The sequence below is a fragment of the Salmo salar genome, chromosome 09 (assembly GCF_965601325.2).
Source record: "Salmo salar chromosome 09, fSalSal1, whole genome shotgun sequence".
NCBI classification, from domain to species: Eukaryota; Metazoa; Chordata; class Actinopteri; order Salmoniformes; family Salmonidae; genus Salmo; species Salmo salar.
In genome coordinates, this window is record NC_138299.1 from 39,893,138 (window position 1) to 40,170,580 (window position 277,443).

The 277,443-nt window shown below is 44.4% G+C and overlaps 7 protein-coding genes across 32 annotated transcripts; 6 read left to right on the plus strand and 1 right to left on the minus strand.

The window, feature by feature from the left end:
- Positions 1 to 18,044: 18,044 nt before the first annotated feature.
- On the minus strand, positions 18,045 to 81,643 carry LOC106611337 (ribosomal protein S6 kinase alpha-5). Of its 2 annotated transcripts, XR_014378747.1 has the most exons (18): positions 81,358 to 81,643; positions 59,263 to 59,334; positions 58,807 to 59,025; positions 55,647 to 55,762; positions 52,848 to 52,949; positions 50,490 to 50,573; positions 50,082 to 50,185; positions 49,307 to 49,457; positions 48,835 to 48,996; positions 45,049 to 45,180; positions 44,426 to 44,559; positions 35,446 to 35,539; positions 32,226 to 32,396; positions 31,709 to 31,900; positions 26,383 to 26,542; positions 24,720 to 24,771; positions 24,413 to 24,579; positions 23,957 to 24,143 (listed from the first exon to the last, which is right to left on the minus strand). XR_014378747.1 is itself a non-coding variant. In XM_082955765.1 (17 exons), the coding sequence occupies exons 1-17, from the start codon at positions 81,425 to 81,427 to the stop codon at positions 23,493 to 23,495; spliced, it is 2,781 nt and encodes a 926-aa protein (XP_082811891.1). In that variant the 5' UTR covers positions 81,428 to 81,642; the 3' UTR covers positions 18,045 to 23,492. The 2 variants fall into 2 exon arrangements, 1 of the variants encoding a protein (XP_082811891.1); XM_082955765.1 differs by lacking the exon at positions 24,720 to 24,771 and having other exon boundaries at positions 18,045 to 24,143; positions 81,358 to 81,642.
- Positions 81,644 to 82,155: 512 nt separating this feature from the next.
- LOC106611336 (proton-coupled zinc antiporter SLC30A1) lies at positions 82,156 to 88,197 on the plus strand. The gene is made up of 2 exons (XM_014211464.3): positions 82,156 to 83,379; positions 87,001 to 88,197. The coding sequence occupies exons 1-2, from the start codon at positions 83,079 to 83,081 to the stop codon at positions 87,810 to 87,812; spliced, it is 1,113 nt and encodes a 370-aa protein (XP_014066939.1). The 5' UTR covers positions 82,156 to 83,078; the 3' UTR covers positions 87,813 to 88,197.
- Positions 88,198 to 94,063: 5,866 nt separating this feature from the next.
- Positions 94,064 to 104,225, plus strand: LOC106611334 (trifunctional enzyme subunit alpha, mitochondrial). The gene is made up of 20 exons (XM_014211460.3): positions 94,064 to 94,205; positions 94,953 to 94,994; positions 95,074 to 95,144; positions 95,348 to 95,481; positions 95,715 to 95,853; positions 96,799 to 96,918; positions 98,178 to 98,280; positions 98,432 to 98,554; positions 98,809 to 98,927; positions 99,080 to 99,136; positions 99,253 to 99,362; positions 99,645 to 99,779; positions 100,281 to 100,452; positions 100,585 to 100,671; positions 101,457 to 101,597; positions 101,740 to 101,808; positions 101,904 to 102,099; positions 102,375 to 102,489; positions 102,675 to 102,820; positions 103,548 to 104,225. Exons 1-20 carry the CDS (start codon positions 94,142 to 94,144, stop codon positions 103,691 to 103,693), a joined length of 2,289 nt encoding a protein of 762 aa, XP_014066935.1. The 5' UTR covers positions 94,064 to 94,141; the 3' UTR covers positions 103,694 to 104,225.
- A 118-nt stretch (positions 104,226 to 104,343) lies between these two features.
- Positions 104,344 to 113,986, plus strand: LOC106611332 (kinesin-like protein KIF3B). Its single transcript, XM_014211438.3, has 8 exons — positions 104,344 to 106,390; positions 106,543 to 106,644; positions 107,307 to 107,429; positions 107,769 to 107,887; positions 107,991 to 108,107; positions 108,705 to 108,816; positions 109,308 to 109,492; positions 113,115 to 113,986. Exons 1-8 carry the CDS (start codon positions 104,828 to 104,830, stop codon positions 113,269 to 113,271), a joined length of 2,478 nt encoding a protein of 825 aa, XP_014066913.2. The 5' UTR covers positions 104,344 to 104,827; the 3' UTR covers positions 113,272 to 113,986.
- Positions 113,987 to 114,257: 271 nt separating this feature from the next.
- Positions 114,258 to 141,803, plus strand: LOC106611331 (putative Polycomb group protein ASXL2). 2 transcript variants are annotated; one of them, XM_014211436.3, is made up of 12 exons: positions 114,258 to 114,453; positions 117,735 to 117,817; positions 118,775 to 118,883; positions 123,017 to 123,299; positions 129,525 to 129,643; positions 132,306 to 132,411; positions 132,688 to 132,747; positions 133,009 to 133,172; positions 134,585 to 134,681; positions 134,938 to 135,043; positions 135,243 to 136,407; positions 136,545 to 141,803. In XM_014211436.3, the coding sequence occupies exons 1-12, from the start codon at positions 114,397 to 114,399 to the stop codon at positions 138,732 to 138,734; spliced, it is 4,539 nt and encodes a 1,512-aa protein (XP_014066911.3). In that variant the 5' UTR covers positions 114,258 to 114,396; the 3' UTR covers positions 138,735 to 141,803. The 2 variants fall into 2 exon arrangements, with proteins under 2 accessions (XP_014066911.3, XP_014066912.3); XM_014211437.3 differs by lacking the exons at positions 114,258 to 114,453; positions 117,735 to 117,817; positions 118,775 to 118,883; positions 123,017 to 123,299 and adding an exon at positions 128,919 to 129,138.
- A 930-nt stretch (positions 141,804 to 142,733) lies between these two features.
- On the plus strand, positions 142,734 to 199,815 carry LOC106611333 (dystrobrevin beta). Of its 19 annotated transcripts, none has more exons than XM_045723643.2 (21): positions 142,734 to 142,827; positions 149,155 to 149,204; positions 150,123 to 150,190; positions 152,904 to 152,984; positions 153,171 to 153,384; positions 155,227 to 155,312; positions 158,095 to 158,249; positions 158,580 to 158,685; positions 158,934 to 159,100; positions 160,095 to 160,222; positions 178,468 to 178,542; positions 186,148 to 186,253; positions 187,506 to 187,591; positions 187,824 to 187,937; positions 189,886 to 189,982; positions 190,595 to 190,615; positions 194,578 to 194,737; positions 196,654 to 196,743; positions 196,829 to 197,190; positions 198,939 to 198,960; positions 199,537 to 199,815. In XM_045723643.2, exons 3-21 carry the CDS (start codon positions 150,124 to 150,126, stop codon positions 199,563 to 199,565), a joined length of 2,166 nt encoding a protein of 721 aa, XP_045579599.2. In that variant the 5' UTR covers positions 142,734 to 142,827; positions 149,155 to 149,204; position 150,123; the 3' UTR covers positions 199,566 to 199,815. The 19 variants fall into 19 exon arrangements, with proteins under 19 accessions (XP_045579599.2, XP_045579597.2, XP_045579601.2 ...); XM_045723641.2 differs by having other exon boundaries at positions 142,737 to 143,006; XM_045723642.2 differs by having other exon boundaries at positions 142,756 to 142,899.
- Positions 199,816 to 210,891: 11,076 nt separating this feature from the next.
- Positions 210,892 to 272,616, plus strand: LOC106611330 (DNA (cytosine-5)-methyltransferase 3A). 6 transcript variants are annotated; one of them, XM_014211429.3, is made up of 23 exons: positions 210,892 to 211,017; positions 212,731 to 212,935; positions 216,005 to 216,115; positions 223,496 to 224,195; positions 234,937 to 234,980; positions 235,838 to 235,984; positions 251,314 to 251,565; positions 252,026 to 252,184; positions 252,433 to 252,540; positions 256,276 to 256,432; positions 257,146 to 257,295; positions 257,817 to 257,861; positions 259,090 to 259,169; positions 263,494 to 263,606; positions 263,952 to 264,141; positions 264,615 to 264,699; positions 265,517 to 265,662; positions 266,243 to 266,333; positions 266,440 to 266,588; positions 266,932 to 267,032; positions 267,389 to 267,458; positions 267,719 to 267,837; positions 268,293 to 272,616. In XM_014211429.3, the coding sequence occupies exons 2-23, from the start codon at positions 212,852 to 212,854 to the stop codon at positions 268,432 to 268,434; spliced, it is 3,243 nt and encodes a 1,080-aa protein (XP_014066904.3). In that variant the 5' UTR covers positions 210,892 to 211,017; positions 212,731 to 212,851; the 3' UTR covers positions 268,435 to 272,616. The 6 variants fall into 6 exon arrangements, with proteins under 6 accessions (XP_014066904.3, XP_045579611.2, XP_045579609.2 ...); XM_045723655.2 differs by having other exon boundaries at positions 267,767 to 267,837; XM_045723653.2 differs by having other exon boundaries at positions 266,932 to 267,017.
- Positions 272,617 to 277,443: the final 4,827 nt, after the last annotated feature.

The window sequence follows — 277,443 nt, forward strand, 5'->3', positions numbered from 1 at the left end:
TCCACCCAATGAATTGGGTTTGGAGACGTAGCGGAGTCAGGCGCAGGACACAGTTTGAGCGAAACAGTCTAGTTTACTCATAAACACAAGCAAAATCTCCAACAAGAAACAACAGTGTGAGGAGAACACCTCCAACAACCACTGATAACAAACAATCACAGACAAAACAGAAAGGTAAGCTAGAGGGTTAAATAAGGAACATAATAAGGGAATTGAAACCGGGTGTGTGTAATGAAGACAAAACAAAACTAAAAGGGAAACATGGATTGGTGGTGACTAGAAAGCCGGTGACGTCGACCGCCGAATGAACAATGAGAGGGGCCGACTTCGGCGGAAGTCGTGACAGTACCCCCCCCCCCTTGACGCGCGGCTCCAGCAGGGGACGACCCGGGGGACGGGGCGCAGGGCGATCCGGGCAGAAGCGGTGAAACTCCTGTAGTAAAGACGGGTCTAGGATGTCCTCCGCCGGTACCCAGCATCGCTCCTCCGGGCCGTACCCCTCCCACTCCACGAGGTACTGAAGGCCCCTCGCCCGACGTCTAGAGTCCATAATGGCTCGTACGGTGTACGCCGGGGCCCCCTCGATGTCCAGAGGGAGCAGAGGAACCTCCCGCACCTCAGACAGCTGGAGCGGACCAGCCACCACCGGCCTGAGGAGAGACACATGGAACAAGGGGTTAACATGATAATCAGGGGGGAGTTGTAACCTATAACAAACCTCGTTCAGTCTCCTCAGGACTTTAAATGGCCCCACAAACCGCGGACCCAGCTTCCGGCAGGGCAGGTGAAGGGGCAGGTGAAGGGTCGAGAGCCAGACCCGATCCCCCGGTGTATACACCGGGGCCTCACTGCGGTGGATGTCGGCACTCGCCTTTTTCCGCCTGATGGCCCGTTGTAGTCGCACATGGGCAGCATTCCATGTCTCCTCCGAGTGCCGAAACCATTCATCCACCGCCGGAGCCTCGATCTGGCTCTGATGCCATGGTGCCAGAACCGGCTGATAACCCAGCACACACTGAAAAGGGGTTAGATTAGTAGAAGAGTGGCGGAGGGAGTTTTGGGCCATCTCCGCCCAGGGGATAAACACCGACCACTCCCCTGGCCGGTCCTGGCAATAGGACCGCAGAAACCTACCCACCTCCTGGTTGACTCTCTCCACCTGCCCGTTGCTCTCGGGGTGGAAACCTGAGGTAAGGCTGACCGAGACCCCCAGGTGTTCCATAAATGCCCTCCAGACTCTAGACGTAAATTGGGGACCCCGATCAGACACTATGTCCTCAGGCACCCCGTAGTGCTGGAATACATGGGTGAACAGGGCCTCCACAGTTTTTAGAGCCGTAGGGAGACCAGGCTAAGGAAGGAGACGGCAGGACTTAGAAAACCGATCCACAACGACCAGGATCGTGGTGTTACCCCGCGACGGTGGAAGATCCGTCACAAAATCCACCGATAGGTGTGACCACGGTCGTTGCGGAACGGGAAGGGGTTGTAATTTCCCTCTGGGCAGATGTCTAGGTGCCTTGCACTGTGCGCATACCGAACAGGAGGAGACATAAACCCACCAGTACTTCCCCGCAAGGCAGCGCACCGTCCGACCGATACCAGGATGACCAGAGGAGGGTGACGTGTGTGCCCAACAGATCAAACGATCGCGGCCATCAAACGGAAAGTACAAGCGCCCAACTGGACACTGGGGGGGAGTAGGCTCTGCACGTGACGCCCATTCGATGTCCGTGTCCACCTCCCATACCACCGGTGCCACCAGGCAAGAAGCTGGAATTATGAGAGTGGGCTCCGTGGACCGCTCCTCTGTATCATACAGCCGGGACAGTGCGTCTGCCTTCACGTTCTGGGAACCTGGTTTGTAGGAGAGGGTGAAAACAAAGCGGTGAAAAACATGGCCCACCTAGCCTGGCGAGGGTTCAGTCTCCTCGCTGCCCGAATGTACTCCAGATTTCGGTGGTCAGTCCAAATGAGGAAAGTGTGTCTAGCCCCCTCAAGCCAATGTCTCCACGCCTTCAGGGCCCCGACAACAGCCAACAACTCCCTATCCTCCATGTCATAGTTTCGCTCCGCCAGACTGAGCTTCTTCGAAAAGAAAGCACAGGGGCGGAGTTTTGGTGGCGTACCCGAGCGCTGAGATAGCACAGCCCCTATTCCAGCCTCGGACGCGTCCACCTCAACTACGAACACTAAGGAGGGATCAGGATGCGCTAGCACGGGAGCCGTGGTAAACAGAGCCTTCAGATGACCAAAAGCCCTGTCCGCCCCAGCCGACCACTGCAGTCGCACCGGTCCCCCCTTCAGCAAGGAGGTAATGGGAGCCGCCACCTGCCCAAAACCCCGGATAAACCTCCGGTAGTAGTTGGCAAACCCTATAAACCGCTGCACCTCCTTTACCGTGGTTGGAGTCGGCCAATTACGCAAGGCTGAAATGCGGTCATTCTCCATCTCCACCCCTGACGCGGAAAAACGGTACCCTAGGAAGGAGACGGACTGTTGGAAGAACAGACATTTCTCCGCCTTGACGTAAAGGTCATGCTCCAACAGTTGACCAAGCACCCTGCATACAAGGGACACATGCTCGGCGCGGGTAGTGGAGTATATTAGAATGTCATCTCTATCCACCACTACACCCCGCCCGTGCAGGTCCCTGAAAATCTCATCCACAAAGGATTGGAAGACGGATGGAGCATTCATTAACCCATACGGCATGACAAGGTACTCATAGTGCCCAGAAGTGGTGCTAAATGCCGTCTTCCACTCATCCCCTCCCCGGATACGCACCAGGTTGTAAGCGCTCCTGAGGTCCAATTTTGTGAAGAAGCGCGCCCCGTGCAATGACTCTGTCATACTGGCGATGAGAGGCAGCGGGAAACTGTATTTTACCGTAATCTGGTTCAAACCTCGATAGTCAATGCACGGGCGTAAACCTCCATCCTTCTTCTTCACAAAAAAGAAACTCAAGGAGACAGGTGAAGTGGAAGGCCGAATGTATCCCTGTCCCAGAGATTCGGTGACATGTCTCCATAGCCGCCGTCTCCTCCTGTGACAGAGGATACACGTGACTCCTGGGAAGTGCAGCGCCTACCAGGAGATTTATCGCACAATCCCCCGGTCTATGGGGTGGTAATTGAGTCGCCTTCTTTTTACAGAAGGCGAGTGCCAAATCGGCATATTCGGGAGGAATGTGCATGGTGGAAACCTGGATTGGACTTTCCACCGTAGTGGCACCTAAGGAAACACCTACACATCTCCCTGAACACTGACAGGACCATCCCTTGAGAGCCCTCTGTTGCCACGAAATAGTAGGATCATGAGAGGCCAACAAGGGAAGACCCAACACAACGGGAAACGCAGGAGAGTCGATCAGAAAGAGACTAATTCTCTCCTCATGACACCCCTGCGTTATCATAGTAATGGGAGCTGTGACCTCCCTAATTAGCCCCGACCCCAAAGGACGACTATCTAGGGCATGTACAGAGAAGGGAACATCAACAGGAACAATAGGAATCCCTAATCTATGTGCCAGGGAACGGTCAATAAAGTTCCCAGCTGCGCCTGAATCTACTAGCGCCTTATGCTGGGAATGCGGGGAAAACCCCGGAAATTCTATAGGTAACCACGTGTGAGCAACATGGGGCTCTGGGTGAGTCTTGTGCCTACTCACCTGGGATGAACCACCAGTGTTCCGCCTGCTACCTCGACTTCCTGGAGAACCTCCCCAGCACCGACCAACAGTGTGCCCTCTGCGGCCACAGCTAGTGCAGGGAATGGTCCCCCCTCTGGCCCCCCTCATCGCAGCCCCTCCCAACTCCATGGGTGTTGGGTCTAAGGAGCTGGGGGATGGAACTAACGGACCCCGATCCGGACGTCCGCAGGAGGCCAACAGGTTATCCAGCCGGATAGATAAGTCCACCAGCTGGTCCAGTTTGAGGGTGGTGTCCCTGCCGGCTAGCTCCCGACGAACGTCCTCACGCAAACTACACCTGTAGTGGTCGATCAGAGCCCGCTCATTCCATCCCGCGCCCGCCGCCAGAGTTCTAAAATCCAGCGCAAACTCCTGAGCTCTCCTCATCCCCTGTCTCAAATGGAACAAGCGCTCCCCCGCCTCTCTCCCTTCAGGTGGATGATCAAAGACTGGCCGGAAGCGGCGGGAGAAGTCCTCATAGTCATCCAGAGTTGGGCCTTCCCTTCCCCAGATGGCGTTGGCCCACTCCAGGGCTTTTCCAGTCAGGCAGGAGATGAGGGCGCTCACTCTCTCGCATCCCGAAGGGGCCGGCTGAACAGCTGCCAGGTAGAGCTCCAGCTGGAGTAGGAACCCCTGGCACCCGGCAGCTGTTCCGTCATACGCTCCCGGGAGCGAGAGCCGAATCCCACTGGATCCTGACGACGGATGGGTGGGCATGGGTGTAGGTAGAGGTGCGGGGGGAGGTGGTGTGGCTGGGTCGACGGGAAATCCTCTTCTCTCCCATCTGTCCATGGTCTGCAGCACGCGATCCATGGCTGTCCCGAGACTTTGTAACATGGTCGCGTGCTGCTGGACGCGGAGGGCTGGCTGCACCTGCTGACCCCATTTGAATTGGTCCGTGATTCTGTAATGAATTGGGTTTGGAGACATAGCGGAGTCAGGCGCAGGACACGGGTTTGAGCGAAACAGTCTAGTTTACTCATAAAGACAAGCAAAATCTCCAACAGGAAACAACAGTGTGAGGAGAACACCTCCAACAACCACTGATAACGAACAATCACGGACAAAACAGAAAGGTAAGCCAGACGGTTAAATAAGGAACATAATAAGGGAATTGAAACCAGGTGTGTGTAATCAAGACAAAACAAAATGAAAAGGGAAACATGGATCGGTGGTGACTAGAAAGCCGGTGACGTCGACCGCCGAACGCCGCACGAACAAGGAGAGGGGCCGACTTCGGCGGAAGTCATGACATTCCCTGTGGAGCGCTTTCAACATATTGTAGAGTCCATGCCCCGACGAACTGAGGCTATTCTGAGGGCAAAAGGGGGGTGGTACAACTCAATATTAGGAAGGTGTTCCTAATGTTTGGTACACTCAGTGAATACATTGCATTCGGAAAGTATTCAGACCTCTTGACTTTTTCCAGATTTTGTTACGTTACAGCCTCATTATAAAATTGATTAAATCGTTTTTTTCCATCATAAATCTACACACAATACCAAAAACAGAAAGAGAGAGCGAGAGAGAGAGGGAAAGAGAGAGAGACAGAGAGAGAGAGGGGGGGAAAGAGAGAGAGGATGCAGTAGGGTTCAAGTCCAGGCTCTGGCTGGGCCACTCAAGGAATTCAGAGACTTGTCCCAAAGCCACTCCTGCCTTGTCTTAGCTGTGTGCTTAGGGTCGTTGTCCTGTTGGAAGAGGAACCTTTGTCCCAGTCTGAGGTCATGAACCTTTGTCCCAGTCTGAGGTCAAGGATCTCTCTGTACTTTGATCTTTCCCTCGATCCTGACTATTCTCCCAGTCCCTGCTGCTGAAAAACATCTCCACAGCATGATGCTGCCACCACCATGCTTCACCGTAGGGATGGTGCCAGGTTTCCTCCAGACGTGACGCTTGGCATTCAGGCCAAAAAGTTCAATCTTGGTTTCATCAGACCAGAGAATCTTGTTTCTCATGGTCTGAGAGTCTTTAGGTGCCTTTTGGCAAACTCCAAGAGGGCTCTCATGTTTCTTTTACTGAGGAGTGGCTTCCGTCTCGCCACTCTACCAGAAAGGACTGATTGGTGGAGTGCTGCAGAGTAGGTTGTCCTTCTGGAAGGCGCTCCCATCTCCACAGAGGATTCCTGGTCACGTCCCTGACCAAGGCCCTTCTCCCTCGATTGCGCAGTTTGGCCTGGCAGCCAGCTATAGGAAAAGTCTTGGTAGTTCCAAACTTCTTCCGTTTAAGAATGTGTTCGTTGGCAACCTTCAATTATGCTGACATTTTTTGGTACCCTTCCCCAGATCTGTGCCTCGACACAGTCCTGTCTCGGAGCTCTACACATAATTCCTTCAACCTCATGGCTTGGTTTTTGCTCTGACATGCACTGTCAACTGTGGGACCTTATATGGATTTATGTAAAAAAATGCTATCCACAAATTTCAGAAAACCTGTTATCGCTTTGTCATTATTGGGATTGTGTGTAGATTGATGAGGAATTTTTTATTTATTTAATACATTTTAGAATACACAGCCTGGAGGTGTGTTGGGTCATTGTCCTGTTGAAAAACAGCGCAAACCAGATGGGATGGCATATCGCTGCAGAATGCTGTGGTAGCCATGCTGGTTAAGTGTGGCTTGAATTCAAAATAAATCACAGACTGTGTCACCAGCAAAGCACCCCCACACTATCACACTTCCTCCTCCATGCTTCACGGTGAGAACTACACACGCGAAGATAATCCATTCACCGACTCTGCGTCTCACAATGACACGGCAGTTGGAACCAAAAATCTCAAATTCGGACAGATTTCCACCGGTCTAATGTCCATTGCTCAGGTTTCTTGGCCCAAGCAATTCTCTTCTTCTTATTGGTGTCCTTTAGTAGTGGTTTCTTTGCAGCAATTCAAACATGAATGCCTGATTTATGCAGTCTCCTCTGAGCAGTTGATGTTGAGATGTGTCTGTTACTTGAACTCTGTGAAGCATTTATTTGGGATGCAATTTCTGAGGCTGGTAACTCTAATGAACTATATCCTCTGCAGCAGAGATAACTCTGGGTCTTCTTTTCCTGTGGCGCTCCTAATGAGAACCACTTTCATCATAGAGCTTGATGGTTTTTGCGACTGCACTTGAAGAAACTTTCAAAGCTCTTGAATGTCTTAAAGTAATGATTGACTGTCACTTCTCTTTGCTATTTGACTTGTTCTTGCCATAATATGACTTGGTCTTTTACCAAATAGGGCTATCTTCTGTATTCTACCCCTACCTTGTCGCAACACAACTGATTGCCTCAAACGCATTAAGAAGGAAAGAAATTCCACAGATTAACTTTTAACAAGGTACACTTCTTAATTGAAATGCATTCCTCATGACTACCTCATGAAGCTGGTTGAGAGAATGCCAACAGTTTGCAAAGCTGTCATCAAGGCAAAGGGTGGCCACTTTGAAAAATCTCAAATATAAAATATATTTTATTTGTTTGTCTTTTTTGGTTACTACATGATTCCATATGTGTTATTTCATAGTTTTGATGTCTTCACTATTATTCTACAATGTAGAAAATAGTAAAAATATTTTTTAAAACTTGAATGAGTATGTGTGTCCAAACTTTTGACTGGAATATATATATTCTTTTTTTGTGGTAAAGCGTGTTGTGAGTTTGTTAAATGCACTGTCAATAAATTGTGATTTGATTTTGATTGATTGTAATATACATCTACACAAAAACAACTTCTCAAAAGATGTTTTGTTCATATGAATGTGTTATTGAATGCATGACCATGGTCTTGGAGGCCTATCAGTTTAAATGAATGAAAACTATGCACGAAGATATGCATATTGGAAAATTCATTTGCTATGTATGCATGCTGTGAATAGATCAGGGATGGGCAAAACTGATTTTTTAGTGGAACTCAGTTGGCGTCTCAACTTTCTGTTGAGAGTAAGAATATAGAATACACAAGGTGCAATTTCTAAATTTGGTTGTGTATCAGCAGTCACTCAATTAGACCATGTCAGGAAAAACCATTTAGATTGTTAAGTTAGTCTGGCGGTCAGCTATCTAAACTTGTAGTAGGAATGGTTGAATTACAGACCGGGGTGGGGCCCATTGATCATCAGTTATCATATTCAAAATGGCAAACATTTAACTCCATCCTATGGCAAAATGTGTAGAATTGAATGAAATTAGTTATAAAATTGCTAAATCTTCTCTCCATCGCATGGCAAAATGTGTAGAATTGCAGCTAACTTGCTTAAAAACGTCCCATGGCAAACCCACATTAAGATCAATACCATGAAAGGATAGAAAGAAAAGACCAAAAGAAAGAGACAAAAAGAAAGAAAAAGACAGGTGAATGTTCAGAATGAGAGCACAGAACCATTGTCATGGTAACCAGCAAGCACTTCAGACTAGTGGCAAAGTTCCACATATTTGCCCGGACACATGCACACACGGACACACAGATACGCACATGCACACATACAAGTGCACAGGCAAGGGTGTGTGTTACAGATGGTAGAAAGATATGGACAGAGAGAGAGAGAGACAGAGAAAGAGAAAGAGAAAGAGAGAGAGAAAGAAAGAGAGAAAGAGAGAGAGAGAGCATACCACAGTGTGCCATCACAGCAGCAAGATTTGAGACCTGTTGCCACAAGAAAAGTGCAACCAGTGATGAACAAACACCATTGTAAATATAACCCATATTTATGTTTATTTATTTTCCACTTTAACTATTTGCACATAATATGACACTTGAAATGTCTTTATTCTTCTTGAACTTTTGTGAGTGTAATGTCAACTGTTATTAATTTATTTTACTTTTGTTTATTATCTAGTTCTCTTGCTTTAGGTGTGTAAACATATGTTTCCCATGCCTATAAAGCCCTTAAATTGATGAGAGAGAGAGAGAGAGAGAGAGAGAGAGAGAGAGAGAGAGAGAGAGAGAGAGAGAGAGAGAGAGAGAGAGAGAGAGAGAGAGAGAGAGAGAGAGAGAGAGAGAGATGCAGTAGGGCCAGTGTGCTGTTCATTGGCTCACAGGGCCACCGATCAACACACAAGGAAGACAAGTGAACAGACCAGGTCTTCTGAACAGGTTGTAGAGTGGCCATTCTCCTTCTGCAGCAATTCACCTACACACAGAGATTCATATCTACTTCATTCTCTCTTTTTTGTCTCACTTGAGAAGAGAAGATTCCTCACTTGAAAAAGCACAGTGGCTGCTTTATAGAGTCCCTATGTGGCAGGGTGACAGGGGACACTACTCCTTCCCTTTTTAGACGGAGGAAAACTGAAAGGGGGTCCTCAGCTCCCTGCCCCCCCATGCCCCTTGTCTCCCCTCCCTAGACCTCCTCTTTCATTTTGTGTGTGTGTGTGTGTGTGTGTGTGTGTGGTGTGTGTGTGTGTGTGTGTGTGTGTGTGTGTGTGTGTGTGTGTGTGTGTGTGAGCGAGCGAGCGCACATGCATATGTTTTTAATACCTCTGGTAGGGTATTGTGCAGACTATATAAATAACAGGAAGTTAGGAGATCATTGGGGCAGGACTGAAGGTCAGCTCAATCAGTTTCCTCTCCAGCGTGATGATGTCACAGTGGCAGTGTTGCTGTGATGGATTCAGAATGGGTGTCAGGTGGAACACCAAAGACAAGATGGAACACACAGTACATACACACACATATCCCCTCTCTCTCTCTCTCCCTCTCACATGCAAACACACGTCCTGTCCTCTAGCATTAACAAACTCCAACCTGTTGGTCGGCAGCAGAGCCATAAATACAGATATAGAGTTTAGCAAACTTACATGGTAGAACCCCATGTGGACTAGCCAGCCATAGGACATTAGGAATACATTGAAAGATGTCTAGATGGATGGTATATGGCTCTGGGTGGTCAACCTGGATTCAGGGGTTGAGTCCAGGTTTTAATTTAACCTTCATTTAACTAGGCAAGTCAGTTAAGAACAAATTATTATATACAATGACGGCCTACCCCGGCCAAATCCTAACCTGAACGATGATAGGACAATTATGTGCCATCCTATGGGACTCCCAATCACAGCCGGTTGTAATACAGCCTGGAATAAAACCAGGGTCTGTAGTGACACCTCTAGCACTGAGATGCTGTGCCTTAGACTGCAGCGCCACTCGGGAGCCTAGTAAATGTGAATCCGAGACACTCCAACTAGTATATCTATGTTACGTTTTAAATGGTATTTATTAATTTGTGGATGACCATTATCCATTTTATATGATATGTTACAGATTACAATGGGTGTGATATGTTACGGATTACAATGAGTGTGATATGTTACGGATTACAATGAGTGTGATATGTTACGGATTACAATGAGTGTGATATGTTACGGATTACAATGAGTGTGATATGTTACGGATTACAATGAGTGTGATATGTTACGGATTACAATGAGTGTGATATGTTACGGATTACAATGAGTGTGATATGTTACGGATTAGGGGTTGGAGGGTTGGAGGGAGAGCTATAGGGAGGGTTGGAGGGTTGTAGGGAGAGCTATAGGGAGGGTTGTAGGGAGGGCTGTAGGGAGGGCTGTAGGGAGGGTTGGAGGGAGAGCTATAGGGAGGGTTGTAGGGAGGGCTATAGGGAGGGCTATAGGGAGGGTTGGAGGGTTGTAGGGAGGGCTATAGGGAGGGCTATAGGGAGGGTTGGAGGGTTGTAGGGAGGGCTGTAGGGAGGGTTGGAGGGTTGTAGGGAGAGCTATAGGGAGGGTTGGAGGGCTGTAGGGAGAGCTATAGGGAGGGTTGTAGGGAGGGCTATAGGGAGGGCTATAGGGAGGGCTGTAGGGAGGGCTATAGGGAGGGCTGTAGGGAGGGCTGTAGGGAGGGCTGTAGGGAGGGCTGTAGGGAGGGTTGTAGGGAGGGCTGTAGGGAGGGCTGTAGGGAGGGTTGTAGGGAGGGCTGTAGGGAGGGCTGTAGGGAGGGTTGTAGGGAGGGCTATAGGGAGGGCTGTAGGGAGGGCTGTAGGGAGGGCTGTAGGGAGGGCTGTAGGGAGGGCTGTAGGGAGGGTTGTAGGGAGGGCTGTAGGGAGGGCTGGAGGGAGGGCTGGAGGGAGGGCTATAGGGAGGGTTGTAGGGAGGGCTGTAGGGAGGGCTATAGGGAGGGCTGTAGGGAGGGCTATAGGGAGGGTTGTAGGGAGGGTTGTAGGGAGGGTTGTAGGGAGGGCTGTAGGGAGGGCTGTAGGGAGGGTTGTAGGGAGGGTTGTAGGGAGGGCTGTAGGGAGGGTTGTAGGGAGGGCTATAGGGAGGGTTGTAGGGAGGGCTATAGGGAGGGCTGTAGGGAGGGTTGTAGGGAGGGTTGTAGGGAGGGCTGTAGGGAGGGCTATAGGGAGGGCTATAGGGATGGCTGTAGGGAGGGCTATAGGGAGGGTTGTAGGGAGGGCTATAGGGAGGGCTGTAGGGAGGGCTATAGGGAGGGCTGTAGGGAGGGCTGTAGGGAGGGTTGTAGGGAGGGCTATAGGGAGGGCTGTAGGGAGGGTTGTAGGGAGGGTTGTAGGGAGGGCTGTAGGGAGGGTTGTAGGGAGGGTTGTAGGGAGGGCTGTAGGGAGGGTTGTAGGGAGGGCTATAGGGAGGGCTGTAGGGAGGGCTGTAGGGAGGGCTATAGGGAGGGCTATAGGGAGGGCTATAGGGAGGGCTGTAGGGAGGGTTGTAGGGAGGGCTATAGGGAGGGCTGTAGGGAGGGCTGTAGGGAGGGCTATAGGGAGGGCTATAGGGAGGGCTGTAGGGAGGGCTATAGGGAGGGCTGTAGGGAGGGCTATAGGGAGGGCTATAGGGAGGGCTGTAGGGAGGGCTATAGGGAGGGCTGTAGGGAGGGCTGTAGGGAGGGTTGTAGGGAGGGCTGTAGGGAGGGCTATAGGGAGGGCTATAGGGAGGGCTATAGGGAGGGCTGTAGGGAGGGCTGTAGGGAGGGTTGTAGGGAGGGCTGTAGGGAGGGTTGTAGGGAGGGCTATAGGGAGGGCTATAGGGAGGGCTATAGGGAGGGCTGTAGGGAGGGCTATAGGGAGGGCTATAGGGAGGGCTATAGGGAGGGCTATAGGGAGGGCTGTAGGGAGGGCTATAGGGAGGGTTGTAGGGAGGGCTATAGGGAGGGCTATAGGGAGGGCTATAGGGAGGGCTGTAGGGAGGGCTGTAGGGAGGGCTATAGGGAGGGCTATAGGGAGGGTTGTAGGGAGGGCTATAGGGAGGGCTATAGGGAGGCTGTAGGGAGGGCTGTAGGGAGGGCTGTAGGGAGGGCTGTAGGGAGGGTTGTAGGGAGGGCTGTAGGGAGGTTAGGGAGGGCTGTAGGGAGGGTTGTAGGGAGGGCTGTAGGGAGGGTGTAGGGAGGGCTGTAGGGAGGGTTGTAGGGAGGCTATAGGGAGGGCTGTAGGGAGGGCTGAGGGAGGGCTGTAGGGAGGGCTGGAGGGATGGCTGTAGGGAGGGTTGTAGGGAGGGCTATAGGGAGGGCTGTAGGGAGGGTTGTAGGGAGGGCTGTAGGGAGAGCTATAGGGAGGGCTGTAGGGAGGGCTGTAGGGAGGGTTGTAGGGAGGGCTATAGGGAGGGCTATAGGGAGGGCTATAGGGAGGGCTGTAGGGAGGGCTGTAGGGAGGGTTGTAGGGAGGGTTGTAGGGAGGGCTATAGGGAGGGCTATAGGGAGGGCTGTAGGGAGGGTTGTAGGCAGGGCTATAGGGAGGGCTGTAGGGAGGGTTGTAGGGAGGGCTGTAGGGAGGGCTATAGGGAGGGCTATAGGGAGGGCTGTAGGGAGGGCTGTAGGGAGGGCTGTAGGGAGGGTTGTAGGGAGGGCTGTAGGGAGGGCTGTAGGGAGGGCTGTAGGGAGGGTTGTAGGGAGGGTTGTAGGGAGGGCTGTAGGGAGAGCTATAGGGAGGGCTGTAGGGAGGGCTGTAGGGAGGGTTGTAGGGAGGGTTGTAGGGAGGGCTGTAGGGAGAGCTATAGGGAGGGCTGTAGGGAGGGCTATAGGGAGGGCTGTAGGGAGGGCTGTAGGGAGGGCTGTAGGGAGGGCTGGAGGGAGGGCTATAGGGAGGGTTGGAGGGATGGCTGTAGGGAGGGCTGTAGGGATGGCTGTAGGGAGGGTTGTAGGGAGGGCTATAGGGAGGGCTGTAGGGAGGGTTGTAGGGAGGGCTGTAGGGAGGGCTGGAGGGATGGCTGTAGGGAGGGCTGTAGGGAGGGCTGTAGGGAGGGCTGTAGGGAGGGTTGTAGGGAGGGCTGTAGGGAGGGCTGTAGGGAGGGCTGGGGGAGGCGTAGGGAGGGTTGGAGGGATGGCTGTAGGGAGGGTTGTAGGGAGGGCTGGAGGGAGGGCTATAGGGAGGGTTGGAGGGATGGCTGTAGGGAGGGTTGTAGGGAGGGCTGGAGGGATGGCTGTAGGGAGGGTTGTAGGGAGGGCTGTAGGGAGGGCTGTAGGGAGGGCTGGAGGGATGGCTGTAGGGAGGGTTGTAGGGAGGGCTGGAGGGATGGCTGTAGGGAGGGTTGTAGGGAGGGCTGTAGGGAGGGTTGTAGGGAGGGTTGGAGGGATGGCTGTAGGGAGGGTTGTAGGGAGGGTTGGAGGGATGGCTGTAGGGAGGGTTGTAGGGAGGGCTGGAGGGATGGCTGTAGGGAGGGTTGTAGGGAGGGCTGGAGGGATGGCTGTAGGGAGGGCTGTAGGGAGGGCTGTAGGGAGGGTTGTAGGGAGGGCTGTAGGGAGGGCTGTAGGGAGGGCTGTAGGGAGGGCTGTAGGGAGGGCTGTAGGGAGGGCTATAGGGAGGGCTGTAGGGAGGGCTGTAGGGAGGGCTGTAGGGAGGGCTGTAGGGAGGGCTGTAGGGAGGGCTGTAGGGAGGGTTGTAGGGAGGGCTGTAGGGAGGGCTGTAGGGAGGGCTATAGGGAGGGTTGTAGGGAGGGTTGTAGGGAGGGCTGGAGGGATGGCTGTAGGGAGGGCTGTAGGGAGGGCTGTAGGGAGGGCTGTAGGGAGGGTTGTAGGGAGGGCTGTAGGGAGGGTTGTATGGAGAGCTATAGGGAGGGTTGTATGGAGGGCTGTAGGGAGGGTTGTATGGAGAGCTATAAGGAGGGTTGTAGGGAGGGCTGTATGGAGGGCTGTAGGGAGGGTTGTATGGAGGGCTGTAGGGAGGACTGGGGACAATGACCCCCTCCATTAGGCCTAATGGGGACATATGTAATGTATTAGGATTAAGACACCTGGGGGAGGAGGACTGGATCACATGGGGAGAAGTTCTCCTCCACTGGAAAGGGATGTTTGTCTGGAGGTCTATTCATTCTGTGGTTAGATTGAATGCTTTACCCTGAATATATCCCAGATACATTCTCAAACAAACCCAAGTTATTTTGAGTTATAGCTGAAAACTAAAGATGAAAACAATATTACATCAAGAATATCAAACAAATCCTGAAAGACAGACATCAATGTATTTTTACTCAGGCAATAGATTTTGGGCAATATACAGTTTTAGTGAATAAAAACAGAATACATGTGGTAAAGTGTGTAATGAATCTTCACCAGTCACCACAGAGAGACTGGGACTCCTTCCATTCCCTGCTCCTCTCACCTCCCTCTCCCTCCCTCTCCAAATTCCTCCACTCTCCCCAGGACAAGACGACCAGTCAATTAATAAGACATTGTCTCCTCCCCCAGAGACCGGTGCACAAGGGGCCACCCAGGAACCAGCAGCCCTCCATCTAAAGCCGCTTCACTGGTGGCCCCCAGGAATGCAGCACATCGCTTTGGGAACGGGTCAGGGGGACGGGGGTCCGGGAGGCTGGAGAGAATAGAAACAGCCCCATCATCATCATCATGCTGGGCAAGGGCCAGCCAGTCAAACCTGGAGGAAAACAAAAGGAAATGGCATCTAGGGTTCCAGTCTCTCTCCGGGATCCAAAGCCACTTCACTTTACCCTTCTATGCTCTGCAGTCCAGTCAAATCCCCCCACCCCCACACACCACCATAACCCACCCCAAAGCACTCCATCCCATGGCTGCCACAGTCTTATTAAATCCCCAGACAGTCCTGACCCTAAGATACCCCTCAGTCCCTGCCCTCTCCCACAGTCCTGACCCTAAGATACCTCTCAGTCCCTGCCCTCTCCCACAGTCCTGACCCTAAGATACCCCTCAGTCCCTGCCCTCTCCCACAGTCCTGACCCTAAGATACCCCTCAGTCCCTGCCCTCTCCCACAGTCCTGACCCTAAGATACCCCTCAGTCCCTGTCCTCTCCCACAGTCCTGACCCTAAGATACCCCTCAGTCCCTGTCCTCTCCCACAGTCCTGACCCTAAGATACCTCCCAGCCCCTAAAATACCTCCCATCCCCTCCCTGTCTTTCTCTCTGTCTCTTTCTGCCTCTCTCTCTTTTTCTCTCCGTTACTCCGTCTTTCTCTCTCTGTCACTCCGTCTTTCTCTCTCTGTCTTTTCTGCATCAGTTTCAAAATGGCACAAATGTGACCAATGTTTATTCATTGAATAAGGTTTACCTTTATTGAACAAGTGCTGACAACTAAGTACTGTACATGTCTCGAGAGTCCAAGAAAAAAGTCAAAGAATTCAGATCCTGACTGAATAAGAAATTTAGGCTGAAACGATCACATAAAAGTGATTCATTGCAAGCAGTGTGTAGAAGCTTATTTTATGAATATCATGTCAACGTTTTAGTCAGAGGCACCTGCTAAGCTAAAGGAACCATACAATGTGTGTGTGCATTGCATTTACATGGTAGAATGATGCTGCCATAATATTCACCTTGGGGATACCAATCCTGACAGTCATTGTTTGTCGTGGATTGTCGTGGACTGACAGCCACTACAACTCACACAGCCCCATCTGCTGTTCCAATACTGAACAGTAACTATTGGCAGGAAAAGAGAGTTTAGAAATTAGTCTCCCATGTTTAGCCTTAACCTACTGAAAATGTGCAACAATCTCTCCTTATAACAAATCCTTATATTCATCTCTGCAAAATGTGTTAAATCATGTAACAGTCAGATTTAGCCCTCCCTGCAATACCAAGACATCCTCACCACAAGAAATTGTGAACTTAGAAACTTTATTGAACATGTGTGACAAACATTAACAGTATTATATTTTCTATATAAAGGATTTGAAAACCTTAAAGCCCTTACATTTTTTTTTTTAATAAACATTTCTTCACAGAGATTTAACAATTCACAAGACAAGCAAAATCTGCAATTACAAACAATACAAACAGTATTGATTTATAAAAACTAAACACGCCAGTGGAGGCTGCTGAGGGGAGAACGGCTCAATCTCTGGAACGGTACAAATGGAACGGCATCAAACACCTGGAAACCATGTGTTTGATACAATTCCACTGATTCCGCTCCAGCCGTTACCAGGAGCCCGTCCTCTACAATTAAGCTTCCCACCAACCTCCTATGACACCCTCCCTTAAATTCTGATTTAATGATATGTGAGTTGATTCAACTCGTTCTCACACAAAACAATCCAATACAAGACTTACACACAAAAGCTTTTACCTTATTTTCCAGACAAACAAAATACATCAATTCTTCTTTTGAAACACTGCTCATTAGTACAATGTCCTTTTCCCTCTATAAAGTTTCCACTTCAAGACAGCCCACTGCATTGCATACATGCAGTTGAGTGATATTTTTTAAAATGTCATACTATTTAGAATCTTATGCCATACCATAATTACAGTATTTAAAGCCTTAAGACACAAAGAAAAATAAGATCATTATTTTGGTTCATTTTTTACATGTACACTTATCCACCCAACTACTAACTACCATGATTCCAATGTAAATAAATGCACAATTCTAGCCCAGCTAGATGACAAAACAAGAACGAATATATATTTGATATATAATAGTTATGAAATAACTTCTTTGAAATATTTTCTAAAATCCTTTTTCTATGGATAAATATGAAATATATAGTAGCGAATGTTGCACAGTGAGTGGATGATGAGCTACAGAGAAGAGGTTTAGGACAGTCCCTCAGTAGTAGTTCAGTAGAGCCAGGCTCTGGTCAACACTGCCCCCTTGTGGCTGCCCTTGGACATGTCACCTTGAAACTACAGCACCTTGGAAGAGACAAACCGTGCCCTTTGATTAACCTTCCTTTTGAATAATTTAGTTTCTTTTACTTTAAATTAAAATACAAAAAAGATTTACATTTTCATTTCATAGACAATCCAAATAAATACAAATAAATCATGTTCTATAATGCTAAAGCTATTTAAAGCGATACGCAGGATTTATGAAGTAAAGAAAAAGATCCCTTGTAACTTGATTTTAGAATTAGAACAGCCGTTTGTAAATCTGTCATTACTTATGAAACTCGTCATCAAACACAAATCACCAACACATCTCAGCAAAACAAATGGATGCATGTAAGAGTCATTTCTTTTTAACAAGACAACAATAGGATCTGATTGACATGGAAAAACAGCTCATATACACACACACACCATGTGACATGGATCGCCAACAACATGTGCCAATACATACAATATATATTATAGGAACAGGTTTCTCTTGACCAAAAGACTCAGACCACTGCTATGTGCTTCAGTTCATAACATAATGCCTTATCTAATAGCAGCCATATGGTACAGCTGGCCTGCACACCTGAATGATGGGTTGTTCACAGTGACCAAACCATATATGTCAATGAACCAAACACACAGGTTTTGTTTTCACAGTGACGGCTAGGCTACGTACGTCCTTGCAGTAACTAAAGGAGTAAGCAGTAGTGGCATTCTTTACATGTACTCTACCTACAATCCAAATGAAGGACAATTCGTGTCCATGAACCTCAGTCTACAGAAACAAAATATCAATTGAACATTCTTCAAAAAAAACGATTTGGAAAAACAAGGGCCAAAGTAAATCAAAAGTGCAAAGGTTGATATTAAAGCTGATTTGCATGTTAGGTTCGATACTTAGGCTACAGCCTATTGAAGGGACGGACCCACCGTTACGGTACTACTGAAGGGACGGACCCACCGTTACGGTACTAGTGAAGGGACGGACCCACCGTTACGGTACTACTGAAGGGACGGACCCACCGTTACGGTACTACTGAAGGGACGGACCCACCGTTACGGTACTACTGAAGGGACGGACCCACCGTTACGGTACTACTGAAGGGACGGACCCACCGTTACGGTACTACTGAAGGGACGGACCCACCGTTACGGTACTACTGAAGGGACGGACCCACCCACCGTTACGGTACTACTGAAGGGACGGACCCACCCACCGTTACGGTACTACTGAAGGGACGGACCCACCCACCGTTACGGTACTACTGAAGGGACGGACCCACCCACCGTTACGGTACTACTGAGGGGACGGACCCACCCACCGTTACGGTACTACTGAAGGGACGGACCCACCCACCGTTACGGTACTACTGAAGGGACGGACCCACCCACCGTTACGGTACTACTGAAGGGACGGACCCACCCACCGTTACGGTACTACTGAAGGGACGGACCCACCGTTACGGTACTACTGAAGGGACGGACCCACCGTTACGGTACTACTGAAGGGACGGACCCACCGTTACGGTACTACTGAAGGGACGGACCCACCGTTACGGTACTACTGAAGGGACGGACCCACCGTTACGGTACTACTGAAGGGACGGACCCACCGTTACGGTACTACTGAAGGGACGGACCCACCGTTACGGTACTACTGAAGGGACCCACCGTTACGGTACTACTGAAGGGACCCACCGTTACGGTTCTACTGAAGCGACCCACCGTTACGGTACTACTGAAGGGACCCACCGTTACGGTACTACTGAAGGGACCCACCGTTACGGTACTACTGAAGGGACCCACCGTTACGGTACTACTGAAGGGACCCACCGTTACGGTACTACTGAAGGGCGGACCCACCGTTACGGTACTACTGAAGGGACCCACCGTTACGGTACTACTGAAGGGACCCACCGTTACGGTACTACTGAAGGGCGGACCCACCGTTACGGTACTACTGAAGGGACCCACCGTTACGGTACTACTGAAGGGACGGACCCACTGAAGGGACCCACTGTTACGGTACTATTGAAGAAGACGAGCGACAGAAAACCACACCCAAGACAATGTGGGATGGGTCTGTATTGTACCACTAGTAGTATTAAATGTAGTGCTGTGAGAGAACCAAACCCATGGGCAGTGCCTCATCAGCCCTCATAGCTGACCATACACAGGACTCAGCCAAGTGGGTTGAGCTTAGTTTAAACAGCATAGATACGAGTGAGGATGCAGATTACAAATTACATTCGGAACAAAAATATTTGGTCTCCTTCCTCTTAATGGTATGCAAATAAGTGTGAAGATGTTCCTCAAAAAGTGGGCAGTTTGGAGCGTTTTTCTTTCTGGAACAAACAGAGCAAAGACACAGCAGATCAGACTCCCAGTGGCGAGTTCCACATAGGACTCCATCCACTTTCCCTCTACTTCCTCCCCTCCTCCCTCTCATCCCCTGCTTCCTCCTCCATGGCTGTGCTATTACACCGCCCCCCATCCTCTCCTCTCATCTCCTGCTTCTTCTCTTCTGTGGCTGTGCTATTACACCGCCCCCCATCCTCTCCTCTCATCTCCTGCTTCTTCTCTTCTGTGGCTGTGCTATTACACCGCCCCCCATCCTCTCCTCTCATCTCCTGCTTCTTCTCTTCTGTGGCTGTGCTATTACACCGCCCCCCCATCCTCTCCTCTCATCCCCTGCTTCTTCTCTTCTGTGGCTGTGCTATTACACCGCCCCCCATCCTCTCCTCTCATCTCCTGCTTCTTCTCTTCTGTGGCTGTGCTGTAGACTATTAATAGACCCAAACAAAAGGCTTGAGGTTTAATGAGGCAGAAGAGAAGCAGGAAGGGAACTCATGCAGACTGAAGTCAGGAGAAGAGATGAGCTTTGTACCGTTTAGCTTCAAGGGAAGGGTTCAGCCTTTTTATTTCATGGAAAGCCATGTTGTTGGGGGTTTGGTGTGTGTGACCACGGTGTTCTCTTGACATATCAAGCTATAGGTTCAGATGTTCTTGGACAGCTTGACATAATGGATAGATCTAGAATAGATGCATAGTTTCAGTATGAACCAATATATCATATGAAGCACTTTACCAAAACGTAAGCTGAATAAGTCCCCTGTGCTGTGTTGTCTAGAAATGATCATGTTCTATCCCGATAGTCGGACAACGCCGTCCAGATCCTCACACATGAAGTATCCTCACCAATAACATTTACATTGACAAACATGTTTGCAAACTTGCATAGAAAGGAAACATCAGCAGCAACCTGGCCAGGTAGCTACCCCTAGAAGTGGGTCTGTTTCCAAGCTTACAGAATGCTTTGGTTCTAAACACTGAATGCTGCTTTCAAACGCAAGTAGATCAAGAAAATCAAGTAAAGAGGTCCTCTCTCGCTCTTTGCAAAGCAACATGTCAAGGTGGGTATCACAAGAGCAGGAAACAAACATGACAGTAAGTGGCAAGAGTTCAAACCACCTGAGAGAGATACAGAGAAAGACAGAGCGAGAGACATACAGAGACAGAGACAGACAGACATGAAAGATGTGTCAAGAAACATGATAACCAGTCAACTGTTTACAATAGTCTAAAGCAGAGCCATACAGACTGTATATACATGTAACTGCCAAAATAAAGGAAACACTTGAATAAATGAGGGATACAAAGTATATTGAAAGCAGGTGCTTCCACACAGGTGTGGTTCCTAAGTTAATGAAGCAATTAACATCCAAACATGCTTAGGGTCATGTATAAAAATGCCCAGTTGACAATTATTTTGGCTACCATGGCTAGGAGAAGAGATCTCAGTGACTTTGAAACAGGGGTCTCAAAGGAGCATAGTGTGTGTCTCTCAGTCACCAGATCTCAACCCAATTGAACACTTATGGGAGATTGTGGAACGGAGCCTGAGACAGAGTCTTCCACCACCATCAACACAAAATGATGGAATTTCTAGGTGGAATAATGTCTTCACATCCAACCGTTCCAGACACTTGTAGAATCTATTCCATGTACATTGAAGCTGTTCTGGCTCAACATCCTATTAAAGACACTTTATGTTGGGTGTTTCCTTTACTTTGGCAGTTACCTGTATATACATCTCTAGTCTGAAGCATACACAAGGGCAAGCCATCTAATATAGAAAAGGCAGAGATTTTTGGTATAGTACTCCTTTGCCTCTTTCCAAGACAAACAATAACTATTCCTCCAGGAGCCGTGACAGAACAAGCTACAATACACCCATAAAAACAGTAACATCACTAGAGATGAAGCGACAGGGGTTTTTGGGGGATAAAACCTACCGATACCGATATATCTGCCTATATATTGTTTTACAGCAGGGAAATGAACAGGTGATCTTTCTCCAAACTGACTTCTCATAAAGGCCATCCAAAAGAGCCATTGTCAAAGAAATATGCTTTACATATTGATTTCTTACATTGTGACAACAATGACACATCATTTGATTGGTCACATGCATTCAGATCAGCATGAGACCCTCTTTTCACGTTGGATAAAAAACCCATAAATACAGGATTACATGATCGGATCAGGTCAACAAACAATTGCATCATGATCTCATTATGAGAGGCTGAAGCACTGAAGTGGCTGTTTGAAATATCTATTGTAGGAATCTTCCTGAAACAACATCAACCTGCCATTGCAAACGTTCTGTGATGAAACTGCCTCTTTAGCTCAAGGGTTCTAGAGCTCAAGGGTTCTAGAGTTCCAGGTCTGAGCATATATACAGTTGAAGTCGGAAGTTTACATACACCTTAGCCAAATATATTTAAACTCAGTTTTTCACAATTCCTGACATTTAATCCTAGTAAGAATTCCCTGTCTTAAGTCAGTTACGATCACCACTTTATTTTAAGAATGTGAAATATCAGAATAATAGAGAGAATGATTTATTTCAGCTTTTATTTCTTTCATCACATTCCCAGTGGGTCAGAAGTTTACATACACTCAATTCGTATTTGGTAGCATTGCCTTTAAATTGTTTAACTTGGGTCAAACGTTTCAGGTAGCCTTCCACAAGCTTCCCACAATACGTTGGGTGAATTTTGGCCCATTCCTCCTCACAGAGCTGATGAAACTGAGTCAGGTTTGTAGGCCTCATTGCTCGCATACGCCATTTCAGTTCTGCCCACATATTTTCTATAGGATTGAGGTCAGGGCTTTGTGATGGTCACTCCAATACCTTGACTTTGTTGTCCTTAAGCCATTTTGCCACAACTTTGTAAGTATGCTTGGGGTCATTGTCCATTTGGAAGACCCATTTGCGACCAAGCTTTACTTCCTGACTGATGTCTTGAGATGTTGCTTCAATATATTGACATAGTTTTCCTACCTCATGGTGCCATCCATTATTTTTCCTCCATACATAACGATGGTCATTATGGCCAAACAGTTCTATTTTTGTTTCATCAGACCAGAGGACATTTCTCCAAAAAGTATGATCTTTGTCCCCATGTGCAGTTGCAAACCGTAGTCTGGCTTTTTTATTGGCGGTTTTGGAGCAGTGGCTTCTTCCTTGCTCAGCGGCCTTTCAGGTTATGTCGATATAGGACTCCTTTTACTGTGGCTATAGATGCTTTTGTACCTGTTTCCTCAAGCATCTTCACAAGGTCCTTTGCTGTTGTTCTGGGATTGATTTGCACTTTTCGCACCAAAGTACGTTCATCTCTAGGAGACAGAACGCGTCTCCTTCCTGAGCGGTATGACGGCTGCGTGGTCCCATGGTGTTTATACTTGTGTACTATTGTTTGTACAGATGAACGTGGTACCTTCAGGCGTTTGGAATTTGCTCCCAAGGATGAACCAGACTTGTGGAGGTCTACCATTTTTTTTCTGAGGTCTTGGCTGATTTCTTTTGATTTTCCCATGATGTCACGCAAAGAGGCACTGAGTTTGAAGGTAGGCCTTGAAATACATCCACAGGTACACCTCCAATTGACTCAAATGATGTCAATTAGCCTATCAGAAGCTTCTAAAGCCATGACTTTTCTGGAATTTTCCAAGCTGTTTAAAGGCAGAGTCAACTTAGTGTATGTAAACTTCTGACCCACTGGAATTGTGATACAGTGAATTATAAGTGAAATAATCTGTCTGTAAGCAATTAATGGATAAATTACTTGTGTCATGAACAAAGTAGATGTCTTAACCGACTTACCAAAACTATAGTTTGTTAACAAGAAATTTGTGGAGTGGTTGAAAAACGAGTTTTAATGACTCCAACCTAAGTGTATGTAAACTTCCGACTTGAACTGTATCTATCATAAACAGTTGTGAACCATTAATAAGTTAACATAAAAACAAATCATAAATAATTTCAGTCTGTATTATTGTCATATATAAATACCGCAAAATATATGCTCCAACAACAGGTTCCTCCCAATGTGATAAGCTGCAGTATTTGTGGCTTAAAGTAAAATGTCTTTACTAATGCAATACACCACAGTGTAAACAAAAGCAAACAACCAGGACTATGACCTACCTTCCAGACAAACAGGAAGACATGACTGAAACAGAGGTGTGGTTGTAGAGGGGTCTCTCCGCTGTCTAGCTCTGGATCGGTAGGGCAGTCCTTTTCATTTACTGTGTGTCTATTGCTAGTGATGATTGAGAGGTGGGTCCTGTTCCTGCTGCATGCTCAGCCTGGAGGCGTGCATGCACTTGTGGTCCATGCATGTGGCTGATTGTGAGCGATTGACTGCGAGCTGCCATGGAGGGAGAGAGAGAGATCTACATGCTGTCCATCTGAGTCTCTCTCTCTCTCTCTGTCTCTCTCTCAGTCTGAGAAGTAGAAGGCTGGAGGCGGCGAGCGTTCCGGGGCGGGGTCGTTGTCTGAGCCCATGGCGAGGGGTGTGATGACAGGGGTGGTGGTGGAGTTGATGGAAGGTTGGGGTGGAGGGTCGACGACGACGTCTCCCCCAGTCTTCTCCTGGTGAAACAGGGTGGAGGAGGAGTGGGTGTCCTGGTGGGACAGGGTGGAGGAGGAGTGGGTGTCCTGGTGAGACAGGGTGGAGGAGGAGTGGGTGTCCTGGTGAGACAGGGTGGAGGAGGAGTGGGTGTCCTGGTGAGACAGGGTGGAGGAGGAGTGGGTGTCCTGGTGAGACAGGGTGGAGGAGGAGAAGAGGGTGTCCTGGTGAGACTGGGAGAAGGAGAAGGAGGAGTGGGTGTTGTGGTGAGACAAGGTGGAGGAGGAGGAAGAGGTGGAGAAGGAGGAGCGGGTGTCCTGGTGCGACTGGGAGGAGGAGGAGGAGGAGGAGCGGGTGTCCGGGTGGGACTGGGAGGAGGAGGAGGAGGAGCGGGTGCTCTCTCCGGAGCTGCTCCTGGTCTCTGTGCTGGTGCTGGTCTTCTTCAACTTCCTCCTCTTGGCCAGTGGGGCCTTGTCCACCGTCTGCAGACGGAAACCCTCCCGCTTACACTTGTTGAACGCCTGGAGAAGCAGAGCACAACAAACACATTCATATGAACAACAGTAACCTACAACACAATAAACATTCACTAAAAATAGACTAAAAATACTCAAATAAAAACATGTATGGATCTTTACCCACCCCCGCCATCCCCTTTGGAAGAGCTGATGAGAACAACTGAATAGGGGATATTTGATATTCTCCAACTCTTCCTGCAGCATCCTCTAACGCAAACCTGGCCCTCCCTCTCACCATGCCACCCTCTCCTGAATGAATGAATAAAGCTCACGTTGAAGGTAGCCTTGACGTAGGTGTGTACAGACAAGGTGGTGGAGGAACCCAGGATGTCTGGTGTCATCAGAGGGTTGGAGGAGAGCTGGCTGTCGTCTTGGAGCCAGCCATTGTACCTCAGACCACACATCTTGATCCGCTTGTCAGGGTCCACAGTCAGCAGCTCTATAGGTACCACACAAACGTCGTAGATTAGGAACACAATTAGTCACTCCAACCTCAGTTATAACTAACCTGATTCGGCTTATCAACCAGCTAATTATAACAATCAGGTGTGCTAGATCAGGGTTAGAATGAAAACCTACAGGACAGTAGCTCTCCAGGAACAGGGTTGGAGAGCCTTGGAGCAGACAGAACCTGTGGTGAACATGACAGACAGAACCTGTGGTGAACACGACAGACAGAACCTGTGGTGAACACTGAGCAGCATCCCCTACACACTAGAAGATCCACAACTCCTACCAGACAACACCAAATCAAAACTAATACATCAACTCACTCAATAATGCTGTCATTCAAAACTTTTACCAAACTAGGGGTGAAACACAAGAAAAACAAACGTTTAACTGGCCGGACATGCAGAATAATTATTTTAGTTATTCAGTAAGTTGAACCATTGAAGCAAGGTGCAACTTCACCTTGTAGCAAAGCATGCCTGAAGTTCATATCAAAAGCCCTGATCAGGGTCAATTCGAATTGAAAGGGTAGGAAGCATGACTTTTTACTCACCAATGTAACAACACAGTGTGGTCAAAGACTTAGTAACTTATTTGTTGTCACAATCTGGTTACCTATAAGTACAAATATAGTTATGTTTTTGGGTTATTAAATATTTATTTACTTATTTCCGGATATCTTTGAAACGACCCACAATGCACTATTTCTCAATGTCATATGGATGATCTGTGCTACCGAGTTCGTATGTTAACTCGGTAGCTTGCTGAAGCTGGCTAACGTTAGCAGTTAGCCATGCTAGCATGTAATTACATTCCGGACAAAGTGTTGGCGGTGGCGAGCTACAATCCACCAATCACAGGCAGTGTGACGTAAACAAGAAGCAGATTGGGCACGTGCGGCCATACAGCATTTCTTCCCGTGGGCTTAAAACGATAGATAAAATCATACCTGCTCTAATTGTGTAGTACCTCGTCTGTTGTCCTTTTTGTTTTGTCAACTTTTCGGGCATGTTCTCTGTTAAGTAAGCTACGGGAGTTTTGTAACTTTTTCCACCTTGGCTTAGTGCTAGCGCGCTAGCTGACGGACATCTGGAATCGATCTATTGCGCTCGCCTTCCTCTGGCTTTGGTAGCTAACCCAGCCTGTAAGCTTTTATCATCGGATGGGCCCCAGCCATCAACCTGTAAGACACTGCACTAATACGATTTGATAACTGGTTAGATGGCGTTATGTATGTCCAAAACTTTGGTTTACGTTAATGTAAGTTAGGTGTTGATAGCAACTAGTTGTCTCATGTAGTGCTAATGTAACATTAGCAGGGTAGTAGGGCTAACGTTTGCAGGCTAGATGGCTAGAAACCTTGAAAGTTAATTTGTAACTTTCCTTGTAAGTTGGCTGAAACTGTAAATTAAATCAGTAGTCATGCAAACGATTTGGTTTAGGTTGAAGTTATACATTTGAAGTTAATTATGTTGTTTACTTTATAGGGAACAGGCTGGCTTGCCTCCTTATTACATCACCTCATTCTCTGACATGACTTCATCATTCTTCATCATTCTTTTTCATTTTGATCGCTTTTAAGTAATAACTCGAAAAATAGAGAACTGAGGAGTAACTTTGCATTGAGACTCAATAGCTTCCACTTTAATAAATAGCTTCTCCTTCAATAAATAGCTTCTCCTTTTCAATTTTCTCAATTATTGAATTGGAATTTCAGTTAGTTCCTGAATTGACCGACTTCAGTTCGAATTGACCCCAACCCTGCCCCTGATGTTCCATTTCCCAGGCTCACCTTGTATGAGGTCTTTGGCCTGCTGTGAGACACTCCGCCAAGCCTCTCCCTCGAAGGAGAAGTCACCCTGTTTAATCTTCTTCATGATCTCTTCAGCACTGGTGCGGGCCAGACTCTTCCCCTGACACTGGAACGGCACCTGACCCGACAGCATGGTGTACTGAAATATAATAATAATAAATATATGATCAATATAATACATATTATGTTCTGTAATCCTACATGTAGTGTCATGACGTTGGCCTGTGGGTAAGGTTTATGACCCCCCCCCATAAATACCTTTCTCCCTTCCCCTCTCTGACCCTACTGAAGGACTTGAATAGCCTGTGTTAAATATAGAGAGTCTGGGAACATCAAACAAATGGGGAAAAGGAACCATATTTTGGTAATAAAACCAGTTGGAAATATGCTTGGGAACATAATGAGTATGGATGTCAGTTCGGTTGTCATCTGAGACATTATGACTGATGACAGGATGACATAAACTGTACCTGAGAAAGTATACACCCTCTAGTTATCAGAGTAACATGGAATTGTTATGCAATTGAAATGTTTGATATTGGAATTGTTTGTTAGGAGATTAAATGTAATTTTAGCTTCCAAATGAGAGAATTGGGTTTTCATAAGGAAAGTGCCCTGCTTGATCAGTGGCCCACCCCTGTGAAGAGACAGGGGTTATAAACGATGAATCCTTCCCCCTCTCCACTATATAAGCCTTTGACGAAAAGATAACCACGTTGTTCCAGTACGTGAGGTCTGCAGCCTCTACGTTAGAAGGACACACATGTCAAGTACAGAACTAAGCCAACCTCGGCGTGAGCTTTGGTGGCGAATGGTATGAACTTTGAGCTTATTCACTACAGAAGTGATACTTCCTAGCCGTTGAGTTAGCAGCGGCCGCTGTAGACGGGGGCTAGGAAAGGACGGACGACGGATCCAGTCTAACAACCAGACGAAGATACCACCACGTATCCAATTTACCACCAGATCTGTTGGCCAACCCGGCCAGCATCTCCGACCAATCTACCGAAGCGCAGCTCAGAGTAAATATTTATTGCATTTTCCTTTTCCAAATGGGCGGTAATTTAGAATGCATAAGATAATGTATTTACGATAGCATAGCTGCTGTTTCTTTCTTCCTAAATCTTCCCGCTCTTTCATTCAAGCCCAACCCCCTTTCCTTTGTGTAACCAGCTTTCATACAGGTTCCGTCCACCAGGACGTTTTCTGTATGATTAGTTTAGGTATTTAGTAAATAAATAATTAAACCCAATTTGGTATTGCTGATTCAACTTGTTAGCCAGGGTTCGTGAAGATAGCCAAGAATTTACAACGTTCATTATGAGACTGAAAATAAGATAAGGGTTAATATTGACTGCTACCGATGTAAAGTATTACTAAGTATTTTAAGAGTTTATTCGGAAGATAAAGGCTCTATAAACGTTCTTCCGTGGTGCCCCGACTTTCTAGTTAATTACATTTACATGATTAGCTTAATCAGGTAATATTAATTACAGAGAAAGAATTTTATAGATTAGCATGTCATATCACTTAATCCGGCATAGCCAAAGACACGACAGTAGCCTATATGTTGATATTGTGTATACTATGGTATGCATGTTCTCCATGCATGTGTACACATCTTTAAACCATTAGCTTAGTAAATAATGTACCAGGTGTGGCAGTCCGCGTCAATGGCAGTCCGCGTATGGCTTCTTTTTACCTTCTTCCAAAAGTCCACAAAAATCTTCAAAATCCCCCATGCAGACCAGTCATTAGTGGTAATGAAAGTCTGACAGAACCCATCTCTAAGTACATTGATTACTTTATTAAGCCTTTTCTGACGTCACTTCCACCCTATCTTCAAGATACCACAGATGTGTTGAACAAAATTAAGGAATTGAACAATATAGGTACAGCTTCCTTTTTAGTCACCATGGATGTGGAGTATCTATACACCACCACAGAACAGGAACAAGGTTTGGCAGCTATGCACCATTTCTTGAGTACCCGACCTGAGACAGATGCCTCCTACAGAATTCATCATCTCACAGACTGAATGGACTCTTAATCATAACATCTTTATCTTTCAGGACCGTATTTTTAAACAGGTCAAAGGATGTGCCATGGGAGTTTGCTACAGCCCTTCCTACGCTGGTTTGTACTTGGGTAAATGGGAAAAGGACTTCATTTTGGATCCTTCTAATAACCATTTCTTTGACCGGATTATATGGTGGGGACGCTATATTGATGATGTTTGCCTGTTTTGGTCCGGCTCAGAAGATGAACTTATTTCCTTCCACCAATACCTTAACAGCATTAACCCTAACATCAAACTAACTATGGAGTACAGCAAGGATAACATTCATTTTTTGGACCTCGACATTAGGAAAAACGACAAAGGATGTTTGCACACATCTATCTTTAGGAAGGCTACAGATGGGAATACCATTCTGAGGGCAGACAGCTTTCACCCCAAAAGGCTAAAAGAGAATATTCCATATGGCCAATTACAAAGAGTCCGCAGAATTAGCGTTCAGGAAACAGACTACAGTGTCAAAGCTGCTGAATTGGAGAGTCGCTTCTTGAATCAGGGCTACAGCGTTCAGGTCCTGAAAGATGCAGCTATAAGGGCTGGATTACTTGACAGAGTTGCGAAGGGGAGTGCCTCGTGATACATCAGAGAGAGTGTATTTTGTTACAAAATACAGCACTGAAGCAGAGAACATTAAAAGAATCATAAAAAATAATTGGGGAATCATCCAAAGTGATACGCTACTACGCCAAGTCTTTCCTGAGCCACCAGTCATAAGCTTTAAGAGATACCCTAAATGACAAATTAGTCCACAGTTATCTTCCGGGTGACTCTCAAAAAACTTGGCTTGACCACAAACCCAAGGGCTCTTTTAAATGTAACCATTGCAACCATTGCAGAAATATTGCACAGAAGAAGTATTTTGTTGACACAGCTTCCAAAATGGAGTATTACGTCAAGCATTCCATTAACTACAAAACCACTCATGTCATCTATAGATTGGAATGTCCACAGTGCAAGGTGTTCTACATTGGACGGACAAAGAGACGCCTTCGAGACCGCTTAGCGGAACACAAATACGCCATACGGGTAGGCAATGAAGACTACCCCAAGGCAAGGCACTACAAGTCCTTGCACCATGGCAACCCTGCCTCCCTTCAAGCTATGGGTATTGATCATATTCTGGCCTCTATTAGAAAAGGGGACCATCTTAAACAGTTAAACCAAAGGGAAAGTTTTGGGATTTACAAACTACAGGCCACTAAATACCCTGGTTTACATGAAGATATGGATTTCTCACCCTTCCTGTAGGGTCGTGATAGGTCCATTTGCTGTCATCTAGTGCACATTTTCCTCAATTGCCCTCAGCTATGTTTAGACTGTTGTTGTTCATGTTTTGCTGTGTTCTAGTGTACTATGGAATATATTGCTTTCTTGTTCTTGACACTTCTCCCAGTCATGTTTGGAACTACCTTTCTGGGTGTTCTGGTGCCTCTAGCTTGGAGTTGTATTTTTTTGTGATGGCACAGCTACAGTGTTTCACTTTTTAATGTGTATAGTATTGCTTACTAGGTGTGGCCAATCAATTTTGTAACCACTCCCTCTTCAAATTAGGGCTAATTGGAAAAGCTGTTCAAAAGAGGACATTGTATTATTTCTTTGTACTCCCTGACGAAGGCCATGCAGCCGAAACATGTCGGATTTTTTAAAACCTTGTTTCTATTGAACACGCCATACTAATAAAGGCATTTTAATTAATTATATGAAGAGTGCCTTGGTCCTCCTTTCTTTTTAATGTACCAGGTGTACTCTCACCTGATCTAAGCCTGATTGAGGTTGGCCTGGTTTCTAATGCCTCATTAAACAAACAACATTTTTCCAGTGCCTGTTTGTCTCTGTGGCTCTGTGACATGTGTGTGTGTCCTCTCCTCGGCTCACTATGCTTCCAGGGTACTCTGCCGTACAGAGCCTGGCCTGTCAGGAAGCATCACATCACGGCTCTGTACACACATTCAGCCCAGCCAGCACACTACTATACTGTACCCCCAGGGGGCGACGCACAGAGAGAAGAGAAAAGAGAGAGAGGCTGCACACTCGAGAGGCCAAGCGGAGAAATCGCTCTTCCTCCCTCCCCCTCTCTTCCTCAAGCTCAGTCTGATTAATAAAAACAACAACATCTGCTGAGGGATGGGGAAATGAAACCCTTCTCAAATTCATAGACAGCGTTTTAAATGTAACGAGCAACAGTCCATGACATTGAGAGATTGTTTAGCCATCTTTAGACGCTACACATTGTTTACATTAAGAAAACCTCGTGTTTTGGGTTATGATAAAAATCAACAATTTAAATGAGCATTGAAAAGCTTCCCAAACGGCAGACTGTAGCCTAGGCCATTAACCCACTCCACTCTGAGTAGGCCTGCAGCTGGAGTGCAGAGTGCTGCTCGTAGCGCTTCATTTACTGGTGAATATTAAAGTGTTTCAGTACAGGACAGAGCACAGCAGAACAGAGTAGAGCAGAGCACCACAGGATAACAGAAGAGAAGCATGTTAACTATACTGAATAAGACAGATGGGTATCAGACAGACCACAGCATGCAGAGAACACCAGAACAGTTCCACATGTGAATGGCCTGGTCACACAGAATGTTGACACACAACTGCTGAATCAAGCTGGAATTTCTGTAGCTGTATCGAAGTGTCAATGAAATGCCAGATCTACGAGAAGTGCAGCTAATTGGTATAAAGCAGGAGTGTCAAGCTCATTTTGACCACGGGCTGCATTGTCTTCACCTAGCTCCGGCAGCCGCACTGAAAATGTGTTAGATTTACTTGCTATCAAAATGTGCAAAAAACAGACCAATTTTTGATGCTCCCAGACAGTCTAGCTTTCATTTTGGTGTTTTTTAGCGAGCTGGAAAGTGAAGAGACTGTATAAAATGTCCATTATTATTTATACAGTTTCAATTTGGTTGTAGTATTTTAAATATAGATTGAGGTAGTTTTCTCCCCCCAAGAAAATATTTCTAAAAAATGCATTTATTTATATTTTACTAAACCACCTGCGGCCGGATTAAATAAGCTTGAGTGTGACACGTTAGAGGCCAAATTTTTATTTGGGACTGAGCAGCTCTCCCTCTCCCGCTCCCTGGGTGAAACTCGGTTCCCTTGTTCCCCAACCTCCTTCTCAAAACACATTGGAGGAGAAGTTCTGAGGGAAGGACCTTCTCCTTCAATGCATTTGAAGGGTATATGTATTCACTCCTCTGTACCCCTCAGACCTCCACTCACCAGGATGACCCCCAGGCTCCAGAGGTCACATGACTCGTCGTAGCCGTCGTATTTGAGGATCTCCGGCGCGGCGTAGGCCAGCGTGAAACACGGCGTCTTCAGCAGCTGGTTGTCTGGAGGCTTCAGCCGGGCAAAACCAAAGTCTATGATCTTTATCTCAGCGTTCTCACTCTCATCTGTGAACAGCAGGTTCTGAAAGACGGGTTTCAAGAGAGAAACATGCTTGTGTTATTTCTACTGTGTCTAAATGTATCACTGCCATTTAGTAATGGCACATAAGTGGCCTTTTCTAGCCTTGTGACGGGGAAGGATGAGAAGCAACACTTCTGAGAGGTCAGTTTCAGATCCACTTGTCCAAGTATTTGGTACTGTAATTTGATGTATTGATCACACACACACACACACACACACACACACACACACACACACACACACACACACACACACACACACACACACACACACACACACACACACACACACACACACACACACACACGGAGTGCTTCAGTAGTACCTCTGGTTTGAGGTCTCTGTGTACCACTCCTACATCGTGCATGTGGCTGACGGCTGACACCAGTCTCCTCATGATGCGGCTGGCCTCCGTCTCACTGAAGTGCTGCTTCCTCCGGATCCTCTCCAGCAGCTCTCCACCACGCAGCAGCTCCAACACCAGGTATGTATGCAGCTAGAGAGAGACAGAAAGATGGACAGAGTTACTCCTAGTGTCTCCAGAGAGAAGCATTACAGCACAATACAATGAGTCATGTTTACTATGTATTAATAGTTCATATACGCATGCAAATATTCCTATAGATTTTGTAATTATATGTCATTATTTTGTAATGATATTAGATTTGTAATGAAATCATATGCTTTACTGAGTTAATATGATCTGTCCTGATCGGAGTGCTCTGAGCCAAGGATGTAGTTATACAATAGCTGAAATAGTTAAGGAAATTCTAAATTCTACCCTGAATCTCCATTTACATATTCCTAACAACAACCCAGCTCTTACAGTGACTGAGAGATGAGGAACAGAGGGGTGGGGAGCGGAGGGGGGGTGCTGTGAAGTGCACACTTTGTGAAGGGTGGAAAATCGGGAGGCAGATTGGGAGAGGGGGGGGGGGGGGGAGTTGAAAGGCGCAGCGAGGGGGCTTTGCTTTGATCTAGGTCAAAGCCCTCACTCTGCCTGCATCCCAAATGGCACCCGATTCCCTTTTACAGTGTACTTCTTTTGCACAGGGCCCTTAGGGCTATGGTCTAAAGTAGTGCACTATAAAGGGAATAGGGTGCCATTTGAGTCGCAGACCTCTCTGAGGTACCAGTACAGTAACAATCCAGCAGAGCTCATCAGAGCTAGTGGTGCTCCTAGGCCTGAAGTGCCCCAGCTAATGAACCCCAGAAATATCAGCCACACACACACACAGAGACATGAACACACACACACACACACACTTGTTTGACCCAATTTGGAGCAAGAAGTTTTTTTTTTTGTTCACTAAACTCAAGGCCCACATACAGAAATATGTTCCATGTGGGTTTGATGAATCTATACCTATAGTGGATGTACCTGTATGTGGTTCTGGAGCTGTTCTGTACTGACACAAATACAACCTGAAATATGAGGGGGATAGTATACTGTTTATTATAGGACAATAGGAAGGAGAGAACAGAAGGAGAATGTCCCAGGAGGAGAGAGAACAGAGGGAGAATGTCCCGGAAGGAGAGAGAACAGAGGGAGAATGTCCCAGGAGGAGAGAACAGAGGGAGAATGTCCCAGGAGGAGAGAGAACAGAGGGAGAATGTCCCAGGAGGAGAGAGAACAGAGGGAGAATGTCCCAGGAGGAGAGAACAGAGGGAGAATGTCCCAGGAGGAGAGAACAGAGGGAGAATGTCCCAGGAGGAGAGAGAACAGAGGAAGAATGTCCCAGGAGGAGAGAACAGAGGGAGAATGTCCCGGAAGGAGAGAACAGAGGGAGAATGTCCCAGGAGGAGAGAACAGAGGAAGAATGTCCCAGAAGGAGAGAACAGAGGGAGAATGTCCCAGGAGGAGAGAGAACAGAGGGAGAATGTCCCAGGAGGAGAGAACAGAGGGAGAATGTCCCAGGAGGAGAGAACAGAGGGAGAATGTCCCAGGAGGAGAGAGAACAGAGGGATAATGTCCCAGGAGGAGAGAGAACAGAGGGATAATGTCCCAGGAGGAGAGAACAGAGGGATAATGTCCCAGGAGGAGAGAACAGAGGGAGAATGTCCCAGGAGGAGAGAACAGAGGGAGAATGTCCCAGGAGGAGAGAACAGAGGGAGAATGTCCCAGGAGGAGAGAACAGAGGGAGAATGTCCCAGGAGGAGAGAACAGAGGAAGAATGTCCCAGGAGGAGAGAACAGAGGGAGAATGTCCCGGAAGGAGAGAACAGAGGGAGAATGTCCCAGGAGGAGAGAGAACAGAGGAAGAATGTCCCGGAAGGAGAGAACAGAGGAAGAATGTCCCGGAAGGAGAGAACAGAGGAAGAATGTCCCGGAAGGAGAGAACAGAGGGAGAATGTCCCAGGAGGAGAGAACAGAGGGAGAATGTCCCAGGAGGAGAGAACAGAGGGAGAATGTCCCAGGAGGAGAGAGAACAGAGGGAGAATGTCCCAGGAGGAGAGAGAACAGAGGGAGAATGTCCCAGGAGGAGAGAGAACAGAGCGAGAATGTCCCAGGAGGAGAGAGAACAGAGCGATAATGTCCCAGGAGGAGAGAACAGAGGGAGAATGTCCCAGGAGGAGAGAACAGAGGGAGAATGTCCCAGGAGGAGAGAACAGAGGGAGAATGTCCCGGAAGGAGAGAACAGAGGGAGAATGTCCCAGGAGGAGAGAGAACAGAGGAAGAATGTCCCGGAAGGAGAGAACAGAGGAAGAATGTCCCGGAAGGAGAGAACAGAGGGAGAATGTCCCGGGAGGAGAGAGAACAGAGGGAGAATGTCCCGGAAGGAGAGAACAGAGGGAGAATGTCCCGGAAGGAGAGAACAGAGGGAGAATGTCCCAGGAGGAGAGAGAACAGAGGGAGAATGTCCCAGGAGGAGAGAACAGAGGGAGAATGTCCCAGGAGGAGAGAACAGAGGGAGAATGTCCCAGGAGGAGAGAACAGAGGGAGAATGTCCCAGGAGGAGAGAACAGAGGAAGAATGTCCCGGAAGGAGAGAGAACAGAGGGAGAATGTCCCAGGAGGAGAGAGAACAGAGGAAGAATGTCCCGGAAGGAGAGAGAACAGAGGGAGAATGTCCCAGGAGGAGAGAACAGAGGGAGAATGTCCCAGGAGGAGAGAACAGAGGGAGAATGTCCCAGAGGAATCTAGCTTCCACATTCTTCTGCTCTGTTCTATCAGTGACTTAATTAGGCTGCCTGTCTGATGCTAGTCTTGTCTCCATCACTGGCTCCGTCAGATAGCAACTATTTCTGAAGATGGGCGTTTACTGGCAATGCTTGGGAGACCAGGTCTCTCTTGTGAAATAAAATCTATCACAATGTGAAGAACCTGTATAAATAAAAGTTAAATGAAAATATGTGGTTGTTTTGCCTACTTCAGCTGAATCCAATGCGTGTCTGCTAAATGACTCAAATGGATTGTTTTCACTGACTGGATAGGATGATGCACTTATTTCTAACCAGAACAGCAAACAGAACAGGTGTTTCTTGCAAAAGAGATGTTATCTAAATAAGACTAACCAGTATAAATACTGAGGTTAAAAATCCTTACCTGGTCATGGTAAATCTCGTGAGTCTTGATGATGTTGGGGTGGCCGTCGCAGAGCTTCAGAGCTGTGATCTCTTTCTGTGTCTGAGCCTCCATCCTAGAGGGGAGAGACAGGACACAGAGTCATCCCTGAACAGAAAGGAGCCTCCATCCTAGAGGGGAGAGACAGGACACAGAGTCATCCCTGAACAGAAAGGAGCCTCCATCCTAGAGAGGAGAGACAGGACACAGAGTCATCCCTGAACAGAAAGGAGCCTCCATCCTAGAGAGGAGAGACAGGACACAGAGTCATCCCTGAACAGAAAGGAGCCTCCATCCTAGAGGGGAGAGACAGGACACAGAGTCATCCCTGAACAGAAAGGAGCCTCCATCCTAGAGGGGAGAGACAGGACACAGAGTCATCCCTGAACAGAAAGGAGCCTCCATCCTAGAGAGGAGAGACAGGACACAGAGTCATCCCTGAACAGAAAGGAGCCTCCATCCTAGAGGGGAGAGACAGGACACAGAGTCATCCCTGAACAGAAAGGAGCCTCCATCCTAGAGGGGAGAGACAGGACACAGAGTCATCCCTGAACAGAAAGGAGCCTCCATCCTAGAGAGGAGAGACAGAGAGTGTCATCAGCCTCCCAAGTGGCGCTGCGGTCTAAAGCATAGCATCGCAGTGCTTGAGGAGTCACTACAGACTAGAGGTCGACCGATTCTGATTTTTCAACGCTGATACCGATTATTGGAGGACCAAAAAAAAGCCAATACCGATTAATCGGAAGATTTTTTGATTTTTTTATTTTTAATAATGACAATTACAACAATACTGAATGAACACTTATTTTAACTTAATATAATTAATCAATAAAATAAATTTAGCCTCAAATAATTAATGAAACATGTTCAATTTGGTTTAAATAATGCAAAACAAAGTGTTGGAGAAGAAAGTAAAGTGCAATATGTGCCATGTAAGAAAGCTAATGTTTAAGTTCCTTGCTCAGAACATGGGAACATATGAAAGCTGGTGGTCCTTTTAACATGAGTCTTCAATATTCCCAGGTAAGATGTTTTAGGTTGTAGTTATTACAGGAATTATAGGACTATTTCTCTCTATACAATTTGTATTTCATATACCTTTGACTATTGGATGTTCTTATAGGCACTTTAGTATTGCCAGTGTAACAGTATAGCTTCCGTCCCTCTCCTCGCTCCTACCTGGGCTCGAACCAGGAACACATCGACAACAGCCACCCTCGAAGCAGCGTTACCCATGCAGAGCAAGGGGAACAACTACTCCAAGTCTCAGAGCAAGTGACGTTTGAAACGCTATTAGTGCGCACCCGCTAACTAGCTAGCCATTTCACATCGGTTACACCAGCCTAATCTTGGGAGTTGACACGCTTGAAGTCATAAACAGCGCAATGCATTGCGAAGAGCTGCTGGCAAAACACACGAAAGTGCTGTTTGAATGAATGCTTACGAGCCTGCTGCTGCCTACCACCGCTCAGTCAGACTGCTCTATCAAATCATAGACTTAATTATAACATAATAACACACAGAAATACGAGCCTTATATCATTAATATGGTCGAATCCGGAAACTATCATCTTGAAAACAAAACGTTTTTTTCTTTCAGTGAAATACGGAACCGTTCCGTATTTTATCTAACGGGTGGCATCCCTAAGTCTAAATATTCCTGTTACATTGCACAACCTTCAATGGTATGTCATAATTACGTAAAATTCTGGCAAATTAGTTCACAACGAGCCAGGCAATGAACGCAAGAGCAGTGACACAATTTCATGTTAGCAGGCAATATTAACTAAATATGCAGGTTTAAAAAGATATACTTGTGTATTGATTTTAAAGAAAGGCATTGATGTTTATGGTTAGGTACATTGGTGCAACGACAGTGCTTTTTTCGCAAATGCGCTTGTTAAATCATCACCCGTTTGTCGAAGTAGGATGTGATTCGATGAGAAATTAACAGGCACCGCATCAATTATATGCAACGCAGGAAACGTTAGATAAACTAGTAATATCATCAACCATGTGTAGTTAACTAGTGATTATGTTAAGATTGACCGTTTTTTATAAGATAAGTTTAATGCTAGCTAGCAACTTACCTTGGCTTCTTGCTGCCCTCGCGTAACAGGTAGTCAGCCTGCCATGCAGGCTCCTCGTGGAGTGCAATGTAAGGCAGGTGGTTAGAGTGTTGGACTAGTAACTAGAAGTTTGTAAAAACGAATCCCCGAATCCCCCCTGAACAAGGCAGTTAACCCCCGTTCCTAGGTCGTCATTGAAAATAAGAATGTGTTCTTAATCTGACTTGCCTAGTTAAATAAAGGTGTAAAAAAATGTGAAAAAAATGAAAAAAGAAAAGAAAGAACAAAATAAGATTTTTTATTTTATTTTTTAAATACAACTTTCGGCAAATTGGTGGCCAAAAATACCGATTACCGATTGTTAGGAAAACTTGAAATCGGCCCTAATTAAATCGGCCATTCCGATTAATCGGTCAACCTCTACTACAGGCCCGGGTTCAATCCCAGGCTGTCCGATAGGGCGGCGCACAATTGGCACAGCGTCGTACGGGTTAGGGGAGGGTTTACTTGGCTCATCATGCTCTAGCGACTCCTTGTGCTGGGCCGGGCGCTGCAGGCTGACATCGGTCGTCAGTTGAACGGTGTTTCCTCTGACACATTGGTGCGGGCTGGCTTCCGGGTTAAGCGGGCGGGTGTTAAGGAGCGCAGTCTGGCGGGTCATGTTTCGAAAGCCCGTTGGGGAGTTGCAGCGATGAGACAAGATCCTAATTAGATATGACAAAAAGGGAGTAAAACAAATTATGTATATACAGTACCAGTCAAAAGTTTGGACACAGCTACTCATTCAAGGGTTTTTCTTCAAAACTATAAAATAGCACAACTGATCGGCTCAAACGTAACCCAAAAAAGTGTTATATTTGAGATTCTTCAAAGTAGCCATAATAACAGCTTTGCACACACTCGGAATACTCTCAACCAGCTTCATGAGGTAGTCACCTGGAATGCATTTAAATTAACAGGTGTGCCTTATTAAAAGTTCATTTGTGGAATTTCTTTCCTTCTTAATGCGTTTGAGCCGATCAGTTGTGTTGTGACAAGGTAGGGGTGGTATATAGAAGATTGCCCTATTTGGTAAAAGACCAAGTCCATATTATGGCAAGAACAGCTCAAATAAGCAAAGAGAAACGACAGTCCATCATTACTTTAAAACATCAAGGTCAGTCAATATGGAAAATTTCAAGCGTCATAATAAACTGGCTCTCATGAGGAACACCACAGGAAAGAAAGACCCAGAGTTACCTCTGCTGCAGACGATAAGTTCATTAGAGTTACCAGCCTCAGAAATTGCAGCCCAAATAAATACTTCACAGAGTTCAAGTAACAGACACATCTCAACATCAACTGTTCAGGGGAGACTGTGTGAATCAGGCCTTCATGGTCAAATTACTGCAAAGAAACCACTACTAAAGGACACCAATAAGAAGAAGAGACTTGCTTGGGCCAAGAAACACGAGCAATGGACATTAGACCGGTAGAAATCTGTCCAAATTTGAGATTTTTGGTTCCAACCGCCGTGTCTTTGTGAGATGCAGAGTAGGTGAACAGATTATCTCTGCATGTCTGGTTCCCACCGTGAAGCATGGAGGTGGTGGTGTGATGGTGCTTTGCTGGTTACACTGTCTGTGATTTATTTAGAATTCAAGGCATACTTAACCAGCATGGCTACCACAGCATGCTTCAGCGATACGTCATCCCATCTGCTTTGCACTTAGTGGGACTATCATTTGTTTTTCAACAGGACAATGACCCAAACCACCTCCAGGCTGTGCAAGGGCTAGTTGACCAACAAGGAGAGTGATTGAGTGCTGCATCAGATGACCTGGCTTCCACAATCGCCCAACCTCAACCCAATTGAGATGGTTTGGGATGAGTTGGACTGCAGAGTGAAGGAAAAGCGGCTAACAAGTGCTCAGCTATATGTGGGAACTCCTTCAAGACTGTTGGAAAAACATTCCTCATGAAGCTGATTGAGAGAATGCCAAGAGTGTGCAAAGCTGTCATCAAGGCAAAGGGTGGCTACTTTAAAGAATCTAAAATATATTTTGATTTATTTAACACTTTTTTGGTTACTACATGATTCCATATGTGTTATTTCATAGTTTTAATGACTTCACTATTATTCTGCAATGTAGAAGATAGTAAAAATAAAGAAAAGCCCTTGAATGAGTAGGGTGTCCAAACTTTTGACTGGTACTGTATATATATACTTAAAAAAAATAAAAATAAGAACGTCATCCCTGAACAGTAAGGTCAGTTTAACCACTACAGTATTTTCCTGTCAGGTAGTGTCAGCAGCACCCTTCATCCTCCAGCAGCCAAGAGGTGTTATAATCACAGAGCAGTCTCCTGTAATAGTCTGCTGGCCTGGAATTGAGATATACACCGTTTAGCAGATGCTTTTACCCAAACCGACTAACAGTTTTGCATACATACACTTTTTACATCTGGATGGACTGGCCAATCAAACCCACTAAGAGCCATGCTCTACCAATTGAGCTACTGAGGACCACGCTGGACGCCCAGAGGACCACGCTGACGCCCAGAGGACCACGCTCAGAGTACCACGCTGGACGCCCAGAGGACCACGCTCAGAGGACCACGCTGACGCCCAGAGGACCACGCTCAGAGGACCACGCTGACGCCCAGAGGACCACGCTCAGAGGACCACGCTGACGCCCAGAGGACCACGCTCAGAGGACCACGCTGACGCCCAGAGGACCACGCTCAGAGGACCACGCTGGACGCCCAGAGGACCACGCTCAGAGGACCACGCTGGACGCCCAGAGGACCACGCTCAGAGGACCACGCTGGACGCCCAGAGGAACCACGCTCAGAGGACCACGCTGGACGCCCAGAGGACCACGCTCAGAGGACCACGCTGGACGCCCAGAGGACCACGCTCAGAGGACCACGCTGGACGCCCAGAGGAACCACGCTCAGAGGACCACGCTGGACGCCCAGAGGACCACGCTGACGCCCAGAGGACCACGCTCAGAGGACCACGCTGACGCCCAGAGGACCACGCTCAGAGGACCACGCTGACGCCCAGAGGACCACGCTCAGAGGACCACGCTGACGCCCAGAGGACCACGCTCAGAGGACCACGCTGACGCCCAGAGGACCACGCTCAGAGGACCACGCTGGACGCCCAGAGGACCACGCTCAGAGGACCACGCTGGACGCCCAGAGGACCACGCTCAGAGGACCACGCTGGACGCCGAGAGGACCACGCTCAGAGGACCACGCTGGACGCCCAGAGGACCACGCTCAGAGGACCACGCTGGACGCCCAGGGGACCACGCTCAGAGGACCACGCTGGACGCCCAGAGGACCACGCTCAGAGGACCACGCTGGACGCCCAGAGGACCACGCTGGACGCCCAGAGGACCACGCTGGACGCCCAGAGGACCACGCTGGACGCCCAGAGGACCACGCTCAGAGGACCACGCTGACGCCCAGAGGACCACGCTGGACGCCCAGAGGACCACGCTCAGAGGACCACGCTGACGCCCAGAGGACCACGCTCAGAGGACCACGCTGGACTCCCAGAGGACCACGCTCAGAGGACCACGCTGGACGCCCAGAGGACCACGCTCAGAGGACCACGCTGACGCCCAGAGGACCACGCTCAGAGGACCACGCTGGACGCCCAGAGGACCACGCTCAGAGGACCACGCTGGACGCCCAGAGGACCACGCTCAGAGGATCACGCTGGACGCCCAGAGGACCACGCTCAGAGGACCACGCTCAGAGGACCACGCTCAGAGGACCATGCTCAGAGGACCACGCTGGACGCCCAGAGGACCACGCTCAGAGGACCACGCTGGACGCCCAGAGGACCACGCTCAGAGGACCACGCTGGACGCCCAGAGGACCACGCTGACGCCCAGAGGACCACGCTCAGAGGACCACGCTCAGAGGACCACGCTGACGCCCAGAGGACCACGCTCAGAGGACCACGCTGACGCCCAGAGGACCACGCTCAGAGGACCACGCTGGACGCCCAGAGGACCACGCTGACGCCCAGAGGACCACGCTCAGAGGACCACGCTGGACGCCCAGAGGACCACGCTGACGCCCAGAGGACCACGCTCAGAGGACCACGCTGACGCCCAGAGGACCACGCTCAGAGGACCACGCTGGACGCCCAGAGGACCACGCTCAGAGGACCACGCTGGACGCCCAGAGGACCACGCTCAGAGGACCACGCTGGACGCCCAGAGGACCACGCTCAGAGGACCACGCTCAGAGGACCACGCTCAGAGGACCACGCTCAGAGGACCACGCTGGACGCCCAGAGGACCACGCTCAGAGGACCACGCTGGACGCCCAGAGGACCACGCTCAGAGGACCACGCTGACGCCCAGAGGACCACGCTCAGAGGACCACGCTGGACGCCCAGAGGACCACGCTCAGAGGACCACGCTGGACGCCCAGAGGACCACGCTCAGAGGACCACGCTGGACGCCCAGAGGACCACGCTCAGAGGACCACGCTGGACGCCCAGAGGACCACGCTGGACGCCCAGAGGACCACGCTGGACGCCCAGAGGACCACGCTGGACGCCCAGAGGACCACGCTGGACGCCCAGAGGACCACGCTCAGAGGACCACGCTGACGCCCAGAGGACCACGCTCAGAGGACCACGCTGGACGCCCAGAGGACCACGCTCAGAGGACCACGCTGGACGCCCAGAGGACCACGCTCAGAGGACCACGCTGGACGCTCAGAGGACCACGCTGGACGCCCAGAGGACCACGCTCAGAGGACCACGCTGGACGCCCAGAGGACCACGCTCAGAGGACCACGCTGGACGCCCAGAGGAACCACGCTCAGAGGACCACGCTGGACGCCCAGAGGACCACGCTGACGCCCAGAGGACCACGCTCAGAGGACCACGCTGGACGCCCAGAGGACCACGCTCAGAGGACCACGCTGGACGCCCAGAGGACCACGCTGACGCCCAGAGGACCACGCTCAGAGGACCACGCTGGACGCCCAGAGGACCACGCTGACGCCCAGAGGACCACGCTCAGAGGACCACGCTGACGCCCAGAGGACCACGCTCAGAGGACCACGCTGGACGCCCAGAGGACCACGCTCAGAGGACCACGCTGGACGCCCAGAGGACCACGCTCAGAGGACCACGCTGGACGCCCAGAGGACCACGCTCAGAGGACCACGCTCAGAGGACCACGCTCAGAGGACCACGCTCAGAGGACCACGCTGGACGCCCAGAGGACCACGCTCAGAGGACCACGCTGGACGCCCAGAGGACCACGCTCAGAGGACCACGCTGACGCCCAGAGGACCACGCTCAGAGGACCACGCTGGACGCCCAGAGGACCACGCTCAGAGGACCACGCTGGACGCCCAGAGGACCACGCTCAGAGGACCACGCTGGACGCCCAGAGGACCACGCTCAGAGGACCACGCTGGACGCCCAGAGGACCACGCTGGACGCCCAGAGGACCACGCTGGACGCCCAGAGGACCACGCTGGACGCCCAGAGGACCACGCTGGACGCCCAGAGGACCACGCTCAGAGGACCACGCTGACGCCCAGAGGACCACGCTCAGAGGACCACGCTGGACGCCCAGAGGACCACGCTCAGAGGACCACGCTGGACGCTCAGAGGACCACGCTGGACGCCCAGAGGACCACGCTCAGAGGACCACGCTGGACGCCCAGAGGACCACGCTCAGAGGACCACGCTGGACGCCCAGAGGAACCACGCTCAGAGGACCACGCTGGACGCCCAGAGGACCACGCTGACGCCCAGAGGACCACGCTCAGAGGACCACGCTGGACGCCCAGAGGACCACGCTCAGAGGACCACGCTGGACGCCCAGAGGACCACGCTCAGAGGACCACGCTGGACGCCCAGAGGACCACGCTCAGAGGACCACGCTGGACGCCCAGAGGACCACGCTCAGAGGACCACGCTGACGCCCAGAGGACCACGCTGGACGCCCAGAGGACCACGCTCAGAGGACCACGCTGACGCCCAGAGGACCACGCTCAGAGGACCACGCTGGACGCCCAGAGGACCACGCTCAGAGGACCACGCTGGACGCCCAGAGGACCACGCTGGACGCCCAGAGGACCACGCTGGACACCCAGAGGACCACGCTGGACGCCCAGAGGACCACGCTCAGAGGACCACGCTGACGCCCAGAGGACCACGCCCAGAGGACCACGCCCAGAGGACCACGCTGACACCCAGAGGACCACGCTGACGCCCAGAGGACCACGCTGACGCCCAGAGGACCACGCTGACGCCCAGAGGACCACGCTCAGAAGACCACGCTGACGCCCAGAGGACCACGCCCAGAGGACCACGCTCAGAGGACCACGCCCAGAGGACCACGCTGACGCCCAGAGGACCACGCTGACGCCCAGAGGACCACGCTGACGCCCAGAGGACCACGCCCAGAGGACCACGCTGACGCCCAGAGGACCACGCTGACGCCCAGAGGACCACGCTGACGCCCAGAGGACCACGCCCAGAGGACCACGCTGACGCCCAGAGGACCACGCTGACGCCCAGAGGACCACGCTGACGCCCAGAGGACCACGCTGACGCCCAGAGGACCACGCCCAGAGGACCACGCTGACGCCCAGAGGACCACGCTGACGCCCAGAGGACCACGCCCAGAGGACCACGCTGACGCCCAGAGGACCACGCTGACGCCCAGAGGACCACATTTACATCACAATGCCATCACATACAGTTAGCTAGTTAGCCAGCCAACGCCCCACAGTGAGCTAGCTCTGGGAAGGGCTGGTCTGGGCCTGGTACGTGTCAGTTTGGCTTGACAATGATCATACTGTATGAGCAGACCATTCAGCACCAACTGATCTGGGATCAGGCAGGACTATGGCAACAGTACCTCTTACTGACAATCTTCACAGCGTACATCTGTCCAGTCTTCTTGTGGGTGCACTGCCTACAGATAGAGAAGCTTCCTTCACCAAGGGCATTGTCCTTTAGGTCCATCTCATAGTTCATATAAAACAGAGAGTCCTAAAGGAAAGGGAATCATTGTTTAGGTCAAATCAAAGCCATCTTATTACAAAGTCTGTCTATACCTCATCACGCCTCAGACCAAGCAACTGAGTAACAATCCTGTTCTCAATGTGATCCAATGCTGTAACTATATGTTGTATGTTAACTATATGTTGTATGTTATTTTAGAGACACCACAGTACACAGCCACACACATCAAGACTCATTATAGAGCTTAATGAAGCAAGGATGACAGAGTAGAGGGGATAACCACCCCCGCCCCCCCAAAAAAAACTTGCTGCCTAGCCTAAGTGTGTGTGTGTGTGGAGGGAAGAGATGTAACCCTATCCATCTAACTGTACTGTGTACACACACACACAGTAACAGTGCTGTACCTTCATCATGGTGTTGCAGGCCACAGCAATCCTGAACCCCCACCCAGCGGTGTGTGTGTGCGTGCGTGCGTGCGTGCGTGCGTGCGTGCGTGCGTGTGTGTGTGTGTGGTACCTTAATCATGGCGCTGCGGGCCACAGCAGCAGACCCTGGTCTCTGTGATCTTGATCCTCCACACAGCTGCAGCGTGTCATCCATCACAGCATTTCTCTTGAACAAGATGGAGGGGGCCATGAACGAGTAGCCCTGTAACCAGGGGACACACAGAGAGAGATGAAGCAGGAGGGAAACATGAACGAGTAGCCCTGTAACCAGGAGACACACAGAGAGAGATGAAGCAGGAGAGGAACATGAACGAGTAGCCCTGTAACCAGGAGACACAGAGAGAGATGAAGCAGGAGGGAAACATGAACGAGTAGCCCTGTAACCAGGAGACACACAGAGAGAGATGAAGCAGGAGAGGAACATGAACGAGTAGCCCTGTAACCAGGAGACACAGAGAGAGATGAAGCAGGAGAGGAACATGAACGAGTAGCCCTGTAACCAGGGGACACACAGAGAGAGATGAAGCAGGAGGGAAACATGAACGAGTAGCCCTGTAACCAGGGGACACACAGAGAGAGATGAAGCAGGAGGGAAACATGAACGAGTAGCCCTGTAACCAGGAGACACACAGAGAGAGATGAAGCAGGAGGGAAACATGAACGAGTAGCCCTGTAACCAGGGGACACACAGAGAGAGATGAAGCAGGAGGGAAACATGAACGAGTAGCCCTGTAACCAGGAGACACACAGAGAGAGATGAAGCAGGAGGGAAACATGAACGAGTAGCCCTGTAACCAGGGGACACACAGAGAGAGATGAAGCAGGAGGGAAACATGAACGAGTAGCCCTGTAACCAGGGGACACACAGAGAGAGATGAAGCAGGAGGGAAACATGAACGAGTAGCCCTGTAACCAGGGGACACACAGAGAGAGATGAAGCAGGAGGGAAACATGAACGAGTAGCCCTGTAACCAGGGGACACACAGAGAGAGATGAAGCAGGAGGGAAACATGAACGAGTAGCCCTGTAACCAGGAGACACAGAGAGAGATGAAGCAGGAGAGGAACATGAACGAGTAGCCCTGTAACCAGGGGACACACAGAGAGAGATGAAGCAGGAGGGAAACATGAACGAGTAGCCCTGTAACCAGGGGACACACAGAGAGAGATGAAGCAGGAGGGAAACATGAACGAGTAGCCCTGTAACCAGGGGACACACAGAGAGAGATGAAGCAGGAGGGAAACATGAACGAGTAGCCCTGTAACCAGGGGACACACAGAGAGAGAGATGAAGCAGGAGGGAAACATGAACGAGTAGCCCTGTAACCAGGGGACACACAGAGAGAGATGAAGCAGGAGGGAAACATGAACGAGTAGCCCTGTAACCAGGAGACACACAGAGAGAGATGAAGCAGGAGGGAAACATGAACGAGTAGCCCTGTAACCAGGAGACACACAGAGAGAGATGAAGCAGGAGGGAAACATGAACGAGTAGCCCTGTAACCAGGGGACACACAGAGAGAGATGAAGCAGGAGGGAAACATGAACGTGTAGCCCTGTAACCAGGAGACACACAGAGAGAGATGAAGCAGGAGGGAAACATGAACGTGTAGCCCTGTAACCAGGAGACACACAGAGAGAGATGAAGCAGGAGGGAAACATGAACGAGTAGCCCTGTAACCAGGGGACACACAGAGAGAGATGAAGCAGGAGGGAAACATGAACGAGTAGCCCTGTAACCAGGAGACACACAGAGAGAGATGAAGCAGGAGGGAAACATGAACGAGTAGCCCTGTAACCAGGGGACACACAGAGAGAGATGAAGCAGGAGGGAAACAGGAACGAGTAGCCCTGTAACCAGGAGACACACAGAGAGAGATGAAGCAGGAGGGAAACATGAACGAGTAGCCCTGTAACCAGGGGACACACAGAGAGAGATGAAGCAGGAGGGAAACAGGAACGAGTAGCCCTGTAACCAGGGGACACACAGAGAGAGATGAAGCAGGAGGGAAACATGAACGAGTAGCCCTGTAACCAGGAGACACAGAGAGAGAGATGAAGCAGGAGGGAAACATGAACGAGTAGCCCTGTAACCAGGGGACACACAGAGAGAGATGAAGCAGGAGAGGAACATGAACGAGTAGCCCTGTAACCAGGGGACACACAGAGAGAGATGAAGCAGGAGAGGAACATGAACGAGTAGCCCTGTAACCAGGGGACACACAGAGAGAGATGAAGCAGGAGAGGAACATGAACGAGTAGCCCTGTAACCAGGGGACACACAGAGAGAGATGAAGCAGGAGGGAAACATGAACGAGTTGACGCATACATAGGAAGACGAGGTTTAATATTCACAACTCATTTGAAGCACAGGACAGACTGGTATACCCTTCACAGTATAGTGCCTACCAGAGACTGGTATACCCTTCACAGTATAGTGCCTACCAGAGACTGGTATACCCTTCACAGTATAGTGCCTACCAGAGACTGGTATACCCTTCACAGTATAGTGCCTACCAGAGACTGGTATACCCTTCACAGTATAGTGCCTACCAGAGACTGGTATACCCTTCACAGTATAGTGCCTACCAGAGACTGATATACCCTTCACAGTATAGTGCCTACCAGAGACTGATATACCCTTCACAGTATAGTGCCTACCAGAGACTGGTATACCCTTCACAGTATAGTGCCTACCAGAGACTGGTATACCCTTCACAGTATAGTGCCTACCAGAGACTTCGTTTTTTGTATAACCAGGCCATCCCATTACAGCTAGGCAAGAACTAATTATAACCTGTCAATACTGTAAAAACTGGAGTGAGCGTGACAATGGCTGCCATTCATTGGTTGTCCATCTGTGCTCATTGTTAGAACTGTCATCTATGATGGGATTGGGATGTGCTGCCTGGCTCCAGCTGTGCAGGGTCCAGGGTTTACACGCCACACACACACACACACACACACACACACACACACAATGTATGGACGGAAGGATTGATGGATGGATGGAAGCATGAGAATGCCCAAATTGCCAGGCTTCAATATCTGATTGCTCTGCTGTGAAATTACATCTCGTCGGGGATATAATTAATATACCACGGCTGTCAGCCAATCAGCATTCAGGGCTCAAACCACCCAGTTTATAATGCAATTTAATTTTGTTTTGTGAGGCGAGTGGGAGAGCAGACCCCACAGTTAAACGTTGTGATCTCAGCCACTATCTCTATCTAACAATAAGGCCTGGCTGTAAATGATAAAGACTAGCCTACAAATTCCAGTATGTGTGAAAGTGGGGAAATAAAACAAGCCAAGATAAAGTTGGCAATCAGAGGTTTAAGGCGTAATTGAGGCAGACATGGTGATTCTCTGGAACCATAACCTTTTATTCCAGCAGAGAAAAAGAGAGAAGCCCCTTTTAAATGGGCCTATTGATCAGCCAGGCTCGAGGAGCCAGAAGGCATGGCAATCACAGCTGAGATTTCACGCAATAGACTACATCAATCAGACACGCAACCATAAGCTGGCATACAGCTGTATTCATAAAGCGTCTAAGTGTAGGAGTGCAGATGTACGATCCGGTCCCTCTGTCCTATAATTATGATCCAAAAAGGAAAACTGATCCTAGATCAGCACTCATGCTCTGTGTGAAACGCTTTATGAATAGGGTCTGAAAGCCACATTATGGTTCAAATCTATAGCATAAATAGTCATTCACATCTGTTAGGCCTATCCAAACTGGTATGGCTATAATTATGCTTTGAATGAAAAGCCCTTTAGTCAATCTGAATACCAATGTGCACACAGACAGGCTGGTATTGACCTTAAACGAGCTATTGAGGATACTTCTGTCCCACCTGAAAGACGCGGTCACAGTTCTGAGGCATCGCTGCAGGGGAGTAGGTGGGGTCCATTTCGGTGAACTCCTCCGCAAAGTTGCTGACATCCAACTCATCCCTGATCACCGGCTTGAACGGGGCGAGCAACCGCTTAGCTGCCAGGTCCTCCCAGTTGATCTTCTAAAAGGAGAGAAGATGAAACCCAACAGAACGCTTTAAAATCAGAAACCATTTCCCCTTCAAGCACCATTTTATCAACAAAGGCAAATATACTGTATGGTATGTACCAATAGACCTACAATGTATCTGGACAAGATGTTCTCAATGTGTTAGAGGAGATACTAGCTCTGTCCCAGATCTGTTTGTGCTGTATAGCTAACTCATATGGTCCTTAGCAATGACAATGTTGGCTACGCAGCACAAACAGATCTGAGATCAGGCTAAGGAAATGGCTCTGGTAGCAGGTTAAGGAGCTGCCCCTCTCTCTTACCTGGTAGAATGGATGTTTCTTAATGTTGTCAGCTCCGTCAGGCCCAGAGCCCAGTCTCTTCTTTGGGTCTTTGATGAGGAGGCGCTGGATGAGGTCTTTGGCCAGAGGGCTCATGTCTTTGGGGAAAGGAGGGTCCTTCTTCGAGATCCTCCTGAGAGGTGACAGAAGTCAGGGTTGGACAGGATTTATATTATAATAATACATACATCAAGCAAATTCAAATCTGGACCTTCGAAGGCAGTTCCACTGCTGATTTTCCTTCTTCCCCTGGAATCAGGGACTGATTTAGACCTGGGACCATGCAAAGCAGAAAACCAGCAGTAGACTTGTGACTTCCAGAATCGGATTTGAATACCCCTCACTGACATACAGTACATCAACATGATGAGTATTTCATTCCAGAGGAAACGCATCAATGAAAGAACTTACAGTATTTCCAAGTGGTTGAGACAATCCAGAAAGAGAGAAACGGAGAACAACAACACAGCTACCGTTCTATACAGTTAGTGGCCAGTTCTAGAAGAATAATGTATTATCCATTTTTTGGGGGAGAACACAGAAATGTGTCTATTTGTTTAATCAGCCCAAACTGATTACACACACACTTCTCACTTGGTAAAGAAGACAAGTGAAAGATTGTTTTGTTTTCCAGCGTATCGGGAAATCAAATGGATGTCGAGTTCAGTTTATTAGCATCCCTAATAGCCATTGCTGATGCAGCAGTAATTATTTCAGGGGTCCACATGTTTGGAGATAGATCTGGGGGAATGCTTACTTGGCGATATCTGTATGAGAGTTCTGGTCTCCATCGACAGTGAATGGTGATCCACCCGTCATAAGTTCATACATTAATACTCCAAGGCTCCACCAGTCTACAGCCTGGAACACAGGTACATGTGGATGAATAAAGTGTTTTATTATTATTAATAATAGACAGAATATGATATAGGCCTACATACGTTCCAGACTGCCTACATTGCAGAAGCGTTGTACAAATAATGCAAGGTAGGCAGTCTGGAACAGCACCCCAGACACCAGAGGCAGCCTTCACAGGTGTGCAGCAGACTACACCTAGTTATTAGTGAGCTACACATATGACTACCTGTCTGTGTACCATTGTGCATTTGGGTAAAGTACAGTACAACATAACAAGACCTCGGGGGGGTTGTAAATGATAAATTACCATGTCATGGCCAGCCTCTCCTCCCTCTGCGATCTCTGGGGCCATGTACTCAATGGTGCCACAGACAGAGTAAGCCCTCTCCAACTGGAGAACAACAAACGGACAAAAAAAGAGATATAACCAAGATTAGATTTTCCCCCCCTCTCCTTATTTGTCGTTCTCATCACTGACATGATGAAACACACTGGGATCGACAGGAAGGAAGCTTGAGACTAGGACACATTTGATCAGTTCAGGGTAGAACAGACATTGTTGTGGAGAAGAACCTACCAAGCACCACTGAATAGATCACAGAACATGGCTCTCATAGCAATCAGCCAATGAGTATACGTGACGTAACGATCAGACAATGAGTACACGTGACGTAACGATCAGACAATGAGTACACGTGACGCAACGATCAGACAATGAGTACACGTGACGCAACGATCAGACAATGAGTACACGTGACGCAACGATCAGACAATGAGTACACGTGACGCAACGATCAGACAATGAGTACACGTGACGTAACGATCAGACAATGAGTACACGTGACGTAACGATCAGACAATGAGTACACGTGACGTAACGATCAGACAATGAGTACACGTGACGTAACGATCAGACAATGAGTACACGTGACGTAACGATCAGACAATGAGTACACGTGACGTAACGATCAGACAATGAGTACACGTGACGTAACGATCAGACAATGAGTACACGTGGCGTAACGATCAGGCAATGAGTACACGTGACGTAACGATCAGACAGAATGGTTGCATCCCAAATGGCACCCTGGAGGGCGGCAGGGTAAGGGGACCTGGACGGCGGCAGGGTAAGGGGACCTGGAGGGCGGCAGGGTAAGGGGACCTGGAGGGCGGCAGGGTAAGGGGACCTGGAGGGCGGCAGGGTAAGGGGACCTGGAGGGCGGCAGGGTAAGGGGACCTGGAGGGCGGCAGGGTAGGGGGCCCTGGAGGGCGGCAGGGTAGGGGGCCCTGGAGGGCGGCAGGGTAGGGGGCCCTGGAGGGCGGCAGGGTAGGGGGACCTGGAGGGCGGCAGGGTAGGGGGACATGGAGGGCGGCAGGGTAGGGGGACATGGAGGGCGGCAGGGTAGGGGGACCTGGAGGGCGGCAGGGTAGGGGGACCTGGACGGCGGCAGGGTAAGGGGACCTGGAGGGCGGCAGGGTAAGGGGACCTGGACGGCGGCAGGGTAGGGGGACCTGGACGGCGGCAGGGTAGGGGCACCTGGACGGCGGCAGGGTAGGGGGACCTGGACGGCGGCACGGAAGGGACCTGGACGGCGGCAGGGTAGGGGCACCTGGACGGCGGCAGGGTAGGGGGACATGGAGGGCGGCAGGGTAGGGGGAACCTGGAGGGCGGCAGGGTAAGGGGACCTGGTTGGCGGCAGGGTAGGGGGCCCTGGACGGCGGCAGGGTAGGGGGCCCTGGACGGCGGCAGGGTAGGGGCACCTGGACGGCGGCAGGGTAGGGGGACCTGGACGGCGGCAGGGTAGGGGGACCTGGACGGCGGCAGGGTAGGGGGACCTGGACGGCGGCAGGGTAGGGGGACCTGGACGGCGGCAGGGTAGGGGGACCTGGACGGCGGCAGGGTAGGGGGACCTGGACGGCGGCAGGGTAGGGGGACCTGGACGGCGGCAGGGTAGGGGGACCTGGACGGCGGCAGGGTAGGGGGACCTGGACGGCGGCAGGGTAGGGGGACCTGGACGGCGGCAGGGTAGGGGGACCTGGACGGCGGCAGGGTAGGGGGACCTGGACGGCGGCAGGGTAGGGGGACCTGGACGGCGGCAGGGTAGGGGGACCTGGACGGCGGCAGGGTAGGGGGACCTGGACGGCGGCAGGGTAGGGGGACCTGGAGGGCGGCAGGGTAGGGGGCCCTGGAGGGCGGCAGGGTAGGGGGACCTGGAGGGCGGCAGGGTAGGGGGACCTGGAGGGCGGCAGGGTAGGGGGACCTGGAGGGCGGCAGGGTAGGGGGACCTGGAAGGCGGCAGGGTAGGGGTACCAGGAGGGCGGCAGGGTAGGGGGAACCTGGAGGGCGGCAGGGTAGGGGAACCTGGAGGGCGGCAGGGTAGGGGAACCTGGAGGGCGGCAGGGTAGGGGGACCTGGAGAGCGGCAGGGAAGGGACCTGGAGGGTGGTCGCGTCAGGTTGCACATCAAACACGGCCTAAAAACACACACAGCCCATACCCCTCCATTGACTGTGTGGGATGCGTCACCAGCACCAATGCACCATAACACCACAAGTAACCTAACCATTTTAAAGTACAAAACCACACGCACAAGACTCCTCTGTGTGATAATGATCATATGGATGTACGGTGTTGGCCTCTTGCTCCATACATCTGTAATACATACCTCATCAAACTCTTTGCTGAGGCCAAAGTCTGTGAGCACTATATGCCCGCTGGAGTCCATGAGGATGTTCTCCAGCTTCAGGTCTCTGTAGACTATACCCAGCTGGAAAACATTCAGACAATTACAAGGCTTCAGGGGCTTCATTTATAAAAAGTTGCATACGCACAAAATCATGCCCCAAAACATATGCGCTTTTTCATACAAAAGTTGGCATTTATAAAAACTGGACAATTTTGTTCTTATCCTTCCGCTAACTTTAGACCATGCGTACACACAGTTTCTAGTGGTTGAAGTATTGCATTGCAAGAAGGCAAAAGTAGCCTAGTAGCTTTGTAGCCTAGTAGCTTTGTAGCCTAGTAGCCTCGTAGCTTTGTAGCCTAGTAGCCTCGTAGATTTGTAGCCTCGTAGCTTTGTAGCCTAGTAGCCTCGTAGATTTGTAGCCTAGTAGCTTTGTAGCCTAGTAACCTTGCGCAAATGGGGAACACATGATGACTTATTCACAATAACAAAAAACAGGTAGCTAAATATAAGACTCCATCGTTTGCTGTTCGTGAGAAAATCTATTTATTCTATCTCTGCATTCTAAAATAATTAGAAATCTATTTCCGATTATTAATTTCATTTCCATGATCATTGCAGAATAAATTCCTCACCTTTTCTGACTGTGATGGTTTTATACTCGCAAAATAGCCTATAGGCCTACAACAAGGTAGGATAGGCTACCATTCATCCCACCTCTCATTTAATTGGACCCACTTCACAGTAGTAAACATATAAGAAACCAGTATTTCAAGTATTTTGCTCTATGCGATCCGAAACAGTTTAACGGTAGAACAGACTGTTGACCTTCTCCATTGATGTATGTAGACTACGTATGAATACTGTAATGTCAAATTTCTCCAGTAGCCTAGACAATACTTAATTTATAAACATAAAACATATATTATAACCATTGCCCATTTTCTGGCCATGATAAGTTAATATTCAAGATGTAGCCTTAAAAACAAATGACCATCTCTAATTGGGCCTTTTAGATAGGCTATTATATTTACACGTTTTTGCTCTATGCATCTGAAATGGAGCACGCTTTATAACATGCAGTAGAAATGAACTGGTGAATGAAAGTGTGTAGGTTACCACTGTAAGTAGGCCTCCTGTAGTCTAAATCATTTTCAGAGTAGACAATGTTTCAGAATTCTCGGGTGGTGCAGCATATTTAGGTTAGGGAGAAAGTAAATGCAAAACATAATTTAATTCAAACAATCGGTTTACAGGTCCACAACAATTCGCAATTATTTTGGTGTTTCAGAAACTGTAAAACGTCACTGCAAAAGAAAACATTCTGTCAACACCGCCAAAGACATTTGATCAAGTTCACCATTAATATTTCCTTCAGATATATTGTGTTGGCCTAATTCCCATAGTTCCAAAGTATTATTGTCACCATAAAAGGTGAATGACGGGGGTTTTTCAGACGGAGTTATAATGCTTGTTCACACACGTGCACAGTTTTACAACAGGTCTGATTTACAAAACGGGAACCATGCGTATGTCTGACGTGAGTCAGGATTATAAATCTAAATAAGTTTTACGCAACAGTTATAAATTAGGTCCATGTCTCTGTAGACCAGTGTTTCCCAACGCCAGTCCTCCAGTACCCCCAACAATACACATTTCACATTGTTGTTGGGGGTACTGGAGTACTGGAGATGGGGATACTGGAGTACTGGAGATGGGGGGGGGGGTACCGGAGGACTGGAGATGGGGGGGGGGGGGTACCGGAGGACTGGAGATGGGGGGGGGGGGGTACCGGAGGACTGGGGGGGGGGGGTACCGGAGGACTGGAGATGGGGGGGGGGGGGGGGGGTACCGGAGGACTGGAGATGGAGGGGGGGGTACCGGAGAACTGGAGATGGAGGGGGGGGGTACCGGAGAACTGGAGATGGAGGTACCGGAGGACTGGAGATGGGGGGGGGGGGGTACCGGAGGATTGGAGATGGGGGGGGGGGGGGGTACCGGAGGATTGGAGATGGGGGGGGGGGTACCGGAGGACTGGAGATGGGGGGGGGGGGGGGGGGGGGTACCGGAGGACTGGAGATGGGGGGGGGTGTACCGGAGGACTGGAGATGGGGGGGGGGGGGGGGGGGGGGGGTACCGGAGGACTGGAGATGGGGGGGGGGGGGTACCGGAGGACTGGAGATGGGGGGGGTACCGGAGGACTGGAGATGGGGGTACCGGAGGACTGGAGATGGGGGTACCGGAGGACTGGAGATGGGGGTACTGGAGGACTGGAGATGGGGGTACTGGAGATGGGGGTACTGGAGGACTGGAGTTGGGGGTACTGGAGATGGGGGTACTGGAGGACAGGAGATGGGGGTACTGGAGGACTGGCTTCGGGACTACCCCCATCTGGGAAACAGTCATCTCATTACAAGGCTATGTAGACTATCCCCAGCTGGAACACAGTCAGCCAATTACAAGCCTTGACTGTGACAACAATGTAGAAGAAACAGCCAGAGATCGATCCAAAAGTATTTTAGGGCCGATTTAAACATAGTCCTAGTCCTGGACTAAAAAGCATGGAGACTCTCCATTGAAACAAATTCTTAGTCCAGGACTATGCTTAATCTGTTTCCGGGAAACGGGCCCTTAAAGTATGGCAGTTGAGATTACACACGATGATTAATGATTTCTAGAAAACTGCACCATTTACTGCAATTGCATATAGACTAAAACTCCCAAACTATTGTACCTCAGGAATGACAAACCTGAAAGAAGACAACATCTACAGACACTCACCGTGTGTAGGTGCTCCAGCGCCAGGACAATCTCTCCACTGTACAGAGATACCTCCTGCTCTTTGAACCGAACCCTCTGTACCAGGTGTGTGAAGAGCTCCCCACCGTTCACATAATCTGTCATAATAATAAAGAAACAGCTATGAACAATCCTGGATGTCTTGCCTGGCTGGATATTGTATTTCAACATAGCTGGTATAATTCCAGAGTCCAATGGGTCAGTCCAGTTCACTGTAAAGGCGTCTACATGCTTCCTAGCCGAAACAGTTCGGAGGAGTTTGTGCATATATTATGACGACATTTTGTGATGTTTGTTTGTTTTGGACTTTGGTAAGGGCTTTTGCGGTAGTTTAAGCACACGCAAAAATGATTGAGGCAATCCAAAGTTAGCAGCCGAAGTGCAAGACCCTTCGCCGGTGATTATTAACAAACTATAGTTTTGGCAAGTCGGTTAGGACATCCACTTCGCGCATGAAAAAAGTAATTTTTCCAACAATCGTTTACAGACAGATTATTTCACTTATAATTCTCTGTATCACAATTCCAATGGGTCAGAAGTTTACATGCACTAAATTGACTGTGCCTATAAACAGTGTGGAAAACTCCAGAAAATGTCATGGCTTTAGAAGCTTCTGATAGGCTAATTGACATCATTTGAGTCAATTGGAGGTGTACCTGTGGATGTATTTCAAGGCCTACCTTCAAACTCAGTGCCGCTTTGCTTGACATAATGGGAAAATCAAAAGAAATCAGCCAAGACCTGAGAAAAAAAATGGTAGACCTCCACAAGTCTGGTTCATCCTTGGGAACAATTTCCAAACTCCTGAAGGTACCACATTCATCTGTACAAACAATGGTACACAAGTATAAACACCATGGGACCATGCAGCCGTCATACTGCTCAGGAAGGAGACGCATTCTGTCTCCGAGAGATGAACGTACTTTGGTGCGAAAAGTGCAAATCAATCCCAGAACAACAGCAAAGGACCTTGTGAAGATGCTGGAGGAAACAGTTACAAAAGTATCTATATCCACAGTAAAACGAGTCCTATATCAACATAGCCTGAAAGGCCGCTCAGCAAGGAAGAAGCCACTGCTCTAAAACCGCCATAAAAAAGCCAGACTACGGTTTGCAACTGCACATGGGGACAAAAAACTGAGTTTAAATGTATTTGGCTAAGGTGTATGTGAACTTCTGACTTCAACTGTATGCATGTATGCATGTATGCATGTATGTATGTATGTATGTACAGTTGAAGTCGGAAGTTTACATACACCTTAGCCAAATACGTTTAAAAATCAGTTTCACAATTCCAAACATTTAATCCTAGTAAGAATTCCATGTCTTAGGTCAGTTAGGATCACAACTTTATTTTAATAACATGAATTGTCAGAATAATTGTAGAGTGATTTATTTCAGCTTTTATTTCCTTCATCACATTCCCAGTGGGTCAGAAGTTTACATACACTCAATTAGTATTTGGTAGCATTGCCTTTCAATTGTTTAACTTAGGTCAAACGTTTCAGGTAGCCTTCCACAAGCTTCCCACAAGTTGGGTGAATTTTGGCCCATTCCTCCTGACAGAGCTGGTGTAACTGAGTCAGGTTTGTAGGATCCTTGATCGCACGCGCTTTTCAGTTCCGCCCACAAATTTTCGACAGGATTGAGGTCAGAGCTTTGTGATGGCCACTCCGTGCTTCACGGTTGGGATGGTGTTCTTCGGCTTGCAAGCATCCCCCTTTCCCTCCAAACTTAACGATGGCCATTATGGCCAAACAGTTCTATTTTTGTTTCATCAGACCAGAGAACATTTCTCCAAAAAGTACGATCTTTGTCCCCATGTGCAGTTGCAAACCGTAGTCTGGCTTTTTTATGGCGGTTTTGGAGCAGTGGCTTCTTCCTTGCTGAGCGGCCTTTCAGGCTATGTCGATATAGGACTCGTTTTACTGTGGATATAGATACTTTTGTACCTGTTTCCTCCAGCATCTTCACAAGGTCCTTTGCTGTTGTTCTGGGATTGATTTGCACTTTTCGCACCAAAGTACGTTCATCTCTCGGAGACAGAATGCGTCTCCTTCCTGAGCAGTATGACGGCTGCATGGTCCCATGGTGTTTATACTTGTGTACCATTGTTTGTACAGATGAATGTGGTACCTTCAGGAGTTTGGAAATTGTTCCCAAGGATGAACCAGACTTGTGGAGGTCTACCATTTTTTTTCTCAGGTCTTGGCTGATTTCTTTTGATTTTCCCATTATGTCAAGCAAAGCGGCACTGAGTTTGAAGGTAGGCCTTGAAATACAACCACAGGTAGACCTCCAATTGACTCAAATGATGTCAATTAGCCTATCAGAAGCTTCTAAAGTCATGACATCATTTCTGGAATTTTCCAAGCTGTTTAAAGGCACAGTCAACTTAGTGTATGTAAACGTCTGACCCACTGGAATTGTGATACAGTGAATTATAAGTGAAATAATCTGTCTGTAAACAATTGTTGGAAAAAAGACTTGTGTCATGCACAAAGTATGACACAAAACTACTACTTGCCAAAACTATAGTTTGTTAACAAGAAATTTGTGGAGTGGTTGAAACACAAGTTTTAATGACACCAACCTAAGTGTATGTAAACTTCCAACTTCAACTGTATGTATGCATGTCATTTATTTTACCCCTTTTTCTCCCTAATTTCGTGATATCCAAATTGGTAGTTACCCCCCCAACCCGAACGACGCTGGGACAATTGTGTGCCCCCTCATGGGTCTTGCCGGTCATGGCCGGCTGTGACACTGCCTGGGATCGAACCCGGGTCTGAGGTGACGCCTCAAGCATTGAGATGCAGTGCCTTAGACCGCTGCGCAGCTTGGCCTAGCCGCCTTGGCCTAGCCGCCCCGCCTCGAGCTAGCCGCCAGCCAAACTGAAGCATGCTGACACCTTAAGACAGATGAAGGCTCACTAAAAATGCTGAATTTCTTTCCTAACAACCTTGCTTTCTGCTACTTGATATTCTTACTCATGTAGCCTATTTCATACTCATGTCTTCATTGAAAAATAACAACTTTCTGTAAAAAGAGAGAGAAAAAGAAGAGAAGGTATGAAGAGGAGAAAGGGACAGAGAGAGACAGAGAGAGAAAGAGAAAGAAATGTAGAGAGAGAGATCCAGACCTAGTATGAGGTGCAGCTTGGTGTCTGTCTGGAAGGCATAGTGGAGGGTAACGAGGAACGGTGACTGTCTGATGTGCTCCAGAACTTGTCTCTCTGTGCGTGTGTGTTCTGCCGTCTTGGCCTTCTGTACGATTGTGGCCTTCTTCAACACCTTCATGGCGTATAGTTGACCTGCATCATGACCGCTCACTTTACGTACCAGGAACACCTTGCCATAGGCTGACATAGAAGCAAGAAAAACATTCAAACTCAGCAGCCAAAAGCTTTCAGTGCAGTTGTTTTATCTCAACTGGAGGACTGGATGGGAGACGTTTGTACTTTAGAAGGACCAATGGAATGGTCTCAAATATACAAAATCACCCACCCATCGCCCCCGGGAGAGATAAAATGAATGTGCCTTTTTTAAATCTATGACAAATTCCCATCATTGGATTGGGTTTCAGAACTGTCACTGACCTCCAGTTCCCAGCACCTTTAGCAGCTCAAAGTTCTCAATTCCCACCCTCTCTACGTGGCCGGTCAGGTTGGCTGTGGGATGATAAAGATGGTGAGATCTTTAACTTACAAACAAGAAAGTATCACAAATTCTTACTAATACACACAGCTGCAGGCCTATAACATAGGCTTTGATCTAAAAAAAATATATAAATAAATAATGTTCATCCCAAAGAAACTAGGACTCTGCATTATTGAGTTGTTCTGCAAATATCATGTTAACGTGTGTTATGTCAGTAAACAACTCTGAAAGCAGTATGTAGGCCTGGCCTAGGCTGACACATGAGAAAGAGGGCACCGTGACAAAGAGGGAGGGCATAACAAGTATGCCAATTAGGGACTGACATTAAGGTCTGAAATAGAGGTCTTCACGGGTCCAAAAAGTTGGAACCGTTCTGAAATGGATCCATGGCTTTCCACCCAACCCAATATACATGAATCACTTTTTTTATATATATTTTTTTAAATAGAGACCGTTCCGAATGGACCTGAGGAGTCAGACCCGTCCCGAAAAGGCTTGTGGAAAAACAGACCCGTGCCGGTTCGGATCCGAGAGACCCGTTCAGATCCGAGAGACCCGTTCAGATCCGAGAGACCCGTTCAGATCCGAGAGTAGAAAGAGAGAAAGAAACCTCCGACTGGGTGCTGCCAGCGCCATCAATAAACGAGTGGTATTGGCCAAATTATCCACAGTACCGGTCCTTAACGGCCTTGGCTATATCAAATTACAACAACAAAAATGTATTTTGTTGTGTAGCATATTCAAAACTTTATAGCCGCTTGCTTTTACTTTCCTAAAACAATAATTGTCCACCTCACGGTTCAGCTGTTAGAGATTTAAGTGCAAATGCATCAAGGTATTGCATGCATATAGAGGCCAAGGCATCCACTGTATGATATTCATATTTAAAAATAATTATAAAAAGGAAAACACTCAACCATGCACACAGACACTCAACCATGCACACGGACACTCAACCATGCACACAGACACTCAACCATGCACACGGACACTCAACCATGCACACGGACACTCAACCATGCACACGGACACTCAACCATGCACACGGACACTCAACCATGCACACGGACACTCAACCATGCAAATTAGCTGGATTATTATTTATTTGGACATCACACATTATAGTCTTACTCTTATCCAGACATCATACACACTCACTAAAATCACATCCAATATCACACACATCAACCTACTCAGATTTACTACACACATAATATCTTGACCCAATTTTCTAACATCTGTGACGTTGGCTCACAGACAAGGGAATAAAACAAATATTGTTAGAACCTGTTTCTTGAATTCTACATATCAGACATTTAAAATCTCAAATGTTGACCGTCATAAGACCTCTGATGGCAGTAACTTTACAAGCACTAATTATGGTCAATTTAGCCTGAGAATAGTATCTAGTTATGGTAAGGGGTGAAATAAGTATAGCCAGTTATAATTGTAACGGTTTAGCAGATTATAAAAAAATATCAGTCTTTACGTGGTGTTGGGTTCTGAAAATGACATATACCTATTCATGTCACTGAGGAAGAGAGGGTAATGTATAACGTATACATTATGTCAGGATATGTTATTGTTAGCCATCATGGATCCTATGGGAGGGAAGAGACACAGTCTAGTACCAATCACCATGACAACCTTGAGTTGGGGAGGAGTGAGCACTTTGGGGTAGAGGTCAGGTCAGATGAAGTGAGGAAGAACAGATATCACTAAGGTTCTGTCTTGCAACAGAGATGCATTGGCTGTTCAGATGTGTAGGAGGAGACTCAGCCTCGGAGAAAGGGTTAAATATCAGGGCTTGTGTGGAAATGTTTTTGTCTAATGCAGCTATATTGATCATCTGGGAAGAATAAACCTAGTTAAGCTTTCATTGTGTCCGTTGTGTTTTTACTCTGAAAATTAGAACCTAACAGTGCCTAAAAGAAAAGGAATATAACAGACTGTTTACAGGAAACTCACTCTACTCTAATGAAGATGCATGGAAAAAGGAATGGGGTGGTGAAATAATTTTCTGTCATGGACAAAGGAACTCAAAAAGGTGTGATGATATTAATTAATTAACCAAAACAATTGTGAAGAATGATTCGCAAGGAAGGTGGATCTTTTTGAATATGAAAGTGGACGAAAAAGAGATTTGGCTCATTAATCTATATGGTCCAAATCAGGATGATCCATACTCTTCGAAAATATTTATACAAATTCATTGAACTTACAGGCAACAAATGATCAAATCATTATGGTGGGAGATTATAATACAGTGTTAAGTACCTCAATGGACCGTAAAGGAAATCACTCTACAAACCATCATCACCGTGCCCTTAAGGATATCACAAATATTATGGACATTAGAAATAGTGGATATTTGGAGACTAAAAAACCCCAACCTAGTGAGATATACATGGAGGAGACTTAATCAAGCTAGTCGTCTTGACTACTTTGTCTCTTTCTCTCTTGCATCAAAGGTTAAAAAAAAATTTTAATAGGAGACAGAATGCGATCGGATCATCATCTAATTGGCCTTCGCATAACTCTTATAGAATTTCCACATGGACGGGGATATTGGAAATTTAATCAAAGGACAATTTACCGGAGGACAATTTATTTTTAACTAAGACAAAAGAATGTATAACTGAATTTTTCCAGTATAACATAGGTTCAGCAAATCCCCTTATTGTTTGGGATACCTTCAGAGGTCATTCAATTCAATATTCATCAATAATAAAAAAGAAGTTTCTGGCTAAAGAGACAAGACAAACAAGGGAAATACATGAACTAATAGTACAGGTAGATAGCAATAAAAACGATACTACAGAGATACAAAATAAGTTAGAGGAAAAACAAAAAGAACTGGAGGAACCTATTCAAGAACGATCTAATGTAATCTATTACAACAATAAAGCAAACTGGATGGAATATGGAGAAAAATGCACCAAATTCTTCCTGAATCTCCAACACAGGAACGCTAACAAAAATATTTGGCAGAAACTCATTACTGAAGACGGAGTCATCTATGATTCTCAGAATTATATTTTAAAAGAGGAAGCTAAATATTTTAAGCAGATGTTCTCTTTTCCTTCTCATCCTCACCCACTGAATGACGATGATTGTAAGGAATTATTTTCAAATAATAAAAAATAAAAAATTAACAAATGTACAGAAAGATCAGTGCGAAGGCCAAATTACAGAGGAAGAACATTGAGGCTATTAAATACTTTCAGTCTGGAAAAACCCCAGGGCTTGATGGCATATCGGCAGCGTTTTGAATTGTCAAGAGGAGTTAAACAAGGGTGTCTGCTGTCACCATATCTATTTGTTATAACCATCAAAATGCTAGCTATTAAAATCAGATCAAATAACAACAATATTAGAGGATTAGAAATCCAAGGCTTAAAAACAAAGGTGTCCATGTATGCCGATGACTCAAGTTTTATATTAGGTTCGCAAGCTAGATCCCTGCAATGTCTCATTGAAGACCTAGATAACTTTTCTGGACTCTCTGGACTAAAACCTAATTATGATAAGTGTACAATATGACGTATTGGATCTTTAAAAAAATTAAATAAATTGACATTTTACATTAGCCTGCAGTTTACCTATAAAATGGGCTGACGGTGAAGTAGACATACTTGGTACTCATATCACAAAATATATAAATGAGCATTCCACAATGAATTTCAATAGAAAACTTGTAAAAATTGACAAGATTCTGGAACCAGTGCTACAAATAGGCTACATATGTTAATAAGGGCTAAGAAACAAACAAGGACCATGAAGTCAATAACTTACTTTTAACAGATAACATTCATATTCTGACTATCTCTGAAACTCACTTAGATAATACCTTTGATGAAACAGTTGTAGCAATACATGGTTATAACATCTACCGAAAAGACAGAAATGACAACGGAGGCGGTGTTGCAGTCTATATTCATAACCACATTCCTGTAAAGCTTTGAGACGATCTAATGTTAAATACTGTTGAAGTAATATGGCTACAGGTTCATCTGCCTCACCTAAAGCCCATTCTTGTGGGAAGCTGCTATAGACCACCAAGTGCTAACAGTCAGTATCAGGATAATATGTGTGAAATGCTTGATAATGTATGTGATATCAACAGAAAAGTATATTTTATGGTTGATTTAAATACTGACTGGCTATCATCAAGCTGCCCACTCAGGAAAAAACTTTAAACTGTAACCAGTGCTTGCAACCTGGATCAGGTTGTCAGTCAACCTACCAGGTTAGTTACAAACAGCACAGGAATGAAATCATCAACATGTATTGATCACATCTTTATTAACGCTGCAGATATTTGCCTTAAAACAGTATCCAAATTCATAGGATGTAGTGATCAGAATTTAATAGCCATATCTAGGAAAACCAAAGTTCCAAAGGCTGGGCCTAATGTAGTGTATAAGAGGTCATACAATACGTTTTGTAGTGATTCATATGTTGATGATGTAAAGAATATTTGCTGGTCTGGGGTGTGTAATGTGGATCAACCAGACACTGCAATTGACGCATTTATGAAACCACTTATTCCAGTTACTAATAAGCACACACCCATTAAGAAAATGACTGTAAAAACTTACATCTCCTTGGATTGATGAAGAATTGCATGGTTGAGAGTGATGAGGCAAAAGGTATGGCAATTAAGTCTGGCAGCCCAACTGATTGGCAAACATACTGCAAATTAAGAAATCATGTGACTAAACTAAATAAAAAGTAAAGAAAGTACACTATGAAACAAAGATAAATTATCTAAAGCATGATAGTAAAAAGCTTTGGGGCACCTTAAATGACATTTTTGGGGAAAAAAGCCAACTCGGCTCCTTCATTCATTGAATCAGATGGCTCATTCATCACAAAGACCACTGATATTGCAAACTACTTTAATGACTTTTTCATTGGCAAGATAAGCAAACTTAGGGATGACATGCCAGCAACAAACGGTGACACTACACATCCAAGTATATCGGACCAAATTATGAAAGGCAAGAATTGTACTTTTGAATTCCGTAAAGTCAGTGTGGAAGAGGTGAAAAAATGGTTGTCTATCAACAATGACAAGCCACCGGGGTCTGACAATCTGGATGGCAAATTACTGGAGATAATAGCAGACGATATTGCCACATCTTCAATTTAAGCCTACTAGAGAGCGTGTGCCCTCAGGCCTGGAGGGAAGCTAAAGTCATTCCTCTACCTGAGAATAGTAAAGCCCCCTTTACTGGCTCAAATAGCCGACCAGTCAGCCTGTTACCAACCCTTAGTAAACTTCTGGAAAAAAATGTTTGACCAGATTCAATGCTATTTTACAGTAAACAAATTTACAACAGAATTTCAGCATGCTTATAGGGAAGGACACTCAACAAGCACAGCACTTACACAAATGACTGATGATTGGCTGAGAGAAATTTATGATAAAATGATTGTGGGGGCTAGACTTAGACTTCAGTAGAGCTTTTGACATTACTGATCATAGTCTGCTGCTGGAAAAACGTATGTGTTATGGCTTTACACCCCCTGCTATAATGTGGATAAAGAGTTACTTGTCTAACAGAACACAGCTGTTTAGGACCCTTGCTTTTAAAAAATTTTACTAATGACATGCCACTGACTTTGAGTAAAGCCAGAGTTTCTATATATGCAGCTGACTCAACACTATACACTTCAACTACTACAGCGACTGAAATGACTGCAACACTCAACAAAGAGCTGCAGTTAGTTTCAGAGTGGTGGCAAGGAATAAGTTAGTCCTAAATATTTCTAAAACTAAAAGCATTGTATTTGGAACAAAACACTCACTAAACCCTAAACCGCAACTAAATCTTGTAATAAATAATGTGGAAATTGAGCAAGTTGAGATGACTAAACTGCTTGTAGTAACACTAGATTGTAAACTGTCACGGTCAAAACATATTGATGCAGTAGTAGCTAAGATGGGGAGAAGTCTGTCTATAATAAAGCATTGCTCTGCCTTCTTAACAACACTATCAACAAGGCAGGTCCTACAGGCCCTAGTTTTGTCGCACCTTGACTACTGTTCAGTCGTGTGGTCAGGTGCCACAAAAAAGGACTTAGGAAAATTGCAATTGGTTCAGAACAGGGCAGCACGTCTGGCCCTTGGATGTACACAGAGAGCTAATATTAATAATATGCATGTCAATCTCTCCAGCACCGAGCTCTGTCTAAACTATTACACACAGCTCGGACTCCTATGCATAACTCACAAGACATGCCACAAGAGGTATATTCACAGTCCCCAAGTCCAGAACAGACTATGGGAGGCACACAGTACTACATAGAGCCATGACTACATGGAACTCTATTCCACATCAAGTAACTGACGCAAGCAGTAAAAATAGATTTTAAAAAACACCTTACAATAGGACTGTGAAGCAACACAAACATTGGCAATAGGACTGTGAAGCAACAAACATTGGCACAGGCACATGCATACACACACACACACACACACAATAACATACGCACTATACATACACATGTATTTAGTCATGTAGATATGTGGTAGTGGTGGAGTAGGGGCCTGTGGGCACACAGTTTTGTGATATCTGTGAATGTATTGTAATGTTTTAAAATTGTATAAACTGCCTTAATTTTGCTGGACCCCAGGAAGTGTAGCTGCTGAATGGGGATCCATAATAAATACAAACCATGGAGAGGTAAATACCTGTCTATTTATGAAACACTTGCCCTGATTAACTCCTTAGTCATATCTCAGTTTACTCACTGATGGCACTGCCTACTCTTGATGATTCGTTTTTCAAATCATGTAAGCAAAAAATATTTCGCTTTATCTGGGACGCTAAACCAGACAAAATAAAGCGTGCTAATCTATATAATGAATATGAATTGGGTGGGTTGAGATTATTAAATATAAAAGCAATAAACATCTCTCTAAAAGCTTCACTCATTCAAAAGTTTTACTTGAACCCTAAATGGTTCTCAAGTAGATTAATAAGAAAAAAATGGCCTTTGCGCAGATTGCCATGTCTCATTTTCAATTAATTGAAAATGATACTTTTTTCAAAATATCTCTCTTTTCAAACAAGCATTGCGGAGCTGCCTACAACATCAATTTCATCCCACTGAAAAGATAGAACAAATATTACAACAAATATTATGGCTGAAGTCAAATGTGCTAGTTGATAAAATACTTGTATTTATGGGAAGGGTATTTTGTCTTTAAATGATATTGTAAATTGGAATGGTAGAGTTGTCTTTCATGGAGTTATCAGAATTGTATGGGAAGGTCTGCTCAATTCAAGAGTACAACCAATTGATTACAGCATTATCCCAAAAATGGAGGAGGCAGGTGGCAGCGGGAGGAGGTAGGGAACTGGTCTGTCTGCCCAATTTAAAGGATCAAAACTGGCGGAGGAATAAAAATAGCATAAACAGGAAAGTATACCAGTTTCATTTGAGGACCAGGATGTTGACAGCTGTGCCATACAGATTGCAAAATAGTTGGGAAGAGATTTTGATGTGCCGATTCCATGGTACAGTGGGGGGAAAAGTATTTGATCCCCTGCTGATTTTGTATGTTTGCCGACTGACAAAGAAATTGTCAGTCTATAATTTTAATGTTAGGTTTATTTGAACAGTGAGAGACAGAATAACAACAAAAATATCGAGAAAAACACGTCAAAAATGTTATAAATTGATTTGCATTTTAATGAGGGAAATAGGTATTTGACCCCCTCTCAATCAGAAAGATTTCTGGCTCCCAGGTGTCTTTTATACAGGTAACGAGCTGAGATTAGGAGCACACTCTGAAAGGGAGTGCGCCTAATCTCAGCTTGTTACCTGTATAAGAGACACCTGTCCACAGAAGCAATCAATCAGATTCCAAACTCTCCACCATGGCCAAGACCAAAGAGCCCTCCAAGGATGTCAGGGACAAGATTGTAGACCTACACAAGGCTGGAATGGGCTACAAGACCATCACCAAGCAGCTTGGTGAGAAGGTGACAACATTTGGTGCGATTATTCGCAAATGGAAGAAACACAAAAGAACTGTCAATATCCCTCGGCTTGGGGCTCCATGCAAGATCTCACCTCGTGGAGTTGCAATGATCATGACAACGGTGAGGAATCAGCCCAGAACTACACGGGAGGATCTTGTCAATGATCTCAAGGCAGCTGGGACCATAGTCACCAAGAAAACAATTGGTAACACACTACGCCGTGAAGGACTGAAATCCTGCAGTGCCCGCAAGGTCCCCCTGCTGAAGAATATATATACATACTCGTCTGAAGTTTGCCAATGAACATCTGAATGACTCAGAGGACAACTGGTGAAAGTGTTGTGGTCAGATGAGACCAAAATGGAGCTCTTTGGCATCAACTCAACTCGCCGTGTTTGGAGGAGGAGGAATGCTGCCTATGACCCCAAGAACACCATCCCCACCGTCAAACATGGAGGTGGAAACATTATGCTTTAGGGGTGTTTTTCTGCTAAGGGGACAGGACAACTTCACCGCATCATTTGACGGGGCCATGTACTGTCAAATCTTGGGTGAGAACCTCCTTCCCTCAGGCAGGGCATTGAAAATGGGTCGTAGATGGGTATTCCAGCATGACAATGACCCAAAACCCAAGAGCTAAAGGTTTGAGTTGCCAAATGTCAGCCTCGAAACCTTAATGACTTGGAGAAGATCTGCAAAGATGAGTGGGACAAAATCCCTCCTCAGATGTGTGCAAACCTGGTGGCCAACTACAAGAAACGTCTGACCTCTGATTGCCAACAAGGGTTTTGTCACCAAGTACTAAGTCATGTTTTGCAGAGGGGTCAAATACTTACTTCCCTCATTAAAATGCAAATCATTTTATAACATTTTTGACATGTGTTTTTCTGGATTTCTTTTGTTGTTATTCTGTCTCTCACTGTTCAAATAAACCTACCATTAAAATTATAGACTGATCATTTCTTTGTAAGTGGGCAAACGTACAAAATCAGCAGGGGATCAAATACTTTTTCCCCCCACTGTACATGGTGTATGAGTTGATATATAAAACAACGCAAGATTCAAGACTTCGTGCTTTTCAGCTAAAATTATTATATAGAATTCTTGTCACCAACAAAATGTTGAATATTTGGTACATTCAATCATCGAAGCTCTGCAGATTTCGTTGTGAGGATACAGAATCAATAGACCATTTATTTTGGTATTGCCCTCAGGTAGCCTGTTTCTGGTCTCAGGTTCAGGAATGGCTGAAAATACAGAACATTGATCTAAAACCCTAGAAATAGAACTGTTGGGAGATCTGGAGAGACCGGGTCAGTCAATTACTAATATACTAATACTCTTAGTAAAAGTATTTATCTTCAACTCGCAATCTGTGGATTCTATTCGATTAGATAGAAATTGTATGTTAAACATCACAGCATAGATATATGGTGCGTAGAAATCCGAAGAGGGTGGGAGGTGAGCAGAGAAAGGTGGGAGGGCTGAGGGAAGCTGAGGGTTGGGATGTGGAATTGGAGACAAGTGGGAGTGGAGTTGCTTGGCAGGGGATAGAATGACAGTCAAAGATAAAAGTATTAAAAAATAAAGTCAAAAATAAAACAAACAAAAAGTACGTTTGAATGGCACTGATGGGCAGTGTTTTTACAGCTAATGCCGGTTGGCCTGAGGCTGATGCCGTACAGCTGTTTGTACACATGCATATACACACACACACACTCTCATTCAAATGCACACGCACGCACACACAGGTAAATAATGCCATACATGCACTCAAACATATTCATTGGGCCTTTGCTGTTATGATTTTTGTTGTCCTTGATGTCTTCGTTGTTTTTTGCATTGTTGTTTTCTGTTTTCATTTGTCTTTCTCTTTTTCTCTCTCTTGTGTTCATTTTGTTGGTGCATGGGGTGTCTCTTGGGGGTGGGGAATGGATTTTTTATTTTTATTTATTACTATTATTTTTAAAAAAAATCTGGAGGGGGGCTCGGATGTTTGAGGGTCAGCTCATGGGGAACTGTGGGGGGATCTTAGAGGGTTGGCGGTTGGGAGCTTGGGCCGGTGGATCCCTGGTTCAGGTCCCCGTTTGTTGCCCTTGTAGGGGGATCTGTCGACGTGCCCTTGAGCGGGGCGTTGATCCTGGTTGCTTGTGTGTGTCGCTCTGGATGGGAGTCCGTTAGATGATTAACGTGATGTAGTTGTTGAGCGGCTTCACTGCAAGTATATTGTATGATTTAAACATTCAATAAAAACATTTAATAAAAACATTTAATAAAAAAATACATATAAAAAGGAAGAGAAGCTTAGGCCTAGCCCTAGAGATACCAAGGGAAACAGAGATATACCGGCACCATGTTCGCATTTCTTTATCAAAGAGGCTACTACTGCTGTACAGATATGGGCATACAGAAGGAGACTAATTCCAACAGTTTCGATAAGAATATTTTTGTATAAAGATAAGCATTATATTGTTAGATTAAAGGAGTAACTCCGGTAGGCCTAAACCAGGGCTATTCAACTGCCGGCATGCGAGCCAGATCCGGCCCGTTTATTAAGAGACTGTCCATTTGATTAATTCTGAACATTAACAAAAGATCTGCAAACAAATCCCGGCCCAAATCCACTATTGTGGTTGTCTTTACTGTGGTTTCTGACGGTTTTTAGCACGTATGTTGATTATTTTTTTCTTCATACGAATTTAACTCGTGTTTGAACGGTTTAAGCTACAAAATATTATGACCCCATTCCTGAAAGCTACGACCCTCTCCATTTTCCTCTCTGATGCTCACAAGGACTTTTTAGAAAGGATTGTGACAAAATAAATGCACCTAATGACTGAGGGAAATGAAACCAAAGCATACTTCCTTCAGACTGGAATTTGGCATTACCTGATTTGACATATCTTTGTATTATTTATTGAGATGCTCTGATTTCAGATGATTTTAAAATTACCTAATTACTTTTAAGAAGCTTTTAATATTTGTTTAAATAAAAAGTGAGCGTTGAGGTTTTTACTTTCAATGATTATCACATTTTTGGGGTTGCACCTCGACTCACATTGGTTGAGCGTCCTCCACTTCTTTCCTAATTACTTTTAGCAACATTTACATTTTAAGAAAAGTGGTATATTGGTGTGTGTGCATTGCTTTTTTATTTATACAGTTCTTCCGAAGAATAATCGCATGTGGAAAATGTCATGCCCCCTTGAATTTAACCTTTCTTTTTTTTTTTTTTTTTTACATCTGGCCCCCAGTAAGAATATTTGTATGTACTATATATCCCCATTAGCTGCTGCCAAGGCACACAGACATAAGCATGCATAGACAAACAGGCTTTACTAAGAGCCAGTGGCAGGTCATTGATAAAGATTGAAAAAAGTAAGGGGCCTAGACTGCTGTTCATCTCAGCCTATGCTACCCTCCAGTCCCTAGACTTCCTGGCGCTGACGGAAACATGGATCACCACAGATAACACTGCTACTCCTACTGCTCTCTCCTCGTCTGACTACGTGTTCTCGCATACCCCTAGAGCATCGAGCCAGCGGGGTGGTGGCACTGGAATCCTCATCTCTCCCAAGTGGACATTCTCTCTTTCTCCCCTGACCCATCTGTCTATCTCCTCATTTGAATTCCATGCTGTCACAGTTACCAGCCCTTTCAAGCTTAACATCCTTATCATTTATCGCCCTCCAGGTTCCCTTGGAGAGTTCATCAATGAGCTTGACGCCTTGATAAGTTCCTTTCCTGAGGATGGCTCACCTCGCACAGTTCTGGGTGACTTTAACCTCCCCACGTCTACCTTCGACTCATTCCTCTCTGCCTCCTTCTTTCCACTCCTCTCCTCTTTCGACCTCACCCTCTCACCTTCCCCCCCTACTCACAAGGCAGGCAATACACTTGACCTCATCTTTACTAGATGCTGTTCTTCCACTAATCTCATTGCAACTCCCCTCCAAGTCTCCGACCACTACCTTGTATCCTTTTCCCTCTCGCTCTCATCCAACACTTCTCACTCTCCCCCTACTCGGATGGTATTGCGCCGTCCCAACCTTCGCTCTCTCTCTCCCGCTACTCTCTCCTCTTCCATCCTATCATCTCTTCCCTCTGCTCAAACCTTCTCCAACCTATCTCCTGATTCTGCCTCCTCAACCCTCCTCTCCTCCCTCTCTGCATCCTTTGATTTCCTCTGTCCCCTATCCTCCAGGCCGGCTCGGTCCTCCCCTCCTGCTCCGTGGCTCGACGACTCACTGCGAGCTCACAGAACAGGGCTCCGGGCAGCCGAGCGGAAATGGAGGAAAACTCGCCTCCCTGCGGACCTGGCATCCTTTCACTCCCTCCTCTCTACATTTTCCTCTTCTGTCTCTGCTGCTAAAGCCACTTTCTACCACTCTAAACTCCAAGCATCTGCCTCTAACCCTAGGAAGCTCTTTGCTACCTTCTCCTCCCTCCTGAATCCTCCCCCCCCCCTCCTCCCTCTCTGCGGATGACTTCGTCAACCATTTTGAAAAGAAGGTTGACGACATCCGATCCTCGTTTGCTAAGTCAAACGACACTGCTGGTCCTGCTCACATTGCCCTACCCTGTGCTTTGACCTCTTTCTCCCCTCTCTCTCCAGATGAAATCTCGCGTCTTGTGACGGCCGGCCGCCCAACAACCTGCCCACTTGACCCTATCCCCTCCTCTCTTCTCCAGACCATTTCCGGAGACCTTCTCCCCTACCTCACCTCGCTCATCAACGCATCCTTGACCGCTGGCTACGTCCCTTCCGTCTTCAAGAGAGCGAGAGTTGCACCCCTTCTGAAAAAACCTACACTCGATCCCTCCGATGTCAACAACTACAGGCCAGTATCCCTTCTTTCCTTTCTCTCCAAAACTCTTGAACGCGCCGTGCTTGGCCAGCTCTCTTGCTATCTCTCTCAGAATGACCTTCTTGATCCTAATCAGTCAGGTTTCAAGACTGGGCATTCAACTGAGACTGCTCTTCTCTGTGTCACGGAGGCTCTCCGCACTGCTAAAGCTAACTCTCTCTCCTCTGCTCTCATCCTTCTAGACCTATCTGCTGCCTTTGATACCGTGAACCATCAGATCCTCCTCTCCACCCTCTCCGAGCTGGGCATCTCCGGCACCGCGCACGCTTGGATTGCGTCCTACCTGACAGGTCGCTCCTACCAGGTGGCGTGGCGAGAATCTGTCTCCGCACCACGTGCTCTCACCACTGGTGTCCCCCAGGGCTCTGTTCTTGGCCCACTCCTATTCTCGCTATACACCAAGTCACTTGGCTCTGTCATATCCTCACATGGTCTCTCATATCATTGCTATGCAGATGACACACAATTAATCTTCTCCTTTCCCCCTTCTGACAACCAGGTGGCGAATCGCATCTCTGCATGTCTGGCAGACATATCAGTGTGGATGACGGATCACCACCTCAAGCTGAACCTCGGCAAGACGGAGCTGCTCTTCCTCCCGGGGAAGGACTGCCCGTTCCATGATCTCGCCATCACGGTTGACAACTCCCTTGTGTCCTCCTCCCAGAGTGCTAAGAGCCTTGGCGTGACCCTGGACAACACCCTGTCGTTCTCCACCAACATCAAGGCGGTGACCCGATCCTGTAGGTTCATGCTCTACAACATTCGCAGAGTACGACCCTGCCTCACACAGGAAGCGGCGCAGGTCCTAATCCAGGCACTTGTCATCTCCCGTCTGGATTACTGCAACTCGCTGTTGGCTGGGCTCCCTGCCTGTGCCATTAAACCCCTACAACTCATCCAGAACGCCGCAGCCCGTCTGGTGTTCAACCTTCCCAAGTTCTCTCACGTCACCCCGCTCCTCCGCTCTCTCCACTGGCTTCCAGTCGAAGCTCGCATCCGCTACAAGACCATGGTGCTTGCCTACGGAGCTGTGAGGGGAACGGCACCTCCGTACCTTCAGGCTCTGATCAGGCCCTACACCCAAACAAGGGCACTCCGTTCATCCACCTCTGGCCTGCTCGCCTCCCTACCTCTGAGGAAGCACAGTTCCCGCTCAGCCCAGTCAAAACTGTTCGCTGCTCTGGCACCCCAATGGTGGAACAAGCTCCCTCACGACGCCAGGACAGCGGACTCAATCACCACCTTCCGGAGACACCTGAAACCCCACCTCTTCAAGGAATACCTGGGATAGGATAAAGTAATCCTTCTAACCCCCCCTTAAAAGATTTAGATGCACTATTGTAAAGTGGTTGTTCCACTGGATATTATAAGGTGAATGCACCAATTTGTAAGTCGCTCTGGATAAGAGCGTCTGCTAAATGACTAAAATGTAAATGTAAAATGTCCTGGGAAATGCCTGACTACCTGGATTATGTTGGAGGGGCTTCCACCCTCTGTGTTCTGTTATACAGGTAACTCTCGATTCACAATATAGCAGGGGCTATAGTTGAATAGCCCTGGCCTAAACCCTTCTTTCACACCTGTTGGAGTCAGTTGGCGCACCGTTGCACACTGCCTTCATAGAGCTGCAGTAGCTACTTGTAAGCCTAATAATAGCCATACAATATCAAACATTGACAAAATTGTAACTTTATTAGGGGAATATCAAAAAGTAAGTCAAGTCATTGTTTATAGGGAAAATGTGAACAGGTTATTATATTGCAGCATTAAATTAAGTTTTGCATCTTTGGTTTTTCCTTTTCATGGTTTGAGTGCGAGTAGCCCTATAGTAGACAGATAGACCTAGAGGTAATTATATTATATTGCGGCAAACATTACAGTTGGAACTTAATTTGGCCAAAGAAAATGGCTCAAAATAATGAAACAAAACAATTGTTGCATATTTTCAGAAGTGGTTTAAAAAGTTTTTAAAAAACAGACTTATATTGCAGCAATTACCAAAAAAGTGAGTGCCGACCATAGGCCTAACCAACAAATGGCAGCAATAAACTTATGATAAATACGAAGCTATTTTTTTTTTTAAAGAGTTCTAACTTAATTTACCCAATGAAATTGTCTCAACAAAATTAAACGAAACACTTTTTGCATATTTAAAGAACTGGTTTATGCTGTATCGGCAGGATAGAACAGCGGTGTTTGATAAGACAAGGGGTTGCGGACTATATATTTTGTAAATAACAGCTGGTGCACGATATCTAACGAAGTCTCGAAGTTTTGCTCGCCTGAGGTAGAGTATCTCATGATAAGCTGTAGACCACACTATCTACCTAGAGAGTTTATCTGTATCTTTCGTAGCTGTCTACATACCACTACAGACTTAGTAACAGCCTAAGACCACACTCAATGAGCTGTATTCCACCATAAGCAAACAGAAACGCTCACCCAGAGGAGGAGCTCATAGTGCCCGGGGACTTTTAATGCAGGGAAACTTAAATCCATTTTACCAAATTTTTATCAGCATGTTAAATGTGCAACCAGAGGAAAAAAAAATAAAATAAAATAAAATAAAAAATAAAAAAAACTCTGGACCACCTTTACCCCACACACAGAGACGCATACAAAGCTCTCCCTCGCCCTCCATTTGGCAAATCTGACCATAATTCTATCCTCCTGATTCCTGCTTACAAGCACAAATTTAAGCAGGAAGCACCAGTGACTCGATCAATAAAAAGTGGTCAGATGAAGCAGATGCTAAGCTACAGGACCGTTTTGTTAGCACAGAGTGGAATATGTTCTGGGATTCCTCCGATGGCTTTGAGGAGTACACCACATCAGTCATTGGCTTCATCAATAAGTGCATCAATGACATCATCCCCACAGTGACCGTACGTATATACCCCAACCAGAAGCCATGGATTACAGGCAACATCCACACTGAGCTAAAGGCTAGAGCTGCCACTTTCAAGGAGCAGGACTCTAACCCGGAAGCTTATAAGAAATCCCGCTATGCCCTCTGACAAACCATCAAACAGGCAAAGCATCATTACAGGACTAAGATCCAACTGCACTTGCTCTGATGCTCGTCGGACGTGGCAGGGCTTGCAAACCATTACAGACTACAAAGGGAAGCACAGCCGAGAGCTGCCCAGTGACACGAGCCTACCAGACGAGCTAAACTACTTCTATGCTCGCTTCGAGGAAAATAACACTGAAAAATGCATGAGAGCACGAGCTGTTCCAGAAGACTGTGTGATCGCGCTCTCCGCAGCCGATGTAAGTACAACCTTTAAACAGGTCAACATTCGCCTGGAGGGCCAGGCGGATTACTAGGACTTGTACTGCGAGCATGCGCTGACCAACTTGCAAGTGTCTTCACTGACATTTTCAACCTCTACCTGTCCGAGTCTGTAACACCAACATGTTTCAAGCAGACCACCATAGTCCCAGTGCCCAAGAACACTAAGGTAACCAGCCCAAAATGACTACCGACCCATAGCACTCACATCTGAAGCCATGAAGTGCTTTGAAAGGCTGGTCATGGCTCACATCAACACCAGTATCCCAGAAACCCAAGACCCACTTCAATTTGCATACTGCCCTAACAGATCCACAGATGATGCAATCTCTATTGCACTCCACACTTCCCTTTCCTACCTGGACAAAAGGAACACCTATGTGAGAATGCTATTCATTGACAACAGCTCAGCATTCAACACCATAGTGCCCTCAAAGCTCATCAATAAGCTAAGGACCCTGGGACTAAACACCTCCCTCTGCAACTGGATCCTGGACTTCCTGACGGGACGCCCCCAGGTGGTAAGGGTAGGTAACAACACATCCGCCACACTGATCCTCAACACAGGGGCCCCTCAGGGGTGCGTGCTCATTCCCCTCCTGTACTCCCTGTTCACTCATGACTGCACGACCAGGCACAAATCCAACACCATCATTAAGTTTGCCGATGACACAACAGTGGTAGGCCTGATCACCGACAACGACGAGACAGCCTATAGGGAGGAAGTCAGAGACCTGGCCGTGTGGTGCCACGACAACAACCTCTCCCTCAACGTGATCAAGACAAAGGAGATGATTGTGGACTACAGGAAAAAGAGGACCGAACACGCCCCCATTGTTATCGATGGGGCTCCAGTGGAGCAGGTTGAGAGCTTCAAGTTCCTTGGTGTCCACGTCACCAACAAACTGACATGGTCCAAGCACACCAAGACAGTCATGAAGAGGGCACGACAAAACCTATTCCCCCTCAGGAGACTGAAAAGATTTGGCATGGGTCCTCAGGTCCTCAAAAGGTTCTACAGCTGCACCATCGAGAGCATCCTGACTGGTTGCATCACTGCCTGGTATGGCAACTGCTCGGCCTCTGACCGCAAGGCACTACAGAGGGTAGTGCTAACGGCCCAGTACATCACTGTGGCAAAGCTTCCTGCCATCCAGGACCTCTATTCCAGGCGGTGTCATAGGAAGGCTCGTAAAAATTGTCAAAGACTTCAGCCACCCTAGTCATAGACTGTTCTCTGCTACCGCACGGCAAGCAGTACCGGAGCTTCAAGTCTAGATCCAAGAGGCTTCTAAACAGCTTATATCCCGAAGCCATAAGACTCCTGAACATCTAATCAAATGGCTACCCAGACTATTTGCATTGCCCCCCCCCCATCTTTTACACCGCTGCTACTCTGTTGTTATCTATGCATAGTCACTTTAATAACTCTACATGTACATATTACCTCAATTACCTTGACTAACCGGTGCCCCCGCACATTGACTCTGTACCGGTACCCCCCTGTATATAGTCTTGCAATGTTATTTTACAGCTGCTCTTTAATTACATTGTTGCTTAGGGGCTCGTAAGTAAGCATTTCCCTGTAAGGTCTACACCTGTTGTATTCAGCGCATGTGACTAAGAAAATTTGATTTGATTCTTAAATAGGCCATCAATAACAATAATGATATACAATAATAATAATGAGAAAACAAATAATAAATATGAAAATAAATAAACGTTTTTTTTTTTTTAATTGCATCAAACCTGAATATCGAGTTGCATACAGTCTATTTGACAGCACCAATGTTCTTCTCATCTTTGTCTAATACAATATTAAAACTTGTCCCCACGGAGGTCATTTCCCTTGCTGGCTTCTGTTTACTATACTCTTTCTAACTTTTGTTTTACTTCAATGAAAAAGGCTTCCATCTTCACAATCAACAGTAGCCAAGGCCAAGGCTCCTCTCACTTGCTCTCCCTCCGTCCTCAGCACCAGGCACACGTCATGCGAGTGGCCAGAACCAGTTTCAGCTGGACATAAGCACTAAGTTTTATTGAGTTGCAATTGGCTGACACAGATGATAAGTTTGCGCAGTTCTAATCACTTCACACGTAAAATTAACAGAGGAAGGGCCCTATCGGGTCCAGTCGGTAAAGGGTTGTTCCACCTCTAAAAGCATAAGGTGGATCAATAAACAATTTCAGAAAAATCAGAGATTATGGGTATGTTAGAAACAGACATTGCATTCCTGCAACATTTTGTTGAAATATAATTTTATCTCTGACAAATTAAGCTAATTGATTGCACCCAAAGCCATTTTCATTTATAGGATTCATATAGTATTCAATAAATATAGTACCTAATGTCAGATTTGGACCAAACTTTTTTTAACAATGAGTTAGTCATAAGGAACCTAAAGAAATTCTCAAAAAGCCACCCAAACCCACCCCAACAACGTGTATATAGTATCAGCTCTCTATGTCTGAAAAGTATTGTTTCTTAATCCTATGTAATGTATTCCCAGTGAATTTGGTGATGTTTCCCCCCCCCCCCCCATTGTTCAGAAAAATGTGTCATTGAAGTTGATCGGTTTAACATTGATCGGTAAATGTCCCATCCTACATCCTGATATTACCAGGTTCTGACCACCCCTCCCCCTCAATGTTAAAGGGATAGTTCAACCAGATTACAAAATGACAAATTGGTTTCCTTACCCTGTAAGCAGTTTTTCGACAAGGTATGACAGAAGTCCATGCTTTGCTTTTGTTGTCCAATGTTTCAAATGCTATCTTTTTAGCACAAATCCAATGCAAGTAAATTGTACCTATATTAGCATTTTCACACTTCATGTCCAAATCATCAAAAATGTATGTTCAAATCTCAATGATGTTACTTATAGATGATTTGGATATGAAGCATGAAAATGCTAATATACAGTACTAGTCAAAAGTTTGGACACACCAACTCATTAAAGGGGTTTTCTTTATTTTTTTTACATTGTAGAATAATAGTGAAGACATCAAAACTATGAAATAACACCTATGGAATCATGTAGTAACCAAAAAAGTGTTAAACAAATCAAAGTATATTTTATATTTTATATTCTCTTTGCCTTGATGACAGCTTTGCACACTCTTGGCATTCTCTCAACCAGCTTCATGAGGTAGTCACCTGGAATGCATTTCAATTAACAGATGTGCCTTGTTAAAAGTTAATTTGTGGAATTTCTTTCCTTCTTAATGTGTTTGAGCCAATCAGTTGTGTTATGACAAGGTATGGGTGGTATACAGAAGATAGCCCTATTTGGTAAAAGACCAAGTCCATATTATGGCAATCACAGCTCAAATAAGCAAAGAGAAACGACAGTCCATCATTACTTTAAAACATGAAAGTCAGTCAACACGGAACATTTCAAGAACTTTGAAAGTTTCTTCAAGTGCTGTCGCAAAAACCATAAAGCGCTATGATGAAACTAGCTCTCATGAGGACCGCCACAGGAATGGAAGACCCAGAGTTACCTCTAATGAACTTATCCTCTGCAGCAGAGTTACCAGCCTCAGAAATTGCAAAGTTCAAGTAACAGACACATCTCAACATCAATTGTAGAAAATAGTAAAAATAAAGATAAACCCTTGAATGAGTAGATGTATATTTTAAATTTTTTGTGTAGATTGTTGACAAAAAAATTACAATGAAATCAATTTTAATCCCACCTTCTAACACAATAAACTGTGAAGAAATCCAAAGGGTCTCAATACTTTTACAAGGCACTGTATATTTTGTGGAGACTTGAGTCCTTGGTCCATCCTTAAAATCAACACTCATGCACAAGACTCATACAAACACATGACCGACAGATTGATGATGATCATTAAAGGCAAAGTCAGAGGTCAGTGCATTATAAACTGGGAAGCCACAGGTGTATGAGAACAGAGCATGTGTGATGCAACATTCAAGGACAGGGCACATTGTAACAAAATTGGCTAAATAGCCCGTGCTACAGCAGTCCTTCCTATCTAAAGCAGAAAACAGACACAGCTGTGAGTGGGGAAAAAAAAATACTATTTTCAGCCAGCCAATTTATTTCTCTCTCTTCAACACCCCTGTTTTTGAAAACACGCTTTATTTATTTATTATTCCTCCTGGGTTCATGCATGACAACTTCTTTCTGTGTTTTTTCAGCTGGCAAAAGCATTGTTACCAACTAAACTGACCTCTAATCTAGAACAGGGCATATTATATTCAGACACAGCCTGGAATAGATCACTACACTTTGCATGCAGATATCAACAATGATGGCTGCAAATGCTTTGTGCACATACACATTGAGGGGAGGGGGGGAGAGCGAGAGAGAGATATCAACAATGTTGGCTACTAATGCTTTGTGCACAAACACATTAAGGGGAGGGGGGAGGGGAGAGAGAGAGAGCGAGAACAACAATGATGGCTACTAATGATTTGTGCACAAACACATTAATTGCAGCGAGAGAGCAAGCGAGAGAGATAGAAAGACAGGAAAGATAAGATAAGATAGAGAGAGAGAGAGAGAGAGAGAGAGAGAGAGAGGAGAGAGATAAGAGAGGAGAGAGATAAGAGAGGAGAGATGCGAGAGAGGGAAGCTTGTATGTAGCCTTAGCCTAATAAGCCCATGCCCATCACTCTCACACAGTGTGGACTGCTGCTCAGCTAAGGAACGGCTCAGCAATAATGCTGAGGCTGCATAGTGCTGAGATTGAGCTAGCATCATAGATAGATATTTGGCAGAAATGGGGCCACCTTCCTATCTAGAGGAAACAGAATGATGTGCCTCGAGAACCTCACAGGGACGCATCCTCTATTTATGTGGTTTAATTGGAGTGTATGTGCACGTGTGTTACTAGGATGGAAGCATTGGTGGTGCGGTGCCCTTCACAAGACTGGCTTTCCTCAGAGGGCTGTTTTTTTACTTTACAGTCGCTGCGATCTCAACGCTTTGTGAAGTGCGCTAGAGGCAAGCTTTGGAAAATTCTGTAATTAAGTATTCATATGTATGTTGGATCATGGATATGACTATCAATTAATAGTAATTACACTGTCAAGCATTGGTCGGCATAATCAGAGTAACATCAAATGAAGCAAATAAAGATGACATTCTTAGTAGCAACAGAAAACAGTTCAATTTTACTTGCAATAAATGATTACATTGTGACATCCTCCAAAATGCTTGATGGGTTGGGATAATGGAAACTTGAAAGACAGACAGGGCAGTGTATTCAACAACTGAAGATGCCACTCAGATGACAGGTCTCACTCAAGGTTCTCGCGCCTGACATCCATGGAATAATGACAGCCGAACAAAACCACCACCATGGCGGAACACAAGACGCGAATAGGCATATTGCCTACTACTACTGTTATGTAACTACCGCCACGAATGGAAAACTGGCTAATACATACAGCTAGCTAGCTATCTAGCTAACATGAGCTATTGGCCAACACTCCCCTGTCAAGCGCTCTTCGGTCTTCTACTTCTAACGTTAGCTAATGTTGGATGTTTTGTACTTGTCATTTTGTGGACTGAATGATAACTAATGTCACATTTTTAAAACATGAGTCTGCATGGCGACGGTCAAGTTAACTTAGTTTGCTTAGCAAATTGCATGGCTTGACACTTTACCTGCCTTTTTTGGATTTGACAGACTACACTTGCAAATCCCAGCGGCAGAGTAACGTTAGCTACTGTAGCTAGCAAAGTTAGCTAACCGTTGCCATTTCATTAACTAGCTAACCGGTTATTTAGCTAGTTAACGTTAATCACCATTAGCAAATTTAGTAGCTAGATAAATTAAGCTAACATTATTATCTAACGTTAGCTAGCTAGAAATATCGCTAGCTGGACAACTTACCATTTTTCAGCTCATGTTTCACAGTAAACGGTTCACCTTCTCTAGAAGACCCTTCCATCGAAGATGGCATTGTATTCCAAATGTGCCCAACGATACACTTGCTGGCTAGCACATCAGCAACATTACTTAGATAGTTTGAAATTACAGAAACACATGTAGCTAGCTATATATGGTTTCAATGTGGTGTTGACCAGCTAGCTTTGATTGAAAAAAATTGGGTTAGCTTATCAAGCAAAACAAAAATGTGTCAAAACAAGACAGCTTAGAGGGGAGGGGTAACCACTACTACACCTTCTTGACCAAGCCCCCCTTCAGCTGTGATTGGGGTTGCTATGTGCAGTATTAACATCTGATTGGGCCCATTTTGCCATCCATGACCAATAGGCCCTACTTTCTGCCCCCTTATTGGTCAAATACTTGACAGCGAATATCAGCGTCCTCCTCCTCACGAGACGAGAGCAACGCCAGCTGGAAATATAGACGAACAGAGAACAGCATCTCAAACATCTCTCGTAGTTGTCTTTTGCCACCACCTTGTGGTGGTGAAATGAAAATATATGTTGATAATCAAGATATAGCCTAACTAAGCCCATATGTTAGATTGTGTAATTTGTGATTTATACGAATTGAAACTTCATCAAATACTGCAAAAATTGTAATAAATTGATCATTCGTTTGGTGCATCAGCTCTCAGCAAACAGCACTAATCCACTTCAGTTGTGTAACATTTTGTATTTTATTTAACCTTTATTTTATCAGGGAGTCTGACACCAAGGTCTCTTTTACTGATAAGCCCGGAATTACACAAATTACAGAAAATACACACATCAAAATATAAATGCAAGCAAAAAGAGGGGAAAAAAACACTCATCAGTAATAAGGTCCTCAATCAGCTTTCTTAATTACCCTAGAGACACCAAATCATCACATTTAAGAACATATGCATTCACTACTGTAAGTTGCATTCACTACTGTAAGTCGCTCTGGATAAGAGCGTCTGCTAAATGACAAAAATGTAAAATGTAAATAGTTAGTTACTAACATGGTTGCATGCCATTTTGTCAATGGAGCACGAGGGAAACAAGCCGTTGCTTCGGCAAGTTTCCCCTGGCGACCGTTTTGGTTGCTGTACAAGGTGCTAGTTTGCCAATGGTCAACGGGTTTGCCACAACAACTCGCGAGATAGTTTGAAGATACATTTTGTTGTTGTATTGCTGCGGTGAAAATGGCTTGGGAACGAAATCGTCTGCTCTGCATGCTGTCCATTACTTTTGAGTTTTTCATTGTTGAGGTTTTCGTCAGCCGTATGACTGCTTCCCTGTCAATGCTGTCATATTCTTTCCATATGCTGCCGGATGTCATTGCCCTGGTTGTGGCCCTGATTGCTGTGCACTTCTCTGAGAAAACTCAAGCAACGAGTCAAAATACTTTCGAATGGATCAGAGCAGAAGTCTTGTAATAGTGTAGGTTCCGTCCCTGTCTTCGCACCAACCTGGGCTCGAACCAGGGACCCTTGCACACATCAACAACTTACACCCCACGAAGCATCGTTACCCATCGCGCCACAAAAGCCGCGGCCCTTGCATCGCAAGGGGAACAACCACTTCAGGTCTCAGAGCGAGTGACGTCACTGATTGAAACACTATTTGCGCGCACCACCGCTAACTATCTAGCCATTTCACATCGGTTACACTCTGGTCAACGCCGTATTCCTAACTGCCATGTGCTTTACCATCATTATTGAGGCAGTCGAGTGGTTCACAGTGCCTCACGAGATTGAGAGACCCCGAGTGGTTTTTGGAGTTGGAGCTGCGGGACTTCTTGTAAACTTGCTCGGTCTTTTGTTGTTCCACGAACACGCAGGACACGGTCACTCGCATGGTGGCTCTCATGGAATTAACAAACTTCACAAATCCGAGAGAGTAGGGAGAGAATCCATTGGCGATGAGACCAATAGGCCTATCCTGTTTGATTGCAGTCTGAAGACAGGGGATCTCAGAGCAGGTCCAGGAGGAGATCACGGTATGTCTGTTGTATTTACCTTTTCTTCTGTAGTTGTTTGATAATTGTAGCTGTATGAGTAATGTTCTTTGTGATCATCAATTAACACAATGTTTAGTGAAGGGAAATTAATATACCACTGTTTAAAGTGATACTTCAGGATTTTGGCAGTGAAGCCCTTTATCTACTTGCCCAGAGTGAGATGAACTCGTGGATGGCATTTTTATGGCTCTGCGTGCAGTTTGAAGGACGCAGTTTGAAGGACTTCCAGTCATTGCGCTAACTAGCGTTAGCGCAATGACTGGAAGTCTATGGTAACTGCTAGCATGTTAGTTAAAAATCCAACAAATAAAAAATCCAACAAAGAGGTCACAATCCTGCAAATGAATTTGTATTACATTTTTAGTAGACACTTAAGCACCTTGCTCAAGGGCACATTGAAATATTTTTCACCAGCTCAGGGATTCAAACCAGCAACCTTTCTGTTACTGGCCTATCGCTCTTAACTGCTAAACTACCTGCTGGTGTAAAGAGGTGCGTAACTGGTGGCAGTGAAGTCAGACGCAGGAGAGCAGAACTAGGTAATAGCCGGAGCAGTTTAATATCAAAACCAACGGCATAAAGAATTAACCAACATAGGTACAAAACCCGACGCGCACCAGTAAACATGTGCACAAGCACTTACAACAAACAATTCCACACAAAGACATGGGGGGAACAGAGGGTTAAATACACAACACTTAATGAGGGAAATGACAACCAGATGTGTAGGAAAACAAGACAAAACAGATGGAAAATGAAAAGTGGATTGACAATGACTAGAAGACCAGTGACGCCGACCACCGAACACCGCCCGAACAAGGAGAGGAACCGACTTCGGTGGAAGTCGTGACAGTACCCCCCCCCCCCCCCCCCCCCCGACGCGTGGCTCCAGCAGCACGACGACCCAGAGGGCGAGGTGCAGGGCGATCCGGACGGAGACGGTGGAACTCCCGCAGCATTGAAGGGTCCAACACGTCCGCCACCGGAACCCAGCATCTCTCCTCCGGACCGTAACCCTCCCAGTCCACGAGGTACTGAAGGCCCCTCGCCTGACGCCTCGAATCCAGTATGGATCGAACAGAGTATGCCGGGGCCCCCTCGATGTCCAGAGGGGGCGGAGGAACCTCCCGCACCTCAGACTCCTGGAGCGGGCCAGCCACCACCGGCCTGAGGAGAGACACATGGAACGAGGTGTTAATACGGTAATTGGGGGGAAGCTGTAACCTGTAACTCACCTCGTTCAGTCTCCTCAGGACTTTAAATGGCCCCACAAACCACGGACCCAGCTTCCGGCAGGGCAGGCGGAGGGGCAGGTCTCGGGTCGAGAGCCAGACCAGGGTCTCACTGCGGTGGCGGTCTGCGCTGGCTTTCTGGCGCAGCACGGTGCGCTGAAGGTGAACATGAGCGGCGTCCCATGTCTCCTCCGCGCGCCAGAACCAGTCGTCCACCGCAGGAGCCTCGGTCTGACTCTGATGCCAAGGAGCCAGAACTGGCTGATACCCCAGTACGCACTGGAAGGGGGAGAGGTTAGTGGAGGAGCGAGTTCTGGGCCATCTCTGCCCAGGGCACAAACGCCGCCCACTCCCCCAGCCGGTCCTGGCAATAAGACCTCAGAAACCTACCCACATCCTGGTTAACTCTCGCCACCTGCCCGTTACTCTCGGGGTGAAAACACGAGGTAAGGCTGATCGAGACCCCCAGACGTTCCATGAACGCCCTCCAGACCCTCAAAGTGAACTGGGGACCCCGATCAGACATTATATCCTCAGGCACCCCCGTAGTGCCGGAAGACGTGCGTAAACAAGGCCTTCGCAGTCTGTAGGGCTGTAGGGAGACCGGGTAGAGGAAGGAGACGGCAGGACTTAGAGAAACAATCCACAACAACCAGGATCGTGGTGTTTCCCTGTGATGGGGGAGATCGGTCAGGAAATCGATCGACAGGTGTGACCATGGCCGTTGTGGAACGGGTAAGGGGTGTAGCTTACCTCTGGGCAGGTGCCTAGGAGCCTTACACTGGGCGCACACCGAGAAGGAGGAAGCATAAACCCTCACGTCCTTGGCCAAAGTGGGCCACCAGTACTTCCCACTAAGACAGCGCACCGTCCGACCGATGCCTGGATGACCAGAGGAAGGTGACGTGTGGGCCCAATAGATCAACCGATCACAGACAGCAGACGGATCGTACAGACGCCCAGCGGGACACTGGAAGGGAGCGGGCTCTGCACGTAACGCCTTGTAAGCACTCCTGAGATCTAGTTTGGTGAAGAAGCACACCCCGTGCATTGACTCAACCGCAGTGGCGATAAGAGGTAGCGGGTAACTGTACCTCACTGTGATCTGATTTAGGCCTCGGTAGTCAATACACGGGCGTAGACCTCCCTCCTTCTTCTTCACAAGAAAGAAACTCGAGGAGGCGGGTGAAGTGGAGGACCGAATGTACCCCTGATGCAGGGATTCGGAGACATATGTTTCCATAGCCGCCATCTCCGCCTGTGACAGGAGATACACGTGACTCCTGGGAAGTGCAGCATCTACCAGGAGATTTATCGCACAATCCCCCTGTCGATGGGGTGGTAATTGAGTCGCCTTCTTTTTGGAGAAGGCGAGAGCCAAATCGGCATATTCAGGGGGAATGCGCACGGTGGAGACCTGGTCTGTACTTTCCACCATAGTAACACCAACGGAAACCCCTAAACACCTCCCTGAGCACTCTCGTGACCATCCCGTGAGAGCCCTCTGTTGCCATGAAATGGTGGGTCATGACAAGCTAACCAGGGGAAACGGGAAACGCAGGAGAGTCCGTGAGGAAGAGACTGATTCTCTCCTCGTGACCCCCCTGCGTCACCATGCCCAGGGGGATGGTAGCTTCCCTAATTACCCCGGACCCTAATGGTCGAAGACTGCCCGGAAACCGCGGGTGAGCTCCTCGACTCCTATAACCGGGGTACCTGCTCCTGCTGACTCCATGGTGAGGTGTGGAATTCTGTAAAGAGGTGCGTAACTGGTGGCAGTGAAGTCAGACACAGGAGAGCAGAACTAGGTAATAGCCAGAGCAGTTTAATATCAAAACCAACGGCATAAAGAATTAACCAACATGGGTACCAAACCCGATGCGCACCAGTAAACATGTGCACAAGCACTTACAACAAACAATTCCACACAAAGACATGGGGGGGTACAGAGGGTTAAATACACAACACTTAATGAGGTAAATGAGAACCAGGTGTGTAGGAAAACAAGACAAAACAAATGGAAAATGAAAAGTGGATCGACGATGGCTAGAAGACCGGTGACGCCGAACGCCGCCTGAACAAGGAGAGGAACCGACTTCGGTGGAAGTCGTGACAGCTGGTCTAATCTGTTGCCCTAATCTGTTTTGTAGATGAACATAAAGTAGCCTAATAGTTAGAGGGAAAATGAGGGTAGGCATATATAAATTAGAACGTATAGAAGGGTCTTTGTATAAAGGCCTGTATTATTCATCATTCAGGATTCTTATGCTTAGCCTGGGTATCAGTCTATTTGTGTTAACATTCTACTCCTTGTACTCCATGTCATATGTTATCACAAATTAGGTCTTTTATGTTCAATACTCCACAGAAATCCCCAATAAGGACAACCTTGTGGTCCACATGAAGGACATCTCCCTGGAGGATTGGAACGATAGCCATCATGACTCTGCTTCACAGCTCAACATGCAGGGTGTCTTCCTCCACGTGCTGGGTGATGCCCTCGGCTCTGTCATCGTTGTGGTCAACGCTCTCACCTTCACCTACGCGAGGCAGCCTTGCCATGCTGGAGAGACCTGTGTCAACCTATGCTACAACAGCCACGACTACACTTACCACCACCAACAACATGTCAATGTTACGCTGATCACCATGCTTGGTAGTAGTACCCAGACTACAGTGCACTTCACTGGCCCTTGCTCGGTGCTCTACCTCGACCCCACACTCTGCATCATTATGGTGGGCTTCTTACTCTATACCACCTTCCCTCTCCTGAAGGAGTCAGTCCTCATCCTCCTGCAGACTGTTCCTAAACAGATAGACATGCCCCGGCTGCTGGGGAGGCTCAGGGGCCTGGATGGTGTGTTGGCTGTCCACGACCTACACATCTGGCAGCTGGCAGGGAGCAGGATCATTGCCACGGCACACATCAAATGCCTAGACCCAGCTTCCTACATGGATGTGGCCATGCGAATCAAAGGCCTCTTTCATGATGAGGGTATCCATGCCACGACAGTTCAACCAGAGTTTGTTACTGTTAACTTTGCATCTAATATTTACGTCTGTGAGCTGTCCTGTGGGACACAGTATGCCCCGAAGCTGTGCTGTGGAAACTTTGACAGAACAGGACTAGGAGGACCTGTTAGAGAAGAGGTTGTTTTTTATCAGTATCACTCAATATAACACCAGTCAACCTCAATACAACAGTCACCCTCTGCAGTGACCATCAAGCTACTGTAACTGCCACGCAGAGCCCAAGCTGCCATTTATACAGAGGCAAAATCCTCAGTGTCACAATGAATGGTGATTATACATTGGGAACTTGAAACATGTTGAGAGGTTCAATTGAACTTTATATAGCATACTTTGTGCCACAGCAGGAGGCATCGTAAGTGATAGTCATCCAACTACATTCCTAGTGTCTGGATATTCTGCCTACTGTGTCTAATGTGAAGAAGTTGGTGCAGACTGAGTGAACAAGTAGTATTACATTCTCTGTGTCGTGTCTGGACTATCATTAAAAGTGAAGACTGTTATTTTATCAAATTCTCTTATGTGTAATTTAATTACGCGATTAAACTAATCATGTAACTTTAATTAACTAGGAAGTCGGGGCACCATGGAAAAATTATGTTTACAAAGTGTCAATTTCCCGAATATAAGTCTTCAGATATTTTCATATCTTATTGATTAGTCATTCTCATTCATGTATTATTATTACCTCATCAGTTCTCATTACTGAACGTCACAAGCCCTTGGATATCTGCACGATCCCTAGCGTAAATCATGAATCAGCTATATACAAATTGACTTAATTATTTATTTACTAACTAAATAATCACACAGAATTACATTACAAACAAACAGTAGATATTTTGGTTACTACATGATACAAAGAAAAAGTCCCAGGCAGACGAAGCCGATATGACGGCTTGGTAGACAAAGGAAAGGTGGGGACTGAGAAAGAGCGGGAAAGACAAAATGGATTCACTACACACAGTTAATAATTTAATTGAAGTGCTAATCCTTTGCACATGAACTGCTGCTCATTCGAGAATAATTGCAATGTATATATTTACGCCCGAATGTCGTTGTTGTCTTCTCTGTTGGAATCCGGTCCGTCTGCTGGAGAGTCAATCGACAGAAAGTCTCTGGTTGTGTTCATAATGGATACGTCAGGCGTACCCATGGTTGTCGCATAGAATAGATGTTTCGGCCGTTGTCGGTATTCTTGTCCTAGACTTACATAATTTCCAGCTGCGGACTAGTAATTATACGTCGAGGATTTACTCTTATTCTGTAGTGATCAATAGTCTCAGAGTTTAACCATTTCCAGCCGTGTAGCCAAAACTACAGCAGTATGGTCTCCTGGGCCTATAGAGTTTTAGTTATTAACCATTTCAACATGTAGCGTCAGCTCCATATTTTCTGGTCTAATGTAAATTATAGGAAGTGGGTTTTATACTCTGTGGAAGAAGGGGCGGTTCTATGACGCCTAATTTGATGTCTGGGCTCACGGGAGTGTGGCCACCGACTAGTCAATCTTTATATGACAATCCATACCCTCATTTAGAAGGTTAACATCACATTACATCTTTTCACAAATAGTTTCATGTTTAATCACATACGTTTCACAATATTTAGATGTAAACCTGACTGCTGGGAAATGTACACTTTAAGAGATACAGTTATGTGTGTTTCCTGTCCTTCATGAGATCACCAAATGAAACACACTTGCAATGACTGTCCCTTAAGTGTCCACGGACCACTACCACATTCTTAACAATATAAATATTGTTTAATTATTCAAACTTTTGATGTCCAAGCGTCTCTCTGTGTTCCACAGTTTACATTCCAATCTCAAACACTACAGAGCATAGGGGCAGTGTATTTTATGACCACCATAAAACAGCCGACTTCCCACTCTCCCCCTCTACGAGCGAGAGCACGCTGTAGAGCTGACCCACTGTAACCTGATCCTTCAGATCGTCACAGGAGAGTTATGACAGTCCCCCTCTGGTGGATTCAACTTGAAAGGATTATTCAGATCGTCACAGGAGAGTTATAACATCTGCCATGGCTTCATGAGCTCTTTAGCTGATTTTGTCATTGAATAGTAAGTCACCATTGTGTCTATAGGCTTTGCAGGCAACTTGAGTATGCAACTCTTAGAATTGTGCCAACAATTAGGTCACTGTATTCACAACAATATACACAAACAGAGACCAGTCTCAGCTGTAAGGATTCAGATACTACTGTACACTGTTCTCAGGGTCTGACACACACACACACACACAAACACACACACACACGCATGCACACACATGCACACACATACTCACACACACACACGCATAACCCAAGAGGCAAGGACTAAATACCTCCTTATTTTCTTAAACTGTTATCACTTTGACACTTGCTAAGCAACCGTTTGAAAATATTCAACTCTGTTCTGTACAAATTGTTCCTGTTTCTATCTGTGAGTATTTATTTATTTCACCTTTATTTAACCAGGTAGGCTGGTTAACAAGTTCTCATTTGCAACTGCGACCTGGCCAAGATAAAGCAAAGCAGTTCGACACATACAACAGGTAGGAATGTGTGTCTATGCTCAAGTATCACAACTTGACATAATCACCATAGTGACCCACTGAGTATAAAGACAACACTGAGTGCTAGTGTCTATCATAGCATTCTATTACAAAATACCTATTATTTTAAGCATAGGTCCAACATGCCCCTTTAGAGAGAGTGAGAGTACCACACTGTTTTCAAAAACTGCAGTGTGACTAGTGAGGGCGCCCTCTTATCATTCTCACCAAAATTATAGAAATTATGTGAAATGATGAATGTTACATTTTTCATAACTGTTCATGATTTGTTGCACATATCAACTATAAGTGTCAAAATGATACACATTTTTCTGACAATATGCTCGGGCCACAGCAGACTTTAGTTTTGTCCAATGATGTATATATAAACCCTGGATTGCTGATGCTATGTATTGCTATGTAAGGCTCAAATCAGTTTTGTTCTAAAAAAAAATTTTTTGGGGGGGGGACACTGACTGACCAAACAGCAAGTTAAAAGTGACCAAATCAGATTTGTGTGTGTTCATACAACAGTCATTTGCTGAAATGACTATGCTAGTTGTCATAGTAACAACAGGTATGTGCGCAGTGTACGCTGATTGGTGGCTTTGCTTGTGCTTCCCATCACTAAGGAGTTATGTAGCAGCTATATGACAATAATGCCTACCATGGACATTTCCCAGTTGCTGTGAATATTCAAAATCATAGTGTAAGAACACTTTTAAAGCCTCAAAAGATAAGATGATCAAACTTTCAAAACGAGTCATTTTAGGCTAGCAACAGCATTCAACTAGCTACAGTAGGTTGCTATTTAGCTTTCTAGCACATTTACTAATTTGTTTGTGAACAATTAACAAGCTACTTAGCTACCACTTCATGTTCTTGTCAAACTGTCAACAGAGTAGCTAGCAAGCAACAAGATATGCCAAATAACAGTCCAAAAAACACTTGAGGGCAGATTTGACCGTTCAGACACAAGCCGCATGGCCAGGGATAAGATTTGTATCTGACTTCAAACCACCTATGAAGGTGGTTTGAAATGTGGCTTGAGATATCCGATTCATTGTGGCTTTATGCTGTTCACACTTCCAGAAAAATAACAGATACAAATCGGATATGCCAAAAAATTGGGTTTGAGTCACTTCAAACTGCCAACGTGAACAAGGCAAATGTTTTTGTATATTTTTTCATGTTTTATTTGTATGTTTATCTCACATAATATAATTTAAAAGTATGCATTACGGTGTCTTTAATAGAATAATCATTGCAAAAATGAATGTAGACATTAATAAATGCATTTCTATAGCTTCCAAAATACACTGCTCAAAAAAATAAAGGGAACACTTAAACAACACAATGTAACTCCAAGTCAATCACACTTCTGTGAAATCAAACTGTCCACTTAAGAAGCAACACTGATTGACAATACATTTCACATGCTGTTGTGCAAATGGAATAGACAACAGGTGGAAATTATAGGCAATTAGCAAGACACCCCCAATAAAGGAGTGGTTCTGCAGGTGGGACCACAGACCACTTCTCAGTTCCTATGCTTCCTGGCTGATGTTTTGGTCACTTTTGAATGCTGGCGGTGCTTTCACTCTAGTGGTAGCATGAGACGGAGTCTACAACCCACACAAGTGGCTCAGGTAGTGCAGCTCATCAAGGATGGCACATCAATGCGAGCTGTGGCAAGAAGGTTTGCTGTGTCTGTCAGCGTAGTGTCCAGAGCATGGAGGTGCTACCAGGAGACAGGCCAGTACATCAGGAGATGTGGAGGAGGCTGTAGGAGGGCAACAACCCAGCAGCAGGACCGCTACCTCCGCCTTTGTGCAAGGAGGTGCAGGAGGAGCACTGCCAGAGCCCTGCAAAATGACCTCCAGCAGGCCACAAATGTGCATGTGTCTGCTCAAACGGTCAGAAACAGACTCCATGAGGGTGGTATGAGGGCCCGACGTCCACAGGTGGGGATTGTGCTTACAGCCCAACACCGTGCAGGACGTTTGGCATTTGCCAGAGAACACCAACATTGGCAAATTCGCCTCTGGCGCCCTGTGCTCTTCACAGATGAAGCAGGTTCACACTGAGCACGTGACAGACGTGACAGAGTCTGGAGACGCCGTGGAGAACGTTCTGCTGCCTGCAACATCCTCCAGCATGACCGGTTTGGCGGTGGGTCAGTCATGGTGTGGGGTGGCATTTCTGTGGGGGGCCGCACAGCCCTCCATGTGCTCGCCAGAGGTAGCCTGACTGCCATTAGGTACCGAGATGAGAACCTCAGACCCCTTGTGAGCCCATATGCTGGTGCGGTTGGCCCTGGGTTTCTCCTAATGCAAGACAATGCTAGACCTCATGTGGCTGGAGTGTGTCAGCAGTTCCTGCAAGAGGAAGGCATTGATACTATGGACTGGCTCGCCCGTTCCCCAGACCTGAATCCAATTGAGCACATCTGGGACATCATGTCTCGCTCCATCCACCAAAGCCACATTGCACCACAGACTGTCCAGAAGTTGGCGGATGCTTTAGTCCAGGTCTGGGAGGAGATCCCTCAGGAGACCATCCGCCACCTCATCAGGAGCATGCCCAGGCGTTGTAGGGAGGTCATACAGGCACGTGGAGGCCACACACACTACTGAGCCTCATTTTGACTTGTTTTAAGGACATTACATCGAAGTTGGATCAGCCTGTAGTGTGGTTTTCCACTTTAATTTTGAGTGTGACTCCAAATCCAGACCTCCATGGGTTGATAAATTGGATTTCCATTGATTATTTTTGTGTGATTTTGTTGTCAGCACATTCAACTATGTAAAGAAAAAAGTATTTAATAAGATTATTTCATTCATTCAGATCTAGGATGTGTTATTTTACTGTTCCCTTTATTTTTTTGAGCAGTATATGTTTTACAATGGTGAGGGAGTGCCAAGACAAAGGCGCGGCAGCTTCAACACAGTGCCCCCTATTGGTAATCTAGTGTATTTATAAATCATTGGATATATACAGATCATAGAGCTCGACAGTTTGTAGTCCAAAATCCTGGAAATATATTAGCTCCGGTTCGTTCATCCATCCCTATTTCAAAAAAAATATGGGAAATGAATACGGTTTTGGAATAAACGCCGAAAATAAGGTCTGAGGTTAACACAGGTTTAGAAGATTTAATACGTTTCGTTCTATGAGATAATAGAAGCCATTTAACATGACCTTATTAATTAGGAATCATTTATGTGCTTCATGTGTTTTTTCTCATTACATAAATTCTTCAAAATTCACAAAAAGTGATGTTAGCTGATGAAGGCTATCTAAAAAAAAACGCCATCAATTTTCCCCATAAACTTTGTTACTGCGTATAAAAACACGCTATAAATATTTATTTCTCGCTATTGTTTTTTCCCTCACTTCTGTCATGTGCTCCCGCATGTCTTTCGGTTGTCAGCAATGATGTATATAAACCCTGGATTGAAGCCACCGGTCGGCCATATTGTCACTCCTCGGTAGGAGCAGTCCTCCATAGGAATTAATGGAATTCTACAGTATTTCAATTAAATGTTTCAAGGACAAAATGACATGTATTTAGCTATTTTTGGTGTTGTAGTGGGGACAGTAACATTAGTCATTTCAAAAATATATACTTAAAGGAAAATGCTTTTAAATATATATATATATGTATATGTATGTTCATCTCACATAATATAATTTAAAAGTATGGATGAATGTGTCTGTAAAAAAGAAATGTGGCAAAAACGAATGTAGAAGTTAAGAAATGCATTTCTATAGCTTCCAAACTATTTTTTTTACAACGTGAGGGAGTGCCAAGATGGAGGCACGGTGGCTTTAACACTGCGCCCCGTATCAGTCATCTAGTGTATCTATAAACATTGGTTGTCAGCAGTCAGGTTGTTTCGGTGTTCTTGACCTCCTAAAATGGCTGGTGTTCGAGCTCTGGGTGCGCTGTCCAGAATTACAGCAAGGAGATATGACCTCTCAGGTAAAATTGTGTTGAAATGTGTGCAATTGATGCAAAAGTCAAATGTTATTCTATTGTTTAGCCACATTTTGTAAACCGGCGCCTCTCTACTGTCTGAGATGTTAGCTAGTGCTAATGGTGCAGCTAACTTGGCTAGCAAACGTTAACTTAGCTGTTAGAAGTCTACCGGTTGCTAGCTAACACCGTTTACTAACTAATTTAGCAACACAACTTTACTGGTACACACATCTGGCTTTAGCTCCCTATTTGTAATTCATTAATTAAGATAGCTAGATAGTTAACTGATGCGAGTGAACTTTCACCGAGTGAGCAAACTAGCTACGTCACATGAATTAAGTTAACTTAGTTAACGTTAGTCTAGCTGACTAGATATGATCGCCAAAATCAAACTTTCCATGCAATTTAATTGTTTTCTTGATAAATCTACACTTTACATTAGATGCTTCCATTTGTCATTGTCTAATTTGCTGTGTGGACAGGGAATCTAGGTGAAAGTTCAGTGTCTTTTTGAGGTCAGACCCCCCCCCCCACCACCCCACCCATACGTCTCGTCATCAACACTTGTCATGAGTTATCTGTTGCAGCCCCAGGCCTAGAATATATAAAGCGTGGCCTAAATATTTCACTCCCTACAGAGACACACCCCCTCAACCTTAGCTAGTTTTTGTTAGCTGGCTAGCTTCCTTATCAGTAGCTAATGTATTGAATTTAGTTAACGTTAACCCTCTTCTTATTTTGTATTTTTAGGTATCTCATGCCGTACCTTTTCAGTTGCCCTTGCCATGTCAGGTAAGTTGAACGACTACTTGTGATAACTTGATTATAAAATAAAAAGTATGGAGTTCATTCGATCTCTCTTTCTTCTCAGCCCGAACCCATGTCAACTATGAAGTGAAAGAGGATGTGGCAGTCATTCGGATGAATGACCCAAATTCTAAGGTAATGTATTTAAAAATACATTTTCCATGTACAGTACCAATCAAATTTCAATCTATCAAATGTATTTATAAATCCCTTTTTAAACTGCCCTATGGGGTCGAACCCGGGTCTGTAGTGACCTCTCAAGCACTTCAATGCAGTGCCTTAGACCGCTGCACCACTCAGGAGGCCCCACTATTGTATGTCTATCCTTGTTTTTACAGGTCAACACTCTGTCGGTCCGGATGCAAAATGAGATGATAGAAGTATTTAATGAGGTCTTGGCCAACGATGCAGTCCAGAGTGCTGTCCTCATCTCCTCCAAGCCTGGCTGCTTCATTGCAGGAGCTGACATCAAGTCAGTCACACCTTTCACATTATATGATAGAAATATATAAATGTTAATATTTGGTGCCACCTTGGCTTACATGCTGTGTAATTAAAATGCTGTACTCAGATTAGATAGTAGCCTAGTTCAGGCTTACATGATGCTCAATGTTGCATATCAGTCTAGTGTAATGCATTTCACCACTGCAAGGTTTGTGTGTTTTAGAGTGCTAAAACAACAACTGTCTCTCCTCTCCTTTACAGCATGATCCAGGCCTGTAACACCGCTGAGGAGGTCACAAAGCTATCTCAGGAGGGACAGAAGATGTTTGAGAGGATTGAGAAATCGTCCAAGCCCATTGTTGCGGCCATCAACGGCTCCTGCTTAGGAGGCGGCTTAGAGGTGAACAGAATGACAGAAACTAGCCCCAGGCTAGAAACCTAATAAAAAAATGTTGCAGTAATATTGCCTCAGCAAATTGCCAAGGATTCACAGCCTGGGGCTCAGGACAGCCTGGGGCTCAGGACAGCCTGGGGCTCAGGACAGCCTGGGGCTCAGGACAGCCTGGGGCTAAGGACAAAGCAGTGTGAAAAGGCCTATTGTGACGTTGACACATCGGCTTCTGACCACTTTCCCAACAACTTAGACAAAAACTTAGAGGTCATGACTTCTTGGTCTACTTCTCTGCTATTCAAATCTGAAATCGGAACAGAAATATATTCTACAGATCAAAAGATGCAGCTGTTTTAGTAACCGCATCAACTACATTTAATCTAACCTTTTTAAAGGGATACTTTTTAAAGCCATACTTCAGGATTTAGGCAATGAAGCCCTTTACTTCCCCGGAGTCAGATCAACTTGTGGATACCATTTTTATGTCTCTGTGTCCAGTATGAAGGAAGTTGGGGTAGTTTTGTGAGCCAATGCTAACTAGCATTAGCACAATGACTGGATGTCTATGGTAACATCTAGCAAGCAACTTCCTTCAAACTGCACACACATGGTATCCACGAGTTCATCTAACTCTGGGTAAGTAGATAAAGGGCTTCATTGCCAAAATCCTGAAGTATCCTTTTACATTTTTTGTTAAAATGTTGACCACTTTCCCTGCAATGTATGGCATCTTAGTCTACTTCTGTTTTTCAAATCTGTAATCAGAACACTTCTTCCACCACCACAAAAAATTGTTTTAAATAGCTAAAGCAAGTCCCATAATTTTACTTCGTCTAGTATTACTCAGTATCGTAACAAATTACAAAATCATCTCTGTCAACAAGACAAATTTGACTTCCTTTCTTCATAAGTTATTGATTTTCTAAACGTTATGTTTCAATCTGTTGTCTTTAGTTTGCCATCGCCTGCCAGTACAGAGTTGCTACTAAGAGTAAGAAGACAGTGCTGGGAACCCCTGAGGTGATGCTTGGTCTTCTACCTGGAGCTGGAGGAACACAGAGACTCCCTAAGATGGTCAGTATCTGGGGAAAATACTTTATACGTTCAGAAACCCTACCTGAACAGCACAGTTAAACAGATCTTTGCGACATGGGGCTGTGCATTATCATGCTGAAACATGAGGTGATGTTGGCAGATGAATGGTACGACGATAGGGCCTCAGGATCTTGTCACAGTATTTCTGTGCATTCAAATTGCTATCGTTAAAATTCAATTGTGTTCGTTGTCTGTAGCTTATGCCTGCCCATACCATAACACAACTGCCACCATAGGGCACTCTGTTCACAACGTTGATATCAGTAAACTGCTCGCCCACACACGACTCAATAAACGCGATCTGCCTGGTACAGTTGCAGCCGGGATTCACCCGTGAAGAGCACACTTCTCCAGAATGCTAGTGTACCATTGAAGGTGAGCATGTGCCTACTGAAGTCTGTTACGACGCCAAACTGCATTCAGGTCAAGACCCTGGTGCGGATGACGAGCATGCAGATGAGCTTCTCTGAGATGGTTTCTGATAGGTTGTACAGAAATTCTTGGGTTGTGCAAACCCACAGTTTCAGCAGCTGTCCGGGTGGCTGGTCTCAGACGATCCTGCAGGTGAAGAAGACTGCTGTTGAGGTCCTGGGCTGCCCTGGTTACGTGGTCTGCGGTTGTGAGGCCGGTTGGACGTACTGTCAAATGATCTAAAACGACGTTGGAGGCGGTTTGTGGTAGAGAAATGAACATTAAATTCTTTGGCAACAGCTCTGCTGGACATTCCTGCAGTCAGCATGCCAATTGCACACTCCCTCAACTTGAGACATCTGTGACATTGTGTTGTGACAACTGCACATTTTAGTTGCCATTTATTGTCACCAGCACAAGGTGCACCTGTATAATCGTACTGTTTAATCAGATTCTTGATATGCCAAACCTGTCAGGTGGTTGGATTAGCTTGGCAAAGGAGAAATGCTCTCTAACAGAGATGCATGAAGTTTGTGACATTTCTGGGATCTTTTCTTTTTGCTCATGAAACATGTGACCAACACTAGATGTTGTGTTTATTTTTGGTCAGTGTTGTGTTTCAATGATATTGGTAGAGTGAAACTCATTGTCACTACAGTATGCACACTGACTGTACTGCAGAATGCTACAGTATTCTTTAATTCATTGATCTGATTTGCAGCCCTCTGTCTGTTGTAGTAGTGTTTAAATGTTCTTGATTTGTTGTCGGCAGTTAAAAATAAATAAATGGAATGCTGTCAACATATTTTACACTACTTTATCTTCAGGTCGGTATTCCTGGTGCCTTTGACATGATGCTGACTGGAAGAAACATCAAGGCAGACAAAGCCAAGAAGATGGGTCTGGTCCATCAGCTAGTGGACCCACTAGGTACAGTAATCAATAAATGTTACTGATAAGAGCATACCAGTATTGATAGAATGTTCTGAGATTACAATAACTGGAAATTGTTTACAGGTTAGATACTGTCAGTGAAGGTGTCTTAACTGCTGCTTATTGATCCCCCTTTTTGATATTCCAGGACCTGGATTGAAGAGTCCAGAGGAGAGGACCATTGAGTACCTGGAGGAGGTTGCCATACAGTGTGCCAGAGGAATTGTCCACAAGAAGATCTTGCTCACCAAGAAGAAAGGCATGATGCAGAGTAAGTATTTGCGTATTAGAGGCCAATACCATGTAGCTATACAGTGCTCTTGGTATAGTGCAAAAAACAGACTCTACTATATATAATCTACATAATATGAAGGCAGGTTTTGAATTGTAAGCGTCTCATGTTTGTTGTTTTTCAACCTTTTACCATATGTTACATCACACTTTCAGTCCTTGTTTTTATGCATGTAAACAACCTTTTTTTGGATGCTTTTAACATTTGTAGTTTTTTTTCTCCTTCCTCTGCAGAAGTACAAGACTACGTAATGGGCATTCAGTTTGTGCGGCAACAGATCTACAAAAATGTTACTGGCAAAGTCATGAAGATGAGCAAGGGACTGTATCCTGCCCCCTTGAAAATCATTGAGGTAGGACTTTGGCATATCTCTGTTAGTGAGTTAAGGATATGAAGTGGCAGCAGTTTTTAAAAAGTGGACGCAGAGCTCCAGGTTAAACTTCTCTCTCATGGTACTATTGAAAAAGACTTAACTTATATTTGTTCCTCTTTCTGCCCCCTCAGAGTGTGAAGTCTGGCTTGGAACAGGGCCCAGATTCTGGCTATTTGGCAGAAGCACAGGTCAGAGAATATACATGGAGTTAAATAGATTTATGCTCATCAGTAAATGTAATGGTTTTGTATGGAACATGGTTTCTTTCAGTCACTGTTTTGTCATTCTTATTAATTCTTTACAGAACTTTGGCAAACTGGCAATGACTTCTGAATCAAATGCCCTGATCGGACTTTACCATGGCCAAGTGGCATGCAAGAAGAACCGCTTTGGAGTCCCCGAGAGACCGGTCAAGTAAGTGATGACCTTTGACCCAAAACCAGTTAAATAGCTATTTTCATGTTTCAATCAGTGAAAAATGTGAACCTTATTACAAATATTGTAATACTGGTCAGATGATTCAGAGTTTCTTGGAGATCAAACCACTTGTGCTGATTTCATTATTTGAGAGGTCATGACATTAACCTTGTAACTGGAGATATGGTACTAACAAAATGATTTGGGGGGTGGGAATCCTTGGTGGACAATAATTCCATTCTATTGTAATAGCCTGTTTCTTCATTCCGCATCCACCAGGAACCTGGCTATCTTGGGAGCAGGTCTGATGGGTGCAGGCATTGCCCAGGTGACTGTGGACAAGGGCATCCACACTGTCCTGAAGGACACCACCGTGGAAGGGTTGAGCAGGGGTCAGCAGCAGGTCTACAAAGGGTGGGTTTACCAGAGCGCAATACTGCCCTACAAAGGCAAGGTGCAGTAACTATGCATTTGGTCAGAAGTCTTTGATTTGTTGTAATGGCCAGATATATTATCTGATTAATGTGGTATTTTGTTTCCTGAAACAAGAACAAGCCAGCCAATCAGAATATATAATGAAGCACCAGAAGTTGCTGTCGGTCTATACAGAAAAAGACGAATAGCGTACCACTAATTAGCTATTGACTATTTCAGATACACGATGTCCTGGCTGTCTGGCATATTGGGGGTTAAACTCCTAGAAACGGTTTCCTTCAGATTAAGAGATTGCATTTTAGTCCAGGACTAGGCTTAATCTGGGTCTGGGGATCTGACCCTTAAAGCATAGCTGCAGTTGTTTATAATGAAGAAACTAAATATTGTTGAACCTGCCCTAATCTCTCTCGACATACTTAACATAAATGTTGATTGGGTAGCTAGTACAGAGATTAAACCTGCCCTCACTTTCATCACCAGCCTCAATGACAAAATCAAAAAGAAGGCCATCACGTCATTTGAGAGGGACTCCACACTGTCCAGCTTAACTGGCCAGTTAGACTACAGTGGTTTTGAGAAGGCTGACATGGTCATTGAAGCTGTGTTTGAGGACATCAACATCAAACACCGAGTCATCAAGGAGGTGGAAGCTGTAAGTAGCGCGGAATTTTTAAATCTGCGTGGTAATTAGGGCACACAACGGAAAGCTTTTTCAAATACAAAACTAAAATGTGTTTCTTTTTGGACAACCTTGTTCTAAATTAACTTTTTTCTCTGATTTCAGGTGATTCCACCTCACTGTATATTTGCCACCAACACGTCTGCTCTCCCCATCAAAGATATTGCTGCTGCTAGCATGAGGCCAGAAAAGGTAGGTTTAGTAAGAGTTCAATAGGATTAACATTCTTGTTAAAAAAAGGTCTTATTGCTCCTTCAAGCTGGATTCAAACCACTCACTAGAATCCCTTTGCCCACAATAACCTCTCAGGCTACATGTTTTGTGTGCTTTGGGCTGGTTATTGTCTCTGTATAAGTAAGCCTTGTCCAAGCCAGAACATCCCATAGAGGCAGGAGCCAATCTCCTGTTTCTGGCACACGAGGCAACTTGATGCACAAGTACACCTGGACAGGATGCTAGTCTGTTTCAGGGCCTTACCCTCAATCCGTCTCCTTAAAGGGATACTTTGGGATTTTGTCTACTTCCCCAGAGTTGGATGAACTTGTGGATACCATTTTTATGTCTATGCATGCAGTTTGAAGAAAGTTGGTAGCTAGCGCAATTGCTAACTAGGGTTAGCATAATGGCTGGAAGTCTATGGTATCTGCTAGCAGATATCTGTGGACTTCGCCATTGTGCTAATGCTAATTAGCATTGACTCGCGAAACTTCCTCTAACTTCCTTCATACTGGACACTGAGACAAACATTTATCCACTAGTTAATCTGACTCTGGGGAAGTAGATGAGGTGCCTCATTGCCAAAATCCCTTTAATACTGAGTGCTAAGCAGAGAGGATGCAGGTCCCATTTTCAGAGTCTTTGATATGACTTGGTCAGGGATATGACTTGGCAGACACTAACCACAAGGCCACCGAGTAGTTTTTCCTGTATAACGGGAGCCATTGCAATAAATAGAGTTGTATTTTCTATTCCTGTAGGTTATTGGTATGCACTACTTCTCTCCAGTGGACAAGATGCAGCTGTTGGAGATCATCACGACAGATAAGACCTCTAAAGACACCACTGCCTCTGCTGTTGCCGTAGGCCTGAAGCAGGGGAAAGTCATCATCGTTGTTGGAGTGAGTGCGCTTCTGCTCAGTGCCCACTTCCCATGTTCTCCCTTAGCTTGTTGACAAACATAACGACACTAATATATGAATTTGATATAGTTTATAGTGTAGTGCTTTTCATGGGCCTATAATAACCTGTGCTTGTTTGCAGGATGGACCTGGGTTCTACACCACCAGGTGTCTGGCTCCTATGTTAGCTGAGGCAGTGCGAGTACTACAGGTTAGTGTTTCTTCATCTACAATGTTGGAATGGCGTGGGTATTGTCTCCAAAAATCCAAGTAATGTACCTGTATTTATGTGCTGTGTGTTCTCAGGAGGGCATTAGCCCCAAGAAGCTGGATGCCCTGACCACAGGTTTTGGGTTCCCAGTGGGTGCAGCTACACTGGCTGATGAGGTGGGCATTGACGTGGCTGCCCATGTGGCCGAGGACCTCGGCAAAGCATTCGGATCCAGGTTCGGAGGTGGAAACGTTGAGGTGCTGAAGACCATGGTGGAGAGAGGATTTAAGGGTAAATTCTTGTTTGTAGGACTTTGAGTCAAAGGCTCTTTCAAAATGTTTTAGACTTCCCTCGATTTCTTGCATCCCTTCATCTTGCTTTCTTTCTCAATACATTGGAGGAGAAGGTAAGAGGGGAGGAGCTTTGGAACTTCTCCACCAATGAGGTTTGAGAAGGAGAGTATGTGAAGAATCAAGGACATTTTGGGAGAGAAATTATGTAATGGGAAACGCATGATCCTCATTGGTTTTATCTGATACCCAATTAGATGTATTTTCCATCAACAGGCCGCAAATCAGGAAAGGGCTGCTATGTGTATACGCCAGGACTCAAAAGCAAAGATGTCAACCCTGATATTGACGACCTCCTGGAGAAATTCAAATTGACACCAAACCCTTCAGTGTAAGTTGCAACCGCTGCGGAAATGTCTCCTCTGAAGTGACTTGCAGTACAGTGAATGCATACATTTTTTGTATGTGATCCCAGTGGGAATGGCATTTGCTAGCTCAACCCTCTTACCAACTGAGCCACACAGGATCATCTACTCTCCACACTACCACTTAACTGTCTGGGTCTTTTTCCTCCAGGTCTTCAGACTCTGATATCCAGTACCGTCTGGTCTCGCGGTTCGTGAACGAGGCAGTGATGTGTCTGCAGGAGGGGATCCTGAACGGCCCCGTAGAGGGAGATATAGGAGCTGTGTTCGGACTGGGATTCCCCCCCTGCCTTGGTGGTAGGGATTTCCTCTATAGCAAGTTATTCAAATGGGTCTGGAGGTCCGGACGGAATACTGCTGGGTTTCTGTTCTATAATTAATTCTCATAATGAATTGCACCAACCAGTGTTCCAGGTTTAAGTTGGTCCCTGACTAAAGGACAAGAATGAAAATCAGCAGTGGAGGTTAAATGTTCCTTCTCTAGACAGCTCATAATAATGGTTGGAATGGAGTGAATGGAATGGCATCAACCATGAAAACCATGTTTGATTCCATTTACTCCATTCTGGCCATTATGAGCTGTCCTCCCTTCAGCAGCCTCCACTGGTCTTATACTATATGCGACTTACAGTGCAGTGACTGCATACATTTTTGCTATACATCTAATCCCTGTGGAAATTGAACCCATGACCTTTTACCAGCTGAGCCTGCCACACATACAGGATGATCACATGACATGAGCATAAACAGCTCTAATGACATTGCATGTGTTGCTGAACTCTTTTCGGGTTTAACAGCAAGCACAGCCTTTTTGTTGTGCTACAATTAGGACTTTCCTTTCAACTTCCCTGTTTAGTCCTTTCCAGTTTGTGGAGCCGGACTTGAATAAATTAGATTTATCCAATTTCAGTATTTTAGACAGCTATCAGATATGCCAATATTATTCTATCGTGCCATCATAGTTTGTCCTTTTGAAAGATTGAATCCTACATTGTTTTAACCTTCTCTTGAAACCTCTGTTCAGGTCCTTTCCGGTTTGTGGATACCTTCGGTGCCGACAAGCTAGTAGAGAAGATGCGGAGGTATGAGGAGGTTTACGGCAACCACTTCACCCCCTGTCAGCTACTGCTGGATCACGCCAAGGACTCCAACAAGCGATTCCACAAGTGACTTTCCTCATCTACTGCTACCATCTAATAGCAGGCTGCCATTAGAATGTGCCTAGGCTGTGTATTTGTCTGTTAACTTAAGCTCAGTGCTTATTTCTTTAAAGTTTGCAGAAGAGAAATCATGAGGGGCCTGTTTTTACAAATCACAGAATGTTTCAAGTTCATAACTAACAGTTCTATTTTGGGGTGTTTAACATTATTTGACAGTTCCCTTTTTGATAATATTCTGTAATATCCATCTGAGGCAGGTGTTGACCCAACTGGCAATCCTAGTCTTCTTAATGTAAATTTAAATCCATGTCTTCATCTCAATTGACTCCCTCTATAGTGGACTCCTTTTGACCAGGATCACTATATAGGGTGCCATTTCAGCTTTCATAAGTGACCAGTCTTGGGCTGTTCAGTCATGTTTATTCATCTGAGGTGAATGTTTCTTTTTTTTATTATGATTTTGGTCTTTATGCCATGGTTTGGGCAGTGATGTATTTAATATTTAGAGCCAGTAAATGAATAAATAATGATATTGAAGTACATTCAAATGCCTAGGCTTATGTATATTCTTTGTTTTCAATGAATGAATGAACATTTTGTGCTAATCGGTTAATTTGTTATGCCTATTAGATCAGATGTATTAAATAATTTCATTAGGCTACACCTGTTTACAAGGTTTCGCTTTAATCCACTTCGTTTTGTTGGTCACATGCCTTGTTCCTATTGTCTGCAGCAGAGGGAAGGGTGTGTACTGGGGATGTGGGCTGGCTGGCTGACGGCAGTGTTTTCTAGCAGTGGTGGCGCAGCATCCTTTGTATCATGTAGCGGCGGTGCGGTGCGTGCGGATTAAGGGTGGAGACAGTTATCGTTGCCAGGATCAAGTATATTCATCAGAGTCGGAGGAAGTACATGTAGTCTACGTGGTATAGGCGATGTCCGTGTGATTAGGTGTGCCCAAGTACATCATGTTACCATTTTCTGCGAAAGCTATGAATTGGCTTACCTGGGTACCGCTCGGCGGAGGATGCTTCGAGAAAGAGGGGAAACATGAGTCATCTTGATGCGCGATTAGCGACAGATACAGTGACTTTTAATTGTGTTGCGGAGAAATCCATTTTTATGGTCAAGGATCAAAGGAATAAATATGTCGAGACCGAAACCGTGCGAGGCTGTGAAGGTGGTGGTGCGATGCCGCCCATTTAACAGGAGAGAGGAGACCATGGACAACGATAACATATTGGAGGTGAATTCAAAACTGGGCCAGATCACATTGAGGAACCCAAGGGCGTCACCTGAAGAACTCATGAAATCATTCACCTTTGATGCGGTCTACGACTATGAGTCGAAACAGAGCGATATTTATGACGATACCGTCAGACCTCTTGTAGATTCCGTGTTACAAGGATTCAATGGTACAATATTCGCATATGGGCAGACTGGGACAGGTAAAACATACACGATGCTAGGTATGCCCACAGACAATGAAAGAGGGATCATCCCAAATTCATTTAACCACATTTTTACACAGATCTCCAGGTCTCAGAATCAGCAATATTTAGTGAGGGCATCCTATCTAGAGATCTATCGTGAGGAGGTCAGGGATCTGTTATGTAAAGACAACAAGAAACTAGATCTCAAAGAGAACCCAGATTCAGGGGTTTATGTCAAAGATCTGTCTTCGGTTGTCACCAAGAATGTCATGGAGCTCGAACATGTCATGAACATAGGAGATGAGTCCAGGTCTGTGGGGTTCACCAATATGAACGAACGCAGTTCGCGGTCCCATGCCATCTTCATGATCACGGTGGAGTGCAGTGAGAAAGGTGCAGATGGAGAGGACCACATACGGGTTGGGAAGCTGAACATGGTTGACCTGGCTGGCAGCGAACGCCAGAGCAAGACAGGTGCTAAAGGGGAGCGCCTGAAAGAGGCCACTAAAATCAACCTGTCCCTCTCAGCACTGGGTAATGTCATCTCAGCTCTGGTGGATGGGAAGAGCACCCACATCCCTTACAGGGACTCTAAACTGACCCGTCTACTCCAGGATTCACTGGGTGGCAATGCTAAGACAGTCATGGTAGCCACTCTGGGACCAGCGTCCAAGCACTATGAAGAATCCCTGACCACCCTACGGTATGCAAACCGGGCCAAAAATATAAAGAACAAACCCAAAATCAATGAGGATCCAAAGGATGCTCTGCTGAGAGAGTTCCAGGAGGAGATCGCCCGCCTGAAGGCCCAGCTGGAGGAGCGAGGGACGCTGGCGAAGGAGAGGAGGAGAAGGAGAAATAGCAGAAGACTGACTAAAAGTATGATTGTTGAGGATGTAGCCCACAGAGAAAGGGATGCAGAACTGTGGAAGGCACTGGAAGCGGAATGGAAGCGGAATGAGGAATACTATATAAAGGAAGAAGAAGAAAGCAAGATGATAGAAGAGGATGAAAAAGGGGTAGAGAGATTCAACTCCATGGATAACTCTGTAGAGGGCAGTCCCCCAAAAACTGTAACCTCCAGAATACCGATACATAGATTTAGCTCTGTGGAGGATAGCCCCAAAAAGGCTTTTCCCACCAGTAGCCATAGCAGCCCAGGGGCGAGAGAGAAATGGAAGCCATTTGGTGAAAAAGAACAGATGGAAAAGGGAAGGATGATGGACGACATGCAGAAGGAACAGGAAGCTATGGAAAAGATTATTGAGAAATATAAGGTGACAATACATTATTTTCTCTGTTTCTGTATATGAGACAATATTTTGCATTTTGATATCATGTTTAATATGATGCATTATTTATTGGTGATACAGAGCGTCCATCTTTCCAATAATCAGCCATCCATATGGCCATGTATCTTTCTCTCCAGGCAATGGAGAGCAAAATATTGGCTGGGGGAAAGAACATTATTGACCACACTAATGAGCAACAGAAGATGCTGGAATTGAAGAGGCAAGAGATTGCAGAACAGGTGAGAGATCGTCTATAAACCAATAGGGTATGTTCATTTCATAGATTGAGGGAGTCATGGAGAAGGCACAAAACAATTAGGCTATATCTCTACTATAACAGAAATAGTGCTGTGTCTGATGACCATGATGGAAGTGGTAATTCAATATTATTTCATGTTTCTCGATATACACTACCAGTCAAAAGTTTGGACCCACCTACTCATTCAAGGGTTTTTCTTTATTGTTTACTATTTCTACATTGTCGAAAGACATCAAAAGCTGTCAAGACAAAGCGTGGCTACTTTGGAGAATATAAAATATATTTTGATTTGTTTAACACTTTTTTGGTTACTACATGATTCTATATGTGTTATTTCATAGTTTTGATGTCTTCACTATTATTCTACAATGTAGAAAATAGTAAACAATAAAGAAAAACCCTTGAATGAGTAGGTGTGTCCAAACTTTTGACTGGTAGTGTACATGCAGGTTTATTCATTGTATTGTGTCTCTGTGTTTACCTATCTTAGATTTTGGTCAGCACCGTGGAGTGCGGCTGTGATATGAAAAAAAAAAAGTTGTATTGTTTGCGTGCAGGCTAGGCCTCACTTTATTGTGAAACATGACTACACAAAGGAAGTTCCCACACTGGAAAATAAAAGTATTTTTTATTTGTATTTAGATAAGACGAGAGAGAGAGATCCAGCAGCAGGTGATGGCTCAGGATGAGGAGACGGGAGAGCTGAGAGAGACCACCTCCTCCCTGCAGCAGGAGGTGGAACTCAAAACCAAGAAGCTGAAAAGGGTAAGATGGATTACTAACCAGCAGGGTTGGGGTCAATTCCATTTCAATTCCAGTCAATACAGAAAGTAAACCAAACTCCAATTCCAAATTTTCCTAATTGAAAAGCATTGAAGAGAATTTACATTTCAGTGTAAATCTGAATTGACTGGAATTGACCCCAACCTTCCATATCCCTAAAGCCCATCAGGGATCATTGTCATGACCTTATGTTTAATATAAAGGGATTTTAGACAGTGTTCTGATGCAAAATGCTATTCCCTCATTTCTGGTTGTTTTGATTAGGATGTTAACATTTAATGGATGTGTTCTCCTATTGTGTTTCCTCTCTCGTTGATCCAGTTGTATGCCAAGCTGCAGCTGGTGAAGGCTGAGATTGGGGACGTCATTGATGAGCATGTAGTGACCAGACAGGAGCTGGAGCAGACACAGAATGAACTCACCAGAGAACTCAAGTTCAAGTGAGTTTTAATAACGTATAATCACACAGGCACGCACGCACACACAAACACACTACCCCAATTGGTTCACTTTTCATAATATTGTTTTATGTGTTACCTGCAGGTATCTCTTAATTGAGAATTTCATCCCTCCCAAAGAAAAGAACACGATTATGAACCGGCTTCACTTTGACAGTGACGAGGACCAGTGGAGGTTTAGGCCCTTCGTTCCTTCAGAAAGGTCAGTGAGTTCACATAGTCTATGCTAGTCTATACTAGTCTTATGAGCTTAATATTCATTAAGTATTAAGTATTGCAATGGTACCAAATATATTATTGACTGGTGCTGAAAGGACAGCCCTGCTAATCGGCCAGCCACTGCATAAAGGTATAGGTGGTCAGGGCAAACGTTGTGGTGCTGAAAGGACAGCTCTGCAAAGCCAGTTACAATAATGTCACTGATGAGGCTAGTCACAATTGGATTAAAATCCGAATCAAATTTGTATTTGTCACATGCACCGAATACAACAGGTGTAGACCTTACAGTGAAATGCTTACTTACAAGCTCTTAACCAACAATGCTTTAAGAAGTTAAGAAAAAAAGTGTTAAATAAAAAATGTAAGTAACAAATAATTAAACAGCAGCAGTAAAATAACAATAGTGAGGCTATATACAGGGGGTACTGGTACAGAGTTAATGGTACAGGGTCAATTATTTCCTTGTTTCACATGTTTATGAAATCGAAGTTACTTTGTCACGCTAAGATACTATTATTTTCTTTGCACTCCTTAACTAACTCCTAAACTAGCTATTCATCCCTTGCACATCTTATTGCAGTAAATCGGCTCATCAGGTGAAGCGAAGGCCCACGTCTGTGGTGGGATACAAGAGACCAATCAGCCAGTATGCACAGATGGCTGTCACAGCAGGAGCTCCATGTAGATACCGGGTGGGTTGGTGCTTGGTTTTTATCTATGGTACATTTTTCATATCTGAGATTGAACATAAAGGAAAAGTTGTAGTTTTTTTTACAACCAAATCTAAATGTCTTATGTAAATGGAATGTTATAGAAGGGTCCAGACACCGTTTTTTGATTTCACTTGTTTTTGAGAATCTTACCCCAAACGGCAAATCACTTCCTCATCCTCGTTGTGTAGTATGGGGGCCCTAAAAAAACATGAACAAAGACTCCAAAAACAACCAAATATGTATTTTTTGGAAACGGTAAAGCTCTCAGTATAGTGATGCAGGTTTAGATGTGGTACACATGAAATTGTGTCATTCCGAACTAATTGAGGGCCATTTCCATACCAAACTGATTAGTGGCAAGAAACCACTTTCCACACATTTATTTATCATCAATTACAGATGTTTTCCATTGTCATTGTTCATTATATTAAACTCCCTCTCTCTTCCGCTCTCATTCATTATTTCTGTAGGCTGAGAATGTGATGCTCCTGGAGCTAGATATGAGCCCACCCAGCATGTACAACCTCAACCTTAACGGATCACACCTGGAACAGAACTTTGGAGGTCACGGTAGTCCCAGGAGAGACCTGCTAGCCAACGTCCCATTCAGGGACAGGACAACTGCATCAGGAAGGGTCCGGAAGTCACGATCCTGGTGAGTTACAGTACCTAAAATAACCAGGTGAGTTACCTGTAGTAACCTGGTGAGTTAGAGTACCTATAATAACCAGGTGAGTTACCTGTAGTAACCTGGTGAGTTACAGTACCTATAATAACCAGGTGAGTTACCTGGTGAGTTACCTGTAGTAACCTGGTGAGTTAGAGTACCTATAATACCAGGTGAGTTACCTGTAGTAACCTGGTGAGTTAGAGTACCTATAATAACCTGGTGAGTTACCTGTAGTAACCTGGTGAGTTAGAGTACCTATAATAACCAGGTGAGTTACCTGTAGTAACCTGGTGAGTTACAGTACCTATAATAACCAGGTGAGTTACCTGTAGTAACCTGGTGAGTTACAGTACCTATAATAACCAGGTGAGTTACCTGTAGTAACCTGGTGAGTTACAGTACCTATAATAACCAGGTGAGTTACCTGTAGTAACCTGGTGAGTTACAGTACCTATAATAACCAGGTGAGTTACCTGGTGAGTTACCTGTAGTAACCTGGTGAGTTACAGTACCTATAATAACCAGATGAGTTACCTGTAGTACCTGGTGAGTACCTGTAGTAACCTGGTGAGTTACAGTACCTATAATAACCTGGTGAGTTACCTGTAGTAACCTGGTGAGTTACAGTACCTATAATAACCAGGTGAGTTACCTGTAGTAACCTGGTGAGTTAGAGTACCTATAATAACCTGGTGAGTTACCTGTAGTAACCTGGTGAGTTAGAGTACCTATAATAACCAGGTGAGTTACCTGTAGTAACCTGGTGAGTTACAGTACCTATAATAACCAGGTGAGTTACCTGTAGTAACCTGGTGAGTTACAGTACCTATAATAACCAGGTGAGTTACCTGGTGAGTTACCTGTAGTAACCTGGTGAGTTACAGTACCTATAATAACCAGATGAGTTACCTGTAGTAACCTGGTGAGTTACCTGTAGTAACCTGGTGAGTTACAGTACCTATAATAACCAGATGAGTTACCTGTAGTAACCTGGTGAGTTACATTACCTATAATAAACAGATGAGTTACCTGTAGTAACCTGGTGAGTTACCTGTAGTAACCTGGTGAGTTACAGTACCTATAATAACCAGATGAGTTACCTGTAGTAACCTGGTGAGTTACAGTACCTATAATAACCAGGTGAGTTACAGTATCTATAATAACCAGGTGAGTTACAGTACCTATAATAACCAGGTGAGTTACCTGTAGTAACCTGGTGAGTTACAGTACCTATAATAACCAGGTGACGTACAGTACCTATAATAACCAGGTGAGTTACAGTACCTATAATAACCAGATGAGTTACCTGTAGTAACCTGGTGAGTTACAGTACCTATAATAACCAGATGAGTTACCTGTAGTAACCTGGTGAGTTACAGTATCTATAATAACCAGATGAGTTACCTGTAGTAACCTGGTGAGTTACAGTACCTATAATAACCAGATGAGTTAATGTAGTAACCTGGTGAGTTACAGTATCTATAATAACCAGGTGAGTTACCTGTAGTAACCTGGTGAGTTACAGTACCTATAATAACCAGATGAGTTACATGTAGTAACCTGGTGAGTTACAGTATCTATAATAACCAGGTGAGTTACCTGTAGTAACCCGGTGAGATACAGTACCTATAATAACCAGGTGAGTTACCTGTAGTAACCTGGTGAGTTACAGTACCTATAATAACCAGGTGAGTTACCTGTAGTAACCTGGTGAGTTACAGTACCTATAATAACCAGGTGAGTTACCTGTAGTAACCTGGTGAGTTACAGTACCTATAATAACCCGGTGAGTTACAGTACCTATAATAACCAGATGAGTTACATGTAGTATCCTGGTGAGTTACAGTATCTATAATAACCAGGTGAGTTACCTGTAGTAACCTGGTGAGTTACAGTACCTATAATAACCAGATGAGTTACATGTAGTAACCTGGTGAGTTACAGTATCTATAATAACCAGGTGAGTTACCTGTAGTAACCCGGTGAGATACAGTACCTATAATAACCAGGTGAGTTACCTGTAGTAACCTGGTGAGTTACAGTACCTATAATAACCAGGTGAGTTACCTGTAGTAACCTGGTGAGTTACAGTACCTATAATAACCAGGTGAGTTACCTGTAGTAACCTGGTGAGTTACAGTACCTATAATAACCTGGTGAGTTACAGTACCTATAATAACCAGATGAGTTACATGTAGTATCCTGGTGAGTTACAGTATCTATAATAACCAGGTGAGTTACCTGTAGTAACCTGGTGAGTTACAGTATCTATAATAACCAGGTGAGTTACCTGTAGTAACCTGGTGAGTTACAGTACCTATAATAACCAGATGAGTTACATGTAGTAACCTGGTGAGTTACAGTATCTATAATAACCAGGTGAGTTACCTGTAGTAACCCGGTGAGATACAGTACCTATAATAACCAGGTGAGTTACCTGTAGTAACCTGGTGAGTTACAGTACCTATAATAACCAGGTGAGTTACCTGTAGTAACCTGGTGAGTTACAGTACCTATAATAACCAGGTGAGTTACCTGTAGTAACCTGGTGAGTTACAGTACCTATAATAACCTGGTGAGTTACAGTACCTATAATAACCAGATGAGTTACATGTAGTATCCTGGTGAGTTACAGTATCTATAATAACCAGGTGAGTTACCTGTAGTAACCTGGTGAGTTACAGTACCTATAATAACCAGGTGAGTTACAGTACCTATAATAACCAGATGAGTTACCTGTAGTAACCTGGTGAGTTACAGTATCTATAATAACCAGGTGAGTTACAGTACCTATAATAACCAGATGAGTTACCTGTAGTAACCTGGTGAGTTACAGTACCTATAATAACCAGATGAGTTACCTGTAGTAACCTGGTGAGTTACAGTACCTATAATAACCAGATGAGTTACATGTAGTAACCTGGTGAGTTACCTGTAGTAACCTGGTGAGTTACAGTACCTATAATAACCAGATGAGTTACATGTAGTAACCTGGTGAGTTACAGTATCTATAATAACCAGGTGAGTTACCTGTAGTAACCTGGTGAGTTACAGTACCTATAATAACCAGATGAGTTACATGTAGTAACCTGGTGAGTTACAGTATCTATAATAACCAGGTGAGTTACCTGTAGTAACCTGGTGAGTTACAGTACCTATAATAACCAGATGAGTTACCTGTAGTAACCTGGTGAGTTACAGTACCTATAATAACCAGGTGAGTTACCTGTAGTAACCTGGTGAGTTACAGTACCTATAATAACCAGATGAGTTACCTGTAGTAACCTGGTGATTTAAAACTGTAGAGGAGGACACTCAGAGTTCCTACAGTATTTGCTGATTAACTGTTAGGTGATTTGTCCTACCTACTTTACTAATAATTGGCAGCATTTAGAACCATGCATATCGTGATTTCATTTCTGACACGTTACAACAAAACAGAATAGATGTACAACTATATTTGCTATGTTAGGCCTACTCTTGAGACAGCATTTTTGTGACAATCTTTGTTGCAGCAAAAAAAAATCCTAATGAAAGGATCCATATAAGAAGACACTCAAGTTGCCAACCGAATATGTAACATGTATTCCCTCTTCTTTATTCCCAGGTACCAGGCACCACGCTCATCCTCTTCATGCGTCTCATCCTCTTCATCATCCAGCTCTATAACATCAGGGCCCCAGACCCAGTGCTTTCCTCACCCCCAGAGACCCTCCTCAGCCATATACACTCCATTGGAAGGTTCCATTCCAGGGGGCCCCTGAGTCTAGATTCCAAAACATTCCAACGTTCCAATGTATATCATATATGCTTATTTGCTAGGTCGAAAATATACAGGTTAGGACAATGTAACAATTCCATGCAGCAGTGTTAGAAAATAAACAATTTCCTTGGACCAGCGCCTACAGGATTAGCATAAAAAATGTGACCAGTGGCCTGGAAATCAAGTAGTAAAGTGACTGTAGATAATTTGATAAACGTTTGAATTAATAGAATGACAGTAAAACAGTTATGCTATGTGTTTGATGAGTAGCTGAAATGTACTACGATTGTGGTTATTTTCCAAGTTTGATGACAAACCTTGTGTACTGCTAACATTCACTTCCAGTCATTTTCACTCGCATTGTTAGCAATGAGGTACAATAGATTGCTAGTCCCATTGTTTATAATCCTTTCGCATTTATAGAGACATTCATGGGATTTTAGAATCCTCTGGTCCTAACCTGTATATCTGACCTGTCTGCATTATCAACAATTTCATAGTGTATTATTTCACCAAACACAATTGGTCTGTAACCAAAAGTAATTTGCATTTGTGGAAAATATTGCACTGCTGAACTTTGACTAAAGTATATGGCTAAAGTAATGTTTAGCTTTTGATGTACAGAAACATCAGAATAAATGGTACAAACTGTTACATAACATAACTTGTATGAGCCTACATTGTTTAGGGAATAGAGTCTTTCAAATTGAATGAACTGCCATTGGTCACAACAAATAGGGAGAAAAGGAGAAACACCTGCCTTAACGTTTTTCTTTTGTTGTTGAGGATTTACTCGGTAATATTCTATTTTATTATATTATATTTTAGTCAGAGCACCCAATCTCCCCAAAATGTTCTAATTTTCTCACAGTAATTACAGTATAAATTTTTATATGACAAAGATCATCTTGAAGATGTAAAACAAATGTGTATTCTATCAAAAGTCCCGTGTTTAGTGACAGCTCAATTTGTACAGTAAAATGACATCTCTCTCGGGGTCACATGACACACTCCTTACAGTAAAATACCAATATGGCAGAAGCGGTGGGACTTGCGCGGTAACTAAAGCAACATAACACAGGAGCACACTGTCAAATTCAACACTAATCAGTACAAGACCGCAGCGATGAGGGAGAGACAGAAGAAAAAGAAGGGGAGGACATGGGCAGAAGCTGCTAAAACGGTATTTACTGTCGTTCTGTTCAACGTTTGTTGTGCTTGTTTTCCCTTCGCTTCCACTAGTACAACTGTGTTTATGAGTTCATGACCCACTGGTGCAGACGAAATGTTGCTTATGCAATGCAAGGCCTTCTTGTCGGCTTGATAAGCACTGGAAGTCCATCAAGATATGCTTGATAGTCTTGTGGCTTCATTTACAGCAAATAGCTATATCAATGTGTCCATGTAGCTTACAATTGTAGATGGGAAATTGTGAAGAGACATAATTCTTGTTTCGACCGCATACCTACGTATTATTGAGAAAAATAACGTCTGTCTTGCGCTGTAAAGTAAACACCAAAGTGTTGCGGTGGCGTAGAGCTAGCCACTTAGCAAGCTATGTTAGCTCTAAAATTCAATTTGACAGCTTGTCCTGAATTAATAAAATACATTGAAACATGCCCGTTGTCAAGTGTCTAAGTTAGGGCGATTAGAGCTAAGCTGGAGATCTATGTTGGTAGACACAAGCTCTAACGTTCGCTAATGACCAATGAAAGACAGCTAGCATGGTAGCCAGCTTTGCTAAGCTACAGTAGTTGGCTAGCTAGCAACTTAACTATAGCTAGCTAACGTTAGTGCATCGGTAGTGTTTATAAACAATCTATAAAGGTGTTTTAGCTACCTGGTCACTGTATTGGCCATTCAGTAATAGTAAAAGGCTTAGCTATAGCTACATGTATTAGCAAATCATTGCTGTTACATTGCAAGCAAAACACACTGACACACACTATATTTCCAAAAGTATGTGGAGACCCCTTCAAATTAGTGGATTCGGTTATTTCAACCACACCCGTTGCTGACAGGTGTATAAAATCGAGCACAACGCCATGCAATCTCCATAGACAAACATTGGCAGTAGAATGGCCTTACTGAAGAGCTTAGTGACTTTCAACGTGGTACCGTCATAGGATGCCACCTTTCCAACAAGTCAGCTCGTCAAATTTCTCCCGTGCTAGAGCTGCCCAGGTCAAATGTATGTGCTATTATTGTGAAGTGGAAACGTCTAGGAGCAACAACGGCTCAGCCGCGAAGTGGTAGGCCACACAAGCTTTTTTAGGTTTTTGGCCTTTCTAGGGAGTTTTTCCTAGGGAGTTTTTCCTAGTCACCGTGCTTCTTTCACATGCTTTGCTTGCTGTTTGGAGTTTTAGGCTGGGTTTCTGTACAGCACTTTGAGATATCAGATGATGTACGAAGGGCTATATAAATAAATTTGATTTGATTTGACAAGCTCACAGAACGGGACCGCCGAGTGCTGAAGCACATTGCGTGTAAAAATCGTCTTTTCTCGGTTGCAACACTCACAAACGAGTTCCAAACTGCCTCTGGAAGCAATGTCAGAACAAGAACTGTTCATCTGGAGCCTAAGATCACCATTCACAATGCCAGGCATCAGCTGGAGTGGTGTAAAGCTCGTCGCCATTGGACTCTGAAGCAGTGGAAACGCGTTCTCTGGAGTGATGAATCAGGCTTCACCATCTGGGTTTTGCAGATGCCAGTAGAACGCTACCTGCCCCAATGCATAGTGCCAACTGTAAAGTTTGGTGGATGAGGATTAATGGTCTGGTGCTGTTTTTCATGGTTCGGTCTAGGCCACTTATTTCCAGTGAAGGGAAATCTTATCGCTGCAGCACACAATGACATTCTAGATGATTCTGTACTTCCAACTTTGTGGCAACCGTTTGGGGAAGGCCCTTTTCAGCTGTGCACAAAGCAAAGTCCATACAGAAATGGTTTGTCCAGATCGGTGGGGAAGAACTTTACTGGCCTGCACAGAGCCCTGCCCTCAACCACATCGAACACCTTTGGGATGAATTGGAACGCCGACTGTGAGCCAGGCCTAATCGCTCAACATCAGTGCTCAACCTCACTAATGCTCTTGTGGCTGATTGGAAGCAAGTCCCCTAGCAATGTTCCAACATCTAGTGGAAAGCCTTCCCAGAAGAGTGGAGGCTGTTATAGCAGTGAAGAGGGGACCAACTCCATATTAATGCCCATGATTTTGGAATGAGATGTTCAACGAGCAGGTGTCCACATACTCTTGGTCATGTAGTGTAGCTACTTCTACTAGCTAGTTGTCTGGAAACCCAACGTTGAATTGCATTAAATTCTACATTGGGCAGAAATTTGTGTTTGAACCATTAAAGTTTCCTTTCATGACCTCTACAAGCCAGAATGTTTAATAAAATGATATTTTAAAGTACTTTATCGGGTGTCCTTGCTGTTGGTCCTTTTGGTGGTAGGAATGTGAGACAAAATCCACAGGAAAGTATGATTACATGAACTTTATGTATTTATACTTTCCTGTGGATTCCTTTTCTCACATTCCAACCCCTCAAAAGAACCAACTGCACCGACAACCGGTAAAGTGCTTTTAAAATATCATTTTATTCAACATTTTGGCTTGTAGAGGTCATGAGAGGACACTTTCCTGATTCAAACACTCATTTCTGCTGACATACATTTCAATGCAATTCAGCGTCTGGTTTCCAGGCTACTAGCTAGGTAGCTGACAGGACTACTATTCATATGAAAATCTTTGTGACATGTCATGGCTATAATTTTAGGCTACATCAGCTATGATGGTGCTGGGTGGTGTGATGGTCGTGCTTAGTCTTTCTCATCTTACACAAATACACACACAAAGGAAGTGAATCATGTTTTTATGAGGTCATTTAGCTCTGTCTTTTTCCCAGCAATACATCTATTCTCTTGATACTGGGCAAAGGCATGCAGTGCATAGCTACATCATTGGGCGGGAGTTGTCGACAGGCTCAGTCCCAGAGGTTGACTTTCTTGTCTAAATCAACCACACCACTAATGACTTAAAAACTCAGGGGTCGTATCCGAAGGAGTGCTTATCTAGGATCAGGTCCTCCCTGTCTGCCTAATCTTATTCCTTGTGATCTAATAGGCTAAACTGATTCTAAATCAGTACTTGTATTCAGAGTCAGAGCTATGACATGACAGCAGTGAAACTATAGAACAGCTCAGTAGAAGCTTGCTCATTGGACATGCTGTAGCGTTTTTCATTTGACCTCATACGTCAGAGCAATTTCATACTCCTAGGTACAACTATAGAATCGTGGCTTGATGATAATGTGTAGGAACACCGTAAGCAATGTGAATACTAGGACAGGTGGAAGTATGTTGTTGTCTTTAGGCTAGATGTTGTTTACATTCCTCAAGTGGTTTTAAGTATGTATTACACTGCAATCCATTGACAGATTTTGTACTGTATTTCTTCAGGTATTGGAAAAGTACCCGAACACACCCATGAGCCACAAAGAGATCCTACAGGTGATCCAGAGGGAGAGACTGAAAGAGATCAGGTAAATGAACCGGTTCTCATATGTTTTCTGTGTGTTCTCAAAGGAAAAGGTCCCTTCTTAGACTCCTTTAGCTTCCTTTAGTCCCCATCTCTGTTTGGACTTCAGTTTTGATACACAGGATCGGGGCCCCGTATTCATAAAGTGTCTTGAGTACGAGTGCTGATCTAGGATCAGTTTTGTTATTTTAGATCACAATGAGTAAGATTACATGTACAGGGTGGGACCTGATCCTAGATAAGCATTCCTACTCGGAGACGTTTTATGAATAGAGGATCAGCCAGGCATCATTTCCACTTGTATGATTGATTGCTCATGTTCTTTCTCTTTTTATTTTCCTTTTCTTGTTGGTAATTATTACATTCACATAATTCTAATTATTTAATTTCTTTTTTTGTTGAATTGTTTTCACTCTTGTCATCCAGAAGGTAAGACAAAGCTAGTTTTGCCCAACCCCCTCCCTTGACAAACTCACTAAAATGTTGTTTTATTTATCCTATTGCATGTTATTTGCAACTTGTAACAACAAGTTACAGCATGGCATTACGAACATGTTATTGAATGTTATTTACAACTTTTAACAACCATGTTTCAGCATGGCATTACGAACATGTTATTGCATGTTAGGTATTGTTATTTCAGCCAACACAGCCTAATAATTTAATCAGTTGCTGTTATACTCAGAATACAGTACATTGGTGCTTGATTCACACTATAAGGCCAAACCGAGCCAGGCCAAGCCGAACTGTACTGGGTTGGCCAGCTTGGCCTGGCTATGCATCCACCATAGTTGCTGAAACTATGCTGGAAAGGGCAATGTGAAATCAAAAGGTCAGAGCGAGCACAGTACAGTTCAAGTCGGTTCTTTATTGTGAATCAGGCATTACTGTCTCCTCCCTCCAGTGGCCAGTCAGCTGTCTGCTTCATTGAGTGTAACTGGCTGTGTTCCCTGTTACCTAGTGGTACTTCCCCGCTGGCATGTCTTAATGCTATGCTCCACACCAACTCTCGCAGTGAAGAAGGGATCTTTTACAAAGTACCTGGACGAATGGGGGTCTACACACTGAAGGTCAGTTTGTAATTTCTATGAATCAAGTGAGATTGACATAGAGTTTTCAGATATGCCTTACATTTTTTACTAATAATCAGTGCTACATTGTAAAAAATGATGAGGTTGTTAAAATAATTTATGATGACACTGCTTTTCTTTGGAAGGACATTTGAAAAGTAGAGTAACATTATGACTCACACAGCAAGCTTATCAGACAATTAGACATTCACATGAATCATTGATCATTGCTCTGAATGTTAGGAGGCACTCAAAGCAGTCTGAGTTATGGGGGTCTGTACTATCTCATCGGCGTGTGTACTGTATATACACGTATATATACAGTTGAAGTCGGAAGTTTACATACACCTCACCAAATATATTTAAACTGAGTTTTTCACAATTCCTGACATTTAAGCCTAGTAAAAATTCCCTGTCTTAAGTCAGTTAAGATCACCACTTTATTTTAAGAATGTTAAATGTCAGAATAATAGTAGAGAAAATTATTTATTTCAGCTTTTATTTCTTTCATCACATTCCCAGTGGGACAGAAGTTTACGTACACTCAATTAGTATTTGGTAGCATTGCCTTTAAATTGTTTAACTTGGGTCAAACATTTCGGGTAGCCTTCCACAAGCTTCCCACAATAAGTTGGGTGAATTTTGGCCCATTCCTCCTGACAGAGCTGATGTAACTGAGTCAGGTTTGTAGGCCTCCTTGCACGCACACGCTTTATCAGTTCTGCCCACATATTTTCTATAGGATTGAGGTCAGGGCTTTGTGATGGCCACTCCAATACCTTGACTTTGTTGTCCTTAAGCCATTTTGCCACAACTTTGGAAGTATGCTTGGGGTTATTGTCCATTTGGAAGAGCCATTTGCGACCAAGCTTTACTTCCTGACTGATGTCTTAAGATGTTGCTTCAATATATCCACATACTTTTCCTACCTCATGATGCCATCTATTTCGTGAAGTGCACCAGTCCCTCCTGCAGCAAAGCACCCACACAACATGATGCTGCCACCCTCGTGCTTCACCGTTGGGATGGTGTTCTTCGGCATGCAAGCCTCCCCCTTTTTCCTCCAAACATAACGATGGTCATTATGGCCAAACAGTTCTATTTTTGTTTCATCAGACCAAAGGACATTTCTCCAAAAAGTATGATCTTTGTCCCCATGTGCAGTTGCAAACCGTAGTCTGGCTTTTTTATGGCGGTTTTAGAGCAGTGGCTTCTTCCTTGCTGAGCAGCCTTTCAGGTTATGTCGATATAGGACTCGTTTTACTGTGGATATTGATACTTTTGTACCGGTTTCCTCCAGCATCTTCACAAGGTCCTTTACTGTTGTTCTGGGATTGATTTGCACTTTTCACACCAAAGTACGTTCATCTCTAAGAGACAGACTGCGTCTCCTTCCTGAGCGGTATGACGGCTGCGTGGTCCCATGGTGTTTATACTTGCGTACTATTGTTTGTACAGATGAACGTGGTACCTTCAGGCGTTTGGAAATTGCTCCCAAGGATGAACCAGACTTGTGGAGGTCTACAATTTTTTTCTTCTGAAGTCTTGGCTGATGTCTTTTCATTTTCCCATGATGTCAAGCAAAGAGGCACTGAGTTTGAAGGTAGGCCTTGAAATACATTGTCAAAAGGTGTATTGGAGGCGAAGTCAGGTGCAGGAGAGCAGAGTATAATGAACAGGCACACTTTCATTATAGTTCCAAAAAATCAGAGCACTACATAAATCAAACGCGCTCAAAAAACGGAACATAAAAGTAAAGTGCGTAAACTAACTAGAGGTCGACCGATTAATCGGAATGGCCGATTAATTCGGGCCGATTTCAAGTTTTCATAACAATCAGTAATTAGTATTTTTGGCCACCGATTTGCCGCTTTTTATTTTTTGGGTAATTTAATTTTTTTTACACCTTTATTTAACTAGATTAACTCAGATTAAGAACACATTCTTATTTTCAATGACGGCCTAGGAACGGGGGTTCAGGGGGGATTCGGGGATTCGTTTTTGTAACCTTCTGGTTACTAGTCCAACGCTCTAACCACCTGCCTTACACTGCATGGCAGGCTGACTACCTGTTATGCGAGGGCAGCAAGAAGCCAAGGTAAGTTGCTAGCTAGCATTAAACTTATCTTATAAAAAACTATCAATCTTAACATAATCACTAGTTAACTACACATAGTTGATGATATTACTAGTTTATCTAACGTGTCCTGCGTTGCATATAACCGATGCGGTGCCTGTTAATTTCTCATCGAATCACATCCTACTTCGACAAACGGATGATGATTTAACAAGCGCATTTGTGAAAAAAGCACTGTCGTTGCACCAATGTACCTAACCATAAACATAAATGCCTTTCTTTAAAATCAATACACAAGTATATATTTTGAAACCTGCATATTTAGTTAATATTGCCTGCTAACAAGAATTTCTTATAACTAGGGAAGTTGTGTCACTGCTCTTGCGTTCATTGCCTGGCTCGTTGCGAACTAATTTGCCAGAAGTTTACATACCATTGAAGGTTGTGCAATGTAACAGGAATATTTAGACTTAGGGATGCCACCCGTTAGATAAAATACGGAATGGTTCTGTATTTCACTGAAAGACAAAAACTTTTTGTTTTCGAGATGATAGTTTCCGGATTCGACCATATTAATGACCAAAGGCTCGTATTTCTGTGTGTTATTATGTTATAATTAAGTCTATGATTTGATAGAGCAGTCTGACTGAGCGGTGGTAGGCACCAGCAGGCTCGTAAGCATTCATTCAAACAGCACTTTTGTGCGTTTTGCCAGCAGCTCTTCGCAATGCATTGCGCTGATAATGACTTCAAACCTGTCAACTCCCAAGATTAGGCTAGTGTAACCGATGTGAAATGGCTAGCTAGTTAGCGGGTGCGCACTAATAGCGTTTCAAACGTCACTCCCTCTGAGACTTGGGAGTGGTTGTTCCCCTTGCTCTACATGGGTAACGCTGCTTCGAGGGTGGCTGTTGTCGATGTGTTTCTGGTTCGAGCCCAGGTAGGAGCGAGGAGAGGGACGGAAGCTATACTGTTACACTGGCAATACTAAGGTGCCTATAAGAACATCCAGTAGTCAAAGGTATATGAAATACAAATCATATAGAGAGAAATAGTCCTATAATTCCTGTAATATCTACAACCTAAAACTTCTTACCTTGGAATATTGAAGACTCATGTTAAAAGGAACCACCAGCTTTCATATGTTCCCATGTTCTGAGCAAGGAACTTAAACGTTAGCTTTCTTACATGGCACATATTGCACTTTTACTTTCTTCTCCAACACTTTGTTTTGGCATTATTTAAACCAAATTGAACATGTTTCATTATTTATTTGAGGCTAAATTGATTTTATTGATGTATTATATTAAGTTGAAATAAGTGTTCATTCAGTATTGTTGTAATTGTCATTATTACAAATAAATAAAAGAAACTCGGCCGATTAATCGGTATCAGCTTTTTTTGGGCCCTCCAATAAACGGTATCGGCGTTGAAAAATCATAATCGGTCGACCTCTAAAACTAACACCACATAACATGAAACAATTACACACAAAACATGATGGGAAACAGAGGGTTAAATACAAGAAGCTTAATTGTGGAAATGAAAACCAGGTGTGTATGGAAACAAGACAAGACAAATGGATATATGAAAAATGGAGCGGCGATGGCTAGAAAGCCGGTGATGTCGATCGCCGAACGCCGCCTGAACAAGGAGAGGAGCCGACTTCGGCGGAAGTCGTCACATACATCCACAGATACACCTCCAATTGACTGAAATGATGTCAATTAGCCTATCAGAAGCTTTTTAATCCATGACATCATTTTCTGAAATTTTCCAAACTGTTTAAAGGCACAGTCAACTTAGTGTATGTAAACTTCTGACCCACTGGAATTGTGATACAGTGAATTATAAGTGAAATAATCTGTCTGTAAACAATTGTTGGAAAAATTATTTGTGGCAAAATGGCAGATGTCCTAACCGACTTGCCAAAACTATAGTTTGTTAATAAGAAATTTGTGGAGTGGTTGAAACACTTAGGTTGGAGTCATTAAAACTCGTTTATGTAAACTTCCGACTTCAACTGTATATGTGTATGTTGTGTGTCTGTGAACAGAAGGACATTGGGGACGTGGTGAAGGAACTGTCTGAGGAGGGGTCAGAGGTGAAGGAGCTGTCTGGGGAGGGGTCAGAGGAGCTGTCTGAGGAGGGGTCAGAGGAGCTGTCTGAGGAGGGGTCGGAGGAGCTGTCTGAGAAGGGGTCGGAGGTGAAGGAGCTGTCTGAGGAGGGGTCGGAGGAGGATGGTAGTGATAATCTGTCTGATTCCCAGAGAAGCACAGAGAACAACAACTACAACGCTAACAACCAGGAGAGCAGGAGGGGACGGTGGAGGAGGAGAGGTACGCTACTACTTCACAATATATTTACAACATCACTCTCCTTTTAATGAGGCAATGGGGAGGAGGAGAGGGAGGATATACAGGTAACTGACAAAATAAAGGAAACACCAACATACAGTTGGGCCACCATGAGCCAGAACAGCTTCAATGCACCTTGGCATAGATTATACTGTACAAGTTCCTGGAACTCCATTGGAGGGATGCGACAATATTCTTCCATGAGAAATTCCATAATTAGGTGTTTTGTTGATGGTGGTGGAAAACGCTGTCTCAGGCACAGCTCCAGAATCTGGTGACTGAGATCGTTTTCATGCTCATCAAACTAATCTGTGACCACTCGTGTCCTGTGGATGGGGGCATGGTCATCCTATGTTGGCATAGCCTGCCCCAGAGAGGAAGAGGTGAAGCGAGAGGTTTTACTCCACCAAAAATCTGTCCACGAAAAGAAGAACACGAAATGAGGAGTCTTTGTATTGAGGTCAATGATAGAGTCGAATTTGGTATTTAAAAAAAATGCTAATTTGCTACGTGATGCTTATTTGGTCAAATAGAAGTTTTGAAATGGTTAGGTTGTTACGAATGCATTGATATAAGTGGACGCACGTGGCATTTCAGCAACTTAACAAAAAAAACTGCTTTATATCGGAGTTGTGCCTGTTGTCATAGAGATAGATAGAGGACTCTTCATGGATATAAACCGTTTTAGCATGGGCATTGCCAATGAGGGCTTCCACCATTTTAAAGTAGTCAACTAGGGTGGGGATTCCTATGAGTTGGGAGCAATCAGTCAATGAAGAAGAATAAGTGACAGCATGGTGCTGCCCATGCTGTCACCTTTATTTAACCAGGTGGGCCAGTTGAGAACAAGTTCTCAATTACATCTGCGACCCGGCCAAGATAAAGCAAAGCAGTGCGACAAAAAACAACACAGAGTTACACATAGGATAAACAAAAGTACAGCCAATAACACAATAGAAAAATCTATATACAGTGTGTGCAAATGGAGTAATGAGGTAAGGCAATAAATAGGCCGTTGTAGCGAAGTAATTACAATTTAGCAAATTAACTTCTTACATCTAGACGTTCCGCTAGCGGAACACCGCTCCAATATCCAATGATAGGGCGTGGCGCGAAATACAAACTCCTCGAAAATCCGAAAACCTCAATTTTTCAAACATATGACTATTTTACACCATTTTAAAGACAAGACTCTCCTTTATCTAACCACACTGTCCGATTTCAAAAAGGCTTTACAACAAAAGCAAAACATTAGATTATGTCAGGAGAGTACCCAGCCAGAAATAATCAGACACCCATTTTTCAAGCTAGCATATAATGTCACAAAAACCAAAACCACAGCTAAATGCAGCACTAACCTTTGATGATCTTCATCAGATGACACTCCTAGGACATTATGTTATACAATACATGCATGTTTTGTTCAATCAAGTTCATATTTATATCAAAAAACAGCTTTTTACATTAGCATGTGACGTTCAGAACTAGCATTCCCACCGAACACTTCCGGTGAATTTACTAAATTACTCACGATAAACGTTCACAAAAAACATAACAATTATTTTAAGAATTATAGATACAGAACTCCTTTATGCAATCGCGGTGTCCGATTTTAAAATAGCTTTTCGGTGAAAGCACATTTTGCAATATTCTGAGTAGATAGCCCGGCCATCACAGGCTAGCTATTTTGACACCCACCAAGTTTGGTACTCACCAAACTCAGATTTACTATAAGAAAAATTGGATTACCTTTGCTGTTCTTCGTCAGAATGCACTCCCAGGACTTCTACTTCAACAACAAATGTTGTTTTGGTTCCAAATAATCCATAGTTATATCCAAATAGCGGCGTTTTGTTCGTGCGTTCAAGACACTATCCGAAGGGTGACGCGCTGGCGCATATCGTGACAAAATATTTCAAAATATTCCATTACCGTACTTCGAAGCATGTCAAACGCTGTTTAAAATCAATTTTTATGCGATTTTTCTCGTAAAATAGCAATAATATTCCGACCGGGAGTCGTTGTTTTCGTTCAAAGACTGAAAATGTAAAATGGTCTCTTCACGTGCATGCGCACGCCCGTCTCATTGTTCTCAGATCGACCACTATCCAAATGCGCTACTGTTTTTCAGCCATGGACTGCAAAGTCATCATTCAACGTTCTGGCGCCTTCTGAGAGCCTATGGGAGCCTTAGAAAGTGTCACGTTACAGCAGAGATCCTCTGTTTTCAATAAAGAGGGTATAGAAGGCCAAGAAATGGTCAGAGAGGGCACTTCCTGTTTGGAATCTTCTCAGGTTTTGGCCTGCCATATGAGTTCTGTTATACTCACAGACATCATTCAAACAGTTTTAGAAACTTTAGGGTGTTTTCTATCCAAATCAAACAATTATATGCATATTCTAGTTTCTGGGCAGGAGTAATAAACAGATTAAATCGGGTACGTTTTTTATCCGGCCGTGAAAATACTGCCCCCTATCCATAACAGGTTAACACTGAAGTGATAAATGTGCAGATGATGATGTGCAAGTAGAAATACTGGTGTGCAAAAGAGCAAAAAAGTAAATAAAAAAAATATGGGGATGAGGTAGGTAGTTGGGTGGTCTATTTACAGATGGGCTGTGTACAGGTACAGTGATCGGTAAGCTGCTCTAACAGCTGATGCTTAAAGTTACTGAGGGAGATATAAGTCTCCAAATTCAGTGATTTTTGCAATTCGTTCCAGTCACTGGCAGCAGAGAACTGTAAGGAAAGGCGGCCAAAGTGGGTGTTGGCTTTGGGGACGACCAGCGAGATATACCTGCTGGAGCGAGTGCTGTGGGTGGGTGTTGTTATGGTGACCAGTGAGCTGAGATAAGGCGGAGCTTTACCTAGCAAAGAGTTATAGATGACCTAGAGCCAGTGGGTCTGGTGACGAGAGCATACAGGTTGCAGTAGTGGGTGGTATATGGGGCTTTGGTGACAAAACAGATGGCACTGTTATAGACTGCATCCAGTTTACAGTTTTTCCTAGCCTCGGTGCAGTGGGCAGCTGGGAGGAGGTGCTCTTATTCTCCATGGACTTTACAGTGTCCCAGAACTTTTTGGAGTTAGAGCTACAGGATGCAAATTTCTGTTTGAAAAAGATAGCCTTTGCTTTCCTAACTGACTGTGTGTATTTCTTCCTGACTTCTCTGAAAAGTTGCATATCGCAGGGACTATTTGATGCTAGTGCAGTACGCCACAGGATGTGTTTGTGCTGGTCGAGGGCAGACAGGTCTGGAGTGAACCAAGGGCTATATCTGTTCTTAGTGCTACATTTTTTGAAAGGGGCATGCTTATTTAAGATGGTGAGGAAATTACTTTTAAAGAACAACCAGTCATCCTCAACTGTTATAGCTATAATGGCACAGATACAAAGATGATTCCTCTGTCTATGGCCTGTTGTGTATACACGTATCTGCTCTCTCATTGGCTAGAATGGTCCCACCTGATCTCGCCTCCTCCCGCCTGCCTTTCATCTTTGAGGACATGCATTTACATTATTAGAGCGGTCACTCGAATATCTTGTCATTATAATAGACAATCTTGGTCTCCTCTGCATTTTTATAAATTACCCTAAGCATGATGGGATGTTAATAGCTTAATTAACTCAGGAACCACACCTGTGTGGAAAGCATCTGCTTTCAATATACAATGCTCAAAAAAATAAAGGGAACACTTAAACAACACATCCTAGATCTGAATGAAAGAAATAATCTTCTTAAATACTTTTTTCTTTACATAGTTGAATGTGCTGACAACAAAATCACACAAAAATAATCAATGGAAATCCAATTTATCAACCCATGGAGGTCTGGATTTGGAGTCACACTCAAAATGAAAGTGGAAAACCACACTACAGGCTGATCCATCTTTGATGTATAGTCCTTAAAACAAGTCAAAATGAGGCTCAGTAGTGTGTGTGGCCTCCACGTGCCTGTATGACCTCCCTACAACGCCTGGGCATGCTCCTGATGAGGTGGCGGATGGTCTCCTGAGGGATCTCCTCCCAGACCTGGACTAAAGCATCTGACAACTCCTGGACAGTCTGTGGTGCAACGTGGCTTTGGTGGATGGAGCGAGACATGATGTCCCAGATGTGCTCAATTGGACTCAGGTCTGGGGAACGGGCGGGCCAGTCCATAGCATCAATGCCTTCCTCTTGCAGGAACTGCTGACACACTCCAGCCACATGAGGTCTAGAATTGTCTTGCATTAGGAGGAACCCAGGGCCAACCGCACCAGCATATGGTCTCACAAGGGGTCTGAGGATCTCATCTCGGTACCTACTGGCAGTCAGGCTACCGCTGGCGAGCACATGGAGGGCTGTGCGGCCCCCCAAAGAAATGCCACCCCACACCATGACTGACCCACCGCCAAACCGGTCATGCTGGAGGATGTTGCAGGCAGCAGAACGTTCTCCACGGCGTCTCCAGACTCTGTCACGTCTGTCACGTGCTCAGTATGAACCTGCTTTCATCTGTGAAGAGCACAGGGCGCCAGTGGCGAATTTGCCAATCTTGGTGTTCTCTGGCAAATGCCAAACGTCCTGCACGGTGTTGGGCTGTAAGCACAACCCCCACCTGTGGATGTCGGGCCCTCATACCACCCTCATGGAGTCTGTTTCTGACCGTTTGAGCAGGCACATGTACATTTGTGGCCTGCTGGAGGTCATTTTGCAGGGCTCTGGCAGTGCTCCTCCTGCTCCTCCTTGCACAAAGGCGGAGGTAGCGGTCCTGCTGCTGGGTTGTTGCCCTCCTACGGCCTCCTCCACGTCTCCTGATGTACTGGCCTGTCTCCTGGTAGCGCCTCCATGCTCTGGACACTACGCTGACAGACACAGCAAACCTTCTTGCCACAGCTCGCATTGATGTACCATCCTGGATGAGCTGCACTACCTGAGCCACTTGTGTGGGTTGTAGACTCCGTCTCATGCTACCACTAGAGTGAAAGCACCGCCAGCATTCAAAAGTGACCAAAACATCAGCCAGGAAGCATAGGAACTGAGAAGTGGTCTGTGGTCACCACCTGCTGAACCACTCCTTTATTGGGGGTGTCTTGCTAATTGCCTATAATTTCCACCTGTTGTCTATTCCATTTGCACAACAGCATGTGACATTTATTGTCAATCAGTGTTGCTTCCTAAGTGGACAGTTTTATTTCACAGAAGTGTGATTGACTTGGAGTTACATTGTGTTGTTTAAGTGTTCCCTTTATTTTTTTGAGCAGTATACTTTGTATCTGTCGTTTACTCAAGTGTTTCCATTATTTTGGCAGTTGCCTGTATTTCAGCTTCACCTTTTTCCATGATGGTTAGGCTATATAATTGCACTACTTAAAATTGACTGAAATGGGTGCTGATGCACATTTGGGTGCAGACCGTTACTCTTTATAACTTGGTGCCGGGCCCACCCAAACATGAAGTTATTGTGGGGTTTCTATTTTCACTATTGAGTTTGCAGCTTTACATCTTGTGATAAATACTGTACATACATCAGACTGTTTCCTATCTTAGTAACACTTTAAGTTTTGGCCATTTCTGTCATTATTGCTTTCCTGTTATAACAGGAAATAGTTTTTTTTTTTTATTACGTTTGAGCCACACTTCCTCATGTACACATATGAATGAGTTAAGGAACCGTTGAAACAAAGTAATAGCTTATCTTCTGAACACAAGGACATCTTGTTTTCTGTTTCTGTTTTCTATTGTTATTGTTTTTAATACCATTGCAAAAAAAAATCCATCAGAGCAAATGCTATCAAAAGAACCACAGAAACACAAGTCAAAGGGTTACAGCTACGGTGAGTGAGAAATGAACATGCAAGCCTTGTAAAAAAAACAGGAAATAGCTGTTGTTTTAAGTGATCTTGCTACTAGCAGGTGGGTTTTTTGGTGGTTGAAAAGACAATTCTTCATTTAAAAAGGCAAATCTGTTGTGTATGTTTTCATCAATCTTTTGATTAATGAATTAACTAGATGCAACAGATTTGATAGTGTATGATTTCAAAAAAACATATCTGCTTTGGTGTATCCATCTTAAAGATGAACTGAAACACTAAAATAACATCAATTTCATGTTGATGTTATCAGCTTTTTGGATGTGAACATTGGGGGTTGATGTTTCTAAGCCTAATAATGTGTTGTTGACTGTCTATCTAAGTTGTGCTATGTTGTGTTTCCTTCCCAGGGCCCTCCAAGCTGCCGCCTGATCCGTTGTCTCCTCAGCCACGCTGTTCATCTCCCTCTGTCCCCAGCAGCAAGCTCATCTCTCCCTCACAGAAACACTGCAAGAAGGCCCTCAAACAGGTACAGTAGGCTATTGTGCTGATGCTCCATCGTCTTTGGTCTCAATTTCACTGGTTAATAGAGATGTAAAAGAGATGTTTTCTCAACAAGACTAACCTAATAAAGGTTAAATAAGGTACTGCTGCTGACCTGTTGCCTCCTGAGTGCCTATCAGTGTCTCAGTGATGCTCCCTGTACTAATATAGCTCTAATTTCTGAAATGTGGCTAAAGACACCCGTTTTATAGAATAAAATACCAGTTTTGTAGAATAAAATACCAGTTTTGTAGAATAAAATACCAGTTTTATAGAATAAAATACCAGTTTTGTAGAATAAAATACCAGTTTTGTAGAATAAATGCAGACATGACGTTCACGGTGCTTGTTAAATTTAACTGCTTCTTTGTTACAAAAACATATTGTGTAAGTTATTTTAAAAACACAATGGGGTGTGGGTGAGAGGGGAAAATAAACGCCTTTTGCTGAGTTGTATTAATTTCCTCACAAACCTTCCCATTGGTCTTCCTTAGCTTGCATCTGAAATGGCAACCTATTCCCTATATAGGGCACAACTTTTTACCAGAGCCCTGCTGGCCCTGGTCAAAAGTAGCGCACTATATTGGGTGCCATTTTGGTCGCACCATTAGCCTTTTGTGCTCTGCATAATTAGATTTCAGTTGATTGCAGATCGTAATGAGTTCCATCTGCAATGCTGTGGAATTTTCAGCTGTGTGCGTAAGAACAGTTTTATGGTTTATTAGGCAAAAAGAAACCCTAGTCAGATGAAGATTTGGCTCCAAGGTGAGGCACACAGAGTAGACATTGGGTTTATTTTCCATCTGTAACTGTTATATACTGGGGCGGCAGGTAGCCTAGTGGTTAGAGCGTTGGTTGCAAGATCAAATCCCCGAGCTGACAAGGTAAAAATCTGTCGTTCTGCCCCTGAACAAGGCAGTTAACCCACTGTTCCTAGGCCGTCATTGAAAATAAGAATTTGTTCTTAACTGACTTGCCTAGTTAAATTAAGAAAAAAGAAGAAAAAAAAATACTGTAAAAATAGAAAGAATGAAGAATAGTGAATGATTTGGTCTCGTGTAAATGTAGGCTAATGCAACTTATTTCATTGTGGAATTTTTTTAAATAATTTACCTGTTAGACAGTACGACTAATTTACGATAGTGAAAGTGGTGATGATTCTAAACTCAGCAACAAAAGAAACGTCCCTTTTTCAGGACCCTGTCTTTCAAAGATAATTCGTAAAAATCCAAATAACTTTAAGACCTTCATTGTAAAGGGTTTAAACCCTGTTTCCCATGCTTGTTCAATGAACCATAAACAATTAATGAACATGCACCTGTGGAACGGTCGTTAAGACACTAACAGCTTTCACTATCGTAAATTAGTCGTAGGCAATTAAGGTCACAGTTATGAAAACTTAGGACACTAAAGAGGCCTTTCTACTGACTCTGAAAAACACCAAAAGAAAGATGCCCAGGGTCCCTGCTCATCTGCGTGAACGTGCCATAGGCATGCTGCAAGGAGGCATGAGGACTGCTGATGTGGCCAGGGCAATAAATTGCAATGTCCGTACTGTGAGACGCCTAAGACAGTGCTACAGGGAGACAGGACGGACAGCTGATCGTCCTCGCAGTGGCAGACCACGTGTAACAACACCTGCACAGGATCGGTACATCCGAACATCACACCTGCGGGACAGGTACTGGATGGCAACAACAACTGCCTGAGTTACACCAGGAACGCACAATCCCTCTATCAGTGCTCCTATTGTCCGCAATAGGCTGAGAGAGGCTGGACTGAGAGGCTTGTAGGCCTGTTGTAAGACGGGTCCTCACCAGACATCACTGGCAACAACGTCGCCTATGGGCACAAACCCACCGTCGCTGGACCAGACAGGACTGGCAAAAAGTGCTCTTCACTGACGAGTCGCGGCTTTATCTCACCAGGGGTGATGGTCGGATTCGTGTTTATCATCGAAGGAATGAGCGTTACGCCGCGGCCTGTGCTCTGGAGCGGGATCGGAGGTGGAGGGTCCGTCATGGTCTGGGGCGGTGTGTCACAGCATCATCGGACTGAGCTTGTTGTCATTGCAGGCAATCTCAACGCTGTGCGTTACAGGGAAGACATCCTTCTCCCTCATGTGGTACCCTTCCTGCAGGCTCATCCTGACATGACCCTCCAGCATGACAATGCCACCAGCAATACTGCTCATTGTTAAGTTTGCTGAAAATAAACGCAGTTGACAGTGAGAGGACGTTTATTTTTTTGCTGAGTTTAGAACACATCACATGATATACATTACACATTTGGTTCAAAATGTCAGTTATAAACTGGGTGGTTCGAGCCCTGAATGCTGATTGGCTGAAAACCGTGCTATATCAGACCGTATACCACGGGTATGACAAAACATTTCTTTTTACTGCTCTAATTATGTTAGTAACCAGTTTATAATACAGGCACCTTGGGGGTTTGTGGTATATGGCCAATATACCACAGCTAAGGACTGTATCCGCGTTGTGTCTTGCCTAAGAACAGTCCTTAGCTGTGGTATATTGGCCATATACCACACCCCCTTGGGCCTTAATGCTTAATTATGCCACGTAGAGTCTAAGAAAGGAGCTGACATTCATCTATGATTTTCCTTCTTCCTCTTCTCTGTCCCCCAGGCCCTGAAGCAGCAGCAGCAGAGGAACCAGCGGAGACAAGGGGGCATGCCCATAACCTCCAGCCCTAGACTACTGCTTAAGACTGACACCATTGCCACTAAGACCGGTAGGTGGCAGACTTCCACATATCCAGTACACTACGTTGTTGATATACATCCTTAGTAGAAGCCTACAGGAAACACAAACAATCACTGTCGATGATGATCAGTGGTCATCTCAAGTCCAGTCTCTACCCTTATATAAAGCAGTGTGGTTATGGCTTTCTTATCCAAGTTCTAAAAAAGGGGGGAACATTTTAAATGCAGTGTATCTACTTGTGTGGCTAAATTGTGTTTAAATCAAATCGTGTTCCTCTCCCTCTCTCTCTCTGTCTGACCAACAGACTCCTGTCCTGCTGCTGGTACCAGGAAGATGTCCCAGAGGTCCAGTCGACTCAGTGCACGTCAGTAGTAGACTCATCCAGCTCATCTTTGTTATTTACATATAGCAGGCGTATACATGCCAGTCTGTTGGACTGGTCCCAGATCTGTTTGTGCTGTCTTGCCAACTCCTATGGTTATTGACACGTCAATCATAGCAACAACCATAGGATTTGTCTACAGCACAAACAGATCTGGGACCAGGCTCAATATAGTACCAAGTCTCTGTATCCTCTCTTGTTGTTTTGTATGATTTTACTCTTCTATTGTGTTGTTGTCTCCAGGGCAACTGAAGCATACCAAGTGTGCAGAGATAGACGTTGAGACACCAGACTCTATCCTGGTTAACACCAACCTGCGTGCCCTGATCAACAAACACACCTTCTCTGTCCTGCCCACAGAGTGCCAAGAGAGGCTACTGACGCTACTGCCTGAGGTCGACCAACAGGTGGGGCCATACTAGATATCATTAGATACTAGATATCATACTAGATATCATCTGTCTCTAGCGACAGAGAGGTTTAAAACCAAGAGACTCAACATGCGATTAATTCCTATAATCGTCCACCTGTATAATTCCTGTATTCATTATTCGGATTCCGTTGCAAAACGTTTGGTCTGTTGCGAAACGTTTTGCAACGGAAACCGTTTACTCCAAATGGAAAATGTTTTGCAAAGAAAACTAAAGTTTATGGTAGACAATTTCGGGTAGGTTCCTCCCCGTTTCATTCCATTTGGTCTGTTTGGTTCCTGGGGTAAACGGTAAATGATTTCCGTTGCAAAGCGTTTTGCAGCAGGATCCGACTAATGAATACACCCCAGGTATTTGCAGGACATAATCGCATAGTGAGTCTCTCTTTATGTACTGATGATGATGACGATAGTGATGATGATGGTGATTATAGTGATGATGAGGGTGATGATGGTGATTACAGTGATGATGGTGATGATGATGATAGTGATGTGATGATGACGATAGTGATGATGGTGATTATAGTGATGATGGTGATTATAGTGATGATGATGATGATGATAGTGATGTGATGATGACGATAGTGATGATGGTGATTATAGTGATGATGGTGATTATAGTGATGATGATGATGATGATAGTGATGTGATGATGACGATAGTGATGATGGTGATTATAGTGATGATGGTGATTATAGGGATGATGATGATGATGATGATAGTGATTATGATAGTGATGATGATGCTAGTGATGATGATGATTATAGTGATGATGGTGGTGATGATGATGATTATGATAGTGATGATGATGATTATAGTGTGATGATGATAGTGGTGATGATGATAGTGATGATGATGATAGTGATAATGATGATGATGGTGATGATGATAGTGATGATTATAGTGATAATGATGGTGGTGATGATAGTGATAATGATGATGGTGATGACGATGATGACGGTGATGATGATGATGGTGATGATGATTAGTGATAATGATGATAGCGATGATGATTAGTGATAATGATGATAATGATGATGATAGTGATGATGATTAGTGATGATGATGATAGTGATGATGATTAGTGATAATGATGATAGTGATGATGATTAGTGATAATGATGATAGTGATGATGATTAGTGATGATGATGATAGTGATGATGATTAGTGATAATGATGATAGTGATGATGATTAGTGATGATGATGATAGTGATGATGATTAGTGATAATGATGATAGTGATGATGATTAGTGATAATGATGATAGTGATGATGATTAGTGATAATGATGATGATTAGTGATAATGATGATGATGATAGTGATGATGATGATGCTGCAGTTTGTCATGATGATGATGTACATAATGCGTTTCTGTCTGTATCTCTAGGCCTGTATGGATGGTCTGTTGAAGGTAACCAGTTCTGCCTTGAACAATGAGTTTTTCACATCAGCAGCTCAGTCCTGGAAGGAACGACTGGCGGAAGGTCAGTGCTTCTAACCTGGTCCGAGATCTGTTTGTGCTGTCTTGCTTGGTGGTCTTTGGCTTGATAATGACCATTGGCAAGACCGCACAAACAGATCTTGGACCAGGCGATTGTGTATGTCTCAAAATAGAACATGGATAAAATGTGTTAATACTCAACTTTTAAAGTTTTCATTAAAATTGCTATTTCGTATTTCCAGTAACAGTTTTTTTTTTAAATGTCTCGTAAACCTTTTTATATTTTCCAAACCACCCAGGTGAGTTCACTCCTGAGTTGCAGCTGAGAATGCGTCAGGAGATTGAGAAGGGGAAGAAGGTGGAGCATTGGAAGGAGAGCTTCTTTGAGAACTACTATGGTGAAAAGTAAGTCATTTATTTCAGGGCTGGAATCTTTAAAATATAAGGCAATTATTGTTATATCAAGCTTTATTTCTCAGAGACCAAACTTGCTGCTTGTAATTTATATACTTTAAACATTCTTGATTTGTCCTTTCTTTATGCAGTTGGCTGATCTCTTGCTCTCTCTCTCATTCTCTGTTTCCCTCCCTCTCTTTCTATCCAGCTCTGGACTCAGCTTAGAGGAATCCAAAGAGCTGCTTGAGTCTGGGCTCAGTCTGGAGCTCTCAGCCACCAAAGCCCAGTCGTCTCCTCCAACACAGCCACGTCCTGCTGGCCAAGCACTGCAAGACGCCAAGATCCCTGCGAACAGCTGCCAGACTCGCTCTTCAGAGAGGAGGCTCCGATCATCATCACTGCCCATAAACCCGACATGTAAACCCATAGAACCTACCAAGTCAAGGCCAGAGCCTGTTCAAGACGAACCAGTAGCAGTCCCACCCGTTGTACTACCGGTGCTGCCAGTAAAGATCGTTCAGAAGACACTGGAGGTTGAGTACCCCAGACACAGGACTCGTAGCAGAGGTTTATCCCTACCTATAGTGGCAGTGGAGGCAGCTGTTGTGCGGAGACATGATGTGGTGGGTTCAACCTCAACGGTTACTCCACTTGGAGAGAAGCAGGAGGAAGATGAGGAGCAGGATTTGAAAGAAGCCCAGCCAGACACCCCCCAGTACCCTGAGATCCCCCCGTCTCCTGAGATCCCCCCGTGCCCTGAGATCCCCCCGTCCCTTGAGATCCCACCATCCCCTGAGATCCCACCATCTCCTGAGATCGCACCATCCCCTGAGATCCCACCGTCCCCTGAGATCCCCCCGTCCCCTGAGATCCCCCCGTCCCCTGAGATCCCCCAGTACCCTGAGATCCCTCCGTCCCCTGAGCTCCCCCCGTCCCCTGAGATCCCCCCGTCCCCTGAGATCCCCCCGTCCCCTGAGATCCCCCCGTCCCCTGCCCAGGAGAGTCATCCAGAGGTCTGCCCCCAGATGAAGCTCAGTTCATCACTGCCAATCGACCTTCCAGAGCCTCTGGGCGTAGACAAGCATAGTGGGGAGAGGAGGGAAGATGTTGACGCTACACCAGAGAGAGGAGCCTCAGCCCCTGTGTCAGTCACCTCTGTATCCTCCCCTGTATCCTCCCCTGTATCCTCCCCTGTATCCTCCCCTGTACCCACCACCCCATCCCCGGAGCTGTTGAAAAGGAAGTCCTCGTCCAGTGAACAGGAAGTAGAGCTGACTCCAGAGAAGAGGGCCCGCATCACTCCACCAGCAGTATCTGTGGTAACCTCTCCAGCAGCCACATTAACAACAGCACAGAGAGTGCCTCCGCTTCAGGTAACTATTTAATATTGTATATTGGAATGTATTTGTGGTGAATAAAAGCGTCAGGTACATTTAGACCAAATGTGTCTACTAACACCAGGAAGGCCCACACATATTTTTTGAAATGTCTTGTTCACTTTGTTTTTCAGATTACTGTGTCGCGAATCCTATCAGTCCCAGTCCTTGCATCTCCAACCCAGGTGTCCCCCAGGACCCCTCTCCCTGTCTCCCTCAGTCCCAGTCCCAGTCCCAGTCCTGGTCCTAGCCCCGGACGCATTGGTGCTCGCACTCTGGCTGACATCAAGGCTAAAGCCCAGCTAGCCCGGACCCAACGTGCAGCAGCAGCTGCAGCGAGCTCCTTCTCTAAAGGTGCAGTACCAGGCCCAGGACCAGGAGGAGGCAGTGGAGAGCAAGGAAACCATAGAGCTTTAGCCCAGACCCTCCACTCTAGACCCTCCTCCTCCACCCAAAGCTCCACCCAATCTCAGTCAACCACCAAGCTGCCAGCAAGCAGCACCATTGGTCAATCTACCTGTCAATCACCCAATGCAGTCACCACACTAGCCCACTCCCATTATGTCCAATCAGGCTCCTCTGTGCCCTTTGACCTTAGCCTGTCTCAAAGAGGCTCCAACACCAGCAGAGCGTCTCTCACTGATGACCGACAGAGAGGCTACTCTGCTGGTAACATGAGCCCAGGTTTTCTGATGGGGCCTCAACATGGGAACACTCAACATACATCACACCCATCAGGTCCCCAGTCAACCTTTAGCCTCACTTCATCTGTGTGTGGTGTGAAGAGCCAGTATGTACCTGGAGGCTCCATGGCAGCCAGGGCTAGCCACTTCATCCCAGCCAACAACCCCCTGGTCACATCTCTCCTCCAGGGGAAAGAGGTCCCTCTGGAACAGATCCTCCCCAAGCCGCTGGCCAAGGCAGAGGTCCAGGTGGCCCAAGCCAAACCCTCCCATGATGACAAATGGAAGATAAAGTCCCACAGCACAGCCGGGACAGCCAGTGGTGGAAGCCAGAGTCAGTACCTACACTCTGGTGGTGTGGAGGACAACAGTAGATCCAAACTGCAAGGATCCATAGGCCGCTCCCCCTCCGCCATACCTGGAACAAGAGCAGGTAAGTTGGCAGAGCTCCAGCACCATCAAAGGGAAACACCTAACAAAGACACCCAGGAGCAGATCCTCAGGGCTCTGATGCAGAGGGCCACCCAGCAGCACCAGAACCAGCCGTATGGGGTCTCAGGCGAGGCTCAGCGTGCCCAGTTTGGAGCCTGCAATCTAGGGCACCAGGAGGAGTGTGGGGATCGTCCCCGGTTCTCCGCGGGGTTCCTTGGAAGGAAGAGGATGTCCAGGCCTGCCATGTCAGGGCACTACCTCCTCAATGTTTCCACGTACGGACGAGGCTCAGAGAGCAGTAAACGCTCCCACCCATTGGCTACCGCCAACACCTCACTGACCCCTCTGGCCAATCTGAAGAGAGAACACACAGAGGGAGAGGAGCTGGCTAATGAAGGGGAGGAGTCAGTGGAGAATAAACCTCATTCTCATTGTAACTCAGCTGGAGGAGTCAAGATGGAACAGCAGGGCTTCTCAATCACAAAAATGGGTGAAGCTCTGGGCTTTCAGCGCTGTTCCAGGATAAAGTCTGAGTCTCCATCAGTGGAGGGCTGTCTACCGGAACGGAAGGACAACAGTTTAGCCAGTACAGAGAGAGACAGTGGCACTTCTGCAAGAGCCAAAGAAACCAACCTTTTCACCCAATCACAGCACAGGAGGCACCTGGAACTTTGCAATAGTAAACAGGGTGGTCATTCTGAGCCATATCGGGTATCTGTATCTCCCCACGTGGGGACCATGGACCCCAGTCACCCCAGTACTCACCAGCATCCGTCTGCCTTTCAAACCCAGAGACCTCCAATCAATAATCAGGAATCCATGGTGGGGTCCTGCTACAGTGGCACCATCAGCATGTCTGTACCTCACACTCTGAGTCTGAACCACAGTGCTGCTGTTTCAGGTACCGCTTCCAGCACCTCCCTCCCTGTGTCAGGTAGTGGTGGGGACAGCGGCAGTGGCACCGGCAGTGTCATGTCTTTCTCAGTGACCGTCACTACCATACCTGCCGGTCACACTTTGGACCACATAAACCAGGGGGAGGGGTCTCCAGAGCAGGGGTGTATGGAGGGATCTGGTGTAGAGGACGTTCAGTCTAAATGCTACTGCCGACTCAAAGCTATGATCATGTGTAAAGGGTGTGGGGCCTTCTGCCATGACGATTGCATTGGCCCTTCGAAACTCTGTGTCTCGTGTCTAGTGGTACGATAAAACGAATGTTAGAAATTATTTGTTTCAAATCTTTATTGTTGCACCAAGGAACAAGTCAGCATCAAGTAATCTACCATTGTCAAGAAGTAGTTACCAGTAGGGTTGGGGTCAATTCGATTTCAATTCAGGAAGTAAACTGATTTGAATTCCGATTCAAATTTTCTCACAGAAAAAAAAGTGGAATTGCAAAGTCAGTTTATTTCCTGAATTGATTAAATTGAAGTGGAATTGACCCGAACCATGGTTACCAGGGTAAATGCACAGTGGCCATACTAAACCCAACCCATGGTTTTCAGTGGGGAGGCAAAGCATTTACGCTAGACGATCATAGTCTTGTTTAATCTGTTCCATCTGAGAAATACTGGTTTGTTTCAGGCAATTCACAGTAGTAGTTTTGTTTTGAACAGTTCAAATCAAATCTGCACCTTTCAGACTTGAGACATGTTGAATCTTGCCAATACTTTGCACTTGGACATGTTATTGTTCTATATTTTTGTAAAGATAGTTTAGATTTTTTTAAAGAAAGAAAAAAATGAATGTTGCTATTTTTGTAGAACGTAATAACACTGTTGTTATGTTAAAGACTGCCACTCCTTGTTGTGGAGTTTAAGTTATGATGTTTTAAAAGGTGAAGAAGGGAGTTCAATGGGGTTTTCGTGTAGGTGGGGGAGTACAAATATACTGATTTATATCGATTTTAAAGGTTGCAATCAATCATTTATATATTGACAGTACTAGAAACAGTCTTACAGATATATAACCAGAGAATAGATATTTGAAATTATTATTTTGATTATAAAAAATATGTCACAATGATTGCACTTAGCTTTTCTAAATACTAACACTTACTGGGCAAAGGACTTGAATGACAGCTCTACTGTGTGTATACTGTACACTATACATGTAGTGTACACTGTACATGTAGTGTACACTATACAAGTAGTGTACAGCCTTCGTACTCTAACATGGTGTTGAAAAGTTAAAGCACTTCACAGATAAATGGATAAATAGTGCCCTTCGAGGAGCAAGCTGAGTAGCCTGGTCCCAGATCTGTTTGTATTGTTTAATGACAGTAGAGTAGCCTGCTCCCAGATCTGTTTGTATTGTTTAATGACAGTAGAGTAGCCTGGTCCCAGATCTGTTTGTATTGTTTAATGACAGTAGAGTAGCCTGGTCCCAGATCTGTTTGTATTGTTTAATGACAGGAGCCATAGGAGTTGTCAATACAGTACTAACAGATCTGTGGCAAGGCTACTAAGATCTTTCCCATTTCAGTCATTGGTGAAGTTTTACCGACACCGTGAACCTTTATTGCCTCCTAAAACCTCGACTTAAAGATATTCTGTCTCATGACGCATTATTTTTCATACGTGGATGCTTGTTTGTGGATAGCAACGTAACTTTTAGCCGTGATGTACCGTTAAAAGACTCAGAGAAAGAAGGGAGTAAAATGTATAATTCTTTTGCTTTGTAAATATTGTCTTTAAGCTATATTTAGAAATTAATTCTCTATCTAAGCTTTATGTACGTTGCTTAAGCATATCCAACATTATATCCAACATTATATGGTTTTATTGCAAAAGAGTTTATATCTCTAAAAGACATTACGCAAAAATGTGTATTTAAACGCTAAATGCTGTACTATCAACAAACCATTCAAAAAGTATAGGCTCCTGGTATATACAGGTCGATAGGGAGGTAGAGGTACAGTTTACTACATATAAAGCAAAGGCACATAATATGGGTATGCATGGTGATTGCAATTATAAAATCTAAATGTATCAATCATATTTTTTAATGATCTGACTAAAACTAAAGATAGTTGCTGAGTACCGGTATATTTTATAGAAATCATTTCCATGGTAACATGCCAAAGTCACCTCATGAAAACTTAAAGATCAGATCTCTTTTTTTTTTTAAATGTCTGACTAGTTAAAGAAAGTAATATATTTTAAGTCATATATTTTAATATAAAAAAATCTATTTACAAATCTTTTTTTTTTTTTAAGAACAGGGTATTTTTTTTAACGTTTTTGTTGGAGTGGACAGACCAATTACTTTTGTAACAAACAAAAAATCCCCAGATTTTCTGATTCTGTATGTCCTTTTCCACTGAAGACCTGCCTGGAATATTTTAACCCTCTGAACTGAATGCTCTTGTAATGACTTTGGTTAATACGATAAGGGTCTTTGTTTTATGTCTTACACATATTTTAAGCATTAACTATGTGCTTTATTTAAGGAAAAATTAATGCCTGTAAATTAACAATACAATTTCATGGCTCCGTTTGTAAGTGGTCGGTGGATTGGATCCAGGCCCGGTGTGTGTGTGTGTGTGTGTGTGTGTGTGTGTGTGTGTGTGTGTGTGTGTGTGTGTGTGTGTGGTGTCACATGATTCTCAAAAAGTTCAAAGTCTACGTCCCAAATAGTACCCTATTCCTTTATAATGTTGGGAATAGGGCGCCAATTGGGAAGCAACCAAATGGTTCAGAAATGGAGGGTTCATATTTTGTAAGGATATAAAAGAGACCTTATATTTATGATTTCCCCTCTATCATTGCAAACTTTTTAATGAAGTTTAGTATTGAGTATTAATGGTTTAAAAAATATAAAAAAAATTATATTGACTGACTTGTGATGGTGACTGGATTGCAAAGAGAAAGTTGTTTTTACCTACAGTACATTTTGTAAACAGGCAGCTAACGTCTTTATGGATGAATAATCGATTTAGTAGCCTACTCAACTTTGTCCTTTTTCTCAAACCTTGATTGACTTTTTTTTAAAGCAATTGATAGCCTAAATTCAAGGGGATATATTGATTAGATTAATTTTGAAACCTAAGGACAAAAAATAAAGGTTGAGGATAGATTTGGAGGAAAAGTGTTTTCTAAGTGTCATCGGGCAATCAATAATGGTTTGAAAATGTCTGTCTGTCTTGTGAAGGGTGCATTCCCCTCAGTCTGTCATTTTTGCTGTTTTTAGATTTTAAAGTCTCCATTTTAAAATGCAGGTGAATGTAATATAGTAATCAGCACTTGTCAACAAAGAATAAATAACAATGAGAAAACATTTTGTGTGTGACATTTGTATGTCAATCAAATTCAATCAAACATATTTTATAAAGCCCTTTTTACATCAACAGTTGTCACAAAGTGCTTGACAGAGACCGGTCTAGACCCCGAAGAGAAAGCAATGCAGAAGCACAGTGGCCAGGAAGAACTCCCAAGATGGAAGGGACCTAGGAGGAAACCAAGAGAGGAACCAGACTCATGGGTGGAGCATACTCTTCTGGCTGTAACTGTTATGTGACTCTACTCTAATACTAGTACAACTTACACAATAGGCATACTCTCAGTACCACATCACATTACGACAGTAGGCTTTTACACCTGCCTCATCTTTTTCATACTCCACTAAGAAGAGATACAATCCCCAGTTCAGATGCATGTTGTTTCCATATTACACATGAAAAAAAATATGCTACAGAGAAAGTATATTGTTGATTGGAATGTTGTAACATACCTGCTGACTATCCAATATATCATATAATTATTATGCATATAAAATATATCAACAAACCTGGGTCGTGAGGGGTGTTTACTGTGCGCCCTCTACGCTGTGTGATGCGCGCGCAGCCCCATCTTGCTGTCCTCGGGTGTTCGGTTGTTCATGATGCTGAGGAGAGAGCGCGGCGCTCGTACATTTTTATGAGACGCCACCACCGAAGATTTTTATAACTAACACAAGATAGACCAGAGCCTGTCGTTTCCAATGAATCACAGTGGGCAGAGCCAAGCACGAGCTAGTGAGATTCTATTCGTGCGTTCTAGCCTGTTCCTACTGTGTGAAGTGCGCGTGTTCAGTAACTAAATTCGCCCTAAACAACGGCATTTTTACAGACTTTGGCAAAGGGTAAAGTCTCCTACTGCTGGCCACCGGGTTTCCTCTCATCACCATATTTGGTAGTGAGTGGAAACGCCAACCGGATGCTTCACATTTATACATCCGGTGATATATGTGTCTCATTGTTCTATCTGTGCCACCACCGTAATTCTGAGTCGTAGGCTATGAAACAGGAAACGCATTGGATAAGGTACAGTTTGTATATAATATCAGTCGTTTTGCATTGGTCGGACAGCAATAACGAACGAATGCGGACAGACAGGTGAGACTTGAGTGCAGCGATGATTCACGAAGGAAATATCCTGACTACTTATATCCTCTTCATCTGATGTTGACGCTATAAACGTAACTTGCGTGATTTTCAAACTGGTAAGGATAATTATATGTATAATTCTCATTTAAATAGCCTATAGAGTGGAGAAGGCACATCTAAATTAGGCTACTACACATTTATTTGGGTAGATATTTAGGGTACATTATCATATCGCATATTCCTTTAAGATGCATCACACGACACACTCATATTGCGGAAACAAGGTAAATAGGGAGTTAAAAACAGCAATATGGCCGCGTAGGTCGTTCGGTTTCTTCCAGATCTGAGACGCATAAAGTCTTGTAAAGCTAATGATTCGTCACCGAGAGCGTGGATGATGTTTTCGCTTTTCGAGCCCTATAAACCCTAGTCCTCCGTATTTTGACTCACTTAATGGCTAGGCTACCTACTCGGCAAGGTGCGGTAGATATATCACTGCGTTATTCTACTGACACATTTATTATTTTACTGTGTGCTGTGATGCTCCTATAGAGGCTGACGCGCTTGAGTTCATTCATTGAAAAAGCAACCCGTGGAATGACGTAATGCTTGGCGGTAGGCCTACTATCATCCATGTATTTGCATTTCTCTTTGACCTTATATTAAAAACGCTGATATGCCTAATAATGCAGATAAGGACAAAAAAAATGTATGAAATGAATTGAAATGTATGCATTCACTACTGTACGTCGCTCTGGATAAGAGTGTCTGCTAAAATGACAAAAAAAAAATGATATAGCTCAAGCCGTTTGGCGTGTGATCATCACCGTCATCTATGGAGCGCAGTTTGGGTATTTTTGTGTCAAAGATACACCTCATAACACAAATTGACGTATCAAATAATCTTTTATTTTGAAGAGTCAAATAACAAAATTATATTTTAGACTGTCTTGTGCGCTGAATTGCATGCGCAAGCACTATGGTTGTAGCACTGTTAAAGTGAAACAAAAAGTCTGCAACCAAGCACACACAGGTCACGATGTGTTTACAGTACCGCGTTGGTAATAAACCATAATTTGTTCGATCGAATGGGAAAACGTCTGTGTGAGCATTTGAAATAAAACCAGGATCTGAAATGTTAGCTAAGTAGTGCAACATTTTTCCCGACATGCGACCAGACACGGGGAGAAAAGATTGCAGCATCTGCCAGCCATATCCCAAACAGTTGCACCTGATTCATCCTAGCTAGTCAAAATACAGAATAATCAAGGATTTTGTTAACATTGATAACCGTTTGGAAACTTGTTTCTCTGCTACGTTGACTTCGGTTTGCAGTATGACAAAGTCACTCACATATCTTTGATGCAGATGTTTTTAGCAACTTATTGGGGGTACCTAGCTAACACCAATGCAAACAGCCTGAAAACAATGAGCAGAAACTGCAATAATTGTCAATATTCTTAGCAATGGTATTACTTAGGCAGCCACGTGTTGTTCTCCTATTAAAATCGAACTTCCATTCAGGAAAATAACTAGCTAGTTAACGAACTAAACCTGTGGCCCCGAGCCACAGATACTGTTGAGGAGACGGGACTCTCCGTTGGAATTGGATTAACGTCCATTGTGAACGTTGCCCAGACGTCGGCAATGGGCCGCGCGTTGCATTCTGGAACAAGGAGGACTCTCCAAGGACTGAATGGGAGTCAATTGGGCACTAGCTCAAAAACCCAACAAGAAGTATAACATGACAAATATTTTCCGAGATTTGAGATAATTATCTTGTTCTTTGTAATATCGTATAGCTTTGGAAACCTGACAGGGGTTGAATGACGATAGGCTTAGCAACCGTGGTACCTGGCATGACAACGTGACACCGATTGGTATGCTGAGTAGGGCGTTAAACGTTTCGCAGGTTCATTGGCCAATGGGATCTCCTGTCTCTGATATCTCTGCCCAAGCTAACGTTATAAGCAGGGCTAGTGTGGCTTGACAGGGCCGGGTCCGACCATAATCGATCAGAAATTAAAAGTCTTATAAATTAGGGGTATTTTAGACGATGACACCCAACTATTTTTTTTTTTTTTTTTATATATATATATATATATATATATGCGTTTTTCAGAAACAGATGTCGCTTTGCTATGTTTTGGAGTAGAACATTGTTTGCACCAACATATTTTTCTGACCAAGCGCTGGTTTACCAAAAACATCTTAAGCCTGAATTTATCCTGCGTTTGACAGCAAAAGCAATCTAGCAGGACTGTATCTATGTTGATTTCAGTAAACAAACAGTGCAAATCAACATCCGGTAGAAAAAAAACGCTACAGTTGAAATATTTCAACTCTGGCGGCAAGCCTCGTCTACCTTGGCGGCTGACAGCGTTCACAGCCAGCCGTAGAGGTATTTACCGTGGTACTCTCATTGAAAACCATGACTTCCAGTTGCGTCTAACTCGGTAGCGCAGTTGAGCGTGACAACTTTCCAGCGTCATAGCATACGTTTTGGTGACTCGCTGTTACATAAAATACGAGTGATAGTGTAATCATTGTGCAATCACCATCACTACGATCATTATCATAATAACCACTGCTTAACTTTATGATGGCTTGTAGCCTAAGCCCATATATCTGTACATGTCATTTAATGATCAAGGTAAAGCCAGTTTCAGGTTGGATATTCGACGCATATTTGCGCTTTCAAACCTCAATAGCTTTCAAACCACTTGAGCCACACACTCCAAATAAGTGTCAAATAAATTACTTTGCTTTGCAAAGCTAATAAACGTGTAAATGTGAGCCGCATTTTGTATTCCTAGTTGGATTAGTTAGTACAAACGTTTTTTATTCTCGAATTTCAATAGCTCCTTGGTCGTGTGACCTACAGACCTCAAACAAGGTTCAGAATGTACACGGACTGCCCTTATATATTGCACAGCCTTTGGTTTGTCCGTTTTCAACTCACACGTTTTTACATGGATTTTTCCAACATTCTAATTTCAATAGCTCCTTGGTCATGTGACCTACTGACTTCAAACAAGGATCAGAATGTACTCTCAGCGGGCCTACACATTGCACACCCTTTAGTTTGTCCCCAAAAAAATCATCCCCTTTCAATAATTTGCTTGCCCAGCCAGCCCTCCGGGACCACCTTTACCAGCGCTTCATCGATATTCCTCACTTTGACATGAGGGGGTCACAGTCACCCCACGGGTGATTTGAGTGCGACCGTGGGTACACTCGTTTGAATTTCATCAAGTTGATATTCAGTGACCCGTGCCCAGTGGGAACCTAGGCTTCTTGCGTCCATTTACTACCCACATCAGACGTAGGCCTCCCTCCCCAGACAAGCTGGAGATACCTCTCCCCACTTCGTAGGGCATGAGCCAGATCCATGCAATGCCCTATCACTGTGGGGCCAATAGGTTTACTCCGCCTCAACTCTAGTGAGTGTAGAGGAGACCTTCCCGACCTACAATGTGTGGGGCCGGCGAACGCCGTAGCTGGGGAGATCCGCGAGAAGGGCCCGACGTGCATTCAAAGTTGCCGCGGTTGGCTGCTGGACTCAACCCCCCACCGGTCCGCCTTCGGCCCGCCGACGGACACCACCCCGACAAACCCCCGCATGCAGCCCCTTGCGAGACCACCCACGAGAGACCGCGAGATGGGCCGTACAACGAACTTCCAATGGTGGCGAAAGGAGGGAGACAGAACAACTGCTCCCCCAGCCGCGGCTCGAGCCCAGCCCCGTTTCTCACCCAAGCCCGACCGACTCAGCCCTGAGAGCCAATCCTTATCCCGAAGTTACGGATCTTTTTTGCCAACTTCCCTTACCTACATTGTTATAACATGCCAGAGGCTGTTCACCTTGGAGACCTGCTGCGGATATGGGTACGGCCCGGCGTGAGATTTACACCCTCTCCCCCGGATTTTTAAGGGCCAGGGAGAGCTCACCGGACGCCGCCAAAACCGCAACGCTTTCCAGGGCTTGGGTTCCTCTCTCGTGGCGAACCCATTCCAGGGTGCCCTGCCCTTCACGAAGAAAAGAGAACTCTCCCCGGGGCTCCTGCCAGCTTCCCCCAGGATCAGTCGCGTTACCGCACTGGATGCCTAGCAGCGCCCGTTTCCGCCAGTGCGTGGACATTCGGAAAGTAGTTTGACGTCAATCGTGTGAGATGAAAAATGTACAAACCTAAAGGGTGTGCAATATACAAGGATAGTCAGTAGACATTCTGAACCTTGTTTGAGGTCAGTAGGTCACATGACCAAGGAGCTATTGAAATTAGAAACATTGAAAATTCATGTACAATTGTGTGAGATGAAAATGGACAAATTAAATGGTGCGCAATGTGTAGGCCCACTGTGTACATTCTGAACCTTGTTTGAAGTCAGTAGGTCACATGACCAAGGAGCTATTGAAATTCAAAAATGTAAATAAATCATTTTAAATAGTACGAGATGTAAGTCGAAAAAATAAGTGTGTGCAATGTGTGTCTATGCCATTGGGTTAGCTAGAACCAGTTTTTAAAGTTTTAGGCGTAACGGTTAAAGAGCTATTAAAAATTGATTTGTCACTATATTGACGGTCCCTAACTACGGTTGGTGGACGTAAAGAAAACTACAGTCGAATATCCAATCTGAATCTGTCTTTACCTCAGTAATTAATGGTATTTGATGAATGTGCACCTGCAGGCCTGTCACCACTGTACTCAGAAGTGACTAATGATCCAACATATAGTATCTAAAGTTCATTAGGCTACTTGACTTTTAATGCCTACAGGTGCAATTTAAGAAGCCTTTCAATGATTTATCAAACTATATTGTCAGCCTCCCAGAACCAAATATTGTGTATTATGTCTGGTCTGCCCACAAGAGTTCAGTCAGGCTCTGATATCCTATTAAGTTATATTACATTTCACAATGGCCAATCAAGGCTTGACATTTTCCTCAATATCATCAAAAGTTATTTGTTTTGGTATCCACTTTCTCATTCAGGGTCTTAGTTGCCTACATATGAGAAGCTCAGACAAGCTTAGTCTTCAGTAGGTCTACTGTATATTTGAATATTACAGAGGGCCATTGTACAATTACTGCTGACTTGCTTCTGTTAGTTTCCCTCCTGAGCACAGCTGGTGTTTTCTTCCATTCTACATACTATCTACTACATGTCATAATCAATTATCTAACAACCCTTTATTGCACATTATATGGACAACAATTTCTTATTATTATGATGTTTATTATATTTTATCTGTATATCAATAGCTTTATGGGACTGGAAACTAGGGCTGTCCAGCTACACGAGTAAGAAGGGAGGCATATAAAGGCCATGTCAACAGAGTTCCTGAGGGTTCAACCTTGGCTTGGCTTCACTGACTGTGCCCCAAATGGCACGCTATCCCCATAGGGCTCTGGTCTAAAGTAGTGCACTATAAAGGGAATAGGGTGCCATTGGGTATGCAAGCACTGACTGCTCGCGTTCAGCTGATGAAGATCTCTGGCTGGTCTGATGGGATGTTGATACTGTATTTGAATAGAGCCCTCTGCCAGCCAAGCACATCTGAGTTCAAATACTATTTGAAATCATTTCCGATACTTTCTGGGTTTCATTGAGCTTACCTTGTTGAATTGAACCAATAGAAAAGTTCCAACAGTGCAAGCCTCATCCACCTGTCACTCCAGGCAAGCGAGAGGAAACACTGCAAGTATTTAAAACTATTTCAAATTGTATTTGAACCCAGGTCTGGTACCATCCAAGCCTATCGTGCCATTTCCCAGGTTTCAGAACCAATCATTGAATAGTTGTAATGTGTTCTGTGTATCATCATTAAGTGTCTCCTCTATCTGCACTAATGGCTGGCTTTCGGGACCATTCATCCACAGGTCTTAGCTGAGTGGCGATGTCATGGAGAATTATCATTTGTAGGGTACAGACAGGATGTGTGTCCCCCAAATGGCACCCTATTCCCTATAAAGTGCACTACTTTTGACCAGTGCCCTATGGGCCCTGTAGTGCACTATAAAGAGACAGCAGGAGAACTCAAGTGTGTTCCCCTTTGCGGGAAGAACCCCCCCCCCCCCCCCAAAAAAAACAAACATGTTTTGTAGAGTTCATCAAGTCCTTGAAGGGAGGGTGTTAATGACTAATTTAAAAGTCAAACCCATTTTGTCTAGAAGGACCGCTTATCCTACTACCGAGCATAACAGACACACAGAATATTAAGGAACCAACTAGCTAACTGTCTATAATTGTTCTTCTCTCCACAGGAGCAGCAGCAGTTAATGCTTCACTTTGTTTAATATTCAGGCAGCGACAGGTAAATAAATACCTCTGGGATTTTTATCTGACAAAATCATCAGTAGATTAAGTTAACTTTTTCTTAAAGGTGCAATATGTAGAAATCGTTCCATCATTTCCTGGTTGCTAAATATCTTAATAGTTTGCCTAATTTCACTTTATGTGACAATGTATTCTCAATGTGTTGATAATCATTGTACCATCTAAACTGCTGTGAAATATATTTTTCAATAACCCAAAATATTGTATTTTCAGCTGTTTGAAGCTGGTGTACAAAACCGAATGTATAGGACGCAAAAACAAAACTTAAGAACTGGAAACATCGAAATAGCACACATAGAACAGCTCTACTGCTTCTTAGACTTGCTTTCAATGGAAGAATTACAGATCTATACCTTTTTTAGGAAAACCCTTTGAATAACCCTTTTTGGGTCCACAGAAAGGGTTCTACCTGGAACCAAAACGGGTTCTTCAAAGGGTTCTCCTATGGGGACATCCAAAGAACCCTTTTTCTCTAAGAGAATATGTGTTGTACATGATATAACATTCCATATGATATATAAATACTTAGAGTGATGAATGTATAGAGTATACAGGATCAGTTAGATTCATATTTTACACTACTGCTTTAACTTGAATGTACCTTGATAATGTATACAATGGTTACAATGATGTATAGTGATTACAGGTATGTAATTAAGTAAGGAGTAGGTAATGCATGCTTGCTGTTTTTATTTCCCTAAGAATGAGTAATATGTCTAATGTATACAATAATTATGCAATTACTTAGTGAGTAGGTAGTAATGCTTGCTGTATTCTTTCCCCAGAATGATAGAGGGCAGAGAAGACCGATAATGTATATTGTCTACAATGATGATGTAATTACGTAGTGAGAAGGTAATGCGTGCTTAATGCCTGTTGTGGTATTCCCCCCCAGAATGATAGAAGAACGCAGTAAACGAGGCAAAGCCATGGTGGAGAGGAGACAACTCTTCATAGAGATGAGTAAGTAGACAGAGCTCCAGAGCCAAACCATTACTATTCATTTACACTCTGTTATAATCTGCTGTGCACAGTAAAGCATTATACTGTACATTCCCCTCTACATCAGAGATTCTCAAAGTGGGTCTGCAGAGGTACTGCAGGAGGTCCGAGGCAAGACCTCCAAATACATATATTTACATTAGCAACAGCAGATTAAACAAATCTTGGCTAAGGGATCCGTGGAATAAGTTTAGAGGGTGTAATACAATAAAATGTAACATTATTAATTTTATTTTACTAAGCAAGTCAGTTAAGAACAAATTCTTATTTTCATTGACGGCCTAGGAACTGCCTTGTTCAGGGGCAGAACGACAGATTTTTACCTTGTCAGCTCGGGATTTGATCTTGCAACCTTTTGGTTACTAGTCCAACGCCCCAACCACTAGGCTACCTGCCTAATCTACAATGTATGTTCTTAACCCTGGGCAACATGGGCATGGGAGGCTCACAGGGATATTGGTATCCACAGTTACTCCACCAATTATACATTTCTCAACTCAGTAGTTCTTGTATTCCCCCAAATGATTTACTTTTCACATACAGTTCAAGTCGGGAGTTTACATACACTTAGGTTGGAGTCATTAAAACTCGTTTTTCAACCACTCCCACAAATGTATTGTTAACAAACTATAGTTCTGGCAAGTCGTTTAGGACATCTACTTTGTGCATGACACAAGTAATTTTTACAACAATTGTTTACAGACAGATTATTTCACTTATAATTCACTGTATCACAATTCCAGTGGGTCAGAAGTTTACATACACTAAGTTGACTGTGCCTTTAAACAGCTTGGAAAATTCCAGAAAATGATGTCATGGCTTAAAAAGCTTCTTATAGGCTAATTGACATCATTTGAGTCAATTGGAGGTGTACCTGTGGATGTATTTCAAGGCCTACCTTCAAACTCAGTGCCTCTTTGCTTGACATCATGGGAAAATCAAAAGAAATCAGCCAAGACCCCAGAAAAGAATTGTGGACCTCCACAAGTCTGGTTCATCCTTGGGAGCAATTTCCAAACCCTTGAAGGTACCACGTTCATCTGTACAAACAATAGTATGCAAGTATAAACACCATGGGACCACGCAGCCGTCATACCGCTCAGGAAGGAGATGCGTTCTGTCTCCTAGAGATGAACGTACTTTGGTGCGAAAAGTGCAAATCAATCCCAGAACAACAGCAAAGGACCTTGTGAAGATGTTGGAGGAAACAGGTACAAAAGTATCTATATCCACAGTAAAAGGAGTCCTATATCGACATAACCTGAAAGGCCGCTGAGCAAGGAAGAAGCCACTGTTCCAAAACCACCATAAAAAAGCCAGACTACGGTTTGCAACTGCACACGGGGACAAAGATTGCACTTTTTGGAGAAATGTCCTCTGGTCTGATGAAACAAAAATAGAACTGTTTGGCCGTAATGACCATCGTTATGTTTGGAGGAAACAGGGGGAGGCTTGCAAGCCGAAGAGCACCATCCCAACCGTGAAGCACGGGGGTGGCAGCATCATGTTGTGGGGATGCTTTGCTGCAGGAGGGACTGGTGCATATATTGAAGCAACATCTCAAGACATCAGTCAGGAAGTTAAAGCTTGGTTGCAAATGGAGATTCCAAATTGACAATGACCCCAAGCATACTTCCAAAGTTGTGGCAAAATGGCTTAAGGACAACAAAGTCAAGGTATTGGAGTGGCCATCACAAAGCCCTGACCTCAATCCTATAGAAAATGTGTAGGCGGAACTGAAAAGGCGTGTGCGATCAAGGATCCTACAAACATGACTCAGTTACACCAGCTCTGTCAGGAGGAATGGGCCAAAATTCACCCAACTTATTGTGGGAAGCTTGTGGAAGGCTACCTGAAACGTTTGACCCAAGTTAAACAATTTAAAGGCAATGCTACCAAATACTAATTGAGTGTATGTAAACTTCTGACCCACTGGGAATGTGATGAAAGAAATAAAAGCTGAAATAAATCACTCTATTATTCTGATATTTCACATTCTTAAAATAAAGTGGTGATCCTAAATGACCTAAGACAGGGAATTTTTACTAGGATTAAATGTCAGGAATTGAGTTTAAATGTATTTGGCTAAGGTGTATGTAAACTTCCGACTTCAACTGTAAATGCACTGTAATTTAAGCTTTAAAACGTCAAAGTTTTCTTTCTGCCTCATGGCAAAATGTGTAGAATTGCAGGATATTAGCTTTAAAGCTGCAACAAGGAATTTGTGTTCCCCATGACAAAATGTGTATCATTGCAAAAAATGTTCTTGAAACAAAAGTGTATCTCCGATGCCAAGAGAGAGCCTTTAAAATGGTCTTTCCCAGGGCCCTAGACTTGGTCCATCCGGCCTTGCGCTGCCAAAGTCATATTAGAACTCCTTGTATGCTATTTTTATCTGACTTGAGTTGTGTTCTGATTTATAAAGGGGTCCCTGATGAATTTGCTATCACAAAAGGGGACCCGTCCCCAAAACGTTTGAGAACCCCTTCACTACATGGCCTGTGTGAGAGTGAAATCTCCAGAGGAAAGCCAGTACTAATCATTCACACTGCTGTGTCTTAGACAAGCCATTCACATCCATACACGTTACACTATACAGTACATTCCCCTTCCCCATACAGTGGGTTTTGTGTGGTTGTGTTAGTTTGTTGATTCATCTTTTTATTGTTATCAGGGGGACAAAACTTTGACGTCATCAGACTATCAACCTATAGGACGGCCTGCAAGCTAAGATTCGTGCAGAAAAGATGCAACCGTAAGTTACTGCCTGCCGGGCTCTTTTAGTTTCCTTTACTGAAGATCTTACTCTCCTAACTTATTGAGCTGTACACACAACCATGTCACATATGTTTGTTTCAAATACGGTACACTTGAACGTAATTAGTTACTTTAGAAGAAATCTATTATTTTGTCAATCTTTCCCCTCCTCCCCCTATCCCAGTGCACCTGGTGGATGTGTGGAACATGATCGAGGCGTTCCGTGACAGCGGTTTGAACACAATGGACCACAACGCAGAGATTAACGTGTCTAGACTGGAGACCATCCTGTCCTCCATCTACTACCAGCTCAACAAGCGTCTTCCCACCATGCACCAGATCAACGTAGAGCAGTCCATCAGTCTGCTCCTCAACTTCATGGTGGCTACATACGACAGGTGCACAACATTAGACACAGGATATACATTAGATATAGAATATTACATACAGTATACACTGAGTGTACAAAACATTAGGAACATCTGCTCTATCCATTACAGACTGACCAGGTGAAAGCTATGATCCCTTATTGATGTCACCTGTTAAATTCTCTTCAATCAGTGTAGATGAAGGGGAGGAGACCGGTTAAAGAACGATTTTTAATCCTTGAGACATGGATTGTGCATGTGTGCCATTCAGAGGGTGAATGGGAAGACAATATTTAAGTCCCTTTGAACGGGGTATGGTAGTAAGTGCCAGGCAGACTGGTTTGTGTCAAGAACTACAATGCTGCTGTGTATTTCACACCCAACGGTTTCCCATGTGTATCAAGAATGGTCCACCACCCAAAGGACATCCAGACAACTTGACACAACTGTGGGAAGCATTGGAGTCAACATGGGACGCTTTTGACACCTTGTAGAGTCCATGCCCTGACACATTGAGGCTGTTCTGAGGGCAAAATGGGTGCAACTCAATATTAGGAAGGTGTTCTTAATGTTTTGTACATTGTGTTGTAACGCTGATGCAGGGAGTCAGGAAGCAGGTGCAGATGGTGAGTTTTTAATAATAACGAACATGGAGTTACCGAACAAGAGAAGTGTCTGGACATAAAAACCGAACCAATACTGCCTGATGACTGAGGTTGGTGAGGGCTGTATGAAGGGAGAGTAATCAGGGTCATGATGAAGTCCAGGTGTGCGTAACCATAGGGAGCAGGTGTGTGCAATGATGGTTGCCAGGTGTGCGCAATGTGGGTTGCCAGGACCGGTGGTTTGTAGACCGAGGGAGCAGGAGTGACGTGTATACATTTGCTTTGAACTGCTGTATGAAAAGTGCATGAACATGTCTAGATTTAAGTATGGTGCAACACCTTATTTTCAGAACAAGAGATTTTTATTTTTTTATCCCTTTTTCTTGATATCCAATTGGTAGGTCTTGTCCCATCTCTGCAACTCCCCTACGGACTTGGGAGAGGCGAAGGTCGAGAGCCATGCGTCCTCCGAAACAAGACCTTGCCAAGCCACACTGCTCGCTTAACCCGGAAGCCAGCCGCACCAATGTGTCGGAGGAAACACCGTCCAGTGAGTGACCAGAGTCAGCTTGCAGGCGCCTGGCCCGCCACAAGGAGTCGCTAGAGTGTGATGGGACAAGGAAATCCCAGCCTGCCATACCCTCCCCTAACCCGGACGACGCTGGGCCAATTGGCTGCCGCCTCATGGGTCTCCCAGTCACGGCCGGCTGTGACACAGCCTGGGATCAAACCCGGGTCTGTAGTAACGCCTCAAGCACTGAGATGCTGCACCACTCGGGAGGCCCACAATATATAATTCCTTACTATGGAATACATATATTTAGCAGATGTTATTGTGGGTGTAGCGAAATGCTTGTGTTCCTAGCTCCAACAGTGCAGTAATATCTAACAATACACACATCTAAAAATAATGGAGTTAATTTAGAAATATTAGGATGAGCAATGTTGGAGTCCAGACTGTAAATATATCAGATTAGTGGTCTGTGTCTACCTGGACTAAAGTAATCAGTATGCTGGACTGAACTGTGAGCTCTCCCTTTCAAATGATTTTGGGCCTTCAGACAACATGGTCAAGATGGATCCAGAAGTGCTAATTAATTATTTGTTCTATATTGTGGTCAACAAGCTAAAGCTAGCAAATCATGGGAAAAAAGTACTTGCTTTATTGAACGGGGAAGATGCTTCTCCTTTGTCAGTATGATGAGTGTGTGTGTGTGTTTCAGTTGTGAATAGATACATTTTCCAAAATGTTTGTTTGTGTGTTTAGTGAAGGCCACGGGAAACTGAGCATTTTCTCGATGAAGTCCATGTTGGCGACTATGTGTGGAGGGAAAATAGTGGACAAACTACGTTGTAAGTATATCTTCATGAACTTAGCCCAGGGTAGAGGTTACAGTTAAAGCAACCTAAAGGACAGTTAATTATATTCTGCAGTAGTCACACTTTTTAATTTGATGGCTTAGTTTGCAAATGAGTTTGTATCAGACAACAGTAAATCCTTTGAGACATTTGAATACGTGTAGGCTACAACAGGGGTTCTTAAAGTGGGGGGGGGGGACTCAAAGTTGCGTCCGCGGCCAGATCTCAAAATTATATGTAAAAAAAAGGTTTTCTCATTTTATTTTAATTAATATTACTAACAACATATTAGACATGTTGGTCACATGGAATACATTTAGAGGGTTTAATGGAAAACAATACAATGTCATATTATTCATCGACAATGTATGTTCCTAACCCTGGGGCAACATGGGCCTGGGGAGGCTCACAGGGATATTAGTATCCACAATACTCTGTTCTTAACCCTGGGCAACATGGGCCTGGGAGGCTCACAGGGATATTAGTATCCACAGTACTCTGTTCTTAACCCTGGGCAACATGGGCCTGGGAGGCTCACAGGGATATTAGTATCCACAGTACTCTGTTCTTAACCCTGGGCAACATGGGCCTGGGAGGCTCACAGGGATATTAGTATCCACAGTACTCTGTTCTTAACCCTGGGCAACATGGGCCTGGGAGGCTCACAGGGATATTAGTATCCACAGTACTCTGTTCTTAACCCTGGGAAACATGGGCCTGGGAGGCTCACAGGGATATTAGTATCCACAGTACTCTGTTCTTAACCCTGGGCAACATGGGCCTGGGAGGCTCACAGGGATATTAGTATCCACAGTACTCTGTTCTTAACCCTGGGCAACATGGGCCTGGGAGGCTCACAGGGATATTAACATTGATATTTTTGTTACTGGCCTACAAGCAATACCCCATAATGTGGAATTATGTTTATTTACAATGTTTACTAATTAATAAAACATTTAAAGCTGAAAAAGTCACATAAGTTGCATGGACTCTGTGTGCAATAATAGTTTAATGACTACCTCATCTCTGTACCCCACACGTACAAATTATCTGTTAAATCCCTCAGTCAAGCAGTGAATTTCAAATATAGATTCAACCACAAAGACCAGGGAGGTTTTCCAATGCCTCGCAAAGAAGGGCACCTGTTGGTAGATGGGTAAAAATATTTTTAAAAAGCAGACCTTGAATATCCCTTTGAGCATGGTGAAGTTATTAATTACACTTTGGATGCTGTATCAATGCACCCAGTCACTACAAAGATACAGGCGTCCTTCCTAACTCCGTTGCCAGAGAGGAAGGAAATCGCTCAGGGATTTCACCATGAGGCCAATGGGGACTTTAAAACAAAGTATAATGGCTGCGATAGGAGAACTGAGGATCAATAACATTGAAGTTACTCCATAATACTAACCTAAATGACAGAGTGAAAAGGAAGCCTGTACAGAATAAAAAATATTCCAAAACATGGATCCTGTTTGCGACAAGGCATTAAAGTAATACTACAAAAATATGGCAAAGCAATTCACTTTTTGTCCTAAATACAAAGTATTGTGTTTGGGGCAAATACAATACTGAGTACCACTCTCCATATTTTCAAGTATAGTGGTGGCTGCATCATGTTATGGGTATGCTTGTAATCGTTGGACTGGGGAGTTTTCCAGGATAAAAAATAAATAAAAATGGAGCTAAGCACAGGCAGAATCCTACAGGAAACCCTGGTTCAGTCTGCTTTCCACCAGACACTGGGAGATGAATTCATCTTTTAACAGGACGAGAACATAAAACACAAGGCCAAATCTACACTGGGGTTGCTTACCAAGAAGACAGTGAATGTTCCTGAGTGGCCGAGTTCCAGTTTTGACTTAAATCGTCTTAAATATAGGGCAAGACCTGAAAATGATTGTCTAGCAATGGTCAACAACCAATTTGACAGAGCTTGAAGAATTTTGAAAATAATAAATGGGCATATGTTGCACAATCCAGGTGTGGAAAGCTCTTAGACTTCCCCAACAATTCACAGCTGTAATCACTGCCAAAAGTGAAATTGATTGACTCGGGTTAAATACTTATCTAATCAAGAAATATTTGTGTTTTATTTTTCTTAAGTCTTTTACAAATGTTAGTTTTGCTTCCACTTTGACAGAGTATTTTGTGTAGACAGTTGACAATTTGTTTTATAAATCAATTTTAATCCCACATTGTAACACAACAAATGTGGAAAAAGTCAAGGGGTGTGAATACTTTCTGAAGGCCAAGTAATTTAAGCTTAAAAACTGCAACGTTTTCTCTGCCTCGTGGTATTTTTTTTAATTGTAGGATATTAGCTTGAAAAATTTGAAACTGAAAGATGTTCTCTCCAATGCCAAGAGGAAGGCCTTTAAAATGTTCCTTTCCAGGGCCCGAGACTTAAGTAAAATTCCTTGTATGCTATTTTTTTTTATCTCACTTGATTTGTGTTCTGATTTTTAAAACGGGGTTCCTGATGAATTTGCTTTAACAAAAGGGGTATGTGGCCCCAAATTTTGAGAACCCCTGGGCTACAGTGTCCGCAGTTGCATAAATTATACACAAAGGGACGCTGTTGAGTCACATTTCCGGCACTAACGTTGTTGTAGTTTAAGATGGAAGTGTAAAGAAGGATCATCCATAGCGCATATTCAATACATTGTAGAAATGGCGTAGATGTATGTAAACTGATGTACTGTACATCAATCTGGTGTACTCACCACCTTTCTCTCTTTCTTTCTTTCTTTCTCTCTCTCTCTCTCTCTCTCAGGTATCTTCTCCCAGATCTCTGACTCTAATGGTGTGATGGCCTTTGCTAAGTTTGACCAGTTTCTTCATGAAGTTCTGAAGCTGCCCACAGCTGTGTTCGAGGGCCCGTCGTTTGGATACACAGAACACTCCGTACGGACATGCTTCCCTCAGCAGGTAGGTTGGACATACCAAGAGGGTTTCTCTCACTGAACTAATATACAACATGTATAATATACTTAGAGAGAAAGAGATATGAACATAGGATGAGGGAGGAACCTTGTAAATATAGTCCACAGACCATGAGAAAATCACTCCAAAAGGTCCTCTTCAATAAGCAGGGCACATTCATCTATTATTGAAGGTGACCTTTTGCAGTGGTGTCCATTTCATTCACTATGGGTTACGTCCCAAATGCCGCTCTATTCCCTATATACTGCATTACTTTGACCAGAGCCCAATGGTGTGTTTGTATTTAGAAGTTATTCTCTGTCTAACTGAATATAGAAGAAGATCTTGCTGAACACGTTTTTGGACATTTTGATGGCAGATCCTCCTCCCCAGTGTCTCGTGTGGCTACCTCTCATGCACCGACTTGCTAATGTTGAAAATGGTAACGTTTCCCGTCATTAGTTCCCTTGACTTTATTTTCACAGTGAATTTGCCGAACAGCAATATTAGTCATTCTAATCTATGCATTTGTATCGTAAGACTTAAAACCTGTAGGTATAATGCTTTATAACTTATTTTTAAGCATATATGTGCTATTAAAATGTCTTATAATAAATATTATATGTTATGTCTCACTGTATCAACATTTCATCAGTGACCTACTAACCATTTCTCTGTGGTTTCCTCTAGCCTTCCATCCCGTGGAATGTTCTTATTGCCGGAGTGAAAGTATGATGGGGTTCCGTTACCGGTGCCAACAGTGCCATGGCTACCAACTCTGTCAAAGCTGCTTCTGGCGTGGCCATGCCAACGGTCCTCATAGCAACCAGCATCAGATGAAGGAGCACTCCTCTTGGGTAGGCACGGCAACCACAAAGTCTCTATCTCAATTGGTTATTAAAATCCCTCCTGTCCTTTTCTCCTCCCATTCATCTGAACTGGTTGGAAAAAGAATGGACAGGTGAAACCAATATGGTGGAAACTCATTATTAGACTGGCTTTCAGCTGCTCAGTTCTTTCAGGTCAGTACAATGAAGGAGAGGAGGCAAAGAGGAGACAGACCATTGAGAAAGAGACCACATCCCACAATCACACTTATACACACCAAAGATAAGTTATGATAGTTTCATCGAATACCAAGATTCAGCCTTCCTTTGCGCTCGGACAATCCAATAGCCGCCAGCATGCATAAGCAGAGCATTGGGCTTGTTTCTACATGAACTAACCTTTTTAAATATTCAGATTTATGGCTTTTTACTCATTTCAGCTAATTAAATTGAAAGCTATGCCAATGCTAGCATTCTCCCAATTTTCAATCAGTGTGATGTAAATTGAAGCTGGGAAAATGATTTACACTGGTTCCAAATCCAATCCTGAACTGTGTGTGCCTGCGATCAGGATAGTAACGATTCTTTTATTTTGAGGGCATCATGCCCAGAATGAAATGGCTGAGCATATTTAGAAGTAGAAAAAGGTTATTTCAATTGTCAGAAAACATCTATGACAAAGCAAAGAAAACTATGAATTTGGTCCCATTCTGCATGAAGAAACCATGTAATTCTCGGTACACTATGCATCGCATAATGTAACTGGGTATTTTAGAAACGGTTATGGTCAATTACTATACATCTGTTTACACTACCTCTATAAGCAGTTCCCACATTATAACAGACAGGGTTGGGGTCAATTCCATTTCACTTCAATCAATTCAGGAAGTAAACTGGAATTTCCATTTATTTCCTGAATTGACTGAATGTCCTGAATTGAATGAATTCAATTCTAATGAACCCCTAACCCTGATACAAAAAATAGTGAATATGATGTCCACCGTCTTGTTTCTGCCTCTCACAGAAGTCTCCAGCTAAAACGCTAAGTCACGCCATCAGTAAGTCTCTGGGCTGTGTCCCCATTGGAGAGCTACCTCACCCATTGTTCCCTGAGCAGTTAGACAAACCCCAGGACAGCGTACCACACACTGTGTAAGTACACTGGACTTCTGCCACCACTGGACACAGATTAAGCCTAGTACTAGACATACATTTACATTAGTCATTTAGCAGACTCTCTTATCCAGAGTGACTTACACTAGTGCATTCATCTTAAGATAGCTAGGTCATAAAACAACATACCACAGTCATAGTAAGTTCACTTTCCCTCAACAAAGTAGTTATCACCAAAGTCAGCGCTAGTAGGAAAAGACAAGTGCTTATCATTTTTTGTTTTGGGTGGGGGGGGGGTAATTTAAGAGTTATTTTTTTTTTTTTTTTTTTTTTTTTTTTTTAAAGAGGTAGGATTTAAGATGGGCAGGGACTCTGTCCTGTCATCACGGGGAGACTGGTTCCACCATTGTGGTGCCAGGACAGAGAAGAGCTTTGACTGGGCTGAGCGGGAGCTGCCCACCTAGACTAAAGAGCATGTTCAAAGGAGATTCCTCATGGAACGTCTAGGCCAAATCTGTGTCCATGAAGCTGCCCTCTAATGTCTACATCAACAAGAGAGTCCATCTGTCTCTGATGTCATCAAGTGCTACACTGTAAGTTGTCCAACTCCATAGGATAAAATCATTGGCTTTCAAGCTCGCTGCCAATTGATGGTGCATTGTCAGTAGTTTCTCACTAAGATTGGAGGGCCATGATTATTTAGTTAAATGTGAGAAAGCTGATGTGTTACGTTGGTTTATTGAGAGATGGGTGCTTGCATAGAAATATAATGACATATTATATTCTAAGTAATTCTATTATATACAGTGCCTTCAGAAAGTATTCACACTGACTTTTTCCACATTGTGGGGTGTTACAGCCAGAGTTTAAAATGGATTAAATGTAGATTGTTTTGTCACTGGTCTACACACGATACCCCATAATGTCAAAGTGGAATTATGTTTTTCGAAATGTTTACAACTTATTTAAAAATGAAAAGCTGAAATGTCTTGAGTGAAACTATTCAACCCCTTTCTTATGGCAAGCCTAAATCAATTCTGGAGTAAAAATGTGCTTAACAAGTCACATAAGTTGCATGGACTCACTCTGTGTGCAATAAGTGTTAAATGTGATTTTTGAATGACTACCTCATCTCTGTACCCCACACATACAATTATCTATAAGATCCCTTAGTCGAGCAGTGCATTTCAAGTACAGATTCAACCACAAAGACCAGGGAGGTTTTCCAATGCCTTGCAAAGGGCACCTATTGGTAGATGGGTAAAAATGACAAAAGCAGACATTGAATATCCATTTGAGCATGGTGAAGTTATTAATTACACTTTGGATGGTGTATCAATACACCCAGTTACTACAAAGATACAGGCGTCCTTCCTAACTCAGTTGACGGAGAGGAAGGAAACCGCTCAGGGATTTCACCATGAGGCCAATGGTGACTTTAAAACAGTTAGGTTAGTTCTCCTACCACAGCCATTAAGCTAATGGACAGAGTGAAAAGAAGAATGCCTGTACAGAATAAAAATATTCCAAAACACGGATCCTGTTTGGTACAAGGCATTAAAGTAATACTGTAAGAAATGTGTCAAAGCAATTCATTTTTTGTCCTGAATACTAAGTGTTATGTTTTGGGCAAATACAATACAATACTGAGTACCACTCTCCATATTTTCAAGTATAGTGGTGGCTGCATCATGTTATGGGTATGCTTGTAATCGTTAAGGACTGGGGAGTTTTTCCAGGATAAAAAAATAATAAATGGAATGGAGCTAAGCACAGGCAGAATCCTACAGGAAACCCTGGTTCAGTCTGCTTTCCACCAGACACTGGGAGATGAATTCATCTTTTAACAGGACGAGAACATAAAACACAAAGCCAAATCTACACTGGAGTTGCTTACCAAGAAGACAGTGAGTGTTCCTGAGTGGCCGAGTTAGTTTTGACTTAAATCGGCTTGAAAATATATGGCAAGACCTGAAAATGTTTGTCTAGCGATGATCAACAACCAATTTGACAGAGCTTGAAAAATAAAAAAAGTAATGGGCAAATGTTGCACAATTCAGGTGTGGAACGTTCTTAGACTTACCCAGAAAGACTCGCCGCCAAGGTGTTTCAGCAAAGTATTGACCTAGGGGTGTGAGTACTATGTTAATGAGATATTTCTGTATTTCATTCTCAATAAATTTGCAAACATTTCTAAAAACATGTTTTCACTTTGTCCTGGGGTATTGTGTGTAGATTGGTGAGAGAAAAAAAAGATATTTGATCAATTCAGAATTCAGGCTGAAATACAACAAAATGTGCAATAAGTCAAGGGGTATGAATACTTTCTGAAGGCTCTAACTTACTTGCCAATTGGGTGTTTTAAAAAGCGGTTCTAAGTGATTCTATTTCTGTAGGTGCTTTGAACAACATTTTCGTCCCCATCAACCCTTTGTTAGTTCTGTAATGAAGCTTGAGCTTTGCTGTAAATCTAAGGCTTTGGCTGTGAAGCCTTTCTTGAAAATCATTATAGAAACTGTTTTATATCCTACTGGCTGTCACATAACTGAACTTACATTTCTGTACATTTCATGTTATTTCAGAATAATATCTACTGTGTTCCATATCGAACAGTAACTGGATGCCTGTGCCTGCTTTTATATAGCAAGCCACAGCTACTTGACTCACTGTCTGTAGGAGCGATCCATTTTCATGACGTGTAGATTGTAGCTAAAACTGGCCTCAAGTTGACTATACCTCACTAGTAACCAGATTTGCTATAGCCTATAGCTAGTTTCTGTAGCCTGGGTGCCAGTCTGTTACTGCTCTCTTGCCAACTCATTATGGAATTGTCATGGAAAACATGAAATCTGACTTGACAATGACATTGGAGTAGGCAAAAGATCTATTGGTGCTTTCTTGCTAACTCCTACCGTATGATTGTTGTTTGGCATGACAGCACAAACAGATCTGGGACCTGGCTATTGTTAGTGTGCTGCATTGTTGCTATTTTGGAGTCCCAGTAAAAGTTGACACAGGATGAGGGTTATTCAGAGTTCCTCCCTCTCCTGGCTGTCATCTCCCTCCATCCCTCTCTTCTCTACCCTTCTTTCCTCTATTCATCCCTTCCTTCCCTCCCTCCCTCTATCCCTCCCTTCCCTTGAAAATAGGAATGATGTTGAAAACTTGTTTCTGGGTTCTACCAAACCAAACACACAATTTTTATCAGAATGTGGTGACAGCAGGGAATGAGTCTGAGTAGTGCAGTATTATGGACCATAATGAAGTTAGATGGGGCTGAAAAGTAATATTCAGACTGTAAAACCTCAGCCTTAGAAGTAAATCTCATAAAACCAGACTCTCTCATCACCATATCGGCTCTGACCAGATGGCACAATGTTCCGTTTCTTTTGCACATGGATTCTACTTCTTCATTTTTATATTTCAATTTAAAATCTGAGGCAATTACACTGCTCTTCCTTCCAGAAATATTCCCTGGAACCCTTTTTGGAATACATTTTGGGGGGAAAAACATCCACTTTCTCAAATTATCTTTAGCAAAGCCCTAAAGGGGTTCCAAATGGCACTCTATTCCCTATAGTGAATTACTTTTGACTAGAGCCCCATTGGTCCTGGTCAAAAAGGGAATGAATGAACAATGCAATTAGGATGATGGTGTTTAAATGGACCTCTGGCTGCAGTGTTAAGACATGGCCAGATGTAATGGCAGCCATGTAGGACGTTGTTCTAGTCTTCTGTTTTCTAATACAAATTTGTATTAGTAGGCCTGAACCGAAAGGAAACAGTGCAATTAGGATGTTTAAATGACCTAGATAGTTTTTGTGTATGCATTGATATGTAGGCTACGTATGCTTTAAAAAAGAAAATGTAAACCACCGTTCAAAAGTTTGGGGTCACTTAGAAATGTCCTTGTTTTTGAAAGAAAAAGAAAAGCAATTTTTTTTTTTTTGTCCATTTAAAATAACATCAAATTGATCAGAAATATAGTGTAGACATTGTTAATGTTGTAAATGACACTTGGAGCTGGAAACGGCAGATGTTTTATGGAATATCTACATAGGCGTACAGAGGTCCATTATCAGCAACCATCACTCCTGTGTTCCAATGGCACGTTGTGTTAGCTAATCCAAGTTTTTATCATTTTAAAAGGCTAATTAATCATTAGAAAACCAGCACAGCTGAAAACTGTGTGCTGATTAAAGCAGCAATACAACTGGCCTTCTTTCGTTGAGTATCTGGAGCATCAGCATTTGTGTGTTCGATTACAGGCTCAAAATGGCCAGAAACAAAGAATTTTCTTCTGAAACTCATCAGTCTATTCTTGTTCTGAGAAGTGAAGGCTTTTCCATGCGAGAAATTGCCTTGAAACTGAAGATCTCGTACAACGCTGTGTACTACTCCCTTCACAGAACAACGCAAACTGGCTCTAACCAGAATAGAAAGGGTGGGAGGCCACGGGGCACAACTGAGTACTTGTCGTACATTAGAGTGTCTAGTTTGGGAAACAGACGCCTCATAAGTCCTCAACTGGCAGCTTCATTAAATAGTACCCGCAAAATACCAGTCTCAACAGTGAAGAGGCGACTCTGGGATGCAGGCCTTCCAGGCAGAGTTGCCAAGAAAAATCCATATCTCAGACTGGCCAATAAAAATATTGGCTGAAATATTCAGCCCTCGCTGAAACACAGGCTTCCAGCAAGGGCAATTTGGGGCTTCACCATGTTTCATTGAAATGTACAGCTGTGTGTTTTTTTATTTTACCTTTATTTAACTAGGCAAGTCAGTTAAGAACAAATTCTTATTTTCAATGATGGCCTAGGAACATGTTCAGGGGCAGAACGACAGATTTGTACCTTGTCAGCTCAGGGATTCAATCTTGCATCCTTTCGGTTACTAGTCCAACGCTCTAACCACTAGGTTACGCTGCCGCCCCATAGCAGTGAAAGTTAACATTATGTTTTCGAATGACATCCCCAGGAGGTCAAATATATAGTGAAAACAATAGTGGTCCTAAAACGGAACCTTGAGGAACACTGAAATTTACAGTTGATTTGTCAGAGGACAAACCATTCACAGAGACTAACTGATATCTTTCCGACAGATAAGATCTAAACCAGGCCAGAACTTGTCCATGTAGACCAATTTGGGTTTCCAATCTCTCCAAAAGAATGTGGTGATCGATGGTATCAAAAGCAGCACTAAGGTCTAGGAGCACGAGGACAGATGCAGAGCCTCGGTCTGACGCTATTAAAAGGTAATTTACCACATTCACAAGTGCAGTCTCAGTGCTATGGTGGGGTCTAAAACCAGACTGAAGCATTTCGTATACATTGTTTGTCTTCAGGAAGGCAGTGAGTTGCTGAGCAACAGCTTTTTCAAAAAAAATTGAGAGGAATGGGAGATTCGATATAGGCCGATAGTTTAAAAAAAAATATATTTTCTGGGTCAAGGTTTTTCAAGAGAAGCTTTATTACTGCCACTTTTAGTGAGTTTGGTACACATCCGGTGGATAGAGAGCCGTTTATTATGTTCAACATAGGAGGGCCAAGCACAGGAAGCAGCTCTTTCAGTAGTTTAGTTGGAATAGGGTCCAGTATGCAGCTTGAAGGTTTAGAGGCCATGATTATTTTCATCGTTGTGTCAAGAGATATAGTACTAAAACACTTTAGTGTCTCCCTTGATCCTAGGTCCTGGCAGAGTTGTGCAGATTCAGGACAACTGAGCTTTGGAGGAATACGCAGATTTAAAGAGGAGTCCGTAATTTGCTTTCTAATGATATTGATCTTTTCCTCAAAGAAGTTCATGAATTTATTGCTGCTAAAGTGAAAGCCATCCTCTCTTGGGGAATGCTGCTTTTTAGTTAGCTTTGCGACAGTATCAAAAATACATTTCGGATTGTTCTTATTTTCCTCAATTAGGTTGGAAAAATAGGATGATCGAGCAGTACCGTGCAGTATCTGCTGTCTTTCCAAGCTAGTCGGAAGACTTCCACACGCACGTAAACAAGTCTGCAAGGGTCAGCTCCAGACACCCTACTAGTCTAAAGAAGGCCAGTTGTATTGCTTCTTTAATCAGCACAACAGTTCAGCTGTGCTAACATAATTGCAAAAGGGTTTTCTAATTATAAACTTGGATTAGCTAACACAACGTGCCATTGGAACACAGGAGTGATGGTTGCTGATAATGGGCCTCTTTACGCCTATGTAGATATTCCATAAATAAATCAGCCGTTTCCAGCTACAATAGTCATTTACAACATTATTAACAATGTCTACACTGTATTTCTGATCAATTTGAGGTTATTTTAATGGACAAAAAAGTGTGATTTTCTTTAAAAAACAAGGACATTTCTAAGTGACCTCAAATTTTTTGAACGGTTATGTATGTAGTTCTGTCCTTGAGCTGTTCTTGTCTATTAATGTTCTGTATTATGTCATGTTTAATGTTTTGTGTGGACCCCAGGAAGAGTAGCTGCTCCTTTTGCAACAGCTAATGGGGATCTTAATAAAATACCAAAAAATGGAACTCTGGCTGCAGTGTTAAACATGGCCAGATGTAATGGCTGGGTTTGAAGCATGAAAGGATAAATAGTATAGGCTATTGCCAATGGTCAAGATTTAAACCCATTGAGGCAATGAGACCCTTGTGACAGTGGGTAGGAGATACTTGGTATTAGGGCTGGGCGGTATACGTATTTTGCAATATACCGGTATTGATGCACGGACCGGTTTGGGTATTTACTTTACCTTCTAGAACGGTGTTTGAATGTTTGGTTTGTTAAATGTGATATGCCGCTACTTGAGTCATATCTCTCTCTCTCCCTCTCTCTCTCTCTCCATGATGCTTTCCACACAGACCTGGTCCCACCCCCTGTCACTCAAGGAGCGCATTTGTTGTTGTTTGACCAGGGGACACTTTTGTTCAGTCTTGCATGGTCAATGCAACGATGTTGTTTCCACTTTGATCTTAATATAAATCCACAAGCGTTCTATAATTACAATATTAGTTTGTGTTTCATACATCTGCAAACAGCTAGTTTGTATTTTCTTAGCAAGTTAAGCTAAATCGTGTTAGCCACTAATGCTAGTTAGCTGGCTAGCTAATAAAATTACTGAGTCAGAGCAAATGTAGCTAGCTAATACACCCTGATACCAGTGCTGGTGGAGGCCTAAATCAGCATGTTGTTTGTACAACAGTATCTTCTAAATCAAAGAGGAATAGGCGAAGCATGTATATGTTGGCTATATGAATAAAGATTTAATGTAGCGAAAGATTTAGGGTCCCCTAGGAAACACTGAACATCACTTTGGTTCCTACCCTGTCACAATAACTCATCCATGGCATTTTCATTCGTTGTCATGTCAAACAACACTGTATTCAAAGTTCCCACTATTATTTATATTCTAACTATAGAATTAGAATAAACATTCTATTTCCATGATTCCAAAAGTTCACCCAAGTGTTTTGATCTAAATCGCATTTAAATCGCAATTTGATAAAAAATAAGGCCTAGTTTTTTTATGCCCATATCGTGACAGTGTGGAAATGATCTCAAATGAGTCCAGGAAATTATTTTAGGTTGAAGTTGAATTGAGCTCTATAAAACAATCAGAATGGAGAAAGCCCCATTTGAAATAACTTAGCATTTATGTGTTGCCACACTAGGGTCATGAACTACTCAAAAATAAAATGTATAACTTTTATTATTCAAAAACATAAAATACCGTCAAAATTTTGAAAAAGAATATATATGATATTTTGGCCATATCGCCCAGCCCTACTTGGTATGGCTTAGCTCCTCAGCAAGCTATAAGCAAACTGTAACTTTAGGATCACCTGAGACTGACGGTGAGCTTCCAGTGGATTTATACACTACACAAAGGGGAGCAGAGTTATGATTTTGTGATGGACTGTCACTGTTAATCTAGAACATCTAAAACTACTGTGTCCTCAACTGGCTTAAGCAAAAATAAATACTACCTGTACTGTCCTAAAATATGAGTTTAAAATATTGACCAGGTCATACTCAGCGTAACAGTAAATATTTTCACCACCAAACCTTTACTCAGTCTAATGACCAAATGTCTCATGTTGTTTTATTCCTTCAATCATCTTTTAGTCAATACTGTCATTGCAATTGGAAATAGCTATGCAATTCACTTTGTTGTGAGTACGATTTGAATTTTATGACAGGGATATTGACAGACGGAGAGTGCATTACCGGGAAGTTGTGGATTCATTAGATTTATTTTTTGCAGGTTGCATATATTATTTCCAAATGCTTTCCTTCAAGCGGATTTATGAAGTCAGAAATAGAACGAAAGAGATGTCTTACCAGGAATAGAGGCGAGACTGATATGAAAGCTAGGGGACATTTATGAAAATACAGCCTACTCTTCTCTGTCCTCGATGCAACAGGCAAGGCACAATGAGTAGAATGTCATACATTGTCATTAGATGCCCACTCTTCGTGACAACGCTAAGCTAGCTCATTGCAGGACTTTGATCATAGAAAGCCTAAATATACTGTTGACTTGTTCTTATTATTTGACCTTTTGACCTCTGTGGCACCTCTGAGTGGGTTGTGGAATGTTGTGATGGGAACTTGTGACATCACGGGACTGAAATCATTATCAGGGAGTCCTACTGAGACCAAGGTCCCTTTTTACATATGAGCCTTAAATTAAAGAAATGACAGAAAATGCACACATCAAAATATAAATATAAAATGCAAGCAACATTAAAAAATACAAATCATCATCATCAGTAATAAGGTCCTCAATCAGCTTTCTGAATTGCACCAAAACATTATTTTGTAATAACATTTGGAAGATTGTTCCACAAATACGGTGCAAGAACTAAAAGCTGATTTACCTAACTCCGAGACCAAAAGATTTTCCAGAGTTATCAATCCCTGAGACTGGGTGTGGTAACTCCTATGTCTGAGCTGTAGTAATGACGTTCGGTACTGTGGGACTTTTTATAAAGGGCCTTATACATTGCTATGTTTTCATGTATCATCCTATGTGACATCAGAGGGCCATCCATCTTTCTGGTAGAGAATGCAGTGATGAATACTAAAAATGTCTCCCGTAATAAAGCGCAGTGTGTTTATAAGAAACTGCATCTAACGGCTTTAATGAAGTGGCAGCATCATAGGTGATGTCGCCATAGTCTAGGACCGATTTTGAAAAGTCAACTGAATAATCTGCTTTCTACTATTTAGCAAGAGGCATGACCAATTTCTAGAAAAGAAGGCCATTTTTATTCTTAGCTTCTTAACGAAGTCATCAATATGCTTTTTAAAAGACAGCTTTCCGTCTGTCCAGGTATTTGTAAGCAAGGACAGAATCAACATGGACAGAATCAACATGGACACCATCTAGCTCCAGAGAACAACATATACGTAGTTTTACCTGCAGAGAGAGAGAGACCGAGAGAGAGATTCTCAGAGCACGTCATTCTTAAACCTTTTATATAAGTCTTTTCAACCACTACTCTTAATACCACTCAGTAAATAGGAGTTATATTTGTACACTGTTTGCTGAAAGGTTTGATGATTTACTTCTCAGAGGATAGTATAGTACTGGATAAGTGTCAGCGCTGCCTGGGCGAAGGAACTGTACACGTATGTAAATGTCATTATCAGAGAAAGCAGTCATGCATTTATTTCACAGAACGACAAAAACAAATTGACGGGAGAAAAAATCTAGTCTATTTAGAGGTTGAGATGAAGTGTGGTATTGAGAGTTTTTTTGGGGAAATTGTTTTATTTATTTTATTCTTTTATTGAATTTTTTGTTTATTTCACTTTTGTTTATTATCTATTTCACTTGCTTTGGCAATGTAAACATATGTTTCCCATGCCAATAAAGCCCCTTCAATTTAAATTGAGGGAGAGGAGAGGAGGGGACTGTATCGTCATAGTCATGTGACTGCTGGGTCTCCTTGGAGACAGCAGCAGTGTAGTTCATTAAGATGCTGCTGGCTCAGTTAAGAGCAGAGCGGACCAGGGTAGGCAGCTGGCTACAGCAGCGCTTGAATGGTTGGATGTATTTTGCTAGCCGGACTGTTGCTTTCTACCCTCTAAAGGAGGTGAGTGAGATCTCATTATATCCTCTTATCTCAGTTATTATAGTATTAGGGTCCTGGATGAAAGTGGACGCTGGCTTTTTACACTTATTGTTAGTCGTAAATATTTGAGTTGAGATTTGACTTGTTTGTCAGTATTTTACTAAACTAGAGATATATTTCTAGGGACAGTATATTCCTATTACACTCCCCTTTTCCTTGTCTGAACTGGATCAAAATACTATTTTTATTGTTTTGGACTTGGGATTTTATATGGAGGTTTAAAAATAGTAGTTAAAAATATGTTCCTTATTATAAACTGCGTGGTTTGAGCCCTGAATGCTGATTTGCTGACAGCCGTGGTATATCAGACTGTATACCACTGGTATGACAAAATATCTATTTTTACTGCTCTAATTTAGTTGGTAACCAGTTTATAATAGCAACTCGGGGGGGGGGGGGGGGGGGGGGGGGTTGTGGTATATGGCCAATATATCATTGCGCATAACAACAGCCCTTAGGCCGGGCCATATACCACACCCCCTCGAGCATTATTGCTTAAGTGGGCCTTGAAAGTATTAGCTTGACTCTGGGGGATCTAATATTGGATCTTCATGGTAATACAAATACTCTGCTGACCCCCTGAGTGCCCCCTCACTCGTTAGTAGTACTGTGAGTGAATAATGAATTCAGTTGCTTATTAAGAGAGATACTGATGAAAATATGATGCAGTACTATACAGGTTGAACATTCTTTGAAAACATTTTGGAGAAACGAGCAGTATGCTAATACTATTATGATATCAGTACTCAGTTGTGTTGTGACAAGGTAGGGGTGGGATACTTAAAAAAAAATATATATTATTTATTTATTTAACTAGGCAAGTCAGTTAAGAACAAATTCTTATTTACAATGACGGCCTACCAAAAAAACTGCTGTGGGGACGGGGGCTGGGATTAAAATAAAAAAATTAAATATAGAACAAAACACACATCACGACAAGAAACACAACACTACTACATAAAGAGAGACCTAAGACGACAACATCGCATGGCAGCAACACAACATGACAGCTACACAACATGCTAGCAGCACAAAACATGGTACAAACATTATTGGGCACAGACAACAGCATGAAGGGCAAGAAGGTAGAGACAACAATACATCAAACGAAGCAGCCACAACTGTCAGTAAGAGTGTCCATGGCTTCAGTCCAAACACTTAAAAGACACACCCTATCCCCTCAGCCCTCAGTGGACACTTCTGATGACGTATCATGACGTCTGACGAGTATACACTTGCAGGGTGAGGGAGGAAGGAATGATTTTTAAATGGACTGCCCTTGCCCGGAAATTTGTCACTCATTCATCCCGCGATGATTGTGTTTTCAGCCACTGGGTGCTTTATATGCGCTACAGTCAATTATGATTGCATGTCTACTTATATTAAATATTTTATTATTAATATACGCCTACTGTATGATAGCTAGCAAATTAATTAGCTAACTAACGTTAGCCTACCTAGCTGGAACTTCTGAAGAAGGAAAATGTTTTATTTTTACAATTTCCAAAAGATAACCAAACAAAAACAATTTCTTTTACGAGACATGTTTGTGCCATCATTTGCATTAGTAGCACAATTTCTAACCTTTTTACATTCGTTTTTACTTACACTAGTATGTTGACTTCTCCATTGATGTTTTTAAGTTTTGCCAGCCTTTTCTTAGTGGATGTACAATTATGGGTAGTTTCAGGCCCCGGAGTGAACATAATTATACACTCGCAAGCTCGAGTAAAACGAGGGCTGAGGGCCTTACGTTGCAAACTTCCTTTGCTTGGCTAATCATTTGGACCGCCCTCCAAGATTGTGACTCGGATTCCCACATTAGCATAAGCCGAGTGTAAGTAGACCAGAGTGTATCTTTTATGAGTTTGAACCGCAGCTTGAATCTTTGAATAAAGAGATGGAGATAAAACTGTCCAGTTTGCAGTGGTGGAAAAGTACCCAATTTTCATACTTGAGTAAAAGTAAAGATACCTTAAAAGAAAATGACACAATAAAAGTGAAAGTCACCCAGTAAAATACTACTTGAGTACTTAAGTATCAAAAGTAAAAGTATAAATAATTTTAAATTTATTATATTAAGAAAACCAGACAACATGATTTTCTTGTTTTTTTTAGTTTATGGATAGCCAGGGGCACAGTTCAACAAACGAAGCATTTGTGTTTAGTGAGTCTGCCAGATCAGAGGCAATAGGGATGACGGGGGATGTTATCTTGATAAGTACATGAATTAGACAATTTTCCTGTCCTACTAAGCATTCAAAATGTAACGAGTACTTTTGGGTGTCAGGGAAAATGTAAGGAGTAAAAAGCAAATTATTTTCTTTAGGAATGTAGTGGAGTAAAAGTTGTCCAAAATATAAATGGTAAAGTATAGATACCCCCCCAAAAACTACTTAAGTAGTACTTTAAAGTATTTTTACTTAAGTACTTTACAGCACTGCCAGTTTGAGTGTGTGTTTCAGCTTGTTCCAGTCACTAGCTGCAGCGAACTGAAAAGAGGAGTGACCCAGGGATGTGTGTGCTTTGGGGACCTTTTAACAGAACTGTGACTGGCAGAACAGGTATTGTATGTGGAGGATTAGGGCTACAGTAGGTATCTCAGATAGGGGGGAGTGAGGCCTAAGAGGGTTTTATAAATAAGCATCAACCAGTGGGTCTTGCGACGGGTATACAGAGATGACCAGTTTACAGAGGAGTATAGAGTGCAGTGATGTGTTCTATAAGGAGCATTGGTGGCAAATCTGATGGCTGAATGGTAAAGAAAATCTAGCCTCTCGAGAGCACCCTTACCTGTCGATCTATAAATTATGTCTCCGTAATCTAGCATGGGTAGGATGGTCATCTGAATCAGGGTTAGTTTGGCAGCTGGGGTGAAAGATGAGCGATTATGATAGAGAAAACCAAGTCTAGATTTAACCTTGATATGTGCTGAGAGAAGGACAGTGTACCTTCTAACCATACTCCCAAGTACTTGTAACAGGGGGTTTTATAAAGAACATCTAGCTCTAATCCGACAGAGGTAGTAATCACACCTGTGAGGAGAAGGGAATTCTTCTTACCAATCCACAGGACCTTTTGTTTTGGAGGTGTTCAGAACAAGTTTAAGGGCAGAGAAAGCTTGTTGGACACTAAGAAAGGTTTGTTGTAGAGCTTTTAACATAACATTTGGGGAGGGGCCAGCTGAGTATAAGACTGTATCATCTGCATATAAATGGATTAGAGAGCTTCCTACTGCCTGAGCTATGTTGTTGATGTAAATTGAGAAGAGCGTGGGGCCTAGGATTGAGCCCTGGTGTACTCCCTTGGTGACAGACAGTGGCTGAGACAGCAGATGTTCTGACTTTAAACACTGCACTCTTTGAGAGAGGTAGTAAGAAAACCAGGCCAAAAACCCCTAAGACGCCAATACTCCTTAGCCGGCCCACAAGAATGGAATGGTCTACCATATCAAAAGCATTGGCCAAGTCAATAAAAATAGCACCACAACATTGCTTAGAATCAAGGGCAATGGTGACATCATTGAGGACCTGTAAGGTTGCAGTGACACATCCATAACCTGAGCGGGAGCCAGATTGCATACCAGAGAGAATATAACAGACATCAAGAATGCCAGTCAGTTGATTGACAAGTTTTTCCAACACTTTTGGCCTATAACATTTAGGATCAGCTTGATCTCCCCCTTTAAATAAAGGACGCACTGTGGCTGACTTCCAAGCCATTGGAACCACCCCAGAGAGGAGAAACAGTTTAAAAAGGTCAGAAATAGGCTTGGTGGTGATAGGGGCAGCAACCTTAAAGAAGAAAGGGTCTAAACCGTCTGACCCAAATGTTTTTGGGGGGTTTAAGTTTTTAAGGAGCTCCTTTAGCACCTCGGACTCAGTGACCGCCTGCAGGGAGAAACTTTGTAGCGGGGCAGGGGAAAAAGAGGGAGGAGCATCAGGGCTAGTCGCATTAGAAGAAGTGGGAGATGAGGAATGTTGGCCAGGCAAGGAGGCATGGCTTAGTCAAATAGGATACAGAAGATAGCCCTATTTGGTAAAAGACCAAGTCCATATTATGGCAAGAACAGCTCAAATAAGCAAAGAGAAATGACAGTCCATCGTTACTTTAAGACATGAAGGTCAGTCACTGCGGAACATTTTAAGAACTTTGAAAGTTTCTTCATGTGCAGTCGCAAAAACCATCAAGCACTATGATGAAACTGGCTCTCTTGAGGAACGCCACAGGAAAGAAAGACAGAGAGTTACCTCTTCTGCTGAGGATAAGTTCATTACAGTTACCAGCCTCAGAAATGGCAGCCCAAATAAATGCTTCAGAGTTCACGTAACATACACATCTCAACATCAACTGTTCAGAGGAGACTGCGTGAATCAGGCCTTCATGGTCGAATTGCTGAAAATAAACTACTACTAAAGGACACCAATAAGAAGAGACTTGCTTGGGCCAACTTGCTTGGGCCAACACGAGCAATGGACATTAGACCAGTGGGAATCTGTCCTTTTGGTTGATTTTTGGTTCCAACCGCTGTGTCTTTGTGAGACGCAGAGTAGGTGAACGGATTATCTCTGCATGTGTAGTTCCCACTGTGAGGCATGGAGGAGGAGGTGTGATGGTGTGGGGTTGCTTTTCTGGTGACACTGTCTGTGATTTATTTAGAATTCGAGGCACACTTAACCAGCATGGCTACCACAGCATTCTGCAGCGATACTGCATCCCATCTGGCTTGTGCTTAGTGGGACTATCATTTGTTTTTCAACAGGACAATGACCCAAAACACCGCTCCAGGCTGTGTAAAGGCTATTTTACCAAGAAGCAGAGTGATGAAGTGCTGCATCAGATGACCTGACCTCCACAATCACCCAACCTCAACCCAATTGAGATGGTTTGGGATGAGTTGGACCACAGAGTGAAGGAAAAGCAGCCAACAAATACTCAGCATATGTGGGAACCCCTTCAAAACTGTTGGAAAAGCATTCCTCATGAAGTTGGTTAAGAGAATGCCAAGAGTGTGCAAAGCTGTCATCAAGGCAAAGGGTGGCTACTTTGAAGAATCTCAAATATAAAATAAATTTTGATTTGTTTAATACTTTTTTGGGGCGGGGTTACTACATGATTGCATGTGTGTCATTTCATACTTTTGATGACTTCACTATTATTCTACAATGTAGAAAATAGTAACAAATTAAGAAAAACCCTTGAATGAGTAGGTGTGTCCAAACTTTTGACTGGTACTGTAAATTAGAAAGATATAAGATCTTAATTGTATTTGATCACCCTGTTAATAGCCTACATCTGAATGGAGATAGGGGAAAAAATTGTAGATTATATGGATGAGATGGAGAAAAATACCAAAATCGGTTTGTAACTGTTATTTCACCATACATGGGACTAGAGTGTGAATTTGAAGATCTCTGGTCCGAGCAGCGGAGTTTACTTCTGAAATGGTACCCAATTCCCTATACAGTACACTGATTTGATCCCTGGTCAAAGTTGTGAGTGTATAAAACATTAGGAACACCTTTCTAATATTGAGTTGCACAACTTTTGCCCTCAGAACAGCCTCAATTCGTCGGGGCATGGACTACAACGTGTCGAAAGCATTCCAAAAGGATGCTGGCCCATGTTGACTCCAATGCTTTCTACAGTTGTCAAGTTGGCTGGATTTCATTTGGGTGGTGGAACTTTCTTGATACACAAGGGAAAAATCCAGCAGCATTGCAGTTCTTAACACACTTAAACCGGTGCGCCTGGCCTACCCCGTTCAAAGGCACTTAAATCTTTTGTCTTGCTCATTCACCCTCTGAATGGCACACATAGACAATCCATGTCTCAATTGTCTCAAGGCTTTAAAATCCTTCATTAACCTGTCTCCTCCCCTTCATCTACACTGATTGAAGTGGATAGGTGTCATCAATAAGGGATCATAGCTTTTACCTGGATTGACCTGGTCAGTCTGTCACAGAAAGAGCAGGTATTCCTTTGTACACTCAGTGTATAATGAATAGGATGCCATTTGGGATGCAGCCAGAGAGGGGGTCTGTAGTGAGCCAGTGAGTGAGGATAATCTAGCCCAACAGAGAGAGCCCCAGCCTTTCAATCAAATCAAATTGTATTTGTCACATACACGTTTTTAGCAGATGTTATTGCGGGTGCAGCGAAATGCTTGTGTTTCTAGCTCCAACAGTGCAGTTATATCTAACAATTTCACAATACATACAAATGTAAAGGAATGGAATTAAGAATATGTAAGTATTTGGATGAGCAATGTCAGCAGCATAGACTAAGATACTTCAGTCTGAGACTGCCATCTACTGTATGTAGCGAACGATAGAGCAGCGGAATAATTCAGTTTGTCGTCAGGCAACCAGCCAGCGAGCACAGGACCAAGCAGAGTCCCAGCCAGCCAGCGAGCACAGGACCAAGCAGAGAGAGTCCCAGCCAGCCAGTCAGCACAGGACCAAACAGAAATAGTCCCAGCCAGCCAGCGAGCACAGGACCAAGCAGAGAGAGTCCCAGCCAGCTAGCACAGGACCAAACAGAGAAAGCCCCAGCTAGCACAGGGCCAAACAGAGAGAGTCCCAGCCAGCCAGCACAGGACCAAACAGAGAGAGCCCCAGCCAGCCAGCACAGGACCAAACAGAGAGAGTCCCAGCCAGCCAGCCAGCACAGGACCAAACAGAGAGAGTCCCGCCAGCCAGCACAGGACCAAACAGAGAGAGTCCCAGCCAGCCAGCCAGCACAGGACCAAACAGAGAGAGTCCCAGCCAGCCAGCCAGCACAGGACCAAACAGAGAGAGTCCCAGCCAGCCAGCCAGCACAGGACCAAACAGAGAGAGTCCCAGCCAGCCAGCCAGCACAGGACCAAACAGAGAGAGTCCCAGCCAGCCAGCCAGCACAGGACCAAACAGAGAGAGTCCCAGCCAGCCAGCCAGCACAGGACCAAACAGAGAGAGTCCCAGCCAGCCAGCTAGCACATGACAGCACTGCTGATATGAAAGCCAGATGGACCTCTTTGTTTACTCGCCCAAATGACCTTCTGCAGTGCAATGTCACCTTTCCTTTCCCAGTTCCTCACCAGTCTCCGACTTCTAGTTTATTTAGATTCCTTGTCTGCTTTTGTGCCTCTTGTTTGGTGTTAATTCATTTTAAGCTCATAGCATTAAAATAAAATGCCAAGTCTATTATTCTTTCATACAAACCATGCCAAATTAACTCCCACATACTGAACAGCACAATCAGTAGCAATCTTCTACATACAGTACATTTGTTCCCTGTATGATAAGAACAGTTCTTCAACAAGTAAGGTTGCATCCATTGAGTCTAGTTATGATTGCTTATACATTAATCTTACAGTAATTTACATTTACATGCAAATGTCCCCTGTCCTCCCTCAAATCTCCCCGTAGAGACAGAACCCTCAGATCTCCCCAGTGAATAGCATCAATATACAATGTAGATTTCACATACAGAGGGGCCTCCCGAGTGGTGCACTGGTCTAAGGCACTGCATCGCGGGGCTAGCTGTGCCACTAGAGATTCTGGGTTCGAGTCCAGGCTCTGTCGCAGCCGGTCGAGACCAGGAGACCCATGGGACGGCGCACAATTGGCCCAGAGTCGTCCGGGTTAGGGGAGGGTTTGGCCGGCAGGGATGTCTTGTCGCATTGCGCACTAGCGACTCCTGTGGCAGGCTGGGCGCAGTGCACGCTGACACGGTCGCCAGGTGTACGGTGTTTCCTCCGACACATTGGTGCAGCTGGCTTCCGGGTTAAGCAGGCATTGTGTCAAGAAGCAGTGCCGATTGGTTGTGTTGTGTTTCGGAGGACTCACGGCTCTTGCCCTTCGCCTCTCCCGAGTCCGTACGGGAGTCACAGCGATGGGACAAGACTGTAACTACCAATTGAATACCACGAAATTGGGGAGAAAAAAGGGTAAAAAAGAACATTTCTTTTTTTATTACGATTTCGCATACAGTGTAGAAATAAAGTCCTGTAATCTTCTGTTACTACATACAGCACAGTAGTTTTGTATGATAATGCTTGGTGGTATATTTAGGACTCCTACAGTAATGTAATGTAACCCCATATTCGGTGTATAAGTCTGTTTTCACAGTGTAACAATAAAGTGGTGTAATCTTGTGTTTTACTACAGTCAGCCGAAGCCAGTAGCCAACAACATGAACAACACAATGTTCATGTCCTCTGGTGTACCTACTCCTACTAAAAGGTAAGTGCCTCAGAATTGGCTTTGATATGCTCCTATAGCTAGCTATCATTTCTAACTTATTTCCTCTGAGTTCCTCGCAGAACACCAACTGCTTCTAGCCTCTTATGTCCTGCTCCCGTGTCTTTAAAGATGTCCTCCCCTGTGTCTTTAAAGATGTCCTCCCCGTGCTCCCTGTCTTTAAAGATGTCCACCCCTGTGTCTTTAAAGGTGTCCACCCCTGTGTCTTTAAAGGTGTCCACCCCTGTGTCTTTAAAGGTGTCCACCCCTGTGTCTTTAAAGATGTCCACCCCTGTGTCTTTAAAGGTGTCCACCCCTGTGTCTTCCCCTGTTTCTTTAAAGATGTCCTCCCCTGTGTCTTCCCCTGTTTCTTTAAAGATGTCTTCCCCTGTGTCTTTAAAGATGTCCTCCCCTGTGTCTTTAAAGATGTCCTCCCCTGTGTCTTTAAAGATGTCCTCCCCTGTGTCTTTAAAGATGTCCTCCCCTGTGTCTTTAAAGATGTCCTCCCCTGTGTCTTTAAAGATGTCCTCCCCTGTGTCTTTAAAGATGTCCTCCCCTGTTTCTTTAAAGATGTCCTCCCCTGTGTCTTTAAAGATGTCCTCCCCTGTGTCTTTAAAGATGTCCTCCCCTGTGTCTTTAAAGATGTCCTCCCCTGTGTCTTTAAAGATGTCTTCCCCTGTGTCTTTAAAGATGTCTTCCCCTGTGTCTTTAAAGATGTCTTCCCGTGTCTTTAAAGATGTCTTCCCGTGTCTTTAAAGATGTCCACCCCTGTGTCTTTAAAGATGTCCACCCCTGTGTCTTTAAAGATGTCCACCCCTGTGTCTTTAAAGATGTCCACCCCTGTGTCTTTAAAGATGTCCACCCCTGTGTCTTTAAAGATGTCCACCCCTGTGTCTTTAAAGATGTCCACCCCTGTGTCTTTAAAGATGTCTTCCCCTGTGTCTTTAAAGATGTCCTCCCCTGTGTCTTCCCCTGTGTCTTTAAAGATGTCCTCCCCTGTGTCCTACCCTGTGTCTTTAAAGATGTCTTCCCCTGTGTCTTTAAATATGTCCTCCCCTGTGTCTTTAAAGATGTCCTCCCCTGTGTCTTTAAAGGTGTCCACCCCTGTGTCTTCCCCTGTGTCTTTAAATATGTCCTCCCCTGTGTCTTTAAAGATGTCCTCCCCTGTGTCTTTAAAGATGTCCTCCCCTGTGTCTTTAAAGATGTCCTCCCCTGTGTCTTTAAAGATGTCCTCCCCTGTGTCTTTAAAGATGTCCACCCCTGTGTCTTTAAAGATGTCCTCCCCTGTGTCTTTAAAGATGTCCACCCCTGTGTCTTTAAAGATGTCCACCCCTGTGTCTTTAAAGATGTCCACCCCTGTGTCTTTAAAGATGTCCACCCCTGTGTCTTTAAAGATGTCCTCCCCTGTGTCTTTAAAGATGTCCACCCCTGTGACTTTAAAGATGTCTTCCCCTGTGTCTTTAAAGATGTCTTCCCCTGTGTCTTTAAAGATGTCCACCCCTGTGTCTTTAAAGATGTCCTCCCCTGTGTCTTTAAAGATGTCTTCCCCTGTGTCTTTAAAGATGTCCTCCCCTGTGTCTTCCCCTGTGTCTTTAAAGATGTCCTCCCCTGTGTCTTCCCCTGTTTCTTTAAAGATGTCTTCCCCTGTGTCTTTAAAGATGTCCACCCCTGTGTCTTTAAAGATGTCCTCCCCTGTGTCTTTAAAGATGTCTTCCCCTGTGTCTTTAAAGATGTCCACCCCTGTGTCTTTAAAGATGTCCTCCCCTGTGTCTTTAAAGATGTCCACCCCTGTGTCTTTAAAGATGTCTTCCCCTGTGTCTTTAAAGATGTCCTCCCCTGTGTCTTCCCCTGTGTCTTTAAAGATGTCCTCCCCTGTGTCTTTAAAGATGTCTTCCCCTGTGTCTTTAAAGATGTCTTCCCCTGTGGCTTCTCCTTGAGTCCTGAGACAACTCATTGTTATTTGTTTACTGCTATAGCAGCCCTTATGATGAAGTCCTTAACAACAGTTGATTGAAGTAACATGTATGCAAGGGTTCAATGGCTTTGTCATTAGAAGTAGAATAGTACCGCGTTTAGTACCCCGTGTAGTACCCTAGTACCCCGTGTAGTACCGGCGCGTGTAGTACCCCGTGTAGTACCCCGATGTAGACAGGCATTGGCAGCAGCTCCGGGCAATTTGAGAGGCAAGATTCAGTACACATTCTCCTCCAGGAGGGGACACACACACACACACACACACACACACAGTATTTAGATTAGTGTCAGCAGGCAGTCTAAAGGAAGCTGACTTGTTGTTCTATCGTCACCCCAGGCAGTCGCTATAGAAGTTACATGATGCTGTGTGCATTCAGATGAGAGAGATCAACAGGAGGGGGTGGTGTGTGTGTGTGTGTGTGTGTGTGTGTGTGTGTGTATGCAGTACGTGCTGAAAAAAGCAGTGATCCCAGGAGATAAGGTAGTGTTTTCTCTCGCATTATCAGATCAGAAGTAGACTAAGGAAGTGTGTGTGCGAAGCAGCAAGCCAGCCTGTCCCCTCCCAGATCCTCCTAGCGTCTGATTGTATGCGCTGACATACTGTCACATTTCCTTTGTAAATATTAATCCATGTAATTATTACTGTGTTCTGCTTGTCTTCCACTGAAGGGCCTGGGAGTCCGAGATGTCACTACAGCTGAGAAATGGGCCTTTGCTTTAACTCACTGGCTCTTAGCTGAGTGTCATGCACCAAAAGAATTCAATGTCAAGTTTATTTGCCATATACTGTATGTTATAAAAACATAGGAACTCTTTCTCACTAGAGCTCTCACATTAAAAACAGTGCCTACAGTATCTTCATTGTTTTATGTCAGTTATACAGTATAATATTTGTATATATTTTTTAATATATATATTTATAATTCCTGATTCTAGTTGATGATGCTATTTTGTCTTTTAGAGTTTAGAGATTTGACATTTAAGTCCATCAAAAAGAATCAGTCTTGCACCTGAAGCGGTTCTCTGTGTATGCTGACAAAGCAACTTCTCCCTCCTCCAATCAGCTCTCAGACAGAGAGATCCCTCAGCACCTGTCTTCCAAGGACCACCTCACAATTTATGACCTAATACTCAATCACAACCACAATGCCAGAGAAATGAAAAAAATGATTGCTTTTGGACAGCTCGATTAGCTTCATTTTGGAGTTGACTGAGTATTGACCGAAACTCCACCAGATAGGAACTCAGACTCAACGTGCTAGGAGGGAGGAGTCAATACTGTTGTCATCATGCCCCAAGTTGAGAACACTAATACTCCCACTTGACCTGTTACAACTAGTATTGAATCTGCTGATATGTGGTTGGCCAATTTAGCTATCTTAAGATGAATGCACTAACTGTAAATCACTCTGGATAAGAGGGGCTGCTAATTGACTAAAATGTCTTCAGTGAATGTTACATTGGCTACATTGTAATAACAATAACAGGCATCTGTATGAGAGAGGGAGGCTGGGAGAGCGAGCGGGATAGAGATGTGATTGTGTTGACAAACAGATTGTGTGTATGAGCAGTCATGTCATATTTTATAGTAGGACCTAACAACAAGAAATTATTTTATTGTCCAATGTGAATAAGAAATTTGTATTTTTTCGGTCTTGTGAGAGGCTCCACTCAGCACATTCATCCACAGAGCTGCGGCCCTTGTCTGCAAACTTTCTTCTAGATCTCGATGTTCTGTCTTGCCAACTGCTCTAGGCCTGGTCCCAAATCCCCTGTGCTGTCCTGCCAACTCCTATAGTCATTGTCATACCAGACTGGCATGATAATGACTATAGGAGTTGGCAGGACAGCACAGGGGATTTGTAGAATAGTACCGCGTTTAGTACCCCGTGTAGTACCCTAGTACCCCGTGTAGACTGGCATGATAATGACTATAGGAGTTGGCAGGACAGCACAGGGGATTTGGGACCAGGCCATGACAAAGACGATAAGAATTGGCATGACAACACAAACAGATCTAGGAAGAGGCTATTATTTAACATGACAACAACCATAGGAGTTACCAAGACAAGACAGCACAAACCGATCTGGGGCCAAGCTCGCAGACAAGGTTGTCTGTGAACATAGAGGTTACCAAGACAAGACAGCACAAACAGGTATAGGACCAGGCCATTGTCTGCAGGTAGCAGCTGGAGTGGTGCCAAGAACCTCTCTGTCTGACGAAGCAGAGGCAGCAAGACTCAGAGTAGTCGGTAGAAGAATGACCCTTAGAGGAACAGCTAACAAGCCAGCTCTTTAATCTGCTCTGTTCTAGAAACCCCTCAGATGTTCGTTAATGTATAACTTTCAATTGACCACTCAGAACTCAATCTAGAGTTCAAAAGCCGGATATAAAACCATAGTTGGTTTCTAACAGGACTGACCTCTCAGACTCAATACTGACTCCTAGGGCTGGTTTCCCCAACACAAAATCTCCATTGATGTAAAGCCAAAGGGACAGATTGGTAGTGACAGACTCTAAACATGCACTCCATGACACACTGGAAAGTACTGGGGGGAGGGCACAAACTGAAGGGCTTGAAATTGAAGTCATAGTTGGGTCTCAACAGGTGTATATTTACTAGGAACCAAACAGAAGCAAACAGAACGAAACGGGGAGGGACCTACCTGAATTTGTCCAATAGAAACGATTGTTTTAACTGTTCGGACTAATGATTACACCCCTGAACTGACCTCTCAGAAACGGAATCTAAAGCAGGGATCATCAACTAGGGGGGGGGGGGGGGGGGGGGCAGAACATGATTACAAATTGAACGCAAGAAGCACAAACATCTGTTCAGACCCTAAGTCACATACATAGTTGACTTTTCCGGGTAAATGGTTTGGAATGAGCAGCAGTAGTGGAATCTGTTGCTGTATAGATTTTTAATTTATTTTATTTAACCTTTATTTAACTAGGCTAACTAAGTATTTTAACTAAGTATGTTAACAAATTCTTATTTACAATGACGGCCTACCAAAAGGAAAAAGGCCTCCTGCGGGGACGGGGGCTGGGATTAAAATAATATATACAGTTGAAGTCGGAAGTTTACATACACCTTAAACTCAGTTTTTCACAATTCCTGACATATAATCCGAGTAAAAATTCCCTGTCTTAGATCAGTTAGGATCACCACTTTATTTTAAGAATGTGAAATGTCAGAATAATAGTAGAGAGAATTATTTATTTCAGCTTTTATTTCTTCCATCACATTCCCAGTGGGTCAGAAGTTTACATACACTCAATTAGTATTTGGTAGCATTGCCTTTAAATTGTTTAACTTGGGTCAAACGTTTTGGGTAGCCTTCCACAAGCTTCCTACAATAAGATGGGTAAATTTTGGTCCATTCCTCCAGACAGAGCTGGTGTAACTGAGTCAGGTTTGTAGGCCTCCTTGCTCGCACACGCTTTATCAGGTCTGCCTACAAATGTTCTATAGGATTGAGGTCAGGGCTTTGTGATGGCCACTCCAATACCTTAACTTTGTTGTCCTTAAGCCATTTTGCCACAACTTTGGAAGTATGCTTGGGGTTATTACCATTTGGAAGACCCATTTGCGACCAAGCTTTACTTCCTGACTGATGTCTTGAGATGTTGCTTCAATATATTCACAAAATTGTCCTACCTCATGATGCCATCTATTTTGTGAAGTGCATCAGTCCCTCCTGCAGCAAAGCACCCCCACAACATGATGTTCTCACCCCCGTGCTTCACAGTTGGGATGGTGTTCTTCGACTTGCAAGCCTCCCCCTTTTTCCTCCAAACATAACAATGGTCATTATGGCCAAACAGTTCTATTTTTGTTTCATCAGACCAGAGGACATTTCTCCAAAAAGTACAATCTTTGTCCCCATGTGCAGTTGCAAACCGTAGTTTGGCTTTTTTTATGGCGGTTTTGGAGCAGTGGCTTCTTCCTTGTTGAGCGGCCTTTCAGGTTATGTTGATATAGGACTCGTTTTACTGTGGATATAGATACTTTTGTACCTGTTTAATCCAGCATCTTCACAAGGTCCCTTGCTGATGTTCTGGGATTGATTTGCACTTTTCGCACCAAAGTACGTTCATCTCTAGGAGACAGAATGCATCTCCGTCCTGAGCAGTATGATGGCTGCGTTGTCCCATGGTGTTTATACTTGCTTACTATTGTTTGTACAGATGAACGTGGTACCTTCAGGTGTTTTGGAAATTGCTCCCAAGGATGAACCAGACTTGTGGAGGTCTTGGCTGATTTCTTTAGATTTTCCCTTGATGTTAAGCAAAGAGGCACTGAGTTTGAAGGTAGGCCTTTAAATACATCCACAGGTACACCTCCAATTGACTCAAATGATGTCAATTAGCCTATCAGAAGCTTCTAAAGCCATGACATTTTCTGGAATTTTCCAAGCTGTTTAAAGGCACAGTCAACTTAGTGTATGTAAACTTCTGACCCACTGGAATTGTGATACAGTGAATTATAAGTGAAATAATCTGTCTGTAAATAATTGTTGGAAAAATGACTTGTGTCATGCACAAAGTAGATGTCCTAAACGACTTGCCAAAACTATAGTTTGTTAACAAGAATTTGTGGAGTGGTTGAAAAACGAGTTTTAATGACTCCAACATAAGTGTATGTAAACTTCAGACTTGAACTGTGCGTACACTACCGCTCAAAAGTTTGGGGTCACTTAGAAATGTCCTTGTTTTTTAAAGAAACGCACATTTTTATGTCCATTAAAATAACATAAAATTGATCAGAAATACAGTGTAGACATTGTTAATGTTGTAAATGACTATTGTAGCTGGAAACAGCAGATTTTTAATGGAATATCTACATAGGCGTACAGAGGCCCATTATCAGCAACCATCACTCCTGTGTTCCAATGGCACGTTGTGTTAGCTAATCCAAGTTTCTCATTTTAAAAGGCTAATTGATCATTAGAAAACCCTATTGCAATTATGTTAGCACAGCTGAAAACTGTTGTTCTGATTAAAGAATCAATAAAACTGGCCTTTAGACTAGTTGAGTATCTGGAGCATCAACATTTGTGAGTTCGATTACAGGCTCAAAATGGCCAGAAACAAAGACTTTATTCTGAAACTCGTCTGTCTATTCTTGTTCTGGGAAATGAAGGCTATTCCATTTGAGAAATTGCCAAGAAACTGAAGTTCTTGTACAACGCTGTGTACTACTCCCTTCACAGAACAGCGCAAACTGGCTCTAACCAGAATAGAAAGAGGAGTGGGAGGCCCCAGTTCACAACTGAGCAAGAGGACAAGTACATTAGAGTGTCTAGTTTGTCCCTCCCCTTCCTCTCTCCGCCCCTCCCTCTCTCTCTCCCCCCCTCCCTCTGTCCCTCCCTTCCTCTCTCCGCCCCCTCCCTCCCTCTGTCCCTCCCTCTGTCCCTCCATGCCCCCTCCCTCACTCCGCCCCCTCCCTCCCTCTGTCCCTCCGTCCCTCTCCACCCTCTCTCTCTGTCCCTCCCCTTCCTCTCTTCCCTTTCTCAATTCAATTCAAGGGCTTTATTGGCATGGAAAACATATGTTAACGTAAACAAAAGTGAAACAAACAAAAATTAACAGTAAACATTACACTCACAGAAGCTCTCTCTTTCCAGTGTCTTAGAGAGTCCCAGCAGGCTAGACGAGGAGCATCGTCTCATTGCTCGCTATGCAGCGCGCCTTGCAGCAGAGGCAGGCAACTCCACAGTGAGTTGCTCCACAGTGAGTAGTGAGTGTGTGTGCATGCGTGTGTGTACGTGTATAGGCTGCCCCAGGGTGGTATTCTGTCAGCCTTTATTTATCCACTTCTTATTATGTAACTGCAGAATGTCCATGAACAGAACAATCATCTCTGCACCCAGAACCAAATCAGATGAGGTTAAGGCTGTCACCAGATACTAACATAATCATTACCCACAGTGTACTGTCACCAGACACTAACGTAATCATTACCCACAGTGTACTGTCACCAGACACTAACGTAATCATTACCCACAGTGTACTGTCACCAGACACTAACGTAATCATTACCCACAGTGTACTGTCACCAGACACTAACGTAATCATTTCCCACAGTGTACTGTCACCAGACACTAACGTAATCATTACCCACAGTGTACTGTCACCAGACACTAACGTAATCATTACCCACAGTGTACTGTCACCAGACACTAACGTAATCATTACCCACAGTGTACTGTCACCAGACACTAACGTAATCATTACCCACAGTGTACTGTCACCAGACAGTAAGGTAATCATTTCCCACAGTGTACTGTCACCAGACAGTAAGGTAATCATTTCCCACAGTGTACTGTCACCAGACAGTAAGGTAATCATTTCCCACAGTGTACTGTCACCAGACAGTAAGGTAATCATTTCCCACAGTGTACTGTCACCAGACAGTAAGGTAATCATTTCCCACAGTGTACTATCACCAGACAGTAAGGTAATCATTTCCCACAGTGTACTGTCACCAGACAGTAAGGTAATCATTTCCCACAGTGTACTATCACCAGACAGTAAGGTAATCATTTCCCACAGTGTACTATCACCAGACAGTAAGGTAATCATTTCCCACAGTGTACTATCACCAGACAGTAAGGTAATCATTTCCCACAGTGTACTATCACCAGACAGTAAGGTAATCATTTCCCACAGTGTACTATCACCAGACAGTAAGGTAATCATTTCCCACAGTGTACTATCACCAGACAGTAAGGTAATCATTTCCCACAGTGTACTATCACCAGACAGTAAGGTAATCATTTCCCACAGTGTAGTTTATCAAAGTGAAAGATTAAATAAAAGTGCAGGTTGGCTGACATGGCCCCTGATGTTAGTATAGTCACTCAAAAGTCTAAAGCACAGCACACATGACTTTGACTTCTGGGCAGTAGATCATGTTTGATGTGTTTCTCTTTTATCCGCTCAGTTTTGTTAACTGTTTTCAATGTGTAATTTTGTCTTTTAGCAATGTCCTCCAACCGATCTGAGTTTCAACTTCGATGCCAACAAACAACAGAGGCAGCTAATAGCAGAACTAGAAAACAAAAACAGGTCGGAATGTATTTGACTGTCACTTTATGAAGAAACATTAAGCAATTTTAAAAATCTGTACTAAATATTTTCTTTATCAGTTAATCAGATTTATTGTATGCTCATAATTTAAGAATTTTGTGAATTATAAGTAAATAGATTTCATTTTGTTGGTCACCGGGATCTGCTTTCAGAAAGTCACTTTCCGGCAGATTTTAAATCTCCATTTTTGTTGTGTCGTCTGGTTCCTCAGAGAGATCCTCCAGGAGATCCAGCGGCTACATCTGGAGCATGAACAGGCCTCCCAGCCCACCCCAGAGAAGGCCCAGCAAAACCCCACACTGCTGGCTGAACTCAGGCTCCTTAGGTACCACATATCCAGCTATATTACCCACCTACACTGTATCTTATAGGAGGGATCATTACCCACCTACAGTATATATTATAGGAGAGATCATTACCCTCCTACAGTATATATTATAGGAGAGATCATTACCCACCTAAATCTAATAGGAGAGATCATTACCAACCTATATTTAATAGGAGAGCTCATTACCCACCTATATATAATAGGAGAGATCATTACCCACCTAAATCTAATTGGAGAGATCATTACCCACCTATATATAATAGTGGAGATCATTACCCACCTATATCTAAAGGGAGAGATACTTTCCTACATATATCTAAAGAGATCATTACCCACCTACAGTATATCTTATAGGAGAGATCATTACCCACCTAAATCTAATAGGAGAGCTCATTACCCACCTAAATCTAATAGGAGAGCTCATTACCCACCTATATCTAATAGGAAATATCATTACCCACCTATATCTAATAGGAACAATCATTACCCACCTGTATCTAATAGGAGAGATCATTACCCACCTACAGTGCATTTGGAAAGTATTCAGGAAATGTATTAAAATAAAAAACTGAAATATCACCTTTTCATAAGTTTTCAGACCCTTTACTCAATACTTTGTTGAAGCACCTTTGGGAGCGATTACAGCCTTGAGTCTTCTTGAGTATGATGCTACAGGCTTGCCACACCTGGATTTGGGGAGTTTCTCCCATTTTTCTCTGCAGATCCTCTCAAGCTCTGTCAGGTTGAATGTGGAGCGTCACTGCACAGCTATTTTCAGGTCTTTCCAGAGATGTTCAAACGGGTTCAAGTCCGGGCTCTGGCTGGGCCACTCAAGGATATTCAGAGACTTTTCCCAGAAGCCACTCTTGCGTTGTCTTATCTGTGTGCTTAGGGTTGTTCTCCTGTTGGAAGGTGAACCGTCGCCCTGTCTGAGGTCCTGAGCGCTCAGGAGCAGGTTTTCATCGAGGATCTCTGTATTTTGCTTTGTTCATCTTTCCCTCGATCCTGACTAGCCTCCCAGTCCCTGCCGCTGAAAAACATCCCCACAGCATGATGCTGCTTCCATCATGCTTCACCGTAGGGATGGTGCCAGGTTTCCTCCAGACTTGGTATTCAGGCTTTCATGTTTGTGATGGTTGAATTTGTGGGTGGGCATGTAGATAGTGTTTTCAGTCCTCCATTTGGATCTCATAGTCGTGAATGAAGATAATTACCAAATGCCCACCAGAGGTTGTTTCGGTGCCGATGGACCGGTTCAATCGTCTCATCACATTAAAAGGGATTTTGCCAGTGGTGTGTTGTCTCTTCCTGTTACCCTGGAATGTGACCAGGCTCAGAGAAGAGACTATGTAGTGCAGTGGTTGGTAACCCTGGTCCTGGAGGGCTGTAGGCGCTTCATGTTTTTGTTTTAACTGGCCTGGAAGACCAGGTGTGTTGAATTTAGGCAATCACTGAACTGATCAATTAGTTCAGTTGGTCAGGTGTAGTGCCTAGTTGGAACAACATCCTGCAGGACCTGTGGTACTCCAGGAACAGGGTTGTCTAACCCGGAGGTAGTGTAACCAGGCTCAGAGAAGAGACTGTGTCTGTGTAGTGGTGTGATATTAGGAAAGATATGAACAAGGGACTGACCAATGTCTTCCATCATCACCACTCAGCGTCTGCAGTCTGCACTCAGGGACGCCACCTGACGGAAGACAGTCGGGACTGACTAGGGTTGGGAATTCTCAGACCAAGGACGGATCATTGTTACTGTGGGAGGCAACCCTAGGGAGCCTAGTGACTGACAGACTTTCAGGCTTTCACCTTTCAGGAGGCAATAGAGACTAACTGTGTGTGTGTGTGTGTGTGTGTGTGTGTGTGTGTGTGTGTGTGTGTGTGTGTGGTGTGTGTGTGTGTGTGTGTGTGTGTGTGTGTGTGTGTGTGTGTGTGTGTGTGACAAAAGGCACAGGAAGGATGAGCTGGAGAGGCGCATGTCAGCCCTACAGGAGAGTAGACGGGAACTGATGGTCCAGCTAGAGGGACTGATGAGGCTACTCAAGGTAGGAGAGGACTCTGACAGCCTAATATCTACTACAGATTATTATATATTTTATAAACACTATCTGTTTCTTGTTCTTCAGACTTTTATATACTGACGCTGTCATTTTTTACTATATAGTTGTATATCAAATGTTATTGGTCACATACACATGGTTAGCAGATGTTAATGTGAGTGTAGTGAAATGCTTGTGAGAGAGAGTGCAGTATCAACCTCTGTCATTATTGCATTTTATGCCATCAGGTATTCGTTAACATCAACCATGAATTAGTTTCAACTGTTTAGAATGTATTGGACACTGCATTGATTGTAGTTGACAGTTGCTCTCCCTCAGGGTCCATTGGTTAACTCGCAGAAACCTGTCTTTCCTGTCCTGATATTGAAGCTCCTGACTCTTTGCTACTGTTTTATATTTTCTCTCTCTGTCTTTGTCACTTTTTCTCTCTTTCTGTCTCGCTCTCTTTCTCTCTCTCCCTCTTTCTGTCACTTTCTCTTTTTCCTTTTTCTCTCTTTTTCTCTGGTTCTCTGTATCTCCCTCTCTCTCTGTCACTTCTTCTCTCTCTCCCTCACTGCTCATGCCTCCTATCACTGCTTACCATTGGCTGACTGATAGGATGACGAGCAGAAGCAGGCAGTAAGTGTGTCTCTCTTCCGTTTACATTAAGGAAGCAGTAGAGTAGCAGCACCAGACCCAGTCACTCTCTAACCATAACATTACATGTCACACTACTGTCCACTCTTAATGCACATGTTGATATGTCTCAGATGGATAGTGTTTAAGGAACTTCCAGTAGCAGCATTTTTTTATGGACATGTTATGCGCTGGTCGGTTTGAGGCAGCACTGTTTTCCTACAGAGATTTGGCACAGTACTTTTATAGATGGGTTATTTGTCACGTCATGCAGTCCTGGACCAGACTGGCTCTAAGCCATACAGTCGTGGACCCGCGGGCAGGCTGGTTCTAAGCCATACAGTCGTGGACCTGGGCTCAAACGCTATTTGAAATCTTTCAAATACCTTCAGCGTTTGCTCTAGCCTGCCTGGAGTGCAAGATGGGCGGGGTTTGACGTTTTGGGACTATCCTAATGGTCCATTTAAGCTAAGCAGGCTCAATCAAGCACAGATGCAGTATTTGAATTGATTTGAATAGTGTATGAACCCGGGTCTGCCCCTGAGTCCTGCACAGTGCCCCTTTCTCCAGACCGAACAGTACAGTTCCCTCTTTAATCGCTCCCGGCAGGCTCACACATGGGTCTCGTTAGATTTCAGAGCAGTTGTAGATGCTGTAAGATGCTGTAATAGACAGGGAGTGTATGTTCGGGGGGGGGGGGGGGTGTTAGGCTTGGGCGGTATCCAGATTGTCATACCTTCATACCGACCTTGTGCCATACCGGGATATTCTGTAATACCGGCATTGCACACAAGGGGCGCTATTTTCAAACCCCACTGAGCCTTTGTAATCTGAAGGTTAGCAATGCTAACAAGTACATGTAAAATCCCATAGCATCCTCTATCTAAATGCTAACGTGCGAATTGCGGATATTTTATAGTCTCTAAGCAGCTCCGTCTTGTTCTAAGTTGAGTTTGAGGTGGTGAGCCGACATCCAAGCTGAGATATCTGCCAGGCACGCAGAGATGCATTTCGCCACATGGGTGTCAGAAATGGGAAAGGAGAAAAGTAGTTGTGTCATCCGCATAGCAATTATAGGAGACGACGTGAGGATATGACGAGCCGAGTAACTTGGTGTATAGAGAGGAGAGGGCCTAGAACCGAGCCCTGAAGGACACCATTAGTGAGAGTACGTGGTGCAGACACAGATCCTTTCCACGTCACTTGGTAGCGGCCTGCCAGGTAGGATGCAATCCAAGAGTCTGCAGAGTCTGAGACGCCCCAGCCCTGAGAGTGTGGAGAGAAGGGTCTGATGATTCATAGTGCAGTTCATGGTGTCGAAGGCAGTCAATATATCTAGGAGGATAGGAACAGAGGAGAGAGAGTCAGCTTTGGCAGTGAGGAGAGCCTCTGTGACACAGAGGAGAGCAGTGACCCATCTTATAGCCTGACTGATTAGGGTCAAGAAGATCGTTCTGAGAGAGATAACGAGAGAGTTGATCAGAGACAACACGCTCAAGTGTTTTGGAAAGAAAAGAAAGCAGGGATACAGGTCTATAGTTTTTGACATCAAATGAGTCGAGTGTTGGTTTCTTGAGGAGCGGAGCGACTCAGGCCATTTTGAAGTCAGAGGGGACGCAGCCAGTGGTCAGAGATGAGTTAATGAGGGAAGTGAGGAATGGGAGAAGGTCTCCAGAGAGGGTCTGGAGAAGGGAGGAGGGGATGGAGTCGAGCGAGCAGGTTGTCGGGCGCCCAGACCTCACTAGTCACAGGATTTCATCTGGAGAGAGAGGGGAGAAAGAGGTCAAGGCGTAGGGTCGTTCTGTGTGAGTGAGACCAGTGGACTCAATAGCCTGTGTGAATGAGGAGCAGACTGTCATCAACCTTCTTTGTGGTTGACAAAGTGGTTGACAAAGTCGTCCGCAGAGAGGAAGGGAGTGGAGGATTAAGGAGGGAGGAAAAGGTAGAAAATAGTTTCCTAGGGTTAGAGGCAGAAGTTTGAAATGTAGAGGGATAGAAAGTGGCGTTAGCAGCGGATTCAGAGGAAGAGAAGGTAGAGAGGAATCAGTGAAAGGATGATAGGTCCTCCGGAAGTTTTGTTTTCCTCCATTTTGTCTCAGCTGCCCGCAGCCCTGTTCTGTAAGCTCGCAATGAGTCACTCAGCCACGAAGCAAGAGGGGAGGGGAGGGCCGAGCCGGCTCGGGAGGAAATGGGGTAGTGTGAGTCAAAGGATGCGGAAAGGAAGGAGAGTAGAGTCGAAGAGGCTGAATCAGTACACAGGAGAGAAAAGGATTTAGAAGGGAGAGATGATAGGTTAGAAGAGGAGAGAGTAGTGGGAGAGAGAGCGCGAAGATTGCAACGGCACATGACCATCTGGGTAGGGGCTGAGAGGGTTGGAGGAAAGAGAGACAGAAAAGGAAACAAAAGTAGTGATCATCGACCTTGAGGGGGTTGCAGTGAGATTAGTAAACGGACAGCCTCTAGTAAAGATGAGGTCAAGCATATTGCCTGCCTTGTGAGTTGGAGGGGATTGGGAAAGGGTGAGGTCAAAAGGCAAGGAGGGGAATGAGAGAGTTGCAAATAAAAGAATCGAAGGGAGAGGTCGGGAGGTAGAAGTCGCCCAGTAAAAGAGGTGAGCCATCATCAGGAAATAAGTTTATGAAAGTGTTAAGGTCATTGAGGAACTCTCCAAGGGAACCTGGTGGGCAACAGATGACAACAATGTTAAGATTGAGTGGACAAGTGACAGTGACAGCATGGAATTCAAATGAGGAGATGGACAGGTGAGAGAGTAGATGGACAGGTGAGAGGGAGAAAAGACCAAATCTCCAGTTAGGAGAAATGAGTAGCCCTGTGCCACCACCGCGACGACCAGATGCTCTTGGACTATGAGAGAAAACGTAGTCAGATGAAGAGAGAGCAGCTCTGAAGGGCATCATAGGCTTAGATTAACTCAGCGTTCTTGACTGCAGATCAGCAGTTCCAAATGCTGCCAGAGACCTGGAGGGTAAATGAAAAGGGTTGCAGTCAAGGAGTGGGGAGCTCACAAGAGTGAGCTACTCACAAAGCTCCGGTCTCTCGTCATTGTGTGTTTGTAAACAAACACCACGTGACTGGGAACTACTGGCAAGCTTCATAATGAAAAATTATGTGACAGGTGAAATGAATAACGCAATCTTCTTTCTCTCTTAACGTATTGCACAAGTTGACTGCAGGTATTTACTTAAAAAGTAGCTACAAATATTTATTTATATATTGTTTTTACTTAAAAGAAAATATTTTACTTCTTCATAGTTTCAACGGTATTGAAAAACCATCCTGTGGCTATTTCCAAATACCCCGGTATACGGTATATATGGCATACTGCCCAAGCCGTGTGTGTGTTTTCTTAGCAAAGATAACAGGTGGTGGTCTGGGCCTCTTCTATTCCTAACCTATGGTAATATTGGTATGTTTCCTAACCTATGGTAATATTGGTATGTTTCCTAACCTATGGTAATATTGGTATGTTTCCTAACCTATGGTAATATTGGTATGTTTCCTAACCTATGGTAATATTGATATGTTTCCTAACCTATGGTAATATTGGTATGTTTCCTAACCTATGGTAATATTGGTATGTTTCTATAATATGTGTCTTAACCTATGGTAATATTGGTATGTTTCTATAATATGTGTCCTAACCTATGGTAATATTGGTATGTTTCCTAACCTATGGTAATATTGATATGTTTCCTAACCTATGGTAATATTGGTATGTTTCCTAACCTATGGTAATATTGGTATGTTTCTATAATATGTGTCTTAACCTATGGTAATATTGGTATGTTTCTATAATATGTGTCCTAACCTATGGTAATATTGGTATGTTTCCTAACCTATGGTAATATTGGTATGTTTCTATAATATGTGTCTTAACCTATGGTAATATTGGTATGTTTCTATAGTTTGTTTCCTAACCGGTGGTGATGTTGATATGTTATCAGGCCCAGACAGGAGGCTCAACCCACTCCTCTCCCAGCCACGGGGCAGGCTGCTCCATGCCCATGCCGATCCGCTCCACCTCAGCTGGGTCCACCCCCACCCACACACCCCAGGACTGCCTGGTCGGGGTGGGGGGCGACGTGCTGGAGGCCCTCGCTCAGGGTGAGTCCTGGACCTCCACCCAGCGGGGAAAACGGTGCAAAACTGGTTGAAATGATATCAGTTTCTGGTTGAAAAGGCATCATGATGTCATTTCAACTCGCTTTTTCCGCTGGGCGATGTCCTCCTTTAGATCCAGTACATATCTGTTGTTAGTTATCCATTTTCTGACCTTGTTTGAGTTAAGGACAACACAACATTTTGATCTGTGATTGAGCTGTGACATATTTGATTAAAGTGCATTCCATGTGGCTCAGTTGGTAGAGCATGGTGTTTGCAACGCCAGGGTTGTGGGTTCGATTCCCACGGGGGACCAGTATGGGGGAAAAAAAAAAAAAGAAAAAAAAAAAATATGTATGAAATGTATTCACTACTGTAAGTCGCTCTGGAATAGAGCGTCTGCTAAATGACTAAAATGTAAATGCAAAAATAGTAGCCACTAAATGTCATATACAGTTGAAGTGGGAAGTTTACATACACCTTAGCCAAATACATTTAAACTCAGTTTTTTACAAATCCTGACATTTAATCCTAGTAAAAATTCCCTGTCTTAGATCAGTTAGGATCACCACTTTATTTTATGAATGTGAAATGTCAGAATAATAGTAGAGAGAATTATTTATTTCAGCTTTAATTTCTTCCATCACATTCCCAGTGGGTCAGAAGTTTACATACTCAATTAGTGTTTGGTAGCATTGCCTTTAAATTGTTTAATTTGGGTCAAACGTTTTGGGTAGCCTTCCATAAGCTTCCCACAATAAGTTGAGTGAAATTTGGCCCATTCCTCCTGACAGAGCTGGTGTAACTGAGTCAGGTTTGTAGGCCTCCTTGCTCGTACACGCTTTTTCAGTTCTGCCCACAAATGTTCTATAGGATTGAGGTCAGGGCTTTGTGATGGCCACTCCAATACCTTGACTTTGTTGTCCTTAAGCCATTTTGCAACAACTTTGGAAATATGCTTGGGGTCATTGTCCATTTGGAAGATCCATTTGCGACCAAGTTTTAACTTCCTGACTGATGTCTTGAGATGTTGCTTCAATGTATCCACATAATTTTCCATCCTCATGATGCCATCTATTTTGTGAAGTGCACCAGTCCCTCCTGCAGCAAAGCACCCCCACAGCATGTTGCTGCCACCCCCGTGCTTCACGGTTGGGATGGTGTTCTTCGGCTTGCAAGCATCCCCCTTTTTTCTCCAAACATAACAATGGTCATTATGGCCAAACAGTTCTATTTTTGTTTCATCAGACTAGAGGACATTTCTCCAAAAAGTACGATCTTTGTCCCCATGGGCAGTTGCAAACTGTAGTCTGGCTTTTTTATGACGGTTTTAGAGCAGTGGCTTCTTCCTTACTGAGCAGCCTTTCAGGTTATGTCGATATAGGACTTGTTTTACTGTGGATATAGATACTTTTGTACCTGTTTCCTCCAGCATCTTCACAAGGTATTTTTCTGTTGTTCTGTGATTTGCACTTTTCACACAAGTACGTTCATCTCTAGGAGACAGAACGCGTCTCCTTCCTGAGCGGTATGACGGCTGCTTGGTCCCATGGTGTTTATACTTGCGTACTATTGTACAGATGAACGTGGTCCCTTCAGGCGTTTGGAAATTGCTCCCAAGGATGAACCAGACTTGTGGAGGTCTACAGTTTTTTTTTCTGAGGTCTTGGCTTATTTCTTTTGATGTTCCCATGATATCAAGCAGAGGCACTGAGTTTGAAGGTAGGCCTTGAAATACATCCACAGGTACACCTCCAATTGACTCAAATGATGTCAATTAGCCTATCAGAAGCTTCTAAAGCCATTTGTAGAGTGGTTGAAACACAAGTTTTAATGACTCCAACCTCAGTGAATGTAAACTTCTGACTTCAACTGTAAGTCACTGACTATTTTCATTGACTGTGTCCTCTGTGTTTCAGGTGTACCTAGAAATCTTCGTAATGATCTGTTGGTCGCTGCAGATTCAATCACAAACACAATGTCATCACTCGTCAAAGAACTCCACTCAGGTTCGTTGAGAGGCACATGACTGCTATGTTGCTTGTGATTGGTTGATAACTCTCTGGGACTGAAGTTATATTCTCTTTAATAAAGTAGATGATGCTGCAGAGGAAGAGGACAACCAGATGAGGAACGGAGACCTGAGGGACAGGGGGGAGGATGAGGACAACCAGATGAGGAACAGAGGCCTGAGGGACAGGTGTGAGGAGGACAACCAGATGAGGAACGGAGGCCTAAGGGACAGGGGGGAGGATGAGGACAACCAGATGAGGATCGGAGGCCTGAGGGACAGGCGTGAGGAGGACAACCAGATGAGGAACAGAGGCCTAAGGGACAGGGGGGAGGATGAGGACAACCAGATGAGGAACGGAGGCCTAAGGGACAGGGGGGAGGATGAGGACAACCAGGTGAGGAACAGAGGCCTAAGGGACAGGGGGGAGGATGAGGACAACCAGGTGAGGAACAGAGGCCTAAGGGACAGGGGGGAGGAAGAGGACAACCAGATGAGGAACAGAGGCCTAAGGCACAGGGGGGAGGAAGCCTTGGCTCACTATATCTTATTACACAGTTTATTTTCCTGTATCAAGCTGTTGCGATTTTAATTACAACATTCTAGAATTCTAATTATTTGGACACACCTACCCATTCAAGGGTTTTTCTTTATTTTTACTATTTATGTCAAAACTACAAAATAGCACACATGCAATCATGTAGTAACCAAAAAAGTGTTAAGCAAATCAAAATATATTTTATATTTTGATTTTTCAAAGTAGCCACCCTTTGCCTTGATGACAGCTTTGCACACGCTTGGCATTCTCTCAACCAGCTTCACCAACAGTCTTGAAGGAGTTCCCACATATGCTGAGCACTTGTTGGCTGCTTCACTCTGCGGTCCAACTCATCCCAAACCATCTCAATTGGGTTAAGGTTGGGTGATTGTGGATGCCAGGTCATCTGATGCAGCACTCCATCACTCTCCTTCTTGGTCAACTCGCCCTTACACAGCCTGGAGGTGTGTTTTGTCATTGTCCTGTTGAAAAATAACTGATGTTCCCACTAAGTGCAAACCAGATGGGATGGCGTATCAATGCAGAATGCTGTGGTAGCCATGCTGGTTAAGTGTGCCTTGAATTCTAAAGAAATCACTGACAGTGTCACCAGCAAAGCACCCCCACACCATCACACCTCCTCCTCCATGCTTCATGGTGGGAACCACACATGCAGAGATAATCCGTTCACCTACTCTGCATCTCACAAAGACACGGCGGTTGGAACCAGAAATCTCAAATTTGGACTCATCAGACCAAAGGACAGATTTCCACCAGTCTAATGTCCATTGCTCGTGTTTCTTGGCCCAAGCAATTCTCTTATTATTATTATTATTATTATTATTATTATTATTGGTGTCCTTTAGTAGTGGTTTCTTTGCAGCAATTCGACCATGAAGGCCTGATTTACTCAGTCTCAGTTGATGTTGAGATGTGTCTGTTACTTGAACTCTGTGAAGCATTTATTTGGCCTGCACTTTCTGAGGCTGGTAACTCTAATGAACGTATCCTCTGCAGCAGAGGTAACTCTGGGTCTTCCTTTCCTGTGGCGGTGCTCATGAGAGCCAGCTTCATCATAGCGCTTGATGGTTTTTGCGACTGCCCATGAACAAACTTTCAAAGTTCTTGAAATTTTCCGCATTGACCGACCTTCATGTCTTAAAGTAATGATGGACTGTCATTTCTCTTTGCTTAATTGAGCTGTTCTTCTCATAATATGGACTTGGTCTTTTACCAAATAGGGCTATCATCTGTATACCACCATTACCTTGTCACAACACAACTGATTGGCTCAAACCCATTAAGAAGGAAAGAAATTCCACAAAATTAACTTTTAACAAGGCACACTTGTTAATTGAAATGCATTCCAGGTGACTACCTCATGAAGCTGGTTGAGAGAATGCCAAGAGAGTGTATCAAGGCAAGGGGTGGCTACTTTGAAGAATCTCAAATTTAAAATATATTTTGATTTAACACTTTTTTTGGTTACTACATGATTCCATATGTGTTATTTCATTATTCTACAATGTAGAAAATACAAAAAATGTAAGGAAAAACCCTTGAAAGAGTAGGTGTCTCCAAACTTTTGACTGGTACTGAGTATTAGACTTCTATGTTACTGCAAATAACGGGACATTTTTCACTTTGTTTTCCAGCCGATGCAGAATGAAAAGAAAAGTATGAATATTCCTATACTTTTAATATTGTCTGTATATCATCGCATAGTCATTAATGAGTCATTCACAATGTAAATCAACAAATCTCTCAATGACCTATAAACAAAATAGAAATCACAGGAACTTTTTCAGTCCCACTTGTTCATCAAAATCCCAAATCCTTCCTCTGTGAATATTTATAGGTATGTTGTGCCCCAGTCTAAAACCTCTCCATCTGTCTGTCTCTGTCTTCAGGCACAGTGAGAGATCTAAAACCTCTCCATCTGTCTGTCTCTGTCTTCAGGCACAGTGAGAGATCTAAAACCTCTCCATCTGTCTGTCTCTGTCTTCAGGCACAGTGAGAGATCTAAAACCTCTCCATCTGTCTGTCTCTGTCTTCAGGCACAGTGAGAGATCTAAAACCTCTCCATCTGTCTGTCTCTGTCTTCAGGCACAGTGAGAGATCTAAAACCTCTCCATCTGTCTGTCTCTGTCTTCAGGCACAGTGAGAGATCTAAAACCTCTCCATCTGTCTGTCTCTGTCTTCAGGCACAGTGAGAGATCTAAAACCTCTCCATCTGTCTGTCTCTGTCTTCAGGCACAGTGAGAGATCTAAAACATCATTGAGGGAACAACAACCTCCCCAAACACCACTCCATTGATCTAGACAGGATGTCAGACTGCAGAAGAAGAATCAGAATGAGAATCTGCCACTCCGACCAAACCCTTCTATCAGGAATTAGCACGTATTAATGCATGCTGTTATCAAACAGGATTTCACTGTGTGAACTCTTATTAAACATGTTTGTTACACCTTGCTGTGGGATGTCTGTTGGCAAGTGTATATGTCATTCTGTATAAAAACTTGAAGCTGTAATTATTATGTAATTATTGATTCCCCCCGTCATGACTGCAAGGGTCAAATGTCTAAGGAATGGCTTCCTGTGCTTTCTCTCAACCTGTCTTGTTAATAACAGATCACCCTGTGTGCATCATCAATGGCAGGTGCACTACATAGGGAATAGGGTGCCATTTGGTGCACTACATAGGGAATAGTGTTCCATTTATCTGCATAAACTGTACACATTATAGATTACCTTGAGAACACAGCACTGACCATAACCTGAAAACAACCTATTTTCCCCATGACATGTTCCCCGGCCGTCATTGCCTTTGTATGATTAGAGATCGCTTGCTAGTGTGCTTTCATTAGGGGTTTTGCATGAAGTTGCACTGTCCTGAGTCTGACTGGGTGTACTGTAGGTAGGTAGGTACCATGTTATCCCAGCTCTTTGTGGGTTTATCAGTGTTTCTCAACCTGCGGTCCTCGGGCCAGCACTGGTCCTTGGGGTGTTGGTGATTGATCCCTCATATAGTGAGTGGACACTGATTTAGTCAGTTCTCAAGTGTTAGTTTTAATCTAAGTGGTCTTCAAAGGAGGAAGGACTATAGCTGGTCCTTGCCGGTCCCTGGTACACAAAAGGTTGAGAAACATTTGGTTATGATGACTGCTGGGATTTGTAGTCATGTATGTTGTCATGCCTCAGAATTCACATTGATTACGTCCCAAATGGCACCCTATTCCCTATAAGGTGCACTACATTTGACCAGGGCCCTGGTCAAATGTAGTGCACCATATAGGGAATAGGGTGCCATTTGGGACACAGCCATTGAGTCACATAATGCTGCTACTGTGTGTTCACTCTGTCGTGAGACACCATTTAGCAAAAATATGAGGGCTGTTTGTTTGTTTGGTCATAGGGAGGCTATGGGGCATATGGGGGCTGTTGTTTATTTTAATCAGGGAAACGTCCCGTTGTTAGAATCGGATTAATTCTTCATAGTTCATATTTTATAGAAATAAAACAAAGTGAGAGAAGCTACTAAATGCATTTTTAAAGCGCATTTAAAACTCTACATGGTGTCTTGTCCCTAACCCACTAACTAGTCACTCAGTAGTGACTGTATTTATTGTCCACGTAAAGCAAGGAGAGGAACTCAGGACATTAGTTTTAAATGAATATTATATTGTGATCTTTCAACATTCACCTGTACAGCTGTACGTATGTGACGACGGGGTTGACACAGAAAGGTTGTGCACAGATAAGACGAGCTTTGATGGCTTAAAAGAAACAAGGACTGGGACATGTTCATGTGACTTAATAGATAGGAGCTCGGGAACTGTAGAGGTAGATGGAATGCAGTGGTGACTCTCAAATGGCACCCTATTCCCGACATAGTGCACTACTTTTGACCAGAGCCATCAGCCCAATGGGTCAAAAATAGTGCACTATATAGCCAATAGGGGGCAATTTGGGTCACATATTCAAAATGTGTGGTTAACTAATAGTCAGTAGGCTAGGCCCTAATGGGCTCCAGACCTGCTTGTGTAGGGTAGGGGTCAGTTGCTGTGTAATCATTAAAGAGTCTGGAGGGAGCAGACAGCAACCCTGCGTCTCAATAATCTGGCCTTTCTCCTGCATTTAAAAGCATTGGATTGGTCTGAGCATGTGCTAGACTACTATATTTCTTAAAAAGGACATATTATTGGGACACACGGTAAGAAGGGTTAACCAGACAGCAGAAATGACAGATTATTAGGAGACAGGGAAAGAGGGGTTAACCAGACAGCTGAAAGGACAGATTATTAGGAGACAGGGAAAGAGGGGTTAACCAGACAGCTGAAAGGACAGATTATTAGGAGACAGGGAAAGAGGGGTTAACCAGACAGCTGAAAGGACAGATTATTAGGAGACAGGGAAAGAGGGGTTAACCAGACAGCAGAAAGGACAGATTATTAGGAGACAGGGAAAGAGGGGTTAACCAGACAGAAAGTCTGGTTTTGGTTTAGAATATTGAATGATTTAGAGCAGAGAACAGATGTGGAGTGGACTAGAGAAGGAAACTGACTCGGTTGAATCAGGAGGATATCAGATCCAATAAAACACTCTCGTCTTCTGATCGATGGACATTTCCGTTGGTCAGGGTTTGCATTTATCTCTGAAATAAAGCGCTGAAATGAATAACTAGATAATAAATGTTAGGATTAGCAATGTGACACAATAAACGGCCAGACGGAGAAGAGTAGGGTTTGGTTCACGTCATGTTATTACATGATAACAACATGTTAACATGTTTACGCTAAATTGAAACACTGGTTAAGCAATGAACTGTACTGAAGTTGTACTTGAACATTTAGCATTGAGATAACGTGTAAAGTACAGTCAGCTATTCTTTAAACTAAGTACAAGGCCTTATCAACCTACGATCAACCTTCCTATCCGTTGTTCTAAATGTGATGTTTTTATTTGGTTACTTATTTTACGTGATCTTATCATTCTGGGTGTTATTTTAGTTTGCTACTGGAATTAAATCATTGACAATATAATATTGAAGACATCAAAACTATGAAATAACACGTATGGAATCATGTAGTAACTAAAAAAGTGTTAAACAAATCAGAACATATTTTATATTTGAGATTCTTCAAAGTAACCACCCCTTGCCTTGATGACAGCTTTGCACACGCTTGGCATTCTCTCAACCAGCTTCATGAGGTAGTCACCTGGAATGCATTTCAATGAACAGGTGTGCCTTGTTAAAAGATCATTTGTGGAATTTCTTTCCTTAATGCGTTTGAACCAATCAGTTGTGTTGTGACAAGGTAGGGGTGGTATACAGAAGATAGCCCTATTTGGTAAAATACTAAGTCCATAATATGGCAAGAACAGCTCAAATAAGCAAAGAGAAATGACAGTCCATCATCACTTTAAGACATGAATGTCAGTCAATGTGAAACATTTCAAGAACTTTTAAAGTTTCTTCAAGGGCAGTCGCAAAAACCATCAAGCGCTATGATGAAACTGGCTCTCATGAGGAGCGCCACAGGAAAGGAAGACCCAGAGTTACCTCTACTGCAGAGAATAAGTTCCTTAAAGTTAACTGCACTTCAGATTGCAGCCAAAATAAATGTTTCAAAGAGTTCAAGTAACAGACACATATCAACATCAACTGTTCAGAGGAGACTGCATGAATCAGGCCTTCATGGTCGAATTGCTGCAACAACAAAAAACACTACTAAAGGACACCAATAATAAGAAGAGATTGGCTTGGGCCAAGAAACACGAGCAATGGACATTAGACTGGTGGAAATCTGTCCTTTGGTCTGGTAAGTCCAAATTTGAGATTTTTGGTTCCAACCGCCGTGGCTTTGTGAGACGCAGAGTAGGTGAACGGATGATCTCCGCATGTGTGGTTCCCACCATGAAGCATGGAGGAGGTGTCATGGTGCTTTGCTGGTGACACTGTCAGTGATTTCTTTAGAATTCAAGGCACACTTAACCAGCATGGCTACCACAGCATTCTGCAGCGATACGCCATCCTATCTGGTTTGCGCTTAGTGGGACTATCATTTATTTTTCAACAGGACAATGACCCAACACACCTCCAGGCTGTGTAAGGGCTATTTGACCAAGAAGGAGAGTGATGGAGTGCTGCATCAGATGACCTGGCTTCCACAATCACCCGACCTCAACCCAACTGAGATGGTTTGGGATGAGTTGGACCGCAGACTGAAGGAAAAGCAGCCAACAAGTGGTCAGCGTATGTGGGAACTCCTTCAAGAATGTTGGAAAAGCATTCCTCATGAAGCTGGTTGAGAGAATGCCAAGTGTGTGCAAAGCTGTCATCAAGGCAAAGAAAGGGTGGCTACTTTGAAGAATCTCATATATTTTCATACATTTAACACTTTTTTGGTTACTACATGATTCCATATGTGTTATTTTATAGATTTGATGTCTTCGCTATTATTCTACATTGTAGAAAATAATAAAAATAAAGAAAAACCCTTGAATGAGTAGGTGTGTTCAAACTTTTGACTGGTACTGTATATTCAAGATCTAAGGAAAGTGCTGAGATAAAACCTTTTGAAAAGTGAGTTATTGTTTTCCCTCTTCACCCCGCTCACAGATAGGAATGCAATATTATGATTTGAGTTTGCGCCTACTGCCTAGATGTTCTGTATAAAGTGCTGAATAAAGTAAAAACCCATTCATGCATATATAAGAATATCAATCAGCCTTTTAAGTAGGAGTTTTAGTCTCAGTCAGTGACCTTGTGGAAAAATATGATTTATTTATTGTTGTTCAGGAGGGAAAGTGTTTGCAGACTTTGTGTGTCATTATACAGATATAACTACATTCCATATGTTGTTGTTAATGTCCATATTTTGCATGATATAATCGGGTCCATACATTTACTTGGTCTTCCTTAAAATGTAGAACCCCCAACAGTTCTAGAACCAGCAACAGTTCTAGAGCTACAAACAGTTCTAGAGCTACAAACTTTAAAAGAGCTACCAACAGATCTAGAGCCATAAACAGTTCTAGAGCTACAAACTGTTCTTGAGCAACCAACAGTTCTAGAGCTACCAACAGTTCTAGAGCTACAAACTGTTGTAGAGCTATCAACAGTTCTAGAGCCATAAACAGTTCTAGAGCTACCAACAGTTCTAGAGCTACAAACTGTTCTTGAGCAACCAACAGTTCTAGAGCTACAAACTGTTCTAGAGCTATCAACAGTTCTAGAGCTACAAACTGTTCTAGAGCTATCAACAGTTCTAGAGCTACAAACTGTTCTAGAGCTATCAACAGTTCTAGAGCCATAAACAGTTCTAGAGCTACCAACAGTTCTAGAGCTACAAACTGTTCTTGAGCAACCAACAGTTCTAGAGCTACAAACTGTTCTAGAGCTATCAACAGTTCTAGAGCTACAAACTGTTCTAGAGCTACCAACAGTTCTAGAGCTACAAACTGTTCTAGAGCTATCAACAGTTCTAGAGCCATAAACAGTTCTAGAGCTACCAACAGTTCTAGAGCTACAAACTGTTCTTGAGCAACCAACAGTTCTAGAGCTACAAACTGTTCTTGAGCAACCAACAGTTCTAGAGCTACCAACTGTTCTAGAGCTACCAACAGTTTTAGAGCTACAAACAGTTCTAGAGCTACCAACCGTTCTAGAGCCATAAACAGTTCTAGAGTTACAAACTGTTCAAGAGCTGCAGTACCACTCGTTCAAGAACTACCAACCATTCTAGAGCTACCAAACATTCTATAGCTACCAACCATTCTAGAATTATCTCCTTCTAGCCAACAGAGGCAATAGAAAGGTACATACTGCACATTATGATTGTTTTATTGTTTGCAGAGAGAAAATGTGCAAAATGACAAACCACAAGCTTCCCGAAATGTTATTTATCTTTCTATGTGTTATATACTGATATGCTTCTGGTATTCATTTGTTTCTCATGTTAATTTTAAAAACATGGTTTTATGTCACATGACCACTGTCTTTTGTAAATACAATGAATCAATTGTGAAATGTATTAAAATATTTAAAAACTTGATATGCTTTGATGTGATTCCTTTTTTCAGATCAGTATTTAGCCTACTGGTTGTTATCGTTTGAACTTCAGAAATTGCCTTCAGAAAAAGTATACACTCACCACTGTAAGTCGTTCTAGATAAGAGTGTCTGCTAAATTAATAAAATGTCAATTAAATGGGATGCACCTGAGCTCAATTTGGAGTGTCATAGCAAAGGGGTGTGAATATTTATGTAGATGAAATATTGATGTACTTTCTGAAGGCACTGTATGTACTGCACTGTTGAATATGGCCTTGAAAAAATGTGACTGTCATAATTTGACAGTTTAGGGGCACCCGAGTGGTGCAGCGGTCCAAGCACTGCATCTCAGTGCTAGAGTTGTCACTACAGACCCTGGTTCGATTCCAGGCTGTATCACAACCGGCTGTGATTGGGAGTCCCACAGGGTGGCGCACAATTTGCCCAGCGTCGTCTGGGTTAGGGTTTGGCCAGGGTAGGCCGTCATTGTAAATAAGAATTTGTGTTAAATAAATAAAAAATAAAATAAAAATATAATCAGTGTTGTTTTTCCAAGTAAATGAGTGGTTATTTTTCCTGGGAAACAACTTCCTGCTATCGGATAAGATTGCCATTGGCCCACAGGGAGTCATATATCCTCCAATCACAAACAATATCTCCTGATGTTTGCATAACAGTAATCATAACTATGACCCTGTGTTTTAGACTATCATGTCACATGACCTAGATTTTAACCTCTGTTTTAAGCCTTTTCCAGAAATGACAATTACACCAAAAATGTAAGCAATTGTCTGTGTATGGTGCTGGATCATCTGACATAAAAAGAAAAGGGGACATTTTTTATGAAAGAGCTTTCTATAAAGGTTAAAATCCAGGTTATGTCAAATGATTGTCCAAAACACAGGGCCCTAATCATAACAGACAAATAATATGTTTGTGTGCTTGTGTATGTGTATTGTCCTTCCGTCCGTCCGTCCGTCTGTCCGTCCGTCCATCTGTCTGTGTGAGGGTCAGTGAGAGCAGCCCCAGACACAGCTCTCCTCTCCTCTCCCTCTCCCTCTTCCTCTTTGTTGGGTTGTGTCATCATGCCTGTCCTTGACTGAACCTGACCACACGAGCGGGACCGAGGGATTCAGTCTACTCTACAGACAAGAGAGGGACCGAGAGATTCAGCTCTACTCTACAGATAAGAGAGAGACAAAGAGATTCAGCTCTACTCTACAGATGAGAGAGAGACAGAAAGATTGTCTACTCTACATATGAGAGAGAGATTCAGCTCTACTCTACAGATGAGAGAGAGATTCAGTCTACTCTACAGACAAGAGAGGGACAGAGAGATTCAGTCTCCTCTACAGACAAGAGAGGGACAGAGAGATTCAGCTCTACTCTACAGATGAGAGAGAGATTCAGTCTACTCTACAGACAAGAGAGGGACAGAGAGATTCAGTCTCCTCTACAGATGAGACAGAGAGATTCAGCTCTACTCTACAGATGAGACAGAGAGATTGTCTCCTCTACAGATGAGACAGAGAGATTCAGTCTACTCTACAGACAAGAGAGGGACAGAGAGATTCAGTCTACTCTACAGATGAGAGAGAGATTCAGTCTACTCTACAGACAAGAGAGGGACAGAGAGATTGTCTCCTCTACAGACAAGAGAGGGACAGAGAGATTGTCTCCTCTACAGACAAGAGAGGGACAGAGAGATTCAGTCTCCTCTACAGACAAGAGAGGGACAGAGAGATTCAGCTCTACTCTACAGATGAGAGAGAGATTCAGTCTACTCTACAGACAAGAGAGGGACAGAGAAATTCAGTCTCCTCTACAGATGAGACAGAGAGATTCAGCTCTACTCTACAGATGAGACAGAGAGATTCAGTCTCCTCTACAGATGAGACAGAGAGATTCAGCTCTACTCTACAGATGAGACAGAGAGATTCAGTCTCCTCTATAGATGAGACAGAGAGATTCAGCTCTACTCTACAGATGAGACAGAGAGATTCAGTCTACTCTACAGATGAGACAGAGAGATTGTCTCCTCTACAGATGAGACAGAGAGATTCAGTCTCCTCTACAGACAAGAGATGGACAGAGAGATTCAGTCTACTCTACAGATGAGAGAGAGATTCAGTCTACTCTACAGACAAGAGAGGGACAGAGAGATTCAGTCTCCTCTACAGACAAGAGAGGGACAGAGAGATTCAGCTCTACTCTACAGATGAGAGAGAGATTCAGTCTACTCTACAGATGAGAGAGAGATTCAGTCTACTCTACAGACAAGAGAGGGACAGAGAGATTCAGTCTCCTCTACAGACAAGAGAGGGACAGAGAGATTCAGCTCTACTCTACAGATGAGAGAGAGATTCAGTCTACTCTACAGACAAGAGAGGGACAGAGAGATTCAGTCTCCTCTACAGCAGCAAGCAGAGGGACAGAGAGATTGTCTCCTCTACAGACAAGAGAGGGAGAGAGAGATTCAGTCTACTCTACAGACAAGAGAGGGACAGAGAGATTGTCTCCTCTACAGACAAGAGAGGGACAGAGAGATTCAGTCTACTCTACAGACAAGAGAGGGACAGAAAGATTCAGTCTCCTCTACAGAGAAGAGAGGGACAGAGAGATTCAGTCTACTCTACAGATGAGACAGAGAGATTCAGTCTCCTCTACAGACAAGAGAGGGACAGAGAGATTCAGTCTACTCTACAGATGAGACAGAGAGATTCCGTCTCCTCTACAGACAAGAGAGGGACAGAGAGATTGTCTCCTCTACAGACAAGAGAGGGAGAGAGAGATTCAGTCTACTGTACAGACAAGAGAGGGACAGAGAGATTCAGTCTCCTCTACAGACAAGAGAGGGACAGAGAGATTCAGCTCTACTCTACATATGAGAGAGAGATTCAGCTCTACTCTACAGATGAGAGAGAGATTCAGTCTCCTCTACAGACAAGAGAGGGACAGAGAGATTCAGTCTCCTCTACAGACAAGAGAGGGACAGAGAGATTCAGTCTACTCTACAGATGAGACAGAGAGATTCAGTCTACTCTACAGACGAGAGACAGACCTGGCTCTCAAGAGAAAACAGGCTATGTGCACACTGCCCACAAAATGAGGTGGAAATTGAGCTGCACTTCCTAACCTCCTGCCCAATGTATGACCATATTAGAGACACCTATTTCCCTCAGATTACACAGACCCACAAAGAATTCCAAAACAAATCACATTTTGATCAACTCCTATACTGTATCTACTGGGTGAAATACCACAGTGTGACATCACAGCAGCAAGATGTGTGATCTGTTGCCACAAGAAAAGGGCCCACCAGTGAGGAACAAACACCATTGTAAATACAACCCATATTTATGTTTATTTATTTTCCTTTTTGTACTTTAACTATTTGCACATCATTATAACACTGTACATAGCCATAATATGACATTTGAAATGTCTCTACTCCTTTGAAACCTTTGTGAGTGTAATGTTTACTGTTTATTTTTGATTGTTTATTTCACTTTTGTTTATTATTTATTTCACTTGCTTTGGCAATGTAAACATATGTTTTCCATGCCAATAAACCCCTTTGAATTGAATTGACAGAGAGATTCAGTCTACTCTACAGACCAGAGAGAGACCGAGAGATTCAGTCTACAGACGAGAGAGAGACAGAGAGTCAGTCTACTCTACAGACGTGTGGTGTCATGTGATGTGAGGAGCTCCTGGCTCCAGCCATGCTTCAAGCTCACTGAACCACATCAGCCTGCCTGCCCCCCCCCCCCCCTCTAGATCTCTCTCTCTTTTCCTCCTCCCTCCCTCCCCTCTCCCCCTCCCACTCCCTGCCTCTCCCCTCCACCCCCCTCTTCCCCCTCTTCTCCCCTCACTCTCCCTTTCTCTCACTCATTCTGCCTCTCTTTCTCACTCCCTTCTCTCTCTCTGTCTCTCTCTCTGCCCCCCCTCTCACTTCTCTGTCTCTCACCCCTCCCTCCATCCCTCCCTCCCTCCCTCACTCTCTCGATTTCTCTCCCTCCCCCTCCTTCTCTCGCTCTCCCTCCCTCCCCCTTTCTCCCTCCCTGTCTACCCTCTCTCCCGTCCCTCTCCTCCCTGTCTCCCTTCCCCTCTCTCCGCCTCCTCTCCTTCCCTCTCCCTCTCTCCCCCTTCCCCCTCCCATCCCTCCTCCCTCTTAAATATCTGTAGCCTGTCTGATCCCCAGGGTTTTGTTCTGTTTGTGCTTGTAAGAGCCTCTGGAGCCTCTGGCACTATACACCTGACAATGACATACTCTGAAGCAGTAGGCAGGACGTACACGAAATATACAAAAGTATGTGGAAACCATTCAAATTAGTGGATTCGTCTATTTCAGCCACACCCGTTGCTGACAGGTGTATAAAATCTAGCACACAGCCATGCAATCTCCATAGACAAACATTGGCAGTAGAATGGCCTTACTGAAGAGCTCAGTGACTTTCAACATGGAACCGTTATAGGATACCACCTTTTCAACAAGTCCGTTTGTCAAATATCTACCCTGCTAGAGCTGCCACAGTCAACTATAAGTGCTGTTATTGTCAAGTGGAAACGTCGAGTGCTGAAGCGTCGGTTGCAACACTCACTACCGAGTTCCAAACTGCCTCTGGAAGCAACGTCAGCGCAATAACTGTTTGTAAGGAGCTTCATGAAATGGGTTTCCATGGCCGAGTAGCCGCACACAAGCCTAACATGCTGACCACACCACTCGCGCATGTGCCATCGAGCGCATGTTGATTTTGTCCATGTTCGGGCCCCTTAGTTCCAGTGAAAATAAATCTTAACGCTACAGCATACAATAACATCCTATATGATTCTGTGCTTCCAACTTTGTGGCAACAGTTTGGGGAAGGCCTTTTCTTGTTTCAGCATGACAATGCCCCCGTGCACAAAGCGAGGTTCATCCAAAAATGGTTTGTCGAGATCGGTGTGGAAGAACTTGACTGGCCTGCACAGAGCCCTGACCTCAACCCCATCAAACACCTTTGGGATGAATTGGAATACCGACTACGAGCCAGGCCTAAATGCTCTTGTGGCTGAATGGAAGCAAGTCCCCACAGCAATGTTCAAACATCTAGTGGAAAGCCTTCCCAGAAGATTCATTATTATGTAATCACTATAAACACAATGCTGACTGCAGGCCTATTTATTAGCTATTGGGTTTGATTCATTCTTGGTTAATATTGTTTTATTTCTCTCTTATATGTTTATGTTCATGTTTATGGCCAGAGGTTTGACCCTTGGCCTAGGGCCACCAGTGTGAAATAGGCCTGCAGCCTATATGCCTGTCTGGTGCCTACTTGTAGGCCTATTGCCAGCTATGTGGTCTGATGTATGCTATTTTCAACACTCTGAACTTTTTGTCTATTTGTATATTTGACACAGAAATGGACAATTATTTGAGTTTAACCGGATTTTCAAACAATAATTAAATATATTGCGTATAAATTCTGGCATAATGGCAGTGAAGCAGCAGCCGTTACTCCACTACCTTTAGGACCTAGTGGAGACACTATCAGTCCGCTGGCCCCTGCAGTGTGAGCCGAGCATCTGGCGGAGTGCTGGCCGGCTGGCGTGGTGGAGGACGGGGAGAGAAGAAGAAGGAGGATCCGGGAGCAAGCGACAACAAAAAGGGTCTGGCCTGGGACTTGGCAAAACGGGTAATGAACACCGTGATTCACTCGTTTAAAAACCATAGCCCGTTATTACCAAACCCTCTGTAGGGCTAACCTTTATCAGAACACACACAGTCAGTTAGATCCTTTAGAACGGAAGGAAGACTGGCTGCACTCGATCGTGGTGGTGGGGGAAACAGTATTCCTTTTTGTGCTTTTGCAGATATGTGGTGACTGACTTGTGATTAGACATTGCGATACTCAGTTGAACTTGGTGACCGCGTATTTGTACATACAGAAAGGCGATTGTTTCTACAGAATACACGCCCGTCTGAAACTAACGGGGTTTTGTCCATCAAATGGTTGTGGCCTATAAACGCGGTACAGTCCCACCGGGTTAGATGCTGATTTCCCCTTCAAATACGTGTACAATTAGGTAATTTACGCCTGCAATAGTGACAAATGCAGTAGACCGCCAGCCATGTGTTCATAGATAAAGTCATTAATTCAATCAGAATTGTTATAATGCATCATATTTGTGATTTTTGCTGACAGTGGAACAGTAGGTGACATTGTATTCACAATTTTTTATATATATATATATTTAAAAAGTAACACGTTTTGTAGCTGCAATATCATTTCCCGCAACATTGTTCTCTTCCCACGAACAAATGGAAATATGCATTTAAACTGGAACGACAGTGATAGGCTACATTTACCAATATGTTTAGATTGATTTTAACTATCATTCAAATGTTTTCAATGACGCATTAATGCAACATTTGTATCAATGTGTCAGAAAGTCTGTCTGCGCGCGTGGGTGAACGTGTGTCTGGAGCACTCTATCTCCGGCACTTATCGGTAGACGGTAGTGTAGTACTAGCTAGTGAAAATGGGGGCAATAACAAAAAACACCAAGGACGTTTAGCCTATATCAAGACTAGGCCTATATCTCAAGCCTTCTGGAAAAATCGATGAAAAGTATAACATTGATACTGTATTTATAAGTGCACATGGCTAGCTATGGATCACAATAGGCAGAGAGGTAGGATGCTAGGCTAGGCCTTGCATGGAGCCAGCAATCAGTGCAAAGGAGTGTCTCGTTTGACCACAGGTGTTGGGCTATAGTGAGAATCTAATCTGCATATAGATTATTATATGCATAATGCACCGGTAATAGTTTATTCGATAACGCCATAGAGCCCTACAGGCCTACACGTGTGGTATATTGTGTGAGAGAAACGGGAGAAACCAGAGAGAACTTACACTATTTAAGCAGGCTTAAAATGTTTTTCCCTGTAGCTCAGTTGGTAGAGCATGGTGTTTGCAACGCCAGGGTTGTGGGTTCGATTCCCACGGGGGGCCAGCACAGAAATAAAATGTATGAAATTGTATGAAATGTATGCATTCACTACTGTAAGTCGCTCTGGATAAGAGTGTCTGCTAAATGACTAAAATGTAAAATGTAAATGTTTTTCTAACTAGTAAAGGCACAACTGGAGTAGATGGCATGTAAAGCCATTGACAATTTGACTCTAGTAGGCCCTACCTTTGCCTGATCAGATCACTGCAGGCATAGTAGAGAGACTGACATTCATTGAATCCAATCTGTAGGTATAGGCTAGAATCATGTTCAACTTAACACAAAAACGAAGGAATAATAATAATGTAATAATATATATACTATTTTAATAATAAATAGTTGTATTGACAGTTTTTCAACGTACATGATTACATTTGTTGTTCTTCATTTTGCAGGATCATCGAAGGTTCATTTAAGGATCGTCATTTTTTTGTTCCTTTGATTTTATTTCTCATATTTTGAAGCTTCTTCTGTTTTCCATTGAGAATATCATCCGTACGATTTGCACTCTTGGCGATGCCGTCCAACACTGTTGCCACCAACAACAGCGCTGCATTCCAAAGCTTAGACTACACCTGTGATGCATCTGGGAACAGAATGGTAAGAAACAAACAGCTATGTAAAGCAAAACTACTGTCATTAAAACACTAACATTTTGTTACTGTGTTATTACGTTATAACAGTGTGTTTTACCCATATTGATCAGAGATTCTATCATGGATTTATTTTGCATTATTTATCTGAACCACTGTGTAACTGATTACCATCTCCATCATTTCCATACGAGAATAAACATAAAGCAGGTTCACCCACCAGATGTTTCCATTGTATGTAAGGATTCATATGAGTCTATACTCTATACAGTTATACTATAAACATCATAACATGTCATGCTGGGTTACTGTAAGTTAGACACCCATTAGCCACATTAACAACTGCTGCCGTGAAAGGGGCTTTATAAATACATTTGATCAATTGCATTACATTATTGATAACAAAATGATTGTGTTCTCTCTCATTGTGCCTGTTAAAATGGTGACAGTGTTTTCTTACTGTTACATGGGGCGTTGGCTGTTATATCTAATGCTGTGCCAGCCAGCCAGTTGCTGCTGAAACGGCTCTCTCTATGTGTTATACTGGGACATTTATCCTCCTCTCTTTCTCTTCCTCTCTTCTCTCTCCTCTACTACGCTCTCCCATCACACTGCCCGCCCAATGTAGTCCTGTTGCTAAGCAACAACCATTGCCTTAAATAAACCGACTGCCGACGGAAATTGTGCCAGAGATATCGAATAATGCCAGAGTGTGTTATAGGGTTCACACAAAAGGCAATAACAAAATAGTCTTTGTATTTTATGCCATCTATTGTTTCCATGTCTTTTAGTCATGTCTTATGGTATGTTGTGTTTCATTGAAAATGTGGAGGATTTTGACAATACAATAGAAGGCGACATGTCAATGGAATCTGACAGCACTGAATTGTGCCTGTAGTGGCGGGCTGGTGGTGTCTCCAAACGAAGCATGATTTAGGGCTGCATATAAAACATTCGTATTCTAGAATTCTGCCCATGCAGTTACCTCGTTTCCACGCTCCTTGATTTTTATAATTTGGTGACTGCTCATCCTGTATGGGGTAGCACTCGGAGAGGCCACGCAGTACCAATGCTCCTGTGGTGGGGCCAGGCTAAACCAGGCACTAGTCGTTTGTCCCAAATGGCACTCTATTCTCTATATACTGTAGTGCACTACTGTTGACCAAGGCCCATAGGGTTCTTTGCACTTCATAGGGAATAGGGTGCCATTTGGGACGTAGCTCTAGAAAGGAGAAGGGAAATCACTACTGGAGAAATAAACAACAGATAATGAAAATGTACAGTCAGATAATCGTATTAATCTTATATAAGGAGGAGATTAGATTTAGAAGATTATGTGAATGATTTTAGGTCAGTGGATCCACGTACTAGATACTACTATAGATTTACTACCAATAATATGCCTCCATAATATGACTGCTTATAAGACTGCCTTTAAGAAGTCCAGGCTGTTTGTCATCAGTAGCACCCACCTCGTGATGCTTATAGCTGGTTGCTAAGCAGGATTTGATCTGCCTCAATTAATTGTTCAAGCTTGTCTCTCTTCATAGCCCCACAACAGACTCAGTAAGACACTCAGTCAGTACATGTTATTCAGTCAATATTGAACCCCGGTGGCCTGTATTCACAAAATAGTCTTAGTTAGAGTAGGAGGAGTGCTGATCGAGGATCAGGTCCCCCAGGTCCATATCACCTTATTCATTATCATCTAAAAGGCAAAACAGATCCTAAATCAGCAGTCTGAGACATTTTATAGAAGCATCTACATTAGTATTATCATATGTTCCATCAACCCCAGGGGTGCTGCATCGGGGTGGACAGAAAACCAATGGGGGTGCTGCATCGGGGTGGACAGAAAACCAATGGGGGTGCTGCATCTGGGTGGACAGAAAACCAATGGGGTGCTGCATCGGGCGGACAGAAAACCCCAGGGGTGCTGTATCGGGGTGGACAGAAAACCAATGGGGTGCTGCATCGGGTGGACAGAAAACCCCAGGGGTGCTGCATCGGGGTGGACAGAAAACCCCGGGGGTGCTGCATCGGGGTGGACAGAAAACCCCGGGGGTGCTGCATCGGGGTGAACAGAAAACCCCAGGGGTGCTGCATCGGGGTGAACAGAAAACCCCAGGGGTGCTGTATCGGGTGGACAGAAAACCCCAGGGGTGCTGCATCGGGGTGAACAGAAAACCCCAGGGGTGCTGCATCGGGATGGCCAGAAAACCCCAGGGGTGCTGCATCGGGATTAACAGAAAACCCCAGGGGTGCTGCATCGGGTGGACAGAAAACCCCAGGGGTGCTGCATCGGGATGGACACATTAATCAAATGCAACGTGCTGGACGGGGTCTACACACACACACACACACACACAAGCAGTGTCTTTGTAACAGTGTCAATAGGGGAATGTGTCTGGGTGAGATCAGGCTCTGTGCTGTCCCGCACTCAAAGAGACGTTCACATCCCATGTGTCCTATTGTCTTCATCCTAAAGCGGAATAGGATGGAGACCTATTGAGAGACCTTAAACTGTTTAACAGTTGGAATGGATAAATACTGTATACTGTTATACTACAATTAGAATCGCATTACACATTCAAACTGCCTGTCAATCCTATGGGTGATGCTTACTATGCATTTCCTGTCAACTTGCGATTCTAAACTGTTCATGTGAAGCTGTGAAGACTTGGAACGTTTACAGTAGAGCTATACAGGGAATTCGGGGTACAATTTTGGGGTCAAAGTTGACACATTAGATTAGCTAGTTGTGGGGACTGATGTCACATTTTCAATATGGTTGGTTTATGAACTTGTGATTCTACCTGACTCTACTTTGATTATATCTGATTCTACTGTGAATTTCCTGACTCTACTTTGATTGTATCTGATTCTACTGTGATTCTTCCTGATTCTACTGCGATTCTACCTGATTCTACTGTGATTCTTCCTGATTCTACTGCGATTCTACCTGATTCTACTGTGATTCTACCTGATTCTACTGTGATTCTACAGTGATTCTACTTGATTCTACCTGATTCTTCATATGAGATTGATAATATTGTGTTGTGTCATTGTTTGATAGAGGGAGAGCACGATACTGGACAAAGAGCTGGCACCAGAAGAGAAATCCTCTAAAAGCAACACCAGCTGTAAAGAGGGCCGGCCTGCTGGGAGAAAACACAAGCAGATCACTGTAAGTAGATCATTTGTAATAATATCTTTATTTGACTTTTTCACAACAATCAATAAACAAAGTGTCAGAAACACTGTCATGCAGACCTGAAGGCCACACACACATTGTATGTTTATTGTAAAGCTAGCAGAATATACAATTTGTGGTAGGGGAAACACTGTGTCGGAGGCTGTGTGAATCACAGAGTTGTCATTGGAAATTGTTCTCTTGCGAGTTTCATCATCCAATTATTTAAATTCTACAGGAGTGCAAGTTTCACCGAGGTGATATGTTGGCACATGAGAATTATTAGAATATGGCTATTATTATTTAATTATTGCATTTTATCCATGCTGGCTTTCACGGACTACTTGAGACATGAAACAGATAGGTGAAGGGCATATAGGCTGTCGTCAATTTATTAATTAGCAATTTTTCTAAATGGGTAATGGAAGCACTTCAACCAGTTAATCTCACTGAAACTGACCTATTAGCCAGGGGAGTTCATCTCACTGAAACGGACCTATTAGCCAGGGGAGTTCATCTCACTGAAATTGACCAGTTAGCCAGGGGAGTTAATCTCACTGAAACTGACCTATTATCCAGGGGAGTTCATCTCACTGAAACTGACCTATTAGCCAGGGGAGTTCATCTCACTGAAACTGACCTATTATCCAGGGGAGTTCATCTCACTGAAACTGACCTATTATCCAGGGGAGTTCATCTCACTGAAACTGACCTATTATCCAGGGGAGTTCATCTCACTGAAACGGACCTATTAGCCAGGGGAGTTCATCTCACTGAAATTGACCAGTTAGCCAGGGGAGTTAATCTCACTGAAACTGACCTATTATCCAGGGGAGTTCATCTCACTGAAACTGACCTATTAGCCAGGGGAGTTCATCTCACTGAAACTGACCTATTATCCAGGGGAGTTCATCTCACTGAAACTGACCTATTATCCAGGGGAGTTCATCTCACTGAAACTGACCAGTTAGCCAGGGGAGTTAATCTCACTGAAACTGACCAGTTAGCCAGGGGAGTTCATCTCACTGAAACTGACCAGTTAGCCAGGGGAGTTCATCTCACTGAAACTGACCTATTAGCCAGGGGAGTTCATCTCACTGAAACTGACCAGTTAGCCAGGGGAGTTAATCTCACTGAAACGGACCTATTAGCCAGGGGAGTTCATCTCACTGAAACTGACCAGTTAGCCAGGGGAGTTCATCTCACTGAAACTGACCTATTAGCCAGGGGAGTTCATCTCACTGAAACTGACCAGTTAGCCAGGGGAGTTAATCTCACTGAAACGGACCTATTAGCCAGGGGAGTTCATCTCACTGAAACTGACCAGTTAGCCAGGGGAGTTCATCTCACTGAAACTGACCTATTAGCCAGGGGAGTTCATCTCAGTGAAACTGACCAGTTAGCCAGGGGAGTTAATCTCACTGAAACGGACCTATTAGCCAGGGGAGTTCATCTCACTGAAACTGACCAGTTAGCCAGGGGAGTTCATCTCACTGAAACTGACCTATTAGCCAGGGGAGTTCATCTCAGTGAAACTGACCAGTTAGCCAAGGGAGTTAATCTCACTGAAACTGACCAGTTAGCCAGGGGAGTTAATCTCACTGAAACTGACCAGTTAGCCAGGGGAGTTCATCTCACTGAAAGTGACCAGTTAGCCAGGGGAGTTCATCTCACTGAAACTGACCAGTTAGCTAGGGGATTTCATCTCACTGAAACTGACCAGTTAGCTAGGGGATTTCAGCTGATCAATCAACACACAGTGCAGTGACAACTACCAGTGTTAAGAAATATATGGAGACTGTGATGTTGAACGTCTGAAAGTTTGATATTGAAAGTATGATGAAGAAATATTGAAATTCTTAGATAAAAATAAAAAAAAAGACACTACCATTCAAAAGTTTGGGGTCACTTAGAAATGTCCTTGTTTTTCAAAGAAAAGCACATTTTTTGTCCATTAAAATGACATCAAATTGATCAGAAATACAGTGTAGACATTGTTACTGTTGTTAATGACTATTGTAGTTGGAAACGGCTGATTTCTTTATGGAATATCTAGGCGTACAGAGGCCCATTATCAGCAACCATCACTCCTGTGTTCCAATGGCATGTTGTGTTAGCTAATCGAAGTTTATAATTTTAAAAGGGTAATTGATCATTATAAATCCCTTTTGCAATTATGTTAGCACAGCTGAAAACTGTTGTTCTGATTAAAGAAGCAATAAAACTGACAATCTTTAGACTAGTTGAGTATCTGGAGCATCAGCATGTGTGAGTTCGATTACAGGCTCAAAATGGCCAGAAATGAAGACCTTTCTTCTGAAACTCGTCAGTCTATTCTTTTTCTGAGAAATGAAGGCTATTCCATGCGAGAAATTGCCAAGAAACTGAAGATGTTGTACAACGCTGTCTACTACTCCTTTCACAGAACAGCGCAAACTGTCTCTAACCAGAATAGAAAGAGGAGTGGGAGGCCCCAGTGCACAATTGAGGAAGAGGACAAGTACAGTGTCTAGTTTGAAATACAGACACCTCACAAGTCCTTTACTGGCAGCTTCATTAAATAGTACCCGCAAAACACCAGTCTCAACTTCAACAGTGAAGAGGTGACTCCAGGATGCTGGCCTTCTTAGGCAGAGTTCCTCTGTCCAGTGTCTGTCTTCTTTTGCCCATCTTAATCTTTTATTTTTATTGGCCAGTCTGAGAAATGACTTTTTCTATGCAACTCTGCCTAGAAGGCCAGCATCCCGGAGTCGCCTCTATTGACTTTTCACTTCACCTCTTTTTATTTAATCAATTTTAGAGTATGGCTGTAACGTAACAAAATGTGGAAAAAGTCAAGGGGTCGGAATACTTTCCAAATGTACTGTGACCTCTGGCAGGGGCCAGTTGTAGGTCACTGGGTCAAAGGTCATTGGTTCGTGTTGTGTAACACCCTGGTACTAACAGAAAGCATTGTATCTCTCACTCTTACTTACTCTCTCTCACACACTGTCTCTCACTCTCTCTCACACACACTGTCTCTCTAACTCTGTCTCTGTCTCTCACTATCTCTCACTCTGTCTTTGTCTCTCACTCTCTGTCTCACTATGTCTTTGTCTCTCACTATCTCTCACTCTGTCTCTGTCTCTCACTATCTCTCTCACTCTGTCTCCACTCTCTGTCTCACTCTGTCTCTGTCTCTCTCTCACTCTGTCTCTCACTATCTCTCTCTGTCTCCACTCTCTGTCTCACTCTGTCTCTCTCTCTCTAACTCTGTCTCTCTTCTTCTCACAATGTTTCGGTTAAATGCTCTCCTTTTTTTCTTATGTCAGTGAGAAATCAGTGGATTTTGCTTTCAGAACTGTTCTCTGAAAATAGCTTGACAAATTTTTATTTATTTTATTTCACCTTTATTTAACCAGGTAGGCCAGTTGAGAACAAGTTCTCATTTACAACTGCGACCTGGCCAAGATAAAGAAAAGCAGTGCGACACAAACAACAACACAGAGTTACACATGGAATAAACAAACATACAGTCAATAACACAATAGAAAAGTCTATATACAGTGTGTGCAAATGATGTATGATAAGGCAATAAATAGGCCATAGTGGCAAATAATTACAGTTTAGCAATTAAACACTGGAGTGATAGATGTGCAGAAGATGAATGTACAAGTAGAGATACTGGGGTGCAAAGGAGCAACAAAAATAAATAACAGTATTGGGATGAGGTAGTAAGATGGGCTGTTTACAGATGGGCTATGTACATGTGCAGTGATCTGTGAGCTGCTCTGACAGTTGGTGCTTACAGTTAGAGAGGGAGATATGAGTCTCCAGCTTCAGTGATTTTTGCAATTCGTTTCCAGTCATTGGCAGCAGAGAACTGGAAGGAAAGGCGGCCAAAGGAGGAATTGGCTTTGGGGGTGACCAGTGAAATATACCTGCTGGAGTGCGTGCTATGGGTGGGTGCTGCTATGGTGACCAGTGAGCTGAGATAAGGCAGGGCTTTACCTAGCAAAGACTTATAGATGACCTGGAGCCAGTGGATTTGGCGACAAATATGAAGCGAGAGCCAGCCAACGAGAGCATACAGGTTGCAGTGGTGGATAGTATATGGGGCTTTGGTGACAAAACAGATGGCACTGTGATAGACTGCATCCAGTTTGCTGAGTAGAGTGTTGGATGTTATTTTGTAAATGACATCGTCAAAGTCAAGGATCGGTAGGATAGTCAGTTTTACGAGGGTATGTTTGGCAGCTTGAGTGAAGGAGGCTTTGTTGTGAAATAGGAAGCCGATTCTAGATTTAATTTTGGATTGGAGATGCTTAATGTGAGTCTGGAAGGAGAGTTTACAATCTAACCAGACACCTAGGTATTTGTAGTTGTCCACATATTCTAAGTCAGAACCGTCCAGAGAAGTGATGCTGGACGGGTGGGCAGGTGTGGGCAGCGATCGGTTGAAGAGCATGCATTTAGTTTTACTTGTATTTAAGAGCAGTTGGAGGCTACAGAAGGAGAGTTGTATGCCATTGAAGCTCGTCTGGAGGTTTGTTAACACAGTGTCCAAAGAAGGGCCAGATGTATACAGAATGGTGTTGTCTGCGTAGAGGTGGATCAGAGAAACACCAGCAGCAAAAGCGACATCATTGATGTATATAGAGAAAAGAGTCGGCCCGAGAATTGAACCCCGTGGCACCCCCATAGAGACTGCCAGAGGTGCGGACAACAGGCCCTCCGATTTGACACACTGAACTCTATCTGTGAAGTAGTTGGTGAACCAGGCGAGGCAGTCATTTGAGAAACCAAGGCTGTTGAGTCTTCTGATAAGAATGTGGTGATTGACAGAGTCGAAAGCCTTGGCCAGGTCGATGAATACAGCTGCACAGTATTGTCTCTTATCAATGGCGGTTATGATATCGTTTAGAACCTTGAGCATGGCTGAGGTGCACCCATGAACAGCTCGGAAACCAGATTGCAAAGCAGAGAAGGTACGGTGGGATTCGAAGTGGTCGGTGATCTGTTTGTTCACTTGGCTTTCGAAGACTTTATAAAAGGCAGGGCAAGATGGATATAGGTCTGTAACAGTTTGGGTCTAGAATGTCCCCCCTTTGAAGAGGGGGATGACCGCGGCAGCTTTCCAATCTTTGGGGATCTCAGACGATATGAAAGAGAGGTTGAACAGTAATAGGGGTTGCAACAATTGCGGCGGATAATTTTAGAAAGAGAGGGTCCAGATTGTCTAGCCCAGCTGATTTGTACGGGTCCACATTTTGAAGCTCTTTCAGAACATCGGCTTTCTGGATTTAACAATGGATATGTTTTAGTTCTACCCCATCCACATCGCAGTATAGTTAGGATTGGCTTCTCTAAAGAGCCTGGTAAGGAATGAAAATAAACAGTCATTAGTCTGATATAATAAAATCATTTTCCACAACATCAACATGTTCTAAAGTGTCAGATCTCTTGTCTCATTAGGCATTAGACTGTTGCTAACAGAGTCAGATACATACTTCACCTGTCTCTGTGTGGGTGTCTGTCTCTCATTCTCTGTCTCTCTCGTTCCCTGCCTGACTGCCTGCCTGTCTGCCTGTCTCTGTCTCGTTCCCTGCATGCCTGTCTGTCTCTGTCTCTCTCTCGTTCCCTGCCTGACTGCCTGCCTGTCTGTCTGTCTCTGTCTCGTTCCCTGCCTGCCTGTCTGTCTCTGTCTCTCTCTCGTTCCCTGCCTGACTGCCTGCCTGTCTGTCTGTCTCTGTCTCGTTCCCTGCCTGCCTGTCTGTCTCTGTCTCTCTCTCGTTCCCTGCCTGACTGCCTGCCTGTCTGTCTGTCTCTGTCTCGTTCCCTGCCTTCCTGTCTGTCTCTGTCTCTCTCTCGTTCCCTGCCTGACTGCCTGCCTGTCTGTCTGTCTCTGTCTCGTTCCCTGCCTGCCTGTCTGTCTCTGTCTCTCTCTCGTTCCCTGCCTGACTGCCTGCCTGTCTGTCTGTCCCTGCCTGACTGCCTGCCTGTCTGTCTGTCTCTGTCTCGTTCCCTGCCTGCCTGTCTGTCTCTGTCTCTCTCTCGTTCCCTGCCTGCCTGCCTGCCTTCCTGCCTGCCTGTCTGTCTTTCTGCCTCTCTCTCGTTCTCTGTCTGCCTGCCTGCCAGTCTGTCTTTCTGTCTCTGTCTCGATCTCGTTCCCTGCCTGTCTGCCTGCCTGTCTTTCTGCCTGCCTGCCTTTCTGCCTGCCTGTCTGTCTTTCTGTCTCTGTCTTTCTTTCACTCTGCATCTGTCCGTCCTTCCGTCTGTCTGAGACGATGGACGCTTCAGACGTGATGTTGTCAGTGTAGACAGACAGGCCAATCTCAGTGTAGACAGACAGGCCAATCTCAGTGTTGACAGACAGGCCAATCTCAGTGTTGACAGACAGGCCAATCTCAGTGTTGACAGACAGGCCAATCTCAGTGTTGACAGACAGGCCAATCTCATCTCGCTAGTAGACATGCTCTACTTTCCTTTGCTATGACCTAGTAATGGAATTGTCTCCGAAATGCTTTTTAACACTATTTTTAGGCAGTAGTCTCTAGCAGAGACACTGCGGAGAAAAGATCGCTCTCCCACCAGTTCACATTTCCTCTTCTTCAAGCATTTTAAAAGGAGTTCATTTTCTAGGTCACTAAAAAGAGGTGTAAATCTTGTGATCAACATGTTATATGAGATACTTGACATGTGATTTTTATATGTACTTATCTGAAAAGAGTAGAGGCATGCCTGGTGATATAGATATATGATTATATAGATTTACAATGTAGTTGAATCACGTGCAGATAATACCAGCCAGATCATGTTGTTTGGCTGAGCTATGGTGTCATTGGGTTGGAGAATCTCTGTTCTTCTGCTGGAACAGAGATTAGTAAATACTTCTCTTTACAGAATGAAATGGTTTCCAGGGGCGAGTCCCACGTCAATAAAATGAAAGATTTCCTGCCTTTGACAAAAAGCCAACATTCCTCTGATATTTCTGCTCTACAGTGATGCTGTAAATAGCTGAGTTACAACACACAACCAATGCACAGCGAGTTCACAGTGTTTCTCACTGTAATACAATTATCTACATGAGGTTATTGGTACAGTTTGACTATATTGACTGATGTTTGGAGCTCCAACGGTTATAGGAGGGAGGCAGACAGGACCTCAGGCTACTGAAGCATACCAATATACTGAATTGTGCATTTCATTCAAATAAAGATTAAAGTGATGCAGTGAAACTTAAACAAAATACTTGTACTCAAGACTAACTGCTTATAGAATAAAAATGACTCCATTGTCCTTAAAGGGAATTGGCTAACAACGTGAAAGTGATTGGCAATTATATCCACTCCAATATAATCTTCCTAATAGCTTATCTCCTTCCTTTACCTGCAGGCGGAGGGCAGTGTGTCTGTGAAGGACAGTGTGCCCGGAGGCGGGGGCAACAGTCTCACCGGGGTGGCAGCGGAAAGAGAGAGAGTGTCTGTGTCGCAGGTGCAGAATGGAGTCATGAGCGGCGGGCACACAGACAGAGACAGGACCCAGGCTGATGCCAGCAGCGGGCACACAGACAGAGACAGAACCCAGGCTGATGCCAGCGGCGGAAACACAGACAGAGACAGGACCCAGGCTGATGCCAGCGGCGGGCACACAGACAGAGACAGGACCCAGGCTGATGCCAGCAGCGGGCACACAGACAGAGACAGGACCCAGGCTGATGCCAGCGGCGGGCACACAGACAGAGACAGGACCCAGGCTGATGCCAGCGGCGGGAACACAGACAGAAACAGGACCCAGGCTGATGCCAGCAGCTGCCCCAAGCAAGAGAGGAAAGGTCCAGAGAAGAACGGGTTACCAGGTATCCCTGGTTCCCCCAGTGCCAGTCAGGCTGAAGACGGCCCCCCGGGACCACCCACCCTCCTGCATCAGAGCCGGAGCCCCCCCTCCCTCGAGAACAGGTTTCTAGTGAGCCGGGAGCCGAGCCGGGAGCCGAGCCGGGACGAGCAGGACGACTCTGAGAAAGACAAAGAGGAGACTCTGACAACTCCGCCACGCAAGAAACGAGGCAGGCGGAAACTGGAGCGCCCAACAAAATGTGAGTCCTGCCTCCTGCTTGGTGACGTTACTGTCTTCATTCTCACTACATTCCTGGCACAGCCAGCTCTGCACTGGCTGAACTGACAGGCAATACCAAGTGAATGAAAATGAACAATGTATGGTTTCTCCTTGAACACTGTGGCCATTTTGAATTATTCTTCGGGTGTGTTCACTGTGAATGAATTTAACACAGTAATGTAGAACATGTTAAATAAACAAAAGATAGTAACCGTGTAAAAAGCTTTAAATAGATTTGGACAGAGAGAGACTTTTGACTTTTGGTCTTTCTTTACTGGAACTTTCTCATTTCATAAAAAAAAACGTACCCCCTCCTTAAAAATAAAACACCAAAATATATGTACTGCATACATGTAACATACTCACCTTTCCATCTACCACATGATACAAACCAACATCACAATACCCAAAACAGTACCCACTTCTACAACCGTATATCCAAAACATCTTCCCCAGCTATACAGACAGCCCCCCCCCAACACACCATATCTCCTGAAACATCTCCACACTTTTTATCATTTTATAGAACTCAAACTCAACCCTAAGGCGCGCAGAGACCATCCCATTAAACAATAATAAAGGGTCTGTTATCCCCCCACCTTTCACCCTGTTCCTCCTTGTTAGCCAAATAGCTAACTTCGCCTGAGCAAACAGAAAATTCAACAAAACACATTTGGCCTTCTCCTTATTTGAATACATTTACATTTACATTTAAGTCATTTAAACACCCCAACCGTAAAAACCTCCCCCAACCTCTCACACAGACATTCCAACAGAGACATTAATGGCATTCACCTGGTGCACACAGAAAACACATGAATCACAGTTTCTTTCATTACACAGAAAGGACACCCCTGCCCGACTCCTGGTTCAACCCGTGCCAACCAGCTGTTAGTGGCCAGGGCTCCATGAAGAACCCTCCACTGGAGGTCCCCTGACCTCTTTGGTACTGGGGGTTTGTAGAGCCCCCTCCATCTAAAACCCACCATACTCTCCGCCCCACATACCCCCTACCACTAATGTGCCTTCACTCCTGTTAGGCTCCTAATGTTCCTCACCTTAATGCAGAGGTTGTAGAGGGCTTTACCTCCCACCCCTTCAAACTCCCCCAGGCTCGGAGTGTTAAAATCTAACAAGTCCTCCAGACCCCCTTGCCAGTCCCCAGTCTCTGCCGTCACCTGCAGTGGCGGAAACATTGGTGGCCCCTCCCCCTTTGGCCACTCAAACACCCCCCTTACTGGCTCAGACAGTGCCTCCTGGACCTCCTCCAGGAATCTCTCCAGCAGCCTAAGAGACGTTATTCCTGTTTGTTGTGCCAAGACTTCCAGGGTTTTCCACCCCTCCTCTCCCAGCAGTCTCAGGTCACCCAGCCTTTGTAAAGCCCCTGCCATCAGTTGCCTCTGCAGGGTGGCCGACTGAACTGATCTCAAAGGGATGGCTGGGTTGTTGAAGATGGGCTCCTCCCACACCCACAGCCCAGGCTCCACACCCCCTTCTCGTGTGGGCCTTAGCAGCTGCCAGGCCCTCAGCACCGCAGAGTAAAAATCTGAGAGACCTGCTGTACTCAGCCTCTCCAGCTTCATGAGGAACAGCTGCCGGTCCAACCCTAATCCGCCAGCTCTCCTCAGCAGCACGCGTGCTGGTTCCCTCCAGCCAACATCAGTATGGTACAGCAGCCTCTGCACCGCCTTTAGCCGGAAAGCAGCCATCCTGCTCTCCAGTTCCACCAGGCCCTGTCCTCCTTCGTGGACGGTCATGTACAACACGGCCACCCTCAGCCAGTGATGGCCCGACCAGAAAAGGTCCACCAGCTTGCGTTGCAGGTCTGCGAGCAGACCAACGGGGGGGTTGAGGACAGCCAGTTTATGCCACAGGGAAGATGCCACCAGGTTGATGATTATCAGCACCCTGCCTCTATATGACACTTGGGACAGGAGCCACCTCCACCTGGCCAGTCTTGACACCACTGCCTGTGACAGCCCCTCCCAGTTCTTCCTGACCCAGTTCTCCGAGCCCAGGTACACCCCCAACACTTTAAGCCCTTCACAACCCCACTGCAAACCCCCTGGAAGCAGAGGAGGGGCCCTATCCCCCCATGCCCCACATAACAGAGCTTTGCTCTTGCCCCAGTTTACCTTAGCTGATGAAGCTCCCTCGTACACCTTCAGACTAGTCTCTAGTGCCTGCATATCCTGACCATCCCTGACCTTCACAGAAACATCATCTGCATACGCTGACATTGCTATGCCTGTCACCACATCCATGCTTGTCCAGCACACTCCCTGCAGTCTCCTGCATAGCAGTCCTAAAAAAGTCTCAATGGCTAGTGTGTATAACTGCCCAGATAGAGGGCATCCTTGTCTAATGCCCCGTCTCACCCAGACTGGCCTACTGAGCCCCCCTCCCACCTTAACCATACATGACGCCCCAGCATACAACAGCTTCACACAGGTCAAAAAACTCTTCCCAAACCCAAAGACAGACATCACATTAAACAGATACTCATGGTCCACTCTATCAAAAGCCTTCTCTTGATCTAAAGAGACCAGTCCAAAGTTCACATTAGAACTTCTCGACAAGTCCAACATGTCTCTGATTAAGAACAAGTTGTCCGTGATTGAGCGTCCCGGTACACAATATGATTGGTCCTTATGTACTATCGAGTCCAAATGGGACTTCAGTCTGTTAGAGAGGACCTTGGCAAATATCTTGTAGTCCGCACAGAGCAATGCCACAGGCCTCCAGTTCTTAAGTTCACACAAGTCCCCTTTTTTGGGCAGGAGAGTCAGAGCCGCCCGACGGCAGCTCATCGGCAACTCTCCTACCCCGACGCATTCACGCAACACGCAAAGGAAGTCCTGTCCAATTATTCCCCAGAATTTTTTATAAAACTCCACTGGGTGTCCATCGACCCCCGGTGCACGGCTGGGGGACATCTGGGTTACAGCCTCTGCCAGTTCATGGGACAACAGAGGAATGTCCATTTCATCCCTCTGTGCCAGAGAGAGCTTAGGGAGTCCTGCGAACAAGACCTGAGCACACATAGGATCACACACTTCTGCCCTATACAACTCAGTATAAAACTCCACAGTCCGTTCCCGCATCTCACCCACCACAGAGGTCACCCGCCCATCAGACAGCCGTAGACAATGCATACCCTTGGCTTCACTGCTCTGTCTTTCCAAACCAAATAAGAAGGAGCTGGGAGCATCCATCTCCTTGAGCATGGAGAACCTAGCTCTTACAAGTGCTCCCTTTGCTTTACCCTGGAAAAAACAGCCCAGGTACTTACGTAATTCAGCTAAATTAGCCTGGAGGCCTATATTGCCTTGCCCCACCATCTCTACCTCCATCTCACTAATACTACGCTCGAGTTTCCCCAATACTCTCCTAGCCTCTGAGGATGAGAGAGCTGTGTACTGTTGACAGAAAAGCCGAATTTGGACTTTTCCCACATCCCACCATTGACTCAGAGACTCATACACCTCTCTTCCCTGCCCCCACCTTTCCCAAAAGGTCTGGAAACCTGAGCAAAAAGTGGCATCTTGTAAGAGCTTTACATTGAACTTCCAATAGGATGCCTGCCGGGGCCCTGGTGAAATAGACAGCCGAGCAATGGTTATGTGGTGATCCGAAAACCCCACCGGGAGAATGGTAACGCCCAACAGCCTATTGCTCCGATTCCTAGACATATAAAACCGATCAAGTCGGGCTGCACTCACCCTAGCCCCAAATACCTTCACCCATGTATACTGTCTTGTGTTGGGATGTTTAGTTCTCCAAACATCCACTAGATTGAACTGATTAATGATGTCCCTTAACACTCCCACTGACACTAAATGAGGCTCTTCCCCATATCTGTCTTTTGTAAAATCCATTGTACAATTCCAGTCCCCTCCAACCACCAGCGTCTCCTCAGGCGCTACCTGTGAGAGTTCCTGTCTAAGACTCCCAAATAGAACCCCTCTTTCTCCCTGTGTTAGGCACATACACATTTATAAAGACAAACCCCATGTTGTTAATTTCTGCTTTAACAACAAGCAGCCTACCCCTACACACCTCCTTTGAGGAGCACATTTTTACAGACAGACCCGGTGCAAAAAGGACTGCCACCCCTGCACTAAGATTTGTCCCATGGTTCAACACACTTGCCCCTTTCCACCAGAGCCCCCAATCTACTTCATTCACCACATCCCTATGCGTCTCCTGCAGAAACAACACCTGTACTTTGTTTTGTTTTACATATTCACCCAACACACTCCTCTTTCCCGCATCTCTGGCGCCATTTATATTGAGCGAGCCTACCCGAAGAGTCTCCATAAGAAGTGGGAGAAAAGCCAGCAAAGAAAGAGACCAATAGCAAAGCTCAAAAAGCCCCAGTGTCAGAAAGAAAATATACATCTAAACAGTGTCTAAAGGTAAACCTTTACGCACTGTTGTGACCCACTTCCTCAACCTAAACCGTTTCCTGGGTGAGAGGACACCATGCCCCTCATTTTTCATAGCATGTTGTACTGATCTTACAAACTTTCTCGGATCAGAAAAAAAAGCCTCAAGATTAACTTTTTTCCCCTTGGTCTCATTAAGGAACCTTGTCAGTTCTCTCAACGTGTACTTTGACCCCTCTGCTTGACTGGCTGTCAGCTGCGGGCCCATTGAAGAGGAGTCTGAAAAAAAAACGTATCATCCTCTTCCTCAGACTCACTTTCCTCCTCATCTCTATCTCCCACCCTGACCACCTGCCCTTCCTCTCTGGTCAGGGCATCCCCCACAGCAATAGGCAAAGTTTATTTTCTGATTTGATAATCCGTAATAAATGGAGGCAAATTTGCAACTACCACTCTTGTCGAAGGGGTAGAGAGAGGTGAAACTGGCACCAACACATCCCTTACAAATATTCCACTAGCAATTAGCCTACCAACCAAATTTGCTCTTTTCATGAACAAAACCACAGCTTTGTTCATTCTAGAAGCAGAATGTATAAATTCAGCTCCTACCTGTTCACTGACCGCGATATAAGGTATATTCCATCTTAACTCCATTCTCAGGAACACACCTGAATCCATGCCGTATCGACAGCGTCGCCTCCGCGCTAGGCTGAGAAGCCATCGCTCACAACACACCTTCCAAACCCCAGGAAACTTAGTCTGTCCTCTTCCACCCTAACTTTGAAAAAATTGTGGATACCGCTAAAACAAATATTGCATTAACCCTCCACCATAGAAAAATTTAATTGAAAGAAAAGACCAAGTTAGTTAGGACAGAGCTCTCCACACCAAACACTCAAACTCCAAAAAACTCCCAGCATGCACTAAGAGCGAGAGAGAGAGCGAGAGAGAGAGAGAGAGTGAGAGAGAGAGCGAGAGAGAGAGCGAGAGAGAGAGAGCCAGCCTCTGTTCTGTTGGGGCCGAGTTTGTGTATGGGTATATTGCTCTCTAAGTGAACCTAATCCACATGCTGTATGGCCAGATATCGTACCTCTCTAAATGAACCTAATTCACATGGAGGGAGGGAGGGAGGGATACATAGCAGGTTGAATAAAGGGAAGGGGTTCTGCCATCCATCCAAAGCAGGGTTCCTCTACTGGTGGCCCGTTGGTGCTTTTATTTGGCCTCCCAAGATTTCTGAGCCCCGAAAAAATCTATATTTGTTTGGGAATTTCTCATTGTTGGACATAAAAGACTGTAAAAACGACAGGAAATCAGCTCCAAGTGATTACAATTTGAAATCTGCTCCACAGTGTTCCCACACATAATAGAATGACATATACAAATGGAAGCAAGGTTTGAAACGATTGTGTTTAGTAAAATATTATATCTGTTTTGGCTTCTTGCGGTCAATTTGCAGTCCACAAATGATGTGTAATTGACCATCCGCTCAACAAAACAAATAGTCCCGTGGCTGAACTTAGTTGATGATCCCTGATCTACAGGGCACAGCTTGATAACTACAGCAGTTTAGAGAGGAGGAGAGGAAGAGGGAAGGATTAGGTGAACTGCATAAGCACTAGGAATACGAGAGCTGGAACGCCCCCAAACTGGCAAGGTACAGGATGCGTCCCAAATAGCACCCTCTTCCCCCGCATAGTATACTACATTTGACTAGGGCTCATATGTGCACTGTTAGGGATTAGAGTATTTGGGATGCCGACATAGTGCCGACATAGTCTCAGCCAGCTCTTCTCTCCCTCCCTCCCTCCCTCCCTCCCTCCCTCCCTCCCTCCCTCCCTCCCTCCCTCCCTCCCTCCCTCCCTCCCTCCCTCCCTCCCTCCCTCCTCTCCTTGCAACGTAACACAAACTCCCTGACCTTGGCAGAAGCCACTATAACGTAAAGTAACCCCCACTCTGCCTGCTTCACTCTGGTTATTTTAGTCACTTATTCCTGTTGATGAAACTGAGAGAGAGGTGTAGAGAGAGAGAGGTGGAGGGAGAGAGAGAGGTGGAGAGAGAGAGAGTGGGAGGGAAAGAGAGAGAGAGTGGGAGGGAAAGAGAGAGAGAGGTGGAGAGAGAGAGAGGTGGAGAAAAAGAAAGAGAAGAGAAAAGAGAGAGAGTGGGAGGGAAAGAGAGAGGTGGAGAGAGAAAGAGAGATAAAGTACCATACACAATCTTTAGAGAGGGAGGTAGAACAAGAGAGAGGTGGACAGGGAAAGCGAGAGAGAGATAAAAATGGTGAGATAGAGGAAAAGGGGAGGTGGAGGGAGGGAGAGAGAGGGAGGGAGAGAGAGAGGTGGAGGGAGAGAGAGAGAGAGGTGAGGGGAGGGAGAGAGAGAGGTGGCGGGAGGGAGAGACAGAGAGGGGGAGGGAGGTTAGGGAGAGAGAGAGGTGGGGGGAGGGTGGGATAGAAAGAGAGAGGTGGAAGGAGGGTGGGATAGAAAGAGAGAGGTGGGGGGAGAAAGAGAGAGAGATGGAGGCAGAAAGAGAGAGAGAGACGTAGAGGCAGAAAGAGAGAGAGAGGTAGAGGCAGAAAGAGAGAGAGAGGTAGAGGCAGAAAGAGAGAGAGAGAGGTAGAGGCAGAAAGAGAGAACCAAGTTGAAAAGGCCTCTCTTAATGAGCGTGGTCCAGTGAGTGTAGAGTGTAAAGGCTGTGTACGGTACTTCAGTGACAGCCCCAGGGTAGCTGAAACAGGAAACATGGGCTGCGTCCCAAATTGCAAGTCGGGGTAAAAGGGGACTTTGAGACGGCGTACCAAATGGGCCCTGGTCAAAAGTAGGGCACTATATAGGGAATAGGGTGCCATTTGGGATGTACTCACAGGCCTCTCAGAGCTCAAGTGTTGTAATGGGGCTGGATGATACAACTCTTCAGTCTGCTGTGTTTTCTTCAGCTGGTCTGTCATGGTCTTTCAGGGTATGGTAATAATATGGTTGTATTCTGTGTTTCTCAATGTTGTGTCATTACGTCCTGTGATGTGTAGCAGCTACATGCAGTATTTCTTTACATTTTCAATCGATATTGAGGGTTGATATGAAAACAGTGTATTGTTTTTGTTGGGGCGTATCAACCCTGTTCCACAAATGTGCACACTGCTCAAGAGGGTTCATAGCTATAAAGACTGTTGTTGTGAATGTGAGTCAGTAGCTTTTTCCTTGGACCTTCTCCCTTCCTCAGCCTCTTGCTGCTCTACGTATTCTAGAAATAGAACAGGCTTGGAAGCTGTAACCCTGGGAAACTCATGGCTACACTCACAATAGCTGCCTGGTATTTTGATGCAATAATTTCCATGGTAATGTAGAATGTTCATTAAAATGATGTTAACTCATGAAGCTCATGCAATGGAATGTATTTGTTGTTATGTCAGTTGAGTTGACTCAACAAATCACAGCACAGTGTGAAAGATACACCTCCTGCTTGTACTTCCTGGCATGGTTACAAAATGGCTGCCAGTCCACCCATTATGCCATCATTGACTTGAATGGGGACGTCCGTTGTATTCATTCTAGTTGAATGTGGTTAAAAGTCATTAGTCATAGTGACCTGGTCTTCTGCTGTTTCAGTTGGGTAGTGTCCATGGTCCTTGGTTAACCTCAACTCTGCTCTGCTGAGCGCAAGCAGGTAAACAATGCTGCTTCATAATGGATCACACGCCTTTGTAATCACAGCTGACCTGGGTTCAATACTATTCAAAAAACTATTTCAAAACCTTTATCTGGGCTCGATTGAGCTTGCCTGGTGTAATGGAACCAATAGAAGAGTTGTGCAAACCCCGCCAATATGGCACTCTGACTTACAGACCTCAGGAACTCATTTCATTCACCGCCATATATGTGGGGAAAGCCCCAAGGTTGCTTCCCCAATGGCACTCTATTCCCTATGTAGTTTAACTTCTTCTGACCTGGTCAAAGGTAGTGCACTGTGTAGGGGACAGCGTGCCATTTGGGACAAAGCCTCGTTTCTGAAGTTCATACTGTTAGTGGAGAATAGGTTAAGCTACATTTTATTACTATTACTACTTGAGGAAGTATATTTTCTGCAGCATTTAGCCTACAGGAAGTGTGTCAGTTTCCTTTTCTGTATATTTTTATCACACCACCAACGGCTGTGTGGTTTTGTATTTCCAGGCCAGGTATGGTATGTTACGGCTTAGGGTGCAGTTTTCCATCTACATACACACACACACACACACACACACACACACACACACACACACACACACACACACACACACACACACACACACACACACACACACACACACACACACACGTACACACACACACGTACACACACACACACACACACACACGTACACACACACATGTACACACGCACGTACACACACACACACACACACACACACACACACGCGCACACACACGTACACACACGTACACACAGACACACACACAAACAAACACACACACGCTCATGTACACACAGACACGCACACACATGCGCACACATGCACACTCACACACACAGACATACACACACACACACACACACACACACACACGTACACACACACACACACGACACACACACACACACACACGACACACACGTACACACACACACACACACACACATGTACACACACACACACACGTACACACACACACACACACGTACACACACACACACGCACACACACGTACACACAGACACACACACACACAAACAAACACACACACGCTCATGTACACACAGACACACACACACACACACACACATACGCACACACATGCACACTCACACACACAGACAGACATGCACACACACACACACACACACACACACACACACACACGCACGTACGTACACACACACACACACACACATGTACACACACACACACACGTACACACACACACACACACACACGTACACACACACACACGCACACACACGTACACACAGACACACACACACACACACACACATGCGCACACACATGCGCACACATGCACACTCACACACACAGACAGACATGCCCACACACACGCGCGAACACACACGACAGACAGCTAGTTTTAATCGAACCATGTGCTCTAACAGGAAATGCAAAACATATTTCTTTGGGGTGAGGTGTAGATAGGAAACATCCAGCGACGTTCAGTCAGGCTGGGTGTGGATGTACATAGTCATGCTGCCTGGGAAGTGAATGATGCCCTACTGATTGGACCATGTTAGTGAATGGTGAGTGTGAAAGCTGTTGGAGAGAGACTTCTGTTTCTACTATAAGTATTACTACTTTATTACAGTGAAGTCGTTGGAACAACACTGTTCCAGAAACAGAGTGCATGTAATCAAAAAGGCATGGACTAGTTCGTGTTGCACATGTCCATACTGGCTCAATTCCATCAAGTGAGTAGAGATCCCTGCAGAGATGTTATGTGGACCTAGTCACACAAGAGAAGCAGTGTGTTGTTGTTTTTTTCTGCTTAGTGGCGAGGGGTTGTGAAATGGTACGAGCTATGGTAATAGCAACCATCTGTGCCTCTCCTCTCCTCATCATGGTTTTACCACACCAAACCTCTGTTGCATCAACTCATCTCAGCCTCCATCTCTTTAGCTGACTGACTGTACCAGCAGCACCTGCACTTGTCTATTCTCTGTCCCTCAGCACATTGAGGCGCCTGAACTTCACAGGAAAGGGCCTACAACATGGATGTTGGGAAAGGGCCTACAACATGGATGTTGGGAAAGGGCCTACAACAGGGATGTTGGGAAAGGGCCTACAACAGGGATGTTGGGAAAGGGCCTACAACAGGGATGTTGGGAAAGGGCCTACAACAGGGATGTTGGGAAAGGGCCTACAACAGGGATGTTCAATTACCTGTGGCTTTAGTTTCTACCTGGCAGCTGAGAGTCTGAACCAGAGTGAATTAAGGTCATCTTCGGGGGGCCATGGACATTGTCTTCAGACAGCTACGTCGTTCTGACACGTCTAACTTTCCTAAGACAATGATGCCATGTGGTGAATAGACTTCTAACCCAGCCGGCAGACTTTTATATGTGCTGCTAAGGTGACAGGCTATTGTGACAAGCTTAGCTAGCCCACAAGTGACTACCTACGGGTCAGGTAGAACTCTTATGAATGATTGAGGAGATCCATTGGTCCTGTGTTGCTGAGTGGCTTTGTTTTCTCTGTCAATGCCAAGGTGACTGTGGCTGTAGTCTCTCTCGTCTCCTATCTGCTGAGATTACTCTGACTTTTGGCTCGCCCACAGGAACACGTTATTGAATGATTGCTCCAGTGTCACTCACTGTGTTTCCCTCTAGATGTGGAGCAGAAGGAGGACGGAGGTGATACAGCCAAGAACCAGGTAAGTCATCCACTGTCTTCATTATGCTGGATTGTGTTACATCATCAATCAATGAATTAATCAATCCATCCATCAACCAGTCAATCAGTCAGCCCACTTCTCCAGCTTCTCGCATGAATTTAACAATGGTAGAATCTCCCTCCAGCCGATGCTTCCATCAATCCTATGGAGGATCTAGCCTAACGTTCAGACTGCTGTCCAGACAAGTACACCCTCCTGGAAACGTTTGGAGATGGGATGTATCCTCTTCAGACTGACCTTTGGGGGTGGTGATGTTAGCTGGCGATGATGCTGAACTAGGGGGAAGTGCTGTTCTCCTTTTACGATATCATTTTTACAATATCATGACCTCTTGGACTTGTGAAAGAAATGGTAACTATTGGCGTATAGATCTGAGATATCAAATACACTTGGTGCCCAGTCCGACATGGGAAGGTCCTTGCGTTGGCCAATGACGTCTGCAGGCTCGCCAAGCCAGGCTGTGATTGGTAGAGAGTGAGACAGTATAGTGGGTTGCCAGGGCTCTGGAAGAGACAGTTTGTGCTCCTTGCTGTTTGACCAGTCACACATTGTCTGCATTGGGCTGCAGTTTTGTCAATGAGTCATCATCCTTTTCTGGAGCACCCCCCCACGCAGCCCCTCTCCGCCCACACCCCAAAAAAGACAAAGAGCAAAATATTGCTTCTCTGGCTAACTAGCAACAGTACTAGCCAGCAGTTTCAGCAGTGATAGCATGAAACTGTTTGCCTGAGTCATCTTCCTCCTCTACAACCATGGAAAAAGCAGAACAAACAAACAGAAAACAAGTACGTTAGTTAATTTCTTTATTCCGGTGTTCTTTGTATCCCTTTAAACAGGGAGTTGGAGGCCCTGGAACAGGCAGGCTGCGTGGCTCCGTCAGTCTTCGTCAGAGGCCCATGCCCAGAGTAACCTTCCAGGCCGGTGACCCATATTACATTAGCAAGAGGACCAGGGAGGAGTGGCTGGCCAAGTGGAAGATGGAGGTGAGTACAGTACCACCCACCGTCTCAGGCAGGGTTTGACTCTTAAAGGTGCCCCATGTGTCTTGGAGGTGCCCAATGTGTCTTGGGGGTGCCCAATGTGTCTTGGGGGTGCCCTGGGGGTGCCCAATGTGTCTTGGGTGTGCCCAATGTGTCTTGGGGGTGCCCAGGGGGTGCCCAATGTGTCTTGGGGGCGCCCAATGTGTCTTGGGGATGCCCAATGTGTCTTGGGGGTGCCGTGGGGGTGCCCAATGTGTCTTGGGGGTGCCCAGTGTGTCTTGGGGGTGCCCAATGTGTCTTGGGAGTGCCCTGGGGGTGCCCAATGTGTCTTGGGGGTGCCCAGTGTGTCTTGGGGGTGCCCAATGTGTCTTGGGGGTGCCCTGGGGGTGCCCAATCTGTCTTGGGGGTGCCCAATTTGTCTTGGCGGTGCCCTGGGGGTGTCCAATGTGTCTTGGGGGTGCCCAATGTGTCTTGGGGGTGCCCAATGTGTCTTGGCGGTGCCCTGGGGGTGCCCAATGTGTCTTGGGGGTGCCCAATGTGTCTTGGGGGTGCCCTGGGGGTGCCCAATGTGTCTTGGGGGCGCCCAATGTGTCTTGGGGGCGCCCAATGTGTCTTGGGGATGCCCAATGTGTCTTGGGGGTGCCCAATGTGTCTTGGGGGTGCCCTGGGGGTGCCCAATGTGTCTTGGGTGTGCCCAATGTGTCTTGGGGGTGCCCAGGGGGTGCCCAATGTGTCTTGGGGGCGCCCAATGTGTCTTGGGGATGCCCAATGTGTCTTGGGGGTGCCGTGGGGGTGCCCAATGTGTCTTGGGGGTGCCCAGTGTGTCTTGGGGGTGCCCAATGTGTCTTGGGAGTGCCCTGGGGGTGCCCAATGTGTCTTGGGGGTGCCCAGTGTGTCTTGGGGGTGCCCAATGGGTCTTGGGGGTTCCCTGGGGGTGCCCAATGTGCCCTGGGGATGCCAAATGTGCCCTGGGGGTGCCAAATGTGCCCTGGGGATGCCAAATGTGCCCTGGGGGTGCCAAATGTGCCCGATGTTGATATCTTTCACAATTGTGGGGCTTATGTGTGGGCTCTAGGGCTGACTCCAAAGATTTGAATCATTGGGTTTCAGCCCTAGTGGGCCCTGAATTGTTATGGAGATGATTTGTTCCCAGTCCTCTCTAGCCATCCTGTTGTTCAAACCTGATTTCAGGGACCACAAATGTTCCAGAGCTGTCTGGCAGGGTTACCAAGATTCCAAGAGTCCAATAGACAGGGCATTCTCAGCAAAGTGGGCCGGTATTTGTTGGGTTCTCTCACAGCCAAGTGTATTTGATAGGTCATTGATATATCATAGAGATACCATTTATTTCATTGTTTTTGTAGGTTGGTTGAGTTCACAGTTTCCTTCCTGTCTTTGTGTCTTTGTAGGACCTACTTCAGGGCACCATTACTGACCAATGATAAATGACCGCTATGTTGTTGCTCACTTTTGTGCTTTGTTGCCTCAGGTTGGTTCCCACTATACAGCCCAAAGTCACATTATAGGCATGGACTTGCACCAGTTAAAGACTAATCTAGCCTCCACCTGAATCCAAATTGAGCTTAAGTTTATTAGCCATGTAATAAACTAATTGGAAATCCAGTAATAATGCAAACTAAGGAGAGAAAACCAAGTTAATTTACAACGTCAAGACTAATAAAGTTAATTTACGATATCAAGACTAATAAAGTTAATTTACAATCTTGAGACTAATTAAGTTAATTTACAATATCGAGACTAATAAGCAAGTTCTTCTGTTGTTACAACCACTTCATTATAGTTTATGTTGCAGTAATGTGGCTGCCAAATGTACATCCCTATAATAGGCTATTGCATTGGTAGTTTCTGAAACCATGCCTCCTCCTGAATGTGACTACACAGCATTCCTACTCCTACTAACCCAATGTGATGTAATGTACTCTACTGCTTATTCAAGCTGTGCGATTTCATTTCAGATCATTAATAACTATTTTTCAAAACAATATGTCATAAATCCTTAGAAATGTTTCCCTCCCTATCTCTTTCTCCCTATCCCTCTCTCTGTATCCCTCCTCCCCTCTGTCTCTACCTCCCTCCCTATCTTTATCTCCCTATCCCTCTCACTCATCCCTCCTCCCCTCTGTCTCTACCTCCCTACCCCCTCCTCTCTCTCTCCTTCCTTCCTTCCTTCCTTCCTTCCTTCCTTCCTTCCTTCCTTCCTTCCTTCCTTCCTTCCTTCCTTCCTTCCTTCCTTCCTTCCTTCCTTCCTCCCACCACCCCCCTCCCCCCCTCCCTCCCTCCCTCCCTCCCTCCCTCCCTCCCTCCCTCCCTCCCTCCCTCCCTCCTCCTCTCTCGTTCTACCTCCCTCCCCTTCTCTCCATCCTTCCCCCTCTCTCTCCCTCTCTCCCTCTCTCTCTTGCTCTCCCCTCCATCCCTCTCCTCTCTCTCTCTCTCTCCCACCCTCCCTATCTCTCCTTCCTTCCTTCCTTCCTTCCTTCCTTCCTTCCTTCCTTCCTTCCTTCCTTCCTTCCTTCCTTCCTTCCTTCCTTCCTTCCTTCCTCCCTCCCTCCCTCCTCTCTCGTTCTACCTCCCTCCCCTTCTCTCCATCCTTCCCCCTCTCTCCCTCTCTCCCTCTCTCTCTTGCTCTCCCCTCCCTCCCTCTCCTCTCTCTCTCTCTCTCTCCCACCCTCCCTATCTCTCCTTCCTTCCTTCCTTCCTTCCTTCCTTCCTTCCTTCCTTCCTTCCTTCCTTCCTTCCTTCCTTCCTTCCTTCCTTCCTTCCTTCCTTCCTTCCTTCCTTCCTTCCTTCCTTCCTTCCTTCCTTCCCTCCCTCCCTCCCTCCCTCCCTCCCTCCTTCCCTCCCTCTTCACATCAGACTATAATACTCCAGGTAGTAAGGCCAGAACTTGTAGTGAGACTGTCACTGTTACATAATGAGTGGCTGTGTCCATGGCAACAAGATGGGGGCTACCATTTTGTCTCTCAGCCCACCCCTCCAGCCCTCAGCCCTGCCATTGGAGCAGGCTTGGGAAGAACCCATAAGAGTGTCTGGTGGGGGGAATTATTTGCAAATTAGCAGGACATGCTGGGGTCTGGCGAGTGAAACGTGGTAAAGAACCACAGAAACAGGCAGTTGAGGTTAGGCACAGCAGCTCTCATTTCACAAATATAGAAGCAGATTTTCTTTCAACTAGCGGCTTTAAAAATCATAAGATAACATAAAGAGGGCATTGCATAGAAATAAACATGTGTTAGAAGAAATAGTCAGTATATTGTGATATACATTTTATTTCTTTGTGATAACATTAGCATAAGGATGGATTTGTTGTGATGGCATTGCAGCAGCCCTTTTCCCAGGACTAAACAGAAGAGGTAAAGAAGAAGCTGGCTGGTTTGGCTGTTGTTGTTGCTGCTACTGGGGACAAGGCATCAGGTTCACCGTGTTTGTGGAGTTGACTGAGAAGGAAAGGAGCTGTCTGAACTGAAAGGGTTAGCTTAAAGGGGACCAATTCCTTTCTACTCTGTTCTTCCATTTCTCGCAGAGAGAGAGAGGGATCACTCTTTTTAAGTGCCTTTCTTGTCTTACCGTGGACTTTTCTCTCCTTCCTCCCGCCCCTCATTCTTCTCATAACCCCTCCCCCAGCCCCAGCTATGGATATGAGGATGAAGATGAGGTTTGCAGCATATTTCCAGCCCTGTTTGCAAGGCAGCCTCTTGGCTGTCTGCCAACATTTTGCAAGTCCTCTTTAGCCAACCAGAATTCCTGTCTTCAGTCACCTGACCCTGAATTTCCAGACAAAGAAATGTTCATGCTTCTTTCTTTATTTTTATTGAGTGATCTCCTCTACCCCAGGAGTGGGGGTAAACAAATTTCAGCCCCCACATTGGATTAAAAGGATTGTGTGCCGGCGTGTATGGGTATGTGCATTGCATTATTTGTTTGCTAACATTGTGGTGGAGAGCGTGCATTAGAGATGAACCCGCATACAGCGAGAGGAATAAGCTGACTTCAGGTATTTCCACTAGAGTTGCTACTGCCCATCTGTTGTCTCTTGGCAGCTTAAAGGGAAACGGTCTCTTTATGAAAGGAAAGTGAAAGCGGTGATTTTCACAAGTGCAGAGAAAACGTTCTTTTTTTTCTTTTTTTACGAGAATAATGTGATCCTGAGGGGGGAATGTGCATAAACTGTTTCCTGTTTTACAGCAGTAACACTAAGAGTTTTTAATGCACACATTAGCTGTGTTAGTCTTGTGTTTTTACTATTTTTTCCCCAGGGGTTTTGGTTTTCTTCCCAGTTTAGATAAGCTACTTGCTTACACAATACATTAGACTTTTATGTACATTATCAGCCATCCACTATAGATTAGAATAGTTCTAAAAGCATTATACCCATGTTTCTGACAGATGGTTTAGCAGCTGTGGAGTTTGGAGTGTAAAGACTGAATATCTGAACCGGTTGAACTGGGAGGAAGTTCAGTGCTAGGCCCCAACCCTTCTCTCTGTCGTGTGGACTGTTCTAAGTCTACATTTTACATTGTAGTCATTTAGCAGACACTCTTATCTAGAGCCACTTACAGTTAGTGAATTCATCTTAAGATAAATAGGTGGGACAACCACATATTACAGGCATAGTAAGTAGAAGGGGGGGATATGCTTAATGGAAATTCCTTGTAAGATGATTAAAAGCTTTTCAAGTCCTTTTGAAAGTAATTTAACCAAGCTCATCAGGTGGCAGTTTTAACAATACCACTTGTGGATTCATAGTGAACTCTGTTCATGTATTCATGACTGACCCTGTAATATTATTCCTAATTGTCTCCTAAAAGGACCCAATACAATGGGGACCAGATGGCGTCTTTGTGTGTGTGTGTGACCCCCAGTGTGTGTGTGTGACCCCCAGTGTGTGTGTGTGTGTGTGTGTGTGTGTGTGTGGTGTGTGTGTGTGTGTGTGTGTGTGTGGTGTATATATTAATTTTAGCTTACATCTTTCTGCGAATCCCCATTGATTTCTTCCTGTGTGGGGAAACAAATGGTTGTGTTTTATTAATGCTTTACAAATACCAACCCAGTTGGTCATACAGTATACAGTAATTCAATGTTCCTGACTACAGAGTAGACGTGTTGGAGATCTTTGTTCCAGAGAAATGACTTGGTCAAATCCTTGACCATACCTGTATAGTAACCGTGTAGTTGTCTATTTCATCTGGTAACACTAGACATGAAGCTGCTATTATACCTGTATAGTAACCGTGTAGTTGTCTATTTCATCTGGTAACACTAGACATGAAGCTGCTATTATACCTGTATAGTAACCGTGTAGTTGTCTATTTCATCTGGTAACACTAGACATGAAGCTGCTATTATATCTGTATAGTAACGCTGTAGCTACTGCAGTAATAACCTAGCCCTTGGTACTATAAGTAAGTAAAAGCATAGGCCTACATGTGTGGAAACTGTTATAGAGCCAGTCTATGAATAAGAAGCAGCTCTCATTATCTGACTAGGAACTCCATCACTCTATATTTGTCCTGGGGGCCTCATGGAGTACTGAACAACAAACACGTGACAAGAGACGTTGTCTTCCGCAACATGTCTCTACAGTCAGGAAGTCAGTCAGAGGAATGGAGGGCTTTTCCACCGATTAACTACTAACCTACCAATCTCTCCCAGGCGCAGTTAGTAGTTAGTAGTTAGTAGTTAGCAGTTAGCTGATAACAGTTAACAGTTAGCAGTTAGCTGATAGCAGTTAGCTGATAACAGTTAGCAGTTAGTAGTTAGCAGTTAGCTGATAACAGTTAGCAGTTAGCTGATAACAGTTAGCAGTTAGCTGATAACAGTTAGCAGTTAGTAGTTAGCAGTTAGCTGATAACAGTTAGCAGTTAGCTGATAACAGTTAGCAGTTAGTAGTTAGCAGTTAGCTGATAACAGTTAGCAGTTAGCTGATAACAGTTAGCAGTTAGCTGATAACAGTTAGCAGTTAGCTGATAACAGTTAGCTGATAACAGTTAGCAGTTAGTCGTTTCTTCATTGTTGCTTATGTTTGCCTTCTTTCCTGTGTGCAGTACAGTACTGTATATATTTGAGACAAGTTCAGTGTATAGGACAGCATGTCTGTATGGTACATTATACCAACACTCAGGATGTTTTTAACATCAAAGATACCATTTACCAGAAGTAGCTACTTTTCCTTCCTAGTGGTTTTATTGTTAGTATCCATGCATGGTGTCATTTTTTATGTTGATCTCTGAGTTGGCACACACTTTATATGTACTGCTAGCTAGCTGGTATTTCTGAAGTTGTCAGTGGTAGGCAGCGTGTGTAAAATGATAAAGACTGCATTGTCTCTCTCTCTCTCGCTCTCTCTCTCTCTCTCCACTACCTCCTTTGCGTTTTATTTTCTCTCTCCTGTGGATCTAGAGAGCCTGTCTTGCAGGCTGCCTGGCTGGTGTAGCTGCACACTCACATGAGAGAGAGGCCCCAAAAGGGGGCATTTACAACTGGGAAAAAGGCCAGAGACAAATATCTGGTTCTTATAGCCCCTGTACTCTATTCCTCCCCCACCAGTGTTTGGTAGAGTCAGTTTTCCATTGATTCTGAAGATAAATGACCCACTAACAGCACCCTGGAGAGAGCAGTTACTCCCCCAAAACGTGCCAAGATGGCCACCACAGTACATTTGTAACAGTACTGTACAGTAGCCTACAGGATTTTCCGTTTATATTTTAAAAAATGGTCATTTAGCAGACGCTCTTAACCAGAGCGACTTACAGTAGTGAGTGCATACGTTTTCCTCACTTCCTTAAAATCTACCTGTAACTTACTGTGTTGTAGTCCCACCAGATGGCCTGTTACATTAGCAATGAGTCTGAACCCATTGAAGTCAGTTTATTTGTATTTTTCCAGTCAGTGATTAGCAGAGATTCCTTTGTTGTGCCATACTGTGTCCACAGCATCAACAGGTGCACTTGTAACAGATTTGACTTGCCAGGAATTATCTTGGCACCAAATCAATTATTTGACTGCACAAGAAAACATAGTAAAACTTTATTACTATAAGTAGATAATATATTTGGATTTTGTTTGAATCAGCTTGTTTGAATCAGTTGGTTTGATTCAGAGTGTTTGAATCAGTTTGTTTGAATCAGTGTGTTTGAATCTGTTTGTTTGAATCAGTGTGTATTATTCTCAAGTTTGTTTGAATCCGTTTATTTGAATCAGGATGTTTTATTCACAAGTTTGTTAGAATCAGTGTGTTTGATTAACACGTTTATTTGATTCAGAGTGTTTAAATCAGTGTGTTTGATTCACAAGTTTGTTTAAATCTAACACACGTCCAAGAGGACACCACCTCTATACTCTGCTCATCCCCTGACTCCTGTGTTCAACTAATACCTAGTAAAAAGTTTATTACCATCATAGACTTAGAAGAGTGTTTAAAGTAATTTTTTTTACAGGACACATTTTCCCTCCTCTACACATCAAATCCCCGGCCTCCTGTATAACCTTTAGCTGAGCCAGCTGAACCAACACTAACACATATGGTTGAGGAGGGCTTTGAACCAGGCAGTCATCCACTACTTACTGCAGATATTTATAAACTAGAGCAGAGCCTCTTGATTGAACACCACATGTTTCTGCTCTGCCTCACCTGCCCCTCCCCATCCACCCCCTCTCCCTGAGGGCCTACTGTATGGAGGAAGGGAGGGAGGCAGAGAGGGAGGCAGGGAGGGAGACAGGGAAGGGACTCAGACGGGGGCTTAGGGTTTGTTCCCAGCCCTCTCCTTATCTCTCCGAAGGTGTCTCAGGGGGAGTTGGCATATGCAAAAATCCCATTTCCATTTCACACCTCACATTTGTACAGGTTACCCACTTGTACATGAAATGAAACAGGACAAATATAAGCACCCACTATTTGATACACTACACTCAGCCCTGGGACACTCATAGTGTGAGAGAAACCTGAGAAAGATTTTGCACCAGAGCATTGGAATAAGTGCAGGGAAGGGTTTTCACGTGTGTGTGTGTGTGTTTTGAGAGATATATACTGTGTGTGAAAGAGAAAGGCAAAGAGAGAGAGAGAGATCAACAGAGAGAAAGAGATAGACAGCGACTGAGCGAGAGAAATCGAGAGATAGAGGGAGAACCCGATAGAGAGACAGAGAGATATAGAGAGGGAGAACCCGATAGAGACAGAGAGAGGGAGAAACCGATAAAGAGAGAAAGTGACAGAGAGAGAGAGAGAACCCGATAGAGAGAGAGAAAGTGACAGGGAGAGAGAGAGAGAACCCGATAGAGAGAGAGAGAAAGTGACAGGGAGAGAGAACCCGATAGAGAGAGAGAAAGTGACAGGGGAGAGAGAGAGAGAACCCGACAGAGAGAAAGTGACAGGGGAGAGAGAGAGAGAAAGTGACAGGGAGAGAGAGAGAGAGAGAACCCGATAGAGATAGAGAGAAAGTGACAGGGAGAGAGAGAGAGATCCCGATAGAGAGAGAGAGAAAGTGACAGGGAGAGAGAACCCGATAGAGAGAGAGAAAGTGACAGGGAGAGAGAACCCGATAGAGAGAGAGAAAGTGACAGGGGAGAGAGAGAGAGAACCCGACAGAGAGAAAGTGACAGGGGAGAGAGAGAGAGAAAGTGACAGGGAGAGAGAGGGAGAGAGAACCCGATAGAGATAGAGAGAAAGTGACAGGGAGAGAGAACCCGATAGAGAGAGAGAAAGTGACAGGGAGAGAGAGAGAGATCCCGATAGAGAGAGAGAGAAAGTGACAGGGAGAGAGAACCCGATAGAGAGAGAGAAAGTGACAGGAAGAGGGAGCGAGAACCCGATAGAGATAGAGAGAAAGTGACAGGGGAGAGAGAGAGAGAACCCGACAGAGAGAAAGTGACAGGGGAGAGAGAGAGAGAACCCGACAGAGAGAAAGTGACAGGGGAGAGAGAGAGAGAACCCGACAGAGAGAAAGTGACAGGGGAGAGAGAGAGAGAACCCGATAGAGAGAGAGAAAGTGACAGGGGAGAGAGAGAGAGAACCCGATAGAGAGAGAGAAAGTGACAGGGGAGAGAGAGAGAGAACCCGACAGAGAGAAAGTGACAGGGGAGAGAGAGAGAGAACCCGACAGAGAGAAAGTGACAGGGGAGAGAGAGAGAGAACCCGACAGAGAGAAAGTGACAGGGGAGAGAGAGAGAGAACCCGATAGAGAGAGAGAAAGTGACAGGGGAGAGAGAGAGAGAACCCGATAGAGAGAGAGAGAAAGTGACAGGGAGAGAGAGAGAGAACCCGATAGAGAGAGAGAGAAAGTGACAGGGAGAGAGAGAACCCGATAGAGAGAGAGAGAAAGTGACAGGGAGAGAGAGAGAGAACCCGATAGAGAGAGAGAGAAAGTGACAGGGAGAGAGAGAGAGAACCCGATAGCGAGAGAGAGAAAGTGACAGGGAGAGAGAGAGAACCCGATAGAGAGAGAGAAAGTGACAGGGAGAGAGAGAGAACCCGATAGAGAGAGAGAGAAAGTGACAGGGGAGAGAGAGAGAGAACCCGATAGAGAGAGAGAGAAAGTGACAGGGAGAGAGAGAACCCGATAGAGAGAGAGAGAAAGTGACAGGGAGAGAGAGAGAGAACCCGATAGAGAGAGAGAGAAAGTGACAGGGAGAGAGAGAGAGAACCCGATAGAGAGAGAGAGAAAGTGACAGGGAGAGAGAGAGAACCCGATAGAGAGAGAGAAAGTGACAGGGAGAGAGAGAGAACCCGATAGAGAGAGAGAGAAAGTGACAGGGAGAGAGAGAACCCGATAGAGAGAGAGAAAGTGACAGGGAGAGAGAGAGAACCCGATAGAGAGAGAGAGAAAGTGACAGGGAGAGAGAGAACCCGATAGAGAGAGAGAGAAAGTGACAGGGAGAGAGAGAGAACCCGATAGAGAGAGAGAAAGTGACAGGGAGAGAGAGAGAACCCGATAGAGAGAGAGAGAAAGTGACAGGGAGAGAGAGAACCCGATAGAGAGAGAGAGAAAGTGACAGGGAGAGAGAGAGAACCCGATAGAGAGAGAGAGAAAGTGACAGGGAGAGAGAGAACCCGATAGAGAGAGAGAGAAAGTGACAGGGAGAGAGAGAACCCGATAGAGAGAGAGAGAAAGTGACAGGGAGAGAGAGAGAACCCGATAGAGATAGAGAGAAAGTGACAGAGAGAGAGTGGCAGACTGCAGTAGGATGAGTGCAGCTGTTGGGAATTTAGTGTGAGAGGGGCTGTAGGGCCTCTCTCTCGTCCTCTCTGTGTGATTGGTTCAGTGTCAGGTACCAAAACCCAGTGAACTCTCCCTCTGTCTACTGCCTGGAGATGTCAGAGCCTAGCAGATATAGTACATAGAGAGATGCTATTGGTCAGCAGATATTTCAATTGTATTTATTTAATTAACCTTTTATATAACTAGGCAAGTCAGTTAACAACAAATTATTATTTACAATGATGGCCTACCAAAAGGCAAAAGGCCTCCTGCAGGGACGGGGGCTGGGATAAAAATATATTTTTAAATAAAAATATAGGACAAAACACACATCACGACAAGAGAGACAACACAGTACTACATAAAGAGAGACCTAAGATGACAACATAGCATGGCAGCAACACAACATGACAACACAACATGGTAGCAACACATCATGACAACACAGCCTGGCAGCAGCACAACATGTTAGCAGCACAACATGGTAGCAACACAACATGACAACAACATGGTAGCAGCACAACATGCCAGCAGCACAACATGCTAGCAGCACAACGTGGCAGCAGCACAACATGGCAGCAGCACAACATGCTAGCAGCACAACATGGTAGCAACACAAGATGGCAGCAACACAACATGGCAGCAGAACAACATGGCAGCAGAACAACATGGTAGCAGCACAACATGGCAGCAGCACAACATGGCAACAGCACCACATGGTAGAAACACAACATGGTAGAAGCACAGCATGGTAGTAGCACAGCATGGCAGAAGCACAACATGGCAGCAGAACAACATGGCAACAGAACAACATGGCAGAAGAACAACATGGCAGCAGAACAACATGGCAACAGAACAACATGGCAGCAGAACAACATGGCAGCAGAACAACATGGCAGCAGAACAACATGGCAGCAGAACAACATGGCAACAGAACAACATGGCAGCAGAACAACATGGCAGCAGAACAACATGGCAGCAGAACAACATGGCAGCAGAACAACATGGCAGCAGAACAACATGGCAACAGAACAACATGGCAGCAGAACAACATGGCAGCAGAACAACATGGCAACAGAACAACATGGCAACAGAACAACATGGCAACAGAACAACATGGCAGACAGAACAACATGGCAGCAGAACAACATGGCAGCAGAACAACATGGCAGCAGAACAACATGGCAACAGAACAACATGGTAGCAGAACAACATGGCAGCAGAACAACATGGCAACAGAACAACATGGCAGCAGAACAACATGGCAGCAGAACAACATGGTAGCAGGATAACATGGCAGCAGAACAACAGGGTAGAAACATTATTGGGCTACAGTTTTCTTTTTGTATTGTGTCAACAGCCACCAGTGCTAGACAGTGGACACTTAAGTATTGTATAGGATTTGTATCTTTATTCAGATATATAGGTCATTTATACAGGCTATTTATACAGGTTAGCATTAAAGGAAAAATCCACTCAAAAACTATATTTTAATAATTGTATAATTTGTCCACGATTGATACAGTACATTCCGAAAATGTTTTGCATGTCAGCACTCAAGTTTTCAGGTTATAGGTTTTTCAAGAAGCAACATGTCACTTGCCACACCATGATGATCCGGTTTTGAGGTGGCAAGTGAAAACTTGGCTGCTGACATGCAAAATATTTAGGGCCTCTATTAATGCAAAAAATACCAAAATATATTTTTGGAGTGGATTTTTCCTTTATTCTTGTTTTGGAAGAGAAACCTGTTTGCTTTTGTATCGATGAACAGAGTAGACTTTTACTGAGAAAATAATGTTTATACAAGTTTAGAATGGCACGGTTCTAGAATCTGGTTTTTATTTGTCTTAATTTAACCTTTATTTTACCAGGTTGTCCCATTGTGGTCAAAATACCTACATTTCAAGGGAGATCTGTTCTGGTTTATCTAGTAGTTCACGGCTATAATTACCATATTCCTGCTCTTTAACCATAATTGTGTAAACATTAGGTAGGCCCAATTTACGCTACTTTTCTCTGACTCTTGTTGATATTGAAATGCTACACCCATTGAGGTCAGTTCACTGCTAGAATGTGTGAAACACACTGATCCTTCTGGTGATTGGCTTGTCTGTGTGTAGTCCTGATCCTACTGGTGATTGGCTTGTCTGTGTGTAGTCCTGACTCCTGATCCTACTGGTGATTGGCTTCTCTGTGTGTAGTCCTGATCCTACTGGTGATTGGCTTGTCTGTGTGTAGTCCTGATCCTACTGGTGATTGGCTTGTCTGTGTGTAGTCCTGACTCCTGATCCTACTGGTGATTGGCTTGTCTGTGTGTAGTCCTGATCCTACTGGTGATTGGCTTGTCTGTGTGTAGTCCTGATCCTACTGGTGATTGGCTTGTCTGTGTGTAGTCCTGATCCTACTGGTGATTGGCTTGTCTGTGTGTAGTCCTGATCCTACTGGTGATTGGCTTGTCTGTGTGTATTCCTGACTCCTGATCCTACTGGTGATTGGCTTCTCAGTGTGTAGTCCTGATCCTACTGGTGATTGGCTTCTCTGTGTGTAGTCCTGATCCTACTGGTGATTGGCTTGTCTGTGTGTAGTCCTGACTCCTGATCCTACTGGTGATTGGCTTGTCTGTGTGTAGTCCTGATCCTACTGGTGATTGGCTTGTCTGTGTGTATTCCTGACTCCTGATCCTACTGGTGATTGGCTTGTCTGTGTGTAGTCCTGATCCTACTGGTGATTGGCTTGTCTGTGTGTAGCCTGCCCTGATCCTACTGGTGATTGGCTTGTCTGTGTGTAGTCCTGACTCCTGATCCTACTGGTGATTGGCTTGTCTGTGTGTAGTCCTGACTCCTGATCCTACTGGTGATTGGCTTCTCTGTGTGTAGTCCTGATCCTACTGGTGATTGGCTTGTCTGTGTGTAGTCCTGACTCCTGATCCTACTGGTGATTGGCTTGTCTGTGTGTAGTCCTGATCCTACTGGTGATTGGCTTGTCTGTGTGTAGTCCTGATCCTACTGGTGATTGGCTTCTCTGTGTGTAGTCCTGACTCCTGATCCTACTGGTGATTGGCTTCTCTGTGTGTAGTCCTGATCCTACTGGTGATTGGCTTGTCTGTGTGTAGTCCTGATCCTACTGGTGATTGGCTTGTCTGTGTGTATTCCTGACTCCTGATCCTACTGGTGATTGGCTTGTCTGTGTGTAGTCCTGATCCTACTGGTGATTGGCTTGTCTGTGTGTATTCCTGACTCCTGATCCTTCTGATGATTGGCTTCTCTGTGTGCAGTCTTGAGGGGAGACTTTGCTGTACAGTTCTGAGAATTGAAAACCAGTATTGTAGTGATGTAAATAAGACGTTTGCTGCAAAGTAGCCTCTGTCGAGTCCCCAACAACTGGACGTTCCAGTTTTCAAGAGAGCCTGTGACACAACTTCCTCTTTTGGACGTTAACAAGGAGACACTCCGTCTTAACTCCTCCTCCACATTTACTGGATTGGTTGAACAGTATAGAAGAGAACCTCCCCAACATTTTTTTCTTCCCGTCAAGACCAGTATGTAGGGGATCAAGTTTCAGGCATTTCCTTTATGCCTGCTATGTTAGGTTAGCTACAAAGTGGATGTAAAATACATATATATATATTTTTTTAACCTTTATTTAACTGGGCAAGTCAGTTAAGAACAAATTGTTATTTACAATGACGGCCTACACCGGCCGAACCTGGACGACGCTGGGCCAATTGTGCGCCGCCCTATGGGACTCGAGGACGGTTGTGTTGTAGTGACGCCTCTAGCACTGAGATGCAGTGCCTTAGACCGCTGCGCCACTCAGGAGTCCAAGAATACATGAAGAAATGTATTTCATTACATGTGTTATTGTCAGATGATTGCTAATGAAATTGCAGAGAGTTTGTCCAATTAACCCAGTGTTTTCCCATTCTAGGGGTCGCGACCCCATGTGGGGTTGACTGATATGAAAATGGGGTCGCGAGAGAAACTGAAGAGAAAAGAAGGGAAAAGATTTAGACCAGGCACTAAATCAGACTGAGGGGGAAAGATTTAGACCAGGCACTAAATCAGACTGAGGGGGAAAGATTAAGACCGGGCACTAAATCAGACTGAGGGGGAAAGATTTAGACTAGGCACTAAATCAGACTGAGGGGGAAAGATTTAGACCAGGCACTAAATCAGACTGAGGGGGAAAGATTAAGACCGGGCACTAAATCAGACTGAGGGGGAAAGATTAAGACCAGGCACTAAATCAGACTGAGGGGGAAAGATTTAGACTAGGCACTAAATCAGACTGAGGGGGAAAGATTTAGACCAGGCACTAAATCAGACTGAGGGGGAAAGATTAAGACCGGGCACTAAATCAGACTGAGGGGGAAAGATTTAGACCAGGCACTAAATCAGACTGAGGGGGAAAGATTAAGACCGGGCACTAAATCAGACTGAGGGGGAAAGATTTAGACTAGGCACTAAATCAGACTGAGGGGGAAAGATTTAGACCAGGCACTAAATCAGACTGAGGGGGAAAGATTTAGACTAGGCACTAAATCAGTGAGGGGTAAAGTAACATCATCAATAATGATTTTCTTTTCTACAAAGAAAATTATTGGCTGATGATCTTCTGAACTTTCCAATACCTTTCTAATGCATTTAATTCACTTCAAACCATACTTCCTTCAGGTCGAAATACTGTCAAAAGTACTGTCACGCTGATTTGTAATAAATTGTCATAGCCCCAATTAAAGAAGTAAACATTGGCCGTTGATTACATAACTCTTTTTTTTTACATGGTGGGGTCACAAGAAAAATTTATATCAAAATGGGTTCGTGTACCAAAAAAGTTTTGGAACCACTGCATTAAACTTTCTGCAGAAAGGTGTTTTGAAATATGAACTTTTAAATGCGCTGAACTGTACATGTAGCTGCCTCTTCATCCCTGTGTGACTTACTTGGTAGAGCATGGCACTTCCAATGTCAGAGTTGTGGGTTCGATTCCCGCTTGGGCCACCCATGCAAAAATGTGTATACACACACACACACACACACACACACACATATATGCACTGTGGTGTTTTAGGCAGAGATAAGTGACCTCTCCCTGTCCCATGTCTCTATGGTGTTTCAGGCAGAGAAAAAAGCCCAACTGGTGTCAGTGTTGAACTTAATGGAGGACCATGAGGAGATGGAGCCTGAGCCACAACAGAAAGAAGAGGTGTCAGTCATCACACCCCACCAGCAACAACAACAACAACAACAACAACAACAGCAGCCCACGGACCCAGCGTCCCCGACTGTGGCCACCACACCTGAACCTGTCCCCATGGCAGGAGGGGACAAGACATCCCCCAAGCCTGCCGATACTGAGCCGGAGTACGAGGTAAACACACGGTGTAGCAATTACATATAATGTATACTATTTAGCAGACGGTCATCCACCAGACACTGACTGATAGTTCAGTGAGTACATTGTTGTTTGTTAGTATGGGTATGTGATGATCCCTGTAGTACAGGTGTGGTTTTGGCATTGGGGAGCTAGTGTTGGGGAAGCTGAGGGGGTTCTCCTTTTATGTATTTATTTAACCTTTATTTAACTAGGCAAGTCAGTTAAGAACAAATTCTTATTTACAATGTCGACCTACCCCAACCCGGACGACGCTGGGCCACTTGTGCGCCGCCCTATGGGACTCCCAATCACGGACGGTTGTGATACAGCCTGGAATCAAACCAGGGTCTGTAGTGACGCCTCTAGCACTGAGATGCAGTGCCTTAGACTGCTGCCCACTCTGGAACCCCTGGTGGTGTTATTGTTGTTGACCGTTGTTGTTGTTGTCCTGTAGGACGGGCGGGATTTCGGCATTGGGGAGCTGGTGTGGGGGAAGCTGAGGGGGTTTTCCTGGTGGCCTGGTCGTATTGTCTCCTGGTGGATTACCGGACGCAGCCGAGCTGCCGAGGGGACACGATGGGTCATGTGGTTCGGTGACGGAAAATTCTCAGTGGTGAGTAAAAAACTGTAAAACAGGGTAACAGTGTTGTGTTCAGGTAGGCACTAATGATGAAAACAGAGTGGAACTGGAAGGGACTACCTGGATTAATTTGCCCAATAAGAAACAGTCATTTTCAGTTTCTGTTTTAAAACGTTTTGCTACAGTGTACCCTACTGAACACCACCCGTTATAAACAGCATTTCTGTTCCACTAGTTAAAAAATAAATTAAAAAGATCAATGACAATGTTGTGTTGTACAGGTGTGTGTAGAGAAACTGTTGCCTTTCAGTTCCTTCTCCAACGCCTTCCATCAGCCCACCTTCATCAAGCAGCCCATGTATAAGAAAGCCATCTACGAGGTGCTACAGGTCAGTACGGGGTTAGCTTTCATTGTTTCATTCACAGTATTCAGTCATTTCCCATCACAGCGGGTTAAACTAGTTGAAATTACGTCATTATTACCAGTTCACAACTAGGCCTGGAGTATAATCTGGTTGTAATGGATTATAATCTGGTTGTAATGGATTATAATCTGGTTTGTAATGGATTATAATCTGGTTGTAATGGATTATAATCTGGTTTGTAATGGATTATAATCTGGTTTGTAATGGATTATAATCTGGTTGTAATGGATTATAATCTGGTTGTAATGGATTATAATCTGGTTGTAATGGATTGTAATCTGGTTGTAATGGATTGTAATCTGGTTGTAATGGATTATAATCTGGTTGTAATGGATTATAATCTCGTTGTAATGGATTATGATCTTGTTGTAATGGATTATGATCTCGTTGTAATTGATTATAATCTGGTTGTAATGGATTATAATTACATTGTAATGGTTGTAGTTTGATTGTGATAATGTCATGTCAACCAGCTTTGTGCGCTGGGGGGGATAGCTCAAAGATACTGCACATCTCAAAACCATAGACCATGGGTAGGCAACTAGATTCAGCCGCGGGGGCCGATTTTTGTCTGAGAGGAATTTTCGGGGGGCCAGAACATACTTATAATAATTTTGAACACTCCAAATTTACCAGCAACTAAGATCAAAAAGAGATTAGTCCTTTAGTCCTTTTGGAAATTTTTCTTAGTAAGCCATACCCCTGCCATAGACTGTTGAAAGAGGCATCAAAACCTCTAGAATGGTGATGCCGATGTGCCATTGAGCAAGGCCCTTAACCCTAATTGGCTCCAGGTCCGGTGTTGATAATGGCTGACCCTGGCCGTGATCCGCTCACCGAGGGAGTCACATGGGGAGTTGGGATGTGTAAAAAACACATTTCTAATTCACACATGTGTATAATACTCATCAAAATATTATTATTATTATTATTATTATTATTACTATAGAATGGCTCCAAGAAGGTGTACTCTGTAGTAATGACAGAGGCTTATAATACCTACTGTAAATCTCTGGATAAGAGGGTCTGCTAAATGACTCATTACTGTAAATCTCTGGATAAGAGCGTCTGCTAAATGACTCATTACTGTAAATCTCTCTGGATAAGAGCGTCTGCTAAATGACTCATTACTGTAAATCTCTCTGGATAAGACCGTCTGCTAAATGACTCATTACTGTACATCTCTCTGGATAAGAGTGTCTGCTAAATGACTCATTACTGTAAATCTCTCTGGATAAGAGTGTCTGCTAAATGACTCATTACTGTAAATCTCTCTGGATAAGACCGTCTGCTAAATGACTTATTACTGTAAATCTCTCTGGATAAGAGCGTCTGCTAAATGACTAAAATGTCAATGTAAATACCTGCTAGTATACATACATACAGTGCATTGGGAAAGTATTCAGACCCCTTCACTTTTTCTACATTTTGTTACCTTACAGCCTTATTCTAAAATGGATTACATTATTGTTTTACATTATTGCTACAAGCTTGGCACACCTGTATTTGGGGAGTTTCTCCCATTCTTCTCTGCAGATCCTCTCAAGCTCTGTCAGGTTGGATGGGAGCTGCACAGCTATTTTCAGGTCTCTTCAGAGATGTTCGATCGGGTTCAAATCCGGGCTCTGGCTGTGCCACTCAAAGACATTCAGAGACTTGTCCCAAAGCCACTCCTGCGTTGTCTTAGCTCTGTGCTTAGGGTCATTGTCCTGTTGGAAGGTGAACCTTCATTCCAGTCTGAGGTCCTGAGCGCTCTGGAGCAGGTTTTCATCAAGGATCTCTCTGTACTTTGTTACATCTTTCCCTCAATCCTGACTAGTCTCCCAGTCCTTGCCGCTGAAAAACATCCCCACAGCATGATGCTGCCTCCACCATACTTCACCGTAGGGATGGTGTGAGGATTCCGCCAGACGTGACTCTTGGCATTCAATCTTGGTTTCATCAGACCAGAGAATCTTGTTTCTCATGGTCTGAGAGTCCTTTAGGTGCCTTTTGGCAAACTCCAATCAGGCTGTTAAGTGCCTTTTTCTGAGGAGTGGCTTCCGTCTGGCCACTCTACCATAAAGGCCTGGTGAAGTGCTGCAGAGATGGTTGTCCTTCTGGAAGGTTCTCCCATCTTTACAGAGGAGCTCTGTCAGAGTGACCATCGGGTTCTTGGTCACCTCCCTGACCAAGACCCTTCTCCCCCGATTGCTCAGTTTTGCTGGGCGGCCTGCTCTAGGAAGAGTCTTGGTGGTTCAAAACTTCTTCCATTTAAGAATGATGGAGGCCACTGTGTTCTTGGGGACCTTCAATGTTGCAGACTTGTTTTGGTACTCTTCCCCAGATCTGTGCCTCGACACAATCCTGTCTCGGAGCTCCATGGACAATTACTTCAACCTCATGGCTTGGTTTTTGCTCAGACATGCACTGTCAACTGTGGGACCTTATATAGACAAGTGTGTGCCTTTCCATATCATGTCCAATCAATTGGATGTTCCACAGTGGACTCCAATCAAGTTGTAGAAACATCTCAAGGATGATCAATGGAAACAGGATGCACCTGAGCTCAATTTCAAGTGTCAAAGCAAATGCATTTCTGTTTTTTATATTTAATACATTTGTAGAAACTTTGAAAAATCTGTTTTCACTTTGTCATAATGGGCTATTGTGTGTAGATTGATGAGGAACTTGTTTAATTCCATCCATTTTAGAATTAGGCTGTAACGTAACAAAATGTGGAAAAAGGGAAGGGGTCTGAATACTTTCCGAATGCGCTGTACATATAGTGGGCTACGAAATTATTGACACCCTTGATAAAGACGAGCATAAATGACTATATAAAATAAACAATTTAGATACTGAGCTATATTGTATGCTCCCAAAAATTATAGTATTCTATACTAATACAATTATTAAAAAAAAAAAAATGGGAGTAAAATGTATTGACACCCCATTTTCAATACCTTTCAATACCTCACCTTGTGAGGATAATGGCACTGAGCCTTTTGTAAAATGTTTTATTAGTTGGAGAACACATTGGGAGGGATCTTAGACCATTCCTCCATACAGAATCTTTCCAGATCCTTGATATCCTTTGTCTACGCTTATGGACTGCCCTCTTCAATTCAAACCACACGTTTTCAACGTTTCAAATGTCCTGGCACTGAGTAAAGTTCATGATGCCCTTGACCTTAACAAGGATCGGTGGAAACAAAATAGCCCCATAACATCAAAGATCCACCACCATATTTTACAGTAGGTATTGGGTTATTTTCTACTGATCCGTTCTCATTGACGCCAAACCCACCACTGGTGTGCATGGCCAAAGAGCTCTATTTTCATATTATCTGACCAAAGCACCAGTTCCAATCCAAGTTCCAATGACTTTTAGCAAACTCCAGGCGTTTACATTTGTTTAATGACATGAAAATAGAGCTGTTTTACTTCTTAAACAAGACACAGCAATTGTATTAGTATAAAATAATATAATTTCCCCCAAAAATGTTTGCATACAATATAGCTCAGTATTTTAATTATTCATTTTACACAGTCATTTTTGCTCATCTTTATCAAGGGTGTCAATCATTTTGGACCCCACTGTACACACACACACACACACACACACACACACACACACACACACACACACACACACACACACACACACACACACACGATGAAATGATGGTAACACTGACAGGTCATGTCTCTTTGCAGGTGGCTAGCACCCGAGCAGGCAAAACCTTCCTTGCCTGTCCAGGGAGCGATGAGACAGACACCTCCAAGTCAGTGGATCTACACAACAACCAAATGATAGATTGGGCTGTGACAGGCTTCCAACCCACCGGGCCCAAGGGCCTAGAGCCACCAGAAGGTAAGTTCAAGTTTCATGTTTATTTGACAATGATTTGTAGTGAATATATTGGAAATCACCTGAGCTTAGAGCCACCTGAAGGCAAGAGGAGCTCATACCATGTTATAACCCTTTTAATAAGACATGAAGACTCATACCTACAATACCATTGTAGTGTCCACGTTACATTAGCCAAGGGAAATGTGTCTTTTGCTTCGTTCTCAACTCCCACGAGACAGCACACATCACACACAGTTGAGAGAAGTACAGGGCCAGACTGCAGCTGGAGAGCATGTTGTGGGGATAAGGGCCTTGCTCAAGGGCCCAACGGTTGGGGAATGTCTTTAGGATGTGATCCCAGCAGCCCTCCAGTTGCCAGATCAATTCCCCCCTTTTTTCCAGCGCCCGGCCCGGGATTCAGACTGGCCACCTTGCGGCTACAGGTCCAACTCCTTAGCCGCTGGGCTACCTACCGCCCCTACCTACCTACACGCTTATAAACAAGTAATAATCCAATATACCGGCAGGCTTTAAGTAAAGTGTTACCGAAATGAGCGCCACAAAGAAAGCAGAAGCTCAATTTCTACACCATATGCTAGATGTATTACACTACAGCTAACATGGCACATAATGAGGAAATAAAGAATCTGACTTGGGTTGTCCTTTGGAAGTACTCTGTTTTCCTCTGCTTATCAGAGGTGTTTATTGTCTTACTCATATGCCCCACCCACCAGAGGAGCGTAACCCATATAAGGAGGTGTACCCTGACGTCTGGGTGGAGCCAGAGGCGGCAGCCTACACGCCCCCTCCAGCCAAAAAGCCTCGCAAAAGCACAGCAGCCGAGAAACCCAAGGTCAAGGAGATGATTGACGAGGGGACGAGAGGTAAGGCGGCTCCTTTAAGTGTCTTAAATAGGGGTTGTGACCCCTATATACTTCCTCCTCGGGGCTGTGTGTGTGTGTGTGTGTGTGTGTGTGTGTGTGTGTGTGTGTGTGTGTGTGTGTGTGTGTGTGTGTGGTGACAGGGTAGCAGGTGCTTGTACTAGAAGTCAAAGGGTTAACACATCAAATCTGTTAATGAGTGTAGGTGTTGTATGTTATGTAGCTGGTAAATGTTATGTAGCGCTTATCTATCTTTTATGTAGTTGTTATAAATGTACTCAGCCTAACTCTCATTATAATACACTTTATATTGTAGATAGATCTATTTAATATATTTAAAGCAAATGGAGGGGTAGGAGGAAGTATGTCTGCAGATAATTTTTTTTTTTTTTACATATCCTGAAGATGTCTGTAAAGATGTATCTGTCTGCAGATGTAAACAACCGTAAACATGTCGTCCCCTACGAATGATACAACAAACATGCATATCATATCCTGATCTGAAACTGTCTGTCTGTTTCCAGAGAGACTCGTGTATGAAGTGAGACAGAAGTGCAGAAGCATAGAGGGTAAGTGTTCTGTCTCTGTGTTCAGACAGCCAGGGTCGTGTTCAGACAGCCAGGGTCGTGTTCAGCCAGGGTCAGACAGCCAGGATCGTGTTCAGACAGCCAGGGTCAGACAGCCATGGTCATGTTCAGACAGCCAGGGTCGTGTTCAGACAGCCAGGGTCGTGTTCAGACAGCCAGGGTCGTGTACAGGCAGCCAGGGTCGTGTACAGGCAGCCAGGCTCATGTTCAGGTAGCCAGGGTCGTGTTCAGACAGCTAGGGTGGTGTTCAGCCAGGGTCAGACAGCCAGGATCGTGTTCAGACAGCTAGGGTCGTGTTCAGCCAGGGTCAGACAGCCAGGATCGTGTTCAGACAGCTAGGGTCGTGTTCAGCCAGGGTCAGACAGCCAGGGTCGTGTTCAGCCAGCCAGGGTCATGTTCAGACAGCCAGGGTTGTGTACATACTTCCAGGGTCGTGTTCAGACAGCCAGGGTCGTGTTCAGACAGCCAGGGTCATGTTCAGACAGCCAGGCTCATGTTCAGGTAGCCAGGGTCGTGTTCAGTAGGCATCAAATGGAACAAAGTGACTATTTTATATCATTTTTACATTTTACATTTTAGTCATTTAGCAGACGCTCTTATCCAGAGCGACTTACAAATTGGTGCATTCACCTTATAATATCCAGTGGAACAACCACTTTACAATAGTGCATCTAAATCTTTTAAGGGGGGGGTTAGAAGGATTACTTTATCCTATCCCATATTGGCATATTGCATATTGCATCCTTATGAAATGTACATTCTTCTCATATCTGTTCAATTATGCCTTTTGAATCCAAGGCTGGGTGCATGGCAGTGGGGTTTTCAGACCTCCTGTTGGTCTTGTGTGCATTGAACTTTCTTGACATTGGATTGTACAGTCAGATGGAACAGAGTAAATAGACATTTTAACATCATAGATTTAGCTGGTGGTAACTTGTGGAATAGACACTGGCTGGAATGCGGTTTTAACCAATCAGCATTCAGGATTAGACCCAACCGTTGTATAAATGTTCATAAAGGACTCTGTTTACGCACCTTTTTCTTTTGAAAGTAGTTGCTAGGCACCTATTATGTTAAAGCACCGTCTCTCCATCAGAGAACAGTTACCCACTTATTGATTTACATCTTTGAGCGATCAGGGTTTACCCACTTGTTGGTTTTATCACTATGTCTCTGGCTTGCACCAATTACATTCTGTCTTTCTCCACAGACATCTGCATCTCCTGTGGAAGTTTGAATGTTTCCCGTGAACACCCTCTGTTTGCTGGAGGAATGTGCCAGAGCTGTAAGGTAAGGAGGGAAGAAGAGGCCTTCGAGGCCATGAAGTCAGGACTAGCTGTAGGAGTCAGGACTAGCTGTAGGAGTCAGGACTAGCTGTAGGAGTCAGGACTAGTTGTAGGAGTCAGAACTAGCTGTAGGAGTCAGGACTAGCTGTAGGAGTCAGGACTAGCTGTAGGAGTCAGGACTAGTTGTAGGAGTCAGAACTAGCTGTAGGAGTCAGGACTAGCTGTAGGAGTCAGGACTAGCTGTAGGAGTCAGGAGCAACTGTAGGAGTCAGGACTAACTGTAGGAGTCAGGACCAGCTGTAGGAGTCAGGACCAGCTGTAGGAGTCAGGACCAGCTGTAGGAGTCAGGACCAGCTGTAGGAGTCAGGACTAGTTGTAGGAGTCAGGACTAGCTGTAGGAGTCAGGACTAGCTGTAGGAGTCAGGACTAGCTGTAGGAGTCAGGACTAGCTGTAGGAGTCAGGACTAACTATAGGAGTCAGGACTAACTGTAGGAGTCAGGACTAGCTGTAGGAGTCAGGACTAGCTGTAGGAGTCAGGACCAACTGTAGGAGTCAGGACCAGTTATAGAAGTCAGGACCAGCTGTAGGAGTCAGGACTAACTGTAGGAGTCAGGAGCAGTTATAGAAGTCAGGACTAGCTGTGGGAGTCAGGACCAGTTATAGAAGTCAGGACTAGCTGTAGGAGTCAGGACCAGCTGTAGGAGTCAGGACCAGCTGTAGGAGTCAGGACCAGCTGTAGGAGTCAGGACCAGCTGTAGGAGTCAGGACTAGCTGTAGGAGTCATGACTAACTGTAGGAGTCAGGACTAGCTGTAGGAGTCAGGACCAGTTATAGAAGTCAGGACTAGCTGTGGGAGTCAGGACTAATTGTAGGAGTCATGACTACATGTAGGAGTCATGACTAACTGTAGGAGTCAGGACTAGCTGTGGGGGGGACCAACTGTAGGAGTCAGGACCAGCTGTAGGAGTCAGGACCAGCTGTAGGAGTCAGGACCAGCTGTAGTAGTCAGGACCAGCTGTAGGAGTCAGGACTAACTGTAGGAGTCAGGACCAGCTGTAGGAGTCATGACTAACTGTAGGAGTCAGGACCAGTTATAGAAGTCAGGACTAGCTGTAGGAGTCATGACTAACTGTAGTAGTCAGGACTAGCTGTAGGAGTCAGGACTACCAGTTATAGAAGTCAGGACTAGCTGTAGGAGTCAGGACTAGTTGTAGGAGTCAGAACTAACTGTAGGAGTCAGGACTAGTTGTAGGAGTCAGGACTAGTTGTAGGAGTCAGAACTAGCTGTAGGAGTCAGGGCCAGTTGTAGGAGTCAGGATTAGCTGTAGGAGTCAGGACCAGTTGTAGGAGTCAGGACCAGTTGTAGTAGTCAGTGTTAGTTGTAGGTGTCAATGCTAGCTGTCGGAGTCAGTGCTAGCTGTAGGGGTCAGGACTAACTTTAGGAGGGCTGTATGTATCAAGTGTCTGCAGCAGGAGTGCTGACTTCAATAAATCATTCACATTTATTTATAAAGCCTTTTTTACATCAGCCGATGTCAAAAAGTTTCTCTACAGAAACCCAGCCAAAAAACCCAAACAGCAAGCAATACAGATGTAGAAGCACGGTGGCTAGGAAAAACTCCCTAGTAAGGCAGGAACCTAGGAAGAAACCTAGAGAGGAACCAGGCTCTGAGGGGTGGCCAGTCTTCTTCTGGCTGTGCCCGGGTGGAGATTGTAACAGAACATGGCCAAGATGTTTAAACGTTCATAGATGACCAGCAGGGTCAAATAATAATAATCACAGTGGTTGTAGAGGGTGCAACAGGTCAGCACCTCAGGAGTAAATGTCAGTTGGCGTTTCATAGCCGAGCATTCAGAGTTCGAGACAGCAGGTCCGGGACAAGGTAGCACGTCTGGTGAACAGGTCAGCGTTCCATAGCCGCAGGCAGAACAGTTGAAACTGGAGCAGCAGCACGACCAGGTGGACCTGAGGCATGGTCCCAGAGCTCAGGTCCTCCGAGAGGGGAGGAAGAGAGAGAGAATGAGAGGGAGCATACTTAAATTCACACAGGACACCAGATAAGACAGGAGAATTACACCAGATATAACAGACTGACCCTAGCCCCCCGGCACAGACTATTGCAGCATAGATACTGGAGACTGAGACAGGAGGGGTTGGGAGACACTGTGGCCCCACCCGACAACACCCCCGGACAGGGCCAAACAGGCAGGATATGACTCCACCCACTTTGCCAAAGCACAGCCCCAACACCACTAGAGGGATATCCGCAAACCACCAACTTACTACTCTGAGACAAGGCTGAGTATAGCCAATGAAGATCTCCCCCACGGCACAAACCGAGGGGTGCCAACCCGGACAGGAAGATTGTCAGTGACTCAACCCACTCAAGTGACACACACCTCCTAGGGACGGCATGGAAGAGCACTAGTAAGCCATTGACATAGCCCCCGTAAAGGGTCAGAGGCAGATTATCCCAGTGGAGAGAGGGGAACTACTCCAGTGCCTTTCCGTTCACCTTTGCACCCCTGGTCCAGAATACACTCAATCATAAGACCTACTGAAGAGATGAATCTTCAATAAAGACTTAAAGGTCAAGACCAAGTCTGCGTCTCTCACATGGATAGGCAGACCATTCCATAAAATGGAGCTCTATAGGAGAAAGCCCTGCCTCCAGCTGTTTGCGTAGAAATTCTAGGGACACTAAGGAGGCCTGCGTCTTGTGATCGTAGGTGTATACAGCAGGACCAAATCGGAGAGGTAGGTAGTAGCATGCCCATGTAATGCTTTGTAGGTTAGCAGTAAAACCTTGAAATCAGCCCTAGCCTTAACAGGAAGCCAGTGTGGAGAGGCTAGCACTGGAGTAATATGATCCAATTTTTCGGTTCTAGTCAAGATTCTAGCACTAACTGAAGTTTATTCAGTGCTTTATCCGGGTAGCCGGAAAGTAGAGCATTGCAGTAGTCTAATCTAGAAGTGACAAAAGCATGGATTAGCATTTCTGCATAATTTTTGGACAAAACATTTCAGATTTTTGCAATGTTATGAAGATGGAAAAAAGCTGTCCTTGAAATATTCTTGATATGGTCGTCAAAAGAGAGATCAGGGTCCAGAGTAACGCCGACGTCCTTCACAGTTTTATTTGAGACGACTGTACAAACATCAACAACCAACCCCTACCCCTATCCCTACCCCTACCCCTATCCCTATCCCTACCCCTATCCCTACCCCTATCCCTACCCCTACCCCTAACCCCTAACCCTAACCCTACCCCTATCCCTACCCCTACCCCTACCCCAACCCCTATCCCTATCCCTACCCCTACCCCTATCCCAACCCCTACCCCTACCCCTATCCCTACCCCTACCCCTAACCCCTATCCCTACCCCTACCCCTATCCCTACCCCTAACCCCAACCCCTATCCCTACCCCACCCCTAACCCCTAACCCCTACCCCTAACCCCTACCCCTAACCCCTACCCCTATCCCAACCCCTACCCCTACCCCTAACCCCTAACCCCTAACCCTACCCCTAACCCTACCTTGAACCAGATAAAGCGTCCGGGTGAAAAAGTTGAATGAAAAAAGTAGAGCAAGGAAAAATGATTAAATGGTTATTATAAAGTTCAGATCAGTTTTGCTTTTAGATCAAATAAATATGATTACAAGGACAGGTTGGACATGATTCAGCACTCTTACTCTGAGATGCTTGATACGGGCCCTGGTCTAACTCCTCTTACTCTGAGATGCTTGATACGGGCCCTGGTCTAACTCCTCTTACTCTGAGATGCTTGATACGGGCCCTGGTCTAACTCCTCTTACTCTGAGATGCTTGATACGGGCCCTGGTCTAACTCCTCTTACTCTGAGATGCTTGATACGGGCCCTGGTCTAACTCCTCTTACTCTGAGATGCTTGATACGGGCCCTGGTCTAACTCCTCTTACTCTGAGATGCTTGATACGGGCCCTGGTCTAACTCCTCTTACTCTGAGATGCTTGATACGGGCCCTGGTCTAACTCCCCTCTAGGTTTTAAGCCCTATTTTAAAGCTCTCTGTTACCAAAACACAAACACAGCTTACAGGAAAGGCTTACAGAATCACTAGACACACAATGTGTTAACAATAAGGCTATTACAAACACAACAAACCTTTAGTACACAGTCAGTGTTCCCTGTGAGTTAATGATACTTAGTGTTCACACTGGTTTTCTCATTGCTACATGTTGTTCTTTTAATGATAATATTGACAATAATGTGATTCAACTTATAGAGCGCATATCATTACACAGCGAATCTCAAAGCTGAAATGTTTTGTTCACTGTGTTCCAGAACTGCTTTCTAGAATGTGCATATCAGTATGATGACGATGGTTACCAGTCATACTGCACCATCTGCTGTGGGGGACGAGAGGTTCTCATGTGTGGGAACAACAACTGCTGCAGGTGAGTGGACTACTTTCATATGATGCTGAGTTCACAAATATGTGTGTTATTGTTCATTAACTTGTGTGATTCACTCAGTGTGTTAGTGTGTGAGTGTACCAGTTTACGTTTATCTTGATGGTTTGCATAAGTGTGTGTGTGTCTTTGTGCATTGTGTGTGTACAGTATGTTTGTTCTTACGTTTGTGTGATTGTGTGTGTGTGTGTGTGTGTGTGTGTGTGTGTGTGTGTGTGTGTGTGTGTGTGTGTGTGTGTGTGTGTGTGTGTGTGTGTGTGTGTGTGTGTGTGTGTGTGTGTGTACTAGTGTCTAGCAGTGTAGTAACACACCTCCCTCTGTCCCCTCCAGGTGTTTCTGTGTGGAGTGTGTTGACCTACTGGTGGGGCCAGGCGCAGCACAGATAGCTATAAAAGAGGATCCCTGGTGCTGCTACATGTGTGAGAAGAGCCAGAAGGGAGTGTTCGGCCTGCTGGAGCGTCACACTGATTGGCCCTGCCGTCTACAGCACTTCTTCGCTAACAATCACGACCAAGATTTTGTGAGTAGTACCTCAATACTAGCTGATTGTGGGAAGTTCACAGCCACATGCGCCGAATACAACAGTAAAAGGCTTACTTACAAGCCCTTAACCAACAATGCAGTTTTAAGAAAAATAAGTGTTAAGAAAGTATTTACTAAAATAACCTGAAGTAAAAAATGTATAAATAAAATAACAAATCAAAATAAAGAAGCCACAGAGGCACAGTGACTCTATGTTCCGTTGTGATACACAGTGTGTATTACAGCCAAATTAGCTCCCTAAATCTGCAAAAATGAGCAGGCAGATTATCACAGCTATGGGGCTCTATGAATAGGGCTTCACACATTAGAGACAGCTGAAGTCATTCCAGGCTCCCTCTCATCTGGGTCAAAACTGAGCCGTATCTTCTCTCTCTCTCTCTCTCTCTCTCTCTCTCTCTCTCTCTCTCTCTCTCTCTCTCTCTCTCTCTCTCTCTCTCTGTTGTTTCACAGGAACAACCAAAGCTTTACCCTCCAGTCATGGCAGAGAAGAGACAACCTATTCGTGTCCTGTCACTGTTCGACGGCATAGCAACAGGTTAGACGGGAATCTGTCCTCTTCTCTCCTCCTTCCCCTCTCTTTCCCCTCCTCTCCTCTCCTTGACACAAAACCCTCTGAAAGTCTCTAGCTCTACAAACCGTTCTGTCTGCCTCAGGTTTCACTGGGACTGGCCCCCTAACTGACTATATTTACTACACTGACTGTCATGGATGGATGGATGGATGGATGGAAAACTAATCCACACAGTATGCTGTTTAACCATAGTGTCTAGCAGTGCACTTCACATACCTTTCCTGTCTGTCCTTCACTTCCCTATCTGTTTATTAAAACCATACAAAAGAAGTGGGAATTCCCACTCATGTTTAAAGAAAAGGCAACCACTGTGAATGCTAATTAATGGTGCGCCTCAGGCCAGAACTTCAGTGTTGTGTCTGTATTCAGTCATTCACTTCATCAATTTCAAGTTAATCATTATTTAAATAGAATCATCCACTCTATTTAACCAGGATAATCCACTCTATTTAACCAGGATAATCCACTCTATTTAACCAGGATAATCCACTCTATTTAACCAGGATATTTCTTTAAACATTTTAGTCATTTAGCAGACGCTCTTATCCAGAGCGACTTACAGTAGTGAATGCATACATTTCATACATTTTCCCCCCCGTACTGGTCCCCCGTGGGAATTGAACCCACAACCCTGGCATTGCAAACACCATGCTCTACCAACTGAGCCACACGGGACCTAATCCACTCAGCAACAACTGTCAGTGTTGTCCAGGAAGTCATGGCGTCCATCAAAAGAACAACAACATGCTACTGTTTGACCTCATTGACCTCTAACCTTTAGGTCTGCTGGTGCTAAAGGAGCTGGGTATCCAGGTGGAGCGCTACGTGGCATCGGAGGTGTGTGAGGACTCTATCACGGTGGGCATCGTCAGGCATCAGGGACGCATCATGTACGTGGGCGACGTGAGGAACGTCACACGCAAACATGTGAGTATCATATCGTATAATGTTATGAACTGTGAGACTAGATCAAGGTCACTCCCAATAGCCTGGCACAAAGACGAACGCCCCAGCCACAGTCTCTTAATGAGGATATCCCAATAGCCTGGCACAAAGACGAACGCCCCAGCCACAGTCTCTTAATGAGGATATCCCAATAGCCTGGCACAAAGACGAACGCCCCAGCCACAGTCTCTTAATGAGGATATCCCAATAGCCTGGCACAAAGACGAACGCCCCAGCCACAGTCTCTCAATGAGGATATCCCAATAGCCTGGCTCAAACACGAACGCCCCAGCCACAGTCTCTTAATGAGGATATCCCAATAGCCTGGCTCAAAGACGAACGCCCCAGCCACAGTCTCTTAATGAGGATATCCCAAATGAGAAAGATTGTAAGGCACCTATCAGTGAGGGTTATTACAATAACACTTCCTATAACATTACTTCAACCGCTAAAGCACAAAATGTGTCTCTTAGTTGGATAATCTGTCTATTTTGTCTTTCTTATCTCCTGTTCTCCTCCTTTCTCTCGTTGTTTTCCTGTTCTCTCTCTCCCTCGGTAACAGTTACACGAGTGGGGCCCCTTTGACTTAGTGATTGGTGGAAGTCCGTGTAACGACCTCTCTATTGTCAACCCAGCTAGGAAGGGTCTTTATGGTAGGTGGCAGTTCTTTACCATTTTTCACTTGTGTTCTGGGACCGCTGAAGACTTATTTCCTGTAGCTGAGTTTTATATGCCTGTCCTTCTCTGCCTGTCCTGTAGAGGGCACTGGTCGGCTGTTCTTTGAGTTCTACCGCCTGCTGCACGAGGCTCGGCCCAAAGAGGGCGACAACCGGCCGTTCTTCTGGCTCTTTGAAAACGTGGTGGCCATGGGCGTCAGTGACAAGAGGGACATCTCTCGCTTTCTAGAGGTTTGTTCCTTTACAGACACTATATAACTTCTACAAGAACAAGTGATACTATATTTCAGTCATGTAAGTCATGTATATCAGTCATCCATTGGAATATGGATTCATGTATTATGAATACCTTGTGGTGATAATTGACAGTGCATGCTGTCAATATAGTAGTTAGGTTATGAAGGAGCACTTTAAACTGTTAATTTAAAGATATTAATTGATCATTGTATGAGATTTTCCTTATCCAAAATATTATCTTCACTACATTCTTCTGGTCATTATTGCAAAAGAGAATGTGTCTTCAATAACCTGGTTAAATAAAGGTTAAATGAATATCCTGTCTCTCCTCTTCCAGTGTAACCCGGTGATGATTGATGCCAAGGAGGTGACTGCTGCCCACCGTGCCCGCTACTTCTGGGGCAACCTGCCTGGCATGAACAGGTTGGTGAGAGAACGGTGAGGGAAGAAACAGCGAGCCTGTCACCTAAAGCAATGCACACCTGGGCTACTTCCTGAGCCAGTCAAACCCAGGAACTAAATAATCCTAATCACCTTTTTTATCTCTCCCCTCCTCTCTCTCCCTCGCTCTCTTTCTCACGCTCTCCTTCTCTCACTCACTCGCTCACTCACTCTCTCTTTCTCTCTCTCTCTCTTTCTCTCTCTCGCTCTTACTCTCTCTCGCTCTTACTCTCTCTCTTTCACTCTCTCTCTCTCTCTCTCTCTCTCTCTCTCTCTCTCGCTGTCTCTCACTCTCTCTCGATCTCTCTGTATTTTCACACATCTCTTACTTTTCCATTTGTATTCCTCTTCAGACCCTTGACGGCCATGTTCACTGACAGACTAGACCTTCAGGACTGTTTGGAGCACGGCAGAACAGCGAAGGTCACTTATTCATCTATTTTTGTAGCTGTATTTTTATTTTTTAATTTTTTTACAAATTATGCATATGGCCAAATATGTAATTTATATAGTTCATTAATTGGATTAACTTAGTTCAAGAAAAAAATACGTTTTGTGAGTACCTTTTGAACTGTCAAATGAAATGTTTGGTCAAATGGACAATTTGGTCTGTAAACAATAGTTGGTTGTCCTATTCTTATGCACCAGCCACTTAGTGTGTGCACCATCTGGTTTCCCCTCAGTTTGGCAAAGTGAGGACCATCACCACTCGCTCTAATTCCATTAAGCAGGGTAAAGACCAGCACTTCCCCGTCTTCATGAACGAGAAGGAGGACATTCTCTGGTGCACTGAGATGGAGAGGTAGGAACTGATTACCTTTCTAATGAATTCATCATACCATAATTAAATGACTTTATTATGAGCAGTTTTTCACAGTGGCATACATCTTTATTATAAAATGATTCCCTTACAGAAAGTGATAGATATGATTCCAATGTACCCTCCTATGAAGGACCTAAAGTCAGTCTCACATGGAAACATAGCCCTATGTCACTAATTCTCAAGGCACTCTTCCTCTCTTTGTCCCTTTGTATCTATCCATCTGTCTCCTGCTCTGTCTGTCTGTCTGTCTGTCTGTCTGTCTGTCTGTCTGTCTGTCTGTCTGTCTGTCTGTCTGTCTGTCTGTCTGTCTGTCTGTCTGTCTGTCTGTCTGTCTGTCTGTCTGTCTGTCTGTCTGTCTGTCTGTCTGTCTGTCTGTCTGTCTGTCTGTCTCTTGTTCCCTCTGGTGGCTGTCTGGTTACTGTCTCCTTCCCCAGGGTGTTTGGCTTCCCAGTCCATTACACAGACGTGTCCAACATGAGTCGGCTGGCCAGGCAAAGGCTTCTGGGAAGGTCGTGGAGTGTACCGGTCATCCGACACTTGTTTGCACCACTCAAAGAATATTTTGCCTGCGTTTAACAAGACTTGGCTCAACAAGACCACCTGCGTTTAACAAGACTTGGCTCAACAAGACCACCTGCGTTTAACAAGACTTGGCTCAACAAGACCACCTGCGTCTAACAAGATTTTGGCTCAACAAGACCACCTGCGTTTAACAAGACTTGACTTAACTAGACCACCTGCGTTTAACAAGACTTGACTTAACTAGACCACCTGCGTTTAACAAGACTTGACTTAACTAGACCACCTGCGTTTAACAAGACTTGACTTAACTAGACCACCTGCGTTTAACAAGACTTGACTTAACTAGACCATCACAAACATAGAACTGATGTTGTAACTAGAAGCATTGGTGAAGTGATACTACTCCCTGGCACCTGGTATCATTTCCCAGGCAAGCAAAACATCATGAAAGTAAATATTTCAAATTATTTCTTGTAATTTGAAATGTACTTCTTATTCTATTTAATATGTATATGTCATTTTATCCTTTAGGCAGTGTTATCCAGTATTTTTTTAATTGATTTATTTGTGCAAGCTATACTTGAGACAATGCTTTCTTCTCAAGGCACTGAGAAAGAAGTAACTAGGATCTGTGTGGTTTTTAGAATAAGGACTAGGATTGGATGATTGGAAAAGATCTGAGAAAGAGTTGCTGATACTGTATGTACAGTATGTATGTGAAAGATATTGGCTGTGTAGGCATGATTTTCTATTGGCCAATATCTGAAGTGGGTAAAGCAAGCCAGCGATAGTATAGTCATGTTGAGTTTTGATTCCTCCAGCTACTGAGCCTCGCAGAGCTAAAGTGAATAAGGATGATTGTCTTCAGTGTCGCAGAAAGCTGTGTCTTAATGAATCCAAAACATCAGATCACATATACCTCTTTGTTTAAAGTTTATATACACAGTTAACTGAAGGTAAAGGTACTACTGTAAAATGGTTACAATACCATGGTGCTTCACGACGATAGGAAGCATCACAGGTCATGTGGCACAGGCACTACACTTTAGACAAGATGGGAATTTAAAAAAAACATTTCCTAGAAAGTTTTTTTTTTTCAGTGTAATGTTTTCACTATTTAAAGAAGTTCTGTGTTATTTTAGTAAATTTAAATGATTTCAAAGTGGAGATTAAAGGTGTGGTAACAGAAGACTGCAGAATAATATGCCATATCCTCCTCTGTTCTGTTTTACAGCTTTAATAAACATCAATTCTACTGGTGTTTTTAAAAATAATTCTTCAAGCCTTGCTACATGTAAACTCAGGCCCCCCCATGCATGCCTATGTCTGACTCTGCACAAACACAACAGGAAGCTAGCCACATGGGCAGTGATGCATTCTGTCGTTACAACAACAACAAAATACCTTAAGATCAAAGTCTGTGGTGAACTACTTTTTTCTACTGTCATTACTGTACAACTGTTAGTGAGCATGGTGATTGGACTGGAGGGAGGGCGGGTGGCCTGGGGTTTCCATAATAAAGTAAAGACTCTCTCCTTCCCTTTTTCACCCCTGCAAAACTACATACTGTCAGGTGCAAATCTTCTAACAAAATGGTGCGGCTTCACAATGTTCTTCTACCTTTTTATAGCAATTTTGTGCTGTTTTACCAACATTATAAAGCACTTTTTATATGTATACTTTTTTTTCTTCAGTATTTTAAAATGTTTCTTCTTGGTTTTTCTTGTGAAATGTTATGTTTTTATGATGTGAACTGTTCTACAGCTGTGTAATACAGTATGTTTTCTATACAGTAGGGCTGTGCCAATAGAAGTGGAAGAATGAACTCATAGAATTATGTTAAATCCATGTATCCATGGAAATGATTGATTATTGATCCTACTCAATGTACAGTAGATTCATAGAAAATGATTGATGTGCTCCATTTTCATATTGTCTTCTGTTGAAAGCCGTAATTCAGTATGTCATTCTCTGGATAAAAAAAGAATGTGTCTATTTCTACTAACATTGTAGAATTTAAAACAGAGTTAAGGAACTATGTTATACCGTATGTTTGTAACGTTACCTTCCCAAATGAATACCAGACCGCAGATGCAATGTCCTCTGCACTTTCCTCTTGTAGACCTCAAATAATTAGAAAAAGCGAGAGTGATAGACAGATTTCCAAACTTATTACAGGCATAAGCGTTTTTTTTTTTTTAGAAACTCAGTCGGGGTCTCAGAATAGTACAATATACCAGGTGCAAATTTTGAAATTTGGTTGGGCATCATTCGGCAGTTTTTCTTTTGTTATGTCAGTCACTGACAGTCACTCAATTGGCCATGTCAGCTAACAATGTTTAGATTGGTAGTTAGTCTAGCCTGCTATCTAAACTTGTAGTAGTCATGGCCAAATACTGACCGGGCAAGCAGGGCACGTGCCTAGGGCCCTGACCTCAAGGGGGCCCCATTTATTTGGTTAATTATTCTCACTCTAAATCATGGCAGAATGTGTAGAATTACAGGAAATTAGCTTTAAAACTCCAAAAATGTCTCTACCCCATGGCAAAATGGATAGAATTGCAGGAAATTAGCTGTAAAAAATAAATTCTCTGCCCCATGGCAAAATGAGTAGAATTGCAGAAAACTTTATTTAAAACTGCAACATTTTCTCTACGCACCATGGCAAAATGTGTAGAATTGCTGGGAATTAATTTTTAAACTTGTGGACGATTTAGAAATGAGTTTTTCAGAACTCAAAACTGAAGAGTGAATGGTGACCAGAAAAATACAATAGCAGAGGTTATGACTTACCAATGTTCTATCTAAATATTCAAAATGACTTCATTTCATAAATGTAGTTTCATACATGATTAAGTTCTTAAGTGACCTTATCGTATCCTTTCCACCTTTTTAGTTGAACTTCGGACATTGGGTTTGCAGGAATCCTAATGCCTTGTGTTGACATTGATGTTAATTCCCTTTCCCTATAGTAAATGACCATGCCCCTTGTACAGTTTGTACATAGAGTTTTCCTGTCACTGTTTTTGGTTTGTTTTTATCTTTTTGAATTACCTATGAGATGTACAAATATAATTCTTTGCTAATATATATCATGGAATTAGAAAAAAAATTAGGTAAAAAATTAAATGAAAAATAAAATCAAGTAAAATAGTATTTTTTTTTATATCAAAATAAGCTATGAAGCATTAGAGGGTAGACTCCAAGTTTTGCCTTCTAGTACTGTTCATTTGTTTTATTTGTTTTTTTGATGTTCTGAGTGAGTCCTGAGTGAATCCAGTTTAAATGTGTCAAGTGATCTTTAGCCTAATAATGACAGCTTTAAGATGCAACAGTCTCTACTTCACTGCACAGCCCTACATAATGTTGGTTGGTTTTGCCTTTTGTTTCTTTTTATAAGAACTATAAAGAGGGATTGTAGGTGTTTCTGATGGTGCTAAACATTTTATCTAATCAAGAAAAAATATATTTGTTTTGGAAGAGAAATAAAACTTGTCTTGACAATGACTGTTTTTAACTTCCTTGTAGTAATGATGGAAAAGCACCATTATTTCACTCTCATAGGATGCATATATTAACAAATACATTTGAACTTTTGACTTGAAAAAATTATAAATGATAAATAATAATGAGTTTCCTATATTGTTTTAGACTAGAAATTGCTGTAGTTGGTTGGTGCTTATCTGTTGGAAAAACCATTTACTCCATAATGGGAAATAACAAAAAAATAAAAGCATTTCAGTAATAATGTTTACTGTAGCATAATATATGTGTAAAACCTGGCATTCGCTTTGCTTCTTAATCCTACCATAATATGCCATAATATTCTGTCCTCCATGTCTTGTTTTTGATGGTCATTTTTGTTATTATTGGCAAATAGTGTGTCCCAAATGGCACCCTATTCCCTATATAGTGCACTACACTACATTGGACACTAGTCAAAAGTTGTGCTCTATATAGGGAATAGGGTGCCATTTAGGATTCTTTCCCATGACATTTCACTGTTCCAATGCATCAGACAGGTCAGTCTGTGTGACTTTCTTTTTGTGTCATATTAATTGTTTTATGGCCTATGTTCTTCGTCTTTAAGATGATCAGTGCATACAGTAAATGTAGCAGTCATTCTCCACCCTTTACCCATTACTTATGTTTTAGTGCCCAGAAATAAGAAAACGGCTCCTTATGTATTTGTGCTGGAGAACACTTGAATAAATGTATTGTTTTTGTGCAAAAATATGATAGCTCTTGTTATTCTTCACCTGTACCCGGAATAAATTGAACCATACAAAATCTGATCACTATTCTTGATCAGGTTTCTTGGCAACATAATAACATACATTACCTATGGAACAATTGTTGCACATCTATACTAAAGTAAAAACTAAAGCCTACTTTTAAACCGTTTTAAAATCTCAGAGACATTTTTATTTTAAAAAAGGTAATAGTTTGTTGGCTCTGCTATTGCTCACATCACCCTGGATTTTCTCACACATTTAAGGCCTAATGATTACTAATAATAATGATCTGTGTTTGTAGTGTTTATTATAGCCTCATGTGTTGTCATGTGTTCATAATGATTACATAAACCTTAAATCTGAATAGTATACTTTATGATAAAAAAATAATGTGTATTGTTATTTATAGGCTCTCTAGTGATTTTATGGCCTCCTTGCTTTACTATCCATGATCATTCTTTTCACAATATGGTCCTGTGTGGCTCAGTTGGTAGAGCATGGTGCTTGCAATGCCAGGTTTTTGGGTTCAGTTCCCACGGGGGACCAGAATGAAAATGAATGCACTCACTACTGTAAGTCACTCTGGATAAGAGTGTCTGCTAAAATGTAATCACAGTTCACATCCAATATTGACAAGATTTTCGAGTGATTGCTCTAACAATGGAAATACATGTCCTCAAAGATGGCAGACTGGAGGAGGTGAGATCAGATGGGACCATTGTCTCCTACTCAATCATCAAGTTTGCAGATGACACAACAGTGGTAGGTCTGATTACCAACAATGACGAGACAGCCTACAGGGATGAGGTGAGGGCTCTGGCGGAGTTGTGCCAGGAAAATAACCTCAACGTCAACAAAACGAAGGAGCTGATCGTGGACCTTAGGAGACAGCAGAGGGAGCACGCTCCCATCCACATCGATGGGACCGTAGTGGAGAAGGTGAAAAGCTTCAAGTTCCTCGGTGTACACATCACTGGCAATCTGAAATAGTCCACCCACACAGACATTGCGGTGAAGAAGGTGCAAAAGTGCCTCTTCAACCTCAAAAGGCTGAAGAAATTCAGCTTGGCCCCTAAGACCCTCACAAACTTTTACAGATGCACCATTGAGAGCATCCTGTCTGGCTGTATCACCGCCTGGTACAGCAACTGCACCGTCCGCAACCACAGGACTCTACAGAGGGTGGTGTGGTCTGCCCAATGCATCATCGGGGGAACACTGCCTGCCCTCCAGGACATCTACAGCATCCGATGTCACAGGAAGGCCAATAAGATCATCAAGGACCTCAGCCATCCGAGCCATGGCCTGTTCACTCCGCTACCATCCAGAAGGAGAGGTCAGTACAAGTGTATCAAAGCTGGGACCGAGAGACTGAAAAACTGTTTCTTTCTAAAGGCCATCAAACTGTTAATTAGTCACCACTAGCCGGCTTCCGCCCAGTACCCTGCTCTGAACTTTAGTCACTGTCACTAGCCGGATACCACCCGGTACCCTGCTCTGAACTTTAGTCACTGTCACTAGCCGGCTACCACCCGGTACCCTGCTCTGAACTTTAGTCACTGTCACTAGCCGGCTACCACCCGGTACCCTGCTCTGAACTTTAGTCACTGTCACTAGCCGGCTACCACCCGGTACCCTGCTCTGAACTTTAGTCACTGTCACTAGCTGGCTACCACCCGGTACCCTGCTCTGAACTTTAGTCACTGTCACTAGCTGGCTACCACCCGGTACCCTGCTCTGAACTTTAGTCACTGTCACTAGCTGGCTACCACCCGGTTACTCTATCATGCACTTTAGAGGCTGCTGCCCTATGTACAAAGTCATGGAACATGAATCGTTTTAATAATGTTTACCTACTGTTTTACCCACTTCATATGTATACTGCTCAAAAAAATAAAGGGAACACTTAAACAACACATCCTAGATCTGAATGAAAGAAATAATCTTATTAAATACTTTTTTCTTTACATAGTTGAATGTGCTGACAACAAAATCACACAAAAATAATCAATGGAAATCCAATTTATCAACCCATGGAGGTCTGGATTTGGAGTCACACTCAAAATTAAAGTGGAAAACCACACTACAGGCTGATCCAACTTTGATGTAATGTCCTTAAAACAAGTCAAAATGAGGCTCAGTAGTGTGTGTGGCCTCCACGTGCCTGTATGACCTCCCTACAACGCCTGGGCATGCTCCTGATGAGGTGGCGGATGGTCTCCTGAGGGATCTCCTCCCAGACCTGGACTAAAGCATCCGCCAACTCCTGGACAGTCTGTGGTGCAACGTGGCGTTGGTGGATGGAGCGAGACATGATGTCCCAGATGTGCTCAATTGGATTCAGGTCTGGGGAACGGGCGGGCCAGTCCATAGCATCAATGCCTTCCTCTTGCAGGAACTGCTGACACACTCCAGCCACATGAGGTCTAGTATTGTCTTGCATTAGGAGGAACCCAGGGCCAACCGCACCAGCATATGGTCTCACAAGGGGTCTGAGGATCTCATCTCGGTACCTAATGGCAGTCAGGCTACCTCTGGCGAGCACATGGAGGGCTGTGCGGCCCCCCAAAGAAATGCCACCCCACACCATGACTGACCCACCGCCAAACCGGTCATGCTGGAGGATGTTGCAGGCAGCAGAACGTTCTCCACGGCGTCTCCAGACTCTGTCACGTCTGTCACGTGCTCAGTGTGAACCTGCTTTCATCTGTGAAGAGCACAGGGCGCCAGTGGTGAATTTGCCAATCTTGGTGTTCTCTGGCAAATGCCAAACGCCCTGCACGGTGTTGGGCTGTAAGCACAACCCCCACCTGTGGACGTCGGGCCCTCATACCACCCTCATGGAGTCTGTTTCTGACCGTTTGAGCAGACACATGCACATTTGTGGCCTGCTGGAGGTCATTTTGCATGGCTCTGGCAGTGTTTCTCCTGCTCCTCCTTGCACAAAGGCGGAGGTAGCGGTCCTGCTGCTGGCTTGTTGCCCTCCTACGGCCTCCTCCACGTCTCCTGATGTACTGGCCTGTCTCCTGGTAGCGCCTCCATGCTCTGGACACTACGCTGACAGACACAGCAAACCTTCTTGCCACAGCTCGCATTGATGTGCCATTCTGGATGAGCTGCACTACCTGAGCCACTTGTGTGGGTTGTAGACTCCGTCTCATGCTACCACTAGAGTGAAAGCACCGCCAGCATTCAAAAGTGACCAAAACATCAGCCAGGAAGCATAGGAACTGAGAAGTGGTCTGTGGTCCCCACCTGCAGAACCACTCCTTTATTGGGGGTGTCTTGCTAATTGCCTATAATTTCCACCTGTTGTCTATTCCATTTGCACAACAGCATGTGAAATTTATTGTCAATCAGTGTTGCTTCCTAAGTGGACAGTTTGATATCACAGAAGTGTGATTGACTTGGAGTTACATTGTGTTGTTTAAGTGTTCCCTTTATTTTTGTTGAGCAGTGTATATACTGTATTCTAGTCAAGGCCTTCCTATTTAACTATTCCTGGACATATACTATTCTTCAGATATATTACATATTCTATCCATATATCTATACATCCAATCACACATACACACATATATATATATACACACACACATATATATATATATATATATATATCTACAGTTGAAGTCAGAAGTTTACATAAACCTTAGCCAAATACATTTAAACTCAGTTTTTCACAATTCCTGACATTTAATCCTAGTAAAGATTCCCTGTCTTAGGTCAGTTAGGTTCACCACTTTATTTTAAGAATGTGAAATGTCTGAATAATAGTAGAGAGAATTATTTATTTCAGCTTTTATTTATTTCATCATATTCCCAGTGGGTCAGAAGTTTACATACATTCAATTAGTATTTGGTAGCATTGCCTTTAAATTGTTTAACTTGGGTCAAACAGTTCGGGTAGCCTTCCACAAGCTTCTCACAATAAGGTGGGTGAATTTTGGTTCATTCCTCCTGACAGAGCTGGTGTAACTGAGTCAGGTTTGTAGGCCTCCTTGCTCGCATACGCTTTTTCAGTTCTGCCTAGAAATTTTCTATAAGATTGAGGTCAGGGCTTTGTGATGGTCACTCCAATACCTTGACTTTGTTGCTCTTAAGCCATTTTGCCACAACTTTGGAAGTATGCTTGGGGTCATTGTCCATTTGGAAGACCCATTTGCAACCAAGCTTTAACTTCCTGACTGATGTCTTGAGATGTTGCTTCAATATATCCACATAATTGTCCTACCTCATGATGCCATCTATTTTGTGAAGTGGACCAGTCCCTCCTGCAGCAAAGCACCCCACGCTTCACGGTTGGGATGGTGTTCTTCGGCTTGCAAGCCTCCCCCTTTTTCCTCCAAACATAACAATGGTCATTATGGCAAAACAGTTCTATTTTTGTTTCATCAGACCAGAAGACATTTCTCCAAAAAGTAAGATCTTTGTCCCCATATGCAGTTGCAAACCGTAGTCTGGCTTTTTTATGGCAGGTTTTGGAGCAGTGGTTTCTTCCTTGCTCAGCGGCCTTTCCGGTTATGTTGATATAGGACTCGTTTTACTGTGGATATAGATACTTTTGTACCTTTTTCCTCCAGCATCTTCACAAGGTACTTTGCTGTTGTTCTGGGATTGATTTGCACTTTTCGCACCAAAGTACGTTCATCTCTAGGAGACAGAACGCGTCTCCTTCCTGAGCGGTATGACGGCTGAGTGGTCCCATGGTGTTTATACTTGCATACTATTGTTTGTACAGATGAACGTGGTACCTTCAGGCATTTGGAAATTGCTCCCAAGGATGAACCAAACTTGTGGAGGTCTACAATTTTTTTTCTGAGGTCTT

Bases quoted from the DNA above. Each gene is read 5' to 3' on its own strand.
- LOC106611337 (XM_082955765.1), bottom strand. From the start codon at position 81,427: ATGCCATCTTCGATGGAAGGGTCTTCTAGAGAAGGTGAACCGTTTACT. The intron at 48,997-49,306 runs GTAAGAGAGAGG...CTCTCCTTTTAG, and splicing joins AGAAACATCCATTCTACCAG to AAGATCAACTGGGAGGACCT. The intron at 32,397-35,445 runs GTAAGGATTTTT...GTCTCTCTCTAG, and splicing joins ACGAGATTTACCATGACCAG to CTGCATACATACCTGGTGTT.
- LOC106611336 (XM_014211464.3), top strand. From the start codon at position 83,079: ATGTGCTTTACCATCATTATTGAGGCAGTCGAGTGGTTCACAGTGCCT. The intron at 83,380-87,000 runs GTATGTCTGTTG...AATACTCCACAG, and splicing joins AGGTCCAGGAGGAGATCACG to AAATCCCCAATAAGGACAAC.
- LOC106611334 (XM_014211460.3), top strand. From the start codon at position 94,142: ATGGCTGGTGTTCGAGCTCTGGGTGCGCTGTCCAGAATTACAGCAAGG. The intron at 98,928-99,079 runs GTAGGACTTTGG...CTGCCCCCTCAG, and splicing joins CCCCCTTGAAAATCATTGAG to AGTGTGAAGTCTGGCTTGGA. The intron at 99,780-100,280 runs GTGGGTTTACCA...TTTCATCACCAG, and splicing joins CAGCAGCAGGTCTACAAAGG to CCTCAATGACAAAATCAAAA.
- LOC106611332 (XM_014211438.3), top strand. From the start codon at position 104,828: ATGTCGAGACCGAAACCGTGCGAGGCTGTGAAGGTGGTGGTGCGATGC. The intron at 107,888-107,990 runs GTGAGTTTTAAT...TGTTACCTGCAG, and splicing joins ACCAGAGAACTCAAGTTCAA to GTATCTCTTAATTGAGAATT. The intron at 108,817-109,307 runs GTGGGTTGGTGC...TTATTTCTGTAG, and splicing joins GAGCTCCATGTAGATACCGG to GCTGAGAATGTGATGCTCCT.
- LOC106611331 (XM_014211436.3), top strand. From the start codon at position 114,397: ATGAGGGAGAGACAGAAGAAAAAGAAGGGGAGGACATGGGCAGAAGCT. The intron at 132,412-132,687 runs GTAGGTGGCAGA...TCTGACCAACAG, and splicing joins CACCATTGCCACTAAGACCG to ACTCCTGTCCTGCTGCTGGT. The intron at 133,173-134,584 runs GTGGGGCCATAC...CTGTATCTCTAG, and splicing joins TGCCTGAGGTCGACCAACAG to GCCTGTATGGATGGTCTGTT.
- LOC106611333 (XM_014211446.3), top strand. From the start codon at position 142,802: ATGAAACAGGAAACGCATTGGATAAGGTACAGTTTGTATATAATATCA. The intron at 152,985-153,170 runs GTAAGTTACTGC...CCCCTATCCCAG, and splicing joins CGTGCAGAAAAGATGCAACC to TGCACCTGGTGGATGTGTGG. The intron at 155,313-158,094 runs GTAAGTATATCT...TCTCTCTCTCAG, and splicing joins AATAGTGGACAAACTACGTT to GTATCTTCTCCCAGATCTCT.
- LOC106611330 (XM_014211429.3), top strand. From the start codon at position 212,852: ATGCCGTCCAACACTGTTGCCACCAACAACAGCGCTGCATTCCAAAGC. The intron at 216,116-223,495 runs GTAAGTAGATCA...CTTTACCTGCAG, and splicing joins GAAAACACAAGCAGATCACT to GCGGAGGGCAGTGTGTCTGT. The intron at 259,170-263,493 runs GTAAGGAGGGAA...ACTGTGTTCCAG, and splicing joins GAATGTGCCAGAGCTGTAAG to AACTGCTTTCTAGAATGTGC.